This window comes from Heteronotia binoei, chromosome 20 (assembly GCF_032191835.1).
Source record: "Heteronotia binoei isolate CCM8104 ecotype False Entrance Well chromosome 20, APGP_CSIRO_Hbin_v1, whole genome shotgun sequence".
Taxonomy (NCBI): domain Eukaryota; kingdom Metazoa; phylum Chordata; class Lepidosauria; order Squamata; family Gekkonidae; genus Heteronotia; species Heteronotia binoei.
In genome coordinates, this window is record NC_083242.1 from 33,237,325 (window position 1) to 33,493,604 (window position 256,280).

The window sequence follows — 256,280 nt, forward strand, 5'->3', positions numbered from 1 at the left end:
TTGATTATCCCAGAGGGTGTGGCCTAATATGCTAATATTAGGGGACGTGGTCTAATATGCTACTGAGTTCCTGCTGGGCTTTTCCTACAAAAAATTCCTGGACCTATGCATCTGGTATGTGTACCAGATTAGGCTCTCCCCACACGACTTCAAATAGAAAAACAGTTATTTGCATTAATTTTGCCGGCCTGAATCATTCTCCCTCGCTGGAGCACTGTTTTCTAAGTTGATAATTTTTTATGGCCCACGAATGATGTTATAAATATCCATATGGCCCTTGGCAGAAAAAAGGTTCCCCACCCCTGACCTAAATAAACACTTTCTCCCATGAAACATTATTTATCCTTAAGTAGATCACATGGCCTTTGAAGTCTGCGTTGTTCTCTTTTCCAGGTCACCAGCATATTTAGTTAAAGATAAAGGTAGTCCCCTGTGCAAGCACCAGTCGTTTCCGACTCTGGGATGACATTGCTTTCACGTTTTCACGGCAGACTTTTTATGGGATGGTTTGCCATTGCCTTCCCCAGTCATCTACACTTTACCCCCAGCAAGCTGGGGACTCATTTTACTGACCTCGGAAGGATGGAAGGCTGAGTCGACCTTGAGCCTGCGACCTGAAAACCCAGCTTCCGCCGGGATCGAACTCAGGTTGTGAGCAGAGCTTGGACTGCAGCACTGCAATTTACCACTCTGTGCCACGGGCCTTACATAAGAGTTTCTGGCTCAACATTAGGAAGAACTTCCTGACCGTTAGAGCGGTTCCTCAGTGGAACAGGCTTCCTCCTTGAGAGGTGGTGGGCTCTCCTTCCTTGGAGGTTTTTAAACAGAGGCTGGATGGCCATCTGACAGCGATGAAGATCCTGTGAATTTAGGGGGAGGGATTTGTGAGTTTAGAGCGGTTCCTCAGTGGAACAGGCTTCCTCCTCGGGAGGTGGTGGGCTCTCCTTCCTTGGAGGTTTTCAACAGAGGCTAGATGGCCATCTGACAGCGATGAAGATCCTGTGAATTTAGGGGGAGGGATTTGTGAGTTTAGAGCAGTTCCTCAGTAGAACAGGCTTCCTCCTTGGGAGGTGGTGGGCTCTCCTTCCTTGGAGGTTTTTAAACAGAGGCTGGATGGCCATCTGACAGCAATGAAGATCCTGTGAATTTAGGGGGAGGGGTTTGTGAGTTTCCTGCATGGTGCAGGGGGTTGTACTAGATGACCCTGGAGGTCCCTTCCAACTCTATGATTCCATGATATAGTTACATATGTTGAATTATGCTTCCCAACTTCCAGGTGGTACCTGGAGTTCTTCTAGAATTACAACTGATCTCCAGATAACCAAGATCAGTTCTTATAAGGTTGCCAGCCTCCAGGTGGGGCCTGGAGATCTCCCGCTTTGACAACTGATCTCCAGATGGCCAAGATTGGCTCCCCTGGAAAAAATGGCTGCTTGGAAGGGTGGACTCTAGGGCATTGCACCATGCTCTTCTTCCCAAACCCCACCCTCTCTTGGCTCCACCCCCAAAGTCTGCAGGTTAGGGTTGCCAAGTCCAACTCAAGAAATATCTGGAAACTTTGGGGGTGGAGCCAGGAGACATTGGGGGTGGAGCCAGGAGCAAGAGTGTGACAAGCACAACTGAATTCCAAAGGGAGTTCTGGCCATCACATTGAAAGGGACTGCACACCTTTTAAATGCCTTCCCTCCATAGGAAATAATGAAGGATAACGGCACCTTCTTTTGGAGCTCACAGAATTGAACCCCCGGTCCAATCTTTTTGAAACTTAGAGGGTATTTTGGGGAGAAGCAGTGGATGCTACACCGAAAATATGGTGCCTCTACCTCAAAAGCAGCCCCCTCCAAGCCCCAGATACCAGCAGAAGCCAGGCTATGTGCAACAAGATCTAGGGCCTTCTCGGTGGCAGCACCAGAACTCTGGAACACCCTCCCAGAAGCTATAAGGGCCCTGCGGGATCTGTCGGCGTTCCGCAGGGCCTGTAAGACCGAACTGTTTAGACAGGCATTTCTGGTTGACTGAAAATGAGCTGCCACCGGACATCCTACAGAAGCTGGTGGTCATAGTCAGAACCCAATACCGCCAGACTGGATCGAGATAGCGTAATAGTTTTAAACTGATAAATGTATTATGGTTTTATATGTTTTATGGAATGATTGTTTTTATGATACTGTAAGCCGCCCTGAGTCCGCTTGCGGAGAGGGCGGGATATAAATGCAAAGTAATAAATAAATAAATAAATAGATCAATTCTCCATTATCTTCTATGGGAATAATAGAGTACCTGCCCAGCAGACATTTCCCTCCTCTCCCCCCCCTTTCTGATGACCCTGAAAAGGGGGGGACCTCTAAACCTGGGGATCCCCTGCTTGGGGATTAGGCAACCTGGGAATTAGGCAAACCAGAAACCAGTGTACAGATTGATAAGAAAACAACACAATTTTGTATAAATGACACGCTTGAAGGGAATGCTTTACATTCTTTACTCATACATCGCTTACGGCTAGCATCAAAAGCTCTAAACCCGATGCTGAAACTTAAAGAGTCCACAGTCTTCCAACAAAGGCTCCATTGCAAATAGGATCCAAATGAAACCATTCGTGCAAACTAAGAAACGCTGTGCAAGTTGATGTGAGCAGTTGCCTTAGCGCGGGTTCCTGATTCAAGAATATGCGGCCAGTGGAAGTGGCAAATGAAACACGAATTAAACCTGGGACTCGTGTAGCCGCACCTGTTGAATAGAGGACTGCTACCTCGGGATTGATTCAAGGATATACAGTACCATCTGCGTCTACCAGCAAGAGCGATATAAAGGCAGCAGGATTTGGTACCTATTGTTTGCAGCATCCAGTTTGGATCCTATTTGCAATACAGCCTTTGTTTGAGGACTGTGGACTCTTTAAGTTTCAGTACTGGGTTTAGAGCATTTGATGCTAGCCGTAATAAGTGATGCATGAGTAAAGAATGTAAAGTATTTACATGAAGTGTGTAATTTACACCGTGTTTTGTTGTTTTCTTACCTACCTGGGAATTGGCAACCCTAATCCAGGTATTTTCCAGCACAGACCTGGCAACCACAGTTCTCCAGGATAAAATGGCTGCTTTGGAAGGTGGACTCTGTGGGATCATATACTCTGCTGAGGCCCTCCTCTCCACCCCCAAATCTCCAAGAATTTCCCAGGACACTAGAAGCCCTCCCACTGCTGCCCCCCAAGCACCAAGAATACAGAGCATCACTGCCCCAGACATAAGAACGGAAGCGAAGACATGTTGGATCAAGCCAATGACCCATCCAGTCCAACACTCTATGTCACACAGTGGCCAAAAACCCAGGTGCCATCAGGAGGTCCATCAGTGGGGCCAGGACACTAGAAGCCCTCCAATTGCTGCCCCCCCAAACCCCAAGAATACAGAGCATCACTGCCCCAGACATAGGAACGTAAGTGAAGACATGTTGGATCAAGCCAGTGGCCCATCCAGTCCAACACTGTGTCACGCAGTGGTCAAAAACCCAGATGCCATCAGGAGGTCCATCAGTGGGGACAGGACACTAGAAGCCCTACCACTGCTGACACCCCCAAGCACCAAGAATACAGAGCATCACTGCCCCAGACGTAAGAACGTAAGCGAAGACATGTTGGATCAAGCCAATGACCCATCCAATCCAACACTCTGTGTCACGTAGTGGCCAAAAACCCAGGTGCCATCAGGAGGTCCATCAGTGGGGACAGGACACTAGAAGCCCTCCCACTGCTGCTCCCCCCAAGCACCAAGAATACAGAGCATCACTGCCCCAGACATAAGAACGTAAGAGAAGACATGTTGGATCAGGCCAATGGCCCATCCAGTCCAACACTCTGTGTCACACAGTGGCCAAAAACCCAGGTGCCATCAGGAGGTCCATCAGTGGGGCCAGGACACTAGAAGCCCTCCCACTGTTGCCCCCCCCCCAAGCATAGGGTTGCCAAGTCCAATTCAAGAAATATGTGGGAAATTTGGGGGTGGAGCCAGGAGACTTTGGGGGTGGGGCCAAGAGATATTGGGGATGGGGCCATGAGCAAAGTTGGAACAATCATAATTGAACTCCAAAGGTAGCTCTGACCATCACATTTTAAGGGACCGCACGCTTTTTAAATGTCTTCTCTCCATTGGAATGAATGAAGGATAGGGGCACCTTCTTTGGGGGCTCATAGAATTGGACCCCCTGGTCCAATCCTTTTGAAAGGAGCTGTTTTAAGGAGAAGTATCAGATGCTATGCTGCAAATTTGGTGCCTCGACCTCAAAAAACAGCTCCCCGCCCCCCGAGCCCCAGATACCTAGGGATCAATTCTCCATTTTCCCTATGGGAAACATTCCCCCTAGGGAATAATGGAGTGCCCAGTAGACATCCCCCCCTCCACTTTCTGATGACCCTAAAGTGGGGGGAGGGCCTCCAAACCGGGGGATCCCCTGCCCCCACCTGGGGATTGGCAACCCTACCCAAGCACCAAGAATACAGATCTTCACTGCCCCAGACAGAGAGTTCCATCTATACTCTGTGGCTAATAGCCACCGATGGACCTCAGCTCCATATGTTGATCCAATCCCCTCTTGAAGCTGTCTATGCTTGTAGCCGCCACCACCTCCTGCGGCAGTGAATTCCATGTGCTCATCAGGCTTTGGACGGCAAGTTTGACCAGCCCTGGCCTAATCCTCTTTCTGGCTGTTTCCTCTGTGTACTGTCACAGATGAGTCCCCCCTCCCACAGACCACATTCTACATTTGCAGCACAGAGGAAAGAGCCAGAAAAGTCACGGGGTTTCTGAACACCATCCAGTTCCCAATGCTGATCGTTCACCTTTGGAATCATTTTGTGCTTCAGTTGCGTGGTCAAATATTCCTGTTTGCAAACTTTTTGAACTTGCGAGTGGACTGGAATCTCATTCGTAGTCAAGACAGGCCAACCGAAGGGCAATTTGACCTGGCACAGTCTGGCCTGACGCACATGGCTGGCTGCTAAAAGATGGAAAGAGAGAAAGGGAGGGCCGACACCCAGGGCACAGAGGGCAAGGGCTTTCCACGACGCTGCCTCCTAGCACAGTATAATATAGTAGGTGTAGCTGCTGGACTCGCTTACCAGGATCCCATCTTCGTCGCCACTATAATATAGTGGGTTCTGTACATCAACCCAGACTGTTCCCTGGAAGGTCAGATGCCGAAGCCGAAGCTGAAAGACTTTGGCCACCCAATGAGAAGGGAGCACTCGCTGGAGAAGACCCTGATGCTGGGAAAAACAGGAGGCAAAAGAAGAAGGGGACGGCAAAAGAGGAGATGGCTGGGCAGCGTTACTGATGTCACTAACACGAATTTGAGCAGACTTCGGAGGATGGTGGAAGATGTGACTTGGTCCATGGGGTCGCCAAGAGTTGGACTCGACTGTGCGACTGAACAACAACAAAATACATTAATGAGGCGAGGTGGCAGTGAACATCGCTCTTTCATTGAATTCAGCATGGTATAGCGCTGCCTACAGAGACTAACTCCTAGGGCCGCAGGGACCCCTATATATACACACCCAGAGTTCCTACACTGCCTGTGACTGGACCATTCAAACCAGCCGGGGGCTCTTGATTGGAGCAGGGCTCTGGATTTGGATCCTGCTGCCTCTTGTTCCCGAGTCCCCCAAGCTTTGTCCTTCAGGCCCCAGTGAGCCAGGCAAGAACTCCAGCATATAGAAACAATTCTAAGCACATATATGACTCACAGAGATTGGCCAGCAGGACCAAGGAAGGCCAGACTAAGCTCTACACGGGCCAGGGCATTCTCAGTGGCAGTACCAATGCTGTGGACTGTTCTCCCAGAGGCCGTAAGAGCCCTGCGAGATCTCTCCCAATTCCACAGGGCCTTTAAAACGGAACTTTTTCAAGCGGCCTATAATAACTAAGTGGGAGAAGGCTGCCACTTCTATGCCGCTGAGTGATACCATCAGAAGGACCATCTACAGTCCTCAGGGAACGTCTGGACCTAGGGTTGCCAACTCCAAGTTAAGAAATATCTGGGGACTTTGGGGGTGGAGCCAGGAGACTTTGGGAGTGGAGCCAGGAGACATTAGGGATGGAGCCAAGATCAAGGTTGTGACAAGCATAATTGAACTCCAAAGGGAGTTCTGGCCATCACATTTAAAGGGACGGCACACCTTTTCAATGCCTTCCTTCCATAGGAAATAATGAAGGATAGGGGTATCTTCTTTCGGGGCTCATAGAATTGGACCCCCTGGTACAATCGTTTTGAAACTTGGGGGATATTTTGGGGAGAGACACTAGATGCTGTACTGAAAATTTGGTGCCTCTACCTCAAAAAACAGATACCTAAGGATCAATTCTCTATTATTTTCTATGGGAATAATAGAGTTCCCAGCAGCCATTCCCCTCCCCTCCCCCCACTTTCTGATGACCCTGAAGCGGGGGGAGGGCCTCCAAACCGGGGGATCCCCTGCCCCCACCTGGGGATTGGCAACCCTATCTGGACCACCTCTTGCAAGATGCTTTGAAGCAGCAGCGGTGTAATGTACTCGATGACGAGACGTGCTGAAGGCAACATACTTTATTAGATGGTACATCACAAGAGAGAGAATGGCGGGACGGGTCCCGATTATATACATGCCCCGGAACAACCCTCCGTGAGGCCAGGTCCAATCCTGGTCAGTTAAACTTCCCGCCACAGATCTTGATTGGCGGTGCGTATTAGCGAGCTACATCCGGGGACCAGTGGGGTTCCACTGCTCGCCTCTGTAGTGTGCGCTGTGCTGTACATAGAGGTTAGAATGCAGGACATAACAAGTGGAAAGGAACATCTAAGATATGTTAACAGAGAGGATAACTTTGCATTAAGACCGCAGCATCAAAATGTTAACTTTTCTGTTTTAAACGGTTCTATGGCTTTTATGTCTTTATATGTTTTATACTCATGCATACGCATGAGAAGAAGAAGAAGATATTGGATTTATATCCCGCCCTCCACTCCGAAGAGTCTCAGAGCGGCTCACAATCTCCTTTACCTTCCTCCCCCACAACAGACACCCTGTGAGGTGGGTGGGGCTGGAGAGGGCTCTCACAGCAGCTGCCCTTTCAAGGACAACCTCTGCCAGAGCTATGGCTGACCCAAGGCCATTCCAGCAGGTGCAAGTGGAGGAGTGGGGAATCAAACCCGGTTCTCCCAGATAAGAGTCCGCACACTTAACCGCTACACCAAACTGGCTTAACCACTACACCAAACTGAGTTTTTAAGCCGCCCTGAGCCCGCCTTGGCGGGGGTGGGGGGCAGGATATAAATGGAATAAAACAAACAAACAAGCAAAGAAGGGCCACAAAGAGATAATCAGAAGAAATGTGACATCAAAAAAGAATTCTATGTCAAAAAATTCTGTATGGCACCAAATATCGAGTGTTATAACGCTCAAGTCATGGAATTTTAACATGCAGATTCTTTGTGGGACTTTTTATAAGTTACTTCTAAGGTTGTTCTAGATGACTCAAAATGTTCTGGTCAATGACTATAATAATAAACTGAACTGAACTGAGTTTTTAAATCGTTATTATTAAGTTTTATCGTTTTGAAATCGTAACTGGAATTGTTGTTTTAATATGTCTGTTAGCCACCCTGAGTCCGCTCGTGGAGTGGGCGGCATATGAATCTAAGGTAAATAAATAAATAAATAAAAAACGGCCTCTGGATGTGGAGGTTCCCTTTAGCCACCGCGGCTAGTAATCGTGACAGACCTCTTTTCCGTGAATCGCTCTCATCCCATTTGAAAGGCCACCTGTGCCTGAGGACGTCACTATATGCCCCGGCAGCAAATTCCACAATTTAATTACTCGTTGAGTAATGAATACTGCCTGTGAGGCCCTGCCGTGTCTTCCTCCTGAATCTCTCGCCCATCAACTTTAAATTTATTCACCTGGCCCAGGTAGAAAGCTGGGACTCCTGGTGTGTTTATACCAGGTTCAGCCGATCCACAGGCTTCATACTGCTGGCCAATCACAAGAGTTGATGTTGCATTTGTTGCTATTTCTTTCTAACCTGCGAAAAATGGCTCTCAGGTCTTTGAACAAACGCTAGGCTCCTCGCCCTAACTAACAATTGCCGATCGCTAGGTAGAGTAAGTGGTAAACTGAGGTTCCTCGTTTGAGACCCCGGTACGAAACGAGAGACCCCTCTTCTGTGCATGTTGGCATCAGGCACCAACAAAGAGATCCCACCAAAGCTGAGAAGAATTCGGCCACTGGAATCTCCCAAAAGCAATAATGGTGTGTCTTGGTTAAATGTACATTCATTTATACTCCACCTTTCTGCCCACTGGGGGCTCAAGGCGACTTACATCAATCGCCTTTCCTTCATTTTATCTTCACAACAACCCTGTGAGAGAGAGTGACTGGCCCAGGGTCAACAAGCCAGCTTCTATGGCCCAAGTAGGGATTCGAACTCAGGTCTCCCAGATCCTAGTTCAACACTCTTAACTACCAAAGATTTCAGGTTTTCACGGCTGGTAACATCATTCGGGTTTGTAGAATCTTTCGGGATCAAGTGCCGTGTTCTACTGGAGAAAGTTTTCCTTCCAGACGTTTCGTTCTCAGCTGCGGAGAACATCCTCAGTGGCGTTGCAGCCGGAGCAGGCGCTCTGACCTTCTTGGCTGATGTGCATTGAGTGAGGCCAGGGCTGCTGGAGAGCTGCTATTTCTAGGCTCTCTTAACTACCACTCAACACCTTTCTGCTTTAGATAACTCAAACCGCCTTGTGCAGAATATAAAACATTAAAAACTTTTAAAGGCCACGAATGGGGATTTGAACCTAGGCTATTTCTTAAATGTCAATTCTATTCTAATCTATTTGACTGCAGTCTTGGGCCTTGAATACTCCAGATCGAGGGGTTTGGGTTTTCCCTCCTAATTTAAATTGATCTGAACCTCTCCGTTGACATTGATGTCAGGCACGGAGAATTCAACAGCCAATCCTGTTCACTGTTTATTTGCTTTTTTAGCATCAGCCGGAGCTCAGAATAGGGTTTCTTTTTTAGGGTATAAACAGCCCTATCTTGCTAATATTTATTTCCCAGATAATCTCCCAGATTCCCCAGAGCGGCTGGCTTGCTTCCTCACAAATCGAACTTGCACAAAGCATTCAATCTGTTCAGCTTTAAAGCCAATGTTTGCAATACACATAAAAGCAAACAGGGAAGACGAGACATGGCTGTCTTCAGCGCCGACGCCATACCCTGAAGAAGAAAGCAGCAATCTCTGCATTTAATTAAAAATGTGTATCTTTTGCCAAATGGTTTTGCAGTACAGTCACCCGTGACTCACACGAAGTCAGGTTTTTTCCTCTAAAGTAATGCCATTTCCTTTCCCCCGATTTTATCTTCCCAGCACCGACGATCCAAATAATGTTATTGGTGACATCAGGATTACCATTCCTATCACATCAGCGGCAGACGCTACATGGCATTTCATGCCCCGTGCCAAGCTCCGAAACTCTGGTTATCAAAACGGGATTGTTTGGTTTGTTTCTAGGACTCAAAAAGCAAACCTTTTCCAAGAGGCAGAGAAAAATGGGCTCAAAGAAGAAAACGACGACTGCAGATTTATACCCCTCCCTTCTCTCTGAATCAGAGACACAGAGTGGCTTACAATCTCCTGTATCTTCTCCCCCCACAGCAGACACCCTGTGAGGTAGGCGGAGCTGAGAGAGCTCTCCCAAGAAGCTGCCCTTTCAAAGACAACTCCTACGAGAGCTATGGCTGTCGTTCAAGGCCATTCCAGAAGCTGCAAGTGGAGGAGTGGGGAATCAAACCCGGTTCTCCCAGATAAGAGAGCTCTGGCTGACCCAAGGCCATTCCAGCAGGTGCAAGTGGAGGAGTGGGGAATCCAACCCGGTTCTCCCAGATAAGAGAGCTATGGCTGACCCCAAGGCCATTCCAGGAGCTGCAAGCGGAGGAGTGGGGAATCGAACCCGGTTCTCCCAGATAAGAGAGCTATGGCTGACCCCAAGGCCATTCCAGGAGCTGCAAGCGGAGGAGTGGGGAATCCAACCCGGTTCTCCCAGATAAGAGAGCTATGGCTGACCCCAAGGCCATTCCAGCAGCTGCAAGCGGAGGAGTGTGGAATCAGACCCGGTTCTCCCAGATAAGAGAGCTATGGCTGACCCAAGGCCATTCCAGCAGCTGCAAGTGGAGGAGTGGGGAATCCAACCCGGTTCTCCCAGATAAGAGTCCGTGCATTTAACCACTACACCAAACCGGCAAATGAAGGTTGCTGTTTTTGAGACAGAGGTTTATAACATTTTAAAAAGAAGTGCTCCACCCACCCCGAGACCTAGAGCCACTGAAATTGACTGCCAATACGTAAGAACACCAGGAGAGCCCTGCTGAATCAGACCAGCAGTTCATGTAGCTGAGTATCCTTTCTCACCCAGCAGCCAACCAGTTTTGCTAGGGGGTCAACAACATAACAAGAGCCCTGCTGGGTCAGACCAGTGGTCCATCCAGTCCAGCATCCTGCCCCACATGGAGGCCAACCAGTTCTTTCAGAGGTCCAACAACAGGACAGAGAGGCTGAGGCCTTCCCCTAATCAGAACATAAGAGCCCTGATGGATCAGTAGTCCATCTAGGCTAGCACCCTGTCTCACAGTGCCCAACCAGGAGCCCTCCCATTGTGGCCCTCCAAACACCAAGAATACAGAGCATCACTGCCCCAGATATAGTGTTCCATCTATACTTTGTGGCTGATAGCCACTGATGGACCTCTGCTCCATTTGTTTATCCATTGAGACCAGGGTCTTTTTAAAACATCAGAAGAGCCCTGCTGGATCAGATCAGGGAGGGTCTATCTAGTCCAGCATCCTGTCTCACACAGTGGCCAGCCAGTTCCTCTGGAGGGCCAACAACAGGACACAGAGGCCAAGGCCTTCCCCTGAGAAGAACATCAGAAGAGCCCTGCTGGATCAGGCCAGAGATGGTCCATCTAGTCCAGCCTCCTGCCTCACACAGTGGCCACCTAGCTCCTCTGGAGGACCAACCACAGAGCATAGAGGCCAAGGCCTTCCCCTGAGAAGAACATCAGAAGAGCCCAGCTGGATCAGATCAATGAGGGTCCATCTAGTCCAGCCTCCTGTTTCACACAGTGGCCAACCAGTTCCTCTGGAGGGCCAACAACAGGGCAGAGAGGCTGAGGCCTTCCCTGATAAGAACAGAAGAGTCCATCTAGTCCAGCATCCCATCTCACACAGTGGTCAGCCAGTTCCTCTGTAGGGTCAACAACAGGGCAGAGAGGCCAAGCCTTCCCCTGATAAAAACAACAGAAGAGCCCTGCTGGATCAGACCAGTGAGGGTCCATCTAGTCCAGCCTCCTGTCCCACACTGTGGCCAACCAGTTCCTCTGGAGAGCCAACAACAGGGCAGAGGCCGAGGCCTTCATAAGGACATCAGAAGACCCCTGCTGGATCCATCTAATCTAGCATCCTGTCTCACAGTAGCCAACCAGTTTCTCCAACAGGGCATCTAATCTATCTAGGCTTCCCAATCCCCAGGTCCCAGCGGGGGATCCCCCAGTTTTACAGGCTTCCCCCCTCCCCCAGCCAGCTGGCTAGCGGGGGAAGCCCCACCCCCACAGCCATTATGCACCTCCATGAACAATTCCCATAAGGAATGATGGGGAATTGATCCGCGGGTATCGGGGGCTCTGGGGGGGGCTGTTTTTTGAGGTAGAGGTGCCAAATTTTCAGTATAGCATCTAGTGCCTCTTCCCAAAATACCCCCCAAGTTTCAAAAGTATTGGACCAGGGGGTCCAATTCTACGAGCCCCAAAGGAAGGTGCCCCTATCCTTCATTATTTTCTATGGAAGGAAGGCATTTTAAAAGGTGTTGTCCCTTTAAATGTGATGGCCAGAACTCCCTTGGAGTTCAATTCTGCTTGTCACACCCGTGCTCCTGGCTCCGCCCCCAATGTCTCCTGGCTCCACCCCCAAAGTCTCCTGGCCCCACCCCCAAAGTCCCCAGATATTTCTTGAATTGGACTTGGCAACCCTACAGGTGGGGCTGGAGGGGCTTTGCAAAACCCAGCCCCTCTCCATAGAGATAGATCCGAGCGGGCAGCCGTGTTGGCCTGAAGCCTGAACATTAGAGGCCCTGGAGAGCCGCTGCCAGTCTGAGTAGACAATACTGACTTTGATGGACCAAGGGTCTGACTCAGTATAAGGCAGCTTCGTATGTCCAACAAAGCAGGAGTCGAGCGGCACCTTTAAGACCAACCCGTTTTTATTTGGAAGGTCAGCTTTCGTGTGCTCTTCAGCGCACCTCATCAGATGAGGAATCCAGCACAGTGAGCAAAGCCATACATAGCTGAGCAGAGCCATACATAGCTGGTAGGGTGACTTTCATAGTGTCTGCAGGCTTCCAGGCTGCATATATTTTTTAAAAGTCCCATGGAGCTGACTCGGGCTTCTTCTCCAGTAGCGCTGCCAAGTCCAATTCGAGAACTATTTGAGGACTTTGGAGGTGGAGCCGGGAGCTGGGGCGTGACAAGCGCAATTGAACTCCAAAGGGAGTTCTGGCCGTCACATTTAAGGGGACTGTGTCAGCCTTCCATCCTTCCAAGGTCGGTAAAATAAGCACCCAGCTTGCTGGGGGGGAAGTGTAGATGACTGGGGAAGGCAATGGCAAACCACCCCGTAAAAAGTCTGGCATGAAAACCTTATGAAAGCAACGTCACCCCAGAGTCGGAAACGACTGGTGCTTGCACAGGGGGACTACCTTTACCTTTTTTACCTTTGAAATGCCTTCCCTCATTGGAAAGAAGAATTGCAGATTTATACCCTGCCCTTCTCTCTGAATCAGAGACTCAGAGCGGCTCACAATCTCCTTTACCTTCCTCCCCCACAACAGACACTCTGTGAGGTGGGTGGGGCTGAGAGAGCTCTCACAGAAGCTGCCCTTTCAAGGACAGAGTCTCAGAGCGGCTCACAATCGCCTTTATCTTCCTCCCCCACAACAGACACTCTGTGAGGTGGGTGGGGCTGAGAGAGCTCTCACAGAAGCTGCCCTTTCAAGGACAGAGTCTCAGAGCGGCTCACAATCGCCTTTATCTTCCTCCCCCCCAACAGACACTCTGTGAGGTGGGTGGGGCTGAGAGTGCTCTCACAGAAGCTGCCCTTTCAAGGACAGAGTCTCAGAGCGGCTCACAGTCTCCTTTATCTTCCTCCCCCCCAACAGACACCCTGTGAGGTGGGTGGGTGGGGCTGAGAGGGTTCTCACAGCAGCTGCCCTTTCAAGGACAACCTCTGCCAGAGCTATGACTGACCCAAGGCCATTCCAGCAGGTGCAAGTGAAGAAGTGGGGAATCAAACCCAGTTTGCCCAGAAAAGAGTCCAGGCACTCAACCACTACACCAACTGGAATGACGGATAGGGGCACTTCCTTTTGGGGCTCATGTAATTGGACCCCCCCCCCATCCAGTCTTTTTGTAACTTGGAGAGTATTTTTGGGAGAGGCAGTGGATGCTATGCAGCAAATTTGGTGCCTCTACCTCAAAAAACAGCCCCCCCCCCCAGAGCCCAGAAACCTGGAGATGAAGTCTCCATGGTACCCTATGGGAATTGCTGTCCGTAGAGAATAATGAAGTGCCCAGCAGATATTTCCCTCCCCCACCTTTTGATCATCATCATCATCATCATCATCATCATCATCATCATCATCATCATCATCATCATCATCATCAGTTTTATTTATATCCCGCCCTCCCCGCCGAAGCAGGCTCTGAAGTGATGACCCTGAATTGGTAGTGAGAAGTGCCATGTCATGATTGGAACTCAGAGAAAGCCTGGAAGGCGAAAACGGATTCTGAATTTCCAGATATACCTCGTTTAGCTCTTATGCAGTAAAAATAGAAATTTCCTGCATGTCTAAGATTCTACATTTGGGGAGGGACGGTGGCTCAGTGGTAGAGCATCTGCTTGGTAAGCAGAAGGTCCCAGATTCAATCCCCGGCATCGCCAACTAAAAAGGGTCCAGGCAAATAGGTGTGAAAAACCTCAGCTTGTTGAGACCCTGAAGAGCCGCTGCCAGTCTGAGAAGACAATACTGACTTTGATGGACCAAGGGTCTGATTCAGTATAAGGCAGCTTCATATGTTCATAAGTGGAGGGAAGGCCTCCAAACCAGTGGATCCCTTGGCCCCACCTGGGGATTAAGCAACCAAAGCGAAACACAGATAAGGGTGGCAAAGAGACAAAGCAACGCGTCCGTGTATAAATTAGCTTCAATTGTGCTTCTGAAAGCTAACACAAAGTTATGCTAACACAAAAATATAACTGGCCTTATCAAAATATATTTATAGCAAACGAAACATCAGCGGAAGAGCCAAATGCCTAATGATATATATATTTTTTAAAAGTCCATAGAGGCAATTTCCTTTTTCCTAAGTCAATTTCCTAGAAAGTGCAGGTTCAGTCTCTTGTGAAGCCAATAGAACGAAGGACTGCCTTAGGAACGCCAAGGTCAACATGTGAACGTCGGCTGGTCAATGTACATATGAACGTATGAAGCTGCCTTATACTGAATCAGACCCTTGGTCCATCAAAGTCAGTCTTGTCTACTCAGACTGGCAGCGACTCTCCAGGGCCTCAAGCTGAGGTTTTTCACACCTCTTTGCCTGGACCGTTTTTAGTTGGAGATGCTGGGGATTGAACCTGGGACCTTCTGCTTACCAAGCAGATGCTCTACCACTGAGCCACTGTCCCTCCCCAAATGTAGAATCTTAGACGTGCAGGAAATTTCTATTTTTACTGCATAAGAGCTAAACGAGGTACATCTGGAAATTCAGAACCCGTTTTCGCCTTCTAGGCTTTCTCTGAGTTCCAAGCATGACATGGCACTTCTCACTAAGAGCCGTCGCTTCAGTTCTACTAACCGATCTGGAACGGTAAAAAAACTGAAGCGATGAATCCGCCAGTCTACAAAACAGAAATATTTATGTATGTTTGTTAATTTGTATTCTGCCCTTTCCCACAAAGAGGCTCAGGCCGGATAACAAGAAGAGTTAAAACAACTAAAAACTACACGCTAAAACCATAAAATACAATCAAACAGATAACACATATATTACAGGCGGTGGTTTCCATTGGGCGCATTCTATATATCAGTACACCAGAGATGAAATAATAAATTAAGATACAATAATATAGCATCATAGCAGGCAAGGGGAGCCAAGCAGATGAAAATAAGGATGTCCACGGCCTTGAGTCCGCCTGCTCCATCTCCCCCCCTCCCCCCCAGGTATCTTTGTAACATCACTATCCCTAAATACCGGATAGCTTTCTCAAAAGCATGGCTTAACGCACTTTCTTCATCGGTGCTTTTGGTACCTTATGCTGGGCGCCCATATCTGGAAAGACTGTGCCCCTGCAATTGCAATGAGGTTGAAACAACTCTTCACATTGTTCTGCAGTGCCCTAATTACAAGGACTTGAGGGCAAGACTAATTTCTCCGATTCTCGGATCCATGGCGGGCTGGCAGGAGGATGAGCAAATTGCCTTCCTCCTGTCTGATGCTCATTCGGACTTTCATCTAAGATTGCCCGTTTTTGTCACGCTGCTCAGTCGGAAAGGAGAAGAAGATAAGAAGATGAAGAAGATATTGGATTTATATCCCGCCCTCCACTCCGAAGAGTCACAGAGCGGCTCACAATCTCCTTTACCTTCCTCCCCCGCAACAGACACCCTGTGAGGTGGGTGGGGCTGGAGAGGGCTCTCACAGCAGCTGCCCTTTCAAGGACAACCTCTGCCAGAGCTATGGCTGACCCAAGGCCATTCCAGCAGGTGCAAGTGGAGGAGTGGGGAATCAAACCCGGTTCTCCCAAATAAGAGAGCTATGGCTGACCCAAGGCCATTTCAGCAGGTGCAAGTGGAGGAGGGGGGAATCAAACCCGGTTCTCCCAGATAAGAGAGCTATGGCTGACCCAAGGCCATTCCAGCAGGTGCAAGTGGAGGAGGGGGGAATCAAACCCGGTTCTCCCAGATAAGAGTCCGCACACTTAACCACTACACCAAACTGGCTCTCCAAACCACTACACCAAACTGGAGGGAAATTGAGAGGGTTTAATCTCGGTTCTGCGTTTTAATAATATGTGTAGTTGTAGGAGTCAGGAATTTTCTTATGAGGCTATGGGTTTGTGATGGGTTTGTTTCTGTTTTTCTGTTTTGCTTGTATTTTTAAGCTGGTCGGATGACCGTGAACTTACTACTTACTTACTACTGCTCCATCCCTCCCCTTTCTCCAGCCCCAGCTCTCTCTCCCCCCTCCCCCCCCCCGCGCGTGCTGACGTTCAAATCCCGCCGCCGCCTCGTCTCTCGCATTGCAACCGGGGCGGGGAGGCGGTGTCGTCTTTTTACCGCGCGGCGGGAGGAGAAGGCCGGATCCAGAAAGGGAAGCACGTTGTTTAAAAACACATCAAACCCCCCATTGCAATGAAATGCAATTAAAAGAAAAGGCCGAGGGGGCGGAGCGAGCCGGAGAGCGGCGCTTCGACCCAGGCTGTTAAAAGAAAAGGCAAAACAGCAAGTAGAAGAAAGGGTTTTGGGGTTGTTTTTTTTTGCAATTGCAGGTTTTTGCAAATGCAATGAAACAAGGCCGGCCCCGCGAGTCGAGGGGGTCGTTGCAAGCGAGCCTGGGTGCTCAAGGCCATTGAAAGGGAAGGCAGACAGGAGAAAGCGAGCAGGCCGGAAAGAGGGGTTTCTTGGCCGTGCAATTGCTCATGGCCACGCCGGGCTCCGCTGCCGCCGGGGGGGCCGCCCAGGAGCAGGCCCCGCCGCCGCCCACCACACCCTCCTCCCAGCCGCCGGCCCCGCAAGGTCCTGAGCAAGCCGGCCAGCCGCCGCCGCCGCCCCCCCAGCAGCAGCAGCAGCCAACGCCCGCCGAGCAGAAGTTCCAGCCGCCCCCCGCGCAGCAACAGCCCCCCGCGGGCGCGCAGCAGCAGCAGCAACCGCCCCAGCAGCAGCAGCAGCACCCGGCGGCGCCCTCTGCCCCCCGCCCCGACCAGCAGGACGCCTCCTTCCTGCCCCTCGTCCACGACATCATCAAATGGTGAGCCTCCCCCGGCAGCAGCAGTCTACCCCCCCGGCACTCCTTTGGGGCTCTGGGTCTTGGCTTCTGCTACCGGGCTGGGGGGAGGAAGGGGCGGGCCAGGAGCCTCCACGGGGTTGGCAAGTCCAATTCAAGAAAGGTCTGGGCACTTTGGGGGTGGAGCCGGGAGACTTTGGGGGTGGAGCCGGGAGACTTTGGGGCTGGAGCCAGGCACCATTGGACTCCAAAAGGAGTTCCGGCCATCGCGTTGCAAGGGACTGCGCACCTTTTGGATGCCTTCCCTCCGCAGGAGATAATGAAGGAGAGGGGCGCCTTCTTTGGGGGCTCATAGAATTGGACCCCCCCCCCTCCAATCCTTTTGAAACTTGGAGGGGGGTTTGAGGAGAGGCACTGGATGCTATGCTGGAAATTTGGTGCCTTTACCTCAAAACAGCCCCCCCTCCCGGATACCCACGGATCAATTTTCAATTATTCCCTATGGCTGGGGTGGCCAATGGTCGCTCTCCAGATGTTTTTTTGCCTACAACTCCCATCAGCCCCAGCCAGCATGGCCAATGGCTGGGGCTGATGGGAGTTGTAGGCAAAAACATCTGGAGCGCTACCGTTGGCCGCCCCTGCCCTATGGGAATCGGTCTCCATAGGGAATAATGGAGTGCCCAGCAGACCCCCCCCCACTTTCTGATGACCCTGAAGTGGGGGGGAGGGCCTCCACACCGGGGGATCTCCCGCCCCCACCTGGGGATTGGCAACCCTCAGCTTCCAGAAGCAGAAACAGTCTACCACTGGGCATGCCTTGAAGCAGGAGTTTCCGGCTCAACATTAGGAAGGACTTCCTGACCGTTAGAGCAGTTCCTCAGTGGAACAGATTTCCTCGGAAGGTGGTGGGCTCTCCCTCCTTGGAGGTTTTTAAACAGAGGCTGAATGGTCATCTGACAGCAATGAGGATCCTGTGAATTTAGGGGGAGGGGTTTGTGAGTTTCCTGCATTGTGCAGGGGGGGTTGGACTGGATGACCCTGGATGTGCCTTCCAACTCTATGATTCTATTCCTTCCTTCCTTTCAGCTCAACATTAGGAAGAACTTCCTGACCATTAGAGCGGTTCCTCAGTGGAACAGGCTTCCTTGAGAGGTGGTGGGCTCTCCATCCTTGGAGGTTTTTCAACAGAGGCTGGATGGCCATCTGACAGCAATGAAGATCCTGTGAATTTAGGGGGAAGGGTTTGTGAGTTTAGAGCGGTTCCTCAGTGGAGCAGGCTTCCTCGGGAGGTGGTGGGCTCTCCTTCCTTGGAGGTTTTTCAACAGAGGCTAGATGGCCATCTGACAGCGATGAAGATCCTGTGAATTTAGGGGGAGGGGTTTGTGAGTTTAGAGCGGTTCCTCAGTGGAACAGGCTTCCTCAGGAGGTGGTGGGCTCTCCTTCCTTGGAGGTTTTTAAACAGAGGCTGGATGGCCATCTGACAGCAATGAAGATCCTGTGAATTTAGGGGGAGGGATATGTAAGTTTAGAGTGGTTCCTCAGTGGAGCAGGCTTCCTCCTTGGGAGGTGGTGGGCTTTCCTTCCTTGGAGGTTTTTAAACAGAGGCTAGATGGCCATCTGACAGCACAGACACACAATTAAATATGTGCTGTTCAGGTGTGCACATCTGTAAGTTGCAAACCTACTTTTGATTCATTGACATTCATTACGGACATCTCACGGTCAATGCTTTGAGCCTAAGACCCAGAGGAAAGCATGAAATGGCTGGGCATTATGAGCTTTTGTACATAATTCGCTTCATGTGCTGGTCAAGAACATGTGAAGGCACCATGGGACAGACTGAGGGCTATGTGCTTGTCTACAAAACTATCATCTTCCCCAGAAAAATGACTACAACTAAAAATATATATATACAACTTCCCCCCAAAAACAACTACAAGAACAGAGAGACAGCCCTGTACAGTGGTCAGTGTCAGGCTACTCTCTGGGAAGTCTACATTCAAGACTCCCAATCAAAGGAAAATGTGAAAGCAAAATTAAGGAAAATTTGCTGGGTAAACCTGGGGTGGAACACACACTCAGCCTAATACTGATATTTCTCTTCTAAATAGTTCACATGCTTTCCTATTGAGAAAGACTGGAGGGCATGAGTACAGTGAAAAAGAGGAGGGGAACCCAGTTACACCCATAACAAGCCCAACAAAACTCTCTCTCTCTTTCCCTCTCTCTGTAACAAGGCAAAAAGCTCATACCTTTACTAAAATGTTGCTAGCCTTAAAAGTGCTTTTTTGTAGTTCTGATGGTGGGGACTGGGCAAAGGAAACTCTGGCTCTTTCTTTCCTTCCCTAGGGCAGGAGGAGCCTCAGCCATTCATTAGAAGGATGAGAGGCTTGTCTCAGTAGCTCTACAGGGTGATTTATTGAGCCTGGCAAACTTAATCTCCCCGCAGAGCTATAGAGCCAAGCTCCCCCACTGGCTGAGGCTGCTCCTCCCTCCGCCTCCCTTTGGGAAAAGGGAGGGCGGAGAGGGAAAGGCTTCTTTGCTGCTCTGGCCTGTCCAGGGAGAAACACAAAATGGCGACCGAAAAAAGCTGGCAAGGGAAAATGAAGCAGAGAACAGCCAGTTGCTGGAGGGCCTGATTGGAGCCCTCTGTGCGCCTGAATCAGCCCGCGGGCCGTATGTTCGACACCGCTCATCTACACGTTCCCCCAGCAAGCTGGGTACTCCTTTGACCGTCCTCAGAAGGATGGAAGGTGGAGTCAACTTTCAGCCGGCGACCTGAACCCAGCTTCCGCCAGGATCGAACTCCAGTCATGAGCAGAGAGCTCGGACTGCAGTACTGCAGTTTTACTGCTCTGCGCCATGGGGCTCTTCTACAGCCCGGCCTGACATGGCCTGGCCCAACAAGGTCTCATTTGTGTCAGATCCGGCCCTCATAACAAATGCGTTCGACACCCCTGATAAGTAGTCCTGGATTGTTGTGCAGAAGCAGGGAACGGCCAAACACCTCTGCTTTGTCTCTCTTTTGCGGGGGCTGTGACGAAGAAGGTGAGGGGTCTGGAGACCAAGTCCTATGAGGAGAGGCTGAAGGAGCTGGGCATGTTTAGCCTGGAGAGGAGGCGTCTGAGAGGTGATAGGATCACCATCTTCAAGGACTTGGGCTGTCCTATAGAGGATGGTGTGGAATTGTTTTCTGTGGCCCCAGAAGGTAGGACCAGAACCAATGGCTTGAAATTAAATCAGAAGAGTTTCCAGCTCAACGTTAGGAAGGGCTTCGTGACCTCAGTGGAACAGGCTTCCTCCTTGGGAGGTGGTGGGCTCTCCTTCCTTGGAGGTTTTTAAACAGAGGCCAGATGGCCATCTGACAGCAATGAAGATCCTGTAAATTTAGGGGAAGGTATTTGTGAATTTCCTGCATTGTGCAGGGGGTTGGACTAGATGACCCTGGAGGGCCCTTCCAACTCTATGATTCTTGCTTTGAAAACCCTGCGGGGTCACCGTGAGTGATGGCACTTTCCGCCGTCAGACCCTAGAGACCAAAAAGATCTTCCACGTACGAGCTTTCGAGAGTCATGACAGAGGAGGCTTTTGACTCTCAGGTATCGTGTCGGTCTCTGATTCAGTATAAGGCAGCTTCCTATGTTCAAGATAACAGATGTCGATGTGAGGCCAAGTGAACTCCAAAGGCAAATGTGCCAGAGGAACAGCGGGAATCTTATTCTGCCCCAGCTGACTGTATTAAACCACCCTCTCTTTCTTTTCTTGTCTCCCTCCTCCAGCATGGATAAAGACAGCCAGGACGTCCACCAGGTGTTGAACGACCTGCGCACCAAATTCGTGGAGATGCGCAAGCTGATAAAGAGCATGCAGGGCATCGGCGTGAGCCCCGAACGTCAGCAGGAACAGCTGCAGAGCCTCCGGGAGCAAGTCCGGACGAAGAGTGAATTGCTCCAGAAGTACAAGAGCTTGTGCATGTTCGAGATCCCCAAGGAGTAGGAAGGCAGGAACTCAGCGCTAGGCCGAGCGGGGGGGCGGGGAGGGGGCCGTTGTGCAAGCGGGACATGGCTTGTCCAATTCATAGGTGTGCTTATTGTGTGCCTAAACCCTCTGTTCCTGGTTTGTGTTTGTTCCTGGAGTCGTGTATAACTGGGTTGTGCCATGGCAAGGAGAGAGGGAGGGGTGGGTCGGAATGTTCCTCACAGCTAGAAAGCTAGCCTCTCAGAGAAAATGATTTATCTTGCGGGGAGGGTTCCCCCCCCCCCCACAGTATGAGGGTTTTATTTCAATGGAAGAGCGTGCCATGACTGTCGTCATTTTGCTGTATGTGATAATTGGCCACGTGGAGCTTTAAAAGGGGGAAAACACGCAGACACAGGTCTAGAAGATACATCTTTGTCGGGGACTTTGATATCAGTACAGAGAAGGCAAGGATTGTGTTTGTTGGAAAAGGGCAAAATTTAGAATGGCCTTAGGTCCCAAGTCCTAGTGAGGACAGGAGAAACGGAGAAAGGAAGGCCTTTCTTTTTAAGACATTTCGAGGTTTTGGTGGTGGTTGAGTTTTTTTTTTTAAATAAACTCTTGTTTCTGGGATAGTTTAAATAAAAAAAAAAAATTAAATGCAGAGTTTGCAGTATGTTCTTTACCCACAACTGAGCAGATCCAAGTTTCCTCAGTGAGGCCAGCATTGCAAAATGCTGTTTCCTTGCGGTCTGCGTAGGCTTCCATAGAAAAAGGCCTTCGCCCGTTTGCAAAATAAACAAATAAATACATATTTAAAAGTCCTTGATTTAAAGCCTTCCATAGAAAAAGGCCTTAGCCCGTTTGCAAAATAAATAAATAAATACATACATATTTAAAGTCCTTTATTTTAAAAACCATGTTGAGTTTTTGGAGGGACGAGAACTGGGCTGGTTAAAAGACATTTGGCCAAGTTGGTCCGTCAGATATTTTTATGCCCTGGGTTTTATTATAAGAACAAACAAACAAAAAAAGAGACTTTAATTTACATCATTCCGACGCTTCTGCCAGTTAGAAAAACAAATGACTTCAAGAATGAAATTCGCTTTTTAAACAGCACTGTGGGTTTGGAGTTCAGTGCATTTTCCAGGGTGGTCCGAACAGAGTCACAAATGAGGCAAAATACTATTCATGCTAGTTTTTTCCACTGGTGTCTGTCTGTCTGCTGTCATTTTTTTTTTTTTTACTTAAAGGAGGGGAAAAAACCTAACAAATTATTTTTCGGCAACCCTGGGGTTTGCAGAACTCAGTGTAGGTGGCCCTGTTTTACAGATTTTATCTTGTGCTTGGTGACTAAACTTACACATCCATAAGTTAAGAACACAAGAGAAGCCATGTTGGATCAAGCTAGTGGCCCATCCAGTCCAACACTGTGTGACACAGTGGCCATAAAAACCCCAGGTGCCATCAGGAGGTCCACTGGTGGGGCCAGGACATAAGAACATAAGAGAAGCCCTGTTGGATCAGGCCAATGGCCCATCCAGTCCAACACTCTGTGTCACATAAGAACATAAGAGAAGCCATGTTGGATCAGGCCAATGGCCCATCCAGTCCAACACTCTGTGTCACATAAGAGAAGCCATGTTGGATCAGGCCAGTGGCCCATCCATTCCAACACTCTGTGTCACATAAGAACATAAGAGAAGCCATGTTGGATCAGGCCAATGGCCCCTCCAGTCCAACACTCTGAGTCACATAAGAACATAAGAGAAACCCTGTTGGATCAGGCCAATGGCCCATCCAGTCCAACACTCTGTGTCACATAAGAACATAAGAGAAGCCCTGTTGGATCAGGCCAATGGCCCATCCAGTCCAACACTCTGTGTCACATAAGAGAAGCCATGTTGGATCAGGCCAGTGGCCCATCCATTCCAACACTCTGTCACATAAGAACATAAGAGAAGCCCTGTTGGATCAGGCCAATGGCCCCTGCAGTCCAACACTCTGTGTCACATAAGAACATAAGAGAAGCCATGTTGGATCAGGCCAATGGCCCCTCCAGTCCAACACTCTGTGCCACAGAAGAACATAAGAGAAGCCATATTGGATCAGGCCAACGGCCCATCCAGTCCAACACTCTGTGTCACTTAAGAACATAAGAGAAGCCATGTTGGATCAGGCCAATGGCCCCTCCAGTCCAACACTCTGTGTCACATAAGAACATAAGAGAAGCCATGTTGGATCAGGCCAATGGCCCCTCCAGTCCAACACTCTGTGTCACAGAAGAACATAAGAGAAGCCCTGTTGGATCAGGCCAGTGGCCCATCCAGTCCAACTCTCTGTGTCACAGAAGAACATAAGAGAAGCCCTTTTGGATCAGGCCAGTGGCCCCTCCAGTCCAACACTCTGTGTCACATAAGAACATAAGAGAAGCCCTGTTGGATCAGGCCAGTGGCCCATCCAGTCCAACACTCTGTGTCACAGAAGAACATAAGAGAAGCCCTGTTGGATCAGGCCAATGGCCCATCCAGTCCAACACTCTGTGTCACATAAGAACATAAGAGAAGCCATGTTGGATTAGGCCAATGGCCCTCCAGTCCAACACTCTGAGTCACATAAGAACATAAGAGAAGCCCTGTTGGATCAGGCCAATGGCCCATCCAGTCCAACACTCTGTGTCACATAAGAACATAAGAGAAGCCCTGTTGGATCAGGCCAATGGCCCATCCAGTCCAACACTCTGTGTCACATAAGAGAAGCCATGTTGGATCAGGCCAGTGGCCCATCCATTCCAACACTCTGTGTCACATAAGAACATAAGAGAAGCCCTGTTGGTTCAGGCCAATGGCCCCTGCAGTCCAACACTCTATGTCACATAAGAACATAAGAGAAGCCATGTTGGGTCAGGCCACTGGCCCCTCCAGTCCAACACTCTGTGTCACAGAAGAACATAAGAGAAGCCCTGTTGGATCAGGCCAATGGCCCCTGCAGTCCAACACTCTGTGTCACATAAGAACATAAGAGAAGCCATGTTGGATCAGGCCAATGGCCCCTGCAGTCCAACACTCTGTGTCACATAAGAACATAAGAGAAGCCATGTTGGATCAGGCCAATGGCCCCTGCAGTCCAACACTCTGTGTCACAGAAGAACATAAGAGAAGCCCTGTTGGATCAGGCCAATGGCCCATCCAGTCCAACACTCTGAGTCACATAAGAACATAAGAGAAGCCCTGTTGGATCAGGCCAGTGGCCCATCCATTCCAACACTCTGTGTCACATAAGAACATAAGAGAAGCCCTGTTGGATCAGGCCAATGGCCCATCCAGTCCAACACTCTGTGTCACATAAGAACATAAGAGAAGCCCTGTTGGATCAGGCCAGTGGCCCATCCATTCCAACACTCTGTGTCACATAAGAACATAAGAGAAGCCATGTTGGATCAGGCCAATGGCCCATCCAGTCCAACACTCTGTGTCACATAAGAACATAAGAGAAGCCATGTTGGATCAGGCCAGTGGCCCATCCATTCCAACACTCTGTGTCACATAAGAACATAAGAGAAGCCCTGTTGGATCAGGCCAATGGCCCATCCAGTCCAACACTCTGTGTCACATAAGAACATAAGAGAAGCCATGTTGGATCAGGCCAGTGGCCCATCCAGTCCAACACTCTGTGTCACATAAGAACATAAGAGAAGCCCTGTTGGATCAGGCCAATGGCCCTTTCCAGTCCAACACTCTGTGTCACACAGTGGCCAAAAAAGAAAGGCGGTTCACAAGTTGGGCTAGAAGTCCTTCCACTTTGCTTCCCCCCAAGTACCAAGAATACAGAGCATCACTGCCCCAGGCAGTTCCAATAATACGCTGTGGCTAATAGCCACCGATGGACCTCTGCTCCATATATTTATCCAAACCCCTTTTGAAGCTGGCTATGCTTGTAGCCGTCGCCGCCTGTGGCAGTGAATTCCACATGTTAATCACCCTTTGGGTGAAGAAGTACTTCCTTTTATCCGTTCTAATCCAATTGCTCAGCAATTTCATTGAATAAGAGTTCTTGTATTGTGAGAAAGAGAGAAAAGTACCTCTTTCTCTGCTTTCTCCATCCCATGCATAATCTTGTAAACCTCTATCATGTCACCCTGCAGTCGACGTTTCTCCAAGCTAAAGAGCTCCAAGCATTTCAACCTTTCTTCATAGGGAAAGTGTTCCAAACCTTTAATCATTCTAGTTGCCCTTTTCTGGACTTTTTCCAATGCTATAATATCCTTTTTGAGGTGCGGTGACCAGAATTGTACACAGTACACCAAGAATACAGAGCATCACTGCCCCAGAGAGTTCCATCAATACCCTGTGACTCCATATGTTTATCCAATTCCCTCTTGAACCTGTCAGTGCTTTTGGCTGCCACCACCTCCTGTGGCAGTGAGTTCCATATGTTAATCACCCTTTGGGTGAAGGAAGGACTTCTTTTTATCTGTTCTAACCCGACTGCTCAGCAATTTGAGTGCCCATGAGTTCTTGTATTGTGAGAAAGGGAGAAAAGGACTCTTTTCTCTACCTTCTCTATCCTATGTGTAATCTTGTAAACCTCTATCATGTCCCCCCTTGAGTTGTCATCTCTCCAAGCTAAAGAGCCCCAAGCGTTTTAACCTTTCTTCATAGGGGAAAGTATTGCCTTATACTGAATCAGATCCTTGGTCTGTAGTTGTCTACTTGGTGTCAGAAGCGGCTCTTTAGAGATCTTTTGCATCTCCTCTTACCTGGCCGTTTTTAACTGGAGGTGCCAGAGATTGAACCTGCAACCTTCTGTGTGCCAAGCAGAGCCCCTCTCCACAGGGAGAGATTAGGGACTGGCCACCTTTTCCGATCCAAGAGCCAAACAAGGTTGAAATTCAAGGAAGGCAACCAGACAGACCATCGGCATCGATGAAACTGCACAATATTGACATATTGACTTAAGAATCTGTAAAGTTTTCCCAGCCAAAACACCAGTCATTGCGAGTCCTTGGAAAGGAAGTGGGACATATGTGAGCCCACAATAATTCAAAAATGTTCTTGGGCGCACCCTGGTACAATTGTTTTAGTGCAATGGCATAAATCTGTCCATTGTTTGCACTCGGGATTCCTGGTAACCATTGACCTACCGTTTTCTCTTTTTGAAAACATCTCTAGAGAAGCCCATTTTTTAAAAAAAAAAAAACTTGTGTTCACAGACTGGTTATTCTAGCATCCCAAGGACCCTTCCAATACACTTTAAAGGTTGCCTTTTAAAAAGTATTTGCTTCATAAGAACATAAGAGATGCCATGTTGGATCAGGCCAATGGCCCATCCAGTCCAACACTCTTGTCACACAGTGGCAAAATTTTTTATACATACACACACACTGTGGCTAATAGCCACTGATGGACCTCTGCTCCATATTTTTATCTAAACCCCTCTTGAAGGTGGCTATGCTTGTGGCCGCCACCACCTCCTGTGGCAGTGAATTCCACATGTTAATCACCCTTTGGGTGAAGGACTTCCTTTTATCCGTTTTAACCTGGCTGCTCAGCAATTTCATCGAATGCCCACGAGTTCTTGTATTGTGAGAAAGGGAGAAAAGTACTTCTTTCTCTACTTTCTCCATCCCATGCATTATCTTGTAAACCTCTATCATGTCACCCCGCAGTCGACGTTTCTCCAAGCGAAAGAGTCCTTATTATTCTATATTTGATTCTAGACTCATAGGGTGCAGGGTCCCTGGGGTTAGATTAAGAACGTAAGTATGACCGCCCTGCACCACTTAAGGCGACTTGTTACACGCTGGATCCCACAAGCTCTCAATAACTCCTGCATCACATTTGACAGAAATGTGGCGCCTAAATCAGTCACCATTTCTTTTGGAAAACCCAGCCTTGCAAACACATTCAGCAGGGTTTTGGCCTCAATGTCCCTAAGAGGAACCGCTTCTGGAAACTTTGTGGCATAATCTACCATGCTAAGGATGTACTTGTTTCCCCTTCTGGTGACTCTGGAGATAGGATTCACAATATCTACTCCTATCTTCTCAAATGCCTCTGTGACTATAGAGACCGGCTGTAATAGTCCTTTTGTCTTATCCAGGCCTTTCCCTACCAGTTGGCAGGCCTGACAAGATTTACAAAAAGCCCTTATGTCCTTGCCCATATTTGGCCAAAAGAACCTTTGAACACATGAAGCTGCCTTCTACTGAATCAGACCCTCGGTCCATCAAAGTCAGTATTATCTTCTCAGACTGGCAGCGGCTCTCCAGGGTCCCAAGCTGAGGTTTTTCATACCTATTTGCCTGGACCCTTTTTTGGAGATGCCAGGGATCGAACCTGGGACCTTCTGCTTCCCAAGCAGATGCTCTACCACTGAGCCACAGCCCCATTCATGGCTCTCCAGGGTCCCAAGCTGAGGTTTTTCACACCTATTTGCCTGGACCCTTTTTTGGAGATGCCAGGGATCGAACCTGGGACCTTCTGCTTCCCAAGCAGATGCTCTACCACTGAGCCACCGTCCCTCCCCTTTCCTGTACTCAGTCTCTTGTCTTGTTGATGCCTAGGTGAGAGGCCACGGGCGTTGCATGAGCCAACTCCAACACTTGCATCCTATATCTACTGGGAAGAACTAATTGTTTCTTTCTCTCCCAGACTACGCCATATTTTCTTCTTACCGCAACCCGATACAGTTTTTGGTGTATCGCTTTAAACTGGCAAGGCTTTTCAATTGTGATCTCTGCACCACTCACCCCAGCTCTCTGCCACAGTTCTTTTAGGCTGCTCTGTTCTGTTGCTGCTCTCTGAGAAATTCTGCTGCATGGACTGCAACAGTGTTTCCTCTTCTTCTGGTTGCTGTTCTCATTCACCAGTTGGTTGTTCTGGCCTGCTTCTCGTAACAATGTTTACTGGATTAGCTTGCTGTTTCTTTAACTCAGAAGCGAAGTCATTCCCTACTAAAAGCGATATTCCAATATCATTGAGAACTCCCACTATCCAATCTCCTTGGAATTCTCTGTACTTTATAGGAACTTCTGCCAGGGCCACTTCAAATGCAGGTCCTCTGATGTCTTTAATGGTGTAGGATTTTCCAGGCAAATACTGGTGACTTTGCACTAATCCTGGCTGGATCAGGGAAACTTGCGCCCCTGTGTCTCTATAAGCTCTGACTTCTTTGTCATTTACTGTTACAGTCTCAGTATATTCCTCACTCAAGCCTTCCTGCGCTTTCCACGCTTGCAAAACACCATTGGGTCTTTCTTGTGGCGCGTTCTCTGGAAGTGAGGGGGTTTTATCTGATTCTTGCTTTAAACACTTCACCACGTTGACTGTTTTATGTGGTGGTGTCTGTTTCCCTTTCTCCTCCTTTGGATATGATCTAATAGAATGCCCTATTTCTCCACATTGGAAACAGGCAGCCTCATTCTTTTTATATGGCGGTGGACTGTACCGCCTGGCAGGGTTGTTGTTACCCGCCCCAGACTTTTCTGAAGAGTTCCAGACTCTGGGTTTTTTTCATAGGAGCAGTCCACATAGATCTCCCTAAGTCTGATTCGGTCCCATCTAGAATCACAGCTGCTTCTTCCACCGTTTTTAATTTCTTGTCCCTCAGAACCCATCTATACTGAGAGGGGACTTGGCTATAAAACTGTTCCAAGCCCACTAGATTTTTCAAGTCTCCCATTATGGTGACTTTACCCCCTTCAATCCACCTATTAAGGGCTCCGTCTAACCGACATCCTAATTGAGAATATGTTTCTCCAGGCTTTCTTCTCATTTCTCTGAATGTTTTTCTGCTTTGCTCTGCTGTTAAGCCAAAGCAGACTCTGACTCTTTCCTTGTATAGCTGGTAGTTAGAGGTTTCCTCGTCTCTTAATTCAGAGTAAATTTCACTTCGCCCCCCACAAATTTGTGGTCTCAAATAGATCATTCTGTCCTCATCAGCAATTTTCAAATCCTTACACGTTCTTTCAAAACTGAACAGAAAAGCCTCTACGTCATCCCCTTTTTGATATCTGGGGAGTTTCTTCTGTTCTGCTGTGAGGCGACGTTCATTACTAGAGTCATTTTGAAGCCCTAGCGTCGCCTGAATTTCCTGGAGCTTCAAATTATACATTCTTTCCTCATGTTCTCTTTTCTCTCTCTCTCTCTCTCTCTCTCCCTCCAGTCTAGCCATTTGGATTTCTTTTTCTGCTTTGATTTTGGCTAACTCTAACTGTAGTTTCATCGCCTCCATGCTCTGACTAGGATTCTCTTTCCTGTTCTTGTCCATCCGCAGTGGCTGTGATTGTTCTCTTTGGTGGTGCCATTTCTGACAGGAATTTTTTTTCTTTCAAACCACCTTAATTCCTTTACCGCAGTGTCCCTTTACTGTCTGTGTGTCAGAGTGACACTTATTTTTGGGTTTTGCTTCGAAATCCCGGCGCTGGCAACCAATTATGATCGCCCTGCACCGCTTAAGGCGACTTATGGCAACTCCAACCCCTCCTGCAGCCTTTGTTTCTTCCTTCTGGTTTTACCTCACAACTACTGCGTAAAGGGGGTGGGTATAATAAGGATTTCTAGTCTCTTCGGGGTTCTCTTTTATTTTCAGATAGACGGATCACTATGTATGTATGGGGACCACTGCTGATTTGCTACTGATTCCAAATACTCAGGCACCAGAGAACTTAACAGTTAACCACAGATTTTTATATACGCACAGTCTTCAGCTGGGAGGAAGGGATGTATTTACATAGGCTATTTTGTATCTTGGATGAATAACAGTTGCTAAACAGTTCAGGCTTTACAATACAGAGGTTCACTGAGGTATCTCAGGGTCCACAGTTCTTATATTCTTCACTCTCCAAACTCTAATTCGGTTGGCCTCTTGGGCTTTATGTGCCTGGTCTCTTGAGTCGACTGGTGTGTCTGCTCCCAGCCCTCCTGACTCCCTCAGACCCACATCTCTCCCTCAGCAACCTTGTTAGTTCTTAAGAGTAGTGTAAATATTTCTGTGACCACTCAGGTCTTTCACTGTGACACTCGATTGTCACTCTCAGCCACCTGGCTGTCTCCACAGAGCTAACAGCGAGCTTCGCTTCACCAGAAGTCTCTTCACAGCGCTCTGTATCAGCTCTCTCTTCAGCTCTCCTGCTGAACATCTACTGCCCACTTCAACTGTCTCCCTCTGACAGTTGCTGACAGTTGACTCTCCAGCCGTTATCTGTCACTCACTCATCCTGAGAGTTCCGAGCACTCCGGCCCCCACCCTCAGATCACATGACTCAGACTCCCTGAATCCTTAGCTTTTCTATTAACCCTTCCAATTCCGTCACAGTAAGAAGAGCCCTGCTGGATCAATCCAGTCCAGCTTCCTGTCACACAGGGGCCAGCCAGTTCCTCTGGAGGGTCAGCAGCAGGGCAGAGAGACCAAGGCCTTCCCTGGAGAAGAACACCAGAAGAGCCTGCTGGATCAGACCAGGGAGGGCCCATCTAGTCCAGCCTCCTGTCTCACACAGGGGCCAGCCAGTTCCTCTGGAGGGCCAACAACAGGGCAGAGAGGCCGAGGCCTTCCCCTAAGAAGAACCTCAGAAGAGCCCTGCTGGATCAGACCAGGAAGGGTCCACCTAGCCCAGCCTCTTGCCTCACACAGGGGCCAGCCAGTTCCTCTGGAGGGCCAACAACAGGGTACAGAGGCCGAGGCCTTCCCCTGAGAAGAACATCAGGAGAGCCCTGCTGGGTCAGACCAGGGAGGGTCCATCTAGTCCAGCCTCCTGTTTCACACAGAGGCCAGCCAGTTCCTCTGGAGGGCCAGCAACAGGGCAGAGATTTCCCTCGATAAGAACATGAGAAGAGCCCTGCTGGGTCAGACCAGGAAGGGTCCATCTAGTCCAGCCTCCTGTTTCACACAGAGGCCAGCCAGTTCCTCTGGAGGGCCAGCAACAGGGCAGAGATTTCCCTCGATAAGAACATGAGAAGAGCCCTGCTGGGTCAGACCAGGAAGGGTCCATCTAGTCCAGCCTCCTGTTTCACACAGAGGCCAGCCAGTTCCTCTGGAGGGCCAACAACAGGGTACAGAGGCCAAGGCCTTCCCCAGAGAAGAACATGGACAAGACACAAGTGCTTATGCTGGAAGATATCGAAAAGGGGGGAAATAACAATGGAGCCCTGCTGGGTCAGACCAGGAAGGGTCCATCTAGTCCAGCCTCCTGTCTCACACAGTGGCCGGCCAGTTCCTCTGGAGGGCCAACAACAGGGCAGAGAGGCCGAGGCCTTCCCCTGAGAAGAACATCAGAAGAACCCTGCTGGGTCAGACCAGGAAGGGTCCATCTAGTCCAGCCTCCTGTCTCACACAGTGGCCAACCAGTTCCTCTGGAGGGCCAACAACAGGGCAGAGAGGCCGAGGACTTCAACTGAGAAGAACATCAGAAGAACCCTGCTGGGTCAGACCAGGAAGGGTCCATCTAGGCCAGCCTCCTGTCTCACACAGTGGCCAACCAGTTCCTCTGGAGGGCCAACAACAGGGCAGAGAGGCCGAGGACTTCAACTGAAAAGAACATCAGAAGAACCCTGCTGGGTCAGACCAGGAAGGGTCCATCTAGTCCAGCCTTCTGTCTCACACAGGGGCCAACCAGTTCCTCTGGAGGGCCAACAACAGTGCAGAGAGGCCGAGGTCTTCCCCTGAGAAGAACATCAGAAGAGCCCTGCTGGGTCAAACCAGTGAGGGTCCATCTAGTCCAGCCTCCTGTCTCACACAGTGGCCGATCAGTTCCTCTGGAGGGCCAACAGTGGGGCAGAGAGGCCGAGGCCGTCACTGGATGTTGTCTCCTGGTGCTGGGATTCAGAGGTTGACTGCCTCTGAACATAGAGGTTCCCTTTAGTCCATATGTCTAGTAGCCACAGGTAGACTTATCCTCCATGAGTCTATCTGATCCCTTTTGAGAGCTGCTTATTCCTCTGGCCCTCACTTCATCCTCTAGCAGCAAATTCTGCATTTGAATCACCAAGAAGCGTTTCCTTTTGCCCATCCTGAATCTACTGTCCGTTAGTTTCCTTGGATGCCCTTGAGTTTGAGTATGTTGGGAAAGGGAGGAAAATTTCTCTTGGTCAACTCTGTCCACCTCATGTATAATTCTATAAGCTTCTGTCATGTCCACTCCTCAGGACATATTTTGTGGCAGGAATTCCTTTGCATATTAGGTCCCCTGATGTAGCCAATCCTCCAAGAGCTTATAGGGCTTTTAGTACAGGGCCTCCTGTAAGCTCCAGGAGGATTGGCTATATCAGGAGTGTGTGGCCTAATATGCAAAGGAGTTCCTGCCCCTCCTTAAAGGTAAACCACAGTGCAAGCACCAAGTCTGTAACACATGGGGTGATGTTGCATCACAATGTTTGATGTAGTGGTCAGGGCTTTCTTTGTAGCAGCCCCCCCCCTGTACTTTTGCATATTAGGCCACACCCCTCTGAGGTAGCCTATCCTCCTGGAGCTTACAGTAGGCCCTGTACTAAGAGCCCTGTCAGCTCTTGGAGGATTGGCTACATTAGAGGGGTGAGGCCTAATATGCAAAGGAGTTCCTGCTATGAAAAAAAGCCCTGGTAGTGGTTAAGTGTGCGGACTCTTATCTGGGAGAACCGGGTTTGATTCCCCACTCCTCCACTTGCACCTGCTGGAATGGCCTTGGGTCAGCCATAGCTCTCACAGAGTTGTCCTTAAAAGGGCAGCTTCTAGGAGAGCTCTCTCAGCCCCACCTACCTAACAGGGTGTCTGTTGTGGGGGGAGAAGACTCGTCAGCCTTTCCTCATAGGAAAGATGCTCCAACCACCTTGGTTGTCCACATACCGCCCCCCCGTACTTTCCCCAACTCTGCAACGTCCAGTTTGGTGTAGTGGTTGAGTGCGCGGTCTCTTATCTGGAAGAACCGGGTTTGATTCCCCACTCCTTCGCTTACAGTTGCTGGAATGGCCTTGGGTCAGCCATAGCTCTCACAGAGTTGTCCTTAAAAGGGCAGCTTCTAAGAGAGCTCTCTCAGCCCCCCCCACCTCACAGGGTGTCTATTGTGTGGGGGGGAAGGAAAAGGAGATTGTGAGTGCTCTCCAATTCAGAGTATAGGAGAGGAAAGGTCCCCTTGTGCGAGCAACAGTCGTTTCCAATTCTGGAGTGATGTTGCTTTCACAACATTTTCACGGCAGACTTTTTTATGAGGTGGTTTGCCGTTGCATTCCCCAGTCATCTACACTTTCCCTCCAGCAAGCTGCGTACTCATTTTACCGACCTTGGAAGAATGGAAGGCTGAGTCAAACTCGAGCCGGCTACCTGAAAACCCACCTTCCACTGGGATCGAACTCAGGTCGTGAACAGAGCTTAGGACTGCAGGACTGCAGCATCATAGGGCAGGATATAAATCCAATTTCTTCTTCCTCTTCCTCCTCCTCTAGGAGGTACCAGGACCACACACAGGACCAGAACCACACACAGGATTCCAAATGAGGCCGTGCCATCAATCTACACGGGCAATGTTGGCCGTTTTCCTCTCCTTTTCCTTTCCTCATAATCCCTCCTGTAGAATTTCACTGCTGCGGCTCACTGAGTTGACGCTTCCCTGGAGCTATCCACTACCTCCCCGAGATTCCACCTCCCCCCCCCCCCTCAGCAAATGTCGTTAGCTTATACCTGAAGCTGTTTTTTTTTTTTAGAAAATGGAAGAGGGAGACCTTGGCGGACACATTCCGAAAATACCTAAGTTTGTTTTTTTTTTAAAGGAAGTCTGTCGGTGCGTTTTGAAGAGAAAGAGGGCCGGAGAATGAACCTCTCTGAAGGCGTTGAACATATGAAGCTGCCTTATACTGAATCAGACCCTCAGTCCATCAAAGTCAGTATTTTCTACTCAGACTGGCAGCGGGTCTCAAGCTGAGGTTCTCAAGGGTCTCAAGCTGAGGTTCTTCACGCCTATTTGCCTGGACCCTTTTTTAGCTGGAGATGCCAGGGATTGAACCTGGGACCTTCTGCTTTCCAAGCAGATGCCCTACCACTGAGCCACCGTCCCTCCCTGTCTTGTTTACTCAGACTGGCAGCAGCTCTCCAGGGTCTCAAGCTGAGGTTTTTTGCACCTACTTTCCTGGGCCCTTTTGAGTTGGAGATGCCGGGGATTGGACCTGGGACCTTCTGCTTGCCAAGCAGATGCTCTACCACTGAGCCACCGTCCCTCCCCTGCTCTATGGTGCTGCAGTCCTGCGTTGAACTCCGTGACCGGAGCAGGTGACTAACTTGCCAACGTAAAGCGTTTGGGACACACTCTGAACAATGGGGCTCAGCCCTGTTCTCCACTGGCCCGTAACGTTGATATCATTGGCACCGGAGCAAAGAGGCTGCCGAAGTGTCTTCCGTAGCCCTTCAGTTAAAGGTCACAAGTGAGAGACTGGAAGGCCAGTTGACGCAACTTCTTGAGGGCAAGAGGGAGACCTGAACTCTCTGACCCTCTCCTAGCTATAGTTTTACCCAGCCAAGAGGCGTGGTTGGAACGCACTGGATTGTGGTGGTGGTGGGGGGGAACAGAATTTACGTCGCAAAGGTTGTTGTCGGTGCGAAGGTGGATGAGTACAGGACGTTTGGCCCGGGCCCAAAAACACAGAAATGCAATTTCTTTGTTTTCGTCTTCGTCCCAGAGGGCGAGAGCGTGCTGGATTATCGGAACACAGGGTGTGCAGAGAGAGAGGGAAGAGGTCACCGAGGTTTTACATTCCTGCACTCACCCTTGGTCCCGATGCGAAGGCCTTTCGGGTGCCTGGATGATTTGGCGGGTGAAGGGAGTGGTGAGAGCCGGCTTTGGTTTTGCACATGCTCATAATCTGCCGAGTGGGCTGTAGCCCACCAGGGGAGGGGAGGGACGGTGGCTCAGTGGTAGAGCATCTGCTTGGTAAGCAGAAGGTCCCAGGTTCAATCCCTGGCATCTCCAAAAAAGGGTCCAGGCAAGTAGGTGTGAAAATCCTCAGCTTGAGACCCTGGAGAGCCGCTGCCAGTCTGAGAAGACAATACTGACTTTGATGGACCAAGGGTATGATTCAGTATAAGGCAGCTTCATATGTTCATATGTTCAGCTTATTTTAATTTTTTAGATTTTTACTTCCTTTGTACCCCACCTCTCTCCCTGATGGGGACTCAAAACGGCTGGCACCCTTCTTCTTACCTCCGTTTTATCCTCGCGACAACCTTGTGAGGTAGGTCAGGCTGAAAGAACTTCCCTGGTGCTTGGATCCTTGATTTGGCGAGAAAGGGTGCCTTCAGATAACGGGAGCGTTCCGGACAGGCGAAGGATTTAGTTGAGCTCGGTCAACTTGGGTTAAAACTTCCTGCCTCACCTTCCAGAGAGCCAGTTTGTGTAGTTGTTAAGTGCGCGGACTCTTATGTGGGAAGACTGGGTTTGATTTCCTACTCCTCCACTTGCACCTGCTGGAATGGCCTTGGGTTTGCCATAGCTCTGGCAAAGGTTGTCCTTGAAAGGGCAGCTGCTGAGAGAGCCTTTTCAGCCTCACCCACCTCACAGGGTGTCTGTTGCGGGGGGAGAAGATATGGGAAATTGTAAGCCGCTCTGAGTCTCTGATTCAGAAGAAGGGCGGGGCATAAATCTGTAATTCTTCTTCTTCCCAAAGACCTCTTTCCTCGCTCCGATGACACTTCTTGTCACTCCTCCAAGACTAATAACCTTTCAGCCTCCTGTCACTGACCTCAATGTTGCTTACTATAAAGGAACTTCGAAGGGAGAATCCAACATGAAACTGAGAAATTAGAATTCATTAAGCAAATTCAGATCTAGGGTTTTCAGCTGCAGGTTGGGAATTCTTGGAGTTATAGGGGGTGGAGCCTGAAGAGGGTGGGGCTTTGGAAGGGGAGGGATTTCATGGGGGTCTAGAGCCATAGAATCCACCTTCCAAAGTGGCCATTTTCTCCTAGTGGGCTGATCTCTGTTGCCTGGAGAACAGTTAGAATCCCAAGAAATCTCCAGCCACCACCTGGAGACTGGCAGCCCGATTTCCCGACAGTGCACTCTATTGGACTTAATAAGCACCTGAATTCCTTACTCATGTTAGATGCTACTATCTTTGCAGGTATTAAAGAAATTGAACATATATGAACGTATGAAGCTGCCTTATACTGAATCAGACCCTCGGTCCATCAAAGTCAGTCTTGTCTACTCAGACTGGCAGCGGCTCTCCAGGGTCTCAAGCTGAGGTTTTTCACACCTCTTTGCCTGGACCCTTTTTAGTTGGAGATGCCGGGGATTGAACCTGGGACCTTCTGCTTACCAGGCAGATGCTCTGCTACTGAGCCACCGTCCCTCCCCTGCTTTCCAGGGTCTCAAGCTGAGGTTTTTCATGCCTACTTGCCTGGACCCTTTTTAGTTGGAGATGCCGGGGATTGAACCTGGGACCTTCTGCTTACCAAGCAGATGCTCTACCACTGAGCCACTGTCCCTCCCAAGTTAACAAAGAAGTTAATTATAACTTCCTGTTGAATCTGATTCTCTCATTTCACCCTAGGGATGCCAGGTCAGTGTTGGAAAATCCCTGGAGACTTTGGGGGTGGATCCGGGAGACGGTGGGATTTGGGAAGGGGAGGGGCCTCAGCATGGTACAATGCCACAGAGTCCTCCCTTCCAATCAGCCGTTTTCTCCAGGAAAGCTGGTCTCTACCCGTTCTAAAAGTGGGAGCTCTCCAGGCCCCACCTGGAGGCTGGCAACCCTATTTCACCCTGCATACATTTTTTTTTCCATTTTGCTCTCTTAACAACAACTTGGATTGTCTCACACCCTTCCTGAGTGAACGGATCGCTCCTTGAAATGGATCTTGCTTTTGAAACGGCCTGCCTCTGTAACACCCCTCCACACACACACACACCTTTCTCTTGTGTATATAGATGTCACAGATTAATGTAACCTCTCATACGTCTGATGAAGTGAGCCCTGATTCCTTCTGGTGGAATCGCATTGGTCTTTGACAATGCCGTGGGCTCCTGCTTTATTGTGTTGCTATAGAACAGGGGTCCCCAACCTTTTGAAAAATTCTGACACACGGTTCTGGGAACAACCACAAAATGGCTGCCAGAGGAGGCGGAGCCAGCCACTAAATGGCTGCCACTGCTAGGGTTGCCAATCCCCAGGTGGGGGCAGGGGATCCACGGTTGGAGGCCCTCCCCCTGCTTCAGGGTCATCAGAAAGCAGGGGGAGGGAAGGGAAATGTCTATTATTTCCTATGGAGATTTATTCCCATAGAAAATCATGGAGAATTGATCTGCCGGTATCTGGGGCTCTGGGGTGTCTGTTTTTTGGGGTAGAGGCACCAAATTTTCAGTATAGTATCTAGTGCCTCTCCCAAAATACCCCCCAAGTTCCAAAAGGATTGGACCAGGGGGTCCAATTCTATGAGCCCCAAAAGAAGGTGCCCCTATCCTTCATTATTTCCTCTGGAAGGAATTGAAAAGGTGTGCCGTCCTTTAAATGTGATGGCCAGAACTCCCTTTGGAGTTCAATGATGCTTGTCACAGCCTTGATCTTGGCTCCACCCCTAATGTCTCCTGGCTCCACCCCCAAAGTCTCCAGATATTTCTTAGAAATGGACTTGGCAACCCTAGCCACTGCTTCCCTTCAGGTAAGAGCCAGACACAAAATGGCTGCCGCTGTTTACCTTCAGAGAGCCAGTTTGATGTGGTTAAGTGCACGGACTCTTATCTGGGAGAACCGGTTTGATTCCCCACTCCTCCGCTTGCAGCTGCTGGAATGGCCTTGGGTCAGCCAGAGCTCTCTCAGGAGTTGTCCTTGAAAGGGCAGCTGCTGGGAGAGCCCCCTCAGCCCCACCCACCTCACAGGATGTCTGTTGTGGGAGAGGAAGATACAGGAGATTGTAAGCGCTCTGAGTCTCTGATTCAGAGAGATGGGCAGGGTAAAAATCTGCAGTCTTCTCATTTAGATGTGAACTTTAAAAAAAGAAAGAAAAGCATTGCCCAGAGTTCAGTGTTCCTTGTTGCTTAACTCTTCAAAAGGACAGGGATTGGGGTTCGCTCACGCTGGAAAGCCTCGGAGGATGAATTGCGTGGGAACTCCTGGCGGCATAACTCTCAGGTTCAAGCAGAGGGCAGAACTACAAAGGGGGTGCCAAGGTACCACAGGGCCTTAGTTGACATCCCGCCCCGCCTGTGTGCCTGCCGGAGTTGGCAACGTCACAGGCCTCACCGCAGACGTGGGTCCCACACCCACGAGCCTCGCATACCTGGCTCGGGCGACAAAACACTCGCGTCCCGGCCTGAACTCTCTGTGTTAAGAAAAGCAAATATAGAAAGAGACAGGAGGGGGTGGTTCTATGCCAATGTTGCATTTCGGTTCCTGGAACAGGGCAGCCCGTGCCGCTTTTCGTTCTCAGATTGGTATCTCTTCTCTTTTGGGAGTTCAATGAAGCTAACAAAGCACCACAGGCCAAAGGAATGCCCCATTGTTGCCGGCTTCAAAAGAACTTTGGTGACTCCGGTCAAAAGCCGATGTCCCTCCCCTGCCGGACCTCACGCAGCAGCTGATATTTCGAGGTTTACTACCCCGTATTCAGGTTCCATTTGGTTCTTGAGGTCAATAGCCACTGATAGAGCTAACTCTCTCAGAATGTATGGAATTCCCCCGTTTAAAGATGTGAAAACTAGCGCAGGCCAAACTTGCTTAATGTAAGAGCCGCGTAAATTGAATGTCAGAGCCGCAAGACACGAGCAAATATCAAAGCTCTTAATGCTTTCTTGCCCAGAAAGATAAAATACATATGTATGCACTTTGCAAAGCTGGAAATAACAGGTCCCCATAAGACCAGCATAGGGACAGGTTAGGGGATTTTTTTTTTTTTTTAGTACCTATGGGAGAAAGAGACACACATCTACCATATAACTCTACCATATAAACTCACTGACCAGCATTTGGCATCATTATGCACCTCTCTTTGCCTTGACGCTAAGGTTAGTAAATACAGCTCCTATGAAGAGCTATGAAACTAAGGGGGAGCCCTGTGCCGCCCTCTTTAATTCCGTACCTCCTTCAGTGGCTCCCTCGGCTCTTGTGTTCTCTTTCCCCGCTCTTGGCCTCTGGGTGACTCTGTGGGTGGAGCAGAAGAGCTTGCAAGCCTGCTTTATCCCCCTCCTTCCTCACGTCAACATTGCAAAGATAGTCGCCTACCTATGGGTCAGTGCTCAGAGAACATAAGAACATAAGAGAAGCCATGTTAGATCAGGCCAGTGGCCCATCCAGTCCAACACTTTGTGTCACACAGTGGCCCAAAAATTTATATATCTATACACACACACACACACACACACACACTGTGGCTAATAGCCACTGATGGACCTCTGCTCCATATTTTTATCTAACCCCCCTCTTGAAGCTGGCTATGCTTGTGGCCGCCACCACCTCCTGTGGCAGTGAATTCCACATGTTAATCACCCTTTGGGTGAAGAAGGACCTCCTTTTATCCGTTCTAACCTGTCTGCTCAGCAATTGAAGTCCCGACTGGAAGTCCCAATGCTAAGCATGCTTACTTAAGAGTAAGCGTGCATTGAGCTCCTCCTAGAAGAAGAAGACGACTGCAGATTTATACCCTGCTCTTCTCTCTGAATTAGAGACTCAGCGGCTTACCATCTCCTATATCTTCTCCCCCCACAACAGACACCCTGTGAGGTGGGTGGGGCTGAGAGGGCTCTCACAGCAGCTGCCCTTTCAAGGACAGAGTCTCAGAGCGGCTCACAATCTCCTTTCCCTTCCTCCCCCACAACAGACACCTGTGAGGTGGGTGGGGCTGGAGAGGGCTCTCACAGCAGCTGCCCTTTCAAGGACAACCTCTGCCAGAGCTATGGCTGACCCAAGGCCATTCCAGCAGGTGCAAGTGGAGGAGTGGGGAATCAAACCCGGTTCTCCCAGATAAGAGTCCGCATACTTAACCACTACACCAAACTGGCTCTCTGACTTCTAGGAGCCGTATGTGTGAACGAGCCGTAAGTGGCTCCCCTGAGCTAGCACAGTTCCTCATCTAGGGTTGCCACCAGTGCTCCCTCTAAGCTGAGCTAGTGTGAGCTGGCTCACAGTTTTTTAACCACCGGCTCACACATTTTTGTCTTCGCTCAGGAGAAATGACAGCAGAGCACGTTCATTGATGCGGTCGCTCACCACTTTAATGCCAGTAGCTCACAAAGCAGAGTTTGTGCTCACAAGACTCTACAGCTTAGAGGGAGTATTGGTTGCCACCTCCAGGTTAGGACATTCTTGGAGATTTCGTGGCGGAGTCTAGGGAGGGGAGAGACCTCTGTGGGCTGTCATAGAGCGCCCCCCCCCACACACACAAAGCAGTCATTTTCTTCAGGGAGAGGGATCTCCAGAGTAGAGTTGTAATCCCAGCAGATCTCCAGGTCCCACCTGGAGGTTGGCATCCTGAAATTCCTGCCTTGTGGCATTAGAGTGTCAAACAAGGATGCGGGAGGCCCAGGCTGGATTCTTCTTCTCTTGTTGGGTGACCTTGGGCCTGTCACACACTCCCAAATATATGCTAGCGATGTGGTGCACAGTTATCTCTAGGACTTCAACCTCACCGTGTTTTTCCCCCTTATTTGCCAAACCCCACCTGGGGATTGGCAACCCTAATCTGAGACCAACTGTGTGTCAAGGAGGCCCTCTACCCCCACGGGCGCCAATCTTTCTGACCCTGCAGGCCCCTTTTGAAATTCGGACACGGTAGTGGGTGCAACCACAACATGGCTGCCATAGTAGGCGGAGCCATCAACACCCTCAGAGGAAGTCCGAATGCAAAGGAGAGAAGGAAAAGGAACGGTCCCCTGTGCAAGCACTAGTCGTTTCTGACTCTGGGGTGACATTACTTTCACGTTTTTACGGCAGACTTTTTTACGGGGTGGTTTGCCATTGCCTTCCCCAGTCATCTACACTTTCTCCCCAGCAAGCTGGGGACTCATTTGACTGACCTCGGAAAGTCAACCTCAAGCCGGCTACCTGAAAACCCAGCTTCCGCCGGGATCAAACTCAGACCGTGAGCAGAGCTTAGGACTGCAGGACTGCAGTCATTTATTACGTTATTTATTAAATTATTTATAATGAATAATTTAAATCATTTAATTATTTATAATAAATAATTATAAATCATTTATTAAAGGCCGTTTTAAAAATGCCTGCGGAAACAGGAGTGAATAAAACCAGGGCTGGCGGCATCTGCCACCTGAAGCAACTGATGTTTTCATCTACACGGCCAAGGAGGTTTCCAGCGGTCTATCAGCAGCTGTCCTGGGCCAGAGCCCCACCTGGCTCCACCCACTTCTTCAAAACACTTGGTGTTGGATCGGGACCCCCGCTTTGACCCCTAAACCACAGCCCCTTCTCAGATTACCCAGCAGTTTTATACTGTGACTCAGCATCTCTTTCAATGTGTCGCAGGAGTATTGAGGGCGACTGAATAGTAGAATGGCTCTCCAGCTAAGCTGCAGACAACGAATATATATTTATAGAGATGGATGGTAGATATATAGATGATAGATATTTGTTTTATAGGTTTAGCCCTTCCTAATGAGAGCCAGTTTGATGTAGCGGTTAAGTGTGCAGACTCTTCACTGGGAGAACCGGGGTTTGATTCCCCCACTCCTCCACTTGCAGCTGCTGGAATGGCCTTGGGTCAGCCAGTGCTCTCTCAAGAGTTGTCCTCGAAAGGGCAGCTGCTGTGAGAGCCCTCTCAGCCCCACCCACCTCACAGGGTGTCTGCTGTTGGGGAGAAGATATAGGCGATTGTAAGCCGCTCTGAGTCTCTGTCCTCGAAAGGGCAGCTGCTGTGAGAGCCCTCTCAGCCCCACCCACCTCACAGGGTGTCTGTTGTTGGGGGAGAAGATATAGGCGATTGTAAGCCGCTCTGAGTCTCTGTCCTCGAAAGGGCAGCTGCTGTGAGAGCCCTCTCAGCCCCACCCACCTCACAGAGTGTCTGTTGTGGGGGGAGAAGATATAGGCGATTGTAAGCCTCTCTGAGTCTCTGTCCTCGAAAGGGCAGCTGCTGTGAGAGCCCTCTCAGTCCCACCCACCTCACAGGGTGTCTGTTGTGGGGGGGAGAAGATATAGGAGATTGTAAGCCGCTCTGAGTCTCTGATTCAGAGAGAAGGGCAGGGTATAAATCTGCAGTCTTCTAATCTTTCCCAATCCTCACATAGGAAAATAGGGACCCAGAATCTAGGAAAAGGATTTTTCAAAGCCCAGTCAGCACGGAGTACTGGTTAGCGTATCAGGCTAGGAGACCCAAGTTCAAATCCTGCACTGCGCCACAAAGGCTCACCAGACGATGTGGGGTCAGCCACTCTCTCCCGACCTAGCCTCCCTCACAGGGTGATGTCCTGAGGATAAAACGACAGTGAGGAGAGCAATGCCGTAAACTGTTTTTGGACTCCGTCGGGGCGAGAAGCGGAATATAAGCATCAAAATTAAAATCCAGAGGTTTTTAAAAGGGCATAGTTCTAATCTGAAGAGGTCCGTGCAGGCTGAAGCCATGCATCCTGTACTGTTCTGAACCTAGCTAATTTGTGGAAACAGCCTTTTCTTTTTTTTTTCGGTTTTCATTCTCAGTTTTTTATTGGATTAAAAACTGCAGGATGTGCGCTGCGGTTTCGAGTTCGCTTTCATCCTTTTTTGGCCGACGTCCCAGAACATATGTCATATTTAAGCTCTGCACATTGTTCTGCACACGCAGAAACTCATGTTCTACAAAGGAAATGTTTTTGGTTTACTAAGCACGCCCCCTACCCCTACCCCGGGCATATTTAGAGCCATTAACTGACGTTTTAAAACTTCATGGCCCATGTCTCGGAGGAAGAAAGCCAAAGAAAACTTTGACGTAACATCTCAGGCATGGGAGATCTTGTAGGACTTGAACAGAACCTCCACATTCAGGTGCAACGTATCTGTCAAAGCCAGACTGGGCCATTCTGTATGTCGTGCAGGCAGCAGTGTTCAACCTAGATGGTCCTCCGCCAGAACGTTACGGTTTTATTTACAAGGTGCTGGTCATTACCTTTAAAGCCCTATATGGCCTGGGACCTGCCTACCGGAAGGACCGTCTCTCCCCACATGTTCCCCAGAGAGTACTGAGATCGGGAACCCAAAATCTTCTCGCTATCCCTGGGCCAAAAGAAGCCCGCCTAAAATCTACTAGGGACAGGGCCTTCTCTGTTATGGCCCTTACATGGTGGAATCAGTTGCCGGAGGAGGTGAGGGCCCTGCGGGACCTTGTTCAGTTCCGCAGGGCCTGTAAGACAACCCTCTTCCGGCTAGCTTACACCTAACTGATATGGGAAATTCAATGTAGCTTTACCAGACTCCTGTTATACACACTGTTGTAATGTTTAATGTTTTTAAGGTTTTAAATGCTTATATATTTAAATGCTAGTTTAGTTTTATGTCTGACTATCTGTTGTGAGCCGCCCTGAGCCACTTTTGTGGGAAGGCCGGGATATAAATCATTAATAAATAAATAAATTTAAAGATGTGAAATTGCCCATTCTCCAATTAACGTGAGCCAGAACTCTTGAGGGTTAATAGTGGGTGTGTGGGGGGGGGACTTGCAGTTTGTTAGGCGGCCAGTAGGTGTCACTCTCCTGAATTCAATGACATTTGAGTTCAACGATTGGTCCAGGAACGCGCTTGGATCTGCAAGATGCAATCCAGTTTAAAGCCGTTTTGGAATCGGGCCAACACACACAGTTCTTTTAAGACAATGGGAACAGAAAAGCACGGGGACTGCGTGTGTTTCATTTCCCACCAACCCCCATTCAGTCAAAGCCAGCACCCTAACCACTAAGCAACTGTGTCTCCAAGTTCTTTTTTTGGAAGGGGGTCCCCTAAGAACACGGCTCCCCCCCCCCCCCGCCGAAAGATGGGAGACAAGGATCATACAACCTTATCGCCACCACCATATCAGCTTCCAGTTCCCTCCCCCAAGTCAAAGCTAGCACCCTAACCACTGAGGAATACTGCCTCTTGGAGACTGGGGTGGGGGGTGTTTCCCCTGAAAATGACTTGCCGTGAAAGATGGGAGAAAAGTGACAACTGCTGCCACCATTTCTTCACCCACTGACCCCCTCTCCCCACACCACCTCCACTACCCGGTGCTCTCCCCCCTCCCCCAAACCACACTCGAGAATCACACTCAAAGCCAGACTGTAAATAATTTGAAAAGGTTTTTTTTTATTTTGTAGAAAAAATATAACAAAAAAGGAGACAACGGCCACACACCGCAGAACCACTGAAGCTCCCATTTTTGTTCGGGTCCGAGGACCAAAATACTCTGCGCGTAAAGTGCCTGGTTTTTTTCAAAAAAGTTCCGTTTTTGCCAGGAAAAACAAACCAAGACAGACAAAGACAATGTAAACAAGAAAACTTGCCCACCAGCCCGACCTCCCCTGCTATTCCCACAAGTGGGGAGGGGGAGAGAAAGGGAGTGGAGAATTTTGCCAATATCTTTTGATAGCAAACAAGTTTTCTTCTCAAAGTGCTTTCCAAGAGCACGCCAATAATGACAGAGACAGACAGACAGACAGACACCACTTTCAGAAGTCTGTACGGGCTGGTTTCACCCTCCCAGCCAGAACGCCACCCCTCCAACGACTCAGCTCCCCCTTCAAAATCAAGTCTTAGACAATATAGGATGCCGGGAGGGTCTGGAGAGAACCCCCCCTCTTTCCCGCCACACCCTGCTTCCAAAAGATCTCTCCGCCAGTCCAAAGTCTCTTCTCGCACCAGGGAGCGCCCTCCTCTCTATCAGCAGTCTCGACACCCCTTCCTTCAAAAATGGGGCACAGGTGAAGAAAGGTCCCCCTCCCCCAAAAGAGGGGAGGTTGGAGGCACGGTGCCCTGGAGGGCTGGGCGATGCCACCCTCACCACAAGGCGGACGCCACCCCACCGGCGGCCCAAGTCTCGACGGCAAAGCTTTGGTAAAACTCCCAAGCCGCCTTAGCTGATCACGCAGCGCTCTTTGTCCTTGGCCTGCCCGCCTCGGATGGCCTTTTCTCGGATGTACATGAGGTCGCTGTGCACGCTGGGGCGGCGGGCGAAGGGGGCCACGATGCCGTAGGCCTCTCCCCCGCCCTCCCCAGCTCCTTCCTTGAGCAGCTTCTTGCTCTTGAGGGCCTTCTTCTGCAAGAGTTCGCAGTATTGGACGGAGACCTTGCGGTGGAGGTCGGGGCTCATCTCGCTGGGCAACTTGGCCATGGCGAAGAGAGCCTGGAACATCTGATCCAAGCTGCTGTTCTTCTTGGCCGAGATCTCGAAGTAGGCGCACTTCTTGGGATCGGGGCCCACCAGCTGCTCGATCTCCCGGGGGCCGACCTCCCGGTAGAAGTCCCGGTCGCCCTTGTTCCCGCAGATGACCAAGGGGACATCCACGTTTTCCTTGGTCTTGTTCTTCAGGCAGGACTTGGTCTCCACGATCTGCTGCTTCAGACGCTGGACCTCTTCGAAGGAGTCGCGGTTGTCCAGGCTGAAGACCAGGATGAAGACGTCTCCTGGAAAGGGAGGGAAAGGAAGCGAGAAAGAGGCAGGGTTAGACTTGGGCAAGCGAAAGAGCTGCAAAAAAGCCATTTCTGAACATGCCTGCAGGATTAAACTGGGTCGATCTTAGAAACGCCACTGGATTCAAGCTTTGCTGAAAAACCATTTAGGGTCTAAAGCGGGAGTCCAGTTGCCCCTTTAAGACCAACCAAGTTTTATTTATTGACAAGCACACTTCTTCAGACGAGGGAATAAGGTACCTGATTCCCCTCGTCCGAAGAAGTATGCTTTTAGCACACGAAAGCTTACGTTCTGAATAAAACTTGGCTGGTCTTAAAGGTACCACTTGACTCCTGCTTTGTTCAACTGCTTCAGACCAACACGGCTGCCCTCTTGGATCCATTTAGGGTATAGTTCGTTTTGGGTCTAGCGGCACGGGAGAGACCAACAAGGTCTTCAGGATACGGCCTCTGGAGAGTCAACGCTCCCTTTGATGAGCTCCAGATTCGAATCTAGCTTCTGCACTGCAGACCGCCCGGGGCTACCCTCGGAAACTGTTTAAGTGAACCGAAAGGCTGCGCAGGGCCACTTTCAGCTCCAGATTCGAATCTAGCTTCTCCTCTGCAAACCCACCAAGCTACCCTCAGAAACTATCTTTGTTTAAGTGAACCGAAAGGCTGCACGCCGCCACTTTCCGGGCTGTTGGTCCTGCAGAAAGAGGCATTCCTAAAAGGGCTGGCTACTTTCCCATGGAGAAGCGGCAGAGAGAAAACAGATTTTGTTGGTTTGTTTCCAGCAGGGCTCTCCGCAGCCCGCGCGCTTCAGTTCCTCTCCACCCATCTAGGCTCCCTGGAATTGCAACGTTTCCAAGGATTTTCCAGTTCCCTTCTGCAAACCCGTAATTGAAATGCAATTCGGTTTTTTGCTGGTGAAAAAAAACCCAGTAGCTGCCATCTGAGAGCCAGCCAGCCGCAAAGCGATTCCGGCTGGTTCGGCACAACTCTCCTCACAACGTTATCTAGGCAACAGCAAGCGAAGCTTTTGCAACATTGCAATCCTGCCCAAAGCTAAGGCAGCCGAAAGCCCCGGAGATCAGAAAACTAACTTCCTACCGGATTGCATCTGAAACTCTGCACGGGTTTGCATTCCCGAGCTTTGAGGAAATCCCAACTCAGCCTTACTTAGCAGCCGGCCATCTCGGCCGGGCAAGGAACGCGCGTCTACTCGCGAGTAAGGACCGGCAAGAGAAGCGGCCGCAAAGAGCCCCGCGCCTCCGCCGCTCCGGTCCAACAGGTCGGCGAGGTTTTTCTGCCGGAGCGAAAAAACAAAAAAACCTAAGCAACCTGTTGGACCAGATCTCGACTCTTGGTTGGTTCCGCGCCGCCGGGAGAAGGGCTTCCCGACGCGGGCTCGCCGTCCCCCCCTGGCCTTGCTGAGGCTCTTTTTCAAACCGTCTCACCTGTGAGGATGGAGAGGCGCCTCATGGCCGGGAAAGGGTGGTTGCCGGAGGTGTCCAAGATGTCCAGCTGGTAGACCTCGCCGCGGATGCTGTAGAACTTGCGGTGGAAGTCCTCGATGGTGGGCGTGTACTGGTCGTCGAAGCGCCCGGTGAGGAAGCGGGACACGATGGCCGTCTTGCCCACTTTCGAGGAGCCCAAGATGACCATCCGGTAGCAGTTCTTGGCCGGGATGTTGAGCTCCGCTTCGCTGGGCCCCATCTTCTTGATCATCTCCGCCAGGCGCATCGGGCACAATAGAGGGAACCGCGACGGGGCGCGCACCGAGCGAGCTGGCCGGGGGAAAGGGAACGGCGAGAGGCGCGATCCCGGCGCGGAGAGAGGCGAGCAAGGAGGCGAGCGAGGAGCGACTGAGCCGAGCGCAGCCCGGAGCCGCCTTAAGTAGAGCCGGGAGGGCCCGCCTCTTCGAAGGGCGGCGGCCGGAGTTGGAGAGCTGCTGCGCTCTGGCGTTACGCACGGCTGGCGGCCGCGCTCCGGGCGAGCTAGGACTGGGCTGGCTTGGCGCACGGCTCGGCGGCGCGCGGGGAAGATCGCGGGGCCTCTGAGCAAGTGCAGAGGGCCGTGCGGCCCCTTCCAGATGCAGAGGGCGGTGGAATGAGCACCCCCCCCCCATCCTCCAGGGTTTCTCAAGGCTTTGGAACTGGGGGTTTGGAGAGGACGGCGCGCCCCCCGGAAAGCTGCAGGCTGCGGGGGCGAGTGGAAGGGTGGATCCGTTTTGCAGATGGGGAAACTGAGACTGCGAAGGGTTTCGCACAAAGGGCGCTCGAGAATGGAGCGGGGGGGAGGCTGGAGTAGCCATTTTGGTAGACCCGTGTTGGAGATGGGGAAACTGAGGCCGGGGAAGGGTCGCCGCGGGTGGCGGACTGAGTCTAAAAGCATTGGGGGACATAGGGGACCCACCCACAACTCTAAGGCTATCATCTCATTTTTGTGAAATAAATAAAAGTTTTCAAACAAATAGAGAAGTGGAGAAAAGGTACAATCAAAACATTTGCGAAATAAATGTGTGTGTGTGTGTATTCGTAATTGCAGTGTGCATATATTGCACAGATTATTGGCAGTATACGGTGGATGCGAAATGTAAATACAGGTGGCATTTCCTCCAGGGGAGCTGATCTCTGCCGGCTGGAGATCCGTTGAAAAAGCGGGAGATCCCCAGGCTCCACCTTGAGGCTGGCAACCCTAAATACGACGTTAATTTTAGTTGCAGTAGTAATATTGGAGATTAACCCGTTTTGCAGATGGGGAAACGGAGGCTGGGGAAAGGTCGGCGTAAAGGGCGCCCAAGAATCGGGGGCTGGGGTTCGCAGAGAGCGGTGTTGCGCATGGGGAAACTGAGGCTGCTCGTGGCAGAATGGACCCCACAGAGAGTTCGAGGGCTGCAGTTACCCGGAGCCTGGAGGCTTTTTGCACATGCTCAGGGGACCCTGGTCTGCAGCGCTTTCTCGGGAGGGAAGGCCAACCTTTGGGAAGATGAGAGATTCTCACCGCTTGCTTTCCCTGGGAGCCAACCCCATAGAAGCAGGCCGGGATCCGCATGTTTTTTGAGGGGGGGCAAAATTAAAAAATGGCGCCCCCTTGTGGGCCATTCTATCATGGTCCCATAGAATACAATGGACTCCATACCCAATTTGGCACCAAACTGTGGCTCTTTCATACATCTTGTGTGGCTCTCGAAGCCCCCACTGCCCCACTGGCTGGCTTGGAGAGGGCATTTGTCGCTTGAAATCACTTCTCCAAGCCAAGCCAGTTGGTGGTTTGGAGAACGCATTTGAAGTTAAAGTTGCTTTCTTTCCACCCCTCTCTCCCCCATTTATTTTCCTTCCTTCCTTCCAGTTTCATGTTGTGGTTAACAGCGTGGACTCTTATCTGGGAGAACCGGGTTTGATTCCCCACTCCTCCACTTGCAGCTGCTAGAATGGCCTTGGGTCAGCCATAGCTCTGGCAGAGGTTGTCCTTGAAAGGGCAGCTGCTGTGAGAGCCCTCTCAGCCCCACCCACCTCACAGGGTATCTGTTGTGGGGGAGGAAGGGAAAGGAGATTGTGAGCCGCTCTGAGACTCTGTCCTTGAAAGGGCAGCTGCTGTGAGAGCCCTCTCAGCCCCACCCACCTCACAGGGTGTCTGTTGTGGGGGAGGAAGGGAAAGGAGATTGTACGCCCCTCTGAGACTCTGTCCTTGAAAGGGCAGCTGCTGTGAGAGCCCTCTCCATCCCCACCCACCTCACAAGGTGTCTGTTGTGGGGGAGGAAGGGAAAGGAGATTGTGAGCCACTCTGAGACTCTGTCCTTGAAAGGGCAGCTGCTGTGAGAGCCCTCTCAGCCCCACCCACCTCACAGGGTGTCTGTTGTGGGGGAGGAAGGGAAAGGAGATTGTACGCCCCTCTGAGACTCTGTCCTTGAAAGGGCAGCTGCTGTGAGAGCCCTCTCCATCCCCACCCACCTCACAAGGTGTCTGTTGTGGGGGAGGAAGGGAAAGGAGATTGTAGGCCCCTCTGAGACTCTGTCCTTGAAAGGGCAGCTGCTGTGAGAGCCCTCTCCAGCCCCACCCACCTCACAGGGTGTCTGTTGTGGGGGAGGAAGGGAAAGGAGATTGTACGCCCCTCTGAGACTCTGTCCTTGAAAGGGAAGCTGCTGTGAGAGCCCTCTCCATCCCCACCCACCTCACAAGGTGTCTGTTGTGAGAGAGGAAGGGAAAGGAGATTGTAGGCCGCTCTGAGTCTCTGTCCTTGAAAGGACAGCTGCTGTGAGAGCCCTCTCCAGCCCCACCCACCTCACAGGGTGTCTGTTGTGAGGGAGGAAGGGAAAGGAGATTGTAGGCCGCTCTGAGTCTCTGTCCTTGAAAGGGCAGCTGCTGTGAGAGCCCTCTCCAGCTCCACCCACCTCACAGGGTGTCTGTTGTGAGGGAGGAAGGGAAAGGAGATTGTAGGCCGCTCTGAGTCTCTGTCCTTGAAAGGGCAGCTGCTGTGAGAGCTCTCTCAGCCCCACCCACCTCACAGGGTGTCTGTTGTGGGAGAGGAAGATAAAGGAGACTGTGAGCCGCTCTGAGACTCTGTCCTTGAAAGGGCAGCTGCTGTGAGAGCTCTCTCAGCCCCACCCACCTCACTGGGTGTCTGTTGTGAGGGAGGAAGATAAAGGAGACTGTGAGCCGCTCTGAGACTCTGTCCTTGAAAGGGCAGCTGCTGTGAGAGCCCTCTCAGCCCCACCCACCTCACAGGGTGTGTGTTGTGGGGGGAGAAGATAAAGGAGATTGTAAGGCGCTCAGAGTCTCTGATTCAGAGAGAAGAGCGGGGTGTAAATCTGAATTCTTCTTATTCTTTTCTTCCTTCCTTCCTTCCTTCCTTCCTTCCTTCCTTCCTTCCTTCCTTCCTTCCTTCCTTCCTTCCTTCCTTCCTTCCTTCCTTCCTTCCTTCCTTCCTTCCTTCCTTCCTTCCTTCCTTCCTTCCTTGTTTAAAGGAACCCCCAAACTGGCCACTTCTCAGCTTTCCCATCTCGCTCCCAAATCTATTTAGCATTCTCCAAATAATTGCAAACAAAACAAGGCTATCCCTCACCCCCCCCCCCCCGCCAGCCCTGACTTAGTTCCTGGAAGATAAAATAGCGCTAAAAACCCAAGGCAGTTGACTGCCTGCTGCTCACGTCAGCCTGACTCCAGAGAAGAGGGAGAGCCTTGCGGCACCTTGAAAACTAGCAAAATTTGCGGCAGGGGAGGAGCTATCGGGAGGCACTGAGGCAGGGAGCGGTGACTCAGCAAAGCTCACACCTTGCCAAAGATTTTGTCAGGCCTTCAGAGGCTACCGTACACTGTCTCCTTTCTGATGCTACAGGGTGGCCGAAGTTGCTTAATGCAAGAGCCGCACAGAATAAATTCCAGATGTTTAAGAGCCACAAGACATGAATGTCAGATGTGGGAGGGAGGGAGGAAATAGATGGGGGAGGGAGAGGTGGAAAGAAAGGGACTTTAAATGAATTCTCCAAGCTGCCGGCTGGCTTGGCTTGGAGAAGCGATTTAAAGAGAGAAATGCCTCCTCCGATCCAGCTGATGGGGCAGTGGGGGCTTCGAGAGCCACGCAAGATATGTGAAAGAGCCACGTGTGGCTCCTGAGTCACAGTTTGGCCACCCCTGCTACGGACTGACATGGCTACCCATCTTGAACTGACATGTGCAGCGTCGAAAAAATCCCTCTCTTGTCCCCCAGCCTCTCCACAAGAGCACCTTCTGAACATGTGCAGAGTGCCTGGGCTGGGGTTAGGCCCAGCCGGACTTGCATAGGTCTGCAAGAAACAGAGACTGCAGTTCCACTGTAATTCACGGATTCCCTAGCTCTAGTTTTTTGATTCTGCAGGAACCTTTGGGATTCTGACCCAGTGTGATGGATGCAGTCGCAAAAAGGCTACTGTCAGGGGCAGAGCTAACCACAAAATGGCTGCCATAGGAGGCGGAGCTAGCCACAAAATGGCTGCCATAGGTGGTGGAGCTAGCCACAAAATGGCTGCCATAGGAGGTGGAGCTAGCCACAAAATGGCTGCCATAGGTGGTGGAGCTAGCCACAAAATGGCTGCCATAGGTGGTGGAGCTAGCCACAAAATGGCTGCCTTAGGTGGCGGAGCTAGCCACAAGGCTGCCATAGGAGGTGGAGCTAGCCACAAAATGGCTGCCATAGGAGGTGGAGCTAGCCACAAAATGGCTGCCATAGGTGGTGGAGCTAGCCACAAAATGGCTGCCTTAGGTGGCGGAGCTAGCCACAAGGCTGCCATAGGAGGTGGAGCTAGCCACAAAATGGCTGCCATAGGAGGTGGAGCTAGCCACAAAATGGCTGCCATAGGTGGTGGAGCTAGCCACAAAATGGCTGCCATAGGAGGTGGAGCTAGCCACAAAATGGCTGCCATAGGTGGTGGAGCTAGCCACAAAATGGCTGCCGTAGGTGGCGGAGCTAGCCAGAAGGCTGCCATAGGAGGTAGAGCTAGCCACAAAATGGCTGCCATAGGAGGCGGAGCTAACCACAAAATGGCTGCCGCAGTTCACCTTCAGTCGTGTGGTGAAGATCCTTCCCACTGCTGTGGCAGCAGCTGCTTTGAAAAACCTACACAATCAATCAAATCTCCAGTGGCCAATCAGAAACCTCGCTGGGCAAAAGACCTGTCGGGCCACTGCCTAAAAACACTTGGTGGGCACTAGGAAAGGTGTCAGCAGACACCACGGTGCCCACGGGTGCTACATTGGAGGCCCCTGCTGTATACCACTAGCTGTCAGCTGGCCTTGAATTCAGCAGGAGCTCACAGGAGTGCAGCTCCTGAACCTTTCTGATGGTTCCCCCTCTTCCTTCCCACCTTCCTTGTCCATTGAGTAGGAGGTACAGCTGCATAACAATCCCTGGATGAGGAGAGCGGGCAGCCAGCCAGCCACCAGGGGCTTAGCCACATCCCAGCAGCCCTCATTAACCCCTGGAGAAGCCCACGCCACCCTTTCTCCACTTCTGATGTGATTTTGGGTGGCAGGTGTCTTGCTGGCCTTTTGACTGGGGGGGAGGGGCGGTCCAGGAGTACCTTAGGCGAGCGAGGCCTGCTTGGGCTGGCTGGATCTCTAGCCAGCCCAAGCAGGCCTCGCTCACCCAGGGCTCTCCTTTCTCGCGTCAGCTTGCTTTTGGCTGGGGGTGGGGTGGGTGGGTGGCATATGCTAATGAGTTATGCTAATGAGCTCCACCCCCTATTTTTCTACAAAACGACCCCTGGCTGTCAGCTTCACTTTTCCCATCTGCAAAATTGGGGGGGGGGCTCATTTCTCAGCCCCCTGCATATTGTCTGGTGCATTCCTCCTACTTTGCTCCAGAGAAAGAAATAATTGACTGCCGGCCTCCCCGAACTGTGGGGCAGCTGGCCAATTCCAGACCCATCTCGGTTTCAGCCGCTCTTCCTCCCTCCCTTCCAAAGTAAACACCAGCCCTTTTCTCTTTATTGCCTTTGCAGAATGAGAAGGAGAATGGAGCAGGGGGGAAACCCTCCGGGAGTTCACTGCTGCGATGGGAAAAACGTTAATCTTTAACTAGACAGCAAGGATCCCTCATCGACAGGGAATTCTGTGCGGATGTCAGGAAGGTGGAGAAACTGAAGTTCCATTCGGTTTGGGGGCTCCTCTTTCAACACCTCCCTGCTTTAAAAAGCGTCTTTTGGGAAACGAACAGGGCTGGTTTAGAGACGCCAGTGTTCCCTCTAAGCTGCGGAGACTTGTGAGCAAAAATTCTACTTTGTGAGCTACGGGCACGATAGTTATAGAACAAAGCAGTCGACAAGGGCACCTTTAAGGCCAACTAAGTTTTATTCAGAATGTAAGCTTGCGTGTACTCTTAAGCAGACTGCATCAGACAAACGGGAACGGCAAGCAGCAATTCTTAATATAAGTGGACAGTGTAAAATCGTGGGAATGTTTTTAGCAGATTAAAAGAATCGCCAATCTGCGTCTGTTAGTGTTAGGACAAAACAGGGCTGAAAAAAACACTGGAGGGTGAGAAAAAGCAGACTGCTGTCTGTAGGTGCCTGGTACCATAAATCTAGGTAACATTCTGGCTTTGTTAATTTAAATAGAGGGCATGGTTTCTCAAGAAACCATGAAGAAACTCAAGAAGGCCTTAAAATTGTGAGCTGCCGCATAAATTAGCGCGCTCTGGAGTCATCCTTCCTGAGCGAAGACCAAAAGGTGGGAGCCAGAGGCGAAAAATCTGTGAGCTAGCTCACACGAACTCAGCTTAGAGGGAACACCGGCCTGCACATAAGGTGGTCTTCAGTTGCCTCGTTATCCAACACCAGGGCCCTGGTGAGAATCCTCAACCTCACTCCGCTAGAGAAAATTGTGCTTGAGTTGACCCAATTCTGGTCAGTGGGGCAGCCTCAGCAGGGGCATCAAACTGGGAATCAGAAGCCATGTAAATATGCAACTGTAGAGACGAAGTTCTGGTGGGAATTGAGAGCCAGAGAGCAACTCAGAGGCTTAGAGAGGGCAGCAGGTCAGGTATTTTCTCATTGGTTCCGTGCATGTAACTAATCCGGTGTCTGCATTGAAAAGACTGTAATGCCTCATTCACACAAGTTGTCCCTTGACAGAGTGGCCATCAGGATAAGAATATAAGAGAAGCCATGCTGGATCAAGCCAGTGGCCCATCCAGACCAACACTCTGTGTCCCACAGTGGCCAAAAAACCCAGGTGCCATCAGGAGGTCCATCAGTGGGGCTAGAAGTCCTTCCATTTTGCTCCCCAAGCACAAAGAATACAGAGCATCACTGCTCCAGACAAAGAGTGCCAATAAAAATGCCTTCCCCATAAGCTTGCATCATTGAGTTCTGATTGTATGCAGCAGAGATTACAAGACACTGAGAGACAATGATATTACCAAAGTCTCAGATTACCGTATTTTTCGGACCATAAGACGCACTCCCCCCCACCCCCAAAGCACCCGCTCCTTCCGCAAACCCAGCGCTTCACGAGCGCCGGCTGTGGAGGGGGCAGCGTGCTTCCTCCGTGCCTGTCTGCCTGGCTCCAGCTCTGATGCTTAAAGCAAGCGCTGGGATCAGAGGGCAGAGGGAGCAATCCTGGCACTTGCTGTAAGCGTCAGAGCAGGAGCCAGGCAGACAGGCACGGAGGAAGCACGCTGCCCCCTCTGCAGCCGGCGCTCGCGAAGCGCTGGGTTTGCGGTGGGGGCAGCGTGGAGCGATCCCAGCGCTTGCTGGAAGAAGCTGGAGCCAGGCAGGCAGGTGCGGGGGAAGTGCCGGGATCGGAGGCGGAGGCAGCGGATCGCCCCCCAGGAGGAAGGTGCGTCCTATGGTCCGGAGCGCCTTATGGTCCGAAAAATACGGTATTTAGCTCCCCCCCATAGGAGATATGTGCTAGCTCCAGCTTCCTATCTCTCAAATCTAACAATACCATCCCACAGAAGGGCTTTTTCCATGGCCCGTTGCAATATCTTTCCTTCAGCAGTCGTCGAGGGCCACTTTAAAAAGATGCTTATGGCTGAGTGGGTCTGCCGTTGCGGTGCAGATAAAGTGGAAACGCTTGACCGTGTGTTGCTTGGGTGTGGCCTTTATCTAGGCATACGCGCCAGGTACATCTATTCTTTATTTGAGGGATGCCTGGGGTTCTCTGATTATAAAATCAGAAATATGCTGTTATCAGATTCTAACCCCCAATTTGCATCTCATTGTGCCCAATTCTTGACGGCAGCTAGGAGAATTCATGAGGATTATGTAACGAAGGGGTCTTGAAACTGTCTGTTTTTTTTAATTATTTTTGAATATTCTCAAGCTTGTATTTTACTTTACCTTAATCCCTGAGTACTCTGTATACTACCCTAAATGCTATTGAAACTGAAACAAATGTTAATCAGTGTATTTTAGTTAATATTTTACTGGAGCTGTATAATCCTTAAATTTTTTATCTGTATTTTTTATATCATATGTTTTACCTTTTTAGGTCCCTCTAGATTTTTACAATTTTTATGGGGGTGTTGTTGGTCTGCATTGTACTGTGTATTTGGTCATGGACCGTAATAAAGCAAATTGAATTGAATTGAATTGAGTTGGAAGGAACCTCTAGGGCCATGATGGCGAACCTATGACACGCGTGTCACTGGTGACACGCGAGGCAATTTGGCTGACACACCGGAAACCAAGGAGCGTGGTGAGCCGTGAGTCCTTCAGAGGCTGCTGAGCCCGTCTCGGAGGAGCAGCAGCTGCTAAGGTGAAGGCGAGAAGAGGCGGCAGCAGCGCAGCAGGCCGCCGCCGCCTCTTTCCCCGGCTCCAGGCCGGGGGTGGGGGTGGGAGGGAAGGTTGGCCGACACTGCCAGCGCCTTGCCTTGACCTGGGGGTGGGAGGAGACAGCCTCCTGGCGCAACCCGTCCCCCACCCAAAGCAGAGGCAGCCAAACGCGCCTCCTTCTCCTCGCAACAGGGCCGAGCTTTGCAACCCCCTTTTCCCGCCCTCCCCGGGGCCTGAGGAAATAGGTGGGTACAGCAAGAAAGAAAAAAAGAGCATTGCAAAAAAAGAGGCAGGGGGGGGGAAGAAGTGACCTCCTCGGCAGGTCGCGGCTTTGCAATGCCGGGGCTTTGCAAATGCAGGAGCAAGGCAGGCGTGTTTTTTTTCCGTTTGTTTGCACGGAGCGGCTGGGGGGGGGGGAGGCAGAGATGGCATTGCAGCAGTGTGTGTGGGGTGCAATGCCCGAGGGGGCGTCGCTCTTGGGCCTGTTGTGGGGCTGCCCCCCCTCCTTTTCCTCCTCCTCCTCCACCCGGTCCTGTTTGTTTGTTTGTTTTTTTGCAACCAACATGATCTTTCTCACTTTGCTCTCTCGCTCTTTCTCATGGCCGCCTGCCGGAGGCGGGGTTTCAGATTTAATGGACAAGCTGCCCTTTTCAGCTTGGAAGAGGAGGAAGGGGGTGGGCGATGGGGGCTGTGTGTGGGTTGCAAAAGAGCAAGGGGAGGGGAGCATTGGGTCGCCCCCCTTCGCTTCCCTTGGCAAGCGCTGGAGGAGAAAAGGCGGGAAGAAAAAAAGATACACCCTTTCCCGCAGGGTTACCAATCCCCAGGTGGGGGCAGGGGATCCCCCTCTCCCCAAAATACCCCCCCCCCCAAGTTTCAAAACGATTGGACCAGGGGGCCCAATTCTATGAGCCGCAAAAGATGGTGCCCCTATCCTTCATTATTTCCTATGGAAGAAAGGCATTTTAAAAGGTGTGCTGTCCCTTTAAATGTGATGGCCAGAACTCCCTTGGAGTTCAATTATGCTTGTCAAACCCTTGTTCCTGGCTCCACCCCAATGTTTCCTGGCTCCACCCCCAAAGTCTCCTGGCTCCGCCCCCAAAGCCCCCAGATATTTCTTGAATTGGACTTGGCAACCCTCTTTCTTTATTGGGGCTGCAAATATCATCAAATTATTGATATTTCTTGAAGTGACATGGTGAAGTGACACGCGACCCGAGGAAGACTACACTTTTTCCCGATTTTCGACACACCAAGCTGAAAAGGTTAGCCATCACTGCTCTAGGGTCATCTAGTCCAACCCCTGCACAATGCAGACAATCGAAATTGTATTCTTTCCCAGAATGTTATGACATGATAAACTGCAAGGAGAGCAGCGATCTTTCATGCAAAAAGCCACAATGTTTTGGCTTATTTTACCAAAAAAATTCTTGAAACAAAGGGAAAACTTTTATCTATACTCCCTTTTCTCCTCGGTTGGAACCCGAAGGGGCCTACAATACTCCCTTTCACCAGAATACATCTATACATCTTCCCAATATGGCCAACCTCCTCTTTACGCTCAGAAAACACACTAAGCCTAAAGAATAAATATCTTTTTAATACTGTGGGAGAATTTAGCATTGGCTGAATTGTGGACAATAGTTGCAGTACTCCATATTCTCCACTGTGGGGCAGAAGAGGGCACCTTTTGCATCTCAGGTTACCGTTTTTTGCAAGGATGAGTAAATTTGGAACCCAAAATGGGGGGTGTGGGGGGGGTGCGTGTGTTTAAATTTATTTATTGATTTATTATATTTATATCCCGCCCTCCCCTGTTGGGCTCAGGGTGGTTAACAACAGTCAACATTTTGATAACAGATTTAAATTATTAGAATAAAACATTATTAAAATATTAAAACAATTTCAAATACAATTTCAGATGGCGTTCTAAAGAACAAAACTTACCGAATCAAAGGATAACATGTGTCTTTGAACAGGTGACTTTGGCAAGAGACTAAAAAAGGGTGTACATAGACGGGAGAACAGGGAGGTCTCCGAATACTGTAAGCACCATTGTCTTCTGACTTAGTGACAATAACTGTGGCTGGCCCACAAACACGTATGGGGCAGGCAGGTGCAGTGGTCGGAGCACATGGGATTTTGTTTTCTGACCTCACTGTACCAAAGCAAATGAAAAATGCGGGATTTCCTTTGACCCCCTCCCCCCCCCAAACCCCTGTATTTGGAATATATTCCACCAGACATATGCATCTTGGGATGTGTGTGGTTTTTTTTTTAAAATGCATGTTGTAAGAATGGCTTGGTGTTAGCTATTCAGATTTGTTCCCCGTGTGTAGAAAACAAGGTTTTTTATTTTTAAAGAACAAAAGACAGAGAAACCCGCAAAGAAAAATAAACAAGAATATACAGCTTGAATAGGGGATTATTCATGGAGGATAAGTCTTTCAAGGGCTACTAGCCAGGGTGACTGAGGGGAACTTCCACTGAGGGGAAGTCCTCCCACTGTGCCCCCTTCAAGCGCCAAGAATACAGAGCAACCCTGCCTCAGACAGAGAGTTCCAACAATACTCTGCGGCTAATGGCAACTGATGGACCTCTGCTCCAGATGTTTATCCAGTCCCCTCTTGAAGCTGGCTATGCTTGTAGCTGCCACCACCTCCTGTGGCAGTGAATACTTGTAGCTCTGGGAGGATCAGCTACATGAGGGGTGTGTGGCCTAATATGCAAAGGAGTTGCTGTTACAAAAAAAAGACCTGGGCCCCTTCCTGGTTGTCCTGGCAACTGCCCTGCCTTTCTCGGCTTCCTTGAGGACTAGAGCCTTGTTTAAAAAAAAAAAAAACCCAGAAAGATGAAATGTTTCAGAATTTGCTTCCTGGTCGCCTTCTTGCCCCTGCACGGTGCGATTCTAGAAGCCCAAAAGACCACACCACCTGGCTAAAGACGTCACCGCGGCTCGGGATGGGCACGGCAGAGAAAAGAATCACTTTAGGCTGACGAAGCCTGATCTAATTACCCAAACTGGGATGTTTTTCCTGTTCGAGTGACTCCGGCGGGAGGGTTTATTAGACAATTATAAAAGCGTGCTTCTCCCCCCCCTCCCCCCGACTGCACGTCCAACAAGCAGCCTTCACTCAATTTGTCGGTAACTAAGGGCCGCGCAGATCAGCTGTCCCTGGGGGACAGACAAATTGGATATTGATTAGCCGCCATTGCTAATGACAAGCTATTAATAGCTCAGGGGTGGTTTAAAAATAGCCAGCTTGACGGGTCTCTGGGAACAGAAAATTCAGCCACTCTCCTCTGCAGACTTCTCTCTTGACAGGAGAACAGAATAGCAAAACCCAGTAAATGTGCGGGTTTTTCAAACTTCATTTGCATCTATCTTCTACCCAGTGGGGATCCCAAGGTATCCCAAGGCGGCTGACATAAGAGAAGCCATGTTGTCCCAAGGTGGCTGACACCGTTCTCCATTTTATCCCCACGACAACAGCCACCCTGCGAGGTAGGTCGGCTGAGAGTGTGTGCCCAGGCCGAGTTCACCCCAGCAAGCTTCCAGGGCTGAGTAGGGATTCGAACCTGGTTCTCCCAGATCCTAGTCCGACGCTCTAACTGCTATACCATGCTCTTCTCTAGGGTTTTTGCAGAGATTAGGGTGGCCAAACTTGCTTAACATCAGAGCCACATAGAATAAATTTCAGATGTTGGAGGGAGGGAGGGAGGAAGGAGAGAGAGAGAGAGAGAAGATGATATTGGATTTATATCTCACCCTATACTCTGAATCTCAGCATCTCAGAGCAGTCACAATCTCCTTTTACCTTCCCCATCCCCACAACAGACACCCTGTGAGGTAGGTGGTGGCTGAGAGAGGGCTCCCAGAAGCTGCCCTTTCAAGGACAGATCTGCGAGAACTATGATGGACCCAAGGCCATTCCAGCAGCTGCAAGTGGAGGAGTGGGGAATTAAACCCGGTTCTCCCAGATAAGAGTCTGTGCACTTAACCACTACACCAAACTGGCTCAGGAAGGAAGGCAGGAAGGCAAAAAGATGGAGAGGGGGGATAGAGGGAGAGGTGGGAAGAAAGGCTGGCTTGGACAAGTGTTTGAAAGAGACAAAGGCCTTCTCCAAGCCAGCTGACAGAGCAGTGGGGACTTCAAGAGCCACGTGAGATGTGTGAAAGAGCCACAGGTGACTCCCGAGCCACAGTTTGACCACCCCTGGCCTATATGACCTCCGAAGGTTATTGCGAGGATAAAAATGGGGGGGCAGTGGTGATTCATCCGCTTTTTGGAGAAAGAGTTCAACAGAGACGGATGGGTTTTGCTCGTTCAGGCGACTGGCTTGAACCACCTATACTAAAAATAAGTGAAAAGACGGGAATCCTCTCTTGGGAAGAATTCGTGATGGAAATTGTACCCATGGTTGGGGGATTTCTCACTACGTCTGCCTCTCGGCTCCCCCCCATTGGTAACGGGTTACGGCTGAGTCATTCCAGCGGCTGCTTCCACTACGCCGGTGACGTCTGGCAGTCACGGCTCTTCTGTTCGTCTCGGAAACTGCTTAAGTCAGTCTGGTCCTCGGGGGAGGCCGGTTTTTAGTACTGATCAATCCCTCACATTATTGCTCCTCTTCTCTTTCTGCCTCGCTCCTTCATTGATTCCCTGAAATATTTTTTACAAGGAAGAAATAAAACATTTTTCTGGCAGTTTATAACTCAGCAGAGGGAATGAAACGCCAAGAATATATATATATATTCTTATATATATATATAGATTTATATCTCACCCTATACTCTGAATCTCAGCATCTCAGAGCAGTCACAATCTCCTTTTACCTTCCCCATCCCCACAACAGACACCCTGTGAGGTAGGTGGGGCTGAGAGAGGGCTCCCAGAAGCTGCCCTTTCAAGGACAGATCTGCGAGAACTATGATGGACCCAAGGCCATTCCAGCAGCTGCAAGTGCTGGAATATATATATATTTACTCATCTTCCCACCCCGCTGAAGTCGGAATCCAAACGGCATGATCCTTTTGTTTTTGAGAAGTCTGGTCCACATTCCTGAAACTAGGGTTGCCAAGTCCAACTCAAGAAATATCAGGGGACTTTGAGGGTGGAGCCAGGACACTTTGGAGGTGGAGCCAGGAGCAAGGGTGTGACAAGCATAACTGAGCTCCAAAGGGAGTTCTGGCCATCACGTTTAAAGGGTCCGCATGCCTTCCCTCCATTGGAAATAATGAAGGATGGGGGCTCATAGAATTGGATTGCCTGGTTCAATCTTTTTGACACTTGGAGGGTGCTTTGAGGAGAGGGACTGGATGCTATGCTGAAAATTTGGCACCTCTACCTCTAAAAACAGTCCGTCCCCCCACCCAGAGACCTGCAGATCAATTTTTATAATAACCCTATGGGAATTGATCTCCATAGGGAATAACGGAGTGCCCAGCAGACATTTCCCTCCCCCCACTGCTTTCTGATAACCCTGAAGCGGGGGGAGGGCCTCCAGACTAGGGGATCCTGCCCCCACCTGGGGATTGGCAACCCTACCTGAAACCCAACTGGATTCCCCAGACCCAGCCTGCTTTCTTCTTGGGGAATGTCATTGTTAATGCATGTGGGAGCCCAATTCACCTCAGAACTGGAGCACAGAAGCGAGAAGGTCCGCTGACTTTCCCTTCCACAGGGCCGGCATGTGCCAGTAGGCCAGGTAGGTGGTTGCCTAGGGCGCCACCTGGCCATAGGAGCTCTCGGAGGCCCTCAAAGCCTGCTCTCCCTAGCTGTGGAAGGCAGCAAGGGAGATAGGCTTCCCAATCCCCAGGTCCCAGCGGGGGATCCCCCGGTTTTACAGGCTTCCCCCCTCCCCCAGCCAGCTGGCCGGCGGGGGAAGCCCCACCCCCACAGCCATTATGCACCTCCATGAACAATTCCCTTAAAGAATGATGGGGAATTGATCCGCGGGAATCAGGGGCTCTGGGGGGGCTGTTTTTTGAGGTAGAGGTGCCAAATTTTCAGTATAGCATCCAGTGCCTCTTCCCAAAATGCCCCCCCAAGTTTCAAAAGTATTGGACCAGGGGGTCCAATTCTACGAGCCCCAACAGAAGGTGCCCCTATCCTTCATTATTTTCTATGGAAGGAAGGCATTTTAAAAGGTGTGCCGTCCCTTTTAAATGTGATGGCCAGAACTCCCTTGGAGTTCAATTCTGCTTGTCACACCCGTGCTCCTGGCTCCGCCCCCAATGTCTCCTGGCTCCACCCACAAAGTCTCCTGGCCCCACCCCCAATGTCCCCAGATATTTCTTGAATTGGACTTGGCAACCCTAAAGGGAGAGCAGGCTCTGAGCGCCTCCAAGTGCATGCACCGCAGAAGCACAGACCCGGGAAGGCCGAGCAGGGGCAGTGCGTGTGCTCTCAGAGGCGTTCTGCTTCGGGCAGCCTCTGAGTGCCTCTGAGAGCGCATGCGCCGCTTGCCCAGAGTCCCTGCTCAGCCTTCTCGAGCGCACTATGCACACACTGCTCTTCCACGGCCTGGAGCCTGCCCTCCCTTGCTATATCCTGTGTGTGTGTGTGGGGGGGAAGTACAGGCAGAAGGTGGCCTGCAGTTCCAGAAACCCTAATGCCGGCCCTACCCTCCCATGCAGTTGCCCAGCTGAAATGGCCCCACTGGGGAGCCGTTTGCCTAACTTTGGAGCTGCACATGCTCAAAAGACATCATGTACAACAGAGAGAGGTCACTGGGGAATGAATAAACACGCAACCGCCAATGGTTATAGCGATCAACAATTACTAAGACTATATCGCAATACAATGATGTGAGAATATCCAAATACACAGAGCTCTCAAAGAGAGCATTCATGGAAGATAGCAGAGCACCCAAGTGTAGGGCAGGCACCAGCTCAGAAATGGCTCAAGGCCTTGTTTGACGTTAGTTGAGACTCTCGAGGGAGGGATATCTTGCTTTCCCAGGCTCTCTCAATCGCACAGCAGAGCTACGTGCTGTGGTGAAACATTGCGAGATTCCTTTGGCGTTATATGGAAGAGGTTGTTGATACTGGTTCACTGCGAAGCTGTATGGATTGTGGTTCGCGGCTTATTTGATTTAAAGGAAAACGGAGTCGAGCTTTCCACGGCTTGAAGAATTGTCGAAGCGGGAGCTACGAGTCGACTCCCTGCACTTTGGTGCTCTACAATCTTCCGCGAATGGACTCTTTGAGAGTTTCGTCTATGTCTCTATGTATTTGGGTATTTTTACCATTCTCACGTTATTATATTGTAATATAGTCTTAGTAATTGTTGGTCACTATAACCATTTGTGGTTGCGGGTTTATTCAAAACACATCACGGGCAGCTCCAAGTTTATGCATGAGGGCTGTTTCGGCTTGGGGAAATGGCGCAGGAAGGAAGACCAGAGCCCCTCCTCCCTTGCGCCATGCTTCCAAGCTGAATTGGGCCACCGTGGGCTTAAAAAAAATTACATTTGGGGAGGCTGCGGGGAAAGCAAGTTGCTTCTGGTCATTCCCTCGAAGTTGAGTGTGAGCTAGCTCACAGTTTTTTAGCCTCCGGCTCCCACATTTTTGCCTTCGCTCAGGAAAAACATGGCCCTAGAGCAAACTAACTTTAATGCCGGTAGCTCATGAAGTAGAATTTTTGCTCACAAGACTCCACAGCTTAGCACAGGGGTGCCAAACATGCAGTTTGCAGGCAAAATCAGGCCCCCGGAGGGCTCCTATCAGGCCCCCGAGCAACTGGCTGTCATCTGCTTTCTTCTCCCTATATCTTGCTTCCTTCTGCTTCACAGCTTGCTTTGCTAGGCTTGCTCAATCGCACAGGAGCTACAGAGTAAAGCCTCTATTTTCTCCATTGGCTGAGGCTCCTCCCTTGAGGAGGAAGGGGAGGGAGGGATAACTTGCTTTCCCAGGCTCTCTCAATCTCACAGCAGAGCTACTGAGCCAACCCTCTCTTCCTTCTATTGGCTGAGGCTCCTCCCCCTCCTGGTCCCATGAGGAAGGAAAGAAAGTGCCAGAGCTTCCTTTGCCTAGTTCCCCGGATCGCATGGGAGAGACAAAGAAGCACCATTAAGACCAACTGTCAAGCCCCTCCATTTCCTCTATGTCTATTGCTCAGGGCCTTCTGTTATTTTCTGTTATTTACTGCTTAACTGGCCTGGTAATCTGACATGCTGTTTATGACCCCGGATAGTTCCTGTTGTGTCTGCTGTGGAATGCAACATGTCATCTTTCCTGGTTCTCAGAGTTCTTATCTCTTCCAAGGTCCCTGATAGAATGCTTTGTAGTGGAAAGTTACGGTGTTTATGTTAACCTGGTAACTTTTAGGTTTGAACCTTGCCGCCATTTAGTAATGGCTTATGTCACCCTATGTAGTGAACGTGTAAGCTGTATTGCCTCAGTCTTTTCACTGACAGTGTCAGTGAAGCACCTCCTACTATTTTAGTAAATGCATGTTTGAAATAACAAAGGATCCCATTCTTGGAATATCGGGGCTTGACACCAATAATGTTTTAAGCGTGTTTTAAGGGTTTTTTTAAAAAAAATCTTTAATTTGTGTCCTTTATAAAGTTTGTGTCCTTTATAAAGTTTGTATCTCCGCTACCTGGCATTACATTTCATGACCCACCTGGCCCGGCCCGACAAGGTCTCGTTTATGCCAGATCCGGCCCTTATATCAAATGAGTTTGACACCCCTGCTCTAAGGGGTTGTACCCCTCTGAGCTCTCTCCTCTCCCCAAGCCCCGCCCTCCCCAGGCCCCACCCCCAAAAAACTTCCAATTATTTCCCAACCCAGAGTTGTCAACCTCACTCATCTCTCCCTCTCTAAGACCCATTTTGTGTGTCCTTTTTCTTTCCCTCTCTCTGAATCTCTGTAACAACGCCTCTCCATGCTAAGACGGAGGGCGTTTTTACGTTGTTTGATCCAGAGTTTTAGAGTCTTCAAATCGCCTGCCACCATTCCACTTTAATTATTTTCCTTTTACATTGGTGGATTTGCTCTGTTCATTTTGTGTAGCCAAACTTTTATATTTCCTGCTCAAAGTGTTTCAATTTGGGGGGGGGGTCTCTTTTCAGAGGGGAGACGGAATACCAGGGCTTAGTTAAATGTATACGATTGCTTGGAAATCGTGTCAACACTGCAAAAACAATACAAATTTAAATTACAAGATGAGGCAAGCAATGATATGTAAAAATTTCAAGTGCTCATGCAAATTACTGCACCTCGTGGCTTTTGGAGGAGACTTATAAAATGCATTAAAACTTCTACAATACAAGTTTGAAACGCCTGTACAGAAATGACTGGATCAAAACTAGCTTTGAGAAAAACGTTGCAGCAGCAGCACCAGAACTCATCTCACTGAAACAAATGTAGATGCTTCGGGCAGCAACGATACAAAACAGTTGTGAGAACTTTAGGTAATGTAAAAGGTGAGTTTCCAATGCGTTGATAGAGAGTCACAAACTGTCAGTGTAAAAACACCCAGAGAAAAATGGGAAAGAACGGCTGGGAAATCTGGCTCTCTCTCTCTCCCCTCCCCTCGCACCTTTGACGTAGCTTTGGATCCCGTTGCTAGGGATCACCGGATCTGTAGATCCTGCTGAAGAACAGGATATTCCTCACACAGAAACAGCCATAGCCAGGTGCTTCTGAGAAACGTCTGAGCATGCGGCCAGCCTGTGATCCAAAGCCAAGCTTTTAGAATTAACTGCTAAGCAAGCGGCGATTAAGAGATCTAATCCTAGGTAGAAGTTATTCCCATGTTATCTCACAGCGGTTATTCCCTCCTAGAAAGGTGACCATAGGCCTGCAGCCAAAGGGCAGGTCAAGAAAGACCACAGAATGTGGGCATTCTAAGTTAGGGACGTTCAGGACTTTGTGGGGACCTTTTGTTTTTTGTTTTTTTGGGAGGGGGCGGTCTTTGGGGGATTTGGAGTACTGCGCACAATTCTGGTCACCACACTTCAAAAAAGATATTCTAGCATTGGAAAAAGTGCAGAAAAGGGACAACTAGAAGGATTCAAGGGATGGAACACTTTCCCTATGAAGAAAGGATAAAACGCTTGGGGCTCTTCAGCTTGGAGAAACGTCGACTGCGGGGTGACAGGATAAAGATTGGCAAGATTCTGCATGGGATGGAGAAAGTAGAGAGAGAAGTCCTTTTCTCCTTTTCTCACAATATGAGAACTCGTGGGCACTCAATGAAATTGCTGAGCAGTCGGGTTAGAACGGATAAACGGAAGTCCTTCTTCACCCAAAGGGTGATTAACACGTGGAATTCACTGCCACAGGAGGTGGTGGCGGCTACAAGCATAGCCAGCTTCAAGAAGGGATTGGATAAAATGCTTGGGGCTCTTTAGCTTGGAGAAACGTCGACTGTGAGGTGACAGGATAGAGGTTTACAAGATTATGCATGGGATGGAGGAAGTAGAGAAAGAAGTCCTTTTCTCCTTTTCTCACAATATGAGAACTCATGGGCACTCAATGAAATTGGTGAGCAGTTGGGTTAGAACTGATAAAAGGAAGTCCTTCTTCACCCAAAGGGTGATTAACACGTGGAATTCACTGCCAAAAATACAAGCATAGCCAGCTTCAAGAGGGGATTGGATAAACATCTGGAGCAGAGGTCCATCAGTGGCTATTAGCCACAGCATCTTGTTGGAACTCTCTGTCTGGGACAGTGATGCTCTGTATTCTTGGGGGTGCTTGGGGGAGGGGTAACAGTGGAAGGGCTTCTAGTATACTGGCCCCACTGATGGACCTCCTGATGGCACCTGGGTTATTTTGGCCACTGTGTGACACGGAGTATTGGACTGGATGGGCCATTGGCCTGATCCAACATGGCTTCTCTTATGTTCTTATGTGACACAGAGTATTGGACTGGATGGGCCATTGGTCTGATCCAACAGGGCTTCTCTTATGTGACACAGAGTATTGGACTGGATGGGCCATTGGCCTGATCCAACATGGCTTCTCTTATGTTCTTAAGCTCCTTCCTTCCTTCTGGCTCTCAGACATCTGACATTTATTCTATGTGGCTCTTACATTAAGCAAGTTTGGCCACCTCTGGATGTTAACACCTACAGTTAACCTCTTTTCTTACTGACCTCACTGTGAGCCTTCTATGGAGATTTTTTCTTTTCTCTGCAATGAATGAGCAAGGGTGCCGGTGAAGTGAAAATCTATCAGAATCCAGTGTCTCCAAATCAAATTCAATGAGACAACTCAACTGTCTGCAAATATGCTTTGTTTGCATAAAGAAAAGTCTTTGGGGGGCAGTGGGAGATTTAAAAAAAAAAAATCCGAACTGCTTTTGATTAAAGTAACCCCAAATTTTGATTTCTAAATTATAGTGTATGCATTTTTATGTAATCTGTTTTATGCCTTGTCAGTCATCTTGAGCTCTGAAAGGCAGAAAGGTTGGTACTAAATGTTTTAAATAATATTGGTCAGAGAATTTGAGTCTCCTTGGTATAGCACTTGGAGAATTTTTTTGGGGGGGTGCATGATAAAAATTGAGTTCTTAGGACAACAATTTCTCCAATTACGTGCTGTGAATGAATTACTTATCCAAAGAAGAAGAGGAGGAGGAGAAGGAGAAGAAGAAAAAGGAGCAGAAAGAGAAGAAAAAGAAGAAGGAGAAGAAAAAGAAGGCGGAGGAGAAGGAAAAGAAAGAGAAGAAGGAGAAGGAAAAGGAGGAGGAAAAGAAGGAGAAGAAGGAGAAGAAAAAGGTGGAGGAAAAGAAGGAGAAGAAAAAGAAGGCGGAGGAGAAGGAAAAGGAGGAGGAGGAGGAGAGGAGGAGAAGGAGGAGATTGGATTCATACCCTGCCCTTCATTTGGAATTTCAGAGCATGGATTAACTTGACCTTCGTCGCCAGCAACAGATCCTTAAACTTAAGAATCTTTTTCGTGCCTTCATGGCTGTCCTCCCCGGCCCATCTCTCCTTAATGGCTGCACCACTTTGAAGATCAGAATCCAGAGCACGGGCCATGATCCCAACTCTTTTACTGCCTGGCAAAGTTAAATCTGCATTTTTTTCTAACCATTCACAAACATTAAAATCACATCAGGCTCACCTGACCGCCAGAGACAGGACTCTCACATGGGCTGCGATCGCTAACTCAGTGCTTTTAATTTCCTTTTCCAATGGAGTATGTACACACTAAACCTCCCCCCCCCCCTACACTGTGAATAGCTGACAGGCAGGCCCATCACATACAACCAACTACACACCCAGAGAGGGTCAGGTGAACGCCTTGCACTCGATGACGAAGACTGCAGATTTATGCCTTGCCCTTCTCTCTGAATCAGAGGCTCAGAGCAGCTTCCAATCTCCTATATCTTCTCCCCCCACAACAGACACTCTGTGAGGTGGGTGGGGCTGAGAGGGCTCCCAAAGCAGCTGTCCTTTCAAGGACAACCTCTGCCAGGGCTATGGCTGACCCAAGGCCATTCCAGCAGCTGCGAGTGGAGGAGTGGGGAATCAAACCCGGTTCTCCCAGATAAGAGAGCTCTGGCTGACCCAAGGCCATTCCAGCAGGTGCAAGTGGAGGAGTGGGGAATCAAACCCGGTTCTCCCAGATAAGAGAGCTCTGGCTGACCCAAGGCCATTCCAGCAGGTGCAAGTGGAGGAGGGGGGAATCAAACCCGGTTCTCCCAGATAAGAGAGCTGTGGCTGACCCAAGGCCATTCCAGCAGGTGCAAGTGGAGGAGTGGGGAATCAAACCCGGTTCTCCCAGATAAGAGAGCTGTGGCTGACCCAAGGCCATTCCAGCAGCTGCAAGTGGAGGAGTGGGGAATCAAACCCGGTTCTCCCAGATAAGAGAGCTGTGGCTGACCCAAGGCCATTCCAGCAGCTGCAAGTGGAGGAGTGGGGAATCAAACCCGGTTCTCCCAGATAAGAGTCCACTCACTTAACCTGTACATCGAACTGGCTCTCTCAAGAATAAGATATTGGATTTATATCCTACCCTTCACTCTGAATCTCAGAGTTTCAGAGCAGCATACAATTTTTATCTTCTTCCCGCACAACAGACACCCTGTGAAGTGGGTGGGGCTGAGAGATCTCTCCCAGAAGCTGCCCTTTCAGGGACAGCTCTGTGAGAGCTATGACTGACCCAAGGCCATTCCAGCAGGTGCAAGTGGAGGAGTGGGGAATCCAACCCGGTTCTCCCAGATAAGAGTCTGCGCACTTAACCACTACACCAAACTGGCTCTCTTGAGACGACTCCTGAAATGTCCGCCGCATAGCGATTTGGTACAAAGTTGACCGGAGCAATGCGTGGGGCCGAGAAAGCACAGGAGACCATTACCAGAGAAGAAAAAATTCAGCTAACAGATTAACCACAGCAGGAAATCTCTTGGTCCATCTTGTGGGTGGGAAAGCTGAGAGAAAGAAGCAAACCTTCATCCAGAAGACAGTTCCTGAATGGCCCCCAAAGGAAGGAAGGGAGGATGGAAGGGAGGGAGGAAGCAACGTGGCTTCTTTCCCTCATGCTAGGAAGCCACCCAATACTAGCCGCAGTCATTAGTCCAATGCCTGCCTCCGTCTCACACCAATTTGCATGTCTGGCAACCAATGAATATCACTTTCCAGAAAGGTGCACACACTTTTGATCTCTTTTTCGGGGGTGTTTTCTGCATATATGTGCGCGTGTGTGTGTGCGTGCACCTGAAAGTCATGTCGACCTCTGGTGACTGACCCCTACTGGGGGCCTGGTGGATATTCAGAGAGGTGGCTGAATAGAGCTTGCTTCGCCCTCCCAACTGGGGATTCCAAGAAGGTTTCCCATCCAAGCACTAACCGCAGTTGAAGAAGAAGAAGAAGATATTGGATTTATATCCCGCCCTCCACTTTGAAGAGTCTCAGAGCAGCTCACAATCTCCTTTCCCTTCCTCCCCCACAACAGACACCCTGTGAGGTAGATGAAGATATTGGATTTATATCCCGCCCTCCACTCCGAAGAGTCTCAGAGCGGCTCACAATCTCATTTACCTTCCTCCCCCACAACAGACACCCTGTGAGGTAGATGATGATATTGGATTTATATCCCGCCCTCCACTCCGAAGAGTCTCAGAGCGGCTCACAATCTCCTTTCCCTTCCTCCCCCACAACAGACACCCTGTGAGGTAGATGAAGATACTGGATTTATATCCCGCCCTCCACTCCAAAGAGTCTCAGAGCGGCTCACAATCTCCTTTCCCTTCCTCCCCCACAACAGACACCCTGTGAGGTGGGTGGGGCTGGAGAGGGCTCTCATAGCAGCTGCCCTTTCAAGGACAACCTCTGCCAGAGCTATGGCTGACCCAAGGCCATTCCAGTAGCTGCAGGTGGAGGAGGGGGGAATCAAACCCGGTTCTCCCAGATAAGAGAGCTATGGCTGACCCAAGGCCAAGCTAGCAGGTGCAAGTGGAGGCGCGGGGGATCAAACCCGGTTCTCCCAGACAAGAGTCTGTACACTTAACCACTGCACCAAACCACTGCTTAGCTTCCAAGATCTGGCAAAACTGGGCTTGCCTATCTAGATCAGGGCATATGCTTATGTTCTTTACTGGTCTGGAGGCAAAGAATTAAGAATGAAGGCTGGCAAAAATGCCCCTGAGGATATATTTCTTTGTCATCATGACAACACCTAGCACAGGGGTGTCAAACATGCAGCCCAGGGGCCGAATCAGGCCCCCGGAGGGCTCCTATCAGTCTCCCAAGCAACTGGCTCCTGTCTGCTTCTTTCTCCCGCTCTCTTGCTTCCTTCTGCATCTCAGTTTGCTTTGCAACGCTTGCTCAATCGCGCAGGAGCCACAGAGCAAAGCCTCAGTTTTCTCCACTGGCTGAGGCTCCACTTCCTCCTGGTCCCCTGGGGAAGAAAGGAAAGAGTCAGAGCTTCCTTTGCCCAGTTCCCTGGAGCCCATGGGAGAAATATAAAGAAAGCACCTTTAAAACCAATGTGCTAATGTTTCAAGTATGTTTCGTTTTAAGCTTTAAAATAAAAAATAGAAATAGGAATCTTTCGTCGTGTTTGTCTGTGTCCTTTAAAAAGTTTATATCTCTGCTACCTAATCTTAAAGAGGTACACACACAGCCCGGCCCAACATGGGCCAGTTCGGCCTGACAAGGTCTCATTTATGTCAGATCCAGCCCTCATAACAAATGAGTTCGACACCCCTGATCCTAGCACGTCCTATTTTCAATCCCCGGAGCACAGATGGCCTGTCCCTTCTCCATTTTATCTGCACAAGATAGTGTCAAGTCGGCAGATTCAGTAACGAGTCGTTGTTGAAACAAAATGACTAGTTTATTGATACTGTTGTTCTCGGCTAGATTAGTATTGAAAGTCTGAAGATCATACAGTAGAATGCAATCATTTAAGGTACACTTCAAAGGGATTCTTTAGGGAGGGGGACTATGCAGGGCACATTCACACATTGATGTTACCATTTCGTTCTCAGGCCCGCTTTGGCCTTGAGCGTCGCCGGCTCCAGACTCCCCCTGAGCTAGGCCTGAGAAGGCTCAGATAAAACTTTCACATATTCCCATTTCAAAGCATTACTACATAACAAAGAAAAGGAGGGGGGGGTGAGGAGAGTCCAAGCTAGCAGCAATGGAATACAGTTTGGCTTTACCCAGGATGCTTTTCCCCTGAGCCAAAGTTAGATACAGACTTGACCAGAGTTTTATGCAGACTTGACAGATAGGGTCGGCTCTATGAGTACAACTGGCCCGTGGCCATTCCTGTGAGTTTCTCTGCCCACTGAGGATTCGAACCCAGGCCCTCTCCCGTCTCTATTCGTCGCTCCCGTTGCTACACTACCCCGGCAAGCTGTCTTTGAATCGTGATGCGCTTCGTCATTGGCTCAAGCACACAAGTAGTACCCGTGGAAAGTGACTCACTGTTTTTGACCTGGGAAAAGCTAACAGGCAGACCTTGAGGGAAAGCCAGGGAAGAACTCGCAATCGCCGGTCAGGGTAACACAAGGGACAGCTTCGATGTCAAAGAGATTTAATGTTCATTTTGGTTCTCTCTCCCCCATTTCACGGCTCTGGAGTGCCCTGCTCTTGTTGTCCCACTCGGGGGAACAGGGCAGGGAGACTGGGTGGTCATTCCATATGTACAACGGTGGCTTCCTTGTCTTGACGCTCCACAGCTGGAACTCTGAAGAGAGACATATATGAACATATGAAGCTGCCTTATACTGAATCAGACCCTCGGTCCATCAAAGTCAGTATTGTCTACTCAGAATCATAGGATCATAGAATTGGAAGGGACCTCCAGGGACATCAAGTCCAACCCCCTGCACAATGCAGGAAACTCACAAACACCTCCCCCTAAATTCACAGGATCTGTATTGCTGTCAGAAGCCCATCTAGCCTCTGCTTAAAAACCTCCAAGGAAGGAGAGCCCACCACCTCCCGAGGAGGAAGCCTGTTCTACTGAGGAACTGTTCTAACGGTCAGGAAGTTCTTCCTAATGTTGAGCCAGAAACTCTTTTGATTTAATTTCAACCCATTGGTTCTGGTCCTACCTTTCGGGGCCACAGAAAACAATTCCACACCATCCTCTAGATGACAGCTCTTCAAGTACTTGAAGAAGGTGATCAGATCACCTCTCAGCCGCTTCCTCTCCAGGTTAAACATGCTCAGCTCCTTCAATCTTTCTTCATAGAACTTGGTCTCCAGACCCCTCACCATCTTCATTGCCCTCCTCTGGACCCGTTCCAGCAGGCAGCTGCTCTCCAGGGTCTCCAGCTGAGGTTTTTCATGCCTACTTGCCTGTACCCTTTTTAGTTGGAGATGCCGGGGATTGAACCTGGGACCTTCTGCTTACCAAGCAGATGCTCTACCACTGAGCCACCATCCCTCCCCTTCAGTTCTTATGTCAGGGGCAGTGATGCTCTGTATCTTGGTGCCTGGGAGGGCAAGAGTGGGAGGGCTTCTAGTGTCCTGACCCCACTGGTGGACCTCCTGAGTGCACCTGGGTTTTTGGCCACTGTGTGACAGAGTGTTGAACTGGATGGGCCATTGGCCTGGTCCAACATGGCTTCCCTTATATATGAATATATGAAGCTGCCTTCTACTGAATCAGACCCTCAGTCCATCAAAGTCAGTACTGTCTACTCTGACTGGCAGCGGCTCTCCAGGGTCTCAAGCTGAGGTTCTTCACGCCTACTTGCCTGGACCCTTTTTAGTTGGAGATGCCGGGGATCGAACCTGGAACCCTCTGCTTACCAAGCAGATGTTCTACCACTGAGCCACCATCCCTCTCCCCATGGTTTAATCACCTATTGATTTCTTATTTATTTCCTTCCTGCTTTCACCTCCCTTGTGGGACCTAAAGCGGCTTAAATCTCATGCTTCTCCTCACTTCTGCTTTTATACTTACAACAACCGTTCTATGAGGTAGGTTATGCTGAGAGATGGTGATGAGACCACAGCCATTCAGGGTCCTAGTCCAACACTATAACCCAGGGGTTCCCAACGTTTTCCAGCCTGGGGGTATATCTGCAATTCTGATACAGCTTTCTGGAAAATGGTTGCTGGAAAATGGCTGCCCCAGGAGGTGGAGCCAACCACAAATGGCTGCTGCAACTTACCTTCAGTGCAGGGGTGGAATTCTAGCAGGAGCTCCTTTGCATATTAGGCCGCACACCCTGATGTAACCAATCCTTCAAGAGCTTACACCTGCCATTTCAAGGACAATCTCTGCCAGAGCTATGGCTGACCCAAGGCCATGCTAGCAGGTGCAAGTGGAGGAGGGGGGAATCAAACCCGGTTCTCCCAGATAGGAGTCCGCACACTTAACCACTACACCAAACTGGCTCTCCGAAGTCCGTCCTGGTTACCTGCAGGAGAAATCTGGACTGAAATCAGTAGAACACCTTTTTCTGTAGCAGGAACTCCTCTGTATGTCAAGCCACACACCCCTGATGTAGCCAATCCTCCAAGAGCTTACAAGGCTCTTTTTTGTAAGCTCTTGAAGGATTGGCTACATCGGGGGGGTGTGGCCTAATGTGCAAAGGAGCTCCTGCTAAAATTCCACCCCTGCTTCAATCACCCAGTGAAGATTCTTGAGCTGTGGTACTGCTGCTGCTATGCCATGATTGGAAAAAAATCTGTGCCGCCAATCAAATCTCCAGTGGCCAATGAGAAGCCTTGTTGGGTAAAAGCCCTGCCTGTCTGGCTTTGCCCACTTTCTAAAAACAATTGGTGGGTGCCAGGAAAAACATTCCTACTTTGCTTTGCTGTTGTTATTGAGCATTTTGTTATCCCATGTTGATTTTTAATTTTATAGTTTCTGTTTGGTTTGGGAGCTGACTTTTAAAAGAATATTAAATAAGTAAATCACCTTGTTTTTTAAAATTCTCAGCTGGGCCCTTACAAGGTTTTTTTTTAATGTTTTTGTAATAAGCACATGTACTTTTGTCTATAACTACTGACGGTTTTAACCTTTTCAGAACAATATCTGCCTTCCTTTGGAGCTCTCCATGGTCCTGAAATATCCTGCTTTCATCTTTAAAATATACTTACAATTACACACCAGAGCTTTCTGATCATTCTACCATAATGCCCAACGTTGCTCCCTCTAAGCTGAGTTAGTGTGAGCTAGCTCACAGTTTTTTAGCCTCCGGCTCACACATTTTTGTCTTGGCTCACGAAAAAAAAATGGCCCCAGTTATTGATGCAGTAGCTCACAACTTGAATGCCAGTCGCTCACAAAGATGAATGTTTGCTCACGAGGCTCCACAGTTTAGAGGGAACGTTGCTGTCCAGCCTCTGAAGTCCCAGGTCTACATCTCTTACCTTGGGTGCTTCTAGTCCAGACATTTCTCTCTCCCAAAGGAGGCTTTGGGGAACTTGCTGAGGAAGTGAGAGAGAACCAAAATGAAGAACCAGAAAACGTGACTGGTGTTAAGGGGGGAATCGGACACAGAGGTTAGGCTGTCCGCACGTGGCACGTGATGGCATCGAATCCTCAGAGACAAGCTTGTGTTTTACCAAGCACATGGATCGATATGGGGGTGCTGGAACCTGCCGCTTTGTTTTGTAATGCTACCACCTCCCAAGGCCCTTTTCGCGCTACTCAGTTAACGGCCGATGCACTGGATGTTCCGACAGCGGCTCCCATTTGAATTATCGTCACCTAGTTAGCTGTCTGGGACGCCAGCGATGTGGAACATAGTGTTTAGAAACAGGACTCTGTTGTGTAGCGGGTCTTCGGGTGGGGTGGGGGGACAAAAGGCCTGTTCTTCGTCTGCCGGTGGGGTGAGAAGTATTAACATGTCTTGGCGTTGTACCCAGAGAGACAACTCTATCCTATCACCTTCTGCTGGCTTTCAAAGAGCCCGGGATTAGGATGAAAATGTCATGGGTAACCAGAGACAGCCCGAACCTTGCGCACATTACTGTGAAATATAGGCCAGAGGTCACCACAGGCAGGAAAGCCAATCCAGCTGTTGAGGTTCCAAAACACAGAAGGCGGCGACGGTTTTGGAGAAAGCGAGATTGGGGAGAGCTGGCCGCAGCCAATTTCTCCATGCGCCGTTAGGAAAGACAAACTCCAGAATGTGCTAAGAACCACATATGGAGTGTCATAGAGGGGTCATGGGGAAGGAAGGTGGCAGGAACTCAGGAGTCAAGCACGGCTGGGACTCCGCTGGGAGACCGCCAAGGAAGACTGCAGAGGGAGGCCATGGCAAAGCACTTCTGCGTCACACTTGTCTTGAAAGCCCCTTACTGGGCTTTCTACAGGTCAGATACAACCTGATGATGCTTCTATATAAACATAAAGGGGTCGTGAGGCAGACCCGGGCTGTGGCTCAACAGGTGAGCACCTGAGAGCCAGTTTGGTGTAGTGGTTAAGTGTGCAGACTCTTATCTGGGAGATCCAGGTTTGATTCCCCACTCCTCCACTTGCACCTGCTAGCATGGCCTTGGGTCAATCGTAGCTCTCTTATATGGGAGAACTGGGTTTGATTCCCCATTCCTCCACTTGCAGCTGCCGGAATGGCCTTGGGTCAGCCATATCTCTGGCAGAGTTGTCCTTGAAGAGCAGCTTCTGGGAGAGCTCTCTCAGCCCCACCCACCTCACAGGGTGTCTGTTGTTGGGGGAGGAAGATAAAGGAGATTGTGAGCCGCTCTGAGATTTGGAGTGGAGGGCGGGATATAAATCCAATGTCTTATTATCTGGGAGAACCGGGTTTGATTCCCCACTCCTCCGCTTGCAGCTGCTGGAATGGCCTTGGGTCAGCCAGAGCTCTCTTATCTGGGAGAACCGGGTTTGATTCCCCACTCCTCCGCTTGCAGCTGCTGGAATGGCCTTGGGTCAGCCAGAGCTCTCTTATCTGGGAGAACCGGGTTTGATTCCCCACTCCTCCACTTGCAGCTGCTGGAATAGCCTTGGGTCAGCCATAGCTCTCTTATCTGGGAGAACCGGGTTTGATTCCCCACTCCTCCACTTGCAGCTGCTGGAATGGCCTTGGGTCAGCCAGAGCTCTCTTATCTGGGAGAACCAGGTTTGATTCCCCACTCCTCCACTTGCAGCTGCTGGAATGGCCTTGGGTCAGCCAGAGCTCTCTTATCTGGGAGAACCGGGTTTGATTCCCCACTCCTCCGCTTGCAGCTGCTGGAATGGCCTTGGGTCAGCCAGAGCTCTCTTATCTGGGAGAACCGGGTTTGATTCCCCACTCCTGCACTTGCAGCTGCTGGAATGGCCTTGGGTCAACCATAGCTCTCATAGGAGTTGTCCTTTGAAAGGACATTAGACCCACCCACCTTACAGGGTGTCTGTTGTGGGGGGAGAAGATATAGAAGATCGTGTCATGGTGTGCAGACTCTTATTTGGGAAAACCGGGTTTGATTCCCCACTCCTCTACTTGCAGCTGCTGGAATGGCCTTGGGTCAGCCATAGCTCTGGCAGAGCTATGAGTCCATGAAAGGGCAGCTGCTGTGAGAGCCCTCTCCAGCCCCACCCACCTCACAGGGTGTCTGTTGTGGGGGAGGAAGGTAAAGGAGATTGTAGGCCGCTCTGAGACTCTGTCCTTGAAAGGGCAACTTCTGGGAGATCCCTCTCAGCCCCACCCACCTCACAGAGTGTCTGTTGTTGGGGGAGAAGATATAGGAGATTGTAAGCTGCTCTGAGCCTCTGATTCAGAGAGAAGGGTGAGGTATAAATCTGCAGTCTTTTTCTTCTTCTTCTGAAAAGCTGCAAATTTGCAGTCAAAATCACCATGTTTGACTGTAACTGTCGGCCACGAGCATAAGTGGGTTTCTTTGAGTCAGCAATTGGCTCGCCCAAACACTTGCGGCAGGTTTGCCCGGAGGGTTTGCAAAAGAGCACGTGTGCGAATACGCTGCTGATTCCAAACAGACCGGTCCATTAAATGTCACCAAGGACTACGTAAACAAACACCAAATGGGCAGGCAGGTTTTTAACACTCAGTGGTTATTTATTGCTGATTTAACTGTCTGTTTAAACAATTACCTATACATCAGAGCAGCAGGAGGCTGGGGGAGAAAGCTATTGGTCTGTGTGGGAACAGCTGTGTGGGAAAAGACAGTGCCACTGTACTGTACTGTCAAGAAGGAATACGGTGAAGTGGTCCGCCAAAAACGCCACACATTGGGAAATGGAAAAACGGTCCACTGAAAAACTGGCTCAGCTTGTAATTGAGGAACAGGGTGGCAGCTGTACCAACAGATGTTTGAGCATCCTTACCTGCCTGGCTTTTGGAAGGTCCTAACTTAACTCTCCAGAGAGCCAGTATGGTGTAGCGTAGGGGTGCCAAACGTGTGGCCCGAGGTCCGAATCAGGCTCCCAGAGAGCTCCTATCAGGCCCATGAGCAACTCACTGTCATCTGTTTCCTTCTCTCTCTCTCCCTTCCTTCTGCATCACAGCTTGCTTTGCCAGGCTTCCTCAATCGCACAGCAGAGCTACAGAGCAAAGCCTCTATTTTCTACATTGTCTGGCCAGCACATGAAGCAACTTCTGCAAAATCTGGGTCTCCATTTTAGTTACAATTTGTCCTGGTCATGTCACCGTAAATCTACAGTTAACTTAGCAGCCATTGGTGCATCCGCCATTTCCTGGTTTTGCTTTAATAGAGGCAACCAGTTTGTTCCAGTGGCTTTAAAAATCTATACGGCCTAAGTAATCCCGCAGTTATAGTATGGTATTGCAACTTGCATTAGTGCCTTTAAGTCCAATATCGAAAGAGTTTAGTCCAAAGTTGTTAGGAAAATCATGGGCTTACCGTGCTGTGTCTCATATGCCACTCTTTGTCTAGAAACAGGCCTCAATATGTTCGAAACTCAAGCATGGCTTATATCAATCAAATATTGGCTATGTGTGCACTGCTTCGCTAACTGTGGGAGTTATTTGTAGCAAATGCTGTCTGAATCAAAATGTCAAGACAGTGTGCGTTTGCAATAAAAAAGGCCAACGCCATGCTGGGAATTATTAGGAAGGGAATTGAAAACAAATCAGCCAGTATCATAATGCCTCTGTATAAATCGATGGTGCGGTCTCATTTGGAGTACTGTGTGCAGTTCTGGTCGCCGCACCTCAAAAAGGATATTATAGCATTGGAGAAAGTTCAGAAAAGGGCAACTAAAATGATTAAAGGGCTGGAACACCTTCCCTATGAAGAAAGGTTGAAACGCTTAGGGCTCTTTAGCTTGGAGAAACGTCGACTGAGGGGTGACATGATAGAAGTTTACAAGATAATGCCAGAAGATATTGGATTGAGGTACATAAATTGTTAATAGAAGTTTTAAAGAAGAATATTAGATTTAAACCAGAGATAATGTTACTTTCGATGGCTTCCTCAATGAAGTACCATACGAGGATGAATATATTGTAATATATATGGTGACCGCGGCGAGAATTCTTTATGCCTCAGTTTGGAGACAAAAAATAATCCCACGGCGAGATGAGTTAATACAAAAGATTATGAATGTAGCAGAAATGGATATCCTCTCGAATATGGTAAGAGGGATATCAAAATGTGAGGCTATTAAGATTTGGGAAAAATTTTATTCAAGGACAGGAAACATGGTTGCTTTTGAAGATAAATAGTTGATTATATAGAATTATTGATTAAATATAGTAGATTTTGAAGAATGGCTGAATCATGTAACTCCAAACACTCTCTAACTAGATATATGTCTATTTTTGTCTTATTTGTGTGTTTTTTTTTATGTAATAAGTTCTAAAATCTATAATAAATAAATTGCAAAAAAAAAAAAAAGATAATGCATGGGATGGAGAAAGTAGAGAAAGAAGTACTTTTCTCCCTTTCTCACAATACAAGAACTCGTGGGCATTCGATGAAATTGCTGAGCAGACAGGTTAAAACGGATAAAAGGAAGTACTTCTTCACCCAAAGGGTGATTAACATGTGGAATTCACTGCCACAGGAGGTGGTGGCGTCCACAAGCATAGCCACCTTCAAGAAGGGGTTAGATAAAAATATGGAGCAGAGGTCCATCAGTGGCTATTAGCCACAGTGTGTGTGTGTGTGTGTATATATATATATATATATATATATATATATATATATATATATATATATATATATATATATATATATATATATATATATATATATATATATATATATATATATATATATATATATATATATATATATATATTTGGCCGCTGTGTGACACAGAATGTTGGACTGGATGGGCCATTGGCCTGATCTAACATGGCTTCTCTTATGTTCTTATGTTCTTAATCCTTCGTGTCCAAATGGATTTCCTGCTGAGAGAGGAAAATAAGCACTGTAGGTTTGTCTATGGATTCTCTTTACATGCTTCCTCTTACAAACGCAAATTATGTAATTAAACACAGACTTTTAGATATTGAATTACAAAAACTAAGGAGCGCTGCGAATAAATCTTGCTCCCCTCTGAATTTTGGAATTCCCCCAGCTATTGGTCATTTTTATTAGGGTTTGTAGAATCTTTCGGGCTCAAGTGCCGTGTTCTACTGGAGAAAGTTTTCCTTCCAGACGTTTCGTTCTCAGCTGCGGAGAACATCCTCAGTGGCGTTGCAGCCGGAGCAGGCGCTCTGACCACCAAACAATGGGCACATCCACAAACCAATTGCCCTTTCATCACACCCCCTCCAGCCTATAAATAGCAGCTCTCCAACAGCCCTGGCCCCACTCAATGCACAGCAGCCAAGATGGTCAGAGCGCCTCCTCCGGCTGCAACGCCACTGAGGATGTTCTCCGCAGCTGAGAACGAAACGTCTGGAAGGAAAACTTTCTCCAGTAGAACACGGCACTTGAGCCCGAAAGATTCTACAAACCCTAATGATGTTACCAGCCGTGAAAACTTGAAATCTTTGATATTGGTCATTTGCCTTCTTATTTATCAACTCGCCATGTTCCAAAATTGCGTAGAGCATTTACCCTTGCCAGATGTAATACTATCCCATCAGCGGTTACCTGTGGTAGATATAAAAATATCCCACTCTCATTAAGACTTTGTACATGTAATTTAAAACAAGTTATTTTGTCCCCTATTCTTCTTTACTGCTCCCAATATGATACTATACACCTTAGGTTTCTAGACCCAATTCTGTTCAATACGACAGGCTGCTCAGATGTTGTAAAAGTTTGCCGTCTTCTGAATAATTCGTCATCTGAAATAGCTGAAAAGGTTGCTTTATTCTTGAGCCTGGTAATCAAGGATCGATTGTCCAACGTATAGCTGCATTTGACAGTTTTTGTTATTTCTGTAGCTGTTTATTTGCTTGTTTATAATCTAATATATGCCAATAAAGGCTTTTGAGTGAGTGAACTTATGTACAAAAGCTCAGAATGCCAAGCGGTTTCACGTTTTTCCCTGGGTCTCAGGGTGAAAGCATTGACCATGAGACTTCTGTAACGAACGTCAATAAATCAACAGCAGGTTTGCAACTTACAGAGACACACCTCAACAGCGTACTCAAGATTGCTAACGTGCAGACATTGTCTCCAGGTTTTGAGGAAGTAATTCAAAGCAAGGGGCGTCAGTTATTCAGAAACTGATAAATAAACAAAATGTTGCAAGAGTGCTAATCTTTTAAGCATCTTTTAAGTTTTTTTTAAAAAAAATCTTTGTATTTGTGTCTTTTATAAAGTTTGTATCTCCACTACCTGGCATTATATTTTATGACAACCTGGTCCGGCCTGACAAGATCTTATTTATGTTGGATCCGGCCCTCAGAACAAATGACATCCCTGGTGTAGTGGTTAGAGGGTTGGACTTGGATCTGGGAGACCCAGATTCGAATCTCCACTCAGCTATGGAAGCTTGTTGGGTGGTCTCAGGCCAGTCGCGAATTTGATAAAATAAATAAATAAATAAATAACCAGGCCTGATTTTGGGCTGGAGCTCACCGAAGCAGAGCTCTGGAACCTCTCAATCTTATTGTGCTCTTTCTTTCTTACCCTCCCCCTAAAAAAATACTTGCTTCTGGGCTCCATTGTTCAAACCCCATGTGAGAATTTTGCCGAACTCTTAAGATTGGACAAACTTTCTAATATTTCCCCCCTCGCACAAAAAAGTGGGGAAATAACCAAAACGTATCAAGCAGACGGATGGAAATTTTCATTATGCCACTGTGGTCACAGAGGAGAAAGTCATTTAAAAAGTTCAAGTAAGGTTTTCTTACTCGTATTGTAAGGTAAATGCGGAGCTGATATAATTTAGATCCAAGTGGGCAGCCGTGTTGGTCTGAAGCAAAAGAACAAAGTAGGAGTCAAGTTGCGCCTTTAAGACCAACAAAGTTTTATTCAGAATGTAAGCGTTCATGGGCTAGAAGTGGGCTTCTAGCACACAAAAGCTTAGATTCCGAATAAAACTTGGTTGGTCTTAAAGGCGCGACTTGGCTCCTACTTTGATATAACATAGTCCACCTTCCGGTGATGTCATATGCAAATGAGTTATGCAAATGAGTTGTGCTAATAAGCTCCAGCACCTCTTTTTCTACTCCTGGGCATAACTATCCCAAGTTTGAAATCTTCATTATTAGAATAGTGGAGTTCTAATTAGAGTTCTAATTAGTTCATTGTTAGAATAGTGGATCAGACTCAGTTCTGATTTAGACATGCCCTGAATCTCTTAGGGAGATGCCAGAGCTTTAGGTAAACTTATGAAAGAAACCGGAATTTGAACACAGGACCCCACAACCCAGAAATCAGTACATCCCTTCTCCCTCTCTCACCTGAGCTGTCGTGACTAGCAACGTTTCCTCGACTATTTGACCCCGCCAGGGAAATCTGACTTCTGCTTTCTCTGTATGACCCAAACAAACGTTATCACGTGTTGCGTGTCTAATGAGCAGGAGACATTTTCCAGGTATCATTTAGGAAGAAAAGCAAACACTCTTTAAGTTCAGCTCAGGCCAGACTGGTCGGGTGAACCAGAAAAATGCAGTAGGCAAACAGAGCCCATCTGGAAAAAAAAAAAAGAGAGAGAGAGCTGCCCTGGGTTTGTTAGGCACATGGGAAGGGAAGAAGAAAAATGCATGGTTTATGATGATTCAGAGAGCCCCGTGGCACAGAGTGGTAAAGCTGCAGTACTGCAGTCTGAGCTCTCTGCTCACGACCTGTGTTCAATCCCGGCGGAAGCTGGGTTCAGGTCGCCGGCTCAAGGTTGACTCAGCCTTCCATCCTTCCGAGGCCGGTCAAATGAGTATCCAGCTCGCTGGGGGAAAGTGTTGATGACTGGGGAAGGCAAGGGCAAACCACCCCGTCAAAAGTCTGCTGTGGAAGTGTTGTGATGCGACATCACCTCAGAGTTGGAAACGACTGGTGCTTGCATAGGAGACTACCTTTTTTTAAAATGATGATTCACTAGCAAAACACTTGCTGTTATGTGAGCAAGGAGAGTTTAAATCTTGAAAAAAAACCAGGGCTTTTTTTGCAGCAGGAACTCCTTTGCATATTAGGCCACACCCCCTGATGTAGCCAGTCCTCCAAGAGCTTACCGTAGGCCCTGTAAGAAGAGCCCTGTCAGCTCTCGGAGGATTGGTTACATCAGGGGGTGTGGCCTAATAGGCCTAATAGGCAAAGGAGTTCCTGCCGCAACAAAAGCCCTACAAAGAACTAAGGAGGAGAAAGCATCTGCATGTTACATACAGCTATATTTTGCCCCTCAGCAGAATCCTAGGAGAACACTGGAGGAGCTGTGCTGGATTAGACCACAGGACTCCCTGCTTCAGCTTCCTGGTTCTCTCAGTGGTCAACCGAATATTTCTCCAAGGTTATAACAGGAGTGGCCAATAGGGTTGCCAAGTCCAATTCAAGAAATATCTGGGGACTTTGGGGGTGCAGCCAGGAGACTTTGGGGGTGCAGCCAGGAGACATTGGGGGGTGGAGCCAGGAGGCATTGGGGGTGGAGCCAAGATCAAGGCTGTGACAAGCATCATTGAACTCCAAAGGGAGTTCTGGCCCTCACATTTAAAGGGACAGCACACCTTTTCAATGCCTTCCTTCCATAGGAAATAATGAAGGATAGGGGCACCTTCTTTTGGGGCTCGTAGAATTGGACCCCCTGGTCCAATCTTTTTGAAACTTGGGGGGTATTTTGGGGAGAGGCACTAGATGCTATACTGAAAATTTGGTGCCTCTACCTCAAAAAACAGCCCCCCCCAGAGCGGATCAATTCTTCATTATTTTCTACGGGAATAAATCTCCCTAGGGAATAATAGAGTTCACAGCAGACATTTCCCTCCCCCCCCCCGCTTTCTGATGACCCTGAAGCGGGGGGAGGGCCTCTAAATCAGGGGATCCCCTGCCCCACCTGGGGATTGGCAACCCTAGTGGCCAAACTGTGGCTCGGGAGCCACACGTGGTTCTTTCTCACATATTGTGCTGGGGCAAAGGGGGTAAATGCAGAATTGCGGCCCTTAGATGTTTAAGGCTAAATCCCTCTGCCAGCTAACGTTTGGCGGCCCAATCAACATCACTACCAACTACAAGACGACAAACTGCAAAAAACTGGAGAGTGCTCAATCAAAATTTTTAAAAACAGTCTTCCAGCTACCCAGGGGCATTCCGAATGCATTAATTAGGATAGAAACTGGCATGATTACAGTAGAAGTGAGGCTTTGGATTTTGGCCATCCAATTCTGGTTGAAACTTTTTTTCCTAAGGGCTTGATCAGTTTAATTCTGTAAGATACCTTGGTCCCAAGATGGATTAGGGCCATAGAGGAGAGAATTCATTATTACGGCCTTTCTAAACAATATCTCTCACTTATGATAATGCTAAGGAGATAGCGAAACAGAGAATATTGGACATTGTCGGACAAAACGACCTCAATAGCACAACCAAATGGCGAGCTCTGACAGAACCAATCGACAGGGTGACAGTCGAACTGGGCGCCCTACCTATATCGCTTTTACTAACAATGAATATAGGAGAATGTTTACTCTTATGAGGTGGGACGTTCTCCCTTCAGCGGTGGCGGAGGGGAGATGCAAAAAGGTGCCGTTCCAAGAACGATTATGTCCCTGCTGCAATGACGGTATCGAATCTCTAGTCTAGTCCATGCCATATTTGACTGTGAGGCTTATAATGATCATCGAGAAGTACTTCCATTTTCCACGGCCATACCTTTTACCAGTAGCCAAAAATGGCAACTCCTTAAGAACCTTCTTAGTGATAGGAACCCAGAGGTTACATACAAATTAGCAAAATTTGGCTGGCTCGCCGCACATATTGCATTTTTAAGTTAAAGTTGCTTTCTTTCCACTTCTCCCTCCCCCCATCTATTTGCCTGCCTGCCTTGTGGCTCTCAAACACTTGATGTTTATTCTATGTGGCTCTTACGTTAAGGAAGTTTGGCCACCCCTGGCTTATAAGAAGGGCAGAAACACCAAAACTTTCTTCTTGTTGTTGTCTTCCTTCAAGTCCACTGAGGGCGTGGTCATGGCTCAGTGGCAGAGCATCTGCTTGGCATGCAGAAGGTCCCAGGTTCAAACCCCACCCTCTCCAGTTCAAAAGAATTAGGTAGCAGGTGATGGGAAAGGCCTCAAGCAGACACCTGAACTCAAATCCCCAGTTTGAACTCATTCAGGGACCTCAGACTACCCACTTTTCCACAGCTTAGCCTACCTCACAGGGTTGTTGTGAGGATTTTTAAAAAGTCCTGAAATTCACCACCCTGAGATCCCCTAAAGGAGACTGGAATTGAAATGTTAACCAAGAGGTGTTTGCTTGCAAATTCTTGAGTGCAAACCCCATCTGGACCTGAGACAGGTCTAACCTAACCTACTACGCAGGGTTGTTGTGCAGTTATAACGGAGGGAAAGAAAAAAATGTACACCTCCCTCATTTCTGAGGAGGAAGAAAGGGATGAAACTGTACTAAATAAGACATGCATATACTGGTTAGCCTGGGGTGGCCAAACTTGCTTAACATAAGAGCCACATAGAATAAACATCAGATCATGTTTGAGAGCTGCAGGACATGAGCAAATATTACATGGATACCTTTATTAAAACTCTTAATACTTTCTTTGCACAGAAAGATAAAATACATATGCATGCACTTTACAACAAAACCATGCTAGAAGATTTTTTTTTTAAAAAAAGCTGGGAATAACAGTCTCCATAAAACCAACACAGGGAAAGGTTAGGGAATTATTTTTTTGCACCAGATGTTTGAGCCACAAGACATGAATGTCAGAAGTTTGAGGGAGGGGAAGGAGAGAGGGGAGGGGGAGAAGGAGAAGTAGAAGAAGAAGACTGAAGATATATACCCTGCCCTTCCCTCTGAATCAGAGATTCAGAGCGGCTTACAATCTTCTATAACTTCTTTCCCCACGACAGGCACTCTGTGAGGTGGGTGGGGCTGAGAGGGCTCTCACAGCAGCTGCCCTTTTAAGGACAACCTCTGCCAGAGCTTCACCACTACAGCAAACTGGCACCAAAGGAATAAAACCACAGAAGTTAATGGAACACTGTAGCTAATCCTCATTGGGGGAAATATTTAACACCGATGGTTTGGATACCCCTTTCCAGATACCAATTTCTTTCCATAGTGGCTCACACTACCTCTAATGCAAGCATGGTTAAACTGTCACACTTTGGGTCTGAGAGACCCTGGTTCAAATCCCCACACTTCCATGGAATAGCGAAGAAGAATGTAGATTTATATCTAACCCTCAGAGCGGCTTACAATGTCTCTTATCTTCTCCCCCCACAACAGAGGTGGGTGGAGCTGTGAGAGCTCTCCCAGAAGCTGCCCTTTCAAGGACAACTCCTGTGATAGCTATGGCTGACCCAAGGCCATTCCAGCAGCTGTAAGTGGAGGAGTGGGGAAACAAACACACGTCTCCCAGATAAGAGTCCATGCACTTAACCACAACACCAAACTGGCTCAACCCAGCATACCTCACAGGTTGTCGTGATAATAAAATGGAGGAGAGGAGAATGAGGTTGGCAACATTGGGGAGAAAGGGGGGATATAAATGAATAAATAAAACTGCAATACGGTCGGTGCCAGGACTCATACATAAATTGAAATCTAATGCTAATTCTGGCCTGGGCCTTTCAAACAAAGAAACAAGACAGGCTAAATGGCCACAAGGGAAGAGAACAGAAGGAGTGGGGGTGCTGAATGTCCTCTTTCTTGTTACTGCAGCCTCCCCCCCCCCCCACCGGGCAATTGTCGTTGATGAAATATTGTTCTGATCGGGGTGACGGAAAGGAAGTGAGATCCAGAAAGCTGTTCTTTCTTAGAAATGTAAATGTCCCCCTCACCGCCCCGCCTGTTTCCTTCAACGTTTTCCTCAACAGTTTTGTCTCCTCGCTTTCCGCTGCTGATTTGGCAATTTTATTAGTGTACCAAACGGGTTTTATATGCCATTTAGGTAGCGGTTCTGCCTTCGATGTACGTCATTTAGCCACGTTTAATATCGATTCGCCGAGGTACAAATGACATCCAAAAATTCATACGTTTTTCAAGGAAGGGTAGAACAAAAGACGGGGACCGATCTTTCAACTGACCATGGAAGTCTCCGATGGGGGGCTGTTCTGGTGGGCCGCAAACAGCCAGGAAGCAAGAGAGCCTTGTGGTTCTGCAAAGTTTAGAAGTGGCTGCCCCGTTCGAACCCAGACCATAGCGATGCTGGCGACGGCAGAATTCTCCTTTCCACTATGGAAAGAACTGAGGGCCAGGGATTACATTTTTCTGTTTATATTTAATTCATTTGTATCCCACTTTTCTTTCCAACTGGGACCCAAAGCAACTGACACCAATCTCAGTTTCCTCACTTATCCTCACAACGATCCTGTGAGGTAGGTATGGTTGAGAGAGTGTGAAGAAGAAAACGAAGAAGTTGTTGTTACTGGATTTATACCCCGCCCTCCACTCCGAATCTCGGAGTGCCTTACAAACTCCTTTATCTTCTTCCCCCACAACAGACACCCTGTGAGGTGGGTGGGGATGAGAGAGCTCTGACAGAAGCTGCCCTTTCAAGGACAACCTCTGCCAGAGCTATGGCTGACCCAAGGCCATTCCAGCAGCTGCAAGTGGAGGAGTGGGGAATCAAACCCGGTTCCCCCAGATAAGAGTTCAAACACTTAACCACTACACCAAACTGGACATTGCAAAGCTGGGGAATGTACAGGGGGTGTGGGGGGGGGGGCAACCAAGGTGATTAAAGGGGTTGGAGCACCATTCCTATGAGAAAAGGCTGAAGAGTCTGGGACTTTTCTGCTTAGAGAAGAAATGACTAAAGAGGGGAATAGAAGGAGCCCCGAGGCACGGAGTGGTAAAGCTGCAGTCCTGCAGTCCAAGCTCTGTTCACGACCTGAGTTTGATTCCAGCAGAAGCTGGGTTCAGGTAGCTGGATAAAGGTTGACTCAGCCTTCCATTCCAATGAGTCCCCAGCTTGCTGGGGGGAAAGTGTAGATGGCTGGGGAAGGCAAGGGCAAACCACCCCGTAAAAAGTCTGCCGTGAAAATGTTATGCTGTGACGTCACCCCAGGGTCGGAAACGACTGGTGCTTTTTATATATTGTCATCCGCCTCGAGCACCACCAGGATGAAAGACAGCTGACAAATGTTCTAAATGGTAATAAATGATCTCCTCTGTGCCAGTTTTGGGGGGGTTTCCTGAAGGACTGCGCTGCACATTGTCGGAAACAGAACGCTGGATGAGATGGAAAGCCAAGATGATATTTGGGTCTCTTCTGCTCCAAGCTGGATATAGACAAGCTGGAACGGGTCCAGAGGAGAGCAATGAAGATGGTGAGGGGTCTGGAGACCAAGTCCTATGAAGAAAGGGTGAAGGAGCTGGGCATGTTTGCCTGGAGAGGAGGCGGCTGAGAGGTGATAGGATCACCATCTTCAAGTACTTGAAGGGCTGTCCTATAGAGGATGGTGTGGAATTGTTTTCTGTGGCCCCGGAAGACAGGACCAGAACCAACGGGTTGAAATTAAATCAAAAGAGTTTCTGGCTCAACATTAGGAAGAACTTCCTGACAGTTAGAGTGGTTCCTCAGTCGAACAGGCTTCCTCGGGAGGTGGTGGGCTCTCCTTCCTTGGAGGTTTTTCAACCAAGGCTAGATGGCCATCTGACAGCAATAGAAGATATTGGATTTATATCCCGCCCTCCACTCCTAAGAGTCTCAGAGCGGCTCACAATCTCCTTTACCTTCCTCCCCCACAACAAACACCCTGTGAGGTGGGTGGGGCTGGAGAGGGCTCTCACAGCTGCTGCCCTTTCAAGGACAACCTCTGCCAGAGCTATGGCTGACCCAAGGCCATTCCAGCAGGTGCAAGTGGAGGAGTGGGGAATCAAACCCGGTTCTCCCAGATAAGAGTCTGCACACTTAACCACTACACCAAACTGGCTCAATGAAGATCCTGTGGATTTAGGGGGAGGTGTTTGTGAGTTTAGAGCGGTTCCTCAGTGGAACAGGCTTCCTCCTTGGGAGGTGGTGGGCTCTCCTTCCTTGGAGGTTTTTAAACAGAGGCTGGATGGCCATCTGACAGCAATGAAGATCCTGTGAATTTGGGGTAGGTGTTTGTGGGTTTCCTGCATTGAGCCAGTTGGTGTAGTGGTTAAGTGTGCGGACTCTTATCTGGGAGAACCGGGTTTGATTCCCCACTCCTCCACTTGCACCTGCTAGCATGGCCTTGGGTCAGCCATAGCTCTGGCAGAGGTTGTCCTTGAAAGGGCAGCTGCTGTGAGAGCCCTCTCCAGCCCCACCCACCTCACAGGGTGTCTGTTGTGGGGGAGGAAGGTAAAGGAGATTGTGAGCCGCTCTGAGACTCTTTGGAGTGGAGGGCGGGATATAAATCCAATATCTTCATCTACCTCACAGGGTGTCTGTTGTAGGGGAGGAAGGGAAAGGAGATTGTGAGCCGCTCTGAGACTCTTTGGAGTGTAATGTAATGTAATGTAAAATTTTATTTGTATCCCGCCCTCCCCCGCCGAAGCAGGCTCAGGGCGGCTAACAACATATAAGCTGAACAACACAATAATAAAACAATAAATTCATATTAAATTCACATTAAAACCAATCAATGATTAAAACATTCCTAGATCTGATACTGGCGGTAAACATTATTAATCTGGCGGTAAACATTAATTTAGTCATTGGTGAACGCCTGTTTAAAGAGGACGGTCTTGCAGGCCCTGCGGAACTGATCTAAGTTCCGCAGGGCCCGCACCTCCTCTGGGAGCTGGTTCCAGAGTTGTGGGGCCGCAGCGGAAAAGGCCCGAGTGCGGGTGCTTTGAAGTTTAACTTCTTTTGGCCCAGGGATATTCAGTCTGTTTTTTCCCACTGACCTCAGTGCTCTCTGGGGCTCATATGGGGAGAGACGGTCCCTCAGGTAGGTTGGTCCTTGGCCATATAGGGCTTTAAAGGAGTGGAGGGCGGGATATAAATCCAATATCTTCTTCTTCTTCATTGTGCAGGGGGTTGGACTAGATGACCCTGGAGGTTCCTTCCAACTCTATGTTCCTATGATTCTAGACTTGACTGTCTCACTTTCCTCCTTCCCTGTGCTCCACTGTGACATCGTCTGTTTACCTTCTTCTCCTTTTGTTTTTATTCCCCAAAGCTCTGCAGAGGAGTGTTTGCTAAAGATGCAGTGTGATAACCCTTCTTTCCCCTTCCCCTCAGGGGTTGCAGCCACCTGTGCAGCGGGCAGGTGGTTCAGCAGGAATAAAGCAAACACCGGAAAAGAGATCAGAGAAGAGCCGTGAAGGAGATTTGATGGGCAGAATGCCCGTTCCGCGAGGGGAAAGGGTGCCGGGTTTGATTGCCGACCTCTATGGTTACAAGGGCCAAGGATTTAGGTTTTATCAGATTGGATCAGTGCAAAGTCCAAGCAATTCTGTGCGATTGCAGGCCCAATGGCTGTTTTGAATGAACGACAAAAGCTGATTCATAGAGAGAGCCGGGCTCGTGGCCCGTTCTGCTTTGCAAGATCTCAGGGAGACAGTAGTCATTTCTTACTTTGCCCAAGTACACCACATGCCTAAGGATCTTGTGCTCCGTCACACACAGAGAGAGTGCTCTGCAGTATACGGCTCCCGAATCAGATAAGAGAATCTGATTCGGGTCTATACGGAATGAATACAGCCAAATCAGCTGTTTTTCGGGAGTGTATTCGGTTCAGCCAAACCGAATGCCCACCCTTAGTGCAGGTCTATACAAGGAGGTCACCATCAATACTCCCTCTGAGCAGTGGAGTATTGTGAGCAGGCCTCAGATTTAGCAGGAGCTCACAGAAGTGCAGCTCCTGAACCTTTCTGAAGGTTCTCCCTCCTCCTCCCCACCTACCTTGGCCATTGAATGGTAGGTGCAGCTGTATAACTCTTGGAGGATTAGCTACATCAGGGGTGTGTGGCCTAAATATGCAAAGGAGTTTCTGCTAGAATTCCACCGTGTAAGCTCTTGGAGGATTGGCTACATCAGGGGTGTGTGGCCTAATATGCAAAGGAGTTTCTGCTAGAATTCCACCGTGTAAGCTTTTGGAGGATTGGCTACATCAGGGGTGTGTGGCCTAATATGCAAAGGAGTTTCTGCTAGAATTCCACTGTGTAAGCTTTTGGAGGATTGGCTACATCAGGGGTGTGTGGCCTTATATGCAAAGGAGTTTCTGCTAGAATTCCACCGTGTAAGCTCCTGGAGGATTGGCTACATCAGGGGTGTGTGGCCTAATATGCAAAGGAGTTTCTGCTAGAATTCCACCGTGTAAGCTTTTGGAGGATTGGCTACATCAGGGGTGTGTGGCCTAATATGCAAAGGAGTTTCTGCTAGAATTCCACTGTGTAAGCTTTTGGAGGATTAGCTACATCAGGGGTGTGTGGCCTTATATGCAAAGGAGTTTCTGCTAGAATTCCACTGTGTAAGCTCCTGGAGGATTGGCTACATCAGGGGTGTGTGGCCTTATATGCAAAGGAGTTTCTGCTAGAATTCCACTGTGTAAGCTCCTGGAGGATTAGCTACATCAGGGGTATGTGGCCTAATATGCAAAGGAGTTCCTGCTACAAAAAAAAGCCCTGAGAATTGACTCGAGACGTTGTGCAAACTTTTGAGCTCCCCAGAATGCCTTCTCAGGCTGAAAATCACAAAAGTTTCAAAAGACAGGAAGGTGAAAAAGTATGTTCTTCAAGCCATGACCTTCTGTAAATCCCCCCCGAGGAACATGAAGGCAGCAGGGAAAACTGCATGTTATCCTGGAGCCGTGACACTGTGTCAGGACTTGACCCAACACTGAAACTAGTTCTCAGCGCTGAATTTTTCTTCCCATGACTTGCAGTGAGATCCTGGGGCTGCAACTGAACACAGCAGGAGTCAAGTCGCTCCTTTAAGACCAACCAATCCTGGGGCTGCAATTGTTTAACATTTCAAAGCCTGCCACCCCCTTGGGTGGGCCTGAATTATACAGAAATTACTGCAAGAACGCCAAACTTAAAAATGAAATAGATAAGAACTGTAGTGAATAAACCTCTATCAAGAGTGCGCCGTAATAAATACCTTGCGAGCCTATTGTTGCATTCACACAATAGTACGAGGTGCATACTCAAGTTAAGTTCACAAAATAACGCAATTCTTACAAGTCAGCGCATTCATTCAATCTTCATAATAGTACAGTAAAACGGTCCATCAATCGGATTCATCAGTTCAGTTCTTTGAGTCATGTTGTTGTTGTTCAGTCGCACAGTCGAGTGTGATTCTTTGTGACCCCGTGGACAAAGTCACGCCAGGCCCTCCTGTCTTCCACCATCCTCCGAAGTCTGCTCAAATTCATGTTAGTGAATTCAGTAACGCTGTCCAGCCATCTCCTCTTTTGCTGTCCCCTTCTTCTTTTGCCTGCTGTCTTTCCCACCATCAGGGTCTTCTCCAGGGAGTGCTCCCTTCTCATTTGGGGACCAAAGTCTTTGAGCTTCAGCTTCAGCATCTGACCTTCCAGGGAACAGTCTGGGTTGATCTCCCTTTGGACTGACTGATTGGATCTTCTTGCAGTCCAAGGGACTCTCAGGAGTCTTCTCCAGCACCACAGCTCGAAAGCATCTATTCTTCTGCGCTCAGCCTTCCTTATGGTCCAGCTCTCACAGCCATCCATTACTACTAGGAATACCATCGCTTTGATATACAGACTTTTGTTGGCAGGGTGATGCCTCTACTTCTTATTATACTGCCCAGGTTCGCCATAGCTGTCCTCCCAAGGAGCAAGCGTCTTTTAATTTCATGGCTACAGTCACCATTGAGTCATACATCAGTTCAATTCATCACTTCAATTTCACAAGTTCACACGAGAAATCCCAGGTGCACACCTCATTCTGGACACCTTCACGAGAGAGCCTGTTTGAAGCAAACACTTTAGGTCACACCTATTTAGCGGAATTTTGTGTAACGATTCTACAGGTAGCATCAGTTATTGTCTGTGTAGGCACCATACAACTTACTTAGAGCTTGACTAAAGCGGTATTTCCCTTTCCGGTATAGCGACTGGAATAAGGCATGCACGCGGGATTTCTCTTGTGAACTTGAACTGATGAATAAGATTGATGGACTGTTTTGCTGTACTATTATGAAGACTGAATGAATGAACTGTGCTGAAGTTGTTTGGTATTAATAACTGACTTGTAAGAATTTTATTATTTTGTAAATCTAAACTTGAGAGTATGTCCCTTGTATTGTGTGAACGTATCAATAGGCCCATAAAGTATTTGTTACTGCTTTTGTGCACTCTTTATAGAGGTTTATTCGCTAAAATTCTTATCTATTTCCAGGACTGGTTTTGTAGAAAAAGGCCAGCAGGAACTTATTTGCATATTAGGCCACACACCCCCAAGCCAGCTGGAACTGTGTTCCTGTGCATTATTGCTCAAAAAAAGCCCTGTCTGTTTCATTTAAGTTTGGTTCTATTGCAGTACTTTCTATATTATTCAGGCTTTTGCTTACTGCATTCCTTAATATTCCTTCGCTCCTTGGGTGGGGACAGAACCTTTAAAGCCAAGGAACAGATCTGGAGATTCTCGAATGGATCCTGACAGAATCCATCAGGCCCTGGACAGAATTCATAGAATCATAGAGTTGGAAGGAACCTCCAGGGTCATTTAGTCCAACCCCCTGAACAATGCAGGAAACTCACAAACCCCTCCCCCTAAATTCACAGGATCTTCATTACTGTCAGATGGTCATCTAGCCTCTGTTTGAAAACCTCCAAGGAAGGAGAGCCCACCACCTCCCAAGGAGGAAGCCTGTTCCACTGAGGAACCGCTCTAATGGTCAGGAAGTTCTTCCTAATGTTGAGCTGGAAACTCTTTTAATTTAATTTCAACCCATTGGTTCTGATCCTACTTTCACAGAAAACAATTCCACACCCTCCTCTACATGACAGCCCTTCAAGTACTTGAAGATGGTGATCGTATCACCTCTCAGCCACCTCCTCTCCAAATTCGACAAAAAATGGGATACAGAATATGAAATTTCGGCTGTTCAGACGTCTAACATAGGTTACTCAATGCAATAGGGTTTTGTTGGTCCAGTAGAGTGTTGGATGATTGGCTGGCAGCCTTCAGACCCACCTCTTGCACCATTGCTCAGTGGCAGACCCGCAAACCTTCTGACACAGTTGTGCTGCTCGGTTGCGCCTTCCCCCATCTTCCCTTCATAAAAGCCTAACTTGTTTTGTGCACTTTGCGTTTAACAGAACAAAAGTGGTGGAGCAGGTTACCCCGCTGTGGGATTCAAATCTGCGTGAAAGGCGCACTGCTCTGGCACAAACAGGCTGTCAATGCGAGCTCATTTAGCGAGCAGGCCAAGAATAATATCTCATTCTCTACTCCGGGAGTCCTTTCTTCTCTCCCTGCGGCAGTTGATAAAGGCGGGGGCCGCAGCTCCCTCCACCAAATGAATGGCCGTTCTGTCTCCTGATTAATAGCGACAGGTATAAACCAAATCCAGCTACCTGGAACCCAATTAATCTTGATATCACAAGGCTCTCCGGATAATTATCTCCTCAAATAAACAGTAGCAGAACAGTGATCGTGGGCCTGGCCAGTGGCATTAAACTGCTCAGCTCCACCAACACTCCATTCAGAAATGTCATTGTGATGCATAATTAAGTTCCCAAAGGATTTGTTGGTATTGCTGGGTGTTTTGTTTTTTTTTAAAGGAAGATCTGAGGGGAGGAAGGGGACAGGTCTTTTTTAGGTGTGTGACTTTGTAAAAGATCAAGGAAATGACTGCTGGACACTGGCACATTTAGGTTGGAAATAGGGTTGCCAAGTCCCCTGTGTTCTCCAGAGGGGGCCATTTCGTACCGTAGAGTTTGTCCCTTCCAAATGGCTAGAGCATCCGGAAAAACCATAGAGTTCCCCCGGAAATGCCTAGAGTGGCGGCCGTACGATGTCACTGGCGTGATGACCTCACTTCCGGGTGACATCATTGCGCCGGAGATGTGGGCCGGCGGGTTGGGAACCTTCCGGGTGGGGGAACCCCCGCCCAGACCAGGGGCTTGGCAGCCCTAGTTGGAAAAGAGCCCCACAGGATTGGTTTGGGCCAAAGGGACATTTCCATGGAGAGATTTCCTCTCTTGGGGTGTCGCTTTCTTGCCTTCCCTTCCCCGCTAGTACCCCAAATGCCCCCCAGTGCTGTTACATAAGAACATCAGAAGAGCCCTGCTGGATCAGGCCAGTGAGGGTCCATCTAGTCCAGCCTCCTGTCTCACACAGTGACCAACCAGTTCCTCTGGTGGGCCAACAACAGGGCAGAGAGGCTGAGGCCTTCCCCTGAGAAGAACATCAGAAGAGCCCTGCTGGGTCAGACCAGTGAGGGTCCATCTAGTCCAGCCTCCTGTCTCACACAGTGGCCAGCCAGTTCCTCTGGTGGGCCAACAACAGGGCAGAGAGGCTGAGGCCTTCCCCTGAGAAGAACATCAGAAGAGCCCTGCTGGATCAGGCCAGTGAGGGTCCATCTAGTCCAGCCTCCTGTCTCACATAGTGGCTTATCAGTTCCTCTGAAGGGCCAACAACAGGGCAGAGAGGCTGAGGCCTTCCCCTGAGAAGAACATCCAAGAGCCCTGCTGGTCCAGACCAGTGAGGTGTCCATCTAGGCCAGCATCCTGTCTCACCCAGTGGTCAACCAGTTCTTCTGGAGAGCCAACAACAGGCCATGGAGGCCAAGGCCTTTCCCTGAGAAGAACATCAGAACAGCCCTGTTGGATCAGGCCAGGGAGGGTCCATCTAGTCCAGCATCCTGTCTCACACAGTCGCCTCAACCAGTTCTTCTGGAGCAACAACAACAGGGCATAGAGGCTGAGGTCTACCCCTGATGAGAACGTCAGAAGGCACCTGGATCAGACCAGGGAGGGTCCATCTAGCCCAGCATCCCATCTTACACAGTGGCTGAGCCAGTTCCGCTGGAGGGCCAACAACAGGGCAGAGAGGCCAAGGCCTTTCCCTGATAAGAACATAAGCGCCCTAGGCAGGTACCTAGTTTCCCTAGTGGAAGGGCTGGCCCAGCTAGTGGGGAAAGGTGCTCTCAGTCCTTGCCCTCTGGAGGGTCGCTCCCCATTCATGCAGGTGGTCGTGACGGGGGGCGGGGAGTCACTCATGCCCACTCTCGACAACCCTCCCCCCGGTTATATCCTCCACGGTCCTATTCAGGGGTGGAATTCTAGCAGGAGCTCCTTTGCATATTAGGCTGAACCCCCCTGATGTAGCCAATCCTCCAAGAACTTACAGGGTTCTTAGTACAGGACCTGCAGGGGAGGGACAGTGGCTCAGTGGTAGAGCATCTGCTTGGGAAGCAGAAGGTCCCAGGTTCAATCCCCGGCATCTCCAACTAAAAAGGGTCCAGGCAAGTAGGCGTGAAAAACCTCCGCTTGAGACCCTGGAGAGCTGCTGCCGGTCTGAGTAGACAATACTGACTTTGATGGACCAAGGGTCTGATTCAGTAGAAGGCAGCTTCATATGTCCATAAGTTCTGGGGAGGGATGGTGGCTAAGTGGCAGAGGATCTGCTTGGTAAGCAGAAGGTTCCAGGTTCAATCCCCGGCATCTCCAAAAAAGGGTCCAGGCAAAGAGGTGTGAAAAACCTCAGCGTGAGACCCTGGAGAGCCGCTGCCAGTCTGAGTAGACAAGACTGACTTTGATGGACCAAAGGTCTGATTCAGTATAAGGCAGCTTCATATGTCCATATGTCCATGACCTGCTGCAAGCTTCAGGAGGATTGGCTACATCAGGGGGCATGGCCTAATATGCAAAGAAGCTCTTGCCAGAATTTCACCCCTGCATTTTGCTATATTGGCTGATAGTTATCATTCAAGCTGCGGGCCTACTCCATGAATGTGTCTAATGCAGCTGAGTTTTGTTGGTTGTATGCTGTTTTATTTGAAGCCGTATGCTGTCTGCGGGAGGGAAGGCAGCATGGAATAGCCCAGGGGTGTCCAAACTGCGGCTCAGGAGGCACACGTGGCTCTTTCACACAAATTGTGTGTCTCTCAAAGCCCCCACCGCCCCATCAGCTGGCTTGACGAAGGCATTTGTTTCTTTAAATCACTTCTCCAAGCCAAGCCAGCCAACAACTTGGACAATGCATTTAAAATCAAAACACTTGGGGATCTTCAGCTTGGAGAAACGTCGACTGAGGAGTGACATGACCGACGTTTGCAAGATTATACATGGGATAGAGAAGGTAGAGGAAGAAGTACTTTTCTCCCTTTCTCACAGTACGAGAACTCGTGGACATTCAATAAAATTGCTGAGCAGTCGGGTTAGAACTGATAAAAGGAAGTACTTCTTCACCCTAAGGGTGAATAACATGCGGAATTCACTGCCACAGGAGGTGGCGGCAGCTACAAACATAGACAGCTTCAAGAGGGGATTGGATAAGCATTTGGAACAGAGATCCATCAGTGGCTATTAGCCACAGCATATTGTTGGAACTCTCTGTCTGGGGCAGTGATGCTCTGTATTCTTGGTGCTTTGGGGGGCACAGTGGGAGGGCTTCTAATGTCCTGGCCCCACTGGTGGACCTCCTGATGGCACCTGGTTTTCTGGCCACTGTGTGACACAGAGTGTTGGACTGGATGGGCCATTGGCCTGATCCAACAAGGCTTCTCTTATGTTCTTATGTGACACAGAGTGTTGGACTGGATGGGCCACTGGCCTGATCCAACATGGCTTCTCTTATGTTCTTCTGTGACACAGAGTGTTGGACTGGATGGGCCACTGGTCTAATCCAACAGGGCTTCTCTTATGTTCTTGTGTGACACAGAGTGTTGGACTGGATGGGCGACTGGCCTAATCCAACAGGGCTTCTCTTATGTTCTTGTGTGACACAGAGTGTTGGACTGGATGGGCCATTGGTCTGATCCAACAGGGCTTCTCTTATGTTCTTGTGTGACACAGAGTGCTGGACTGGATGGGCCACTGGCCTGATCCAACAGGGCTTCTCTTATGTTCTTGTGTGACACAGAGTGTTGGACTGGAGGGGCCATTGGTCTGATCCAACAGGGCTTCTCTTATGTTCTTGTGTGACACAGAGTGCTGGACTGGATGGGCCACTGGCCTGATCCAACAGGGCTTCTCTTATGTTCTTGTGTGACACAGAGTGTTGGACTGGAGGGGCCACTGGCCTGATCCAACGTGGCTTCTCTTATGTTCTTAAGTTAAAGTTGCTTTGTTTCCACCTCCCTCCCCCGTCTATTTTCCTTCCTTCCTTCTTGTCCTGCGGTTCTAAAACATCTGACATTCGTGTCTTGCGGCCCTAAAACATCTGACGTTTATTCTATGCGGCTCTTACATTAAGCAAGTTTGGCCACCCCGGCGTAGCCTGATCTCACCAGATCTCAGAAGCCAAACAGGGTCGGTGAACAGGAGACCACCAAATAAGGTCCTGCAGAGGAAGACAACGGTTAACCACCCCTGCGTCTCACTTGCCTTGAAAGCCCATTGCCGGGGCTGCCACTTGATGGCACTTGCAGACATACGTGTTGGGCTATTATCTGATTTTGTAACCCCCACTGACTGCATGGTCGTCGGAATGCATCACACCGCTCTGACTACCTCCTTTTAATTAGGTATGCTGCCTCTCGTTTTGGCGAGCCCTGAAGAAGGAATCAATAAAAGCCATCGCAACTAGCAGCTATCCCTGTGTCTGGTGGCAGTGAGTTCCACAGAATGACGATGCGGATAAAACGGATCAAAGGAAGTACTTCTTCACCCAAAGGGTGATTAACATGTGGAATTCACTGCCACAGGAGGTGGTGGCGGCCACAAGCATAGCCACCTTCAAGAGGGGTTTAGATAAAAATATGGAGCAGAGGTCCATCAGTGGCTATTAGCCACAGTGTGTGGGTATATATAAAATATTTTGCCACTGTGTGACACAGAGTGTTGGACTGGATGGGCCACTGGCCTGATCCAACATGGCTTCTCTTATGTTCTTATGTGACACAGAGTGTTGGACTGGATGGGCCATTGGCCTGATCCAACATGGCTTCTCTTATGTTCTTATGTGACACAGAGTGTTGGACTGGATGGGCCACTGGCCTGATCCAACATGGCTTCTCTTATGTTCTTCTGTGACACAGAGTGTTGGACTGGATGGGCCATTGGCCTGATCCAACATGGCTTCTCTTATGTTCTTATGATGCATTGCACAAAGAGATTTGTCTGCTATGAAATCAATGTCACCGGGCAGTCCCCCATTTTATGAGCAGGGACAAACAAAGTCCTTCTCTGTCTAGCCTCTCCAACTCTGTTCCTCGAATTCTATCATCCGATTCTTAGGAAACGCCAAGAGCTTCATGACAGCTTCAACGGTTCCTTCGAAACACCGAAGGGGAAAATTGACGCCCTCTTCCACTGCGGGCGTTCTTTGAGACCCAAGTAGCTCCAGGGATGTTTGTTGTTCAAAGAGATGCTGGCAGAATTTGAGCCATGAATTGCCCAGAACTGGATAAACCTGGCTCCAGGCCAGTTTCTATCATTATTACCACAAGCTTCTTCAGGGAGTTAACTGACTATTACGGATTATACCAAGAACCCCGATAGAAGCAGCTGTCAACATTAGCTTCAGGCAGAGTACTCTGGAATTGGGAGGCAATATGAAACACACTCCTCAGGAGGTGAATGTTTTGTTGTTCAGTCACACAGTCGAGTCTGACTCTTTGCGACCTCATGGACCAAGCCACGCCAGGCCCTCCTGTCTTCCACCATCCTCCGAAGTCTGCTCAAATTCACGTTAGTTACATTAGTAACGCTGTCCAGCCATCTCATCTTTGGCCATCCCCTTCTTCTTTTGCCTTCTTTTGCCAGTTTGGTGTAGTGGTTAAGTGTGCGGACTCTTATCTTGGGTTTGATTCCCCACTCCTCCACTTGCACCTGCTGGAATGGCCTTGGGTCAGCCAGAGCTCTTATCTGGGAGAACCGGGTTTGATTCCCCACTCCTCCACTTGCAGCTGCTGGAATGGCCTTGGGTCAGCCATAGCTCTCTTATCTGGGAGAACCGGATTTGATTCCCCACTCCTCCACTTGCACCTGCTGGAATGGCCTTGGGTCAACCATAGCTCTCTTATCTGGGAGAACCGGGTTTGATTCCCCACTCCTCCACTTGCAGCTGCTGGAATGGCCTTGGGTCAGCCAGAGCTCTCTTATCTGGGAGAACCGGGTTTGATTCCCCACTCCTCCACTTGCACCTGCTGGAATGGCCTTGGGTCAACCATAGCTCTCTTATCTGGGAGAACCGGGTTTGATTCCCCACTCCTCCACTTGCAGCTGCTGGAATGGCCTTGGGTCAGCCAGAGCTCTCTTATCTGGGAGAACCGGATTTGATTCCCCACTCCTCCACTTGCACCTGCTGGAATGGCCTTGGGTCAGCCAGAGCTCTTATCTGGGAGATCCGGGTTTGATTCCCCACTCCTCCACTTGCAGCTGCTGGAATGGCCTTGGGTCAGCCATAGCTCTCTTATCTGGGAGAACCCGGTTTGATTCCCCACTCCTCCACTTGCACCTGCTGGAATGGCCTTGGGTCAGCCAGAGCTCTCTTATCTGGGAGAACCGGGTTTGATTTCCCCCTCCTCCACTTGTACCTGCTGGAATGGCCTTGAGTCAGCCAGAGCTCTCTTATCTGGGAGAACCGGGTTTGATTCCCCACTCCTCCACTAGCACCTGCTGGAATGGCCTTGGGTCAGCCAGAGCTCTCTTATCTGGGAGAACCCGGTTTGACTCCCCACTCCTCCACTTGCACCTGCTGGAATGGCCTTGGGTCAGCCAGAGCTCTCTTATCTGGGAGAACCCAGTTTGATTCCCCACTCCTCCACTTGCACCTGCTGGAATGGCCTTGGGTCAGCCAGAGCTCTTATCTGGGAGAACCCAGTTTGATTCCCCCCTCCTCCACTTGCACCTGCTGGAATGGCCTTGAGTCAGCCAGAGCTCTCTTATCTGGGAGAACCGGGTTTGATTCCCCACTCCTCCACTTGCACCTGCTGGAATGGCCTTGGGTCAGCCAGAGCTCTCTTATCTGGGAGAACCCAGTTTGATTCCCCACTCCTCCACTTGCACCTGCTGGAATGGCCTTGGGTCAGCCAGAGCTCTTATCTGGGAGAACCCAGTTTGATTCCCCCCTCCTCCACTTGCACCTGCTGGAATGGCCTTGGGTCAGGCAGAGCTCTCTTTTCTGGGAGAACCCGGTTTGATTCCCCACTCCTCCACTTGCACCTGCTGGAATGGCCTTGGGTCAGGCAGAGCTCTCTTATCTGGGAGAACTGGGTTTGATTCCCCACTCCTCCACTTGCACCTGCTAGCATGGCCTTGGGTCAGCCATAGCTCTGGCAGAGGTTGTCCTTGAAAGGGCAGCTGCTGTGAGAGCCCTCTCCAGCCCCACCCACCTCACAGCGTGTCTGTTGTGGGGGAGGAAGGGAAAGGAGATTGTGAGCCGCTCTGAGACTCTTCAGAGTGGAGGGCAGGATATAAATCCAATATCTTCTTCTTCTTCTTTCCCAGCATCAGGCTCTTCTCCAGGGAGTGCTCCCTTCTCATTGGGTGGCCAAAGAATTGGAGCTTCAGCTTCAGCATCTGACCTTCCAGGGAACAGTCAGGGTTGATTTCCCTCAGAACTGACTGAGTGGATCTTCTTGCAGTCCGAGGGACTCTCAAGAGTCTTCTCCAGCACCACAACTCGAAAGCATCTCTTCTTCTGCACTCAGCCTTCCTTACGGCGAATGTTAAGTGCCACTAAAGGTACCCAAGCGGGGGATGGATCCGATCCAAGTTGGAATTCTCACAGGGGTGTTATCAGGGCAGACTTCCTGGAGATAAACGGAGCTTGCAAAACAACATGGGATTTCCTTTTTGTTGGGACTTCATCTTGGTTTCTCTGCTTCGGGCCTTAAGCTGTTTGATTGGTCCCCTTTCCAAACATGGGAATATGGTGGCGGGAAGTGTCCCCAAGTTATAACAGCAGGGCTTCCATTTCCTCTTGGGTATACCAGGGAAACTCTATGGTATACCATAGAGACTAGGAGAAACTGATAACGTGCATGTAAAGCCCTGTCAAGACACAGCCTACTCGTGGTGACCCCATAGGGTTTTCAAGGGAAGAGATGGTCAGAGATGGTTGGCCATTGGCTACCTCTGCGTAGCAACCCTGAACTTCCTCGGCGGTCTCCTATCCTAGTACAAAACCAGGGCCAATCCCTGCTTAGCTTCTGGGATTTGATGGGATTGGGCGAGCCCGGACTTTCCAGGTGAGGGTTATACTTCTTGAGATCAGCCCAAATGAGATGGAAACAAGCTTTTGAGTTCGACAGAATTCTTTCTCAGGCTGGATGTTTAAAACAAAAAAGAAGGGGGGGGGGGAGAGATCTCAGGTGCTGATCCTGAGTTCTTTTTCTTCCAAGCATCCTGAGCAGATCTGAAATGGTTCAGATATCAGGTTGGGAAGACGCCAAAACTGCAGGGATCGCCCGGAAAATGCAGAAACCACCAGAAGGGACCACACAGATCTCCTTACAAGGCGGAAAGCGGCAGATCAGTAGTGGACAGAGACCACGAAGAAGATCTCTGTGTTACTTATCTGTGTTGTTTCCCACCCTTTCCCCAAAGAGCGCAGCGCAGCATGGCATAGTTAGTGGTTAGAGCATCAGACTAGGCCCTGGGAGAAACAGTTTTCTAACCCCCACTCTGCCAAATGGGGTGACCCCAGCCAGTCTCTCTCTCTCTCGCTCTGCCTTGCCTACCTCTCAGGGCTGTTGTTGAGGAGAGCAGAACTATGTTATAAGCTGCTTGTTTTCACTGGGGAGGAAAAGCAGGGGCATAATAAACTCAGCTCAATTCTCCTAGCTGCTGTCCAATTAACAATAGCGATGGTATGGAAACCCCCTTCACCTCCAGCGCTGCAGATATGGTATGAAAAAATCTGGGATCAGTTTGTCATGTCCAAAATCATGGACTATTTACACCAAGCCCAAATCGGGTTCCATGTACTTTACTCAAAGCTTGTCGTCCCCTGGGCTCTTGGACTCCAATATACGGCAGATAAGAACGTCCTTCCATCCAACACTAATTATCGTAACTGGTTTTACCGAGGCCTTTTTTTGTAGCCAGGAACTCCTTTGCAGTTTGAGTCAGTTTGGTGAAGTGTGCTGACTCTTATCTGGGAGAACCGGGTTTGATTCTCCGCTCCTCCGTGTCAAGCATGCACATTTCTGTAACGTAATGGTTCTTTCGACAAGGAGTAGAGCACCTATCCTCCAATGCTCCCCCTTCCTTTACTACCTTTGGGCAAGGAAAAAATCCATCTGGCGCAAGGATGTTTACGCTGCAGCTTGGCTGATACCACTTTCATGCCACCTCTCCCCCCCCCCCAGCTTCACACAGTCTTATCTGAGCTGAAAGAAGTGTGAGAAAGGGAGATGTTCTTAGCCTAAATTCCTTCGCCGTAAAAGAGATAGTATGTAGTAACCTTTGAACCCGTGACTCAAGCTGCATCTCTATGATACCCTTTGAAGTTATCCTATTATAGCAACTGTGTAACATTGTGTACGTCATTACTTCCAAAGCTTGTGTCCTTGGTAAAGCTTCTGAGTTTCTTCAATAAAGCAACTTTTGATTAAGTAACAAAAGACTGTTTATTGGGAAATATCGATGCTTGACACTCCACTTGCACCTGCTGGAATGGCCTTAGATCAGCCATAGCTATCACAGAGTTCTCCTTGAAAGGGCAGCTGCTGTGAGAGCCCTCTCCAGCCCCACCCACCTCACAGGGTGTCTGTTGTGGGGGAGGAAGGGAAAGGAGATTGTAGGCCGTTCTGAGACTCTGTCCTTGAAAGGGCAGCTGCTGTGAGAGCCCTCTCCAGCCCCACCCACCTCACAGGGTGTCTGTTGTGGGGAAGGAAGGGAAAGGAGATTGTGAGCCGCTCTGAGACTCTTGAGATTCGGAGTGGAGGGCAGGATATAAATCCAATATCTTCTTCTTCTTCTGCATATTAGGCCACACCCCCCTCATGTAGCCAATCCTCCCGGAGCTTACAGAAGGCCTTGCACTAAGCTCTTGGAGGATTGGCTACATCAGGGTGTGTGGCCTAATATGCAAAGGAGTTCCTGCTACAATAAAAAGCCCTGGCTTTATCTTTAAAGCATCCTTTGATCTTGCCTTTTGTCGGCCTTCTATTGGGTAATGAAGTTCCCTATTTATCTTTGACTAACAATGTACTCTCTGATTTTATTGAATTTACACTGTTCTACGAGATATAACTGGTCTATCACCTGTGTTATCACAGATTTTTATAGGATTCCTTGTCCCACTGTACTTTTGTGTTCCTAAAGTTTAACAAACAGTAGTGAACAGTAGTGAACTTCTCATTAATCTCTTGATAGGTTATTCTGTTGATGCAGATTTGTTTTATTCTGTTTATTTTACGCGTTTGTATTTAATAATAGAAGAAGATGATATTGGATTTCTATCCCACCCTATACTCTGAATCTCAGAGCAGTAACAATCTCCTCTACCTCCCCCCCCCCCCACAACACACAACAGAGGTAGGCGGGGCTGAGAGAGCTTTTTGCAGCGGCTGCCCTTTCAAGGACAACTCCTGTGATAGCTATGGCTGATCCAAGGCCATTCCAGCAGCTGCAAGTGGAGGAGTGGGGAATCAAACCCGGTTCTCCCAGATAAGAGAGCTCTGGCTGACCCAAGGCAATTCCAGCAGCTGCAAGGGAGGAGTGGGGAATCAAACCCGGTTCTCCCAGATAAGAGAGCTCTGGCTGACCCAAGGCCATTCCAGCAGCTACAAGTGGAGGAGTGGGGAATCAAACCCGGTTCTCCCAGATAAGAGAGCTCTGGCTGACCCAAGGCCATTCCAGCAGCTGCAAGTGGAGGAGTGGGGAATCAAACCCGGTTCTCCCAGATAAGAGAGCTCTGGCTGACCCAAGGCCATTCCAGCAGCTGCAAGTGGAGGAGTGGGGAATCAAACCCGGTTCTCCCAGATAAGAGAGCTCTGGCTGACCCAAGGCCATTCCAGCAGCTGCAAGTGGAGGAGTGGGGAATCAAACCCGGTTTTCCCAGATAAGAGAGCTCTGGCTGACCCAAGGCCATTCCAGCAGGTGCAAGTGGAGGAGTGGGGAATCAAACCCGGTTCTCCCAGATAAGAGAGCTATGGCTGACCCAAGGCTATTCCAGCAGCTGCAAGTGGAGGAGTGGGGAATCAAACCCGGTTCTCCCAGATAAGAGAGCTCTGGCTGACCCAAGGCCATTCCAGCAGCTGCAAGTGGAGGAGTGGGGAATCAAACCCGGTTTTCCCAGATAAGAGAGCTCTGGCTGACCCAAGGCCATTCCAGCAGGTGCAAGTGGAGGAGTGGGGAATCAAACCCGGTTCTCCCAGATAAGAGAGCTATGGCTGACCCAAGGCTATTCCAGCAGCTGCAAGTGGAGGAGTGGGGAATCAAACCTGTTTCCCTCAGATAAGAGTCTGCGCACTTAACCATTACACCAAACTTGTGTACAATAAATTTTGGAAAATGGGGGGAGGGGAAAGTATCTAAATAAATAGCGTGCATGGTTCCTTCCTCTGTTGTAGTTTTACAACAACCCTCTAAGGTAAGTTAGGCTTCAGATCAGATCCTCTTTGATATAACCCTCTAAGGCAGGGGTGTCGAACTCATTTGTTATGAGGGCCAGATCAGATATAAATGAGACCTTGTCGGGCCGGGCCGGGTGTGTCATAAAATGTAATGCCAAGTAGCGGAGATATAAACTTTATAAAAGACACAAAGATTTTTAAAAAGCTTAAAATAAAAAAATGCTTAAAACATTAGCACTCATTGGTCTTAAAGGTGCTTTCTTTGTATCTCTCCCATGGTATCCAGGGAACTGGGCAAAGGAAGCTCTGGCTCTTTCCTTCCTTCCCCAGGGGACCAGGATGGGGAGGAGCCTCAGCCAATAGAAGGGAGAGGGGCTTGGCTCAGTAGCTCTGCTGGGCGATTGAGAGAGCCTGGCAAAGCAAGCTCTGCCTCCCCCCTCTTTGCTCCCCAAGGGAGGAGCCTCAGCCAATGGAGAAAATAGAGGCTTTGCTCTGTAGCTCCTTTGTGATTGAGCAAGCCTGGCAAAGCAAGCTGTGATGCAGAAGGAAGCAAGAGAGAGGGAGAAGGAAGCAGATGACAGCTGGATGCTCGGGGGCCTGATAGGAGCCTCCCGGGGGCCTGATTCGGCCACTGGGCTGCATGTTTGACACCCCTGCTCTAAGGTAAATCAAGGCTTCACATCAGAGCGTTATTCTGCCCCAACAGAGATCCTTTAAGAATCAGACTTGGTTGATTGTAGATTTCAGAGAACATGGAAAATCTTGAAGGCGACTGGGAGAGAAATTCTACAGGTTACTCTAAACTTGACAGGTACGACTCTAACATATAAATTCAAATGTATTTTAGGGGGGTTTATGCACACCGGTAGCATATTCCTGTCAACGCTGAACTGCACAGCATTTCTAAGAAGGCTGAAATGCATAATAGTGACACGTCACAAGGAAAAAACAAACGACTTCAGGGCGAGGGTTGAAGCTTCCGTGTTTTATTTTTTAAGCAAATGTTCAGCGCTCAATACCTTAAGGTGCAAAATGCCATGGACGTCGTGTAAATAAATCAGATCACTGCGCCTAAGACGAGAGCTCAAATTGGACCAGGACTCTGCGTTTTAGTGCGCTTAACATAATCCAGCTCAGATTTTGGCATACGCATTGAGCACACATTGGGGGATCTTTCCGGAATGCTAACGTGAGCTTCGGAGAATTAAAACGTACAAAAGGTGGTGTTACGGCAGTGGTGGAAAGAATGAGGCTTGCTCTCAGAAGCTGATCCAGCAGGCGACGGAGACTGTGGAAAATCAATACTTGACTGAGGTTTAGATGATGGCTCAGCATGGGGTCTGAAAAGAGACAGGCTCTTACAACATTAGGGAGATAAAACCGACGAAGGTGTTTATAAGTCCATTTAAAAAAAAAAAGGTGTCTGATTCTTGAGAACACCACAGATGGTTCTCCCATCTCAAAAGTGTTTGGGGGAGGAAACAGCAGGGGTGGGATTCTAGCAGGAGCTCCTTTGCATATTAGGCCACACACCCCCTGATGCAGCCAATCCTCCTGGAGCTCTCAGCAGGCCCTGTACGAAGAGCCCTGTAAGGAATTCTAGCAGGACCTCCTTTGCATATTAGGCCACCCCCCCCCCGATGCAGCCAATCCTCCAAGAGTTTAGAGCTCTTTTTTGAAAGCTCTTGGAGGATTGGCTACATCAGCGGGGTGTGGCCTAATATGCAAAGGAGCTCCTGCTAGAATTTCACCCCTGGGGAAGAGGGATAGAAATATTTGACAGGTCCAGATGAAGACGCCATTGCTAAACTAGATGAAGAGGGCCGGGGGGGGGGGGGTTGGGTAGAAAACGCCCTGCAGGAACTCATTTGCCTATTAAACCACACCCCCTAATGCCACCATTGTTTCACACAGAGCTTCTAATGTAGAAAAAGCCCAGCAAGAACTCATTTTCGTATCAGGCCACCCACGCTGATGCCAAGTCAGCCAGAACTGCGTTCCTATGCATTCCTGTTCAGGACCATACAAAACATTGCATTCTGGGCAAATATGTGTTATGCGTGAATGCAGGAGGCAGACAAAAAGAATTTGCAACAGCCACAGCTGCACGGTTCTGGCAAAGGTCACACTGCAGCAGTCTTTGGGACTCTAGGAGCCTCTCAGTCTGAGTGTGCCTGCTGTTAATCCAGGGCATATAACTTTGCCGTTGCGGAAAGTAAACCTTTAGAAGCCCTTGGTCTTCAGGCCCATATGTTTTTGGTATATCCTGCTTCATTGCCTGCCCAGCTGTCTGTATTTTCCATTCAGCTTCCAGGGCTTGGGCCGCCCCAGGCTCTCTGTGATGTCACAGCGGGTGAGCCAACGACAGCCGGAAGCTGCAAAGCCCTACAGCGCCGTTCGCTCAGAGCAGCCAATGGCGTTCGAGAGGATGAAGTTAGGCAGAAAACGGGCATAGGTCAAATGCCTGGCCGCAGCAGTGAAGTCACACGGGAAGACGTTTGGTGATGAATAGTATTTTTTTCGGGGATAGGCAGAGTTTGATACTAAAGAGGCAATTTTTGATGGGTTGGGACCAGGGACCGGTTTTGTGGAGTACAATTTTTCCCATGGACCGGGGGGGGGAGGGGATGGTTTCGGGATGATACAATTGTGTACTTTATTTCTCTTATTACATTGTAATAGATAATGAAATAACTATACAACTCACAGCCCGGTTGCTAACAGGCCACAGACCGATATGGTCCATGGCCCAGGGATTGGGGACCCCTGGGTTGGACAATTCAGACTTCCGGGGAAGTGGGGCTAAGAGGAAATGCGCGTTTACATTTTAAGAAGACACACAGATAAACTAGTCCATGGCAATGAAGCACCCACCCTCTTTGCATTATTAAGCTGTGCCTTGCCAGAGACTGAGCACATTGCAGAGACCTTGGCAGCTGGGGGAATTGCTGAAAACCTTTGAGTTCGTGTGAAGGGCTGAAGGTGAAAGTGATTGTGGCTGATTGATTAGAGTGGCTGTGTTGCCCGCCTTGGTCGGATTGATTGACTGATTACAGGCTTGGAACACTTTCCCTATGAAGAAAGGTTGAAACGCTTGGGGCTCTTTAGCTTGGAGAAACGTCGACTGCGGGGTGACATGATAGAGGTTTACAAGATTATGCATGGGATGGAGAAAGTAGAGAAAGAAGTCCTTTTCTCCCTTTCTCACAATACCAGAACTCGTGGGCATTCGATGAAATTGCTGAGCAGACAGGTTAAAACGGATAAAAGGAAGTACTTCTTCACCCAAAGGGTGATTAACATGTGGAATTCACTGCCACAGGAGGTGGTGGCGGCTACAGGCATAGCCAGCTTCAAGAGGGGGTTAGATAAAAATATGGAGCAGAGGTCCACCAGTGGCTATTAGCCACAGTGTGTGTGTGTGTGTGTGTATATATATATATATATATATACACATACATTTTTGGCCACTGTGTGACACAGAGTGTTGGACTGGATGGGCCATTGGCCTGATCCAACAGGGCTTCTCTTATGTGACACAGAGTGTTGGACTGGATGGGCCATTGGCCTGATCCAACAGGGCTTCTCTTATGTTCTTATGTGACACGGAGTGTTGGACCGGAGGGGCCATTGGCCTGATCCAACATGGCTTCTCTTATGTTCTTATGTGACACAGAGTGTTGGACTGGAGGGGCCACTGGCCTGATCCAACATGGCTTCTCTTATGTTCTTATGTGACACAGAGTGTTGGACTGCAGGGGCCATTGGCCTGATCCAACAGGGCTTCTCTTATGTTCTTATGTGACACAGAGTGTTGGACTGGATGGGCCACTGGCCTGATCCAATATGGCTTCTCTTATGTTCTTATGTGACACAGAGTGTTGGACTGGAGGGGCCGCTGACCTGATCCAGCATGGCTTCTCTTATGTGACACAGAGTGTTGGACTGGATGGGCCGTTGGCCTGATCCAACATGGCTTCTCTTATGTTCTTATGTTCACTTCTAGCCTTCTGTGTGCAGCTAAAGTTTGTTTCAGAGGACTCAAACGTTCATGTTCCCCAGTGGCTCAGCCAAAACTGTGTCTCCTGACGGCTGTGATAGGCTAGATGCTGGAAGCATGCGCTTGAACGCCCTTCCATGGCAGAGCTGGATCGTGTCCACCTTGGTTGGGAGGACAAAAAACCCCCAAACTGACCAAATTGTTTATGACCAGAAGCGAGGACGGCCTGAAAGAATGAAACGCCAAGACTAATTTTATGCGGCACGCGCTTTCCCCGAATTTTACTCGCACCATCTAAATGACGGCAGTTGCAACACTGCCAATGCGTGTGCCGAGCGCATGCGACCTCGCGCTGCACCACTCCCCTCCGAGGTGTGTGCAGCTGCTGTTTGGTTTATTCGTTCCCTCTGCGTGTGTTCCTGCAGTTCCACGAAAATGCTCACGCCTCCACCCCACTTTGCCTCTTTTTTTTTTGACACTTTCCAGAGCCTATAATTAGCCTTTTCAAATTTCTGCATTTAATGGAACCTGCTGAAAGCCAGAGGTGGAGACGGGCTCCTGGGATTACAAAGTGTCAAAGTCCCCCCCTCCCGCCCCCGGCTTCCACCTTTTGAAGAAGTTTCAGCCAAGCGGAATTAGAACTCAGTCCGAGCTTTTGTATCCCGTCGAATTTTCTTGCTTAGGGGCGGTGGGGTTGGCTGCAGCAGACCGGCTTCTCATTTCCGAACCCTCCTGTCCTTTCTTTCCCCAGACCTCTGCCCCCACAGTAGACGCAGCTATTGACTCTTGACTGCTTTCTGGCGATAGATTTCTTCAGTGAATGGCCTGGAATTTGGGTGGGTGGGTCAAGGAAGGTAAAAGGTTTTGGGGAAGAGAAGAAGAGGAAACGAAAGAAAGAGATGAGGAGATTACTTTTTCGGCCACCTGAGTGCCAAAAGACAGTGCGGGGGAAAAAACAGCCAGAGGTTTGTTTGTTTTTTAGCGTAAAGCTCAAAGTATCCTCAAAGGGACAGGGTGAGGGGAAAGGACTTTAGAACCTCTTTAGTGCTGTGTACGCAGGGCTGGCTCACCCACTAGGCAAACTAGGTGGTGGCCTAGGGCGCTGGGAAGGTGGGGGTGCAGAATTGGGCTCCCCCCCCCCAGTGGCAAGCACCTAGTTTGCCTGCCTCTGCCACCTGCCCGCTGCCACCACTGCCCGCCCCTCCTTTCCCTTCCCTTCGCCTCCCCCCCGGCGTGATCAGAGCGTCCCTTCACCTCCCCCTGCCACCACCACCCCGCCTCCCCCCGCAGCGCTCCATAGCAGTGCCGTTCTCCATTGCACCCTGGCCCCCTCCTTCCCTTCCCGTCGCCTCTCAGGGAGGGGGGCAACAGGAAGGGAAGGAGGGGGCCGGTGAGTACCACATCTCAGCACTGCGTCCTTGGGGGGTGCACTGCAGCACTGCAGGGGGGCAGCAGCGAGGGATGGCTGCCTGGGGCTGTGTGAACACCCCGATCCAGGTGGGCAGCCGTGTTGATCTGAAGCAGTAGAACAAACGTTGAGTCCGGTGGTGTCTTTAAAACCAACAAAAGCTTATTCAAGCAATGAGCTTTCATGTGTAGACGCACTTCCTCAGATACAGTGGAATGGAAGTTAACAGTTCATCTATATAAGCATTTCTGGGTCCCAAACATCACACTTAAGCATCCAACTCCAGCATGACCGATAGATGGAGCTCAGGGCAGATTTGGGTGACCCAAACAAGGATCTGTAATCCAGCAGCTCTAGTGAATTGAAGATGGTACCGATCAAATCCTGGGTAATGTAGGAAGGGTGGGGGGGGGGAGGGAACCAGACAAAGCATTTCTCTCTTCCTGCCGGAGTCCTGGAATCTTCTGGGTCAAGGGTGACCAAACTTGCTTAACGTAAAAGCCACACAGAATAAACGTTAGATGTTTGAGAGCCGCAAGATATGAATGGTGGAAGGAAGGAAGAAGATGACGACATTGGATTTATATTCTGCCCTCCACTCAGAGTCTCAGAGCTGCTCACAATCTCTTTAATCTTCCTCCCCCCACAACAGACACTCTGTGAGGTGGGTGGGGCTGAGAGGGCTCTCACAGCACCTGCGCTTTCAAGGACAACTCCTACAAGAGCTATGGCTGACCCAAGAACATTCCAGCAGGTGTAAGTGGAGGAGTGGGGAATCAAACCCAGTTCTCCCAGATAAGAGTCCGCACACTTAACCACTACACCAAACTCGCTCTCCAGGAAGGAAGGAAGGAAGGAAGGGAAAGGTGGAAAGAAAGCAACTTTAACTTTAAATGCATTCTCCAAGCTGCTGGCTGGCTTGGCTTAGAGAAATGGTTTAAAGAGAGAAATGCCCTTTCAAGGACAACTCCTACAAGAGCTATGGCTGACCCAAGACCATTCCAGCAGCTGTAAGTGGAGGAGTGGGGAATCAAACCCAGTTCTCCCAGATAAGAGAGCTCTGGCTGACCCCAGGCCATTCCAGCAGCTGCAAGTGGAGGAGTGGGGAATCAAACCCGGTTCTCCCAGATAAGAGAGCTCTGGCTGACCCAAGGCCATTCTAGCAGCTGCAAGTGGAGGAGTGGGGAATCAAACCCGGTTCTCCCAGATAAGAGAGCTCTGGCTAACCCAAGGCCATTCCAGCAGCTGCAAGTGGAGGAGGGGGGAAATCAAACCCTGTTCTCCCAGATAAGAGAGCTATGGCTGACCCAAGGCCATTCCAGCAGCTGCAAGTGGAGGAGTGGGGAATCAAACCCTGTTCTCCCAGATAAGAGAGCTATGGCTGACCCAAGGCCATTCCAGCAGCTGCAAGTGGAGGAATGGGGAATCAAACCCTGTTCTCCCAGATAAGAGTCCGCACACTTAACCACTACACTAAACTGACTCTCCAGGAAGGAAGGAAGGAAGGAAGGAAGGAAGGAAGGAAGGAAGGAAGGAAGGAAGGAAGGAAGGAAGGAAGGGAGGGAGGGAGGGAGGGAGGGAGGGAGGGAGGGAGGGAAAGGTGGAAAGAAAGCAACTTTAATTTTAAATGCATTCTCCAGGCTGCTGGCTGGCTTGGCTTGGAGAAATGATTTAAAGAGAGAAATGCCTTCTCCAAGCCAACCAATGGGGCAGTTGGGGCTTCAACAGCCACACAATACATGCAAAAGAGCCACATGTGGTTCCCGAGCCACAGTTTGGCTGCCCCTCTTCTGGGTCGTTCTCTGCCCTGCATGTCACGGCAACAGGCACGTACTTTAAAACAAACAAAAAAAAAACCCTGCCAACTTCAAGCTGCAAACCAGCTTCATTCGATCAGGGTCTCTCCGGGCGTCGGAGAAGATGCAGAGTTCAGCCCCTCCACCCGTCTGCTTTTATGGATCACATTTGAATGAAGGGATGGAAAACATTTGCAACTGCCAATGGATAATGAATGCAACGGGCGAATCTGGTTTGCTCCCCACCCCCCTCAGCAGATGTGTGGGTTTCAGAGAAAAACTCATGAATGGAACTGTGGAGTACAAAATGTTTCCTACGGGAGTAGGGGGGAAGGGGAGTCAAATATCGCCAATCTGGATTCAAAATAGCCCATACTCTAGAACGACCTTGGACAAGTGAAAGTCTTCCTTTATGGTGGCATCACACGGTCGTCAGCAGTATTGCCTCTAAGCTGAGTTACTGTGAGTAAAAATTCTACTTTGCAAGCTACTGGCATTAAAGTTGTTACTGCATTTGGGGAGGGACGGTGGCTCAGTGGTAGAACTTCTGCTTGGGAAGCAGAAGGTCCCAGGTTCAATCCCTGGCATCTCCAAAAAAGGGTCCAGGCCAATAGGTGTGAAAAACCTCAGCTTGAGACCCTGGAGAGCCGCTGCCAGTCTGAGAAGACAATACTGACTTTGATGGACCAGGTGTCTGGTTCAGTATAAAGCATCTTCATATGTTCATAAATTGGTTTGCTCTGGGGCCATTTTTCTTGAACCAAGGCCAAAATCTGTGAGTCGGAGGCTAAAAAATTGTGAGCTAGTTCACCCTAACTTAGCTTAGAGGGAACACTGCCTTTGGGTTTCTTCTGGGTCAGGAAAATCGTGTTTTTTTGGGGGAGCAGAAAACGTTCTCAATATATGCACTGTTGTCCCAACCAAAGCTGGGGCCCCGCACAGTTGCAAACTGAGTTCCAAATATGAACTCGTGACTGACATCTGACTGAAAGTAAGAGGACAAAAGCAAAACACAATTTTGTAGTTAGGACCAGTGTTCCCTCTAAGCTGAGTTAGCATGAGCTAGCTCACAGATTTTTAGTCTCTGGCTCACACATTTTTGTCTTAGCTCAGGAAGGATGGCCCCAGAGCACACTAATTTATGCAGTAAAGGTAGTCCCCTGTGCAAGCACCAGTCATTTCCGACTCTGGAGTGACATTGCTTTCACAACTTTTTCACGGCAGACTTTTTACGGAGTGGTCTGCCATTGCCTTCCCCAGTCCTCTACGCTTCCCCCTCCCCAGCAAGCAGGGTACTCCTTTCACTGACCCTGGAAGGATGGAAGACTGAGTCAACCTGGAGCCGGCTACCTGAACCAGCTTCCTCTGGAATCGAACTCAGGTCGTGAGCAGAGGGCTCCGACTGCAGTACTGCAGCTTTACAGTCTGTGCCGCGGGGCTCTTAATGCATGCAATAGCTCACCACTTTAATGCCAGTAGCTTGCAACTTTAATGCCAGCAGCTCACCACTTTAATGCCAGTAGAACTTTTCCTCACAAGATTCTGCAGCTTAGAGGGAACATTGGTTAGGATGTAAGGTCTTGAAGGGCCCTTGATCATTCATGATAGATGGTGCAGCCTTCTGACGGGCAGGAACCTTCATACTCCACCGACAGTAGGGAAATAAACACAACAGGTTCATTAGAACAACCCTCTTGGCACAATTCTGTGAAACGGCAAATAATCGTTCTTTCCTCGCGGAGAACCAAAACAAACTCACCCTTCAAAGCACAAAGCAATTGTGTAGCACAGAGCCACGACGGCTGTCAGGAGGAGCCCAGCTGGACTTGCGAGCCTGGTTTTGAAAGGACGGAAGAAAACACAAGAGAAGTTAAGTGTTTTTTGTGCCATTGTGTTCTGAGAAAGCTCTTATGTAAGATGCAACTGAGTCACTGGGGACAGGAGGCCGCCGCGGGTGAGATCTACCTCCGAGGGACGGAGTTGCGCTGAGTTCCCAACTCTCTCTTTTTGGCCCGGACGCATGCCGAAAGATGCCAGCCGTTTGGCCAAAACAGCCTCCTGAACTAATTTTGGTTGATCTCATTGCACCTCCATTAAAACAGGGCAGGAGACAGAAGAACGGGGATGGTTTTTATTGAAGTGACCGAACAGCAAAACTCACCATGATCGAAGACAGCGGCCTTCATTGACAAGAAGACAGCGGCAGCCAAACCTGGGCTGAAATACGGGCCAGACAAGGGCTGCTTCCAGGTGAATTGTAGCATGGTACAAAAATGTGCTCGACAAAACAGTGGGGAAGCAGAGGGCACGAGAAAAGCTTCCACACACCTCTGCTCCCTGTTTCCTCCCCTACCATGCGTTGTCCAATTTTCCCCATTGTGTCTGTGCAAAAGGGGGAGATGTAGAAGCACTGCTCATAGTTTGGGACTCCCTTTCTGTCCCGTGCTCAACTGTGCTGCAGGGAAAGCCCTTTAAAGTTGCTTTCTTTCCCCTTCCCCCCTCCACCATCTATCTTCCTTCCTTGAGAGCCAGTTTGGTGTAGTGGTAAGGGCACGGGCTCTTATATGGGAGATCCGGGTTTGATTCCCCACTCCTCCACTTGCAGCTGCTGGAATGGCCTTGGGTCAGCCAGAGCTCTCTTATCTGGGAGAACCAGGTTTGATTCCCCACTCCTCCACTTGCAGCTGCTGGAATGGCCATGGGTCAGCCAGAGCTCTCTTATCTAAGAGAACAGGGTTTGATTCCCGACTCCTCCACTTGCAGCTGCTGGAATGGCCTTGGGTCAGCCAGAGCTCTCTTATCTGGGAGAACCGGGTTTGATTCCCCACTCCTCCACTTGCAGCTGCTGGAATGGCCTTGGGTCAGCCAGAGCTCTCTTATCTGGGAGAACCGGGTTTGATTCCCCACTCCTCCATTTGCAGCTGCTGGAATGGCCTTGGGTCAGCCATAGCTCTCTTATCTGGGAGAACCGGGTTTGATTCCCCACTCCTCCATTTGCAGCTGCTGGAATGGCCTTGGGTTAGCCAGAGCTCTCTTATCTGGGAGAACCGGGTTTGATTCCCCACTCCTCCACTTGCAGCTGCTGGAATGGCCTGGGGTTAGCCAGAGCTTTCACAGGAGTTGTCCTTGAAAGGGCAGGTGCAGTGAGAGCCCTCTCAGCCCCACCCACCTCACAGAGTGCCTGTCATGGGGGGAGAAGATACAGGAGATTGTAAGCTGCTCTGAGTCTCTGATTCAGAGATAAGGGCGGGGTATATATCTGCAGTCGTCTTCTTCTCCTCCTCCTCCCCTCCCCCCTTCCCTTCCCTCAAACTTCTGACATTCATGTCTTGTGGCTCTCAAATATCTGACGTTTATTCTGTGTGGCTCTTACAATAAACAAGTTTAGCCACCCCTGGTCTAGCCTCATGTCCACTCTGACCAGCCGTTGCTGTCCAGGGTCCTGAGATCTTTCACATTCTCAAATGCTTAATCTTTATGGCTGCAGATGCCCAGGAACTTGGAACCTGGGACCTTCTGCATGGAAAGTAGGTGGTCCATCACTGTGCCATGGCCCCTTCCCAGCACAGTTCCAACTCCCCTTCTCTGTCCATCACTAGCAGCCTAAAAGCTCTTCCAGGCCCTGCCAGGTCAAAGGCCTTTGCTGGAGCCACACCCAGTGAGGACTTCTTCCTCCTAGTCTGTTAGAGAACAAAACAGCCAATATTGTAATGCCCCTGTATAGAACTTTGGTGAGGCCTCGTTTGGAATACAGTGTACAGTTCTGGTCATCGCATTTCAAAAAAGGTCATCGCAGAGCTGGAAAAAGTACAGAGGAGGGCAACCAAAATGCTTAGGGGTTGGAGCAACTTCCCTAGGAGAAAAAGCTGAAGAATCCAGGATTTCTCCATTTAGAAAAGAGAGAACTACGGGGAGACAAGAAGAAGACATTGAAGAAGACATTGGATTTATATTCTGCCCTCCACTCAAGAGTCTAAGAGTGTCTCACAATCTCCTTGTCAGAACTTGTAACTTTCATGTATGCTGTGAGCCACACCGACTCCATATTGCAGGCTCCCCTTAACACATAACGCTTTGCCTCTGCAACTAACACCCAAATGCTTTGCATTTCAAACACCCTGTGATCCTTGGAGGGAAACAGATAACCTCTGGTCAACATCTGCAGATGGCCGTTTGAAGCCAGGCCGAATAGGCCTTCACAGCGGGAATGCATCCTCCCTTCTGATAACGATCCCTGAGAATGAGACACTTGTCTGTACCCCGTGTGAAAGATGGTTTTATTGTTGCTGTCCTAACCACATAAAATGTAACTAGATGCCAGGCCTAGGCATCAGTGTTATCTTGTAGCTTCAGCTCTGTAGTTCTCGAATAAACGCCTATATTTTGTAACAAGTTTGGACTCTGTTTGATGTTCTGCCAGTTCTGACACTCCTTTATCTTCCTCCCCCACAACAGACACCCTGTGAGGTGGGTGGGGCTGAGAGGACTCCCACAACAGCTGCCCTTTGAAGGACAACCTCTGCCAGAGCTATGGCTGACCCAAGGCCATTCCAGCAGGTGCAAGTGGAGGAGTGGGGAATCAAACCCGGTTCTGCCAGATAAGAGAGCTCTGGCTGACCCAAGGCCATTTCAGCAGGTGCAAGTGGAGGAGTGGGGAATCAAACCCGGTTCTCCCAGATAAGAGAGCTATGGCTGACCCAAGGCCATTCCAGCAGGTGCAAGTGGAGGAGTGGGGAATCAAACCCGGTTCTCCCAGATAAGAGAGCTCTGGCTGACCCAAGGCCATTCCAGCAGGTGCAAGTGGAGGAGTGGGAAATCAAACCCGGTTCTCCCAGATAAGAGAGCTATGGCTGACCCAAGGCCATTCCAGCAGCTGCAAGTGGAGGAGTGGGGAATCAAACCCGGTTCTCCCAGATAAGAGAGCTCTGGCTGACCCAAGGCCATTCCAGCAGGTGCAAGTGGAGGAGTGGGGAATCAAACCCGGTTCTCCCAGATAAGAGAGCTCTGGCTGACCCAAGGCCATTCCAGCAGGTGCAAGTGGAGGAGTGGGGAATCAAACCCGGTTCTCCCAGATAAGAGAGCTCTGGCTGACCCAAGGCCATTCCAGCAGGTGCAAGTGGAGGAGTGGGGAATCAAACCCGGTTCTCCCAGATAAGAGAGCTATGGCTGACCCAAGGCCATTCCAGCAGGTGCAAGTGGAGGAGTGGGGAATCAAACCCGGTTCTCCCAGATAAGAGAGCTCTGGCTGACCCAAGGCCATTCCAGCAGGTGCAAGTGGAGGAGTGGGGAATCAAACCCGGTTCTCCCAGATAAGAGAGCTCTGGCTGACCCAAGGCCATTCCAGCAGGTGCAAGTGGAGGAGTGGGAAATCAAACCCGGTTCTCCCAGATAAGAGAGCTATGGCTGACCCAAGGCCATTCCAGCAGGTGCAAGTGGAGGAGTGGGGAATCAAACCCGGTTCTCCCAGATAAGAGAGCTCTGGCTGACCCAAGGCCATTCCAGCAGGTGCAAGTGGAGGAGTGGGGAATCAAACCCGGTTCTCCCAGATAAGAGAGCTCTGGCTGACCCAAGGCCATTCCAGCAGGTGCAAGTGGAGGAGTGGGGAATCAAACCTGGTTCTCCCAGATAAGAGAGCTCTGGCTGACCCAAGGCCATTCCAGCAGGTGCAAGTGGAGGAGTGGGGAATCAAACCCGGTTCTCCCAGATAAGAGAGCTATGGCTGACCCAAGGCCATTCCAGCAGGTGCAAGTGGAGGAGTAGGGAATCAAACCCGGTTCTCCCAGATAAGAGTCCGCACAGTTCACCACTACACCAAACTGGCTCTCATTTAAACAAAATCTGTTGTAGGCTTAACGCAGTAATTGTCTTTTGATTTACGACAAGTCTATTTAGCTGTAAATGAGCTGTAAGAGAGAGGTTTATAAAATCATGGATAGGGTGGAGACCAATCTTCCCTCTAAGCTGAGTTAGCGTGAGCTAGCTCACCGTTTTTTATCCTCCGGCTCATACATTTTTGTCTTAGCCCAGTAAGGACGACCCCAGAGCACACTAATTGACGCAGGAGCTCACAACTTTCATGCCAGCGGCTCACAAAGTAGAATCTTTGCTCACAAGACTCTGCAGCTTAGTGAGAACATTGGGGGAGAGAGTTGACCAAGAGAACCTTTTCTGCCTTTCCCGAAATACTAGCTCCAGGGCATCCAATCAAGTTGATCGGCAGTGGGTTCAGGACAGACAAAAGGAGATACCGTACTACTTTACACAGACAGTGATTAAAATGTGGAATTCACTGCCGGAGGATGTAGGGATGGCCACAGAAAATCGGATGAATTCATGGAGGATAAGTCTATCAACGGCTACTAGCTATTGGGACTGAGACCAAAAGGCACTAAGCCTCTGAATCCCAGAGCCAGGAGGGAACATCACGGGAAAGTCTTGGCCTTTAGGAACTGGTTGGCCCCTGTGTGAGCCAGGATGCTGGACTACATGGACCACCGGTCTGATCCACAGGGCTCTTCTGATGTTCCTATCAGGGGAAGGCCTCAACCTCTAGGTCCTGTTGTTGGCTGTCAAGAGGAACTGGTTGGCCACTGTGTGAGACAGGAGGCTGGACTAGATGGACCTGTCCCAGAAGGGCTCTTCTGATTTTCTTCTCAGGGGAAGGCCTTGGTTTCTCTGCCCTGTTGTTGGCCCTCCAGAGGAACTGGTTGGCCACTGTGTGAGGCAGGATGCTGGACTCGATGGACCCTCCCTGGTCTGATCCAGCAGGGCTCTTCTGATGTTCTTCTCAGGGAAAGGCCTTGACCTCCATGCCCTGTTGTTGGCTCCCCAGAGGAACTGGTTGGCCACTGTGTGAGACAAGATGTTGGACTAGATGGACCCTCACTGGTCTGATCCACCAAGGTTCTTCTGATGTTTGTCTCAGAAGAAGGCCTCAGCTTCTCTTCCCTGTTGTTGGCCCTCCAGAGGAACTGGCTGGCCACTGTGTGAGGCAGGATGCTGGACTCGATGGACCCTCCCTGGTCTGATCCAGCAGGGCTCTTCTGATGTTCTTATCAGGGAAAGGCCTTGACCTCCATGCCCTGTTGTTGGCTCCCCAGAGGAACTGGTTGGCCACTGTGTGAGACAAGATGTTGAAATAGATGGACCCTCACTGGTCTGATCCACCAAGGTTCTTCTGATGTTTGTCTCAGAAGAAGGCCTCAGCTTCTCTTCCCTGTTGTTGGCCCTCCAGAGGAACTGGCTGGCCACTGTGTGAGGCAGGATGCTGGACTCGATGGACCCTCACTGGTCTGATCCAGCAGGGCTCTTCTGATGTTCTTCTCAGGGAAAGGCCTTGACCTCCATGGCCTGTTCTTGGCTCCCCAGAGGAAATGGTTGGCCACTGTGTGAGACAGGATGCTGGACTGGATGGACCCTCACTGGTCTTGTCCAACAGGGCACTTCTGATATGCTCTCCACTGACTCTGATATCTTCCTTATCTACATCGTATGGCTTTCACTTTGACCAGGTTAACTTCTGCTCTGCAAATTCTAACTTCCAGCGATGCCATCATCAAACCCCACCCCCACACACTGTTTCAGACACCACCCATCAAAAATTCATTGAATGAAACAGAAGTCGCTCTTTTCTCCAAGTGCTTTGGCCAGCTTGAGGCCCTTTCTAAACATTACACACCTCTTCTTTTGAGCGATGCTTGGTCGATGACAGTGGGTTTTTTTTTTGTCTAAGCCCAATTAGAAGATGGCTTTGTTTGGATGAAAACTGGGCCTACTTCTCTTCCCACCCCCTGCCTTGGGCTGAGTTGGCCGTTTCGAAATGGGTCACAGTGAAAAAGGACGAGTGGAATGATGTCAGACAGGATACCAAGGCGGCACTTAGAGGGGAAGATTACTGTTGTGAGGTTTCACAGGAAAACACAATGCAGAAGTCACAAAAGGATCAATGCTCCCGCGATCGATAATAAGGTCAGATCGCAGACACACAAATATCTGGGTTAAATGTTGTCCCAAAAAGGAGCTCAGAGATAACAAAAGACCCCGGGGGAGGCGGGAGGGCTCATTCAAAGATGGCTCATTCCAGATTATCATACAGGAAGCAACTGCATCCCGAAAACGCGGTTGAACGAAATAACCGAGATTTTCACAACCCTATCAGGGATGGGGGAAAGGGGATGTCTTTGCAACTGCTGAAGGTTGAATCTTCGTTACTTTTTGGAACTTTATGGGGGGGGGAAATCCTACAACGGTTCCATAGAAATAAGAAGAACCTGATAGATCAGACCACAATGCTTTTTATAAAAGGCAGGGGTGTCAAACACGTGGCCTGGGGGCTGGATCAGGCCCCTAGTGGGCTCCTATCAGGCTCCTGAACAACTGGCTGTCATCTGCTTCCTTCTCCCTCTCTCTTGCTTCCTTCTGCATCACAGCTTGCTTTGCAAGGCTTACTTAATCACACAGGAGCTACAGAGCAAAACCTCGACTTTCTCCATCAGCTGACGCTCCTCTCTTGGGGAGGAAGGGGGGAGGCAGACCTTGCTTTGCCAGGCTGTCTCAATCGCACAGCAGAGCTACTGAGCCAAGCCTGTTTTCTTTCTATAGGCTGAGGTTCGTACCCCTCCTGGTCCCCTGGGGGAGGAAGGAAAGAGCCAGAGCATCCTTTGCCCAGTTCCCTGGATCTCATGGGAGAGATACAAAGAAAGCAACTTTAAGATCAACGAGTGCTAATATTTTATTTCCAGTTTTTAAACAAAATCTTTAATTGTATTTGTGTGTGTCCTTTATAAAGCTTATATCTCTGCTACCTAATCTTAAATAGGTACACCCAGGGCCCGGCCTAACATGGCCCAGCCCGACAAGGTCTCATTTATGTCAGATCCGGCCCTCATGAGTTTGACACCCTTGTAAAAGGGAATACAATTGTGGTTTTAATTGCTTGTGAAAACGTTAGGCTCCTCCTGCCCCACACGACCCGTGCGGTGCAGTGTTAAGAGTGTCGGATTAATAACGGGGAGACCCAGGTTTAGTGTTAAGAGTGTTAGACCCAGGTTCGAATCCCTCCTTGTGCCATGGAAGCTTGCTGGGTGACCTTGGGCCAGTCACGACTCACGGACACGCCATCTAATCTACCTCACAGGGTTGTTGTGAGGATAAAGCACAGAAGAGGAGGAGGATTTGAGCCACGCCGGGTGCCCGTTGGAGAGAAAGGTGGGATATAAATGAATCCAATAAACGATTGAATAAATACCGCACTATTTGTCGGATGTTACTACACTGTCTCTGTTTTGATTTTCTGCCGTCCTGTCTATTGGATGCACGATGCTGTTTTCATTTCTCCGTTCTCAAGTTGCACCGTCCATCTCTAGCACACGGCTTACTGCATGCCTAATTTTGTAATCGGCCTCAGATCTCAGCGAGGGAGACTGATGACGAATGAAGCAAGATAAATAAACTTTCCTGATTCCAACAGCAGCCAATCAGGTTCCACCAAGAAGCCTGAGGACCAGGGGTGTCAAACTCATTTGTTATGAGGGCCAGACCTTGTTGGGCTAGGCCATGGGTGTATACCTATTTAAGATTGGGTACCAACTCTCTGCTCACGGCCTGAGTTCGATCCTGGCGGAAGCTGGTTTCATGTAGCCGGCTTAGGTTGACTCAGCCTTCCATCTTTCAGAGGTCAGTAAAATGAGTCCCCAGCTTGCCGGGGGGAAAGTGTAGATGACTGGGGAAGGCAAGGGCAAACCACCCCGTAAAAAGTATGCCGTGAAAATGTTGTGAAAGCAACATCACCCCAGAGTCAGAAACGACTGGTGCTTGCAAAGGGGATGACCTTTACCTTTTTAAAGCAGAGATATAAAGCAGCAGAGCTACTGAGCCAAGGAGCTCAGTACACAGCAGAGCTACTGAGCCAAGCCTCTTTTCCTTCTATTGGCTGAGGCTCCTTCCCCGCCTGGTCTCCTGGGAAAGGAAGGAAGAAGCCAGAGCATCCTTTGCCCAGCTCCCTGGATCCCATGGAAGAGAGACAAAGAGAGCACCTTTAAGACCAACGAGTGCTAATGCTTTAAACATGTTTTATTTTAAGGTTGTTTTTTTTTAAAAAAAATCTCTAATTGTGTTTGTCTGTGTCTTTTATAAAGTTTATATCTCTGCTACCTAATCTTAAATAGGTACACACGCAGCCTGCCCCAACATGGCTCAGCCCAACGAGGTCTCATTTATGTCCGATCTGGCCCTCATAACAAATGAGTTCGACACCCCTGGTCTACCTGAAGAAGAAGACAATATTGGATTTATATCCCGCCCTCCACTCCAAAGAGTCTCAGAGCGGCTCACAATCTCCTTTCCCTTCCTCCCCCACAACAGACACCCTGTGAGGTGGGTGGGGCTGAGAGGGCTCTCACAGCAGCTGCTCTTTCAAGGACAGAGTCTCAGAACAGCCCACAATCTCCTTTCCCTTCCTCCCCCACAACAGACACCCTGTGAGGTGGGTGGGGCTGAGAGGGCTCTCACAGCAGCTGCTCTTTCAAGGACAGAGTCTCAGAACGGCCCACAATCTCCTTTCCCTTCCTCCCCCACAACAGACACCCTGTGAGGTGGGTGGGGCTGAGAGGGCTCTCACAGCAGCTGCTCTTTCAAGGACAGAGTCTCAGAATGGCCCACAATCTCTTTTCCCTTCCTCCCCCACAACAGACACCCTGTGAGGTGGGTGGGGCTGGAGAGGGCTCTCACAGCAGCTGCCCTTTCAAGGACAACCTCTGCCAGAGCTATGGCTGACCCAAGGCCATTCCAGCAGCTGCAAGTGGAGGAGTGGGGAATCAAACCTGGTTCTCCCAGATAAGAGTCCGCACACTTAACCACTACACCAAACTGGCTCTCCACACCAAACTGAAGGCCAGTGATGCCCCGAGACTCCTTTTGGGAGTGATTCCACAGCATCAAGCAGGGCCAGTGTCGGTATATCCTCTATTTTAAAAAATTTATTTAGTATATTTCTATTCCCCCCATTCCCCGTAGGGCTCAGGGCAGAGCACAACATATAATAGAACAATACAATAAAACCATTTTATAAACGAACAAGCTCAACAGCACTCAGGAAATTTTCCATATCATCGCAAGATTACCGAGCCTGGCCGTCTCACATCATGACAAGATGCTATCCCATAAAGATGGCAGATATTATTCCATTTTATAGCACAGGGGACAGTGCCGACAGGGGAAGCCAACCGGATCGAGAATAGACGCCCGCAGCCTCAACTAAAAGCCTGGCGGAACAGCTCCGTTTTACAGGCCCTACGGAAGGCTACTAAGCCAGGTAGGGCCCGGATCTCTGTAGGGAGCTGATTCCACCAGGTCGGGGCCAGGATTGAAAAAGCCCTGCCCCTAGTTCATATGAACATATGAAGCTGCCTTATACTGAATCAGACCCTTGGTCCATCAAAGTCAGTATTGTCTTCTCAGACTGGCAGCGGCTCTCCAGGGTCTCAAGCTGAGGTTTTTTCACACCTATTTGCCTGGACCCTTTTTGGAGATGCCAGGGATTGAACCTGGGACCTTCTGCTTACCAAGCAGATGCTCTACCACTGAGCCACCGTCCCTCCCATAGTTGAGGCAAGGCGGGCGTCTCTTGGGCCGGGGATGGGAGGTTGAACATAATGACCTCCCGGGCATATATGGGAGGAGACGGTACCGCAGGTATGTTGGCTCCAGGCTGCGTAAGGCTTTGAACATTAAAACAAAAGCCTTGAAGCAGACCCGGTACTCGATAGGCAGCCAGTGCAGACTGCGGCACGCCAGCTGAATGCCCAGCCGTAGAGGTGATGCTCTAGCACGGCTTCTGGCAGGGCCCACAGCTATCAAACTCCCCCACGCTCCTTTGCTAGCGTCCCACCATTACTCCCACTGCCCGGTGCCACCAGGAAAAGGCTGGCAAGCAGTGGTGAACATGGGCAGTTGGCGAGCACATACTGGGGCAGAAGAAAGACACACAGATGGGTAGGAGGCATGGAAGTGGGGCTAAGGGAAGGAGGGCATATGTGGGGGCTCCGTGGTGGGTAGAAGAAGAAGATGAAGATATTGGATTTATATCCTGCCCTCCACAACGAAGAGTCTCAGAGCGGCTCATAATCTCCTTTCCCTTCCTCCCCCACAACAGACACCCTGTGAGGTAGATGAAGATATTGGATTTATATCCCGCCCTCCACTCCAAAGAGTCTCGGAGCGGCTCACAATCTCCTTTACCTTCCTCCCCCACAACAGACACCCTGTGAGGTAGATGAAGATATTGGATTTATATCCCGCCCTCCACTCTGAAGAGTCTCAGAGCGGCTCACAATCTCCTTTACCTTCCTTCCCCACAACAGACACCCTGTGAGGTAGAAGAAGATATTGGATTTATATCCCGCCCTCTACTCCGAAGAGTCTCAGAGCAGCTCACAATCTCCTTTACCTTCCTTCCCCACAACAGACACCCTGTGAGGTAGAAGAAGATATTGGATTTATATCCCGCCCTCTACTCCGAAGAGTCTCAGAGCGGCTCACAATCTCCTTTCCCTCCCCCCACCCTCAACAGACACCCTGTGAGGTAGAAGAAGATATTGGATTTATATCCCGCCCTCCACTCTGAAGAGTCTCAGAGCGGCTCACAATCTCCTTTACCTTCCTTCCCCACAACAGACACCCTGTGAGGAAGAAGAAGATATTGGATTTATATCCCGCCCTCCACTCTGAAGAGTCTCAGAGTGGCTCACAATCTCCTTTACCTTCCTTCCCCACAACAGACACCCTGTGAGGTAGAAGAAGATATTGGATTTATATCCCGCCCTCCACTCCGAAGAGTCTCAGAGCGGCTCACAATCTCCTTTCCCTTCCCCCCCCCTCAACAGACACCCTGTGAGGTAGATGAAGATATTGGATTTATATCCTGCCCTCCACTCTGAAGAGTCTCAGAGCGGCTCACAATCTCCTTTACCTTCCTCCCCCACAAGACACCCTGTGAGGTGGGTGGGGCTGGAGAGGGCTCTCACAGCAGCTGCCCTTTCAAGGACAACCTCTGCCAGGGCTATGGCTGACCCAAGGCCATTCCAGCAGGTGCAAGTGGAGGAGTGGGGAATCAAACCCGGTTCTCCCAGGTAAGAGTCCGCACACTTAAACCACTACACCAAACTGGCTCTCCTACACCAAACTGGAGAGGAGAAAGTGGCCCCATGTACTCTTAAAACCTGGAACCGGCCCTAGCATCAAACATTCATATTCATTTTTGGCCAACGGATTCACACATGTGTCGGAGAAACAACAAATGCTGCTTTAAAGACCACAAAGACCATGATGCTGTGCAAGTGACGATGAATACGCATCCATGTACAACTCATGGCAAATCCAGACTAAACAGGCAATGCGAAATCTGCCCGTGGGGGTTACTTTGAGTTGTTAACGTGAGTCTAAACAGGGCTGAAGGCTTTCGGCTTCAAGAGCGGAACACTTGTTCTCGTTACTATTGCAAAGCAACGCTGAAAACAGATCTTCAGGGCATGGAGGCAAATTAAATTATTTCAAACAAAACCCTCCGGGTCCCCTCGGTGTCAAAGCCACTGCGAAACTCCTGACAACTCCTGGAGCAAAACAATGAGATGAGGAGGAATACACTGAAAACGAGGGGAAGATTTATCGTCTGTCAATGGGATTCTTTTGGTGAAGGACTTCACAGCCACAGTTCCCCTGCGAGTCCTGCTATTCTCCCTCTTTCGTGTGCATAAAAGCAGTAGGCGTGATGGATGGGAAAGGAATAATACCCCAGACACAATGAGAGAACTCCAAAGTTCAGGCGAATGTAAACTGCCGCTCGGAAAGTTTGATTTTTCTTTAACACCAACATATCCCTGTGTGGGAACTCACTTCCCACACAGGAAATGTAACATTTAGATCTGTCTAAAACAGAGTGTGAGACAAAGACAGACAACATTGAGGAAGGAGTTTTTAATTAGTCACACGCCGCTTTTCTCCCCAAAGTGCCTCAGGATGTCCTTCTGTCTTCTTTCACTTTATTCTTACAACAACAATCCCGTGAGGTAGGTTAGTCTGGGGTGGGGATCGTACCCCCTATCTTTCACAAGAACATAAGAAGAGCCCTTCTGGATCAGGCTAGGGGTCCATCTAGTCCAGCATCCTGTCTCACACAGTGCCCAACCAGTTCCTCTGGAGGGCCAAAAACAGGGCAGAGAGGCTGAGGCCTTCCCCTGAGGAGAACATCAGAAGAGCCCTGCTGGATCAGACCAGGGAGGGTCCATCCAGTCCAGCCTCCTGTCTCACACAGGGGCCACCCAGTTTCTCTGGAGGGACAACAACAGGGCAGAGAGGCTGAGGCCTTCATAAGAACCTCAGAAGAGCCGTGCTGGATCAGACCAATGAGGGTCCATCTAGTCCAGCATCCTGTCCCACACAGTAGCCAACCAGTTGCTCTGGACAGCCAACAACAGGGAAGAGAGGCTGAGGCCTTCCCCTGAGAAGAACCTCAGAAGAGCCCTGCTGGATCAGACCAGGGAGGGTCCATCTAGTCCAGCCTCCTGTCTCACACAGTGCCCAACCAGTTCCTCTGAAGGGCCAAAAACAGGGCAGAGAGGCTGAGGCCTTCCCCTGAGAAGAACCTCAGAAGAGCCCTGCTGGATCAGACCAGGGAGGGTCCATCTAGTCCAGCATCCTGTCTCACACAGTAGCCAACCAGTTCCTCTGGAGGGCCAACAACAGGGCAGAGAGGCTGAGGCCTTTACCCGATGTGTCCTTGCTCTTGGACTCAGAGAAGATGATGATGATATTGAATTTATATCCAGCCCTATACTCTGAATCTCAGAGCAGTCACAATTACCTCCCACCCCACACACAACAGACACCCTGTGAGGTGGATGGGGCTGAGAGAGCTCTTACAGCAGCTGCCCTTTTAAGGACCAAAGGCCATTCCAGCACCTGCAAGAGGAGGAGTGCGGAATCAAACCCGGTTCTCCCAGATAAGAGAGCTCTGGCTGACCCAAGGCCATTTCAGCAGGTCCAAGTGGAGGAGTGGGGAATCAAACCCGGTTCTCCCAGATAAGAGAGTTCTGGCTGACTCAAGGCCATTCCAGCAGCTGCAAGTGGAGGAGTGGGGAATCAAACCCGGTTCTCCCAGATAAGAGAGCTATGGCTGACCCAAGGCCATTCCAGCAGCTGCAAGGGGAGGAGTGGGGAATCCAACCCGGTTCTCCCAGATAAGAGAGCTGTGGCTGACCCAAGGCCATTCCAGCAGCTGCAAGTGGAGGAGTGCGGAATCAAACCCGGTTCTCCCAGATAAGAGAGCTCTGGCTGACCCAAGGCCATTCCAGCAGCTGCAAGTGGAGGAGTGGGGAATCAAACCCGGTTCTCCCAGATAAGAGAGCTCTGGCTGACCCAAGGCCATTCCAGCAGCTGCAAGTGGAGGAGTGGGGAATCAAACCCGGTTCTCCCAGATAAGAGTCTGCACACTTAACCGCTACACCAAACTGGCTCTCAAAGGATTAGTGCCTCTGAACGTGGAGGTTCACCTCAATCACCATGGCTAGTAGCTATTGATAAACTTTTCCTCCATGAATCTATCTAATCTTCTTTCAAAGCTACTGATTCCTGTGGCCATTTACATCCTCGGTGAGGGACATGGAGCTGAGACTGTGTGACTGGCCCAAGGTCAAACAAGTTTCCATGCTATAGGAAGAATCTGAACCGGAGTCTCCGTGATCATAGTTCGACACTCCAAACCCTATGCTATGTTCTTGTTGTTGGCAATGAAAAAGAAATCGTCCACATCTTTAAACTTCACAATAAGGAGTATCTTTTGCTTCCGAAACGATAAGTTATCTTCATGGATGAATAGAGTTTCCATTCCATCCGTTTATCGGCCTGGAAGTTTTATCTGCACAGCATTTCACTCGCCCGTAATTCCGGTTCAGCGAGGACAGTTTCTAAATTTAACTGCAGATTTGGGGCCGAGGCAATTTCCCACCGCTTCCAACGCCTTCGGTCCGTTTGTACGGTTTGTCTATCAGACTGGCTCGGATAACAACAGAACAGAAAAACAACTGGCGCTGTCTTAGATATGAATGCATCGAGATGCTTTTTCGGGCACTGCTTTTCCTGCAGTCCTGGGAAATGGTTAAACACCACACACACACAAACACACACACACACAGAGTCTGAATTCATATACACCAGGGGTGGGGAACCTTTTTTCTTCCAAGGTCCATATGGATATTTATAACATCATTCGCGAACCATAAAAATTATCAACTTAAAAAACTGCTCTGCCGAGGGAGAACGATTCAGGCCAGCAAAATTAATGCAAATAATTGTTTTTCTATTTGAAGTCATGTGGGGAGAGCCTACTCTGGTGCACACACACACACACACACACACACACACACACACACACGGCCCGCCGCCCTAGGCAAATGCATAGGTCCAGGACTTTTTTGTAGAAAAAGCCCAGCAGGAACTCAGTAGCATATTAGACCACATCCCTTAATTAGGTCACACACTCATTAGTATAGTAGGCCACACCTTCTGGGATAATCAAGTGCAAACTAAACTGTGACAGTAACTTTTCCAGGCCCTGCAGCAATTCTGGCCAGGCGCCCAGGCCCCAGGGAGGCTGCCACACAGTACATCTGGGCTCTGTGATCCCTGCCTGGCCCTGGGGAGGCTGCTGCACAGCGCGGCTGGGCCCCACGATCCTCGCTGGCCAGCCAGGCCCCAGGGAGGCTGCCACATCGCTCAGTTTGGCCCAGCAATCCCCGAGGGCCACACCAAGTGACCTCGAGGGCCGTATACGGCCCTCGGGACAGAGGTTCCCCACCCCTGATATACACAATGACGGTGACATTGCTATTTGGCAGTGTTTCTATCTATGTGCAAGTACACCATTGGTAACACAAAGCAAGAAGAAGAAATGTAGAAACCAAAGGTGTTAGCAAACTCCACATGCACAATGATTTGTAAAAAAATTGGGGGGGGGGGGGGGACAGAAGGACAAATACAAAATTCCTAAAAAAGCAATTCCCCTTCAGAGATGAGACTCAGAAATCCAGAAACCCCAAACCCTAGAAGAAATTCAGCTGGGGAGAATCTTGAAGGCAATATGAACATATGAAGCTGCCTATACTGAATCAGACCTTTGGTCCATCTAAGTCAGTCTTGTCTACTCAGACTAGCAGCAGCTCTCCAGGATCTCAAGCTGAGGTTTTTCACTCCTTTTTGCCTGGACCCTTTTTAATTGGAGATGCCGGGGATTGAACCTGGGACCTTCTGCTTACCAAACAGATGCTCTACCACTGAACCACAGTTCCTATCCTAATGCAGTCAAACAGCATAGTTCTTTCTCACAAGCCCAGCTCTCGTTGTCCCAGCCTTCACAGGTAAGAAAAGTGGTGTTGACCACCCCAGACAGGGCCTTTTCAGTCACAGCACCTCACCTGTGGAATTCCCTCTCTCTTTTGTCTTACCTGGAGCCTCCCTTACTGTGTTTTAGATACCATGCAACGCATTTCTTTTTATTCGGGCTATTAGCTAAGAGATTCCAATATTGAAATTCTTCATATTGCTTTCTGTTTAAACATCACGCACACAGAGAGAGTCTTTCTGCCAAAACTATTGGATTGAAATGAAGAAGAAGACCGCAGGTTTAGACCCTGCCCTTCTCTCTGAATCAGAGTCTCAGAGTGGCTTACAATCTCCTACATCTTCTCCCTCCACAACAGACACCCTGTGAGGTGGATGCGGCTGAGAGGGCTCTCCCAGAAGCTGCCCTTTCAAGGACAACTCCTGTGATAGCTACGGCTGACTCAAGGCCATTCCAGCAGCTGCAAGTGGAGGAGTGGGGAATTAAATCCGGTTATCCCAGATAAGAGTCTGCGCACTTAACCACTACAGCAAACTGGCTCTCCAATTGAAAGAGTTTTGAAAGAGTTTCAGATGAACATATGAAAAAATTTCCTGACAGAAAGGTTCCTCAGTGGAACAGGCTTCCTCGGAAGGTGGAGGGCTCTTCTCCTAAGGAGGTTTTTAAGAGTTCACACACTTAACCACTACACCAAACTGGTGTATCCATTCTCCAAAGGATAAAAACAAAGAACATTCCTAGTCAATATTGTTATCTATACCATCAAAGAGCAGCTGAGGCCTCCAAAGCTGTCCAACTTCTGAGTTTGCAGCACTGTTAAAAGCAGAGGAAGATATTTCCCCCCATCCCACCCTGTGAGTTTTCAAAAATATTGTGCTTAAGGCTAGGAAACCCGATACGGGCTCCGGGTCCCTCTCATGAGGTCATACAGGACATGTTCTCAGGCAGCAAACGGAAACAGCCTTGACTTTTGGATGCCATGGCAATGAGAGTAAAATTAGCTCCACCCCATACCGGCCTTAGGCCTCTCGCCTGGCCTGTATCATAGCAGAATCACCAAACTCTTGCTCATGTTAGACAGAAGCGGAAGGGTTACTGGGGATTGTTCGAGCTACTGGTGGGCATTTGTTTGTAAGTCTATATGTCCCTCTGCGCCAACATCAAGCAGCCATCTGTTTGCTGTTCCAACACTTAGGGAGGCCCTGTTGGTGTTGACCAAACCCTGGATCTTTTCCATCATGACTCCAGCTCTGTGGAAGAAGTGAGAGGGATGACTACCCCAAGAAAACTGAGAAGCTTCCAGTTGACGTGTACAAGGCAGACTCGTTTATGGCTACAGAAAACAAAGAAGATGACAAAAAGATTGCAATCAAAACTCCCTTGGACAACTGGAGGGAAAAGCACTCACAAGGGCGATATATGAAAGACGTAGAGAACAAAGTTGATAGTGAAAAACCTGGATGAGGCTTCAAAATGGACTCTTGAAATGGAAGGACTAATTCTAGCTGGGTTAAGGGATCACAGAGAATGAGGAAACAAAAATTATTTGGCACTTCTGATTACAAACAGACACCTGGAGCATAACACCCCTGAATTGTAGGCAAAATGAAAAACAGGGTTTGGATGATTGACACTGCAATCTCAGAAAACAGCAGACTAGAAAAGAAAGAACAGGAGAAGACCACCAAATATCAAGAGTTTCAAATAGAGATATAGTACCCTTTGAGAGAATAAAGTTACCATTGTACCAGTTGTCATTGGAGCCTTTGGAGCAGTGCCTAGAAGTCTAAAGAAACACCTGGACATTCTGGATATTGAAGAAAAATCACCAGCTCAGCTCCAGAAGTCTATGTTGCTTGGAACATCAAGAATCCCATGAAGATACATATGCAATTCCCAAGAAAAACAGGTTGCTTACCTGTAACTGATGATCTTCGAGTGGTCATCTGTGCATTCACACTCATGGGATAGAGCATCTGCGCCGATCCCTGGATCGGTACCTAAAAAGCCCAGGATTTTTTGCGCTCGGCCCCAGTGAGCATGCGCAGAAGCCCCAGTACGCATGCTCACAAGTACCAGCGCGAGGATCCCGCCAGTTCTTTCCTGACCGCTGGAAGCCCCTAAAGTAGGGAGACGGTCAGCAGTGGGGAAGGTGGGTGGGTAGTGTGAATGCACGGATGACCACTCGAAGATCAGTTACAGGTAAGCAACCTGTTTATCTTCTTCGTGGTCTCTGTGCCTCACACTCACGGGAGATTAGCAAGCTAGACATACCTGGAGGCGGGAGTAGACAGTCAACCAGAAGAGACAGCTTGCAGCACTACAGCTCCCAATCGAGTCCTCTGCTGTGTACGCACATCCAGAGCGTAATGCTTCATGAAGGTATGAGAAGAGGACCACGTGGCTGCCTTGCAAACATCCGTCAAGGATACACCCTTCAGGAACGCCACTGACATTGCCATAGCCCTAGTAGAGTGCCCTCAGACGGGCCCAGGCAATGACTTTTTCACTAGAAGGTAACGAAGTCTGATCGTCTCAGTAAGCCACTTAAGAGAGTCTCTGAGAAGAGATTTTGGAGCCCAACCAAGGAGCAGCATAGGACACAAAAAGATGTGGGTCCTTTTGGAAGCTCTTTGAGAGACTGAAATAGAAAAGCAGTGCACGCTTCACATCTAGTGCATGCAGCCGCGGCTCCTCATCAGAGGTAGGCATTGGGTAAAACGTGGGGAGCCAGACATCCAAATTGAGGTGAAACTAGGAAACCACCTTAGGGAGAAACGAAACATCTGGAACCAAAGACACCCCTGACTCATAAAAGACTAAGTAAGGGTGGTCGCAACGCATAGCCGTGAGTTCTCCCACCCTTTGCGCTGATGTAATCGCAACCAAAAATGCAGTCTTCCAGGATAGCAGTTGTAGAGAACAGGTTCAAAGGGTCACCTAGTCAGCCTACCCAGGACTAAAGGCAAATCCCACGACTGTGGAGGTGATCTCGTGGGAGGATGCAGCCTGAGGAGTCCCTTCAGAAACTGTTTCAAGTGAGGATGCGCAAATACTGAGTGCCCCGCAATTGGCTCATGCTGGGCAGAAGTAGCCAACAAATAAACCTTCACTGAGGAAAAAGCGAGGCCAGCATCGACAAGAGATAAAAGAAAATTAAAAATTACAGGTAAGCCCACCAACCAGGGTGGGACATCAGTAGCAGACAAGAACTGGATGAACATTTTATCGCATAGGAGTGTCTAGTAGACAACTTCCTGCTGTTCAGAAGAACTTGCTGGACCCTATCTGAAAACCCTTGGGGTCAATGAACGAGGCCATCAACTTCAAGTGAGGCACATTGTGGTGGAGTACTTGGCTTTCTTGGGCCTACAGGAGATCTGGTTCCGCTGGGAAGTGATGGAAAACTCCCTGCGCGAGTTTGAGCAGGATCGAAAATCAGTTCTGCTGAGGCCACCACGGCGCTACCAGAATACACTTTGGCTGCTCCCTCTGAATCTTGTTGACTACCTTTGTAAGTAGTGGAAAAGGTGGAAACATGTAAAGAAAGAGACCTTTCCAAGGGAACAGAAGACTGTCTCCCAAGGACATTGGGTCCAACCCTCCCCTGGTGTAAAACGAGGAACACTTCCGATTCAGAGCCATTGCGAAAATGTCGATCTGGGTATAGTCCCTTTGCCGGAACACTGGTTGGAGAAAGCACCATTATATTTCCCATTCGTGGGGCGACGCGGCTACTCTGCTCAGGGAATCCGCTTGCAGGTTGAGCACCCCGGGAAGATGAGAAGCCTTCACGAAAATGTCCAGCTCCAGGCACTCTGTCCACATCTCCATCGCTAGGGCACAAAGTCTGCGAGAAACCGTCCCACCCTGCCGGTTTACATAGCAAAGGGCTGTGGTATTGTCCGTAAGCACTTCTACAGCTTTCCCTACAATCAAGGGATGGAAAGACCAAAGAGCAAAATGGATTGCTATAAGTTCCAGGTAGTTTATGTGGCAACGAGTCAGAGGTAACGGCCAAGGTCCCCCCACACAGAGTGTTCATGTGGGCACCCTATCCCCATAGGAAAGCGTTCATAGTGATCGTAACTGTTGTGATAGGTAAATGGAAAGGTGCTCCTTGACATATATTGTCTATTGAGGTCCACCATTCTAAGGACTGCAGGATAGAGGGAGGAATCGTGAATTTCTTTCACGGGGAATCCTGTAGAGGGCAAAACCTCTTGAGGAACCAAATTTGGAGTACTCGCATGTGAAGCTTTGCAAACACTAATACGTTGGTGGTTGCTGCCATCAGACCCAACAATCTCTGTAGCTGTTGTGTCGTGCCCCACCTCCTGCGTTGGAGGAGATGGATGAGTGTTATAATGTCCATTTCTCTCTGCCGGGGTAGAAAGCACAATGTAGGTTTGTGTCTAGAAGGGCCCCTATAAACTGAACTTTCCTTGATGGAAGCAAATGTGACTTTTTTGTGTTTACCTGCAGGCTGAGGGTTTGAAGGAGCCGAAGAGTTATGGAAATATGGCGGGACAGACAATCTCCCGAATCCGCCACCAGGAGCCAATTGTCTATATATGGAAAGACGACTATACCTTGAAGCCTCAGATATGCAGCCACCACGCTCATCATCTTGGTGAACACCCATGGCACAGTGCACAGCCTGAATGGAAGAGCTTTGTACTGAAAGTGGTTGGGGCCGATTGCAAATTTGAGGTACTGTCTACAGGATGGATGGATGCTGACATGGAAGTAGGCATCCTTCAGGTCCAGGGTGGCCATCCAGTCTCCTTGGCAGATGAGAGGGAGGATTGTTTGTAGAGTGGACATCCAAAATTTCTGGTACACGATGAATTTGCTCAAGTTTCGTAAGTCCATAATTGGTCTCAGTCCACCATCCTGTTTGGGGACCAGGAAATACCGGGAGTAGAACCCCCTGCTCCTGTCTGCTGAAGGAACCGTTTCTATGGCTTGTTTCTCCAATAGGTTGCACACTTCCTCTACCAGAGGAGGGAGGGAGGCGTGATGACGAAGATCAACCGAGTCGGAACCTGAACAAACTCTATCATGTACCCCTTTTATATAATGGAGAGGACCCATTTGTCGGTGGATATGGACTCCCATGCAGGGAAGTAGGGGTGGAGAAGGGTGGGTCCAGAAGTGGGAGGGAGGAACGTGGTTGGCAGGGCAGGAAAGTCAAAGACCCTGCTTCGAGACACGGGACACTTTGGGCTTGTTTGAGTTGTTCGAAGCTGAAGTAAACTTTGATTTGTTGTTTCCCCGATAGGGTGACCTGCTACCAGTTTGTGAAGAACGAGGTCTCCAGGATTGGTCAGGTGAGTATTTCTGATAAGGTCTCTTAGGCCAAGGCTTCTGCCATGGCTTAGATTTTCCAGAGCGAGAAGAAGCAGGCACCCCAAGATTCCAGGAGGTTTTAATACTCTTGTCCATTTCTTGCAGGACATTGTCAGTGGTGGAACTAAATAGACCTTCTCCCTCAAAGAGAAGGTCTTCCACATAGGCACTGGTATCTGGCTGAAGGGTGGTTGAACGCAACCAGGAGTGGTGGCGTAGCAAGATGGCGGAGGTGAGCATCTTGGCCGAAACATCCACCATGTGTTTGGAGGCGGCTAACTACTGTTTAGCTAAGGCAAATGCTTCTCTTTGCAACTTCTTTGTAGAAATCACTTATCGTCCTGCAGAAAGGACAGTATGGGTGTAAGTTGTTCCCAAAGAGAGTACTGATAATGTGCCATAAAGGCCGCATAATTAGAGATCTTCACCCCTAAAGCCCCAGCAGAGTAGAAGTGTCTACCAGCATTGTCTATCTTTTTTCTTTCCTTATCCAGAGGGGTAGAATGGGTTTTGCGAGCCTTTGATGATGAGGAGACTACCACCGAGTTAGGCTTGGGATGGGTAAAGAGAAACTCAGCTCCAGATTCTTGGATCCGATACATGTAATCTAAGTGGCATGAGGAGATTGGTGTGGATGCCAGGGCTCCTTGACCGCTTGTAAGATAACTTTGGTGATAGGAAGAGTGACTGCTGTTGACGTGTCCCACTGCATAATGTCAAATACTGTGTCGTCAATAACAGGTTGCGGCTGCAGCACCGTAAGGGAGAGAGATTGTGCCATGCGACTGATTAGGTCCCCATAAGATTTGAGGTCTTCTGAAGGGGATATAGGCAGGTCATCTGTGATATGAGAGCCAGGTTATGGCTCAGCTTGTGTCTTATCCAGATCCTCCTACCCGACATCAGAATCTAACGCTGAAGATGTCTTTCTCATGTCAGAATGCTCCATGCTCCAAAGAACGTATCGATACCAACGGGGCCGCCTGAGAGTCTCCAGTCTTGTGTCTCTCTGGAGGAATCGCTATCGACGCTGAAGGGGTACGATGTATCGGTGAATGGTGCGAAACTCTCGAGAAATGGGAAACTTCTGAGCGCTGATCCCATTCCGGTAGGTCACGAGGAGGATACCATGGGTATGGCGAATGGTAAGGGTAGGGTCCATAGGAGTATGGCCACAGATGCTGGTCCCACATCGGGGGTGGTTGAGGTCTATGGAGCAGAGCTGTCGACTCTACCTCTCTAACCCGCAGACGGAGTGGGGCTAGCAGCTTGGTCGATGCAAATGCCTCTAGCTCCGATACTGAACCACTGTTGCTCCACCAGCGTGAGCCTGACCGGGAGGAAGGCGTTTGCTGGGTCAAGTCGATCTCTTGCTCCGATCCTGAAAGACGGATCGTTTGCGATCCAAGTCTCCCTGACGCTGATGGGCTTCTCTGGCTACTGGGCGAAGCTAGAAGTTTCCACGGTGGAGCGGTTTGCACCGTCGCCGGATTCAGCATCAAAGCATCCCGGCACAGGGAAGGAGTGCGAGAAAGTCTGTTCTGAGCTTCTCCTTTGTCTTGTGCTTCTTTGGGATTGACTGCTTGGCCCCTGAATCGTCCCAATACTTTTTAATCGGGGTAGATTCCACTGGGGTGTCGGCTGCCCACTTCATGGCCTGGTCGTGGTCGGAAAGTGTAACCGTCGATGACTCGACCAAAGGCCCCGTTGACACTGCAACTGCAGGCTGTGTCGAGTTGCCCATCGATGCCTAAAGGCCCAATGCCATTTTCGGCGGCAGGAAAACCGATTCAACTAAGGCTGCTGACAATCTGGCTGTGCGATTTTTCCTCGTCTGTTTGGAAAATTTCGAGCAATGTGGGCATGAGTCCCTCACCCAAGCATACTGCAAGATACATGGAAGCTCATACCTTGAAGAACATTTCATGGATCTAAAGTGCCAGTGGACACCAGCTTTTCTCTCAAACACTGGGAGAGGGGAAGAAGGTAGGAGAGGCAGCCCAGCTCTTCTCTGCACAACACAGAGACAGGGGAAGGAAGTCAAACAGAGCTCAGGCTTTGCAACCTGTGTCAGTCTCCAAGGCTAGCTTTTCTCTGCAAAACACAGAGATGGGGGAAGGAAGGAAGCCAAGTGGAGCTCAGGCTTTGCAGCCTGTGTCAGTCTCCAAGGCTAGCTTTTCTCAGTACAACACAGAGATGGAGAAAGGAAGGAAGCAGAGCAGAGGTCATGCTTTGCTGGGGGCGAGGCTAGCTTTGGTTTTTCTTGTGACCCGGTAGTGAGGCTTCCGTGGCCCAGTACCGGGTCCCAACCCTGCAAATGGGAAACAGTGGGCAACCCTATTTTTCACGCGGATCAGACTACAGAAGAAGCAAGCACTTTTAGCTGCAAGCCACTGAAAACAAAGAAGTGTTGTAATGCCAGGAACAGATTAACACCTTGCTTCGCAGACAATACCGCAAACTCGCTTAATCCTGTTCGATGAAAGCCATTCATCTTCTAAGGCGGTTATCCAGCAACCATTTCTGGAGAGTAAACCTAAATGAATTCAACAAGCGGGCAAAACGCTAACACAAACCCTGTCTGAAAAATCTACCTGAAGGTAAGAGTGGATTTATGATACTACAAACACATTTAACATGTTTACTTTTAGGAAGTGGTCAGGATCAGGTAGGGTTTTTACCCAGCAAGGCTCTTGACTGGCCACTGTAGATTTGGCTTTTAAAAATATCAATTTGGCAGCAGCTGCCACCAAAACACAAGGATCTTCACTGTGTTGACTGGAGGTAAGCTGCGGCAGCTATTTTGTGGCTGGCTCCACCTCCTGCGGCAGCCATTTTGTGCCCACCATGATGTGTCAGAATTCCAATGGGGCCCTCAGGCTCAAAAAGGTTGGGGACTCCTGTTGTAGGGGTCAGACAAGGATCTGGAAGACCCAGGTTCAAACCCCACTTCCCCACAAAACCTTGAACCAGTCACAGACAGAGCCTGACGTATCTGTGGTTTTGAGGCTCAAGGCTGTCAGCCACTTTCGGGAATAAATGAAGTAAATATTTTATATTAAATGATAAATTCAAGCAATCCTTCCTGGACCAAAAAACTGGCTAGCATTTTGTGTTGGCCGTAGGTGCTTCTGGTAAGGTTGCCAACCTACAGGTAGGGCCTGGAGATCTCCTACTTTTACAGCTGATCTCCAGCTGGCAGAGATCAGCTCCTCTGGAGAAAATAGTAGACAGGTATTGGTGTAAGTGGAATATTTTGACAAAAATCACCAGATAACAATAACACCTATACACAAACAGCGTATATGCAAGTTACATTTGTCAAAAATCATGCATCACAACGAACATTACATATTACTGAAAACCACTCATAATTAAACAAACACTTGAAAACAAAGTTCTGTTCACCCCCCCCAAACAGTCTGCTGTTCGTTTGCGCAGGATTCCTCATGGTTTTAGTTCTGGTTCTTCGTCAGCCTTTTCTCTCATCAATTTATCCTGGAGCCATAGTACAGATTTTTATAAACTCAGTTCAACGCATGTCAGTCACTTCCTGTTGAGTCGGAAACAGGAAGTGTAACTGACATGCATTGAACCAAGTTTATAAAAATCTGTACTGTGACTCCAGGATAAATTGATGAGAGAGAAAAGGCTGACGAAGGACCGGAACTGAAACCATGAGGAACCCTGGGCAAACGGTCAGCGGACTGCTTAGGGGAGGGAACAGAACTCTATTTCCAAGTGTTTGTTTAATTATGAGTGGTTTTTGGTAATATGTAATGTTCGTTGTGATGCATGATAAATGTTTGTGATGTTTGATAAATGTAACTGGCATATACACTGTGTATAGGCGTTATTGTTATCCAGTGATTTTTGTTAAGATATTCCCCTGGAGAAAATGGCTGCTTTGAAGAATGGACTCTAGGGCACTGTACCCCTCTGAGGCCCCTCCCCTCCCCCAACCCCGCCCTCTCCCATCTCCACCCCCAAAGTCTCCAAGTATTTTCCAACACAGACCTGGCAGCCCTAGCTTCTGGAGGCCCCCGAGGAACCAACCAACGAGGCCCAAAGACACAATAAAGGATGGTGTTATCGCCAGAACTCACATGAGGGCCCATCCCAGGTAGATGGCGGTGCTGCCCCAGTACATCGGGTTGTCCAGGATGCTGAACGGGAAGCAAGTCACCTTGGCCTCCATGAGGATCCCAAAGTAATCGCCTGGAAGTAATGCACATGCAAGAGTTAAAGGCCAAGACTACATGCAGACATCACAGGGACAATGTGCTGTGAAGACTGCGCCTGTGATGTAGAAGAGAAGAAGAGGAGCTTGGATTTATACCCCACCCATCGCTAGCCAAAGGAGTCTCAGAGAGGCTTACAATCTCCTTTCCCTTTCCCTCCCCACAACAGACACCCTGTGAGGTGGGTAAGGCTGAGAGAGTTCTCCCAGAAGCTGCCCTTTCAAGGACAAAGTTTCAGAGCGGCCCACAATCTCCTTTCCCTTCCCCTCCCCACAACAGACACCCTGTGAGGTAGGTGGGGCTGAGAAAGCTCTGATAGAAGCTGCCCTTTCAAGGACAACTCCTGCGAGAGCTATGGCTGACCCAAGGCCATTCCAGCAGCTGCAAGTGGAGAAGTGGGGAATCAAACCCGGTTCTCCCAGATAAGAGACTGCGCACTTTAACTGTCAAGTCTGTGTATAACTCTGGCTCAGTCAAACAGCATTCTGGGTAGAACCAAAGTGTATTCAAATGCTGCTAGCTAAACTCTCCATTCCCCCCTTCCTTTTGTTATGTAGTTTTGCTTTGAAATGGAAAGATGTGAAAGCCTTATCTGCGCCTTCTCAGGCCTGGCTCAGAAGGGAGTCAGGAGCTGTTTACGATCAAGGCCAAAGTAGGCCTGAGAACGAAATGGTAACATCAATGTGTGAATGTTTCCTGCATAACCCCCCCCATAGGAATCCCTTTGAAGTGTCCCATATATGCTTGCATCTACTGTATGCTCTTCAGTCTTTCAATCTTGGACTAACCTCAAGTAACAGTATCAATAAACTAGTTTCTTTGTATCAACAACGACTCGTTATTGAATCTGCCGACTTGACATTAACCACTGCACCAAACGAGACCGTGTTGCCTTTGTTGGTTTGAATAACCCACTATGAATAGAGAATCACAGATAAATGACTAGCAGGGGAGCCCCTAAGGGTTCTGTGATTAAATCAGTTTCCAATATAATCAACAAATTTTCATTGAAATTTATAAAGGAAACATAAACAGCCACTTAAAGCAGTGAATTGTACATAAGGTGAAGTCATACAGTATGCTCAGTCCTTTATAAAGACAAAATTAGGTGAAGTATTATAATATGCACAGTCTTTCTTGGGACCAATAGGCCTCCAAATGGTTTCAGCCAAGAACTGGCAAAGTTGAGTCTTCTTCACAAGTCAAACTGCTGTAGAAAAAAGCCAACAGTAGCAGACAGCTACGAACGAAGGCGGCGCCTCTCTGCCTCCGTTTCCCTGAAGCTTCCACAGGCTGAGTGAAGAAGAATACAAACTAAGTATACAGATAATCCATACGACTGTAGACCGCGTTGCCTTTGTTGGATTGAAAGCTGTAAGAAATAAGGACTGTTTGAGCTCCTCTTTGAAAAGAGCACAGAAAATGGACTTCCAAAAGCTGACTGGCTCCATTAGAGATGGTGAGGAATCATCCATTCTACTATCCAAGATGGAATGTTTCAAGCACAAGCACTTTTCCCATTTTGAAGCCGGACGCACTTTAATTCTGTAAAGACTGTGACTGGCATTTTGAGCACTTTAAAGTGCCAGTCCCAGTCTTTACGGAATTAAAGCGCGTCAGAATTTTTTGGGACTTACTAAATGGATATTAGACTTTGGAACAATGTGAATGCATACAGATAGGCAATGAACGCTGCAGACTTTATATACCTTGGAATGAAATATTGACACGAACGATGCTTATAATTGACTGAATATTGTACAACACGTATTGTTATTAGTTATTTATTCACAGTATTCTTGGCTGTGCTACTTTCTTTCCGTGAATCTCTTTTTTTGGTTGTATCCTCAAAGTGGGGCCTGGAGATCTCCCAGGATTACAACTGGCTTTCAGAAAGGGTTGCCAATCCCCAGGTCAGGGCAGGGGATCGCCCAGTTTGGAGACCCTCCTCCCACTTCAGGGTCATTAGAAAGCGGGAGGGAGGGGAGGGAAATGTCTGCTGGGCACTATTCCCTATGGAGACCGATTCTCATAGGGAATGGAGAATTGATCTGCAGGTATCTGGGGCTCGGGGGAACTGTCCTTTGAGGTTGAGGCACCAAATTTGCAGCATGACATCCAATGCTGCTAACTCACCCCAAACCGTGCAGCCAAATCTCCTTGAATTTCTCAACCTGGACTTGTCAAACCCTACAATTCCCAGCACTTTGTCTTCCAACAACCCTGTAAGGTGGGCTTCTATTGGTATCCTCCTACCATTGGGTAGAGGATGGCCACGTAACAGGAGACTCTGGCACCTGTGAGAGCAATGGCTTTAAAGCCAAAAATGTGGCTCAGAGCAGACACAGATACTGTCAGATGATGGAGGCTCAAAGTAAACGGACTTCCATTTGTTACAAGTGTTAAGGCGTTTATTTGATATCTCAAGGTTCTGGATAAAGGAGCATTGGAAATGATATCAGTTGGCAGAAAAGGAAAGGCTTTAAGCAGTTTACCTCAAAGAGTTTCTAAACAATACTACATTCTCACACTTCTAGTATACATGTAACACCTTCCCTTCCCCTTATCTCTTGTGGTTCCAGTTTGGTGTAATGGTTAAGTGTGCGGACTCTTATCTGGGAGAACCGGGTTTGATTCCCCACTCCTCCACTTGCACCTGCTGGAATGGTCTTGGGTCAGCCATAGCTCTTGTAGGAGTTGTCCTTGAAAGGGCAGCTGCTGTGAGAGCCCTCTCCAGCCCCACCCACCTCACAGGGTGTCTGTTGTGGGGGAGGGAGATAAAGGATATTGTGAGCCGCTCTGAGACTCTTCGGAGTGGAGAGCGGGATATAAATCCAATAGCTTCATCTACCTCACAGGGTGTCTGTTGTGGGGGAGGAAGGGAAAGGAGATTGTGAGCTACTCTGAGACTCTTCGGAGTGGAGGGCGGGATATAAATCCAATATCTTCTTCTTCTTATCTTCTTCTCAGGGAGGAGCCCTGCTGGCTCTCCTTGAGGCATGCTATCTTCAAAGGACTGCTGCTTTTGTTAGTACTATGAAGAGGAATTCACAGCAGGGGTTAGTAACATCTCTATTGCTGCTTTGATATGCAAGGTCTCTGTTTCATGGTTAGTAGTGAATGCTCAAAATGGAGTTAGTCCTGTCAAGCTACACATTGCATTTCAGTCATACTCATCATAGCACAGTATTAAGATTCTCCAGTGTCTGACATATACGACTCTTTGAAAAAGGAAATGGAATTTTTCATTAAGATGTACCGGAGAAACAGGTGGAGTTTACGAATAACCAAAACGTGAAGGGAATGGCTCACTTGCTGTATTCTGCATTTCCCCCTCTGTGCAACACAGTTCTTTCCCCCCAGCCTTCCATTCCCTCCCACCCAAACGGCTTCCTGGTTTGCTTCAAGGACAGAATGTTCTATGGCCCTGAGGTGGAGCAGATGTTTCACATCACACAGGTGCGCACTGGTGCAAGAGCTGCCGGCTGCAGCAAGCAAGTAGTCCCATTGAGAGCCTTTCCCTAGAGGCAGCGTGTGCCCATAAAGCTGGGTTTCTGCAGACAATGCGGGGTTGTTGTCGCTTTATAAATCACTGCCTTTCAAAAATTCTACCCCACCACTTGGCCAGATCAGCTTCCGAAGAAACAGGCAAGAAAGGAGAACAATTTGATGCATGGCACATAACAAGAAGCAGTATTATGGACATATGGACACATGAAGCTGCCTTCTACTGAGTCAGACCCTCGGTCCATCAAAGTCAGTATTGTCTTCTCAGACTGGCAGCGGCTCTCCAGGGTCTCAAGCTGAGGTTTTTCACACCTATTTGCCTGGACCCTTTTTTGGAGATGCCGGGTATTGAACCTGGGATTTTCTGCTTCCCAAGCAGATGCTCTACCACTGAGCCACCATCCCTCCCTCATATATGAAGCTGCCTTCTACTGAGTCAGACCCTCAGTCCATCAAAGTCAGTATTGTCTTCTCAGACTGGCAGCGGCTCTCCAGGGTCTCAAGCTGAGGTTTTTCACACCTATTTGCCTGGACCCTTTTTGTGGAGATGCCGGGGATTGAACCTGGGACCTTCTGCTTCCCAAGCAGATGCTCTACCACTGAGCCACCGTCCCTCTCCTGCTCTCCAGGGTCTCAAGCTGAGGTTTTTCACACCTATTTGCCTGAACCCTTTTTGTGGAGATGCCGGGGATTGAACCTGGGACCTTCTGCTTCCCAAGCAGATGCTCTACCACTGAGCCACCGTCCCTCTCCTGCTCTCCAGGGTCTCAAGCTGAGGTTTTTCACACCTATTTGCCTGGACCCTTTTTGTGGAGATGCCGGGGATTGAACCTGGAACCTTCTGCTTCCCAAGCAGATGCTCTACCACTGAGCCACCGTCCCTCCCGCCAGATAATGGGGATATAAATCAACACCCAACTCAACTCTGGAAAAGAAAGCTTTAAAGCACGTAGGGCTACCAAGTCCCCAGGTTGGGCAGGGGTTCTCCTGCCCTGGAGGTTCCCAAGTCCCCAACCCGCCAGCCAGCGACGTCATGCATTGGCCGCTCTAAGAACTTCCAGGAAAACTCTATGATTTCCCCGGATGCTCTAGCAATTTGGGAGGGAAATTGCTAGACCATCCGGGAAAACCATAGTGTTTTCCCAGATGCTCCTAGAGCGGCCAGCGTGCAGTGTCGCCAGTGCAATGACGTCACTTGCGAGTGACATCACTGTGCCTCGCATGCTAAACAGTCCCCTACCAGAGGCTGTGGGGGACCTGCCAACCCTAAAAGCAGGGGTGTCAAGCTCATTAGTTATGAGGGCTGTATCTGACATAAATGAGACCTTTTCGGGCTGGGCCAGGTGTATCATAAAATGTAATGCCAGGTAATGGAGATATAAACTTTATAAAGGATGTCAAGTCTCTGTAAAACCCTGGTCAAGTCTGTACTTAACTTTGGCTCAAGCAGAGAGCCTTCTGGGTAAAGCCCATCTGTATTCCAATGCTGCTAACTATACCTCTCCCTACCCCCTCCTTCTCCTTTGTTATGTAGTCTTGCTTTGAAATGGAATATGTGAAGACTTTATCTGTGCCTTCTCAGGCTGGGCATCGGGGGAGGTTGGAGCCAGAAGCGCTCAAGGCCAAAGCAGGCCTGAGAACGAAGTTGTAACATCAATGTGTGAATGTGCCTTGCACAGTGCCCCTCCCTTAAGAATCCCTTTGACATGTACCTTATATGCTGGCATTGTACTGTATGATCTTTAGTCTTTCAATTTGAACCTAGCCGAGTACATCCTTATCAATAAACTAGTTACTTTGTTTCAACAACGACTCGTTATTGAATTTGGAGACTTGACAAAGGACACAAACACAATTAAAGTTCTCAAAAAACCTTTAAATAATACATGCTTAAAAGATCAGCACTCTTGAGATATATTATCTAATAGTCTCTGATAACTGAAGGAAGTAAGAGAGAGGGAGAGGAAGCAGACTTGCGTGCGGGTCTGATAAGAGCCCTCCGGGGGCCTGATTTGCCTTTCACACCCCTGCTTTAAAGGCTACAAGGAATGCGGGATGGTGGTGGATTCCAATCAAAATCTGCAAATGTCTTAACAAAAAAGGATAGTTCAAACTAACCAAGAGGAGGCTAATTAAATTTCTATTGGGTTGGAGTTCCAAAGTCTAGAAGCTGCCACAGAGAAGGCTCCGCCCTCACGCCCAGCACGTGGGGTTCTGTCGCCCGAGGCAGAACCCCAACGCGCCCCCCCCAGTAGAGGATGTCACCTCTAGAAGAATTAGTTGCTGGAAGCTCCTAGAGCAGCCGGCGTGCAACATCGCCGGTGCGATGATGTCACTTGTGAGTGATGTCATTACGCCGCGCACGCATAGAGCATGTGAAAAAGTCCCCCGCTGAAGGCCTTAACTTTGGAGATAACCCATTGCCAGTGACACAGGGGGGCCAGATGCTTTCTCTTCCTTTCCCGTTTAAAATAAAGGACTTCTAATTTTTTCCTAAGTAACAAACCTCATCTGGACATTAAGCCTAAAGTGGTGGCCCTCCTCTTTTCCCCAGCACAAACCACACTCCAAACCAGTTGCCATTTTTCCAGCCTGCAGACAACCATTGGAATTCTGACACAGTTACAAAATGGCTGCCAAACAGGGTTGTCAAGTTCGACTCAAGAAATATCTGGGGCCCTTGGGGGTGGAGCCAGAAGACCTTGGGGGCGGAGCCAGGAGCAAGGTTGTGACAAGCACAACTGAACTCCAAAGGGAGTTCTGGCCATCACATTTAAAGGAACCACGCTCCTTTTAAACGTCTTCCCTACATTTGGAATAATAAAGGATAGGGGCACCTTCTTTGGGGGCTTATAGAATTGGACTCCCCAGTCCAACCTTTTTGAAACTTGGGGGGTATTTTGAGGAGAGTCACCAGATGCAATGCTGAAAATTTGATGCCTCTACCTCTACCTCAAAAAAACAGTCCCTCTGAGCCCCAGATACCTGCGGATCAATTCTCCATTATACCCTATGGGGGTTGGTCTCCATAGGGAATAATGGAGTGCCCAGCAGATATTTCCCTCCCTCCCTCAGCACTTTCTGATGAACCTGAAGCAGGGGGAGGGCCTCCAAACCGGGAGATCCCCTGCCCCCACCTGGGGATTGGCAGCCCCACTACAGGAACCTTTGGAATTCTGACACAAAATGGTTGAACCAATCACAAAATTCCTGCCGTAGCTAACCTTCAATTACACCGTAAGGAACCTTGTACTGTGGTGACAGCTGTTGCTGAAGCTATTTAAAAAAAAAAAAAAAAATTATTTCAATTAACCAATGTACAGACATAGAACACCAACTACAATTGCACATTCATCCTCTTTATCATATATCTACAATTATCTGTAACTACGATTATCTGCGATCGTCTGAATCATACAAAAATACATAAACATCATAGTCTGAATCATAAAAGAGAGGGGGATAGATGCACGTCAACTATGAACAATCTTTTAAATCATATAATTTTCAATTGAGACAGATGTCTTTAGATATCTGAAGCAATGTTCTGTTTAAAAAAAACTGCGCAGCTGATTAAATCTCCAGCAGCCAATCAGAAGCCGCACTAAGCAAAAAGCCCCACCTGGTCCCACCTACTTTCTAAGACATTGGTGAGCAGGGGTGGGATTCTAGCAGGAGCTCCTTTGCATATTAGGCCACACCCCTCTGATGTAGCCAATCCTCCAAGAGCCAGTTTGGTGTACTGGTTAAGTGTGCGGACTCTTATCTGGGAGACCTGGGTTTGATTCCCCACTCCTTCACTTGCAGCTGCTGGAATGGCCTTGGGTCAGCCAGAGCTCTCGCAGAGCTATCCTTGAAAGGGCAGCTGCTAGGAGAGCTCTCTCAGCCCCACCCACCTCACAGGGTGTCTGTTGCGGGCAGGGGGGAAGGTAAAGGAGATTGTGAGCCACTCTGAGACTCTGAGATTCAGAGTGGTGGGCAGTATATAAATCCGAAATCATCTTCTTGTTCTTTTCCATTTTATCCTTGCCACAAACCTGTGAAGTCAGCTGAGGCTAAGAAGCGGGACCAGCCCCAAATCACCAGGCGAGCTGGGGTGTTAGAATGCAAATTCGAACCCGAGCCTTCCCCCTCCTGGCCTGATACTCTGACTGCAAGGGCAAAAATGAGTTGCAACCAGCTGGTGCTCCCAAAAAACCATCTCTGGTCCGGAAACGTGATCCGCCAGCCCCCACCCCAAACACAAAGCCGCCTGCAGAAACCTGGTGAAGCGCACGGTTATGAGGGTCTCTTGCGGCATTTCAAGAGGAACATGCAAAATTTGCACTGCATACAAGGGCATGAGTCACCATGCCATCCTGGGGATCTCTAGGCAACAGCAACTAATTCTTCTAGCAGGGAAAACTTTTTTTCACGGCTGGATCATTATCCCACTTAAGTGCTGATGGCAATTTCTCAGGTGGGGGAAGAAATCAAACCAGGGCTGATCATTCTTGGAAATTTAAATAGCTTTTTGGGGAGAAGGGGGTGTCGCGGTGTGAGGCCAAGGAAATTGCCACCCCGACACCGGGAATAATGGTAATAAACTCTAGCGCTCGATTCCTTCCCCGCCGTGCCTTTCAGATCTGCAATGGCAAAAAAGCACTTTGCTAATGTCAATTACTTAACCTTGGAGGGAAGGCGTCAACTTTTGTTTTTGAAGGGAAACAAAATGCGGAGCTGGTGACATGAGTCATGGATGCGGGAAGCCTCTTGCAATCAAAACTTCTTTGGGATCCTTAACTCAACAGCGCCGCACCTCAGATCTAAGGAGGATCGGCCTCTCTTTTTACAAAAACTTTGATCTTGGGGAATAAGAACATGCTATAATATTACCGTTGATCTTCCAGTTAAGTTTCCTGTATCGTCTAGTGAAGTGCATTATTAATTAATTGGTAAATGCTCCATGTCACATTGTTTGCTAAAATTTGTAAGCATGAGGGGGAGCGGGGTTGGGGGCAGAGCTTGCTTTGCCAACCTCTCTTAAAAGCAGAGCTACTGAGCCAAGCCTCTCTTCCTTCTATTGGCTGAGGCTCCTCTCCTTCCAGGTCCCCTAGGGTAGGAAGGAACGAGCCAGAGTTCATTTTGCTCTGTTCCATGGATCCCATGGGAGAAATACAAAGAAAGCACCTTTAAGACTGTGTGCTAAAGATTTTTTTAAAATCTCTAATTGTGTTTGTCTGTGTCCTTTATAAAGTCTACCTCTTAATCTTAAATAGGCACACACAAGGCCCAGCCCGACACGGTCCAACCTGGCCTGACAAGGTCTCATTTATGTCAAATCCAGCCCTCAAAACAAATAAGTTTGACACATCTGGTTTTACGTTGACCATGCAAAAAGGTTACATCCTTGGGCAAAATTTTCCAGAAGAGCACTCCTCTCTGGGGTTTCCACTTCTGGGTCAGGTGAAGAAATGATGAGTTTGGTGTAGCGGTCAAGTGGTCGGAGTCTTATCTGGGAGAACCGGGTTTGGTTCCCCACTCCTCCACTTGCAGCTGCTGGAATGGCCTTGGGTCAGCCACAGCTCTTGTAGGAGTTGTCCTTGAAAAGGCAGCTGCTATGAAAGCTCTCTCAGCCCCACCCACCTCACAGATATAGAATATTGTAAGCCGCTCTGAGTCTCTGATTCAGAGAGAAGGGCGGGGTATAAATCCACAGTCTTCTTCTCTTTCACATGGAAAGAGAAGCTCGCGCGTCTGCACTGTTTTAGGTAGCACCTGAAAACAATACTCTGGAGTATCATTGGGATAGCTGCAAGAATGAAGGAGCACAGCTGGTCATAAGCCCCCTTATTCCTTACAGGCCGACTAATGTAAAAACCTGATTACCAGCATAGCCCCAACGACAGGCGGCTGCCATCTCTGGAGACGTCCCCCTCTGCTGAGCTCTCAACGGAGTCTCCATTACTCCATTTTGCAGCAAGGAAATTGCCCGATCCAATTACCTTCCTCGCCTACCCCCGCTCGTGTTGGAGGCATTGTTTCATATGTCATCTGTACACTACGGGTCCCTTACCCTTCTCTCAATCCCATAACATTATATGCGGGCCTTTTGAAGTCATACTTGAGGGGGCGTTGGGGAGAGAAGAAAGAAAGCAAGAGAAACCAAGTGGCTTGCTTTGTTCTTTCAAAAATTACAGGCGGTTGGGTCATTCCATTAGAAGGAGGTGGGGGGAAGAGGAGCATAAGAGAAGGTAGAGAAAGATGTCCTTTTCTCCCTTTCTCACAATATGAGAACTCGTGGACATTCAATGAAATTGCTGAGCAGTCGGGGTTAGAACTGATAAAAGGAAGTCCTTCACCCAAAGGGTGATTAACACATGGGATTCTCTTCCACAGGAGGTGGTGGTGGCTACAAGCATAGACAGCTTCAAGAGGGGATTGGATAAACATATGGAGCAGAGGTCCATCAGTGGCTATTGTTGTTGTTCAGTCGCACAGTCGAGTCCGACTCTTTGCAACCCCATGGATAAAGTCACGCCAGGCCCTCCTGTCTTCTACCATACTCCGAAGTCTGCTCAAATTCGTGTTAGTTACATCAGTAACTATTAGCCACAGCTTATTGTTGGAACTCTCTGTCTGGGGCAGTGATGCTCTGTATTCTTGATGCTTGGGGAGGGGCACAGTGGGAGGGCTTCTAGTGTCCTAGCCCCACTGGTGGACCTCCTGATGGCGCCTGGGTTTTTTGGCCACTGTGTGACACAGAGTGTTGGACTGGATGGGTCATTGGCCTGATCCAACATGGCTTCTCTTATGTTCTTATAATACCGTTACTGGAGCCAATGGAAAAACCACAAAGTCCTACACAAATTCTGGTAGGGTTGCCGATCCCCAGGTGGGGAATTAAGCAACAATATCACCGTGGAGCATTAACAAACAAAATTCACGCTATAGGTTTGATTTGCTATTACAAAATTACAAAGGTTTATAGTTGTATCATACACATATAAAATGTCTCTCTCTCGGCTTGACTTCGCGAACAAAGATTTAAGAAAGGTGCAGTAGTCCACGTCTGCTGCAGGCTCGCTGGTGGCTGACAAGACCAATGCGGGACAGGCAGGTCCGGCCACAGTGGCTGCAGGGAAAAGTCTGATTTGGGGTTGCTAACAACATAGCATTCATTCAATTTTCAAAGTCCATTTCATACTGGTTCTCCCACCGCATCTACGCGTCTCTTAAAATGCTAGCGCCGGTTTTCTACTAATCTCAAAGGGTTCATGAAACTTGCAACGTTGTACCAGTCCCAACTTGAGAAAATTCTTCAACATAAATAAATTTTACAATTATGATGATATTGGATTTATATCCCGCCCTCCACTCCAAATCTCGGCGTCTCAGAGCAGCTCACAAGCTCCTTTATCTTCCTCCCCCACAAGAGACTCCCTGTGAGGTGGGTGGGGCTGAGAGGGCTCCCACAGAAGCTGCCCTTTCAAGGACAACTCTGCGAGAGCTATGGCTGACCTAAGGCTATTCCAGCAGCTGCAAGTGGAGGAGTGGGGAATCAAATCTGGTTCTCCCAGATAAGAGTCTGCATACTTGACCACTACACCAAATTGGGAAACCTCCCAATATTCCAACAAAGTGTTTCCAAAACTCGTGTGTGGCTCGTGGTGAGCCTCTGACAGGAGCATCAGCCTTTGATCCCATTTCTTGTGGGTCACTTTATCAAAGAGACATACCACAGTCACCACCATTAAACGGACCTCATTGAGAATTATCTCAAGTTGGGACTTATACCATGTCGAATTTATTATGCATATGCATTTATTTTATAGGTTGTTTAGGGCAGGGATGTCAAACATGAAGGCTGAGAGACGGATCAGAACCCCAGAAGGCTACTATCAGGCCCTCAAACAGTTCTCTGTCATCTGCTTCCTTCTCCCTCTCTTGCTTCCTTCTGCATCACAACTTGCTTTGCCAGGCTTGCTCAATCGGACAGGAGCTACAGAGCAAAGCTTTTATTTTCTCCATTGGCTGACCAGCACATGAAGCAAATTATGTACAAAAGCTCACAGTGCCCAGCCATTTCATGTTTTCCCTTGGGTCTTAGGCTCAAAGCCTTGATCATGAGACTTCTGGAATGGATGTCACTAAATCAAAAGTAGTTTGCAACTTACAGATACACACCTGAAAAACACCTGAACGGCATACTCAAGATTGCTACAGCACGGACATTGTCTCCAAATTTTGATGCAATGATTCAGAAATCCTGCGACACCAACCGACCGAAACATCTGCATGAGTTGGTAGAACATGGCGGCTGGTTTTCAAACAAGCAATTCAGCATTCCCTTTGCAAGGGCATGGTTAAAATGCCCAGCAACCGCTGTGCCTGTTGACTCTTAAATGTAGGCTAAACGGTTGCAGTCGACGGTGAAATCGCGCTTTCGGAGCCATTTTCCTGTGCCCACCTAATTTCCTTCCAGTGGTGGCCGTGCAGTCCTCTATCTTACACCAGTCGGATATCTTCAGTTTGAACTCTTGTAAGGCCCATTTTCTTTCTTGAATGTGCGCTAATTCCCGTCCCCCCACCCCCCGCCCGAACAGTCAGTGGACAGCTCTCCTCCAGTATTTCCTTCCTCATTGTTCCTCTACAATTGGAGCTACTGTGCCGGGCCTCAGCGCTCTGGGAATCCTAGTTTTTTCAGCGTGTCATTTTTCACTGCGGCTTGGCCTATTTTTCCGCCCTGCTCTGCAGTGAATACGCACTTCAAAGGAGGTAATGAGGCTTTTGCGGTGGGGGAGAGGGAGGAGGGTACATTTGCGAGTCCCCCCCTCCCCCCAGCAACCATTAAATAACATGAATGAAAACAAACTGGTTGGAATTTCACATCTTGGCCCAATTCTGTTTGTCTGTGTCATCTCTTCTCATCAATAAGTTTAAAAGATGTTTTTGCCCGGATGTTCTGGGCTAGCCTGGTCTCATCAGATGTCAGAAGCTCAGCAGGGCTTACCCTTGCCCATATTTATTTGGGACTCATTTCATAGAAAAAGAGGTGCCGAAGCTCATTAGCACAACACGCATATGCCGCACACCACTGCGATCACCGGAAGGTGTGCTAAATTGTATCAGTTCAGCATCTACTTTCAAATGCTTCTGGAATTATAATTGTCAGTATAAAACCTTACTCCCTTCATACTCTTTAAATTACACCAGTTTGGTGTAGTGGTTAAGTGTGCGGACTCTTATCTGGAGAACCGAGTTTGATTCCCCACCCCTCCACTTGCACCTGCTGGAATGGCCTTGGGTCAGCCATAGCTCTCGTAGAAGAAGAATTGCAGATTTATACCCCGCCCTTCTCTCTGAATCAGAGCGACTTACAATCTCCTTTAACTCCTTCCCCCACAACAGACACCCTGTGAGGTGGGTGGGGCTGAGAGGGCTCTCACAGCAGCTGCCCTTTCAAGGACAACCTCTACCATAGCTATGGCTAACCCAAAGCCATTCCAGCAGGTGCAAGTGGAGGAGTGGGGAATCAAACCCGGTTCTCTCAGATAAGAGTCTGCCCTTTCAAGGACAACCTCTGCCAGAGCTATGGCTAACCCAAAGCCATTCCAGCTGGTGCAAGTGAAGGAGTGGGGAATCAAACCCGGTTCTCCCAGATAAGAGTCCACACACTTAACCACTTAGGCTTCCCAACCCTCCCGCCCTGGCGGGGGACCCCAGGATTTCCACCCTCTTCCCCCGCTCCCCCCCAAAATGGAAGCGGGGGGAGAGGGGGGAAACGGCGCCGAGCTGCCAGATCCTGGAGCCGGCGAGGCCGCCGCGCCGCTGCCGCCCCCCTCCCCGCCCACCGCAGTTTCTCCTCCGAGATGGGCCCAGGCTGAGCCCATCTCGGAGGAGCAGCCAAGAGGCGGCAGCAGCACAGGGGATGGCGAGGCAGGCCAGGAGCATGGCGAGCCGCGAATCCGGGCCCTTCTAGGACCCGGACTTGCGGCTCGCCATGCTCCCGGCCCGCCTCCACCCCCCCTCCGCTTCCACCCCAGAGGCGGAGCGGGCGAGGCGGCAGCGGCGCGGTGGCCTCTTCTCTGCTCGCCGTGGCTGCTCCTCCGAGATGGGCTCAGCCTGAGCCCATCTCGGAGGAGCAGCCACAGCGAGCGGAGAAGAGGCCGCCGCGTCGCTGCTGCCTCTACTCTGCTCGCCGTGGCTGCTCCTCCAAGATGGGCTCAGGCTGAGCCCATCTCAGCAGCCACGGCGAGCGGAGAAGAGGCGGCAGCTGCGGGGCGGTTCGCCACGCTCCCCGTGCCGTTTCCCCCTCCCCCCTAGCTCCACCCCAGTGTCTCCTGGCTCCACCCCCAAAGTCCCCAGATATTTCTGGGGTTGGATTTGGCAACCCTATAACCACTATACCAAACTGGCTCTCAGTTGTCCTTAAAATTGTCGTTATAAAACCTTCCTCCCAACATACTTTTTAAATTACTTTCTCCTGTGTGGCCACAGTGGCATGAGGAAGATCTCCATCTGTATGCTTGATAATGTTTGGTTATTTCCCCATTTTTGGTGGGGAAAAATGTTAGAAAGTTTGTCAAATCTTAAGAGTTCAGTAAAATTCTCCCAGTGCGTTTGAACAATGGAGCTCAGAAGCAAGAATTTATTTATGCATTTACGTTATATTTATATCCCGTATGGAATATTATATTCCATACAGACTCTAGGCGGCTAACGGCATAAAACAGACAGTAAACAAAACAATATTAAAACAATAAAAAATAAAAAAAATCGGGGGGGGGGGGGAGAAAGAAAGAGCACAATAAAATTATTTAGAGCAGGATGTCGAAGTCATTTGTTATGAGGTCCAGATCTGACATAAACGAGACCTTGTCGGGCCGGGCCAGGTGTGTCCTAAAATGTAATGTCAAGTAGCGGAGATATAAACTTTATAAAGGACACAAACACAGATAAAGATTTTTTTTTTTAAAGTTAAAATAAAACAGCACTCTTGCAATATTTTGTTTATTTAACCATCTCTGATAACTGACAACTCTTGCTCTGAATTATTGCCTCAAAATTTGAAGACAATGTCTGTCGTGTAGCAATCTTCAGTATGCTGTTCAGGTGTTGTTCAGCTGTGTATCTGTAAGTTGCAAACCTAGTTTCGATTTATTGATATCCGTTCCAGAAGTCTTTGAGCAGACTTTGGAGGATGGTGGAAGACAGGAGGGCTGGAGTGACTGTCCATGGGGTCGCAAAGAGTCAGACTTGACTGTGCGATTGAACAACAAAAATTCCAGAAGTCTCATAGTCAAGGCTTTGAGCCTAAGATCCAAAGCAAAACATGAAATGGCTGGGCATTGAGAGGTTTTGTACATGAGTTGCTTCCTGTGCTGGTCAGCCGATGGAGAAAATAGAGGCTTTGCTCTGTAACTCCTGTGCGATTGAGCAAGCCTGGCACAGCAAGCTGTGACGCAGAAAGAAACAAGAGAGGAAGAAGGAAGCAGAGGACAAAGAGTTATTTGACGGCTTGATAGTAGCCTTTTGGCGGCATGATCTGGCCCTCAGCCTGCATGTTTGACAACTCGGCCCGAAACAATCTAAAAAATAAATGCACATGCATAAACATAAGAACATAAGAATATAAGAAAAGCCATGTTGGATCAGGCCAATGGCCCATCCAGTCCAACACTCTGTGTCACATAAGAACATAAGAGAAGCATGTTGGATCAGGCCAGTGGCCCATCCAGTCCAACACTCTGTGTCACAGAAGAACATAAGAGAAGCCCTTTTGGATCAGGCCAATGGCCCCTCCAGTCCAACACTCTGTGTCACAGAAGAACATAAGAGAAGCCATGTTGGATCAGGCCAATGGCCCATCCAGTCCAACACTCTGTGTCACATAAGAACATAAGAGAAGCCCCGTTGGATCAGGCCAATGGCCCATCCAGTCCAACACTCTGTGTCACACAGTGGCCAAAAAAACCCAGGTGCCATCAGGAAGTCCATCAGTAGGGCCAGGACACTAGAAGCCCTCACACTATTGCCCCCCCCCCCCCCACCAAGCACCAAGAATACAGAGCATCACTGCCCCAGACAGAGAGGTCCAACGATAAGCTGTGGCTAATAGCCACTGATGGACCTCTGCTCCATATGCTTATCTAATCCCCTCTTGAAGCTGCCTATGCTTGCAGCCGCCACCACCTCTTGTGGCAATGAATTCCATGTGTTCATCACCCTTTGGATGAAGAAGGGCTTCCTTTTATCCGTTCTGACCCAACAGCTCAGCAATTTCATTGAATGTCTGTAACAGAGATACTCGTCGTGAAGCCAATCTGACTTTCGAAAGCATCTGTTGGGATCAACTTTGTTAGTCTTTGGGCGCTGGAAATCCAGCTTCCCCGCACGCTAGACGGAAGCAGCGAATGGTTTAAAAGCATTGTTTATATCGATTTGTTTCCTCAGAATCCTGAATGCCTCCTTCCACTCCACCAGAAATCTCTGCAGTGCCTTGCAGGGGGTGTGATGAAACATCTGCTTCCTGCCTTTCCTAACCACCTACACCACCTGGTGGGTGACAATTCAGCTCTCGTTGCGGGTGGTAAACGTGTTCGCTGGCCGCACGGACAAGCTACATGACTATAAACCCCCCACGCCAACACAGTGGAAGGAGAAGGTGCGCCGGCAATCTTGACTCACCTGTTTTGCCTGTCATCCAGGCCCGAATGAGTCACACCTGCCGTAAAATACTCTGACTCTCTGGTGAAGCATCAGCTCCGGTGTCATCCCAAGGGGCTGTCCAAATGAAAGACACCCCCACCCCCCCGCAGCTGCTCCTGTCTAGAGTTGCCGGAGAATGCAGGGGACATTTCACGTGCATGACGTGATGATGTCACCCACAAGTGACGTCACTGCGCCGGCAATGTCGCACGCCAGCTGCTGTAGGCGTTTCTGGGAAAACTCTATGGTTTTCCCGGACGCTCTAGCAATTTGGGAGGGGAAAACTCTATGGAACTATTGTACCAAAGAGTTTTCCCTCACAACTTGCTAGAGTGTCCGGGAAAACCATAGTGTTTTCCCAGAAACGCCTACAGCGGCTGGCATGTGACATTGCTGGTATGATGTCACTTGCGGATGATGTCATCAGACCGAGGACGTTGAGGGGGGCTCCCCCCGCTGGCCCAATGTGGGTCGGTGGGTTCGTAACCTCTAGGGCAGGAGAACCCCCGCTCAGTCCGGGGACTTGGAAGCCCTACTCCTATTCCAGCCTTCCACTTTGCACAGATCACATCAGGGCCAGATTAACAATTAGGCCAAGTAGACACTGGCTTATGAGCCCCCACACCTTAAGGGCCCCAGCCCAGCTCCCCCCACCCCAGTTTCCCCCTGCTTGCAGCCTTCCCATCCTGCATGCACCGCCAGCAAACGAGCCGCTCCTTGCCTGACTTGCTTGGTGTCGGTATTCTCAGAGAAAAAATATTAATTATTTAGCAGAGTTAGAAATGAGCAGCACAGCAAAGAATACACAGAGATCGTGTGTGCGTTTAAAAGAATACGATTGCTTTACTTAAAACGGCAAGGAAGGGTGAAACTGGGAACAAAATAACAGACACTAACTTCCTGCATCTTTACATCTTGAGACCAAAGCTGGGAATGGCTCCTCTTCTCCAAACTTAAGACAAAGGGAGGAAGAGATGCCATAAAATGCAGAATAGGCAATACATTGATTTCCAATCACACTTGATTACCGGTCATTTAACTAGGACCTCCTACAGACTTTCACGGGCTTTCTCTCTACCTAACCCTAACCCTAACTCACAATACCAACAGGGTTAACTCCATAATCACTGACGTGTTGCAGACTTGCGACTCCCAACACTTGGTGCGGCTGCTGCTGGCGTCGTTGCCAACTTTGCCTCTCTCTGCCTCTCCCCCGCAGCTTTGTCAAAGGGGCTTTTGAGAAGGTGTCTGCAGGCTGCAGTGGGGGCCGTGGGTAGGGTTGCCAAGTCCAAATTCATGAAATATCTGGAGACTTTGGGGGGTGGAGCCAGGAGACATTGGGGGCAGAGCCAGGAGCAAGGGTGTGACAAGCATCATTGAACTCCAAAGGGAGTTCTGGCCGTCACATTTCAAGGGACCGCACGCCTTTTTAAATGCCTTCCTTACACAGGAAATAATGACGGATGGGGCACCTTCTTTGGGAGCGCATAGAATTGGACCCCCTGGTCCAATCTTTCTGAAACTTAGGGAGTATATTGGGGAGAGCCACTGGATGCTATACTGAAAATCTGGTGCCTCTACCTCAAAAAACAGGGGCCCAAAGCCCTAGATACCTGTGGATCAATTCTCCATTATTTCTATGGGAATAAGCCTCCCTAGGGAATCATGAGTTCCCAGCAGACATTTCTCCCCCCCCCCCCCCCGCTTTCTGATTACCCTGAAGCGGGGGGAGGGCCTCCAAACCGGGGGATCCCCTGCCCCCACCTGGAGTCTATACAACACACAGAGAGTAACACGGCAAAAAGGACAAAAAATCAAAGGTACATAACCCACCGTGAAAACCAGCTTCTATCATTGAATTATACAAGGTCAACAAAAATAAACATACTCATATACAAATTCCACCATCATAAATTACAAAACAACCATAACTTTTAGTCCTTAATGAAAAAGGAAGCATTTGCACCAAGAGACCTTCTTTTCAACCTGTGGTAAAACTTCCCATCTCATTCCATGCAATCCTGGCGTAGTACTCCTGATGATTAATGTCTGTCCAAAGATGCAGCCAATAATCCAAGTTTCCAAGGATGAGGTCGTACTGAACCCTTGTTTCCCGTGAGCTTCTTCAAGCTGCAATAATCCTCTTAGCAATTTTTCTTAAGTATTAGGCCAAATAGACAGCTTGTTTAAAAGAACACCTTCGAGGCATTTATTGGGAATGTCGGCTCGCTGGACCGCGGCCTCTGCTATGGGGCTGAATAGCCAAGAAAACCAATCTTCAGCTCGAGGGGGTTTTTTGAACATTGAGGCGGAAGAGAGGAGCAGATCTGGAGGGCAGTTCGCTTTTGAGGTCTCTGTATAGAATGCCGAATTTCCCCATTTCCAATACTGCTGCATCCAGCTTTTAAAAACTGCTCAAGGGGAATATTTGCAAGGGAGACTTGCTAGCTGGGGGTAGGGCAAATCCATCCATCCCGCTCACCAGTTCTCCCTTGCAAACGTCCTCTTTCCTGTCACGTTCCCCTGGCGAATAAAAGGGGCTGGGAACACTTCCTGTTTCCCTGCGCTTGTACCCTCGAAGCATGGAAGTTCATCTAGTTTACTGCCTCATTTTACGCAGGAGCAGAGCTCCAGAACCTCTAAATCAGGGGTGTCAAACACGCAGTCCAGAGGCCGACCCCCCAGAAGGCTCCTGTCAGGCCCCCCCGAGCGACTGGCTGTCATCTGCTTCCTTCCTTCTCACTATATTTTGCTTCCTTCTGCATAATAGTTTGCTTTGCCAGGCTTGCTCAATTGCATAGGAGCTACAGAGCAAAAACCTCTATTTTTCCATTGGCTGAGGCTCCTTCCTTGGGGAGGAAGGGGGGGAGGCAAAGCTTCTTTTTCCAAGCTTTCTCAGTCACACAGCAAAGCTACCGAGCCAAGCCTCTCTTCCTTCTATTGGCTGAGGATCCTCCCCACCCCCCAGTCCCCTGCGGAAGGAAGGAAAAAGCCACAGTTTCCTTTGCCAGTTCCCTGGATCCCATGGGAGAAATATTTATTTATTTATTTGTTTATTTGTGATTTATATCCCGCCCTTCCCCACCAGGTGGCTCAGGGCGGCTTACAACATATAAAATCTGACATAAAATATAAAATTATGCATAAAAATTAGACATTCCACAATTTACATAATTAAAATCTAAACATTCACATAGTTATGTACTTAAAACATTCGAGACATATGGCGGTCTTGCAACTACACTCAGTTTCAAGTTTCAATGCTGGTTAGTTGTAAGCCAGCCGGAAGAGGACTGTCTTACAGGCCCTGCGGAATTGAACAAGGTCCCGCAGGGCCCTTACCTCTTCCGGCAGCTGGTTCCACCAGGAGGGTGCCATTACTGAGAAGGCCCTATCCCTTGTAGTTTTCAAACGGGCTTCCTTTGGCCCGGGGACAACCAGGAGATTTTGAGTTCCCGATCTCAGTACTCTCTGGGATAGTGTGGGAGAGACGGTCCTTCAGGTCGGCGGCGCCTAGGCCATATAGGGCTTTAAAATATAAGAAAGCACCTTTAAGACCGACAAGTGCTAACGTTTTAAACATGTTTTACATTTTAAATATATATATATATATATTTAATTGTGTTTGTCTGTGTGCTTTATAAATAGGTAGACACATGGCCCGGTCTGACATGGCTCGGCCCAACAAGGTCTCATATATGTCAGATCCGGCCCTCATTGTCAAGTCTGTGTTAACTCTGGTCAAGCCTGACCTCAATCCTTGGTTCAGGAAAGAAGCATCCTGGGTAAAGCCATTCTGTATGCCAATGCTGCTAGCTTGAACTCTCCTCACCCCCCCTCCTTTCCTTTGTTATGTAGCTTTGCTTTGAAATGGGAATATGTGAAAGAGATTATAGTGCCTTCTCAGGCCGGGCATCGGGGGAGGTTGGCGACGCTCAAGGCCAAAGCAGGCCTGAGAACGAAATGGTAACATCAATGTGTGAATGTGCCCTGCATAGTACCCCTCCCTCAAGAATCCTTTTGAAGTGTACCTTATATGGTTGCATTTTACTGTATGATCTTTAGTCTTTCAATCTCCTCGTAGTCGAGAACTGTGATATCAATAAACTAGTTACTTTGTATCAACAAAGCCTCGTTATTGAATCTGCCGACTTGACACTCATATGAATTCAGCACCCCTGCTGTACATTTTATTGTGCTCTTTCTTTCTGTCCCCCCACAATACTTGCTTCTGGGCACCATTGTTCAACCCTCCCCCCCCCCCCCCCAGTGAAGATTTTGCTGAACTCTAAGATTGGACAAACTTTCTAATATTTCCCCGCCACAAAAATGGGGAAATTACCAAAACACTTCAAGCAGACGGATGCCACTGTGGCTGCAGGGGAGTCAGGTTTTCTTCTGGCAATTATAATTCCAGAAGCATTTGAAGGTAGATGCTGAGCTGATATCATTTAGCGCGCCTTCTGGTGATGTCAGAGGTGCGTGCCGCATATGCAAATGGGTTGTGCTAATGAAAAAGAAGACTGCAGATTTATATCCCGCCTTGCACTCTGAATCAGAGACTCAGAGCGGCCGACAACCTCCTTTATCTTCTCCCCCCCCCCCCAACAGACACCCTGTGAGGTGGGTGGGGCTGAGAGGGCTCTCCCAGAAGCTGCCCTTTCAAAGACTACTCCTGCGAGAGCTATTGCTGACCGCAGGCCATTCCAGCAGGTGCAAGTGGAGGAGTGGGGAATCAAACCCGGTTCCCCCAGATAAGAGAGCTCTGGCTGACCCAAGGCTATTCCAGCAGCTGCAAGTGGAGGAGTGGGGAATCAAACCCGGTTCTCCCAGATAAGAGAGCTCTGGCTGACCCAAGGCCATTCCAGCAGCTGCAAGTGGAGGAGTGGGGAATCAAACCTGGTTCCCCCAGATAAGAGCTCTGGCTGACCCAAGGCCATTCCAGCAGCTGCAAGTGGAGGAGCGGGGAATCAAACCCAATTCTCCCATATAAGAGAGCTCTGGCTGACCCAAGGCCATTCCAGCAGCTGCAAGTGGAGGAGTGGGGAATCAAACCCGGTTCTCCCAGATAAGAGAGCTATGGCTGAACCAAGGCCACTCCAGCAGCTGCAAGTGGAGGAGTGGGGAATCAAACCCGGTTCCCCCAGATAAGAGAGCTCTGGCTGACCCAAGGCTATTCCAGCAGCTGCAAGTGGAGGAGTGGGGAATCAAACCCGGTTCTCCCAGATAAGAGAGCTCTGGCTGACCCAAGGCCATTCCAGCAGCTGCAAGTGGAGGAGTGGGGAATCAAACCTGGTTCCCCCAGATAAGAGCTCTGGCTGACCCAAGGCCATTCCAGCAGCTGCAAGTGGAGGAGTGGGGAATCACACCCAGTTCTCCCAGATAAGAGAGCTCTCGCTGACCCAAGGCCATTCCAGCAGGTGCAAGTGGAGAACTGTGGAATCAAACCCAGTTCCCCCAGATAAGAGTCCGCACACTAAACCACTACACCAAACTGGCTCTCCTAATGAGCCCCAGCTCTCCTTTTTCTACAAAATGACTCCTGTTTACCAGTCTTGGAAGCAAGGGTGGAATGCTATCAGGAGCTCCTTTGCATATTAGGCCACACACCCCTGATGTAGCCAATCCCCCAAGAGCTTATAAAAACGAGCCTTGTAAGCTCTTGGAGGATTGGCTACATCAGGTGGGGTGTGGCCTAATATGCAAAGGAGCTCCTGCTAGGATTCCAGCCTCGCTTATAAGACTTCCACTCCTTCCTGTTACAGAAGAAATTCACATCCAACTTTAGACTTACCCAAAAACGTTCCAACGAAGCCCAGTGCGAGAAAGCTGGAGAGAACAAACACGACGCCGACTGCCACGAGTCCGGCTCCCGCATAGTAAGCAGGAAGGGAATCCAGAGCGTCTAGTTTCGGCTGGCTCTTCATTGCTTCCGTAAAACTACAGGGAAAGGAAAAGACAATACCCTCATCTAATGGCTTCTCTGAAGGACCCCTCTCCTTCTAGGGTGGAGAGTTAAGCAAAATGCAGCCAGAAACTAAAGGGTTACTTGAGGGTCACGCGTACAGACTTGTATTTAAGTGATGCATTTTTCATACTGAGATACAACGTGAATATCCAAGCTTTTCTACTCCAAGGGTAAAAATATCCAGATCTGGTGTGGTGTCCAGCATAGACTAGGACAGAGGTCCCAGCCTTTTTCAGGCTGTGGGCACCGTCGGAATTCTGACATAGCATAGTGGGCATAGCCACAAAATGGCCACCACAAAATGGCTGCTGTAGGAGGCGGAGCCAGCCACTTGGTCCCACCCACTTTCTAAAAATCCTTGTTAGGGTTGGGAGTAAGCAGTGAAGTGGCCAAGTTTGCAGATGACACTAAATTGTTCAGGGTGGTGAGAACCAGAGAGGATTGTGAGGCACTCCAAAGGGATCTGTTGAGGCTGGGTGAGTGGGCGTCAACATGGCAGACGAGGTTCAATGTGGCCAAGTGCAAAGTAATGCACATTGGGGCCAAAAATGCCAGCTACAAATACAAGTTGATGGGTTGTGAACTGGCAGAGACTGACCAAGAGAGAGATCTTGGGGTCGTGGTAGATAACTCACTGAAAATGTCAAGACAGGGTGTGATTGCAATAAAAAAGGCCAACGCCATGCTGGGAATTATTAGGAAAGGAACTGAAAACAAAACAGCCAGTATCATAATGCCCCAGTATAAATCAATGGTGCGGTCTTATTTGGAATACTGTGTGCAATTCTGGTCACCGCACCTCAAAAAGAATATTATAGCATTGGAAAAAGTCCAGAAAAGGGCAACTAGAATGATTAAAGTGTTGGAACACTTTCCCTATGAAGAAAGGTTGAAACGCTTGGGGCTCTTTAGCTTGGAGAAACGTCGACTGCGGGGTGACATGATAGCGGTTGACAAGATTATGCATGGGATGGAGAAAGTAGAGAAAGAAGGACTTTTCTCCCTTTCTCACAATACAAGAACTCGTGGGAATTCAATGAAATTGCTCAGCAGTCAGGTTAAAACGGATAAAAGGAAGTACTTCTTCACCCAAAGGGTGATTAACATGTGGAATTCACTGCCAAAAGAGGTGGTGGCGGCTACAAGCATAGCCAGCTTCAAGAGGGGGTTAGATAAAAAAATGGAGCAGAGGTCCATCAGTGGCTATTAGCCACAGTGTGTGTGTGTATATATAATTTTTTTTTGGGCCACTGTGTGACACAGAGTGTTGGACTGGATGGGCCATTGGCTTGATCCAACATGGCTTCTCTGATGTAGCCAATCCTGGAGCTTATAGTAGGCCCCGTACAAACAGCCCTGTAAGTTCTTGGAGAATTGGTTACATCAAGGGGGGGGGGGGTGGCCTAATATGCAAAGGAGTTCCTGCTACAAAAAAGTCCTGGAGATATTGATTTATCTGTCATTTGTTACCTGTTATTCATTTTCTATTATTTACCATTTATTTTAGTCTGTTGCTTGTTCTGGAACATGTTGTAAACAGCTCTGAGCCATTCGGGCGGGAGGGTGGTTTATAAATTTAATAAATGATGGTGGTGGCGGCGGCGGCGGCGGCGGGAGAGGAGGAAGAAGACAACGATGACGAAGAAGAAAACTACGACAGGGAGAGAAGAGCCACAGGTAGCCCTTGCAGTCATCCAAACAACGGTGGGATATAAATGTAACAGAGATGTTTCTTTGTTGCAGATAAGTATTCCTAACGGGCACGTTCAGAATTAATGGTGTCTTCATTAGAAGAAGGGGGAGGGGGGAAAGACGCCCATTAATTGAACGTGCGTAATTTCGTGCAATTAAGCACATGCAAAATGCAAACATGATTCTGATTGGCATCCTCTTGATTAAAAAGATCCCAGTGTTTGTGAACGGGGAACATTATGCACAAACAGGATAATTGCCGATCATAACCCGTGCACAGCTGTGAGCGCGCCTTCTCCCGTACGGATGGGGGGGGGGGATCACAACTCTTGCGCTTGCTGCTGATCCCCCATTTCTGCAGGTGCCAGAAAAGTGGAGAAGAAGAAGAAGAGAAAGGGGAAGGAGAAGGAGAAGAAGACGGGCAAGGAGGAGGAGGAGAAGAAGAAGAGGGAGGAGAAGGAAGACGAAAAAGAAGAAGGGGAAAAAGAAGAGGAAGGAGAAGGAGGAGGAAAAGAAGAAGAACAAGAAGAATTTCTGATGTGCCACTGCTGACCTTTGGAAGATGGTACAGGATTAAGAATTGTGGTGCTCACCCATATGGCCTGCCTTGCCGTCATCTATGCATTTTCTCAACAACTGGCAACTTGCCAATACTTAAATCGCAGAGCGTATCCTTTTTGTCTACCCATGTTTTAAACCAGGTTGTTAGAAAAATAAGAAGGTATTGGATTTATACCCTAGCCTTTCCTCTGAATCTCTGAGTTTCAGAGAGGCTCATCATCTCCTTTACCTTCCTCCCCCACAGCAGACACCCTGTGAGGTGGGTGGGGCTGAGAGAGCTCTGACAAAAGCTGCCCTTTCAAGGACAACTCTGCCAGAGCTATGGCTGACCCAAGGCCATTCCAGTAGCTGCAAGTGGAGGAGTGGGGAATCAAACACGGTTCTCCCAGATAAGAGTCTGCACACTTAACCACTACACCAAACTGCCAGCAGTGCTGAACACGCCTGTACAGACCTAGAACTAGGTATGCCAGGTCCCCCTCCCAGCAACCAGTGGTGAGGACTTACCAGAAGCAAGGAGAGGCCTAGGCCACCATTGCTCAGGATGTCACTTCTGGCTAGAGTTCGCAGCCTCCTACTGGGGGCAGGGTGTCCCCCAGATATAAATCGAATAAAGTAAAAAAAAAGTTTTGGGGTCTCCAACTCGTCAGCACAGAGCTGGCCGGTGGGGGGATCCCCACCCTCAAAGAGCTCCATCAACACCTGGTGCAATTATGTCACCTGGAAGTGACATCATTGCGCAGGACACAGTGCTTTTGGGATGTTCTAGCACAGGGGAGTCAAACGTGCAGCCCAAGGTCTGGATCAGACCCCCCAGAGGGCTGCTATCAGGCCTACGAGCAACTCACTGTCGTCTGCTTCCTTCTCCCTCTCTTTTGCTTCCTTCTGCATCACAGCTTGCTTTGCCAGGCTTGATCAATCGCACAGCAGCTACAGAGCAAAGCCTCTGTTTTCTCCATTGGCTTACCAGAACATGAAGCAACTTCTGTACAAAAGCTAACAGTGCCCAGCCGTTTCATGTTTCCCCCGGGGTCTTAATGTCAAGCATGGTAAAATTCCATTGGTAATTGATTGTTTTAGGGTCCTCCATAAAGTTGGCCTGTGAAATATCATGGAGGACCAAGGTCTGTTAACTCTGTTATTTTTCCCCCTCCCCCTTTTTACTTTATTGCTTGCAAAGTAGAAGTAGAGAGAAACGAAACTAACTTGAGAAAGAATAATCAGCACCTTCCCATACATTCCTGTTAGGGAGTGTGGCACATCTGGGGAAAGCAAGGATGGAGTCCTGATAACGCCATGAGAATGTAGACATTTATGATAGTTTATGTGTAAGAGCGCATCTCTCGCCCCCGCCTTTTGGAATCCTTTTGAAGTATGCCTTAAAAGTATTGTATCAATGTATACAATACTTTGAGAGCCAGTTTGGTGTAGTGGTTAAGTGTGCGGACTCTTATCTGGGAGAACCGGGTTTGATTCCCCACTCCTCCACTTGCACCTGCTGGAATGGCCTTGGGTCAGCCATAGCTCTGGCAGAGGTTGTCCTTTAAAGGGCAGCTGCTGTGAGAGCCCTCTCCAGCCCCACCCACCTCACAGGGTGTTTGTTGTGGGGGAGGAAGGTAAAGGAGATTGTGAGCCGCTCTGAGACTCTTCGGAGTGGAGGGCAGGATATAAATCCAATATCGTATCGTCGTCGTCGTATCTTTAGCATCACTCTCAAGAATCTGTTACACGGAAAGTATTGGTCTATCAATAAATGTAGCTTTGTATCAAGCTCGACTCATCATTGAAACAGCATGCTTGACAGGACCGAAGCATAGACCATGAGATTTCTGTAATGAACGTCAATAGATCAAAAGTAGGTTTGCAACTTACAGACGCACACCTGAACTGCATGCTCAAGATTGCTACAGCACAGACACTGTCTCCAGCTTTCGATGCAATAATTCAGAGCAAGAGGTGTCAGTGATCAGAGACTGTTAAATAAGCAAAATATTACAAGAGCGCTAACCTTTTAAGCGTGTTTTAAGTTTTAAAAAAATCCTTAATTGTGTTTGTGTCTTTGAAAAAGTTCATGTCTCCGCTACCTGGCAGTACATTTTATGACGCACATGGCCTAGCCCGACAAGGTCTCATTTATGTCCGGCCCTCGTAACAAAAGAGTTTGACATCCCTGCTCTAGGATTTGAGTGAAGACTCTACTGCACCATAGAGCTTTTTACCCAAATGCTAGAGCACCTCCGGTGCAATCTCCCAGGCACTATTACGTTATTTCCAGGTAATGCGATTGTACTGGGCACATCAGACGTGTGAGAGAAGTATCCCCACCAGCAGCCAGATAAGACCTGGAAACCCTACCTTGGGCTCTGGTATTTGGGCAATAACTTTATAGTAGAAGCACTGTGACATCAGTTGACAGCAGAAGTGATATCGTCCCTGACACAGGATGCTCTAGGCATTTGGGCAAAAACTCTATGAGAGACCTTGGGCCAGTCACATGCTCTCCGTCTGGCCTACCTCACAGGGTGGCTGTGAGAATAAAAGGGTGGGGAGGAGAATGAGGGGCCTTTCTAGGATGCTTTGGGTCCCCACCGGAGAGGAAGGGAAGGGAAGAGTGAATTAATTAAATAAATCTTAATCGGATCCTATCATCACAACAAGAAGGGTCCAAGTAAGTTATGTGAAAAACCTCAGCTTGAGACTCTGGAGAGCCGCTGCCAGTCTGAGTAGACAATACTGACTTTGATGGACCGAGGGTCTGATTCAGTATAAGGCAGCTCCATAGGTTCATATGTATCTAATGAATTCAACCTCTTGTAGTTGGCAGCTCGTTAACAAATCAACAAGTCAGCATTTGTCTCGCATTCAGAACGTTCGAGAAGGGCTTCACAGAAATCGACTCGCTAATTCTTACAAACACCCTGTAAGGTAGGCCAAGAATTACTACCACTCTGCAAACGGTAGCCTTTAAACCAGGGGTGTCGAACTCATTTGTTTTAAGGGCTGGATCTGACCTTGTTGGGCCGGGCCATGTATGTACCTATTTAAGATTAGGAATCAGAGATATAAACTTTATAAAGGACACAGAGAAAGACAACTATAAGCTTAAAACATACTTAAAACATTAGCACTCATTGGTCTTAAAGGTGCTTTCTTTGTATTTCTCTCATGGTATCCAGGGAACTGGGCAGAGAAAGCTGTGGCTCTTTCCTTCCTTCACCACGGGATGGGGGGAAGGAGCCTCAGCCAAAAGAGGGAAGAGAGGCTTAGCTCAGTAGCTCTGCTGTGTGATTGAGAGAGCCTGGAAAAAACATGCTATGCCTCCCCTCACTTCCTCCCCAAGGGAAGAGCCTCAGCCAATGGAGAAAACAGAGGCTTTGCTCCATAACTCTTGTGCAATTGAGCAAGCCTGGCAAAGCAAACTGTGATACAAAAAGAAGTCAGAGAGAGGGAGAACGAACCAGATGACAGCCAGTTGCTCGGGGGCCTGATAGGAGCCCTCTGGGGGCCTGATTTGGCCCCCTGGCCGCACATTTGACACCCCTGCTTTAAACGTTGCTGGTTATCCGGTCATAACAGCAAGCTCATAAAAACTCCCTGCCTGAGATTACAAGAGATTTTAATTGACCAGCTGCCGTTTGACCAATAAAACTGAAACGAGCGTCCGTATTCTGAAAACCCTGTCTTTACGAGGTTTCAAGGACGTGAGTGAAAATTTTCAGCACAGGAAACAAAAAAATCAACCATTGGTTGCACAAAGGAAGAGTTCGTCTTTAAGTGCTTTTTTTTCATCCACCCCCCCCCCCACCAAATTAACCAGCACAAGCAATTAACCAGTCACCTGATTCTCTGCAAAGTTGGCAGCTTTGCAAAACGTGCCGCCCGTCCTCTTACCCCCTCACCCGTTCATGCCTTGATTGTCTTGCAAACAAAACGTTATTTTCATCAGCATCCCCTTCAACCGAGCTACCTGGCTGCAGCCAAGGGGTGAAGTGTTTGTGGACACTAATGGACCCTCTTCGCCTGGAGTAACCATTTACTGGTTTCCAAACAGAGTTTCCATTTGCACAGCGCATGAACTCAGGTGGGCATCTCTCCCTGTGGCGAGCTGGTAAATAAACTTTACAAGCCTGGACAGGTTGGGTCCCTGTTAATGAACAGCAAAACATTATTCCAGATGGCAGAATCAGCAGGCCTCTGTGGTCTGTCCTGACACCTCGATGGTACAGCCTCATTTGGAGTACTGTGTTCATTTCTGGTCACCACACCTCCAAAAAGACACTATCACATTGGAAAAAGTGCAGAAAAGGGCGACTAGAACGATTAAAGGGTTGGAAAGCTTTCCCCATGAAGAAAGGTTAAAGTCAGGACTTTTTTTGCAGAAAAAAGCCCAGCAGGAACTCTTTTGCTTATTAGGCCACACCCCCTGATGCCCAGCCAGCCAGAACTGCATTCCCATGCATTCCTGCTAAAAAAAAAAAAAACCCTGTTTAAAGCACTTGGAGCTCTTTAGCTTGGAGAAATGTCGACTGAGGGGTGACACAATTGAGGTTTACAAGATTATGCACGGGATAGAGAAGGTAGAGAAAGAAGTCCTTTTCTCCCTTTCTCACAATACGAGAACTCGTGGGAACTCAATCAAATTGCTGAGCAGTCGGGTTAGAACGGATAAAAGGAAGTGCTTCTTCACCCAAAGGGCGATGAACACATGGAATTCACTGCCACAGGAGGTGGCGGCTACAAGCATAGCCGGCTTCAAGAGGGGATTGGATAAACATACGGAGCAGAGGTCCATCAGTGGCTATTGGTCATAGGGTATAGATGGAACTCTTTGTCTGGGGCAAGTGATGCTCTGTATTCTTGGTGCTTTGGTGGGGGGGTACAGTGGGAGGGCTTCTAGTGTCCTGGCCACACTGATGGACCTCCTGATGGCACCTGGTTTTTTTAGGTCACTGTGTGACAACAGTGTTGAACTGGATGGGCCACTGGCCTGATCCAACATGGCTTCTCTTATGTTCTTATGTGACACAGAGTGTTGGACTGGGTGGGCCACTGGCCTGATCCAACATGGCTTCTCTTATGTGACACAGAGTGTTGGACTGGATGGGCCTTTGGCCTGATCCAACATGGTTTCTCTTATGTTCTTCTGTGACACAGAGTGTTGGACTGGATGGGCCATTGGCCTGATCCAACATGGCTTCTCTTATGTTCTTGTGTGACACAGAGTGTTGGACTGGATGGACCACTGGCCTGATCCAACATGGCTTCTGTTATATTCTTATGTATGGGACAGTAATGCTCTAGTAACAATAGAAACCCTTCCACTGCTGCCCCCCCCAAACACCAAGAATACAGAGCATCACTTCCCCAGACATTGTGTTTTCTCTAGACCTTGTGGCTAATAGCCACTGATGGACCTCTGCTCCATATGTTGATCCAATCCCCTCTTGAAGCTGTCTATGCTTGCGGCTGCCACCACCTCCTGTGGCAGTGAATTCCATGTGTTGATCACCCTTTGGGTGAAGAAGGACTTCCTTTTATCTGTTCATGTATGTAAGTGTCCACAAGTTCTTCATTTAAGCATCAGACTAGGATCAGGAAGACCCAAGTTAGAATCCTTGCTCCACCAGGGAAGCTCGCCGGGTGACCTTGCATCAGTCACAGTCTCAGGCTACACTCCCTCACAGGGTTGTTGTGAGGGCAAAATGGAGGGGGAGAATGACCCATAAGCTGCTTTGGGTCCTCAGTCTGAGAGAGAAAAGTGTGTGTGTGGGTGTAGAAAAATCTAAAATGAATCAATACAAACGAGCCGAAACCTGTGGTCTGAAGTGCGGCCTAACACCCTCACTGCGCCTTGGTAGTAACTGGGCCTTCACCAAGCGGGCCTATTATCTGGGAAGACCAGGGCAGCTATTGTTTCCTGATCGCTCCGCAGTCGCTCCCCGTATGCCTCAAACCATTGCGTAAGGCTGAGATTTGATATTTACCGAGGTCGCTTCCTCCTGCCGATCCCTTCCACTAGCTCCGGAACCCCATTTCCCCCCTTACAGAGCTGATAATGGCTTTGCTCATCTAACAAGCAGCGGTTCGGCCCTATTTGGGTCAGTGTGTAATAGTTAACTCTACAAAACGCTTATCCGAAATCTTCCTTTCCTCCCATCTGCCTCGGCCACAATTACCTTTTATACTGACGTCCACCGCAGCGCTTAACTTACACGGTGGGATCCTAAAGCAGCTTGCGTCCTTCTCCTCCGTTTTATTCTCACCCTAACCCTGTGAGGTAGGTCAAGCTAAGAACACCTGGCTGGCCCAAGGTCACCCAGTGAGCTGACATAGCAGAGTCGGCAGTATTGTCTACCAAGACTGGAAGCCGCTCTCCAGAGTCTTGGGCAGAGGTCTTTCCTGCTGCTGTGACCTTGAGTCAGTCACAAGTTCTCGCAGAGCTGTTCCTCTCAAGAGCAGTTTCTGCCAGAGCTCTCTCAGCTCCGCCTATTTCATAGGGTGTCTGTTGTGGGGAGGAGATGGGAAAGGAGATTGTAAGCCACTCTGAGGGTGCGGTCCCATTAAAAGCGGGCATGCGGCGCTCAGGTTTGAACCGCTGAATATTGATTCGACGTGGGACCAATCAGACGAGCATCCAAGAATACGATATCGTCCTGTTGTTGAACGATCAGACATATTGAATTCTATCACGCTTTTTTCTTGGAGCACGCGGTCAACCGTTCAAGCAGATCCAAAGTCATCTCATTCAGTTGCGGTTAAGTGTGCGGACTCTTATCTGGGAGAACCGGGTTTGATTCCCCACTCCTCCACTTGCACCTGCTGGAATGGCCTTGGGTCAGCCATAGCTCTGGCAGAGGTTGTCCTTGAAAGGGCAGCTGCTGTGAGAGCCCTCTCCAGCCCCACCCACCTCACAGGGTGTCTGTTGTGGGGGACGAAGGTAAAGGAGATTGTGAGCCGCTCTGAGACTCTTCGGAGTGGAGGGCGGGATATAAATCCAATATCTTCTTCTTCTTCTTCTTCAGTTGCTGAGCAATCATATTGTGAATCCTGTTTTCATTGAACATGCACCCAAGAGTTGGGGAATCAAACATTGGTTCGGAGGGGAGGGGAGTTCTGGGAATTAACGTTGCTGATTCAAATTAGGTGACTGCCAGGAACTATTTTCCTGGAAACGGGCAGAGACGATATCTGGAAATCCTCCACATTGAAAAACGATTGTTTTCCCCCTGTTCTTCTGAATACTGGGATAACGCTCCCATGGATCCTGTGTTGATCAGAGAAGCAGAAGCCTCACCTCAGATTCCTGATGATCTGGTCCTGAGCATGTCTGCTGGGGCTTTTTTTAAAGAAAAAAATGTGTAAGGGGTGGATGGCAGGCGCCAAACATCCCAAGGGGCTGTATCCCGCAGGAGCTGTCCAAACAGGAATAACCTGACTATGTGCCGCTTCTGGGGAAAAGGGCCGGACTTTTCCCGGTGTCAAATATCCCCGACATCAAACTGGGACAAGTCAGGATGCTGACAAGTTGCGTTCGAGGGACAGATGTGGTTGTTTGGACGTGCTCATAAAAATCCGAATGGGAACCGCGGGTAAGACGGATCGAAAGGTGTGTGTGACCACGCCCTGAGACTCCCCTGGGTAGTGATGGACACAGTATAAATTCAATTCCCTTCTCCTCCTTCTTCATCACCTCCTGCCTGATCCTTTTCACTGGCAACGTTGAGGATCGAACCTAGGACCTTCTGCATGCAAAGTAGACGCTCTACCACGGACCCAGGGCTCCTCCCCAACACAAGCTGATATTACTACTTCCTGTTACGGTTTAACTGAAAATGCTGGGTGCTCCTTGACCTTTCGGAATGCAAAACATGTACTCTTACCACTTAGCTCAGAGAGACTGTGTGGTGTAGTGGTTAGCATGGCTCAGTGGTACGGCATCTGCTTGGCGAGCCGTGGCTCAGTGGTACAGCGTCTGCTCGGCGAGCAGAGGGTCCCAGCAGGTTCAATCCCCGGTATCTTCAGTTAAGAGGACCAGGCAGGAGGTGATGGAAGAGACCTCCACCTGAGACTTTGGAGAGAGGTGTCAGTCTGAGTAGAAAATTATGACCTTGATCAGGCCTCGTTTTGGGCAGGAGCTCACAGGAGCAGAGCTCTGGAACGTCTAAACTTTATTGTGCTCTTTCTTTCTTACCCCTCCCTCCAAAAATACTTGCTTCTGGGCACCACTGTTCAAACCCCCCCCCGCCCCCCGTGAGAATTTGGCTGAACTCTTAAGATTTGACAAACTTTCTCATATTTTTCCCCACAAAAAAATGGGGAAAGAACCAAAACATATCAAGCAGACAGATGGAAATCTTCATCATGCTACTGTGGCCACATAAAAAATGGTAAATGTAGTCGCACCAGTCGTTTCTGACTCTGGAGAGACGTCGCATCATGACGTTTTCACAGCAGACTTTTTACGGGGTGGTTTGCCATTGCCTTCCCCCGTCGTCTACACTTTCCCCACAGCAAGATGGGTTCTCATTTGACCGATCTCGGAAGGATGGAAGGCTGAGTCGACCTGGAGCCGGCTACCTGAACTCAGCTTCCGCTGGGATCGAACTCAGATCGTGAGCAGAGAGCTCGGACTGCAGTACTGCAGCTTTACCACTCTGCGCCACGGGGCTGCTATTGTGGCCACATGGGAGGAAGTAATTTTAAAAGTATGATGGGAGTAAGGTTTTTATTAATTTATTTATGACAATTATAATTCAAAAAAGCATTTGAAGGTAGATGCTGAGCTGATAGAATTTAGTGCACCTTCTGGTGATGTCAGGGGTGTGTGGAATATGCAAATAATTCATTTTGCTGCTGGCCCTCCGGTTTCAAGGAGGCTGGAGGAAGCAGAGTCGAGAGGCACAAAACTGATATCTGCGTTTTCCAACCAGCAAGATCAAACGAGTCTTGCAACCAAAGAGGTTCCAGCGAATAATCAGCAGATATCTAGAGACAGGAAACTCACATCGACATTTCCCCCAATAACTAATGAGCTTCAGCACCTCTTTGTCTACAAAATGACCCCTGACCTTGATGGAATAAAGGTCTGATTCAATAGAAGGCAGATTCATGTGTTGTGTGTCCAGACTAAGTACCTCACGGCTGTCACGGTAACCACAAAACTATAATAGCGAATGGAAGTTGGTATAGCCACGGCTCGGGGCAGAGCACCTGCCTTCTGTGTAGAAGGTCCCAGGTTCAATCCCCAGCGTCTCTGCCTGAGATCCTGGACAGCAGCTGCCAGTCTGAGCAAATAACTTTGACCTTGATAGACCAAGGGTCTGACTCAGTAGAAACAGGGCTTTTTTTTGTAGCAGGAACTCCTTTGCATATTAGGCCACATCCCCTGAGCTTACAATAGCCCCTGTACTAAGAGCCTTGTAAGCTCTTGAAGGATTGGCTACCTCAGGAGGGTGTGGTCTAATATGCAAAGGAGTTCCTGCTACAAAAAAAGCCCTGGGTAGAAGGCAGTGTTTAGGGAGAGACTGTAGCACAGTGAAAGAAGATTAACAAGGTCCCCGGTTCAATCCCCAGCATCTCCAGTCAAGAGGATCAGGTAGGAGATGGATGTGAAAAGACCTTCACTGGAGACCCTGAAGAGGGGCTGCCCGTCTGTCAACCCAGAGCTTTGATTACCCAGAAGGCACCTCTGTGTGTTCGCTGGTCAAAGCTGAACCATCCTGAAGAACGTTCCCTCCGTTCAGCTAGTTGTGCTCGGAGAGCGAGTTCAGGTCACTGCGACACCCAGAAACGAACTCAAATGCCCGGGTTTTCCTGTGGATTACCTGCTTCATTGACCTAACATCGTGTGCTGTCTTCGCCCTTTGCTATTACCTATCGGGTTCACGAGCAGATCGAAGAAGGAAAAAAAAATGGGGGGAAAAAAGCTTTGTCAACACAGTCCCTCCCTCCCACCCGCCACTCGCCACTGTTTATGTCAGGAAACCAAAACCGGGTTTTATTGAACGTTCCCAAAAGCCAGGGGACAAATCCACCCCCGCCTCCCTGCACACCTCAAATTATCTCTCTATTACACAAGCCACGCCTGCTCGGATCTCTCTGGTTAACATTTATGGGAATAGTCACCATCTCTAATATCTTGAGTTTTGATACGAAAATGACATAACCGTTTTGGAAGGGGGAATAAAGGAAAGACAGCAGTTGTCAATGTTTCTAAACAAAGGTGGTGGGACGTTTTGATTCTCGGGATTTTCTGCGTCTCTGGAATGGGGCCATGACTTTGCAGCCATCCTCAGGGATATTCTACTTCATGCATTCAATAGGTTAGTTAAAACAAGCAGAGCTATTAATTGATGATATAACAGAGAAAAAACTAATGAACATAATTCATTTTGCTGCTGGGCCCCCCTGGTTTAGAGAGTTCAAGGAGGCTGGAGGAAGCAGAGTCGAGGGGCACAAAACTGATATCTGCGTTTTCCAACCAGCAAGGTCAAACAAGTCTTGCAGCCAAAGAGGTTCCAGAGAATTATCAGCAGATATCTAGAGACAGGAAACTTCCATCAACATTTCCCCCAATAACTAAATAATCAAAACCAAGCAGAACTTGCATACATTTCCGGGAGTAATGAAAGGAAAAATAAACTGAAAAGGCCCGATTTATAATAACCAGTGACCAACATAAATACATAAAAATGAAAGCTAACATTTTTTTTAAACAACAACAACTGGACATCCTTAATTGCAGACATGCCCTCAAACACCAGGCTTGAGGAGAACTGCAGCAGTCTAACTTAGTGTTTAGAGTGCTGAGCTAAGAAGACTGCAGATTTATGCCTTGCCCTTCTCTCTGAATCAGAGACTCAGAGCGGTTTACAATCTCCTATATCTTCTCCCCCACAACAGACACCCTGTGAGGTGGGTGGGGCTGAGAGAGCTCTCTCAGAAGCTGCCCTTTCAAGGACAGCTCTGCAAGTGCTATGACTGATCCGAGGCCATTCCAGTAGCTGCAAGTGGAGGAGTGGGGAATCAAACCCGGTTCTCCCAGACTAGAGTTCAGACACTTCACCACTACACCAAACTGGAAGAAGAAGAAGAAGACCACCACAGATTTATACCCTGCTCTTCTCTCTGAATCAGAGTCTCAGAGCGGCTTACAATCTCCTATATCTTCTTCCCCCAACAACAGACACCCTGAGAGGTGGGGGGGGGGGCTGAGAGAGCTCCCACAGAAGCTGCCCTTTCAAGGACAACTCTTGCAAAAGCCGTGGCTAACTCAAGGCCATTCCAGCAGCTGCAAGTGGAAGAGTGGGGAATCAAACCTGGTTCTCCCAGCTAAGAGTCCGCACACTTAACCATTACACCAAACTTGCTAAGAGACCTGCATTCGAATCCTCCGCTCTGCCACGAAGTTCACTCCGTGAGCTTGAGCTGCTCCCGCCTTTCCCCGTCTAGCCTACCTTGAAGAATTGCTGTGCGTATCAAATGGCACAGGGGAATACAGGAATTTGGATCAAACACGAGCCAGGTAACAATCAATTGTCCTGCCTCGGCAAACCACCGACGCCAAGAGAGCTACCCAGAGACCGACTCTGGTGTGGTTACCTTGGCTGCACTGAGAACATCTAAGGACACATTACCATAATGTACAGTGCATCATTCATGCCGGATTACTCGCTAGCAAACCGGGGCGGGAGAAAGAGGGTTATCTCGTCACATCGGAGATACAGGAGTCAAAGCAACCGGTACGTTTAAGTGGCCCACACAATCCTCACAGATTCTGCAAATTACAAATATTGTAACTCCTCAACGATATGCAGGAGAGAGGCTTTATTCTCTCCCTCACCTCTGGTGCTTTAAAGGGGAAGGATGATCGTTAACACCTTCCACCCCAACCACGCAAGGGGAGAAATTATTTACTTGTCTCCGGGAGGGCCGTTTTGTTAAAAAAAAGTCATTAACATTAGCATGACTCATTAACATATGCTGCCACCTCCCAGTCAAAAGCAACCCGATGCAAGAAAGGAGAGCCCCGGGCGAGCGAGGCCTGCTTGGGCAGGCTAGCGATCCAACTAGCTGAAGCAGGAGTTGCTCACCTGGAGCTCTCCTGCACTCTCCCCGCCCGCCCTCCCAGTCAAAAGACTGGCAAGTCACCCACCGCCCAAAATCATTCAAATAAATAAAAGGTGCTAGGAAATCCTTGGGGGTGAACATAAGAGAAGCCATGTTGGATCAGGCCAATGGCCCATCCAGTCCAACACTCTGTGTCACATAAGAACATAAGAGAAGCCATGTTGGATCAGGCCAGTGGCCCATCCAGTCCAACACTCTGTGTCACATAAGAGAAGCCATGTTGGATCAGGCCAATGGCCCATCCAGTCCAACACTCTGTGTCACATAAGAACAAAAGAGAAGCCATGCTGGATCAGGCCAGTGGCCCATCCAGTCCAACACTCTGTGTCACATAAGAGAAGCCATGTTGGATCAGGCCAGTGGCCCATCCAGTCCAACACTCTGTGTCACATAAGAGAAGCCATGTTGGATCAGGCCAACGGCCCATCCAGTCCAACACTCTGTGTCACATAAGAGAAGCCATGTTGGATCAGGCCAGTGGCCCCTCCAGTCCAACACTCTGTGTCACATAAGAGAAGCCATGTTGGATCAGGCCAGTGGCCCATCCAGTCCAACACTCTGTGTCACATAAGAGAAGCCATGTTGGATCAGGCCAACGGCCCATCAAGTCCAACACTCTGTGTCACACAGTGGCAAAAAATTATATATATACACACACACTGTGGCTAATAGCCACTGATGGACCTCTGCTCCATATTTTTATCTAAACCCCTCTTGAAGGTGGCTATGCTTGTGGCCACCACCACCTCCTGTGGCAGTGAATTCCACATGTTAATCACCCTTTGGGTGAAGAAGGACTTCCTAAAAGCACTCCCTGCTTGTGTTGGCTGGCCCGGGTAGAGAGCCGCCCCAGTGACTTGTCTTACCAGTGACTCCGCAAAACGTTAAGCAGCAGGATGACGGCCGCTAGGGAGTAGCAGGCGGTGTACGGGGAACGGAAGGTGCGGGTCAGAGCCCGGGTCTTGTGCTCCCATCTTGCCACCTGCTCGAACAAAGAGAAATGAAACAACGAACAGGTTATCGGAAGAGGGTCAGATCCAACGGATCGAATTGTCAGCGCAGTCGGCTTCCGCAGCTGGAGCACAAGAAATGCAGAGCCGGATTAACCATTAGGCCAAGTAAGTCCTTTAGGGGCCCTGGGCCGGCTCCCCCCCGCCATTTCCCCCCTGCTTGCAGCCCTCCCAGCTTGTAATCGCCGCCAGCAACTGAGCTGCTCTTTGCCCGACTCGCCTGGTGTGGCTGCTGCTGGCGTCGTCGCCAAGTTTGCCTCTCTCTGCCTCTCCCCCGCAACTTTGTCAAAGGGGCTTTAGAGAAGGGGCCTGCAGGCTGCAGTGGGGGCCATGGGTGATGGGGCGGGCACTCAGAATCTGAGACAATTTGTAAGCCCCCCCCCCTCCAAGATTTTGACTGCCTAGGGGCCTCCACAGTGTTTAATCCAGTACTGAAGAAGTGCAACCCTTTGAGGGCTGGTGTGGTGCTTATGGCATTGGTCTCTAGGCTCTGGGAGGCTCAAACCCCAGATCACCTACCTCGTAGGGCTGCTGTGAGGATAAAATGGAGGAAAGGAGCTAGAAGACCTGGGTTTTAATCCCTACTCTGCCATGGAAACTCGCTGGGTGACCTTGGGCCAGCCACATCTTCTCACCTTCACCTACCTCACAGGGTTGTTGTAAGGATAAAAGGGAGGAAAGGAGCTAGGAGACCCGGGTTCGAATCTCCACTCTGCCATGGAAGCTCGCTGAATGACCTTGGGCCGGTCACACACTCTCAGCCTAATCTACCTCACACGGTTCTTGCAAGAATGAAATTGAAGGAAGAAAGCAGGAGACCCAGGTTTGAATCCTACCTCTGCCATTTATTTATTTATAACTTATTTATTATTTAGACTTCGAGGGCTCAGGGCAGCTTACCTCAGAATACAAACATAACAATACAAACCAATTTGATTTAATTTAACATTAAAACATAGTATGATTACAGATTAAAAAAAAACAGTTCAAGATGGCGATTAATTTGAATTAAGATTGTAACCCCAGGTTCGAATCCCTACTCTGCTATAGAAGTTTGCTGCATGACCTTGAGGTAGTCACATTTTTCGTAAGTCTTCACGTCATGGCCACAACTATGATTTGGCTTTGAAAAACCGGGGTTCAGGTACCACTTGTCTCTTGTCCAACCCATGAGCTACACCACAAGACAAAGGCCGATTCTGCACTCGCCTTATGCCTCTCACAAATTTGTCTTCTCAGCGCAGCTCCCTTCCGATTTCCCACCATCTGCCCCGGGGCTGCAGCAAGCGTCGGTGTTTCCACAGAGCAAGCAGAGACCGCTAAAAACCAGTTTCTGCTTGCTGTGCGAAAACACCGACACTTGCTGCAGCTCCGAGGCAGACAGTGTGAAATCGGAAGGAAGCCACACTGAGAAGATGGACGTGACAGCAGCGTAAGGAGAGTGCAGAATCGGTCAGAGTTTCTTTATTGACACAAAAAAAAATGTTTCCTCATAAGCCCAACCCTTCACGTCCAAGTGTGGATGAACATTCCCATTCTTCTCGATACAAATAGTTTGCGGCTTCCAATCCAATTTTAGAAACGAAGCGTGCGTCACAGGGGTGCTATAACCGGATCTCCAGGCAAGGTGGGTGAAGGCACAAGGACGGCGCGGGCGGCCACGTCTGTGTAAGTCACTGCCGAATTGGATTCCCAACAGGTTGCTGAGTCAAAAGGAGAACGGAGCCAGACACGAGACGCTGCGGCAAATGAGCTGGCGGCCTGCTACCTTGATGGGAAATCATTCGGCCTGTCAAACGTCAGTTGCAAGACGGATGCGTCATGTCGCTTTCGTTTAGGAAAGCGATCTTGCTGCTTCCACTATTTGGAAACTCTTCCCCAATCTCTCAAATGATGAGCGGGGAGAGGGGGAACTAGGATCGAAAAGGGCATCAATCTTAGTCTTTTCGAAAATGTACGCCTTTGGATATCAGCCTAGAAGCGAAGGTTAGCAGCGCCTGATAGTCTAGAAGGAGATGCTGTCTAATGCCTGACAGCATGGATTCGAGAAGCTTAAATCACACCTTGGTATCAGCAGGGCTTTTTTTTTGTAGCGGGGACTCCTTTGCATATTAGGCCACTCCCCCCCTATGTAGTCAATCCTCCAAGAGCTTACAGGGCTCTTTGTACAGGACCTACTGTAAGCTCTTGGAGGATTGGCTACATTGGATGCGGGGTGTAGCCAGAATCGGCCCTAGGGCATGCAGTGCCATAAACAGGGGTGGCCCTGCTTCACTGCCGGCCTCCTCTGTGATGCTGCCCCCCTCTGCACCACCATCCTGCAGCACCACATTGCACCACTTGCACAGTGAGGGAGGAGAGATGGAAGCAGGGAAGGCAACAGGAGTGCGAGAAAGCCGGCACAAGAGTGAGAAAGCTGGCACGAGAGTGGGGAAGCTGGTGAGAGAGCGAGAAAGCCGGTGTGAGAGCAGGAAGGTGGCAGGAGAGCGGGGAAGGGGGCGTGAGAGCAGGGAAGGCAGTGTGAGTGTGGGGAAGGCCTCTGGAAGTCACATGGGGGGCACCCAATTCAGCGCCCCCCAGGGGTCGGCGTCCTAGGCAAATACGTAATTTGCCTAGTGGAAGGGCCGGCCCCGGTTGTAGCCTAATATGCAAAGGAGTTCCTGCTAGAAAAAAAGCCCTGGATATCAGACACATGTGATATTTAAGTCCAGCAGCACTAGGGCTGCCAAGTTCCCGGGCCGGGTGAGGGTTCCCCCGCTCCGGAGGTTCCTGGAGATCCTCCCCTGACATCGCTGGCGCAATAACATCACTCGCAGTGACATCATCGCACTGGCAACATTGTGCATTGGCCGCTCTAGGAGCTTCCGGAAAAACTCTATGGTTTTCCCGGATGCTCTAGCAATTTGTGAGGGAAAACTCTATGGTGTAGGCTGTGAGGGACTTGGCAACCCTAAGCAGTGAGGGACTTGGGAACCCTAAAAAGACCAATAAGATTTTCAGGGGACGACCTTCTGACTCTTGAAAGCTCGGACTCCAAAATCTTTGTTGGCAGGGCTTTTTTTGGTAGAAAAGGCCCAGCAGGGACTTGTTTCCATATTAGGCCCCCTCCCCCGACATCACCATTCTTTCACACAGGGCTTTTTTTGTAGAAAAATCCCAGCAAGAACTTATTTGCATATTAGGCCACACCCCCTAATGCCAAGTCAGCCGGAACTATGTTCAGTGGACCAGACGCTGAGCACGAGCCAACAGTGTGATGCGGTGGCTAAAAAGGCAAATGCAACTTTGGGCTGTATCAACAGAAGTCTAGTGTCCACATCACGTGAAGTGATGGTGTTGCTTTACTCTGTTGTGATAAGACCTCACCAGGCGTATTGTGTTCAGTTTTGTGCACCCCATTTTAAGAAGGATATAGAAGAGCTGGAACAGGTCCAGAGGAGGGCGATGAAGATGGTGAGGGGTCTGGAGACCAAGTCCTATGAAGAAAGGTTGAAGAAGTTGGGCATGTTTAGCCTGGAGAGGAGGCGGCTGAGAGGTAATATGATTACCATCTTCAAGTACTTGAAGGGCTGTCATATAGAGGATGGTGTGGAATTGTTTTCTGTAGCTTCAGAAGACAGGACCAGAAACAATGTGTTGAAATTAAATCAAAAGAGTTTCCGGCTCAATATTAGGAAGAACTTCCTGACCGTTGGAACAGTTCCTCAGTGGAACAGGCTTTCTCGGGAGGTGGTGGGCTCTCTTTCCTTGGAGGTTTTTAAACAGAAGCTGGATGGTCATCTGACAGCAATGAGGATCCTGTGAATTTAGGGGGAGGTATTTGTGAATTTCCTACATTGTGCAGGGGGGTTGGACTAGATGACCCTGGAGGCCCCTTCCAACTCTATGATTGTATGATTCCTGTGCGTTCCTGCTCAAAAAAGAGCCTACTGGTCTCTAAGTTGCTGCTGGATTTGAATGTAGCTCTCCTGCCATAGACCGACTCAGCTATCCTCCGAGATGAACCAAGGAAGCCTTAAGATCATCATAGTTCAAAATGTGAGCCTGCCTTTTTAAAAACGGCACTGATGCTGTTAGCCTACTTCGTAGAGTTGTAAGCAGCTTTAATGGCTCATGACAGCAGTGAAGCTTTCGGAACACTTTCCAGGTGTCCTATAAATGCTGCTACTGCTATGTGTCTGCTGCCGATCTGCTGACGCACAGAGAAAGGACTTTGTGAATGCAGAATGTCGTTTGGGACTATCGAATTTCCAGTCCTTAGGATCAAAAAGAGATGTGTTTGGAATGATTTCTTCAGTTAGGAAATTTGTAAGCGGCCGCGCAATACCAGCAGCTAAATAAAAAGAAGTCAAGCCAATAAAGAAATATGTATTTTTTATGTATTTTATTGGATTTATATCCCACCCTCCCTGCCGAAGCAGGCTCAGGGCAGCTCACAACACATAACTTGCAAGAAAAACAATTGCGTTAAAAGCATTAAACAGTTTAAATTAATTTGCTGCTAATTTCGATACTGGATGTTCTTTTATTTAGGGCTGCAATTAGCTACTTTTAGCTTTTATTAATTGGTGGATATATTAAATGGTGGTCTTTTATGTCTTTTGATCATCGTTTATCTGTATTGCAAGCTGCCTTGCATTCTGCAAGGTAGAAAAGCACCTAAGAAATGTTTTAAATAAATAAAACAGAGGCCGTTTTCCCACTGACCTTACTCCGGAGCGACGTCCCTCTTCACCGCGCACCGTCTGCGCGGATTTCTCACCAACTGCTGCACACAACCAGGAAGAGCCGCGGCTTTTGTGTCGCAGATGTAAACTGGTTTTTAGCGGTTTACATCTGCGATCAAAAGCCGCGGCACTTCCTGGTTGTGCGCAGCAGTTGGTGGGAAATCCGCGCAGACGCTGAGCGGTGAAGAGGGACGTTGCTCCGGAGTAAGGTCAGTGGAAAAACGGCCAGAGGCTGGCAATGGCAAAGCACCTCTGAAATGTCTCTTGCCTTAAGAACAAGTCTAGTTCGCCACCTAGCTGTACAAAACATCAAGAAAGCTAGAACTTCTGGGTGCCAGTCAATTTTAAGATCTCCTGGTTATACTGCACACACTGCCGTAAGATAACTGTTTTTCCTCCCTTCCTCCCTCCCTCCCTCCACCCAGGCTAGCTTGTTCTCGTCAGATTTAGTAAGCTAAGCAGGGTCGGCCATAGCTAGGAACTGGGCGGGCATCTTCCAAGGAATTCCAGGGCCATTACGTACAGGCAGGCAGTTACAAATCGCATCTGAAACATCTCTTGCCACATAGTTTGCTGCCTAGTGGTGCATAACCCTAAAAGATCTAGAACCTGCGGTTGCCAGACAATCTTAGGATCTCCTGGCTATAGTACACACACTGCCATCCAATAATAACAATTACATAGAAGGAAATAAAGGGGAGAATAAAGGGGAGAGCCTTTTTTACTGATTTGCTTCTCAGCCACCTTTCCTTTGTAGCCTGCAAGTGAATGACGGCATTGCAAATCTACACAGTCAATACCAGAATAAAACCGGACTGCACCATTTAGGCAACAAACGATCAATAACATTGGTTTACCTCTTCAGAGAAGAAGGAAATAAATATGATCAAGTCAATGCTGTGATCGGGAGGTGGGAACTGCTGAAAGATTTTTTTTACACGCAATTATAGCCCCGACACAATCCTCAATATAAAAAAAGGGCTGCCAAATTTTGCATTGCTGCATTTCCATTTCTTTGGTCAAAACGACTTCCTGAACAATTCTGTTTTGCGCATTCCGCAGGAGGACGGCAAACAGGAGAACATTCCTGACCCTTTTTCTTTTTCCCTTGCAGGTTTGGAGGGCAGAGTCACAGACTGGATCTCACAGCACTGGATCTCACAGAGTCACAGCACTGGATCTCAAAGCCACATTCTGGTCTAGCCCTCCCCGGTCAAACTGAACCACCAGGCCGGAGCTCGAACACCCAGAAACCGGCTCAACACCAAAGTTGTCTGGGGGGGGGGGGGAGGCAGGCAAGCAGCAAGGCTGGATTTGAACATGGGGCACCAGCTGTATGGTTGCCAGCTTCCAGGTGGGGGCTGGAGACCTTCCAGAATTGCAACAGATCCCCAGACAACAGAGATTGGTTCCTCTGGAGAAAATAGCTGCCTTGAAGGGCAGATTCTGTGGCAGAAGTCCTTAAGGGGGTGCCCGGAGGCACTATGGCACCTGCAAACACCTCCCTGGTGCCTACCAAGTGCTTTTGGAAAGTGGGATGGGCTCGCTGGGGCTCCTCCCCAGCAGACCTTCTGGTGCCGATAAGAAGGTATCCTGTTAAACAGAGTTTCTGCCTGAAATGTTGAAGCGTTACTGACAGAGTTATACCCAGGGCTTTTTTTGAGCAGTTCTGGCCGGCTTGGCATCAGGGGCGTGGCCTGATATGCAAATGAGTTCCTCCTGGACTTTTTCTACAAAAAAGCCCTGTGTGGAACAATGGTTATGCCAGGGGGTGTGGCCTAGTATGCAAATGAGTCAAGGGGTCTGGAGACCGAGTCCTATGAAGAAAGGTTGAAGGAGCTGGGCATGTTTAGCCTGGAGAGGAGGCGTCTGAGAGGTGATAGGATCACCATCTTCAAGTACTTGAAGGGCTGTCCTATACAGGATGGTGTGGAATTGTTTTCTGTGGCCCCGGAAGGTTGGACCAGAACCAATGGGTTGAAATTAAATCAAAAGAGTTCCCGGCTCAACATTAGGAAGAACTTCCTGACAGTTAGAGTGGTTCCTCAGTGGAACGGGCTTCCTCGGGAGGTGGTGGGCTCTCCTTCCTTGGAGGTTTTTAAACATAGATGGCCATCTGACAGCAATGAAGATCCTGCGGATTTAGGCGGAGGTATTTGTGAGTTTCCTGCATTGTGCAGGGGGTTAGACCAGATGACCCTGGAGGTTCCTTCCAAGTCTATGATTCTATGAGTCTATGAGTTGCTGCTGGGCTTTTTCTACATAAAAAGAGCTCTGGTTATATCAAACCTTGCACCCTAACATTTTGTGACTGGCATCATCTCCTGCAGCAGCTGTTTTGTGACTGGCTTTGCCTTATCGTTGTCACGTCCGACTCAGGAAACATCTGGGGACTTTGGGGTGGAGCCAGGAGACTTCTGGGGGCAGAGCCAGGAGCAAGGTTTGAAGGAGCACAATTGAACTCAGAAGGGAGTTCTGGCCATCGGATTCCATTTAAATTCTATTGGGAATAATGGTGGATGGAGGAAGAAAGGCAGGAAGGCAGGAAGGCAGGAAGGCAGGAAGGCAGGAAGGCAGGAAGGAAGGAAGGAAGGAAGGAAGGAAGGAAGGAAGGAAGGAAGGAAGGAAGGAAGGAAGGAAGGAAGGAAGGAAGGAAGGAAGTTTTTAAGATTTCAAAGATTTTATTGTGAGTCGCCTTTTTGGGGGACTCATAGAATTGGACCCCATGGTCCAGTTATTTTAAATTGGTGGGGGGCTGTTTGAGGAGAGGCACAAGCAGCTATGCTGAGAGTTTGGTGCCTCTACCTAAAAAAACAGTGTCCCCCCATCCCCAGGGAACGATTCTCCATTATACTCTAGGGAACCAGTCTCCATAGGGTATAACGGAGTGCCCAGCGGAGCACCTCCAACCGGGGAGTACCTCCAAACTAGGAGATCCCCTGTCCCCAGCTGGGTATCTGCAACCCTACTTTGCCTCCTGCGACAGCCATTTTGTGATTGTGCCCGCTGCTCTGTAACGCAATTCCGAAGGGCCCACAGGCTGAAAAGGGCTGGAGTCCCCTATGAAGGCAATCACATCTCCACTGAGCTCCTCTCCCTCCTCAGAGACTACCCTTTCCTGGCACTGTCTCCAAACCTCCTGGATTTCTCCAACCTGGAGTTGGCAACTCTGCCCAGCAATGTCTAAGGATCAACAAAAGGTTCGTATGAGGAAGCTGACGGGCCCTCTTCCTGAGGTTCTAGCCAGGCCCCAATCCTGGCAAAGATCTGGTTTCTCTCCTCTTTCCCCTCTCAAGTAAGGCTATGACAAATAGGTGTCTCTAGTGTCTAAGCAAGTACTGTGGACTGGGGCTATAAACGTTCTTGAGATGATTGTGGGGGTCCACAGGCAGGTATGCCTATCTTGGGGACATCTGGTGGAAAACATGATGCCTCCTTATCCTGAATCAAACCATTGGCCCCTAACAATCAGGACTGCAGGGGTAACCAGACTTGCTTAACGTAAGAGCCACGAAGAACAAATGTCAGATGCTTGAGAGACACAAAACACAAACGTCAGATGTTTGAGAGCCACAAGAGGAAGGAAGGAAGGAAGGAAGGAAGGAAGGAAGGAAGGAAGGAAGGAAGGAAGGAAGGAAGGAAGGAAGGAAGGAAGGAAGGAAGGAAGGAAGGAAGGAAGGAAGGAAGGAAGGAAAGAAGGAGGGAGGGAGGGAGGAAAGAAAGAAAGAAAGAAAGAAAGAAAGAAAGAAAGAAAGAAAGAAAGAAAGAAAGAAAGAAAGAAAGAAAGAAAGAAAGAAAGAAAGAAAGAAAGAAAGAAGGTAGGTAGGTGAAGGAGAGGTGGAAAAAAAGCAATTTTAACTTTAAATGAATTCTCCAAGCCACTGGTTGGCTGGGCTTGAACAAGTGATTTAAAGAGAGACATTCCTTCTCCAAGCCAGCCAATGGGGCAGTGGGGGCTTCAAGAGTCACCCAATATGTGTGAAAAAGCCACGTGTGGCTCCTGAGCCACAGTCCGGCCACCCTGGTCTATTCAGCTGGGCAGTGGCCCTCCAGGGTCTCAGGTAGAAGTCTTTCATACCATCTACCGCCTGGTCCTTTTAACTGGAGTTGCCAGGGATTGAACCTGGGATCTTCTGCATGAGAATGCTAGGGCCAGAGCAAGGATGGATGTTCCCCCTGAAAAGGCCGGATGCCTCATGCAGGTGAAAGACACTGGAAGGTCCTGACAGATAAGTTGACAGGAAATGACCCACGTCACCAGGCCATGTAGAAGGCATTGGAGCAGACAGACCATCACCTTGACTCAAGACACCAGGTCATTCATATTTGCATGGGTAAAAACACAAGAACATAAGACAAGCCATGTTGGATCAGGCCAACGGCCCATCCAGTCCAACACTCTGTGTCACATAAGAACATAAGAGAAGCCATGTTGGATCAGGCCAATGGCCCATCCAGTCCAACACTCTGTGTCACATAAGAACATAAAAGAAGCCATGTTGGATCAGGCCAATGGCCCCTGCAGTCCAACACTCTGTGTCACATAAGAACATAAGAGAAGCCATGTTGGATCAGGCCAATGGCCCATCCAGTCCAACACTATGTGTCACACAGTGGTCAAAACCCCAGCTGCCATCAGGAGGTCCACCAGTGGGGCCAGGACACTAGAAGCCCTCCCACTGTGTCCCTCCCCCCGAAAGCACCAAGAATACAGAGAATCACTGCCCCAGAGAGTTCCATCAATACCCACAGTGGCTAATAGCCACTGATGGACCTCTGCTCCATATGCTTATCCAATCTCCTCTTGAAGCTGGCTATGCTTGTAGCCGCCACCACCTCCTGTGGTAGTGAATTCCATGTGTTAATCACCCTTTGAGTGAAGGACTTCCTTTTATCAGTTCTAACCTGACTGCTCAGCAATTTCATTGAATGCCCACAAATTCTCATATTGTGAGAAAGGGAGAAAAGTACTTCTTTCTCTGCTTTCTCTATCCCGTGCATAATCTTTTAAACCTCTATCATGTCACCCCGCAGTCGTCGTTTCTCCAAGCTAAAGAGCCCCAAGCATTTTAACCTTTCTTCATAGGGAAAGCGTTCCAACCCTTGAATCATTCCAGTTGCCCCTTTCCGCGCTTTTCCCAAGGCTATAATATGTTTCTTTGAGGTGCGGTGAGCAGAATTGAACACAGTACTCCAAACGAGGCCGCATCATCGATTTATACAGGCCGCAGGAGTAAGCTTTCTGCAAAGTTGAGGTGGCCAATCTAATACCGAAAATGGTTGCTGATGAAATTTAAGAGGAAAAACAGGTTGGAGAAGCTAATTTCCTTTCCTCCCCTACCCACCCCCCCAAAAAAAAATCTTTTTAAATATGAATTTGAAACAAGCCCAGTTACAGGAATTGGCAAGGTGACTTTAAAAAAGCTATCCCGTCGCTCTGGTTTCATCAGTCGGCAGCACCGTGCATGACTTTTGCCTGTATATTCTTGCCTTTCATTCATATGCAGTGTTTGTTCCAGGGACACGGATATACTGTTTTCCATCAGCCCAGCAGACCTGACTTTTCAGAGTATTGCATTTTAATTGACACCGCCTTGGGCTTTGAAACCCCAGCTCCCGCTCTATTTTCCGCTGTTCCATTTTTAACTTCTTCGGTTGGCCGCAAAAACAGACAGTGCAATGGCAAATTCAAATGTTTTGAGGCGGGGGTGTGTGTGTGTGTGTGCGCGGTGTTATATTTCCCTCCGTGCTAAGCTGCCTGTCTAGGTCCTTATATGGCCCCCTGTTGACTCAGCCTTTAACCATTTTCAGTAGTTTGGGTGACGGTTCTAAGTTAGGGGTTTTGTCTAGTCTCCAAGGGATGGCCATTTTGGATTGAATCTTGTAGCCCAGGGGTGGCCAAACTTCCTTAAAGTAAGAGCCAGATAGAATAAACATCAGATGTTTGAGAGCCACAAGACATGAATGTCAGATGTTTCATAGAATCATAGAGTTGGAAGGGACCTCTAGGGTCATCTAGTCCAACCCCCTGCACAATGCAGGAAACTCACAAACACCTTCCCCTAAATTTACAGGATCCACATTGCTGTCAGATGGCCATCTAACCAAAAACCTCCAAGGAAGGAGAGCCCACCACCTCCCAAGGAGGAAGCCTGTTCCACTGAGGAATTGCTCTAACAGTCAGGAAGTTCTTTCTAATGTTGAGCCGGAAACTCTTTTGATTTAATTTTAACCCATTGGTTCTGGTCCTACCTTCCAGGGCCACAGAAAACAATTTCATATCATCCTCTATATGACAGCTCTTCAAGTACTTGAAGATGGTGATCCTATCACCTCTCAGCCGCCTCCTCTCCAGGCTAAACAGGCCCAGCTCCTTCAACCTTTCCTCATAGGACTTGGTCTCCAGACGCTTCACCATCTTCATCGCCCTCCTCCGGACCTGTTCCAGCTTGTCTATATCCTTCTTAAAATGTGGTGCCCAAAACTGCACACAATACTCCAGATGAAGTCTTACCAGAGCAGAGTAAAACGATACCATCACATCACGTGATCTGGACACTAGACTTCTGTTGATACAACCCAAAATTGCATTTGCCTTTTTAGCCACCGCATCACACTGTTGACTCATGTTCAGCATATGATCCACTAAGACCCCTAGATCCTTTTCGCACAGACTACTGCTAAGACAAGTCTCCCCCATCCTATAACCATGCATTGGATTTTTCCTACCTAAATGCAGAACTTTACATTTATCCCTGTTAAAATTCATTTTATTGGTTTTAGCCCAGTTTTCCAGCCTGTTTGAGAGCCACAAGGCAAGCAGGCAGGCAGGCAAATAGATGGGGGGAGGGAGAAGTGGAAAGAAAGCAACTTTAACTTAAAAATGCATTCTCCAAGCTTCTAGCTGGCTTGGCTTGGAGAAGTGATTTAATGAGAGAAATGCCTTCTCCAAGCTGGCCAATGGGGCAGTGGGGGCTTCAAGATCCACAGAATATGTTTGAAAGAGCCACAGGTGGCTACCGAGTCACAGTTTGGCCACCCCTGTTGTTGCCCCATCGTGCTCATGGTGGCGTTTTCCTCCAGCACAAAGAACCTTTCCTGGATAAATGATTGTTCCATCAGAAAAGGCACATTGTGGAGGAAGAAACTGCTACCACTAGGGTCCCCCCCCCCCCCCGCACCTTTCCCGGCGACAACAAGTATCTGTAGTAATTGGGCAGGGCCGGGCAGGGCACTTCCCTAGAAGGACTTCTGATTGGCCAATTGAGAACTGATTGGCTGAGGTGATTAAAAGAATGTTTCAGAGGCTGCCACCGCCACACTGCCGGCTTTATTCTCTCTCATTCCTCGTTCCGCAGCTATTTTTAAATTGCCCTTCTTCTCTCCAGCACTTGGGCTCCCTCTGTGTGTGTGTGAGACTCCGCTTTCTGTGGTAGCCATTTTGAAGTGGGCTCCGCCTTCTGTGGCTGGCTCCACCTTCTGCGGCAGCCATTTTGCTGTCGGCAGCCACCTCCTGTGTCATTTCCAAAGGCGTCTTCAGGCTCAAAAATATGGGAGACCTCTGCATTACAGGAACAATTCTGCAAGATCTGGTCTAGTTGCTGTAAGTTCCAGCTACCCATTTTAATTCCTTATTTATATTTTCAGCTATTCTTTCAGACTGGCGAATTTCATTGCTGGATTGTGCAGTGTGCTCCATTCCCTTGAAGCCATTTTGGCACTGTTTTTAGGCTGTTGTGGGTTTTTTTAATTAATAATTTTTGTCATTTTCCTTCTATGAACACTAGATATACAAAAACAGTAGTGATTTTTAGGCTGTTTTAATCACCCCGCACACACAACATGGCTTTTTGGGTAGCAGGAAATCCTTTGCATATTAGGCCACATATTAGGCCTGATGTAGCCAATCCTCCAAGAGCTTACAGTAGGTCCTGTAATTAGAGCCCTGTAAGCTAAGCGGTAAAGCTACAGTACTGCAGTCTGAGTCCTCTGCTCACGACCTGAGTTCGATCCCAGCAGAAGCTGGTTCAGGTAGCCGGCTCCAGGTTGACTCAGCCTTCCATCCTTCCGAGGTCAGTCAAATGAGTACCCAGCTTGCTGGGGGGGGGGGGGGGAGTGTAGATGACTGGGGAAGGCAATGGCAAACCACCCCGTAAAAAGTCTGCCGTGAAAACATTATGAAAGCAACGTCACCCCAGAGTCGGAAATGACTGGTGCTTGCACAGGGGACTATCTTTTTTAAGCTCTTAGAGGGTTGGCTACATCAGAGGGGTGTAGCCTAATATGTAATAATAATAATAATAATAATAATAATAATAAATTTTATTTATATCCCGCCCTCCCCGCCTCGGCAGGCTCAGGGCGGCTAACAACATTTCTTAAAAACATACAGTAATAAATAAAACCTTTAAATTTAACAATATAAAACAATATAAAACATTAAATTTAACAATATTAAAACCAGTCAATACAATTAGATAGTTTGGTCTGACAGTGCTGTAAAGGAATTCCTGCTGCAAAAAAAGTCCTGCACAAGAGGATATATATCGGGGGGGGGGTCACCACTACGAGATAGGAAATGTTAGGGAATAAAGACAGATTTGATTAACACCACGGAAAAGCAAAAAGTGATATTTTTTTTACACAGCTTCCTCATTTATACCCTGCCTTTCCAGTCCCCACAGTGGGGACCTAAGGCAGTCTACAATGCCCTCCTCTCCTCCAGTTTATCCTCACAACAACCCTCTGGGGTAGGTTAGGCCGAGAACATACAACAGGCCGAAGGTCACCCAGCAAGTTTCTGTGGCCAAATGGGGATTCGAGCCTGGGACTAACCACTATGCCACACTGCCTAGAACAGGGGTGTCGAATTCATTTGTTATGAGGGACGAATCTGGCATAAATGAGACCTTGTTGGGCCGGGCCATGTTGGGTTGGGCCAGGCTATGTGTATAAACCAGAGATATAAACTTTATAAAGGACACAGACAAACACAAAGATTTTTTTAAAAACCCTTAAAACATCCTTAAAATATTAGCACTTGCTGGTCTTAAAGGTGCTTTCTTTGTATTTCTCCCATGGAATTCAGGGAACTGGGCAAAGGAAGCTCTGCCTCTTTCCTTCCTTCCCCAGGGGACCAGGAGGGGGAGGAGCCTCAGCCAATAAAAGGAAGAGAGGCTTGGTTCAGTAGCTCTGCTGTGCGATTGAGAGAGGTTAGCAAAGCAAGCTATAGCTCTCCCCCTTCCTCCCCAAGGGAGGAGCCTCAACCAATGGAGAAAATAGAGATTTTGCTCTGTAGCTCCTGTGTGATTGAGCAAGCCTGGCAAAGCAAGCTGTGATGTGGAAGGAAGCAAGAGAGAGGGAGAAGGAAGCAGATGACAGCCAGTTGCTCAGAGGCCTAATAGGAGCCCTCTGGGGGCCTCATTCGCCCCCCAGGCCACATGTTTGACACCTCTGGCCTAGAACACGTAAGCAATCCAAATAATAAGTTCTTGGGCACAATATAAGCTTTGCGTGGCACATCAGATATTTTGGATGCCACCGCGAAGGGGTGGAGAACGTCAAAGTTCTCAGATGCAATCGGAAGGTCTACTCGGCATCTAGACGCAGGCGAAGCTGGGTCACTTCTCGCTGTCCAAATGGCGCTGGTCACTGTGGGCAGTGAATGGTAGAGGCAGCTAAGGTTGCCAAGTTCAATTCAAGAAATATCTGGGGACTTTGGGGGCGGAACCAGGAGACTTTGAGTGTGGAGCCAGGAGACACTGGGGGTGCGGCCAAGAGTAAGGTTGTGACAAGCATAATTGAACTCCAAAGGAAGTTCTGGCCACCACATTTAAAGGGAACACACACCTTTTAAATGCCTTCCTTCCACTGGAAATAATGGAGGATAGGGACACCTTCTTTTGGGGCTCATAGAATTGGACTCCCTGGTCCAACCCTTTTGAACATTGGAGGGTATTTTTGGAAGAGGCATCAGATGCTATGCTGAAAATGTAGTGCCCTTACTTCAGAAAACAGCTCCCCCAGAGCCCCAGATACCCACAGATCAATTTTCCATTACACCCCTATGGGAATCAGACTCCATAGGGAATAATGGAGTGCCCATTTCCCTTCCCACCCACCCCGCTTTCTGACGACCCTGAGGCCGTCGATAATCTGCAGAATTTTTTGAGCTATGTGCCATGTATGAAGGATTCGAATAATTTGGAAGCTTGTAGAAGCCTCGTGCGAAACAGCGCGATACGTACATCCCTGTTGCGGTCCGGCGCTTTCCTGCTATTCGTCTTTACGCCGGCTACTGTCGAAAGAAGTTTCGGAGCCTTGGACTCTATCTTCACGGCTCGTCTATCACCCCGGACCACCACTTTAAAGAATAAGAATTTCGGACTGAAATGAAAGGACTTTGGGGTTCGGGTGTGACTTCTTGCACTCTCGTCGAAGTACGTTATATTCTATTTATTATTTGTGATAAATTCGTGATTTGTTTCCTATTTGAGGCTGGTTGATCGTGGATGCTGTGTGCTGCATACTCGCTTCCCACTTGGGGACTGGAAACCTGGCAGTGGACTTTCTCTCTCTGGACGTCGGCAACTCCTGGGCTGTGGCAAGGCCTCTCACGCACAACTTATTGCCGAGCCAGGGGGAGGCGAGCGGGCGGGCCGTTGGCAAAGCCAAACACAATACTGACGGCTTGTCCATCCAATCCAGGCAGCAGCCAGGGCTAATGAGAAGAGGAAATGCGAGTGGAAGGTTTCGGCTGGGAAAAGACAGCTCTGCGGACGAGGAGGGAGGAATGAGGCAGCAGGCACTCATTACTCAATATTTCTCCCTGTGTTCGCAAAACAGATTACGGAGGTAGGGAGACAGCATCAGGATGGACGTAAAGGAGGAGAAAGCGGAAAGAGAAACCAAAAGAGGGAGAATTATTACGCGAGCCGTCAGTCATGTTGCTGCACGACCAAAGGATTCGGGGATAAGCCAAAAGTGGGTTCGGGAGGCCTCTTTTTCCAACCATGGAGGTCGAATAAGCACACAGGAGTTTATGGCTCCTCTTGGAGCCTGCCCAAATTCTCTCCCCACAGTCGAACTGGATACTGTCAGCTAGTCGTAACAGTAGGGTTGCCAATCCCCAGGTGGGGGCAGGAGATCCCCTGGTTTGTAGGCCCTCCTCTTGCTTCAGGGTCATCAGAAAGCAGGGGTGGGGGAGAGAAATGTCTGCTGGGCAGTCCTTTATTCCCTACAGAGACCAATTCCGTTAGGGTATGATGAAGAACTGATCTGCGGGTATCTGGGGCTCTGGAGGAGCTGTGTTTTGAGGTATAGGCACCAAATTTTCGGCATAGCATCTGATGCCTCTCCTCAAAACACCTTCCAAGTTTCAAAAGGATTGGACCAGCGGGTCCAATTCTATGAGCCCCCAAAAGAAGGTACCCCTATCCTTCATTATTTCCAATGGAGGGAAGGCATTTACAAAATGTGCAGTCTCTTTAAATATGATGGCCAAAACTCACTCACTCTCTCTCTCACACACACACACACACACACATACGCACAGAAGCAAAAACACAACAGTCTGCAATCCCACACTGGGGCAATTAACTCACAAGTTGCTGAACTTCCAATAACACAGGGAAACCAAAGGATCAAGTTTACCCTTTACAATGTGCCACTGACCTCTGAAAAGCCTATACAACCAACGGAGGGTCGGGGCTGCTTTCACAGCTCCTGGGAGCAGCCACGTTGTTCCGCCGGCTCACCCCGCCCACATTCAGCTTTAAAGACACAGACACACCATCCCAAAAGGAAGCCTTTGTGAGCTTTCTCCAAGTGTTCTGAAGGGGCAGGGCACATGGGAGTTGTGGGGGCGGAGCTTCCCCCCACTGGCCAGCTGAATGAGAGTGGGAAGGAGCCTGGGAAAGCAGGAGAACCCCCCCCCCCCCCGAGGATTGACAAGCCTAACCAGTCAGTACAGGCCACACTGTGGAGACGGGCAGGGGTATTCGCGCTGCCTCACAACTGCAGCTGTTCTGGGGGTAGACTGCCTCTGAGCATGGAGGTTTGGTTAGTAATCACGACATAAGCAGCCTGATCGCGTACACACGCATTTGCTACCAGAGCTGAGAAGCACTGATGCCCACTCCCCAGGGGATTTCTGCTCTCCCCACCCTACCCCCCCCCCCCGCCGCTTATTGGTTTAAAGACTCAAAGAGGGGAAGGGGAAAACCCCACAACATTTCTACAGTCTGTCGAATTAGGGTTGCCAATTCTCATGTGGCGGCAGGGGATCCCCCAGTTTGGAGGCCCTCCCCCCTGCTTCAGGGTCATCAGAAAGCGGGTGGGGGTGGAATATCTGCTGGGCACTCCATTATTCCCTGTGGAGACTTATTCCCATAGGAAATAATGGAGGATTGATCCACGCGTATCTGGGGCTCTGGGAAGGCTGTTTTTTGAGGTAGAGGCGCCAAATTTTCAGTATAGCATCCAGTGCCTCTTCCCAGAATAACCCCCGAGTTTCAAAAAGATTGGACTGGGGGGGGGTCCAATTCTATGAGCCCCAAAAGAAGGTGCCCCTATCCTTCATTATTTCCAACGAAGGAAGGCATTTTAAAAGGCGTGCGGTCCCTTTAAATGTGATGGCCAGAACTCCCTTTGGAGTTCAGTTATGCTTGTCACAGCCTTGCTCCTGGCTCCACCTCCAAAGTCTCCTGGCACCACCCCCAAAGTCCCCAGATACTTGAATTGGACTTGGCAACCCTATCCCGAATTCAGAGTGAATCATCTGAGCTGCCAAATCCAGCAGAGCCAGAACACATGGGAATGCACACAAGCAGTACCCGAGGTCCTGACATCTCCTAAGTAGAGAGCATCCGTCTCCTCCGCTTCTGCAAAGGATTCTGCTGTTAATGAAAAGGGGGCCCACGTCTCTCCGGGCCTGGGGAATGCGAGCCAGACAAGAAGCGCCAGTGATGAATCTCAGGCCCAGATAAATCTCAGGCCCGCTGATGTGCTTAAAACTTGCATCAGGGCTAACCGAACCATGCAGGCAAACGGACGACTCGCCTAGCCTGCTGAGATTCCAGGGGGACCTACGTCAGTTGGGTATTTCTCTGCTTACTTATTTATCTCTCCCCAAAGCAGCTGACATCATTCTCCTTTCATCCATTTCCACCTCTACTCAACAACTCTGTTAGGTAGGCTAGGCTGAGAGCGTGTGACTGGCACAAGGTCACCCTGAGAGCTCCCACAGACAGAAGAAGAAGAAGAAGAAGAAGAAGAAGAAGAAGAAGAAGAAGAAGAAGAAGAAATTGGATTTATATCCCGCCCTATACTCTGAATCTCAGAGTCTCAGAGCAGTCACAATCTCCTTCACCTCCCCCCCCTCCCCAACAGACACCCTGTGAGGTCAGCGGGGCTGAGAGAGCTCTTAAAGCAGCTGCCCTTTTCAAGGACAACTCCTGCGAGAGGTATGGCTGACCCAAGGCCATTCCAGCAGGTGCATGTGGAGGAGTGGGGAACCAAACCCAGTTCTCCCAGATAAGTAGGCTTCCCAACCCTCCCGCCCTGGCGGGGGACCCCAGGATTTCCACCCTCTTCCCCCACTCCCTAAAAAAACAGAAGCGGGGGGAAGGGGGGAAACGGCGCCGGGGAGCATGGCGAGCCGCCCCATCCCGGAGCGGGCGAGGCCGCCGTGCTGCCGCCACCACCCCCTCCCCGCCCACCGCAGCTGCTCCTCCGAGATGGGCCCAGGCTGAGCCCATCTTGGAGGAGCAGCCAAGAGGCGGCAGCAGCACAGGCAAAACCAGGGGAGGGCGGAGGCAGGACAGGAGCATGGCGAGCCGCGAATCCGGGCCCTTCTAGGACCTGGACTCGCGGCTCGCCACGCCCCCGGCCCGCCTCCCCCCCCTCCGATTCCACCCCAGAGGCAGAGCAGGCGAGGCCGCCACGCCGCTGCCGCCTCTTCTCCGCTCGCCGTGGCTGCTCCTCCGAGATGGGCTCAGGCTGAGCCCATCTCGGAGGAGCAGCCATGGCGAGCGGAGAAGAGGCGGCAGCTGCACAGCGGCGTCGCCCGCTCCGAGACGGGGCGGCTGGCCACACTCCCCGGCGCCGTTTCCCCCCTCCCCCCTAGCTCCACCCCAGTGTCTCCTGGCTCCACCCCCAAAGTCCCCAGATATTTCTGGGGTTGGACTTGGCAACCCTACAGATAAGAGTCCGCACACTTAACCACTACACCAAACTGGCTCTCATGAGGGCTTCCAGTTTCATTTCCAGGGCTTCCACTGGTAAGAATATGAGGAGAGCCCTGTCGGATCAAACCAGGAGTTCACATAGTCCAGCATCCCATCTCACACACAGTGGCCAACCAGTTCCTCTGGAGGGCCAACAACAGGGCATGGAGACCAAGGCCTTCCCCTGATAAAAGAGCCCTGTCGGATCAAACTGGTGGGGTCCGTCTAGTCAACGTTGATCCTGTGAACTTAGGGGGAGGTATCTGTGAATATCTTGCATTGTGCAGGGGGTTGGACTAGATGATCCTGAAGGTCCCTTCCAACTCTATGATTCCATTATTCTAGTCCAGTATCCTGCCTCACACAGTGGCCAACCAGTTCCTTTGGAGGGCCAACAATAGGGCACAGAGGCTGAGGTCTTCACCTGATAAGGACATCCTCTCTCACATAGTAGCCAACCAGTTCCTCTGAACAACCAACAACAATACCTTCCCTTGATAAGAACATAAGAGCCCTGCTGGACCAGACCACTGAAGGTCCATCTAATCCAGCATCCTGTCTCACACAGTGGCCAATCAGTTCCTCTGGACAACCAACAACAGGGCATAGCTGATACCTTCCCTTGATAAGAACATAAGAGCCCTGCTGGACCAGACCAGTGAAGGTCCATCTAATCCAGCATCCTGTCTCACACAGTGGCCAATCAGTTCCTCTGGACAACCAACAACAGGGCATAACTGATACCTTCCCTTGATAAGAACATAAGAGCCCTGCTGGACCAGACCAGTGATGGTCCATCTAATCCAGCATCCTGTCTCACACAGTGGCCAACCAGTTCCTCTGGACAACCAACAACAGGGCATGGCTGAGATCTTCCCTTCATAAAAACGTAAGAAGAGCCTGCTGGACCAGACCAGTGAAGGTCCCTCTAGTCCAGCATCATGACTCCCACAGTGCCCAACCAGTTCCTCTGGAGGGCCAACAACAGGGCACAGAGGCCACATCCTATCAACAGGGCGACGGTGAGATCTATTCAGGGGACTCCAAACTGATGTCTGAGTATCTGACCGTGCTTTTGTGCGCAGGGGGGAGTGATGGGAAGTCATCTCTTGCATCTAGAGCCAATGCGGTTAGAGTGGACTGGGATTTGGGTAGGCTTGCCAGTCCCTAGATCCAGGCGAGGGATCCCCCAGTTTTTCAGGCTCCTCCCCACCACCAGCTAGCTGGTCAACGGGGGGAAGCCCTGCCCTAAAAGCACCATGTGCCTTCAAACCTCGGCAGGTTTAGAAGAGGCTTGCAGCTGTTTGTGTTTCTGAATGTGTGTGTGTACCTTTAAATATGGCAAGAGGAAAGCTGCAGGAGAGCAGGGCAAGCAGACAGAGCCACGTGGCTCTCAGTCCTTCTATTTGAAGAAAAACACATCCCCCTAGGCTGTTCTTTCATTTTCCTATTAGTCTGAAGAAGTTGGTTGAAATACAGCAGGTGGTTACTTCAGCAATGTGAGTAAATTGGTTGAAATACAGTAGGTGATAACATTCAGCAATGTGAGTAAATTGCCCCAGTGAGATCACGAAAGTGTGTGCTTGCTAATTGTATTTATTTTGGCTGCTGTGTGTGTGTGTTCACTTTCACTTAGTGGAAGCGCAACCAGCTGCTGGGGAAGAAGGAAATGATAACTGTATTCAGGAGAACTGCACGGCTGTATTTTTATTTATTTTAGGGAATGGGAAAGTTTCCTGGCTCCACCTCCAAATCTCCCAGCTCCAAACACACACACACACACACCCCGCCCAGATACTTTTTGCGTTGGACCTGGCAACCCTAGATTTGGGAGACTCAGTTTCGAATCCCCTGTCACAATCACATATTTGCATATTGGGCAGGAAGCCATGGTGCAACTCCCGTCCTCAACCAGGGATGTTGGATAGGTAATGTTTTGATCAGGTCTTTGGTTTAAGCAAGGGTGGCCAGTATTACAACTGATCTTCAGATGGCAGAGTTCTCTACGACACCACATCTCTGCTGAGCCCCTTCCCTCCCCCACACCCTGCCCTCCCCAGGCTCCACCCCCAAATCTCCAGGAAATCCCCAACCAAAGAGGGGTTTAGATAAAAATATGGAGCAGAGGTCCATCAGCGGCTATTAGCCACAGTGTGTGTATATATATAAAAAATTTTGCCACTGTGTGACACAGAGTGTTGGACTGGATGGGCCATTGGCCTGATCCAACATGGCTTCTCTTATGTTCCTATGTTCTTATGTTCTTAACCTAGACAGGCAACCCTATTCCTCAACCCTGCGGCTGAGCCAGCGGACACTGTTGGGATTCTGAAACAGGCAGTAAGTGCCACCACAAAATGGCTGCCAGAGGAGGTGGGGTCCGTCACAAAATGGCTGCCGTGGGGGAGCACTTAAAAGATGTAGGGAAGTTTCGTAAACGGTTGCTTTGGAGGGCGGGCTCTATGGCACTCCTCCCTACCAAGGCCTTCCCCCCACACACACACTTCCACAGTCCTCCCCAAATCAAGGTTCCATCCCCAGTTCTCCAAGAACTTTCCAACTTGGAGTCAGCAACCTTAAAACTAAGAAATTGTTTTACTGGGAGCTCTGCCACCCAATAATGCCATTCTGGGCAAAACAAGGTAATCATTTGAGGCATATGCAACCTTGTTTTCCGCATACAGTTGCCAGCCTCCAGGTGGGAACTGGAGATCTCCTGGAATTGTAACTGGCTTCCAGACAACACAGGTCAGTTCCCCTGGAGAACATGGCATTATGCCCCAATGAGATCCCTCCCCTTGTGAAAACTTTAGGTTCCACCCTCCAAATCTCCAGGATTTTCCCAAGCAGGAGCTGGTTACCCTATTCCCACGAGGAGCTGCAATGTGGGCCAGCACTAAGAAGACACTGCCCTCTTTGGAGAAGGCACCCAAGTAGGCTAACCATTTGAAACTCGTATTCGTTGCCGGCAAAGCGAGGGAACGTGATTTCCACACCGGTTGAAAACGGCTGACAGGAGGGAAGAGGGAGAAGGCAAGGAGGGAGGGAAAGTAGGAACGAAACTGCTAATTAATTTGTACAAGCTGGCAATTAGAGGCACCCGATGTTTGCATGAAATTGCTAATGAGACTCTTTTTTTAAAAAAAAAAAGGCGGCCTACGTGCAGTCAGACTGCATCGGAACGATCAAGGCGTCGATGCCGGCAAGGGAACACCGGGCGCTCTTCAACAACCCAAGAGCTAATTAGGAAACTTCATTAGGCTGCATTAAACTGTACTCAACTAGCTGGTAGCAATTAGCCAAGCACACACCGTGATCGCGTTCCCTGACCGCTGGGAGAAGGCATTCAAGAGAACCCAGCTTTCTGCATTAATTTCCCCACTCTTTAAAGGGGAGGTGTCGCCTTCCCTCTAGAGCCGCTCAACAAAGTTGATTTCCAGCAGCCTCAGGTGAACCAGAAAAAGGCAGGACAGGTATGCCGCGGTTTCGAGCGAGTGTGAAAGCAACACTGGCTGCGAAGCCGAGGGTGGCATTCTGCTTCCCCTGGTTTAATAGTTTTAAACCAAGTTTCTAGTCCTTGAGGTCTGGCGGTCTGAGCCATGGCCAGTGAAATCTCAGAAACCAGAAAAATGGCTGACCCCAGATTTCCAGAGCTCAGAGGGCGGAGTTCAAGTTTCCCAGGTGGTTCCCTGCCCCTTCCCTTTTACAGAACAGAAGCGGAATAAATTATGCAATTTAGTTTTGTAAAAAAAAAAGACAGCACAAATACAAAAGCAACAGTGGCATTTTACTTTATTTGCGTACTAGATGGAGATTGGTTTACATTTACCCCACCTTTCTCCCTAATGGACAAAACACTTTTCTGGTCTGGCTGAAAGACAGTGAGAAGCGTCATACAGCAAGCTTCCATGGTAGAGTGGAGATCTGAACTCAGGTCTCCCAAAACCTACTAGTCTCCTAACCAGGGGTGTCAAACATGTGGCCCAAGGGTCAGATCAGGCCCCCAGAGGGCTCCTATCAGGCTCCCAAGAAACTGGCTGTCGTCTGCTTCCTTCTCCCTCTCTCTTGCTTCCTTCTGCATCACAGCTTGATTTGCCAGGCTTGCTCAATCGCACAGGAACTACGGAGCAAAGCCTCTGTTTTCTCCATTGGCTGAGGCTCCTCCCTTGGGGAGGAAGGGGGCAGAGGGTGAGCTTGCTTTGCCAGGTTCTCTCAATCACACAGCAGAGCTACTGAGCCAAGCCTCTCTTCCTTCTAGAGAGCCAGTTTGGTGTAGTGGTTAAGTCTGTGGGCTCTTATCTGGGAGAACCAGGTTTGATTCCCCACTCCTCCACCTGCAGCTGCTGGAATGGCCTTGGGTCAGCCACAGCTCTCTTATCTGGGAGAACCGGGTTTGATTCCCCACTCCTCCGCTTGCAGCTGCTGGAATGGCCTTGGGTCAGCCAGAGCTCTCTTATCTGGGAGAACCGGGTTTGATTCCCCACGCCTCCACTTGCAGCTGCTGGAATGGCCTTGGGTCAGCCAGACCTCACTTATCTGGGAGAACCGGGTTTGATTCCCCACTCCTCCGCTTGCAGTTGCTGGAATGGCCTTGGGTCAGTCAGAGCTCTCTTATCTGGGAGAACCGGGTTTGATTCCCCACTCCTCTGCTTGCAGCTGCTGGAATGGCCTTGAGTCAGCCAGAGCTCTCTTATCTGGGAGAACCAGGTTTGATTCCCCCCTCCTCCGCTTGCACCTGCTGGAATGGCCTTGGGTCAGACAGACCTCACTTATCTGGGAGAACCGGGTTTGATTCCCCACTCCTCCACTTGCAGCTGCTGGAATGGCCTTGAGTCAGCCATAGCTCTCTTATCTGGGAGAACCAGGTTTCATTCGCCCCTCCTCCACCTGCAGCTGCTGGAATGGCCTTGGGTCAGCCATAGCTCTGGCAGAGGTTGTCCTTGAAAAGGCAGCTGCTGTGAGAGCCCTCTCAGCCCCACCCACCTCACAGGGTATCTGCTGTGGGGGGAGAAGATATAAAATATTGTACGCCGCTCTGAGTCTCTGATTCAGAAAGAAGGGCGGGGTATAAATCTGCAGTCTTCTTCTTCTTTTATTGGCCGAGGCTCCTCGGAGTAGAGTGATCAATTATCAGAGTTAAATAAAATATTGCAAGAGTGCTAATGTTTTAAGCAATTTTTATTTAAGGTTTTTTTTTAATCTTGAATTGTGTTTGTCTGCATCCTTTATGAAGGTTATATCTCTGCTACCTGGCATTACATTTAGCTCTAGACCAGGGGTGTCAAACATGTTTCCTTCTCCCTCTCTCTTGCTTCCTTCTGCATCACAGCTTGTTTTGCAAGGCTTGCTCAATCGCACAGGAGCTACAGAGCAAAACCTCTATCTTCTCCATTGGCTGAGGCTCCTCCCTTGGGGAGGAAGGGAGGAGGAATAGCTTGCTTTCCCAGGCTCTCTCAATCGCACAGCAGAAATACGGAGATAAGCCTCTTTTCCTTCTATTGGCTGAGGCTCCTCACTGTACCCCCCCCCCCCTCGCCGTCCCCTGGGGAAGGAAGGAAAGAGCCAGAGCTTCCTTTGCCTAATCTCCAGGTTCCCGTGGGAGAAATACATGGGAGGGACGGTGGCTCAGTGGTAGAGCATCTGCTTGGGAAGCAGAGGGTCCCAGATTCAATCCCTGGCATCTCCAAAAAAGGTCCAGGCAAATAGGTGTGAAAAACCTCCGCTTGAAACCCTGGGGAGCCGCTGCCAGTCTGAGTAGACAATACTGACTTTGATGGACCGAGGGTCTGATTCAGTATAAGGCAGCTTCATATATGTTCATATATATGAGTATTGAAACCCATTCTAAAGTGGGACAGTGGCTCAGTGGTAGAGCGTCTGCTTGGGAAGCAGAAGGTCCCAGGTTCAATCCCTGGCATCTCCAAAAAGGCTCCAGGCAAGTAGGCATGAAAATCCTCAGCTTGGGACCCTGGAGAGCCGCTGCCAGTCTGAGAAGACAATACTGACTTTGATGGACCGAGGGTCTGATTCAGTATAAGGCAGCTTCATATGTTCATATGTTCAAAGCATCCTTAAAGCCAATGAGTGGTAATGTTTTAAGCATGGTTTTAAAAATATATATATTTGTGTTTGACCGTGTTCTTTATAAAACGTATATCTCTGCGACCTAATCTGAACTAGGTACACATGCAGCCTGGCCCGACACGGCTTGGCCCAACCCAACATGGTCCGACACAACACGGTCTCATCCGGCACTCGTAACAAATAATTTTGACACCCCTACTTTAGACCGCGGAGGCCTGTTGCCAGTCAGAGAAAACAATACTCGATAAGTCTAAGTCTGTCTGCGGCAGGTTCGTGTGGGCTCATGCATGCCGAGTAATACGTCGCCAAACGGTGGCGCTATTTCAGCACAGCCTAAAATGCTTCGCCTCTCTTGGTTCGGTTGCTGGGAAGGGAGGTGATTCTGAATAGGGCTTGCTCAAAGCATTCTGTCGTTCCAAATAAGCGACAGCTATCCTGCGGCCGGTCCAAGGTCCTGGGATGTACCTGAATCCTTTCTGGTCGAAGAAGCAGCTCCGCTTCTGAGCCAGTCTAAACGTCACGTCTTGAGCGAATGTGAAAAGGAACTTTTGAAATTGTTGTTGGTTAATGGAAGAGCTCTCGAGGCAAGCAGCATAAACACTATTAGAGAGATGAAATTCTTATCGAGGGGTTATCGGGCATGGCTTTGGAAGGCGCATGGGGACGTAATCTCCAGGGATGGGCGGAAGAGAGAAAACAACCTCCTAGACCTTACGAAACCTTTCTCTGTTTATCGCTCCGCAAACCCCTTCGCTTTGCCATGGTCGGAGCATGTCGCACTGGAGGTAATAATGTCAATTCCGCCTAATAGCTTTTTAATAGCTTTTTCAAAAACCAATACAAAAGAAAGCGCCTCTTATGAGTTTACCCTAAGACTCATGCATGTGTATATCACGCAATAACAGCTGCTCTCATTCACCTGCAATGAGTACAAGAAGTGACCACAAGTGACTTGCTAGTCTTCTAGGGTCATTCTTCCCTGACAGTCAAGCCAGCTTAAGAAAAGAAGAAGACTGCAGATTTATACCCCGCCCTTCTCTCTGAATCAGAAACTCAGAGCGGCTTATAATCTCCTAGATCTCCCCCGCCCCCACACACAACAGACAACCTGTGAGGTGGATGGGGCTGAGAGAGCTCTTACAGCAGCTGTTCTTTCAAGGACAACTCCTACGAGAGCTATGGCTGACCCAAGGCCATTCCAGCAGCTGCAAGTGGAGGAGTGGGGAATCCAACCCGGTTCTCCCAGATAAGAGAGCTATGGCTGACCCAAGGCCATCCCAGCAGCTGCAAGTGGAGGAGTGGGGAATCCAACCAAGTTCTCCCAGATAAGAGAGCTATGGCTGACCCAAGGCCATTCCAGCAGCTGCAAGTGGAAGAGGGGGGGAATCAAACCCGGTTCTCCCAGATAAGAGTCCGCACACTTAACCATTACACCAAACTGGCTCTCTAGAAGGAAGAGAGGCTTGGCTCCATAGCTTTGCTGTGCGATTGAGAGAGCATGGCAAAGCAAGCTCTCCCTCCCCCCACTTCCTCCTCAAGGGAGGAGTCTCAGCCAATGGAGACAACAGAGGCTTTGCTCCGTAGCTCCTGTGTGATTGAGCAAGCTCTTACAGCAGCTGTCCTTTCAAGGACAACTCCTACGAGAGCTGTGGCTGACCTAAGGCCATTCCAGCAGCTGCAAATGGAGGAGTGGGGGAATCAAACCCAGTTCTCCCAGATAAGAGTCCGTGCACTTAACCACTACACCAAACTGAATCATCTGGCACAAGGAAGGCCAGAAAAGAGCTCCATCGATCTGGCCAGAGGGTCGTCCAGGGCAGGGGGGAATGCAAACCATTTATGATTATTAAATATCCAAACTATGTCAAAAATCAGACCAGGAAGTCAACAAAGAGAAATATTTTAAGATGACTTGGGTTGCCATGTCCAATTCAAGAAATAACTGGGGACTTTGGGGATGGAGCCAGGAGACACTGGGGTAGATCCAGGAAAAAGGTTGTGACAAGCATGATTGAACTCCAAAGGGAGTACTGGTCATCGCATTTAAAGGGACCGCACACCTTTTAAATGCCTTCCCTCCACTGGAAATGATGAAGGATAGGGGCACCTTCTTTGGGGGCTCATAGAAGTGGACCCCCTGGTTCAATCTTTTTGAAACTTGGGGGATCTTTTAAGGAGAGCCACCAGATGCTATGCTGCAAATGCTATGGTGCCTACTTCAAGAAACTGCCCCCTCCCCGTTGCCCCAGGTACCCACGGATCAATTCTAGATTACACCCTATGGAAATTCATCTCCATTTGGAATAATAGAGTGCCCAGTAGACATTTCCCTGCCCTGCTTTCTGATGACCCTAAAGCGGGGAGAGGGCCTCCAAACTGGTGGATCCCCTGCCCCCACGTGGGGATTGGCAACCCTAAAGAAAGTCCATTTGCAAAAAGAAGCTATACACTGTAACATTACTAGTAATCAATGCACTGGTTAGCAAAGATTTCAGGTTTTCACGGCTGGTAACATCATTAGGGTTTGTAGAGTCTTTCGGGATCAAGTCCCGTGTTCTACTGGAGAAAGTTTTCCTTCCAGACGTTTCGTTCTCAGCTGCAGAGAACATCCTCAGTGGCATTGCAGCCGGAGCAGGCGCTCAGACCTTCTTGGCTGCTGTGCACTGAGTCACTCCGGCTGCAACGCCACTGAGGATGTTCTCCGCAGCTGAGAACGAAACGTCTGGAAGGAAAACTTTCTCCAGTAGAACATGGCACTTGATCCCGAAAGACTCTACAAACCCTAATAATGCGCTGGTTAATAATCCATAAAGTTTCCACAGCCCAAACATCGGTAGTGTGAGTCTTTTATTACGAAAGGGATACATATGAGGTCTCACCAGAGCTTTTTTTGTAAGAGGAACTCCTTTGCATATTAGGCCACACCCTCTGATGTAGCCAATCCTCCAAGAGCTTACAGGACTCTTAGTATAGGGCCTACTGTAAGCTCCAAGAGGATTGGCTACCTTTAGGGTTGCCAATCCCAAGGTGGGGGCAGGGTATCCCCCGGTTTGGAGACCCTCCTCCCGCTTCAGGGTTGTCAGAAAGCGGGGGGAGGGGCGGGAAATGTCTGCTGGGAACTCTATTATTCCCTATGGAGATTTATTCCCATAGAAAATCATGGAGAATTGATCCGCGGGTATCTGGGGCTCTGGGGGGGGGCTGTTTTTTGGGGTAGAGGCACCAAATTTTCAGTATAGCATCTAGTGCCTCTCCCCAAAATACCCCCCAAGTTTCAAAAAGATTGGACCAGGGGGTCCACTTCTATGAGCCCCAAAAGAAGGTGCCCCTATCCTTCATTATTTCCTATGGAAGGAAGGCATTGAAAAGGTGTGCTGTCCCTTTAAATGTGATGGCCAGAACTCCTTTTGGAGTTCAGTCATGCTTGTCACAGCCTTGATCTTGGCTCCACCCCCAAAGTCCCCAGATATTTCTTCAATTGGACTTGGCAATCCTAGGTACCTCAGGGGTGTGTAGCCTAATATGCAAAGGAGTTCCTGCTACAAAAAAAGCCCTGGGTCTCACTGTAAATCATAGAGACACACCGGAGTGTCATGAGCAACTGTTTTAGGACGCTGACATTAATCTGTGCGTGGGTCATGCTTGAATTCAGACTCATTTCTGTTCCTGGAAAGCACTACAGCCCATAAAAATCTTAATAAAGTGCCCAATCAAGAAATGAAGGGAAATGGCACGCCCCTTTCCCCCCTGATTAATCTCTTCAAAATGCCCTTCAGAAGGATCCCAGAAATGCGCACAGTTGGGAGCAGGAAATCAAGGGGAAATCGAGAGTTCCTGCCCTCATCTGCAGGGCTTGTAAGTTCTTCTGCTGTTGTCCGTTGGCGCAGCGGACATATAGAGACTCCAGAGGGTTTTCAAAACAAGAGACATTCGGAGGTAACTTGTCTGCCTCTGCGCATGGCTGCCTTAACGCATGGCCCTGATGGGCATTTGCCTGTAGGCCCCACGAGCATAGGGGCCCCATATCAATCTGTGTATGATGGAGTACTAATAACCAGGTATTGATAGTCTGTGAAGATATGAACGGATAAGCTTTTTATTTGTGCAAGCTGAGAAAATGTTGAATGTGGTCTTGTAGACCTGTACAAAGATGCTGGCATGGGACTAAATACTAAACATTTATAATATATATTTCCAGGAGAATAACCCTGGAAATATACATATAACTTCTTTATCAGGTTGATTAGCTGTTGCCGCTCAGCACGTTTTTGTGTTTTAACAATTTATCAATAACATATGGTCACAATACTTAATTGTCTCTTTTCTATACTAACCCATATGATATTTCAGCCCCCCCTCCAATATTTGACTTCCCCGAAGTTATAAACTTAAATTCAATTATAAAGGTACCACTAACCAATCAAAGTTCAATATTTTTCTTTTCTCGTTAATACTAAAAAATTGTCCAATGTCTTTTAACATTCCACTCTTTCTCCATATATCCTTTAAATTTCTTCCACTCCTTTTTGAATATATCTAAATCATAATCTCTTAAGGTTTTCGTTAATTTGTCCATCTCACTCCACGATAAAACTTTCACAATCCAATCCCATTTCTCTGGTATTTTTCCCCGTTTCCACAGCTGCGCATACAATGTCCTAACAGCTGAGAGCAAATACCAAATTAAAGTCCTGTCTTCATTTGGAAATTTTTCCAAGCAAAAAAGTCTCTGCAGTTTTTTTAAAGTCATAACCCAAAATTTTGGAGATTTCTTGTTGTATCATCTTCCAAAATTCTTTCGCACCGCACAGCACGTTTTTAATGCTTCAACACCGATTTTGTTGGAAGCGCCAATAAAATAGATATATATCTAATTTTTTCGACCATTTACATTTCTATTCCTGTGAGTAGCTGTCGTAGGGGCCCGGTACTCTGCTTTGCCCGGGGCCCATAATGCTGTTAAGACAGCCCTACCTCCGCATTGCAACCTTGGAATTCCTTGGAGGTTTCCCACTGAAGTACTAACCAGGGTTGAGCTCGCTTAGCTTCAGAGATCTGACAAGATCGGGCTAACCTGGCCTATCCAGGATGAAAAAACTATAAATTTCGAGGAAACTTTTCAAACAGAAACACCACTTCTTATGGAATAGGTCAGGGGTGTCAAACTCATTTGTTATGAGGGCTGGATCTGAAATAATTATTAATAATAATAATAATAATAATAATAATAATAAATAAATAAATAAATAAATAAATAAATAAATAAATAAATAAATGAGACTTTGTCGGGCCAGGCCACGCATGTTCCTATTTAAGATTAAGTAGAAGAGAGATAAACTTTATAAAGGACGCAGACAAACACAATGAAATATTTTTTTTCCCTTTCAAAAAAGCACCTTTAAGTAATAAATAAATAAATAAGAAGAAAGGTAAAGGCAGTTCCCTGTGCAAGCACCAGTCGTTTCTGACTGGGGTGACATCGCATCATGGCTTTTTCATGGCAGACTTTTTTACGGGATGGTTTGCCATTGCCTTCCCCAAAATAAATAATAAACATGCTTAAAACATTAGCACTTGTTGGTCTTAAAGGTGCTTTCTTTGTATTTCTCCCATGGGATCCAGGGAACTGGGCAAAGGAAGCTCTGGCTCTTTCCTTCCTTCCTTCCCCAGGAGACTGGGGGGGGGGGGAGGAGCCTCAGCCAATAGAAGGAAGAGAGGCTTGGCTCAGTAGCTCTGCTACAAGATTGAGAGAGCCTGGCAAAGCAAGCTCTCCCTCCCCCTACCCTTCCTCCCCAAGGGAGGAGCCTCAGTCAGTGGAGAAAACAGAAGCTTTGTTCCGTAGCTCTGCTGTGCGATTGAGCAAGCATGGCAAAGCAAGCTGTGATACAGAAAGGAAGCAAGAGAGAGGGAGAAGGAAGCAGATGACAGCCAGTTGCTCGTGGGCCTGATAGGAGCTCTCCGGGGCCTGAGTAAGCCCCCGGGCCGCATGTTTGACACTCCTGGAATAAGTTCCTCTTCTGCAAAAATGCCTTTTGGCAAAGTTGTAAGAATGTTGGGGTTCTTCCTAACTGCCTTGTAGGGCACAGCCCAAAAGCTTGTTTTGCATAATGATCTTGACAGTTCTGGAAAAGAACCTCAGAAGAGCCCTGCTGGATCAGACCAATAGTCCATCTAGTCCAGCCTCCTTTCTCACACAAGGGCCAGCCAGTTCCTTTGGACAGCCAAGAGCAGAACACAGAGGCCGAGGCCTTCCCCTGGTGCTGCCACCTGGATCCAGGATTCAGAGGATTAGTGCCTCGGAATGTGGAGGTTCCCCTCAGTCAACGTGGCTAGTAGCCACTAATAAACCTATAGAAGAAGGACTGCAGATTTATACCCCACCCTTCTCTCTGAATCAGAGACTCGGAGTGGCTTACAATCTCCTTTATCTTCTCCCCCCACAACAGACACCCTGCGAGGTGGGTGGGGCTGAGAGACCTCTCCCAGAAGCTGCCCTTTCAAGGACAACTCCTGGGAGAGCTCTGGCTGACCCAAGGCCATTCCAGCAGGTGCAAGTGGAGGAGTGGGGAATCAAACCCGGTTCTCCCAGATAAGAGAGCTATGGCTGACCCAAGGCCATTCCAGCAGGTGCAAGTGGAGGAGGAGGGAATCAAACCTGGTTCTCCCAGATAAAAGTCTGCACGCATAACCACTACACCAAACTGGCTCTCTGTTCCATATCCCCCATGAATATCTCTAATCTCCTTCTTAAACCGGTTTATTCCTCTGGCCGTCACTAAATCCTCTGGCTGTGAATTCCACATTTTAATAGCTCTCTGCGCAAATTAGTCTTTCTTTTTGTCCAACCTGAGCCTCCTGCCCAACCCATCAGCCTCATTGGATGCCCTCAAGTTCTAGTATTTTGGGAAAGGGAGGAAAAATTCTCTTCGACCCAGGCCCTGCTCACTGGGAATCTTGCCCAGTCACCCCTTGTGCATCTGAGAATCTTTCAAAACCTATGAACTTCCTGTTTCTAAGCCCTCTTGGGAAGCTGAATTCACACCCATCACCTCATTCAGTAGGCATTTCGTGCTCCCACAAAATCACAACCAGGCTCTCAAGATTTCAGACTCCCAGCTCCACCCCTCTCAATTGGGAACGTGAGTCACAGATCCCTGTGTCACTTCGCATAATTACGGGCTAATTACTTCCAGACAGGCATTTATAAATAGGTTGAACCCCCCACCCCCCCGGTCGTGAGACAGGCTCCATTCCCAAGGCCTCGCTGACTACTGCTAAATGAGCCCATTTAAGTCTAGCATTCGTTCCCCGCCTGCCAAAACGGGAGCTATTTAAATAAGCCCTGATTTATTTGCATGCAACTCACTGATACACGGCACCCCACACAGGCCCGGTGGGTTTCATTAGTTCATGGTCGGAGATGACAATAATTTTTAAAAACCCAACGCGTAATTATTATTTTAAAACTGCTTTTCGAGATTCTATATTCAGCTCTTTGGCCTTGTCTTCAATTAACCACCTGCAACTGAGCAGCTTTCTTCCAAAACAATACGCTGGGCGAAAACACGGGCTTTCAGGGGGCCTCTGTCTCCCCCCCCCCCCCATAGTCCACTGTGCATACACCGCATCGGCTCAGGAAACAATTAAACCATGTTCGGAAAGAACACCTCTCATCGGCAGAATTCGCACAGGGGAGCGTCTCAAGAGGGCTTCCAAACAAAGGGCACTCTTCCACCTTTATCAGGGGATAAACCTCTGATTAAACCTGCGGCAGCAGGAAGCGAAGCCAGAAAACGGAAATATGACTTAGAAGATCTTTTACAGAGGCTTTTTGTTTTGTTTTGTTTTTCATTGAAACCAGAATGGTTTTGATGCTCGATGTTTACCAGATCCTCTTGGAATTATTTGCAAGTAGTATTAGCAGGCACACTGATGAACAAATATTATTGAGGAAGATTCAGCATGGGTTCTGTAGTGGTGTAGTGGTTAAGTGTGTGGGCTCTTATCTGGGAGAACCAGGTTTCCTCCGGTCCTCCACTTGCAGCTGCTGGAATGGCCTTGGTTCAGCCGGAACTCTCTTATCTGGGAGAACTGGGTTGGATTCCCCACTCCTCCACTTGCACCTGCTGGAATGGCCTTGGGTCAGCCGTAGCTCTTGCAGAGTTGTCCTTGAAAGGGCAGCTGCTGTAAGAGCCCTCTCAGCCCCACCCACCTCACAGGGTGTCTGTTGCGGGGGGAGAAGATATAGGAGACTGTAAACCACTCTTGAGTCTCTGATTCAGAGAGAAGGGTGGGGTATAAATCTGCAGTCTTCTATAAATCTGCAGTAAGGGAAGTTCTTGTCTCACTAATCTGTTAGAGTTCTTTGAGGGCAAAGGGGACCCAATAGATACTGTTTACCTTGACTTCCAGAAAGCTTCTGATAAAGTTCCTCATCAAAGGCTCCTTAGTAAGCTCAAGAGTCATGAGGTAAAAGGACAAGTCCTCTTGTGGATCAAAAACTGGCTAATTAATAGGAAACAGAGAGTGAGTATAAAGGGGCAAATTTCTCAGTGGAGGACGGTAAGCCGTGGGGTGCCGCAAGGCTCAGTACTGGGACTGATGCTTTTTAACTTGTTCCTTAAAGAGTTGGAGTTGGGAGTAAGCAGTGACGTGGCTAAGTTTGCGGATGACACTAAATTGTTCAGGGTGGTGAGAACCAGAGAGGATTGTGAGGCACTCCAAAGGGAACTGTTGAGGCTGGGTGAGTGGGCGTCAACATGGCAAATGAGGTTCAACATGGCCAAGTGCAAGGTAATGCACATTGGGGTCAAAAATCCTAACTATAAATTAAATATAAGTTGATGGGGTATGAACTGGCAGAGACTGACCAAGAGAGAGATCTTGGGGTCGTGGTAGATAACTCACTGAAAATCTCAAGACAGTGTGCGATTGCAATAAAAAAGGACAACGCCATGCTGGGGATTATTAGGAAGGGAATTGAAAACAAATCAGCCAGTATCATAATGCCCCTGTATAAATTGATGGTGCGGCCTCATTTGGAGTCCTGTGTACAATTCTAGTCACCGCACCTCAAAAAAGATATTATAGCATTTGAAAAAGTGCAGAAAAGGGCAACTAGAATGATTAAAGGTTTGGAACACTTTTCCTGTGAAGAAAGGTTAAAACACTTGGAGCTCTTTAGCTTGGAGAAACGTCAACTGGGGGAGGTGACATGATAGAGATTAACAAGATTGAGCACGGGATAGAGAAGGTAGAGAAAGAAGTCCTTTTCTCCCTTTCTCACAATACAAGAACTCGTGGGAATTCAATGAAATTGCTGAGCAGTCGGATTAGAACGGATAAAAGGAAGCTCTTCTTCACCCTAAGGGTGATTAACATGTGGGATTCACTGCCACTAGAGGTGGTGGCAGCTGCAAGCACAGTCAGCTTCAAGAGGGGATTGGATAAACATACGGAGCAGAGGTCTATCAGTGGCTATTAGCCACAGCGTATTGTTGGAACTCTCTGTCTGGGGCAGTGATGCTCAGTCTTCTTGGAGCTTGGGAGCGTCAACAGTGGGAGGGCTTCTGGTGTCCTGGCTGCCACTGATGGACGTCCTGATGGCACCTGGGTTTTTTGGCCACTGTGTGACAGAGTGTTAGACTGGATTGGCCATTAGCTTGTGAGGTGGGTGGGGCTGAGAGAGCTCTCACAGAAGCTGCCCTTTCAAGGACAACCTCTGCCAGAGCTATGGCTGACCCAAGGCCATTCCAGCAGCTGCAAGTGGAGGAGCAGGGAATCAAACCTGGTTCTCCCAGATAAAAGTCCGCACACTTAACCACTACACCAAACTGGCAGCTACAATCCCAAAAGCAGAAGAACAAAAGCCTTGGGAAAAGAGGCACCCATCTTCATGAGAATCCAGAGTTATCATCTTGCTATAAAGGTAGAAGGGGGAATGAATAACGTGTCATTTGGATGGAACTGGACACAATGATGGAAGGGAAGTCAGTCTCAAAAGACCTGAAGATCATTGCTTTAAGGCAGGGGTGTCGAACTCATTTGTTATGAGGGCCAAATTTGATATAAACGAAAGCCGTGTGTGTGTGTATTCATGTGTGTCGCAAAATGTAATGCAAGTAGCAGAAATATAAACTTTATAAAGGGCACAGACAAACATAATTAAAGATTTTTTTAAAAAAAAAACTTAAAACATGCTTAAAACATCAACACAAAGGTGCTTTCTTTGTATCTCTCCCGTGCCAGGGAACTGGGCAAAGGAGGCTCTGGCTCTTTTCCTCCCTCCTCAGGGGACAAGGAGGGGGTGTCAGACCCAGAGTCAAGGAAAAGACAGTTGAAGCTCAAGATCTTTATTCCAGCTTCATGGGCATACACATGCGTTGTCGGAACTGACCTCTCTGTCAGTTCCCCCAACTTATAAACCTTGAACATATGAACATATGAAGCTGCCTTATACTGAATCAGACCCTTGGTCCATCAAAGTCAGTATTGTCTACTCAGACTGGCAGCGGCTCTCCAGGGTCTCAAGCTGAGGTCTTTCACACCTATTTGCCTGGACCCTTTTTTGGAGATGCCAGGGATTGAACCTGGGACCTTCTGCTTACCAAGCAGATGCTCTACCACTGAGCCACCGTCCCTCCCCCCCCTTTGCCCTGACTGTTATAATTCAAGCCAAAGCGGGGGTTTTGTGTGGGGTTTTTGCAAAGCTCTTATCACCGCAGGTGCTCACTATCAGTTCACGGTCCGCATCTCCTCCAGCTCTTGCCCTTGGTTACCTAGCAGCCAGCCAATTCTCAGACATGCCATCCTTCCTCCAGATAAGCAACAAGTTACAGTTATATCAAAGGCATAGCAAGCGCAGCATAGCATTGAAGCACAGCATAGCACTGTACAATTGAATACACATGACAAGAGGAACAAGATGGAGTGACTCTTGACAGCGGGGAGAAGCCTCAGTCAAAAGAAGGAAGAGAGGCTTGGCTCAGTAGCTCTGCTGTGTGATTGAGAGAGCCTGGCAAAGCAAGGTATCCTTCCCTCCCTTCCTCCCCAAGGGAAGGAGCCTCAGTCAATGGAGAAAATAGAGGCTTTGCTCTGTAGCTTCTGTGTGATTGAGCAAACCTGGCAAAGCAAGTGGAGATGCAGAAGGATGTGAAACCAGAGAGTTCACGGGTATGAGTATAAGGTATATAACTTAGAACACTCTGTGAGAGCTTTAACTAATACATATATCAAAAACAAAGTTTTAAACCACAGTATTTTTCACATATTAATTTAGAATTATTTTACAGTCCATTTTACAATATACGATTTTTTTTTCACTTGTAGGACTTCCTGAAGTCCAATGCAGGTGTGCTTGCAGTTCCTAAATTGGTGTGGCTGCAACTGGGCTGCTGCTTCCGTCCACTCTCAGAGTAAATCCTTCCTCAGGCAGCTCACCAAGGGATACCATTTCAATTTGGCACTGCTCTGTCTATCTCCAGAAGACGACGAAGAAGGAAGCAAGCGAGAGGGAGAAGGAAGCAGATGACAGCCAGTTGCTCGGGGGCCTGATAGGAGCCCTCCGGGGACCTGATTCGGCCCTTGGGCTGCAAGTTTGACACCCCTGGTTTAAGTAGGTTTCCCAACGCTCCCGCCCTGGCGGGGGACCCCAGAATTTCCAGCCTCTTCCCCCGCTCCCCAAAAAAACAGAAGCGAGGGAGGGGGGAAACGGCGCCAAGGAGCGTGGCGAGCCGCCCCATCTCGGAGCGGGCGACGCCGCTGAGCGGCTGCCGCCTCTTCTCCGCTTCACCGTGGCTGCTCCTCTGAGATGGGCTCAGGCTGGGCCCATCTCGGAGGAGCAGCTGGGAGGGGGCGAGGAGGGGGCGGTGCGGCGGCATCACCCGCTCCGCCTCTGAGGTGGAGTCGGGGGGGGGGCGGGCCAGGAGAGTGGCGGGCCGCGAGTCTGGGTCCTTCTAGGACCCGGACTCGCGGCTCACTGCGCTCCTGGCCTGCCTCCACCCTCCCCTTCTCTGGTTTCGCCTCGGAGGCGGAGCAGGGCGGGCCACACCGCTACGCTGCCGCCTTTTCTCCGCTTCACCGTGGCTGCTCCTCTGAGATGGGCTCAGGTTGGGCCCATCTCGGAGGAGCGGCTGCGGTGGGGCGGGGAAGAGGCGGCAGCAGTGCGGCGGCGTCACCCGCTCCGCCTCTGGGGTGGAATCGGAGAAGGGGAGGGTGGAGGGAAGGAAGGCATTTAAAAAGTTGTGAGGTCCCTTTAATTTTGATGGACAGAACTCCCTTTGGAGTTCAATTGTGCTTTTCACACCCTTGCTCCTAACTCCACCCCAGTGTCTCCTGGCTCCACCCCAAAGTCTCCTGGCTCCACCCCCAAAGTCCCCAGATATTTCTGGAATTGGACTTGGCAACCCTAGGTTTAAGGGAAATTCGGCAGCTTTTCCAGACAATCTGAAGACTTCCACCCATAATTTAATAGCTACAGAAACAGGGATCTGATGAAAGGAGCACAGACTCTCAAAAGCATCTGTCCCAAAGGTTTTGTTGGTCTGTTAGATGCTACCGAATCTAGTGTGTGACAAAGCGAACTTTGATTTGCTCGAAAGCACATGCCCCAAAAATTCTGTGGATCTCTAACATACTGCTGAGCTCAAACCTGCTGCCAGATAAACGGAGCGCTGACTCTTGAAAGTTTCGACCCCGAACATTTTGTCAGTCTCTAAGGTTGCCGGTTGAGTACCGGGCAGGGCTTCTTTTGTAGAAAAAGCCCAGCAGGAACTCATTTGCACATTAGGCCACTCCCCCTGACGCCAAGCCAGCCTGTGCTTTCTTGCTCAAAAAAAGCCCTCGTACCGGGCAAGATTCAAGGTTTTGGTTATGAACTTTAAGGCCTTGGGGGGATCCCCCCACCCCTGACGTGATGTAATGACTGAATAAGAGCACTTTGAAGACGCCATCAGGGTTTGTAATCTTTTTAATGTAACTGATTTTATATGTGTATGTATTTTTTAACGTTGTACGTCAGCCAGAGCCTGGCACTAACCAGGATACGGCGATTCATCAAACGTAATAAATTATAATAAATAATAAATACTGCTGGACTGGAATCTCAGCCCTTGCTAGGGCCTCCTCTTCTACCAAGTCTCTGCACCCACCACCGGAGAGTAATGGTTCATTAGCACACAGCCAGGGTTTTTATGAGCACACTTTTTGGGGGCAGGGGACCGTCGGCCGCCTCACCGAAGCCGTTTGCAAACATCTGCCGCGAGTCCAGCCTGTAATGGATTCCCGGAATCCAGGTCCAAACAGACAGAGCTGTTATCTAAAGTGCCCATCAGCTCTCCAGTTCCAGACGTAAGATAACACCCCCCAGCCCACCAGCATCCTTGCCCCCCCCCCAGACACACACACACTTGATGTCATTTCCAGCCACTAGTCCAACCAACCAAAGTCAACACAGATAGGAAACAAAGAGACCCAAACAGTCGCTTTCGTTATCTCTGAAAATCAAGCGGCAGGTAGTAAAACAGGGTCCAAGAGGCGCCCCGGGCAAATACACACAAGCACACACCTCTTCCCCTGTCAATGTGCATATAACCATCACAACAAGCAAGGTGGGCGAGAGGACAGCATATATTGCTCCTGCAATGCCCCCTGCTGGCCACTGAAAGAGCGGCAAGGCGGCAAATCCTGCTGAGCCAGACTGGTGTACTCTGGGAGACCCACTGGGTTGCCAACCTCCTGGTGGGCTCTGGGGATCTCCTCAGTTGGGGCTCAAAGTAGCTTCAAACGCCATTTCCCCCTTCTGAATCGTCTCACAACGACCCTGTAAGGTAGGCCCTGCGAGGTAGGCCTGTGAGAGTCCAATGGGTAGAATGTTTAGTGGCCAAACTTGCTTAAGAGCCACACAGAATAAACGTCTGATGTCTGAGAGCCGCAAGACATGAACATTAGATGTCTAAGAGCCACAAGGCAAGGAGGGAGGAAAGCAAATACAAAGAAGGGAGAGGTGGAAAGAAAGCAACTTTAAATGCATTCTCCAAGCTGCCAGCTAGCTTGACTTGGAGTAGTGATTTAAAGAGACAAATGCCTTCTGTAAGGTGGCCAACAGGGCAGGGGGGGGGGGCTTCAAGAGCCACACAATATGCGTGGAAGAGCCACATGTGGCTCCCGAGCCATAGTTTGGCCACCCGTGGTTTAGTCTGTTGAGGAAATGAAGGTCACTGCTCCCATTCCGGGATGTTTTGTAGCATGCTTGGTAGTGAGTGTGTAATTTGTAGTCACTACGTTTGAACTGTCTCCGCGCACTAAATTAAGGTGCACTTCTAACGACCCCACAAGAGAACGAGCCTTCTCTACTGCGGCCCCCCACTGGTGGAACCAGCTCCCAGATTATGTTAGAGCCTCGCGGGACCTTGCCCAATTCCGCAAGGCCTGCAAAACAACATTATTTCGAATGGCCTTCGACTAAAGCACAGAGCTGCTCAACATCGTGGTGGAACTTAGCACCAAAGCTGTTGTTTGATAATTGCTTAGCATTTTAAATTGCAATTGTTTAATTTTAACTGATATTATTGTAACTGTTTTTTATTGCTTTACGGTTTTACTGTTCAATATATTCAATGTCGTTAGCCGCCCTGAGCCTGCTTCGGCTGGGAGGGCGGGGTACAAATACAAAAAATAAATAAAATAAATAAATAAGAGTATATCACCTGAACCTGTACTGCTGTGTGCCAGTTTTGACACACGTAGCTATGTAGCTCATCCTACCTTACAATAAGAACATAAGAGAAGCCATGTTGGATCAGGCCAATGGCCCATCTAGTCCAACACTCTGTGTCACATAAGAACATAAGAGAAGCCATGTTGGATCAGGCCAATGGCCCCTCCAGTCCAACACTCTGTGTCACAGAAGAACATAAGAGAAGCCATGTTGGATCAGGCCAATGGCCCATCTAGTCCAACACTCTGTGTCACATAAGAACAGAAGAGAAGCCATGTTGGATCAGGCCAATGGCCCATCCAGTCCAACACTCTGTGTCACAGAAGAACATAAGAGAAGCCATGTTGGATCAGGCCAATGGCCCATCTAGTCCAACACTCTGTGTCACATAAGAACATAAGAGAAGCCATGTTGGATCAGGCCAATGGCCCCTCCAGTCCAACACTCTGTGTCACAGAAGAACATAAGAGAAGCCCTGCTGGATCAGGCCAATGGCCCATCCAGTCCAACACTCTGTGTCACATAAGAACATAAGAGAAGCCCTGTTGGATCAGGCCAATGGCCCATCTAGTCCAACACTCTGTGTCACACAGTGGCAAAAAAAAAAATTATATATATATATACACACTGTGGCTAATAGCCACTGATGGATCTCTGCTCCATATTTTTATCTAAACCCCTCTCGAAGGTGGCTATGCTTGTGGCCGCCACCACCTCCTGTGGCAGTGAATTCCACATGTTAATCACCCTTTGGGTGAAGAAGTACTTCCTTTTATCCGTTTTAACCTGTCTGCTCAGCAATTTCATCGAATGCCCACGAGTTCTTGTATTGTGAGAAAGGGAGAAAAGGACTTCTTTCTCTACTTTCTCCATCCCATGCATTATCTTGTAAACCTCTATCATGTCACCCCGCAGTTGACGTTTCTCCAAGCTAAAGAGTCCCAAGCATTTCAACCTTTCTTCATGGGGAAAGTGTTCCAGCCCTTTAATCATTCTAGTTGCCCTTTTCTGGACTTTCTCCAATGCTATAATATCCTTTTTGAGGTGCGGCAACCAGAACTGCATACAGTACTCCAAATGAGACTGCACCATCGATTTATACAGGGGCATTATGATACTGGCTGATTTGTTTTCAATTCCCTTCCTACTAATTCCCAGCATGGCGTTGGCCTTTTTTATTGCAAACGCACACTGTCTTGACATTTTCTGTGAGTTATCTACCACGACCCCAAGATCTCTCTCTTGATCAGTCTCTGCCAGTTCACACCCCATCAACTTGTATTTGTAGCTGGGATTCTTGGCCCCAATGTGCATTACTTTGCACTTGGCCACATTGAACCGCATCTGCCACGTTGACGCCCACTCACCCAGCCTCAACAGATCCCTTTGGAGTTCCTCACAATCCTCTCTGGTTCTCACCACCCTGAACAATTTAGTGTCATCCGCAAACTTGGCCACTTCACTGCTCACTCCCAACTCTAAATCATTTATGAACAAGTTAAAGAGCATTGGACCCAGTACCGAGCCCTGCGGCACCCCACTGCTTACCGTCCTCCACTGCGAAGACTGCCCATTTATACTCACTCTCTGCTTCCTATTACTCAGCCAGTTTTTGATCCACAAGAGGACCTGTCCTTTTACTCCATGACTCTCAAGCTTTCTAAGGAGCCTTTGATGAGGAACTTTATCAAAAGCTTTCTGGAAGTCAAGGTAAACAACATCTATCGGGTCTCCTTTGTCCACATGTTTGTTCACCCCCTCAAAGAAATGTAACAGGTTAGTGAGGCAAGATCTTCCCTTACAGAACCCATGCTGAGTCTTCCTCAATAACCCGTGTTCATCAATGTGCCTACTCATTCTGTCCTTGATAATGCTTTCTACCAACTTTCCCGGTATTGAAGTCAGACTGACAGGCCTGTAATTTCCCGGATCTCCTCTGGAACCCTTTTTAAAGATGGGGGTGACATTTGCTACCTTCCAGTCCTCAGGAACGGAGGCAGATTTCAATGAAAGATTACAGATTTTTGTTAGAAGAACTTATCCAAACCCATGGAGAGTTATAATTATTGAAGGAGAATTGGGAACTCGACCTAGTGTCGAAGCTGGCGCACAGCAATACACCCAGCAAGCTTCCAAGATAGAAGCCAGGATTCGAACCCAGGCTGCCCAGGGTCTTAGTCTACCACTCTGTTTGCAACACCGCACTGGTACAGATTTACTGATTAAAATGGGCTCACTGGGGCCATCTGATTCTCAGATTATTTTTTTTTTTGGGGGGGGGGGGGAATGAGCGTTATCAATTCCCCTCCCCCAGGTCAGTGGATCTACTCATATGTAAGTTCATTTGCAGACAAGACTGCTGGCTTCATTTAATTCTTCCAATGTTGTTTGAACAGAGACGTTCAAAGGCCCTGGCCGAATGGCATGCAGCTGGGACCCTGACCGTTTTGGACCATTCAAACACCATGCATGACCCAGTTTCTGGAGTGCCTTTGTGCATAACCGAGTTACGGCCGGGAACCAGGAACCTAAATTTAGCCTCTTACATTGTTTTTTGACCCTCTCCCCAGGTGTCAGTTATGCGTTAGCCTATTTAGACCATTGTCGCCTCGCTGAAAAGGGATGACACACCGGCACCTGATCAATAGATTTTGAGCTCGGAGGCGAAAGTTTCACCACCAGCCTCCTCTCATCCAGCCGGCTTTAATCGCCTCCCCTCCATGGCAAATGCCATTTTAAAAGTCTTTATTTGCCTGATGGAGATGTACAGAGATAAAGGCAGTTATTGTCGCTCAGATAGCAGGCCAGTTGGTCATCCATAACCACCTCTGTGAGCTCAGAGAAATGGCAAACGGATTTCTATTTCACCTACTGAGTCCTTCACTGGGGGGAAAATAAAGGTTATCCGTGATGTCAACGTTCATTGTGGACCTCCATTAAAAACTTCACTGTAAGTTTTTTGTGTTTTTTTAAAGGGAAAAGCAATTCTAGCGACGCATGAGGCTGGCTTTTTCTTTTGATCAAGAAGCATTTGCTCACTGGAAAAGCTACGAGGATCTATCGATGTCCGTAGAAAGAATCTAAAAACGTTTCCAAAAATGAATAGAGGCCGGCAGCCAAAGAAGCGTAAAGTTCGTAAATCAGGTTATGATCTCAGGAATCCCGGTGGAAAAGCAGACCAATACGGAGATTGTCTTCATGGCTTTTTTTGTACAAAAAGCCCAGAAGGACCTCATTTGCATATTAGAAGAAGAATTGCAGATTTATACCCCGCCCATCTCTCTGAATCAGAGACTCAAAGCGGCCTACAATCTCCTTTACCTTCCTCCCCCACAACAGACACCCTGTGAGGTGGGTGGGGCTGGAGAGGGCTCTCCCAGCAGCTGCCCTTTCAAAGACAGAGTCTCAGAGCAGCCCACAATCTCCTTTACCTTCCTCCCCCACAACAGACACCCTGTGAGGTGGGTGGGGTTGAGAGGGCTCTAACAGCAGCTGCCCTTTCAAGGACAGAGTCTCAGAGTGGTCTACAATCTCCTTTCCCTTCCTCCCCCACAACAGACACCCTGTGAGGTGGGTGGGGCTGAGAGGGCTCTCACAGCAGCTGCCCTTTCAAGGACAGAGTCTCAGAACGGCCTACAATCTCCTTTACCTTCCTCCTCCACAACAGACACCCTGTAGGTGGGTGGGGCTGAGAGGGCTCTCACAGCAGCTGCCCTTTCAAGGACAGCGTCTCAGAGCGGCTCACAATCTCCTTTCCCTTCCTCCCCCACAACAGACACCCTGTGAGGTGGGTGGGGCTGAGAGGGCTCTCCCAGCAGCTGCCCTTTCAAGGACAACCTCTGCCAGAACTATGGCAGACCCAAGGCCATTCCAGCAGGTGCAAGTAGAGGAGAGGGGAATCAAACGCGGTTCTCCCAGATTAGAGTCTGCACACTTAACCACTCCACCAAACTGGCTCTCACCCCCTGACACCGCTGTTGTTTTACACAGGGCTTTTTGTAGGAAAAGCACAGCATGAACTTATTTGCATATTAGGCCACACCCCCTGCTAAAAAAAGCCCCGATTGTCTTCCTCTGCAGAAAGCAGACGGCCGAGACAAGAATGGTCATCTAGCAAAGTTGTGGCAGTGGCAAAATTAGAACAGGGGATACCGCACACGAGAGCACACAGGTCTCTGCTAAGGCAGAACCAAAGACTTATTCACCCACTACCCCAAGATGCCTGAAACTGAACCCAGGACTTTCTGCAGGCAAAGCACACGTCAACCATAGAACCACCCTCCACCCGTCATGTCGTGGAGCCTCTGATCCAAGAGGCATGGCTTAATGTCTTCTCCTCCAGAGCAAGGGGTTCTGGGAATGCCCTTATCAATCCCCCAGGGGGCGGTCATTTGGTGTGGCAAAATCCCTTTGGCCAGCTTTGACCTGGAGAGCTCACCGCTGCCTCTGGAGTGTGGCCCAGACAGAAGCCAGGACTCAACAAAACCAGCCTTTCTAGCTGACCGAAACCACATCCTCCAAGTTACATAGTCCCCTTTCATGGAAGTCAGCTGACCGCAACCAAAGACCTGTTATCTCGTTTCCTTGTTTTCCCTCCAATCGATCACTCGTGGCTACATTTGTTCCGATAACTGACTTGTCAACAACTTTTTTCTCGCTGGCGGCAGCTGCAGGGCATTTATCACGGCAACGTGGGCGGCGTTACTCCACTCAGGAATCAACACTTGTTTGTGCCCGTTATCATTTCACCGCGGGGGATATTGGAGTCACGAGAAATTCTTGTTTCTTCTTAGTCACCCTTCCACCAACGCGAAGCCTGGCTCTTTTGGCATCAGACTCCCCTCCATTCAAGAAACTGGCCCCACTGGTGGACCACCTGGTGGCACTTGGGTTTTTTGGCCACTGTGTGACACAGAGTGTTAGACTGGATGGTCCATTGGCCTGATCCAACATGGCTTCTCTTATGTTCTTCTGTGACACAGAGTGTTGGACGGAAGGGGCCATTGGCCTGATCCAACATGGCTTCTCTTATGTGACACGGACTGGAGGGGCCACTGGCCTGATCCAACATGGCTTCTCTTATGTTCTTATGTGACACAGAGTGTGGGACTGGATGGCCCATTGGCCTGATCCAACAAGGCTTCTCTTATGTTCTTATGTGAAAGAGTGTTGGACTGGATGGGCCATTGGCCTGATCCAACATGGCTTCTCTTATGTTCTTCTGTGACAGAGTGTTGGACTGGAGGGGCCATTGGCCTGATCCAACATGGCTTCTCTTATGTTCTTATGTGACACAGAGTGTTGGACTGGATGGCCCATTGGCCTGATCCAACATGGCTTCTCTTATGTTCTTGTGTGACACAGAGTGTTGGACTGGATGGGCCACTGGCCTGATCCAACATGGCTTCTCTTATGTGACACAGAGTGTTAGACTGGATGGTCCATTGGCCTGATCCAATATGGCTTCTCTTATGTTCTTCTGTGACACAGACTGCTAGACAGGATGGTCCATTGGCCTGATCCAACATGGCTTCTCTTATGTTCTTCTGTGACACAGAGTGTTTGACTGGATGGTCCACTGGCCTGATCCAACATGGCTTCTCTTATGTTCTTATGTGACACAGAGTGTTGGACTGGATGGGCCATTGGCCTGATCCAACATGGCTTCTCTTTTGTGACACAGAGTGTTAGACTGGATGGTCCATTGGCCTGATCCAACAGGGCTTCTCTTATGTTCTTCTGTGACACAGAGTGTTAGACTGGATGGTCCATTGGCCTGATCCAACATGGCTTCTCTTATGTTCTTCTGTGACACAGAGTGTTGGACTGGATGGCCCATTGGCCTGATCCAACATGGCTTCTCTTATGTGACACAGAGTGTTAGACTGGATGGTCCATTGGCCTGATCCAACAGGGCTTCTCTTATGTTCTTGTGTGACACAGAGTGTTGGACTGGATGGGCCATTGGCCTGATCCAACATGGCTTCTCTTATGTGACACAGAGTGTTAGACTGGATGGTCCATTGGCCTGATCCAACAGGGCTTCTCTTATGTTCTTGTGTGACACAGAGTGTTTGACTGGATGGGCCACTGGCCTGATCCTACATGGCTTCTCTTATGTTCTTATGTGACAGAGTGTTGGACTGGAGGGACCATTGGCCTGATTCAACATGGCTTCTCTTATGTTCTTATGTGACACAGAGTGTTGGACTGGATGGCCCATTGGCCTGATCCAACATGGCTTCTCTTATGTTCTTGTGTGACACAGAGTGTTGGACTGGATGGGCCACTGGCCTGATCCAACGTGGCTTCTCTTATGTGACACAGAGTGTTAGACTGGATGGTCCATTGGCCTGATCCAATATGGCTTCTCTTATGTTCTTCTGTGACACAGACTGCTAGACAGGATGGTCCATTGGCCTGATCCAACATGGCTTCTCTTATGTGACACAGAGTGTTGGACTGGATAGGCCATTGGCCTGACCCAACAGGGCTTCTCTTATGTTCTTATGTGACACAGAGTGTTGGACTGGAGGGGCCACTGGCCTGATCCAACATGGCTTCTCTTATGTTATTATGACTTCAAGGGTCCCACGAATAGGATGGATTCCAAAAATTCTCCTTTGATTTTGGAAGGCCAAATTACCTGAGCCTTGACCCGGATGGCTCAAACCAGCCCAATCTCATCTGATCTCAGAAACTAAACAAGGTCAACACAGATTACTCCTTCAGTGGTAATCCACCAAGGAAATCTAGGGTTGCTATGCAGATGCAGCCAATAGCAAGCCACCTTTGACCATCTCTTGCCCTGACGTGGATGGGCCAGGCTAACCTGTTCTCTTCTTCTTCTTCTTCTTCTTCTTCTTCTTCTTCTTCTTCTTCTTCTTCTTCTTCTTCTTCTTCTTCTTCTTCTTCTTCTTCTTCTTCTTCTTCTTCTTCTTCTTCTTCTTCTTCTTCTTCTTCTTCTTCTCCTCCTTCTTCTTCTTCTCCTCCTCCTCCTCCTCCTCCTCCTCCTCCTCCACATCTTGGAAGCTAAGCAGGGTTGGCTCTGATCAGTAGTTGGATTGGGAGAGCACCAAGGAAGTCTGGGGTTGCTACGCAGAGGCAGGCAATGGCCAACCACCTCTGTTTGTATCTGCCTTGACCTGGGTGGGCCAAACTAGACCAATCTCATCAGATCTCAGAAGCTAAGCAGGGTCAGTCCAGGTTTTTAGTTGAGGCTGTGGGCGTCTATTCTTGATCTGGTTGGTCTCCCCTGCCAGCACCGTGACCTGTGCTATAAAATGGAATAATATCTGCCATCTCCATGGGACACCTTATCATGATGATAGCTCCAAGTGTTGGTCTGAAGCAATAGAACGAAGCAGTAGACAAGTTTCACCTTTAAGACCAACTAAGTTTTATTCAGAATGCAAGCGGAATAAAATTTAGATGGGGAGCAGACTCAGAGCATACGAAAGCTTACATTCTTCTTCTTCTTCTTCTTCTTCTTCTTCTTCTTCTTCTTCTTCTTCTTCTTCTTCTTCTTCTTCTTCTTCTTCTTCTTCTTCTTCTTCTCCTCCTTCTTCTCCTTCTTCTCCTTAAAGAAAACTTAGCTGGTCTTAAAGCTGCCACTTGTCTTCTGCTTTGCTCTATCTTATCATGATGTGAGACGGCCAATGTGCGAAGATATAGAAAATTTTCTTCGTGCTGTTGAGTTGTTTGCTTATAAAATGTTTTTTTATTGTATTTTATTGTTTTCTCATATGTTGTACTCCTCCTTGAGCCCTACAGGAAACGGGCAGAATAGAAATATACTAAAATAAATAAATAAAATAAATTACTCCTTCAGTGGTAAACCACCAAGGAAATCTAGGGTTGTTATGCAGAGGCAACCAATGGCAAACCACCTCTGTTGGTCTCTTGCTTTGACATGGATGGCCCAGGCTGGTCTGATCTCGTCAGAGCCCAGAAGCTAAATAGGATCAGCCCTGATTAGGGCTTGGATGGGAGACCACCAAGGAAGTCCAGGGTCGCTACGCAGAGGCAGGCAATGGCCAACCACCTCTGTTTGCCTCTTGCCCTGACCTGGATAACACAGTCTAGCCTGACATTATGAGGTCTTAGAAGCTAAGCAGGGTCAGCCCTGGCTAGTATTTGGATGAGAGACCACCAAGGAAGTCCTGCGCCGAGGCAGGCAACGGCGAGCCATCTCTGTTTGTCTCTTGCCCTGATCTAGATGGCCCAGGCTAGCCTGATCTCGTCAGATCTCAGAAGCTAAGCAGAAGCTCACCTAAGCAGGGTCCTTGGTTAGGACTTGGATGGGAGACCACCAAGGAGAACCAAGGGTTGCTACGCAGAGGCAGGCAATGGCCAACCACCTCTGCTCCTCTCCTGCCTTGACCTGAATGGCCCAGGCTGGCCCAATCTTGACAGACTTCAGAAGCTAAACAGGGTTGCCCCTGGTTAGTACTTGGATGGGAGAACACCAAGGAAGTCCAGGGTTGCTACGCAGAGGCAGGCAATGGCAAGCCACCTCTGTTCCTCTTGCCTGGATGGCCCAGGCTAGCCCCATCTCACCAGATCTCAGAAGTAAAATAGGGTCACCCCTGATTAGCACGTGAATGGGAGACCACCAAGGAAGTCCAAGGGTTGCTACGCAGAGGCAGGCAATGGCCAACCACCTCTGTTCCTCTCTTGCCCTGATCTAGATGGCCCAGGCTAGCCTGATCTCGTCAGATCTCAGAAGCTAAGCAGAAGCTCACCTAAGCAGGGTCCTTGGTTAGGACTTGGATGGGAGACCACCAAGGAAGTCCAGGGTCGCTACGCAGAGGCAGGCAATGGCAAGCCACCTCTGTTCCTCTCTTGCCTGGATGGCCCAGGCTAGCCCCATCTCACCAGATCTCAGAAGTAAAATAGGGTCACCCCTGATTAGCACGTGAATGGGAGACCACCAAGGAAGTCCAAGGGTTGCTACGCAGAGGCAGGCAATGGCCAACCACCTCTGTTCCTCTTTTGCCTGGATGGCCCAGGCTAGTCCCACCTCATTAGATCTCAGAAGTAAAGTAGGGTCACCCCTGATTAGCACGTGAATGGGAGACCACCAAGGAAGTCCAAGGGTTGCTATGCAGAGGCAGGCAATGGCCAACCACCTCTGTTCCTCTCTTGCCCTGATCTAGATGGCCCAGGCTAGCCTGATCTCGTCAGATTTCAGAAGCTAAGCAGAAGCTCACCTAAGCAGGGTCCTTGGTTAGGACTTGGGTGGGAGACCACCAAGGAAGTCCAAGGGTTGCTGCGCAGAGGCAGGCAATGGCCAGCCACCTCTGCTCCTCTCCTGCCTTGACCTGAATGGCCCAGGCTGGCCCAATCTTGACAGACTTCAGAAGCTAAACAGGGTTGCCCCTGGTTTGTACTTGGGTGAAAGACCACCAAGGAAGTCCAGGGTCGCTACGCAGAGGCAGGCAATGGTGAACCACCTCTGTTTGTCTCTTGCCCTGATCTGGATGGCCCAGGCTAGCCTGATCTCGTCAGATCTTGGAAGCTAAGCAGGGTCAGCCCTGGTTAGGACTTGGATGGGAGACCTCCAAAGGAAGTCCAGGGTTACTATGCAGAGACAGGTGGCCATGGCCAACCACTTCTCAGGGTCCCTTGACTTGAAAATCCCATGATGGGGTAAGCTAAACTGGTTGCCACCTGCTGACACTTTCTACTATCGCTACCGATTTACCTGGGGCTGGGTCCCATTCATTCCATTGTATTGGTATCCATTCACCAATACATTTTTTTCCAGCACAAAGAGATGAAAAGCACAGCAATTTCAGGTTGTAAAATATGCTTTACGTTGGAATAACACCCGGCGCATGGATAACGCGAAGGTCTTGCAGTCAGAGTGGAATTAAAGATTCAACGCGGTCCCGCTGTTTATTCCCCTCTCCCCTCTCAATTGGATTCATCTAATTATTTAAAATATTTCTACCTCACCTTATTTCCACAGACTCAAGGAAGCTAAATCGTATTTGTGTTTATTTACTTCATTGATATGCTGCTTTTCTCCTCTGTAGAGACCCAAAGCCACCGATATTCTTCCCTGCCATTTTATCCACACAACCCTGTGAGGTACATTAGGCTGAGAGAGAGAGTAAACTATTGAGAGAGAGAGAGAGAGAGAGAGAGAGAAAACCCTCCAGACATGGGCAGAGGAAGTAGAAGACAATGACTGCAGATTTACACCCCGCCCTTTTCTCTGAATCAGAGACTCAAAGCGGCTTACAATCTCCAATATCTTCTTCCTCCACAACAGACACCCTGTGAGGTGGGTGGGGCTGAGAGGGCTCTCACAGCAGCTGCCCTTTCAAAATCAACTCCTGCGATAGCTACGGCTACCCCAAGGCCATTCCAGCAGCTGCAAGTGGAGGAGTTGGGATCAAACCCAGTTCTCCCAGATAAGAGAGCTATGGCTGACCCAAGGCCATTCCAGCAGCTGCAAGTGGAGGAGTGGGGATTCAAACCCAGTTCTCCCAGATAAGAGAGCTCTGGCTGACCCAAGCCCATTCCAGCAGCTGCAAGTGGAGGAGTGGGGAATCAAACCCGGTTCTCCCAGGTAAGAGAGCTATGGCTGACTCAAGGCCTTTCCAGCAGCTGAAAGCGGAGGGATGGGGAATCAAACCCGGTTCTCCCAGATAAGAGAGCTATGGCTGATCCAAGGCCATTCCAGCAGCTGCAAGTGGAGGAGTGGGGAATCAAACCCAGTTCTCCCAGATAAGAGTCCACACACTTAACCGCTACACCAAACTGGCTCTCTATTAGAGCTATGGCTGACCCAAGGCCATTCCAACAGCTGCAAGTGGAGGAGTGGGGAATCAAACCCGTTTCTCCCAGATAAGAGAGCTCTGGCTAACTCAAGGCCATTCCAGCAGCTGCAAGTGGAGGAGTGGGGAATCAAACCCGGTTCTCCCAGATAAGAGAGCTATGGCTGACCCAAGGCCATTCGGCAGCTGCAAGTGCAGGAGTGGGGAATCAAACCCGGTTCTCCCAGATAAGAGAGCTATGGCTGACCCAAGGCCATTCCAGCAGCTGCAGGTGGAGGAGTGGGGAATCAAACCCGGTTCTCCCAGATAAGATAGCTATGGCTGACCCATAATTTGGTGTAGCGGTTAAGTCTGCACACTTAACCGCTACACCAAACTGGCTCTCAAGAAACCAACACACAGCCATCAATCAACAACTGCTCAGAGATAAACCATGCTGTCTTAAACCCAATTACACCCTTTTGAACCCATTTACTTCGATGAACTTAAAAAGTTATAACTCTGTGTAGGATAGCTTTGTAAAATGCCTGCTCAGGACTAGGCTAAAGAGACATAATTTCCTCAGCAATCATGAACAGCCCCCCCCCCACCAAAAAATTAAATTCCCAGGATAGTAAAAGGAGACCATGCATACCAGATTCCAGAAAAGTGGATTGAAGGCAATGAAGAAAACAGTGACCCCAAAAATTGAGTCTGTCACGTCCACGTAACTGAGGAGAAAGGCCATGGCCGAGAAATCAACCTGAAACAGGTAACCAGAGTCAGTCAGATATAATAATAATAATAATAATAATAATAATAATAATAATAATAATAATAATAATAATAATAATAATAATAATAATAATAATAATAATAATAATAATAGATTGGATTTATAGCCTGCCCTTCACAACCCAAAGGAGTCTCAGAGTGGCTTACAATCTCCTTTCCCTTCCCCTCCCAACAACAGATACCCTGTGGTGAGGTCGGTTGGGCTGAGAGAGCTCTGACAGAAACTGCCCTTTCCAGAATAGCTTCTGACAGAGTTATGACAGACCCAAGGTCACTCCAGCAGCTGCATGTGGAGAAGTGGGGAATCAAACGTGGTTTTCCCACATAAGAGTCCGAACACATAACCACTACACCAGACTGGCTCTCTAATACAACTATTTGAACTTTCCGTATTTATTTGCTTCTGTAGCCCATCTTTCTCAAATGAACTCTAGGGGGATTACAGACAAAGATGCAATAAAAGCAGTGTAGTTTGCACCAATGACACAAACCAGTTCTTGCATTCTCAGAGATGGCAAAAGAATAAGAAGCAGTCCAAACAAAGCCGGTTCCAATTGCATTGCGAATTGTTTTTTCCACTGGCGTCTGCCAGATCTGCACCACAAAAGTCCCGCTTGGCAGAGAATGGCCATGCACTGACTTCCAGCTGGGAAATTCACAAAATCATGAGACTACCAGAACGAACCGGCATCTTCAAGTAGGCCATGGGTAGGGAGGCTAGGAAGCAATCAGGACAGGCAGCCAGGAAGCAGTGAGGCAACCAGGCAGCACCACCATGCCTGAATACAGCTCCAGCTGAAAACAGCTGTGCATTATTTTCTCATGTAGATTTTGTTGTTGTTAATTTCCAGGACAGAATTTTGGTTGAAAACAAAGATAACCAAATGTTTTTTAACAACCTGACCAAGAAACATTCACAGGCAGCCAAGTCTGGAATACTAGTTGGTTGAGGAACAAACAGTGATCCCTTGCTCCTTTGGTGGAATTTCAATTTCCAGGTGTTGAGCTTGGTGGAACCTGACACAGATGCAACCATGCTTGTCTTAGACAGACATGTGACAAATACATTCATTTATAAAATATATATAGAATGACTCTTCCTGCCTCTCTGAGATCATAAGAACATAAGAGAAGCCATGTTGGATCAGGCCAATGGCCCATCCAGTCCAACACTCTGTGTCACATAAGAACACAAGAGAAGCCATGTTGGATCAGGCCAATGGCCCCTCCAGTCCAACACTCTGTGTCACATAAGAACATAAGAGAAGCCATGCTGGATCAGGCCAATGGCCCCTCCAGTCCAACACTCTGTGTCACACATAAGAACATAAGAGAAGCCATGTTGGATCAGGCCAATGGCCCCTCCAGTCCAACAATGTGTCACATAAGACCATAAGAGAAGCCATGTTGGATCAGGCCAATGGGCCATCCAGTCCAACACTCTGTGTCACATAAGAACATAAGAGAAGCCATGTTGGATCAGGCCAATGGGCCATCCAGTCCAACACTCTGTGTCACATAAGAACATAAGAGAAGCCATGTTGGATCAGGCCAATGGGCCATCCAGTCCAACACTTTGTGTCACATAAGAACATAAGAGAAGCCATGTTGGATCAGGCCAATGGGCCATCCAGTCCAACACTCTGTGTCACAGAAGAACATAAGAGAAGCCATGTTGGATCAGGCCAATGGGCCATCCAGTCCCATACTCTGTGTCACACAGTGGCCAATATATGTGTGTGTATACACACACACACACACACACACACACACACATATATATATATATATATATATATATATATATATATATATATATATGCACACACACTGTGGCTAATAGCCACTGATGGACCTCTGCTCCATACTTTTATCCAATCCCCTCTTAAAGCTGGCTATGCTTGTAGCCGCCACCACCTCCTGTGGCAGTGAATTCCACATGTTAATCACCCTTTGGGTGAAGAAGGACTTCCGTTTATCCGTTTTAACCTGACTGCTCAGCAATTTCATCAAATGCCCACGAGTTCTTGTATTGTGAGAAAGGGAAGAAAACGACTTCTTTCTCTACTTTCTTCATCCCAGGCATAATCTTGTAAACTTCTATCATGTCACCCCACAGTCGACGTTTCTCCAAGCTAAAGAGCCCCAAGCGTTTTAACCTTTCTTCATAGGGAAAGTGTTCCAAACCTTTAATCATTCTCAAGGCAGCTATCAAGAACTATTGGCCATGATAGTTTTTACACAGGGGTGGCCAAACTGTGGCTTGAGAGCCACGAGTGGCTCTTTCACACGTATTCTGTGGCTCTCGAAGCCCCCACTGCCCCGTTGGCCGGCTTGGAGAAGGCGTTTCTCTCATTACATCTCTTCTCCAAGCCAAGCCTGCCAGCAGCTTGGAGAATGCATTTAAACTTCAAGTTGATTTCTTTCCACTTCTCCCTCCTCCATCTCTCCCGTGCAATCCAGGGAACTGGGCAAAGGAAGCTGTGGCTCTTTCCTTCCTTCCCCAGGGACTGGGGGAGCAAGGAGCTTCAGCCATTAGAAGAAAGAGAGGCTTGGTTCAGGAGCTCTGCTGTGCAACTGAAGGAGCCTGGCAAAGCAAGCTATTCCTCTCCCCTTCCTCCCCAAGGGAGGAGCCTCAGCCAATGGAGAAAATAGAGGTTTTGCTCTGTCGCTCCTGTGCAATTGAGCAAGCCTTGCAAAGCAAGCTGTGATGCAGAAGGAAGCAAGAGAGAGGGAGGAGGAAGCAGACGACAGCCAGTTACTCAGGGGTCTGATAGGAGCCCTCCGGGGGCCTAATTCGGCCCCGAACTGCGTATTTGACACCCCTGCTCTAGGGCATCATACCATGCTGAGGCCCCTCCCCTCCTCAAACCCCACTGTCTCCTGGATCAGGCCTCAGATTCAGTGGGAGCTCACAGGAGCTCAGCTCCTGAACCTTTCTGAGAGATCCACCTCCCTGTCCATTGAATAGTAGGTGCAGCTGCATAGCAATCCCCGGATGAGCTCCACCACCTATTTTTCTACAACATGACCCCCGCCTGGCTCCGCCCCCAAGTCTCCAGGTATTTCCCAACACAGACCTGGCAACCCTACGGAGGGGCCATTTCCCCCTCTTCTCAGCTCAGAAGCCTCATTTGTCAAGAGCTCCAGCAAGCCTCCTTGACCTGCTTAAGAAAACAAATCGCAGCAAAGGGCATCATCGGTAAGCACAACGCCTGCGCTCTTATGTCCTCTCCAAGGCTAACCTAGATCTTTACAGGCAATAGATTGGATTGGAAACTTTGGGGGGGGGGGGCGGGTTGGATGTCATGGTAAGTGTTCTACAAAAGAAGGAACACACACAAACTCTTGCGGCGGCTGGGCCTACAAAACCGGGGAAGGTATATATCTTAGAACACTCCGCGAGAGCTCTGACTCATACATATATCGAAAACAAAATTTTAAACCGCGGTATTTTTCACACACTAATTTGGAATTATTTCACGGCCCGTTTTACGATATAGCAGGGGTGGCCGACGGTAGCTCTCCAGATTTTTTTTGCCCACAACTCCCATCAGCCCCAGCCGGCATGGCCAATGGCTGGGGCTGATGGGAGTTGTGAGCAAAAAACCTCTGGAGGTCTACCGTCGGCCACCCCCGCAATATACAAGGTTTTTTCTTCCGTTCATAGGACTTCCTGAAGCCCAATGCACCAATGCGGGTGTGATTGGAGCCACACCAGTCCGGGAACTGCAAGCATTGGACTTCAGGAAGTCCTACAAACGAAGAAAAACATTGTATATATCCGACCCTCATAACAAATGAGTTTGACACCCCTGGATTTTGGGGGGGGGGGTTTGTCTTCTCTGGGTCGCCTGGATGTGACCGCCAGAGCTGGCTCCTCCCTCCCCCTCCCCCCCGGTCCCCTGGGGAAAGAAGGAAAGAGCCACAGCTTCCTCTGCCCAGTTCCCTGGATCCCATGGGAGAGATACAAAGAAAGCATCTTTAAGACCAATGAGTGCTAACGTTTTAAGCATGTTTTTTAAACATGCTTAAAACGTTACACCAGTCTGGTGTAATGAGAGCCAGTTTGGTGTAGTGGTTAAATGAGCAGACTCTTATCTGGGAGAACCGGGTTCGATTCCCCACTCCTCCACTTGCAGCTGCTGGAATGGCCTTGGGACAGCCAGAGCTCTCTTATCTGGGAGAACCAGGTTTGATTCCCCACTCCTCTACTTGCAGCTGCTGGAATGGTCTTGGGTCAGCCATAGCTCTGGCAGAGGTTGTCCTTGAAAGGGCAGCTGCTGTGGGAGCCCTCTCCAGCCCCACCTACCTCACAGGGTGTCTGTTGTTGAGGAGGAAGGGAAAGGAGATTGTGAGCCGCTCTGAGACTCTTCGGAGTGGAGGGCGGGATATAAATCCAATATCTTCTTCATCTTCTTCTTCTTCTTGTGTTCTTTATAAAATATATATCTCTGCTACTTAATCTTAAATAGGTACACACAGGGCCCGGCCCAACATGGCTCGCCCCAACCTGACGTCGTCCAGCCCAACATTTATGTCAGATCTGGCCCTCATAACAAATGAGTTTGACACCCATATTTTTTTGTCTTCTCTGGGTTGCCTGGATGTGGCCACAAAAACTGGCCCTGCCATTAGAAGAAGAAGAATTGCAGATTTATACCCCACCCTTCTCTCTGAATCAGAGACTCAGAGTGGCTCACAATCTCCTTTATCGTCTTCCCCCGCAACAGACACCCTGTGAGGTGGGTGGGGCTGAGAGAGCTCTCACAGAAGCTGCCCTTCCAAGGACAACCTCTGCCAGAGCTCTGGCTGACACAAGGCCATTCCAGCAGCTGCAGGTGGAGGAGTGGGGAATCAAACCCGGTTCTCCCAGATAAGAGAGCTCTGGCTGACCCAAGGCCATTCCAGCAGCTGCAGGTGGAGGAGTGGGGAATCAAACCCGGTTCTCCCAGATAAGAGAGCTCTGGCTGACCCAAGGCCATTCCAGCAGCTGCAAGTGGAGAAGAGGGGAATCAAACCCGGTTCTCCCAGATAAGAGAGCTCTGGCTGACCCAAGGCCATTCCAGCAGCTGCAAGTGGAGGAGTGGGGAATCAAACCCGGTTCTCCCAGATAAGAGAGCTCTGGCTGACACAAGGCCATTCCAGCAGCTGCAGGTGGAGGAGTGGGGAATCAAACCCGGTTCTCCCAGATAAGAGAGCTCAGGCTGACCCAAGGCCATTCCAGCAGCTGCAAGTGGAGGAGTGGGGAATCAAACCCGGTTCTCCCAGATAAGAGAGCTCTGGCTGACCCAAGGCCATTCCAGCAGCTGCAAGTGGAGAAGAGGGGAATCAAACCCGGTTCTCCCAGATAAGAGAGCTCTGGCGGACCCAAGGCCATTCCAGCAGCTGCAAGTGGAGAAGAGGGGAATCAAACCCGGTTCTCCCAGATAAGAGAGCTCTGGCTGACCCAAGGCCATTCCAGCAGCTGCAAGTGGAGGAGTGGGGAATCAAACCCGGTTCTCCCAGATAAGAGAGCTCTGGCTGACCCAAGGCCATTCCAGCAGCTGCAAGTGGAGAAGAGGGGAATCAAACCCGGTTCTCCCAGATAAGAGAGCTCTGGCTGACCCAAGGCCATTCCAGCAGCTGCAAGTGGAGAAGAGGGGAATCAAACCCGGTTCTCCCAGATAAGAGAGCTATGGCTGACCCAAGGCCATTCCAGCAAGTGCAAGTGGAGGAGGGGAGAATCAAACCCGGTTCTCCCAGAAAGAGAGCTCTGGCTGACCCAAGGCCATTCCAGCAGGTACAAGTGGAGGAGCGGGGAATCAAACCCGGTTCTCCCAGATAAGAGAGCTCTGGCTGACCCAAGGCCATCCCAGCAGCTGCAAGTGGCCATCCCAGCAGCTGCAAGTGGAGGAGGGGGGTATCAAACCCGGTTCTCCCAGATAAGAGAGCTCTGGCTGACCCAAGGCCATTCCAGCAGCTGCAAGTGGAGGAGGGGAGAATCAAACCCGGTTCTCCCTGATAAGAGAGCTCTGGCTGACCCAAGGCCATCCCAGCAGCTGCAAGTGGAGGAGGGGGGTATCAAACCCGGTTCTCCCAGATAAGAGAGCTCTGGCTGACCCAAGGTCATTCCAGCAGCTGCAAGTGGAGGAGGGGAGAATCAAACCCGGTTCTCCCTGATAAGATGGCTGACCCAAGGCCATCCCAGCAGCTGCAAGTGGAGGAGGGGGGTATCAAACCCGGTTCTCCCAGATAAGAGAGCTCTGGCTGACCCAAGGTCATTCCAGCAGCTGCAAGTGGAGGAGGGGAGAATCAAACCCGGTTCTCCCTGATAAGAGAGCTCTGGCTGACGCAAGGCCATTCCAGCAGCTGCAAGTGGAGGAGGGGGGTATCAAACCCGGTTCTCCCTGATAAGAGAGCTCTGGCTGACCCAAGGCCATCCCAGCAGCTGCAAGTGGAGGAGGGGAGAATCAAACCCGGTTCTCCCAGATAAGAGAGCTCTGGCTGACCCAAGGCCATTCCAGCAGGTGCAAGTGGAGGAGCAGGGAATCAAACCCGGTTCTCCCAGATAAGAGTCCACACACTTAACCACTACACCAAACTGGCTCTCGGCTAGGCAACTAGGCGATCGTCTAGGGTGCTGGCCTTCTGGGGCACCAAATTGAGTGACTCAATGACATTCTCACTGCAGGGGGTGCGCCAAAAGTCAGCCTTGCCTAGGGTGCCAGACAGTCTACGGCCAGTCGTGGTGGCCACAGTGACCCACGCACAAGAGCACATTGATCTGGAGGTGACTGATGGGGTTCTTGGAACCCCGCAATGAGGACAAAACGCATCAGCTCAGCTTCTTGAGAACGCGCTTGGCCACACCGGAAAGCCGGTCCACCAGCTTCCCATCTGCTAAGGGGCTCGGTTCAAACTGCCCCACAACGCTCGGGCACAGTTTCCTCCCAAGCGAGATCTGCCGGAAAGGCTCGTTCCAGGTGCTGTAAGTGTCAGAGCTCAGGTGGGCGGTGAGCAGAAAGAGGGCTGTCTCGGGATTCATCAGGAATTCCCTCTCCAAAGCCGTTAGCCTTGCACAAGGCTTATCTAGGCTTTAGGAGCTGAGCAAAGACGTCGGTTTGGGCATGACGTTTTCTGGCCCTGTTTTATCCCACTCACAGTGCCTTCCTCTGATTACCAAGGGGTGAGCAAGGCCCTTTAGCCTATCAGTGAAGTTCTTAGGTTGCCAGCTCGGGATCGGGAAAGTCCTGGAGATTGGGAGTGAAGCCTGTGGAAGGGAACGGCCTCAGCATGGTATACTGCTACAGTCTGTTCTCCAAAGCAGCCATTTTTTTTTTCCAGGGGAAGAGAACTCTAAAAACAATTGTGTCAAGGATTACAATTAGACAAAATTTACAAAAAAATCTATATATATTATATTGTGCAAAAGCACCCAAATTTCATTCCAAAACCATACATCGCATATAGAGCATAAGTCCCAAACAGAAATACTGTTCCTAAGGATGACTCCGACGAATTCTTATCAAAAAGTCTATGAAGAAGAAGAAGATATTGGATTTATATCCCGCCCTCCACTCCAAAAAGTCTGAGAGCGGCTCACAATCTCCTTTCCCTTCCTCCCCCACAACAGACACCCTGTGAGGTGGGTGGGGCTGAGAGGGCTCTCCCAGCGGCTGCCCTTTCAAGGACAACCTCTGCCAGAGCTCTGGCTGACCCAAGGCCATTCCAGCAGCTGCAAGTGGAGGAGTGGGGAATCAAACCTGGTTATCCCAGATAAGAGAGCTGTGGCTGACCCAAGGCCATTCCAGCAGCTGCAAGAGGAGTGGGGAATCAAACCCGGTTCTCCCAGATAAGAGACCGCACGCTTAACCACTACACCAAACTGGCTCTCCAGAGGAGTAACAATACTCAGAAGTAAGTCCAAACAGAGTCCTTCCACTGATGTCGGCTTCCGAAGGAGAAACTCTTGCCTTCACGCAATCACCGGCTTAAATCGCGTTCTGCGGCACTTGCGGCTTCTTCACAACCCAACTGACAAGGTCCTCAGACCGGCCTCTCTCAAACGCCCATATTCCATTCAGATTTTACTCCTGAGTAATATTACTCCTCATAGACTTTTTGAAAAGAATTCGTCGGCGTCATCCTTAGGAACAGTGTTTCTGTTTGGGACTTTTGCTCTCTATGTGATTTATGGTTTTGGAATGAAATTTGGATGTTTTTGCACAATATATAGATTTTTGTAAATTTTGTGTAATTGTAATCCTTGACACAATTGTTTTTAGATTTCTTTTTTCTATTGTGTTGCCGTTGTTTTCGCTGCATTTTTTCCCCAGGGGAGTTGATCTCTGTCACCTGGAGATCCAGGAGATCTCCAGGCCCCACCACAACCACAAAACAAACAACACTGTATCTTACTTAAATTAGCGTGTTATAATTGCTATTTTAATTATTTCTTTATTCAGTCGGCTTGTATTCCGCCTTTCCCCATAAACGGGCTCGAGGCGGATCACAACGTATAATAAGAACAATTTAAAAACCTACATATCAAAGCTACAACACCACATTAAAATTAACAGTAAAAACAATCAATAAAACGCACCACCGGCGGACAGGGCACAGCATATCAATAACCAGCTGTAGGCCCACCTTAAACGATGGCAATAACAATAAGATAGGACTGTAATAAAGCATGTCCCCACAAGGGAGGCCAAATGATGGAATAATAGGACTCCCGCTGCCTCAACCATAGGCCCAGCGGAATAGCTCCATCTTGCAGGCCCTACAAAATGGCAGTAGTTCAGGTAGGGCCCGGATCTCCACAGGGAGCTGATTCCACCAGGCAGGGGCCACAGCTGAAAAGGCCCTGGCCTGGTTGAGGCAAGTCGGACGTCCTTCGGGCCACAGGGAGTCAGGAGGTGTTGCGTAGCTGGTCACAACGACCTCTGAGGCATATATGGCGAAAGGTGGTCCCTCAAGTATGTTGTTATTCACTTGCTCATGCACTCAACAATGCAATGTTATATTTCCAGAGCCATAAATCATGTCTAGAATGCAAAAAGAAATCCATGTAGAAGTCTGTAGTCAGTTTTCAAAATTCTGGTCAATTTCCAGCAGTGTTCCTCTGAGCTCTTGGCTTTAGACAGGTGATAAACTCTGGTCAATTTCCAGTAGTGTTCCTCTGAGCTCTTGGCTTTAGATAGGTGATAAACTCTGGTCAATTTCCAGTAGTGTTCCTCTGAGTTCTTGGCTTTAGACAGGTGATAAACTCTGGTCAATTTCCAGTAGTGTTCCTATGAGCTCTTGGCTTTAGATAGGTGATACCAGTTCCTCTGGAGGGTCAACAACCGGGAAGAGAGGCTGAGGCCTTCCCCTGAGGACATCAGAAGAGCCCTGTTGTGTCCGACCAGTGAGGGTCCATCTAGTCCAGCATCCTTCTCACACAGCGGCCAGCCAGCTCCTCTGGAGGGCCAACGACAGGGCAGAGAGGCCGAGGCCTTCTCCCTATGTTGCCTTCTGGCTCTGGGATTCAAAGCTGAATATAGGCTCCCCTCAGCCACCCTGGCTAGTAGCCACTGATAGACTTATCCTCCATAAATCTATCTAATCCCCTTTTAAAGCTGTTTATTCCTGTAGTCATGGTTACATCCCCTGGCAGCGAATTTCACATTTTAATCACTCTCTGCTTTGCATTCATCTCTACAGAGAAGAATTTCGGAGGTATGAACTCAGGTCAAGAGATCTTCCACATGAGTTTTTGGCACACTCTCAGGTCAGCCACCATTTTGTTGTTGTTCAGTCGCACAGTCGAGTCCGACTCTTTGTGACCCCAGGCCCTCTTGTCTTCCACCATCCTCTGAAGTCTGCTCGAATCCGTGTTAGTTCCATCAGTAACACTGTCCAGCCATCTCCTCTTTTGCCGCCCCCTTCTTCTTTTGCCTTCTGTCTTTCCCAGCATCAGGATCTTCTCCAGGGAGTGCTCCCTTCTCATTGGGTGGCCAAAGCATTTGAGCTTCAGCATCCGACCTTCCAGGGAACAGTCTGGGTTGATTTCCCTCAGGACTGACTGATTGGATCTTCTTGCAGTCCGAGGGACTCTCAAGATTCTTCTCCAGCACCACAGCTCAAAAGCATCTATTCTTCTGCGCTCAGCCTTCCTTATGGTCCAGCTCTCACAGCCATACATCACTACTGGGAATACCATCACTTTGACTGCACGGGCTTTTGTTGGCAGGGTGATGTCTCTACTTTTTATTATACTGTCCAGGTTCACCATAGATGTCCTCCCATAGCTGTCCACCATTTTCCCCACCTTTTATTTCCACATCACACCTCTTGACAGGCTTTTGATCTTCTTCTTTTTTTAAAAAAAAAATAGCAATTGTTATAGTGCTATGTCAATTATCGACGTTAAGGAAGAACCCCAGAAAGTCCTCCGATGATGCAGTGGGGGAAAACACTATTATTGGAACGGTAACGGAAGGTGAATGGTGTTGAGAGAGGTGGTACCTTTGGAAAGGTATGCTTTCCTGTCGAGATGTTGCGGTAAAGCCTTTAGACTCGGGGTCCCCAATGTCTTCGACCCTGCAGGCTCCTCTGAATTCTGACACAGCATGGCGGCCACAAAAAAATGACTTCCACAAAATGGCTGCCACAGGAGGCGGAGCCAGCCACAAAATGGCTGCCGCAGTTTAGCTTCAGTCACACAGATTTTTTTAAAATCTACACAGCCAGTCAACTTTCTAGCAGCCAGTCAGAGGCACTGCTGGGCAAAGAGCCAGTTTGGTGTAGTGGTTAAATGTACAGATTCTTATCTGGGAGAACCAGGTTTGATTCCCCACTCCTCCACTTGCACCTGCTTGGAATGGCCTTGGGTTAGCCATAGCTATCACAGAGGTTGTCCTTGAAAGGGCAGCTTCTGGGAGAGCCCTCTCAGTCCCACCCATCTCACAGGGTGTCTGTTGTGGGGGAGGGAGATAAAGGAGACTGTGAGCCACTCTGAGATTCAGAGTGGAGGGCGGGATATAAATCCAATATCTTCTTCTACTTCTCCTCCACATGTGCCTGCTGATCTGACCTTGGGTCAGTCACAAGTTCTCTCAGAACTGTTCTGGAAAGGGCAGTTTCTGTCAGAGCTCTCTCAGCTCCACCTACCTCACAGCCAGGGTGTCTGTTGTGAGGAGGGGAAGGGAAAGGAGATTGTAAACCACTCTGAGACACCTTCAGGTAGTGAAAGGCAGGGTATAAATCCAATCTCTTCTTCTTTCTAAAAACACTTGGTTGGCACCAGGAAAGATGTTAATGGGCACCACAGCACCCACAAACACTTTCAGTCCAGCACTTTGTGTCGCACAGTGGCTGAAAAAAACACACTAGAAGCCCTCCCACTGTTGCCCCCCCCCGTCCAAGCACCAAGAATACAGAGCATCACCGCCACAGACGTAAGAACATAAGAGAAGTCATGTTGGATCAGGCCAGTGGCCCATCCGGTACAACACAATGTGTCACACAGTGGTCAAAAAACAAGGCGCCATCAGGAGGTCCATCAGTGCGGCCAGGACACTAGAAGCCCTCCCACTGTGCCCCCCCAGCACCAAGAATACAGAGCATCACAGCTCCAGACATAAGAACATAAGAGAAGCCATCTTAGATCAGGCCAATGGCCCATCCACTGCAGAGTGTCACACCGTGGTCAAAAAAACACGCACCATCAGGAGGACCATCAGTGGGGCTAGTACACTAGAATCCCTCCCACTGTGCCCCCCACCCCAAGCACCAAGAATAGAGAGCATCACTGTATCAGCTCCATCTCTCACACACCTTCTGACTGGCTGTTGGAAAGTTGATTGGCTGTGCAGATTTTTAAAAATCTGTGCGACTGAAGGATCAATTCCACCAACTCTTGTATATTTAATCACCGCTTTCCAGCTCTGGAAAGATGGAGAGGGGAGGAGATAGAATTTCTAAATATACCCAGACAGTCCTAAGATTTGTGCCAATGCAACTGGGCACAGAATTCTTTTTCATTCACAGATTCCCAGCATCAAAACTACTACCAGGGAAAAAAGTGTAAGAGCTACGGTTGCCAACTTCCATTTGGGAAATTCCTGGAGATTTGGAAGGCGAGGGACCTCAGCGGGGTATAATGTCACACAATCCACCCTCCAAAGCAGCCATTCAGAGGACTGCTCTGGGAAGTCCAGAGCTGAGTTATTAATCTGGGAGAATTCCAGGCACCGCCTGGAGGTTGGCAGCCCTATTCTCCAAGGGCTTTACTCCACCGTGACCGTAACAGAAGCAAGTCCACTGAACAGTCCATCCTTCGCCAGCGAATTCTTTCAGAACAAGTAATGGAAATGTCATTATCCGGAGTTGTATTTTCACTATCCATACGCACGTTTTGTTCTGGGTCAAAATAACCTCTGCTGGGTTTCAATGCGGAGGTTGTAGCCACAGGACAAAGACCAGCCAGGAGAAAATTTGACAGGGAGAAAAGTTATCCTTGGATCTGAGAAGGCGGGTGGAGTTCTCTCCAGAGAAGTGCCCCCCCACCCCATGTGTCTAAGGTTGCCAATTCCCAGTTGAGAAATGTACATACACACAGGAAATCACCGCAGATGGATTGAACAACCCAAATTGCTGGTGAAAAAGTCTTAAAAGACCACTTCAGTTTTTGCAAACCAAATTCTATTATATTCATAGAACACATCAAAAGAGCATATTATGCTTCTTATACATTGCATACATTATTCATATCATTGCATTTAAAACATGAACCCTTATCAACCCTTACTATAGTTCTCGGGCCTGGAAGAAGATATTGGATTTATATCCCGCCCTCCACTCCAAAGATTCTCAGAGCGGCTCACAATCTCCTTTACCTTCCTCCCCCACAACAGACACCCTGTGAGGTGGGTGGGGCTGGAGAGGGCTCTCACAGCAGCTGCCCTTTCAAGGACAACCTCTGCCAGAGCTATGGCTGACCCAAGGCCATTCCAGCAGGTGCAAGTGGAGGAGAGGGGAATCAAACCCGGTTCTCCCAGATAAAGTCCGCACACTTCACCACTACACCAAACCGGCTCTCCGGATGGAGAAGACATCCTAGTGCTATGATGAGCGACTGAGAGCTGCGCAAAGCCGGAGTGAGGAATTTCAGAAGCACTGGTTCCAATCTTAGTTGTGGCCGAGAAGAATTACATAAACGTGAAGTCAACCTAGGACTCATGTTGCCACCTGTTTTGTGAATGAAATACAGCTACTTTACAGTCTTCAAGTGTTAGCTGGCAACATCACCCATCACCAGAGAAGAAAAGTTGGTAACTGGATTTTGCGCTGGATGTGCAGATCGTGGAGCGCTGACTGCAGGACACGTTCATTGCAAGTCCGTGGGACTGTCCCTTTAAGAGCTTTGATAAGGGTTCATGTTTTAAATGCAATGATACAAATAATGTAGGCAATGTACGGGAAGCGTAATATGCTCTTTTGATGTGTTCTACGAATATAATCGAATTTGGTCTGCAAAGGGTTTAAGTGGTCTTTAAGACTTTTTCACCAACAATTTGTGGTGTTCAATCCCCAGTTGGGGGGCAGGGGATCCCCCAGTTTGGAGGGTCTCCCCCCGCCCCACTTCAGGGCTATCAGAAAGCAGGTGGGGGGAGGGAAATGTCTGCTAGGCACTCCATTATACCCTACGAATATAATCAAATTTGGTCTGCAAAGGGTTTAAGTGGTCTTTAAGACTTTTTCACCAACAATTTGTGTTGTTCAATCCCCAGTTGGGGGGCAGGGGATCCCCCAGTTTGGAGGGTCTCCCCCCGCCCCGCTTCAGGGCTATCAGAAAGCAGGTGGGGGGAGGGAAATGTCTGCTAGGCACTCCATTATACCCTACGAATATAATCAAATTTGGTCTGCAAAGGGTTTATGTGGTCTTTAAGACTTTTTCACCAACAATTTGTGTTGTTCAATCCCCAGTTGGGGGGCAGGGGATCCCCCAGTTTGGAGGGTCTCCCCCCGCCCCGCTTCAGGGCTATCAGAAAGCAGGTGGGGGGAGGGAAATGTCTGCTAGGCACTCCATTATACCCTACGGAGACCAGTTCCCATAGGGGATAATGGAGAATTGATCTGTGGGTATCTGGGGCTCTGGTGGGGGGGGCATATTTTTTGAGGTAGAGACACCAAATTTTCAGCATTGCATCCACTGCCAATTTGAACAGTTCTGCAGGGCCTGCAAAACCACCCTTTTTCGATTGGCCTTCACCGACTAAGGGGGAAACTGCTAATTAAATCCACCATTTGTATAATAGCACCAGTATATTAATTTTATTGATTTTAGAGTTTCAGTAGAATTTTAATTAATTAGTCTGTTTAAATATTTTGTAAAACTAATGTATTGATCTGTGTTGTTAGCCGCCCTGAGCCTGCTTCCGCGGGGAGGGCGGGATATAAATAAAACTGATATATGATATGATATATGATCCACAGCCTCTCCTCAAAACCTCCCCACAAGGCATTGAAAAGGTGTGCGGTCCTTTGAAATGTGATAGCCAGAACTCCCTTTGGAGTTCAGTTGCTCCTGGCTCCACCCCCAAAGTCTCCTGGCTCCACCCCCAAAGCCCCCAGATATTTCCTGAGTCAGACCTGGCAACCCAACGTTCAGCACGTCTGAATGCAGAACCCTAGCGTCGGTTCCTGACACGTGTCTGGTTAAGGAATTCTAGCAACATGCGGGGGTGGGAGCTAAGCGCACCAAAACATCCTTCCCTTCCCTTAGGAAACGCTCTTTTAAAATCTATATTTGCAAACAAATAAATGTATATATCTACCTTACTATAATCCACATTACCCAGTCCTCCACAGCAATCCAGAGACTGGGGCTGCTGATACATTCACACGTGCGGATTAATCATAATCAATTTAAAAATGAGCTATTGCTCAGATTTGAAGGGGAGGGGGTGGAACAGTGACCCCAACCCCCCCCCCCTCGCTCTCCCTTCTCCCCACCCCTTGGCGAAACTGACCCAATGCAACTTGCAAACAGCAAATGCAACTTCCGGATTATTTATTGGAGCAAAGGCTGCAGGGCAAGCATGCTGGGAAATGTAGTCCTTTTTTTCAAAAATGCGTGCGAACTGCAATTTGCAGCCTGCAACAAGGCCCGGAAGACAACGAGAGGGTTAAATCGTTTGAACTGAAACACGCCCCCCTCCAAAAAAAGAGACTAGAAATGAATCGCCTCTGTGAGAAGCCTTTCCTCCTCTTTGCACGTGTGCACCGGGGGCGGTGCATTCACACGTGATGCTGGGATCCGCTTGCCGATGCGTGTTTTCAGCGAACAAGCCTTACTTCGTCGGGAAACTATATGCACCTATAAACCCAGGGCGAGGAAAAGTTTCTCTAGGTGCCTGCCAATTATTTTACTCGTGCCTATAAAATAAAAAAAAGCCGTGCACACCTTAAAGAGCAGCAAACCCTGGTTTATCAGCAAGGGTCCAATTAACAGGGGATTGGATCTGGGACTGCCAGTTCTGCAGATCAACTGTAATCGCGGGAGCTCTCCAGGTGCTACCTGGAGGTTGGCAACCTTAATTTAATCCAACTTCCCAAGTCTCTGGACACACACCTGCTGGAAAACCCCCAGGTGGGACCTGGAGTTCTCCGGGTAATACAACATCTCCAGACTACAGTGAAATAGCAGTTTCTGAGGGCAGATGCTATGGTATGTCATTGATTCTAGGTGAAATCCACGACTAAATCTCCAGGAATTTCCCAGGGCAGAGTTGGCAAACCTGCTCAGTCTTCAGGAAATGTTGGTTTGCTGTAACGGCATTCTTTAAAAACCTTGAATCCGATGGAACCTTTAAGGTCAATAAAGTTTTATTCTGGATCTAAGCTTTTGCATGCAGGCACTTCTTCAGGTACAGGGCGCATGCCCACAAAAACACCTTGGGGGTGGCCACAAACTGTGGCTCAGGAGCCACATGTGGCTCTTTCACACATGTTGTGTGGACATGTGTTTCTTTCAATGCATTCTCCAAGCCGAGCCAGTCAGTGGCTTGGAAAATGCATTTACAATTAAAATTGCTTTCTTTCCACGTCTTCCTCCCTCCTCCCATCTATTTTCCTTCCTTCCTTCCTTCCTGCTCCGAAACATCTGATGTTTGTGTCTTCCGGCTCTCAAACATCTGAGGTTTATTCTATGTGGCTCTTATGTTAAGCAAGTTTGGCCACCCCTGAATAAAACTCTGTTGGTCTTAAAGGTGCCAACTGGACTCCGACTTTGTTCGGCTGCTTCAGACCAACACGGCTGCCCGCCTGGATCTGTCAACAAAGAAGTTAGGCACTAAAAATCAGTTTTCCAAGACAACTGACCTCTTCTGAGATTGTTCAGGCTTGAGAAGTCTTGGGTAGTGCAGAACCTGGCTCGCTGGTACTGCCCGGGCTGGACTTTGGACTACACATGGGCCAGTCTTTAAAGTCAAGTGGACACCCGATTGGCGCTGGGTACACATCGATGACCTTTGAGAGTTTGCGAGGTATGTGCTACATGTGTCAACAGAGCTGTCGTGAGAGAATACCTAGAGAGCCAGCCTTGTGTAGTGCTTAACGTGGCAGACTAGGATCTAGGAGGCCCGGGTTCGAATTTCCACTTTGCTGGGGTTTGGGAAGGGGAGGGGCCTCGGCAAGGTCCAAAGCCCTAGAGTCCACCCTTCAGAAGAGCCCTTTTCTCCGGAAGAGCTTATCTTTGCCAGCTGGAGATAAATTGTAAAAGCAGGAGGTCTCCAGGCCGCACCTGGAGGCTGGCAACCTTAAGATATAATGCTCTAGAGTCCACCCTTCAAAGTAGGCATTTTCTTCAGGGGGTTAGTAATGATCAAAACAACTGGAACCGGTGTCATCAATGGAAATAACAGAAAAACCAACCGGGAGCAATGGTATTTACACAGAAAGGTGTATAAATCGTTTTAGTGCAAGCTTAAATGAAACTTAAACGAAACAAAACTCAGGGACTGTTGGGTTTCTATTGCAATTTCACTTCCTGTTGTCATGAGTTAATTAAATGAATGTATATGCATGCGGATGCTTAGCCAGTGAGAGATAGAGCCAATGAGAATGTTTGCACGTATTTCCCACTCAGGCTAAGTGTCGATATGTATAGTGTCCCTTGAAGCTTAGCCCTAATAGGCTAATCCATATATTTGGGAGGTGGACTGGGGGAAACCATTTGGTCAGTTTTTATTGCCCTTTGTGTAAAGCCCTCAGATCTCCATGCAGTTAGTTTTTGGACTCAAGAGAGTCGGGATGTAGCTTAGAAGCTAGAAAGGATATTGAGTCCTTATTTGTTTTCTAGAAATCCCAGGAACCCTTTCCTCATAGAGAAGTAAACTACTTTTTATTCTTAAGCTAAAACGTCTGCCTGGCTGTTTATTGTGGTTCTCTCCACTCAGCTCTGCTAAAGTATCTGTAAACCCCAACAGGAACTCGGAGCTTTCAACATATGACTTTCCCCAGAGAGTCTTTCAGCAGCCCTGGAAGCTGAGCGACTAAAAACTTCTAAAGGTCAACGTGATCAAAATCACTAGGCTGCGAAATCCATTCTACGTATTGAAACTTTAATCAAACAAGTGTCTCTTTGAAACGTTCCACGCACAAGTGCATAGATCAGTTTCGCCGTAGGACTGGCGTATCTTGAATTCCCATACAAAGTCGATCGCGACAGGATTGTTAACCTGTAACTCCTGTTTCATTCACCGGTTCCTTCAGGTTTGGGATTTAAACTCAGAAATTAATCTGGACTCAGTTCTATTTCGTTTCCGAGGTACCTGAAGGTCTCCACAATTCTACCGCCGTAAGCCTGTGGGAGCCCCGTGGCGCAGAGAGGTAAAGCTGCAGGACTGCGGTGTGAGCTCTCTGCTCACGACCTGAGTTCGATCCCAGCATTTGAATTCCCATTTCACCTTGGAATCTTCCTGCCGGTCACACCTTGGGCCAGTCACACCCTCTCAGCCAAGCCCGCCTTGAGGATAAAATGGTGGGAGGGAGAGGAGAGCGGCGTAAGCCATTTTGGGCCCCCATTGGAAAAGAAGGGGGTTCTTGTTCCCGCCACCCTCCCAAGTTGCGGTCTCCTTTGTTAAGGAAAAGGAGCTAGGGTTGCCAAGTCCAATTCAAGAAATATCTGGGGACTTTGGGGGTGGGGCCAGGAGACTTTGGGGGTGGAGCCAGGAGACATTGGGGGCGGATCCAGGAGCACGGGTGTGACAAGCAGAATTGAACTCCAAGGGAGTTCTGGCCATCACATTTAAAGGGACAGCACACCTTTTAAAATGCCTTCCTTCCATAGAAAATAATGAAGGATAGGGGCACCTTCTTTTGGGGCTCGTAGAATTGGACCCCCTGGTCCAATACTTTCGAAGCTTGGGGGGCATTTTGGGAAGAGGCACTAGATGCTATACTGAAAATTTGGCATCTCTACCTCAAAAAACAGCCCCCCCCCAGAGCCCCCGATACCCGCGGATCAATTCCCCATCATTCCTTATGGGAATTGTTCATGGAGGTGCATAATGGCTGTGGGGGGTGGGGCTTCCCCCGCCGGCCAACTGGCTGGGGGAGGGGGGAAGCCTGTAAAACCAGGGGATCCCCCACTGGGACCTGGGGATTGGGAAGCCTACCCTAAGGTAGGCAGGTCCTTGGCCATACAGGGCTTTAAAGGTGATAACCAGCACCTTGTATCGAACCCGGTACACTATTGGCAGCCAGTGCAGTTCCCGCATCCTCGGCTGTGTGTGTTCCCACCTAGAGAGCCCCAACAGCAGCCTGGCCGCCGCGTTCTACACTAGCTGCAGTTTCCGGGTTTGGCACAGGGGCAGCCCCATGTAGAGGGCATTACAGTAGTCCAACCTCGAGGTGACCGTCGCATGGATCACTGTTGCCAGGTACACAGATACAGAAGGGATTGGTACCTTGATGTTTATCTTCAAGCATCCGGAGTGGATAATTATTTTCATGAACTTTGGACTTTGAATGATATAAGAAAATTGGAAATGTAATGCGTGCATTATGATAAATGTGCAGTGAATCATATAGCATGAGTGTTTGCAATGCTTTAACACAGTGGTTTCTGTATTGATAATCCTCAGGTGGGGGCAGGTGATCCCCCAGTTTGGAGGCCCTCCCCCCCCGCTTCAGGGTCATCAGAAAGCTGTAGGGGCGAGGAGGGAAATGTCTGCTGAGCACTCCATTATCCTCTATGGAGACATTCCCATAGGAAATAATGGGCCAGGGGGGTCCAATTCTATGAGCCCCAAAAGAAGGTGCCCCTATCCTTCATTATTTCCTATGGAAGGAAGCCATTTTAAAAGGTGTGCGGTCCCTTTAAATGTGATAGCCAGAACTTTGGTGTTCAATGATACTTATCACACCCTTGGTCCTGGCTCCACCCCCAAAGTCTCCTGGCTCCACCCCAATGTCTTCTGGCTCCACCCCCAATGTCTCCTGGCTCCACCCCCAATGTCTCCTAGCTCCACTCCAATGTCTCCTGGCTCCACCCCCAATGTCTCCTGGCCCCACCCCCAATGTCTCCTGACCCCACCCCCCAATGTCTCCTGGCTCCACTCCCAGTCTCCTGGCTCCACCCCCAATGTCTCCTGGCTCCACCCCCAATGTCTCCTGGCTCTACTTCCAAAGTCTCCTAGCTCCACCCCCAGTCTCCTAGCTCCACCCCAATGTCTCCTGGCTCCACCCCCAATGTCTCCTGGCATTCCCATTGCTCCTCGAAATGATACATTGGAGCGAGCTTTTTTGTTGCCGGGGTCCTAGCTGGTGAAGCAGCCAAGTGTTAACGTACTTCTGGCACTCATTCCAGATTGCGCAGTGTCACACAAACAAAAAAGCCGGTCCCAGTTTTGTGCGTTCATGCGCGGGCCAGCAAAAATATATATATATTTTTAATCGCTTCTTGTACTCTGCCTGCTTAAGTGTTTCTTTCTTATTCCCCAGCATGCTCCTGCTACGTGCGAAAAGAAGAAGTAGGGGGAAGGCTTTTGTAATGTACTGTACTGAAATGCAAAGGTGGCGAGTCGTATTTCATGAAGGGGCTTTTTAATGCTCGTTTGGAGCGGAGTCGGTTGCTAGCAAAATGTTCTTTCAGCCTCTTTGTTCCAATGGAGAACCGAATCCGCTCCACCCACGCACGCGCGTTCTTTCGTGCCAACATGAGACAAGTTCTGTACTCCCTGGGGGGGAAAGAACAGCAGAGAGCCATTTTAAATAGTCAACCGATATGAAAATTATTTCTCCAATTTGAATTGTCTCTCCCACCCTTCTTCCAAGGATCTCATGATGCCAGACACGTGTCTCCCCACCCTCCACAGCAAAGGCTAGTTGAAAATATGCATGGAGCTGTTTTATATTGAGACAAACCGTTGGTCCAGCAGCGTCAGTATTGTCTACTCAGACTGGCAGCAGCTCTCTCCAGGGTCTCAGGCAAAGAGCCAGTTTGCTGAAGTGGTGAAGTACGCAGACTCTTATCTGGGAGGACCGGGTTTGATTCCCCACTCCTCCACGTGCAGCTGCTGGAATGGCCATGGGTCAGCCAGAGCTCTCTTATCTGGGAGAACCGGGTTTGATTCCCCACTTCTCCCCTTGCAGCTGCTGGAATGGCCATGGGTCAGCCAGAGCTCTCTTATCTGGGAGAACCGGGTTGGATTCCCCACTCCTCCACTTGCAGCTGCTGGAATGGCCTTGGATCAGCCATAGCTCTCTTATCTGGGAGAACCGGGTTTGATTCCCCACTCCTCCCCTTGCAGCTGCTGGAATGGCCTTGGGTCAGCCATAGCTCTCTTATCTGGGAGAACCGGGTTTGATTCCCCACTCCTTTCCTTGCAGCTGCTGGAATGGCCCTGGGTCAGCCAGAGCTCTCTTATCTGGGAGATCCGGGTTTGATTCCCCACTCCTCCCCTTGCAGCTGCTGGAATGGCCCTGGGTCAGCCAGAGCTCTCTTATCTGGGAGATCCGGGTTTGATTCCCCACTCCTTCCCTTGCAGCTGCTGGAATGGCCCTGGGTCAGCCAGAGCTCTCTTATCTGGGAGAACCGGGTTTGATTCCCCACTCCTCCACTTGCAGCTGGTGGAATGGCCTTGGGTCAGCCAGAGCTCTCTTATCTGGGAGAACCGGGTTTGATTCCCCACTCCTCCACTTGCAGCTGCTGGAATGGCCTTGGGTCAGCCAGAGCTCTCTTATCTGGGAGAACTGGGTTTGATTCCCCACTCTTCCACTTGCAGCTGCTGGAATGGCCTTCGGTCAGCCAGAGCTCTCTTATCTGGGAGAACTGGGTTTGATTCCCCACTCCTCCACTTGCAGCTGCTGGAATGGCCTTGGGTCAGCCATAGCTCTCTTATCTGGGAGAACCGGGTTTGATTCCCCACTCCTCCACTTGCACCTGCTGGGATGGCCTTGGGTCAGCCAGAGCTCTCTTATCTGGGAGAACCGGGTTTGATTCCCCACTCCTCCACTTGCAGCTGCTGGAATGGCCTTGAGTCTGCCTTCTTTGGAGGCTCATAGTTGGTCCAATCTTTTTGAAACTTAGAGGGTAGCTTGAGGAGAGGCATTGGATGCTATGATGCACATTTGGTGGCTCTATCACAAAAAATAGCCGTTCCAGAACCTTAGATATTCCCAGATCAATTCTCCATTATACCCTATGGGAATTGGTTTCCATAGGGAATAATGGAGTGCCCAAAAGATATTTCCCTCCCCACACTGCTTTCTAATGACTCTGAAGTGGGGGGAAGGCCTCCATACCTGCCCCTACCTGAGGATTGGCAACCCTACAGTGGTTAGCATGTCGGACTAGGATCCGGGTGCAAATCTCCACCTTGCCATGGAAGTTCCGTGGGAGACCTTGGACCGGTTATTGTCTCTCGACCCAAGCTACCTCACAGGGCTGCTGCTGTGAGTGTAAAACTGAGCAATGATTATGTTGATTTGAATCCTCATTTGGGGGGAAGAAGAAGAAGAAGAATTGCAGATTTATACCCCGCCCTTCTCTCTGAATCAGAGACTCAGAGCGGCTTACAATCTCCTTTATCTTCTCCCCCCACAACAGACACCCTGTGAGGTGGGTGGGGCTGAGAGGGCTCTCACAGCAGCTGCCCTTTCAAGGACAACCTCTGCCAGAGCAATGGCTGACCCAAGGCCATGCTAGCAGGTGCAAGTGGAGGAGTGGGGAATCAAACCCGGTTCTCCCAGATAAGAGAGCTATGGCTGACCCAAGGCCATTCCAGCAGCTGCAAGTGGAGGAGTGGGGAATCAAACCTGGTTCTCCCAGATAAGAGAGCTCTGGCTGACCCAAGGCCATTCCAGCAGCTGCAAGTGGAGGAGTGGGGAATCAAACCTGGTTCTCCCAGATAAGAGAGCTCTGGCTGACTCAAGGCCATTCCAACAGGTGCAAGTGGAGGAGTGGGGAATCAAACCCGGTTCTCCCAGATAAGAGTCCACACACTTAACCACTACACCAAACTGGCTCTCTACACCAAACTGGGAAATGGCATATGTATTGAAAGCCGTTGCTGTGATTATTTTGTTTTTCTGTTGTTCCCTTCTTTGGTCTCTAAGGCAGAGTTTTTTTTAAAAAACAAAAAACAACCCTACAGGAATCAAATACAAAAACGGAATATAAAAATAGCCCCCTTTCCATGATATTTTTATAAAAGAAGGGCACAGTAGAAGTTTCCAGACCATAAATAGAACGGATGAAAATCAACCCATGCTACAGTTTCAGCATCAATAAATGGGTAAAAAGCGTGAAGAATTCTACAATTATTGCCCACCAAAGCAACCGTTGATGCCAAAAACAAAATAGCATGATCCTTGCTTTCTCTGTGCCTTTAATCAGTTGCCGCTATCTTCTCTTCAAGAAAACTTGCCCAATCCGGCCACACTGATCTCTGCTTCTGTAATTTCCCCGGTCCTCCCCTGTGCGATTTTTGTGGAACTGCCCCTTCAAAACATTCAGTTTTACTGATTTATTTAAAACATTTATATCAGGGGTCCCCAACATTTTTCAGTGCGTGGGTGCCTTTGGAATTCTGACAGTGTGGTTGCTGCAGCAACAAAATGGCTGCTACCAAAGGCAGAGCCGGCCACAAAATGGCTGCCATGGCCAATGCTCCTCTAAGCTGCGGAGTCTTGTGAGCAAAAATTCTACTCTGTGAGCTACTGGCGTTAAAACTGTGAGCTACTGTATACATTGGTTTGCTCTGGGGCCATCCTTTCTGAACTAGGACAAAAATGTGTGAGCTGGAGGCTAAAAAATCTGTGAGCTAGCTCACACTAACTCAGCTTAGAGGGAATATTGGCCGTGGCCTATCCATCCATCCATCCATCTATCTATCTATCTATCTATCTATCTATCTATCTATCTATCTATCTATCTATCTATCTATCTATCTATCTATCTATGGAGAGCAAGTTTGGTGTGTGGAGAGCAAGTTTGGTGTAGTGGTTAAGTGTGCGGACTCTTATCTGGGAGAACCAGGTTTGATTCCCCACTCCTCCACTTGCACCTGCTAGCATGCCTTGGGTTAGCCATAGCTCTGGCAGAGGCTGTCCTTGAAAGGGCAGCTGCTCTGAGAGCCCTCTCCAGCCCCACCCACCTCACAGGGTGTTTGTTGTGGGGGAGGAAGGTAAAGGAGATTGTGAGCCGCTCTGAGACTCTTCGGAGTGGAGGGCGGGATATAAATCCAATATCTTCTATCTATCTATCTATCTATCTATCTATCTATCTATCTATCTATCTATCTATCTATCTATCTATCATCCTATCTATCTATCTATCTATCTATCTATCTATCTATCTATCTATCTATCATCTATCTATCTATCATCTCTGCCTGCCTGCCTGTCTCTCTGTCTGCTCCTGGATAGATGGATGGACGGGCAGACAGACATGGAAACCTGATTATGCCAGTAATCGAGTGGAAGCCTCTGTGAGCTGGTAGTCCAGATTTGGTCCAATGGCAAACCCTAAGAAGGTTTCCAGGTCAAGTTTGCTTGTTGATTCAAGCAAGAGCTGTTCTCCTGCAAACTGAGAGAGCACTGCTGGCTGAGTCTGAGTTCGAGACCCGTTGTTCTGGACCAGGGATAGTCAAACTTGCTTTAACATAAACATAAACTTGTTTGCGGAGAGGGCAAGCTATAAATCCAAAGTAAATAAAAATATAAATAAATAAAATGTCAGATGTTTAGAGCCACAGGAAGGAAGGAAGGAAGGAAGGAAGGAAGGAAGGAAGGAAGGAAGGAAGGAAGGAAGGAAGGAAGGAAGGAAGGAAGGAAGGAGGGAGGGAGGGAGGGAAGGAAGGAAGGAGGGAAGGAGGGAGGGAAGGAAGGAAGGAAGGATAATTTTGCCATTAATGTTCAAATAGTTTAAATTATTGGGCTTTTATGGTTGGCTTGGTGCCGTATAAATAAACTCAACTAAATGTCATGGAAGCTTATACCCGGAATATAACTTTGTTGGTCTTAAAGGTGCCACTGGACCCAAACTTGGTTCTGTTGCTTCAGACCAACGACAACTTTTCCAAATCTTAAAACGAAAGCCAATCCCACAAGTTAATGTAGAAACATGAGACAGAAGTAATTTTTTGGAGGGGGACTTACTGCAGATCAAATTTATTGGCAGGGGCGGTGGGGTGGGGGGAGAAACCAAGTGTTGCAAGACCAAGAGGAAAAATCTGTTCCTTCTTCCCATCATAATTTGATATACCTCTGTCATTTCCCCCCCCCACCCCCCCGCGGGTTTACTTTCCCCCTTAAAGGAAAGAGTAATGAGTGAGCTTTTCGTCCTCTCTATTGTTCCGCTTTTCTGGGTCACCACTCCCCCCTGTGGTCTTGGGCACGTTATGGGCAATTGCTGGAACTTTCTTGGCAACGCCAGAGGCCACCTGGGGGTTTCCATGATGCAGTCGAAGGGATGTGTTGATTGTTAAGAGGAGAAGGAGGGCTTTGGGGAGAGAGGATTGACACTTGCCCTGGCTTTCCCCCCCTGGTGAGGTTGAGGGTCCAGAATAGGGCTGGCCAAACTGTGTGACTCTTGCAGCCCCCACCATCCTGTCGGCTAGCTTGGAGAAAGCCATTTGTTTTTATTTTAGTAGGCTTATATGGCCACCCTTTCTTGGTGTAGTGGTCAAGTGCGCGGACTCTTATCTGGAGAACTGGGTTCGATGCCCCACTCCTCCATTTGCAGCTGCTGGATGGCCTTGGGTCAGCCAGAGCTCTCTTATCTGGGAGAACGGGGTTTGATTCCCTACTCCTCCACTTGCACCTGCTGTGAATGGCCTTGGGTCAGCCAGAGCTCTTATCTGGGAGAACCAGGTTTGATTCCCCACTCCTCCACTTGCAACTGCTGGGATGGCCTTGGGTCAGCCAGAGCTCTCTTATCTGGGGAGAACCGGGTTTGATTCCCCACTCCTCCACTTGCAGCTGCTGGAATGGCCTTGGGTCAGCCAGAGCTCTCTTATCTGGGAGAACGGGGTTTGATTCCCTACTCCTCCACTTGCACCTGCTGGAATGGCCTTGGGTCAGCCAGAGCTCTCTTATCTGGGAGAACCAGGTTTGATTCCCCACTCCTCCACTTGCAACTGCTGGATGGCCTTGGGTCAGCCAGAGCTCTCTTATCTGGGAGAACCGGGTTTGATTCCCCACTCCTCCACTTGCACCTGCTGGAATGGCCTTGGGTCAGCCAGAGCTCTCTTATCTGGGAGAACCGGGTTTGATTCCCCACTCCTCCATTTGCAGCTGCTGGAATGGCCTTGGGTCAGCCATAGATCTCTTATCTGGGAGAACTAGGTTTGATTCCTCACTCCTCCACTTGCAGCTGCTGGAATGGCCTTGGGTCAGCCAGAGCTCTCTTATCTGGGAGAACCGGGTTTGATTCCCCACTCTCCACTTGCAACCTGCTGGAATGGCCTTGGGTCAGCCAGAGCTCTCTTATCTGGGAGAACCGGGTTTGATTCCCCACTCCTCCATTTGCAGCTGCTGGAATGGCCTTGGGTCAGCCAGAGCTCTCTTATCTGGGAGAACCGGGTTTGATTCCCCACTCCTCCACTTGCAGCTGCTGGAATGGCCTTGGGTCAGCCAGAGCTCTCGCAGAGGTTGTCCTTGAAAGGGCAGCTGCTGGAGAGTCCTCTCAGCCCCCACCCACCTCACAGGGTGTCTGTTGTGGGGGAAGAAGATAAATGAGATTGTGAACCGCTCTGAGACTCTTGATTCAGAGAGAAGGGCAGGGTATAAATCTGTGGTCTCCCTTCTTCTTTCCTATAATGGGCTCAGGGCGGATCACAACATAAATGGAAGAATTTAAAAAACCTACAATTTAAATTTAAAACAATACAATAACCCCCCCCCCCCAAAAAAAAAACACAATAGAACAATAGAACGAAACAAGGTGCATCGCAGGGCGGGAAGGGCACATTTCACAAAATATAGCGGGTTTTGGCTCAAGAAGAAGTTCTGGTGTTAATAATAAGATTCAGCACCGCAACAAGGCTGTAAAGCAGGGTCTCTCAACAAGGGAGGCCAACTGATGGAATAGTTGCTGGAATAGGACACTCACTGCCTCGACCAAAAGCCTGGTGGAACAGCTCCATCTTACAGGCCCTACGGAATGGTAGTAACTCAGGTAGTTGAATCACTTCTCCAAGCCAAGCCAGCTGGCGCCTTTCTTTCAACATCTCTCTCCTCCCTCCCCCATCTATTTGCCTTCCTTCCTTCCTTCCTTCCTTCCTTCCTTCCTTCCTTCCTTCCTTCCTTCCTTCCCTCCTTCCTTTCTTCTTCCTTCGTTTCCTCCTCCCTCCCTCCTTCCTTCCTTCGTTCCCTCCCTCCCTCATTCCTTCCTTCGTTCCCTCCCTCCCTCCCTCCCTCCTTTCTTTCTTCTTCCTTCATTCCCTCCCTCCTTCCTTCGTTCCCTCCCTCCCTCCTTCCTTCCTTCCTTCGTTCCCCTCCCTCCCTCCTTCCTTCCTTCGTTCCCTCCCTCCCTCCTTCCTTTCTTTTTCTTCTTCCTTCGTTCCCTCCCTCCCTCCTTCCTTCATTCTCTCCCTCCCTCCCTCCCTCCTTCCTTCCTTTCTTTCTTCTTCCTTCGTTCCCTCCCTCCCTCCCTCGCTGTCTTGCAGCTCTCAAACTTTTGACATTCATGTCTTGCAGCTCTCAAACATCTGATGTGTATTCCATGTGGCTCTTACGTTAAGCAAGTTTGGCCACCCCTGGGTTAGAAGAAACGGAGGTCCTAGAGCGACATCACATCCTGACTTTGCTCTCTCGCCGCTTCAGACTGTGCACTTCTCAAACACCGCTGGAGTTGACTGTTGGAGTGAGGGACTTAGTATGGCTAGATGTTGGGGGGGGGGGGTATACATCCTTCTGAGTATGAATAGGTGTTATCTCCTTGAATGGGATGACTTTCTTTGTCTTAACTCGAGAGCTGCCCTCTGACTCCCTCCTGTCTGTTTAATGTAGCGGTTAAGAGTGGCGGACTCTAATCTGGAGAACTGGGTTTGATTCTCCACTCCTCCTCATGCAGTCAGCTGGGTGACCTTGGATTAGTCGCAAGTTCTCGCAGGGCTGTTCTTTCAAAAGCAGTTCTCTCAGAGCTCTCTCAGCCCACACCGACCTCACAGGGGTGTCTGTTGTGGGAAGAAGAAGAAGATTATATTGGATTTATATCCCACTCTATACTCTTAATCTCAGAGTGGTCACAATCTCCTCTACCTTCCCCCCCCCAACAGATACCCTGTGAGCTGTGTTCCCTCTAAACTGAGTCAGTGTGAGCTAGCTCACAGTTTTTTAGCCTCTGGCTCACACATTTTTATCTTAGTT

The 256,280-nt window shown here is 49.1% G+C and overlaps 3 protein-coding genes and 1 non-coding gene across 5 annotated transcripts; 1 reads left to right on the forward strand and 3 right to left on the reverse strand.

The window, feature by feature from the left end:
- The first annotated feature begins 16,778 nt into the window (after window positions 1-16,778).
- MED9 (mediator complex subunit 9) lies at window positions 16,779-21,704 on the forward strand. Its single transcript, XM_060260570.1, has 3 exons — window positions 16,779-16,988; window positions 17,025-17,107; window positions 20,863-21,704. The coding sequence occupies exons 1-3, from the start codon at window positions 16,779-16,781 to the stop codon at window positions 21,077-21,079; spliced, it is 510 nt and encodes a 169-aa protein (XP_060116553.1). The 3' UTR covers window positions 21,080-21,704.
- A 5,653-nt stretch (window positions 21,705-27,357) lies between these two features.
- TRNAP-GGG (transfer RNA proline (anticodon GGG)) lies at window positions 27,358-27,429 on the reverse strand. Its single transcript has one exon. It is a non-coding gene; the product is annotated as a tRNA-Pro (tRNA).
- A 16,813-nt stretch (window positions 27,430-44,242) lies between these two features.
- RASD1 (ras related dexamethasone induced 1) lies at window positions 44,243-47,430 on the reverse strand. Its single transcript, XM_060260785.1, has 2 exons — window positions 47,025-47,430; window positions 44,243-45,579 (listed from the first exon to the last, which is right to left on the reverse strand). Exons 1-2 carry the CDS (start codon window positions 47,308-47,310, stop codon window positions 45,029-45,031), a joined length of 837 nt encoding a protein of 278 aa, XP_060116768.1. The 5' UTR covers window positions 47,311-47,430; the 3' UTR covers window positions 44,243-45,028.
- Window positions 47,431-109,870: 62,440 nt separating this feature from the next.
- Window positions 109,871-243,454, reverse strand: PEMT (phosphatidylethanolamine N-methyltransferase). Of its 2 annotated transcripts, XM_060260935.1 has the most exons (7): window positions 243,239-243,454; window positions 228,295-228,402; window positions 176,978-177,093; window positions 161,556-161,701; window positions 139,430-139,541; window positions 114,339-114,413; window positions 109,871-110,200 (listed from the first exon to the last, which is right to left on the reverse strand). In XM_060260935.1, exons 1-7 carry the CDS (start codon window positions 243,299-243,301, stop codon window positions 110,152-110,154), a joined length of 669 nt encoding a protein of 222 aa, XP_060116918.1. In that variant the 5' UTR covers window positions 243,302-243,454; the 3' UTR covers window positions 109,871-110,151. The 2 variants fall into 2 exon arrangements, with proteins under 2 accessions (XP_060116918.1, XP_060116919.1); XM_060260936.1 differs by lacking the exon at window positions 114,339-114,413 and having other exon boundaries at window positions 243,239-243,332.
- Between the last annotated feature and the right edge of the window lie 12,826 nt (window positions 243,455-256,280).

Excerpts from the sequence above, each read along its gene's own strand:
- MED9 (XM_060260570.1), top strand. The coding sequence starts at position 16,779 with ATGGCCACGCCGGGCTCCGCTGCCGCCGGGGGGGCCGCCCAGGAGCAG. Across the intron at positions 16,989-17,024 it reads AGCAACAGCCCCCCGCGGGC|CAGCACCCGGCGGCGCCCTC; the intron begins GCGCAGCAGCAG and ends CAGCAGCAGCAG. Across the intron at positions 17,108-20,862 it reads GTCCACGACATCATCAAATG|CATGGATAAAGACAGCCAGG; the intron begins GTGAGCCTCCCC and ends TCCCTCCTCCAG.
- RASD1 (XM_060260785.1), bottom strand. The coding sequence starts at position 47,310 with ATGCGCCTGGCGGAGATGATCAAGAAGATGGGGCCCAGCGAAGCGGAG. Across the intron at positions 45,580-47,024 it reads GCGCCTCTCCATCCTCACAG|GAGACGTCTTCATCCTGGTC; the intron begins GTGAGACGGTTT and ends CTCCCTTTCCAG.
- PEMT (XM_060260935.1), bottom strand. The coding sequence starts at position 243,301 with ATGTATCAGCAGCCCCAGTCTCTGGATTGCTGTGGAGGACTGGGTAAT. Across the intron at positions 161,702-176,977 it reads AACGTTTTGCGGAGTCACTG|TTTTACGGAAGCAATGAAGA; the intron begins GTAAGACAAGTC and ends CTTTCCCTGTAG. Across the intron at positions 110,201-114,338 it reads ATTGCTTTGTGCTTTGAAGG|GCCATTCACTGAAGAAATCT; the intron begins GTGAGTTTGTTT and ends CCCAAATTCCAG.